General features: G+C 37.0%; 2 protein-coding genes and 4 pseudogenes across 3 annotated transcripts; 2 read left to right on the forward strand and 4 right to left on the reverse strand.

The window, feature by feature from the left end:
• Positions 1 to 1061: 1061 nt before the first annotated feature.
• On the forward strand, positions 1062 to 177137 carry LOC140514408 (cation channel sperm-associated auxiliary subunit beta-like). Of its 2 annotated transcripts, XM_072624721.1 has the most exons (26): positions 1485 to 2093; positions 34153 to 34241; positions 35670 to 35816; positions 40069 to 40129; positions 52156 to 52251; positions 56001 to 56150; positions 57201 to 57296; positions 58016 to 58131; positions 59252 to 59284; positions 72676 to 72742; positions 72981 to 73027; positions 73390 to 73542; positions 76240 to 76392; positions 83748 to 83892; positions 110717 to 110871; positions 113715 to 113872; positions 129961 to 130151; positions 132440 to 132781; positions 137649 to 137788; positions 138813 to 139010; positions 142321 to 142431; positions 145338 to 145448; positions 153657 to 153795; positions 164802 to 164902; positions 171154 to 171228; positions 176515 to 177137. In XM_072624721.1, the coding sequence occupies exons 1-26, from the start codon at positions 1958 to 1960 to the stop codon at positions 176728 to 176730; spliced, it is 3426 nt and encodes a 1141-aa protein (XP_072480822.1). In that variant the 5' UTR covers positions 1485 to 1957; the 3' UTR covers positions 176731 to 177137. The 2 variants fall into 2 exon arrangements, with proteins under 2 accessions (XP_072480823.1, XP_072480822.1); XM_072624722.1 differs by lacking the exons at positions 171154 to 171228; positions 176515 to 177137 and having other exon boundaries at positions 1062 to 2093; positions 164737 to 164824.
• Positions 69623 to 71550, reverse strand: LOC140513889 (eukaryotic peptide chain release factor GTP-binding subunit ERF3A pseudogene; annotated as a pseudogene).
• LOC140514409 (stathmin pseudogene) lies at positions 74727 to 75803 on the reverse strand (annotated as a pseudogene).
• Positions 122391 to 124912, forward strand: LOC140513890 (5-azacytidine-induced protein 2 pseudogene; annotated as a pseudogene).
• A 25723-nt stretch (positions 177138 to 202860) lies between the features above and the next one.
• LOC140514805 (granzyme B(G,H)-like) lies at positions 202861 to 206715 on the reverse strand. Its single transcript, XM_072625187.1, has 5 exons — positions 206612 to 206715; positions 205905 to 206055; positions 204461 to 204596; positions 203934 to 204191; positions 202861 to 203261 (listed from the first exon to the last, which is right to left on the reverse strand). The coding sequence occupies exons 1-5, from the start codon at positions 206667 to 206669 to the stop codon at positions 203112 to 203114; spliced, it is 753 nt and encodes a 250-aa protein (XP_072481288.1). The 5' UTR covers positions 206670 to 206715; the 3' UTR covers positions 202861 to 203111.
• A 1732-nt stretch (positions 206716 to 208447) lies between these two features.
• On the reverse strand, positions 208448 to 209762 carry LOC140514650 (elongation factor 1-gamma-like; annotated as a pseudogene).
• Positions 209763 to 252344: the final 42582 nt, after the last annotated feature.

A 252344-nucleotide genomic window follows, 5' to 3' on the forward strand; every position in this document is an offset into this window, starting at 1 on the left:
CCTATATATTCACCCTATATAATTCACCATTGATTATATCAAGAATAGCTGTGTTGGTAGGCATGATAACCGTCACCAGGTGCCATCTGCCTTCTTTACTGACCACACTAGATTTTTGTAAGGGAATTTGGCATAGCCCTCTTCATCTTCATTACTGGAGAGAAAATATAATTTTCAACCTCTACTTCCACCTCTATGAGATTCAATATTACTCAGTATTAAGTGCACATGGTAATTCAGTAACCACAAGGGTTGAGCCTCCAACGCTTAGTATCCTTGGCTTTCTTTAAGATTATGTTCAAGTGTTTTCTCTTCCAGAAGGCCATTCCTGGTTCTCTGGTTTCTATAGCCATCCCATCTAAGGATACACTTCTACCTTGTAAATACAAGATATCTTGTATGTTCTGATTTGCATGTGTTGTCTCCCTCATTAGGATGTAAGCTCTTTAAGGACAGTGTCTGTTTCTTTATACCCCCAAAATAAATTGACATTGAAGTTTGTGAAAGGCCAAGATGAATACTGACTTCCAAGAGCTCATAATGTCCATTCCCATAGCATGCTCCCTCTGATTAGCCGCCACAACTGTAACCCACACAGAGGGTCTTCTGCCTACTTCCAACTGTGCAAGAATTACTCCTTAGTGGTCTGCTCATGGAAGTTCCCTCTGGAAATTAGGGTGCCTCTATATTCATGCCAAATCACCTGGTATGATAATAACCTGGGCTTTGATGTCAAGCAGACCCCTTTACACTGGGCTTACTCCTCCCTCTTTCTACATCATCACAGATTGGGGATATAGCTTCTGGGGCTCTTGAAGTACTACAGTTAGAATAATGCAAACCTCAGAGAAAAATGTTAGTCCCCCACTCTCTCAGCATGCTGCAAGGCATTAATTATGCCAGTTGTTACCTTGTAATAATGTCATGCTTCTGATTTCTCTCTTGTACCATTATGTAACATGCTGTTGTAGTTCCACGCTCTCTTGGGAGTTCACTAGGGTTCTGGATTTTATTAGGTCTTGGCTTGAGGCTCATAGGGTTTAGAGAGGGTGGTATGGGGTGTTCCTGGAAGTTTCTGTCACTTCAGGTTTCCCTAACCTATGAGCTACTCCAAGCAAAGGGAAGTGCAGTTCCCTCATGCCTATACCCCCACACATTCATTTATTTTTCACATGAGCAGCCTGAGTATATCCTTCACTCTTGTTGCAATCAGACTCTGGAGGCAAGGATGAAGAATATCAGTTGAGAATGCAGCAAAAGGGAAATCCCTGAGTGGATCTTAAAATACAAACATGTGGGAAGATTTGTATACCCTCCTTTGGCATGAAGGCTGGTAGGAGAAGGGTACTGAGTGAACATATTATGGGACATATAAATCCATATTAGACTTCCTGCTTTCTTATACTATGAATTCAAGTGAGATTTCTCTACCTCTGGTGCATAATGACATTTTTTAAAAGTTAGTGAACATTGGAGAAAATGTCTCTAATAGATCACATTTGTGTGGTACTTTTAAGTTCTGCAAAATATTCTCACTTTTATAGTCCTTAATTTAGTTGGTCACATGTTCCAGACAGAAGCTGTACTATAAAAATCTCTAAAAGTAAGGGTATCCTAAAAGAAGATCAACAACGACAAATACTACAGGGAGCTCTCAAGTAGTCAAGGTTGTGAAAAAGGTCATTGAATTTCTGTACATATTTAAATGAGATTTTCATCAAGATCCCTCAAATATCAGGCTCAGACCAGCAATCAATCATTGTTTTCTTGTTTATATGTTTTTCCTCAAGGCAGATTTTTCCTGGAATGGTTGTCTGGGACCCAAATTTCTCATTGTTATTTGGAGACAGTGATTTTTTTAATGATACGTTTGAGAAGACAGTTGGAGATTCATTCCAACTGCCCCTTTTTGGAACCTTCACACACCTCTCTACTAAGGAGAAGCTGATTGCTACCCATGTTGGTGTGGACACTCCAACAGGTCAACTGTGGAAACTTAGGCTGTAGTTTTAAGACCTTCTTGTCCTATGAGGAAGAAAACTCAACAAATTTGAAAAGGTGTGAAGAAAGGGTTGGGCACCACCCCTGCAATGGTAAGAAGGATTTGGAGTAAGAGTATAACCTCAATCTATAGTTTGAATACTTTGTTTCATTACAAATTTCTAATTGACAGAGTTAAACTGAAAATGATTCAGAGGGTGTGAATAGAGGGTATTCAGAAGTAATTCAGAGGTCAATCAAGCACCCTAACCCAGTAAAAAAAAAATCAATTTAACTGAAAATTACTTCTGCTAAAATAGTTGATCTGTTTTTTGGTTTGTCTCACAGCTCCCATGCAGTTAAGTTCTGTTTTATTCACATTTAATGGGAATTTATCTCTTTTAAAAGCTACTTAGACTGAAGGAAATTCTGGCCTAATGTTTTCTTTCTAGCTTACATGCAAGAGATAACAATTAGGAAGGAAAACATGAAACCATTGGATCAAGTATTAAAATGTCTGACTCAGAAGCATATATTCCCTAAAGAAATTAAAGAGAAACATGTAACTCTTCTGATTATTTGAAATTTTATCATGTAGGAATAATATAGGGCAATTTAGTGAAAATTTAATCTTATTTGTTCAAACAGATGGGAAAGGCTTTTTTATATGCTGCAGTTTTCCTTTGGATAATGCCTCACTTATCATCAAGAGTAACATATAATAATAAAGGCAAGTTATAATTATTTCTTATTTCATATGTTCTGATCTTTTTCACTAAGTATGTATATATATAGACACATGCATATATATGTGTATGCATGTACATATATGTGTATATGTATATACATATACATATATTCATTCACCATTCCTTCCCATGGGGGGTGAAGCCACTGGAAAACATGGAAATCAGAGAAACTTTCTTTATAAAGATAAGTGGTATCTATCGAACATCGGTAATGGAGATATTAAAAGCCTTCCAATTAAGATCAAAGATGAAGCAAGGATTTCCATTATTACCACTATTATTCAGTATTGTACCAAAACATAGAAATAAGAGAAAAAAGAAATTGAATTAGAATATGCAATGGGGAAAGAACAATATTACTTTTTACAGAAGATATAATTGTATACTTAGAGAAGCCTAGAGAATCAGCTATGAAACTACTTGAAACAATTAAGAAATTTAGTTATGTTGCAGGATACATAATAATTCCACATAAATCATGAGCATTTTTGTATATTACCAACAAAGTCCAGCAGCAGAAGATAGAAAGATAAATTCTATTTAAAATTATTGTAGATAATTTAAAATAGTTGGGAGTCCACCTGCCAAGACAAACCCAGGAACTATATGAACACAATCACAAAACACTTTTCATACGAAGACAGACCTAACAATTGGAAAACTTTTTATTGCTCATGTGTAGAAGTCAATATAATTAAAATGACAATTCTACCTAAATTAATTTACATATTTATTCAGTGTCATGCCAATCAAACTTCCAAAAGATATTTTATAGAGTTAGGGGAAAAATCACAACAAAATTCATCTAGATAAACAAAAGGTAAAAAATAGCAAAGGAATTAATTTAAAAAATGTGAAGAAAGGTAGGCTAGGTATACCAGATCTCAAGCTGTATTATAATTAAGTAATCTTCCAAACAATCTGGGTATAGCATAATGAATCAGTGGAATAGATTAGGTGCGCAATACACCCATCATAGTAATCTAATATTTCATAAACTCAAAGACCTACGCTTTTAGGACGAGAACTCACTAATTGACAAAAAGTGCTGGGGAAACTGGAAAATGGTTTGTCAGAAACTAGGTATAGAACAACATGTTGCACCGAGTACCAAGTTAGGGTCAGATATACAATTTAGATATAACAAAACAATAAATGAAAGAACATGGAACAGTTTATCTGTCAGATCTATGGAGAAGGGAAGAATTTATGACCAAATAAAAGATAGAGAGAATTATGAATTACACATTTGATAATTTTGATCATTTTAATTAAAAAGGTTTTGCTCAAACACAACCAATGTAGCCAACATTAGAAGGAAAACAGAAAACTGAGGAAAAATTTTCCAGCAAGTTTTTCTGATAAAAATCTCATTTCTCAAATACACAGAGAACCGAGTGAAATTCATAAGAAAACATGCCTTTCCTCAATTGATAAATGTTCAAAGGATATGAATAAGCAGTTTTCAGATGAAGAAATCAAAACTATCTATATTCATATAAAAATACTGTAAATCATGATTGATTAGAGAAATGAAAGTTATAACAACTTGAAGGTACTGCCTCACACCTATCAGACTGGCTAACATGATATAAAAAGAAAATTATTAATATTGGAGAGGAAATGGGAAAATTGGGACATTATTGCACAACAGGGAGAATTGTTTAAGCTAATCAACCATTCTGGAGAGCAATTTGAATCTATGCCCCAAAAGACAATCAATCTGTGTATGCCCTTAACCTAGCCATACCACTACCAAAGAGATTTTGAAAAAAGGGAACCTATGTTACAAAAATATTTCTAGTCGCTATTTTTGTGATAACAAAGAATAAAAAACTGAGAGGATGCCCAATAATTGAGGAATGGTTGAGCAAGTTGTTTATGATTGCCGTAGAATACTATGGTGCTATATGAAATGAGCAATATACTTTCAGAGAAACTTGGAAAGACTTGCATTAACTGATCCAAAGTGAAATGAGTAGAACTGAGAGACTATTGCACACAGTAATAAGAATATTTTATGATGACCAATTGTGAATGATTTAGCTCTTCTCAGAAATACAATGATCCAAGACAATTCCAAAGGATTCATGATGAAAAATGCTATCCATCTCCAAAGAAAAACCCAAAGAAATTGAATGATATCAAAGCACTATATATTTTCTTTATCTTTTCTTTTTAGTTTGTGTTTTTTTTCATTTCATGACTAATGTGGAAGTATGTTTTAGGTGATTGCTCATGTTAAACCTATATCAAATTACTTACCATCTTAGGGATATGGTAGGTGAGGGAGGGAATGAGATAATTTGAAAGTCAAAATTTTAGGAAATTGAAAAAATATTTTTTTATGCAATTGAGAAAAACAAAATATGATCTAAAATATTTGCAATTGTTTTTATAATTGCTTATAGACTTTGGCAATCTATTGGTAAATGGCTTTTGGTTATGTATGAGTATTTTTGCATATATTTATAATATGATATTAAATAAAACATATATTTATGCTTTAACTAAACTACAGCTTGTTTTAAATTACATATATATATATATAATATTTTTAAGTCAATTCCTTAACTGAGAGATTTGATATGATTTTTTCCTATTTCCCTTCTTATCCAAGGTGCACTAATTTGTCTCTGCAGAAGCTTTTCAGTTTCCTATTACCAAAGTTATTGAGTTTATCTTTTACAATTGTCCCTGTCCCCTACTTGATCAAGAATATATCTCTTACCTATGTTTGTGAAAGGTACATGATTTGTTTTCAGTATAATTTTTATGGTACCATCTTTACTTTTAGGATCATAGATCCATTTTTAATTTGTTGTGGAAGAGGTGTTACTCTAAACCTAATTTCTGCCTGTCTACTTTCCAATTTTCTCAAAAATTTGTATCAAAAGGGGTTGTTTAATAAGTAATTTATCTTTTCTAGTCTAACAGTTACTGAGTTCTATGATTTCTGATTCTCTTTATGTCTGTCTGTTTCATTTATATACTATCAATTTGTTAAATGAATATCAAAAAGTAGTGATTTTCCTAAAGTGCAAATCAGATTATGTTACCCTCCTCCTCATTAAAACTCCAGTGGCTTCTTATTGCTTCTAGGAGCAAAACCAAATACTCACTTGTATTCCACATCCTTTACAGCCTACTCCCCTCCTATTTTTAATCTAGAGTTCTGACTCTTGGCTTTTTCATGAATAAGACCTTCCATCTCTCTGGCTGGAACACTTTTCACCCTCTATTCTAAATACCTAACTTCAGAGCTCCCTTTAAGTCTGAGATAATATTCCACCTTATACAGGAAACTTTCCTCAATCCCACTTAATTCCAGTGTCTCTCTTCTGCTAATGATTTCCTATTTATTCTTTATATAGCTTGCTTTGAATATGTTTGTTTGTATCTTGTCTCCCTCATTAGATCCTTCAGGGAAAGGACTATCATTTGCTTCTTTTTGTATCCCCAGCAATTATCACAAGGTTCATCACATAGTAGGAACTTAATAAAGGTTTACTGATTGATTGACTGCTGATTTAAATTATGATTTGAAGCCTGGACATATTATTCCCTCTTCATTCCTAACTTTTGAAATTATTCTCCTTATTTTAGATTTTTTGTTTCTCCAAATGAATTTTATTTTATTAGTATCCCTACTGAATTCTATAAAGGATCCCTTTGATAGTTTGATTTATAAAGCATTAAAGCTGTAAATCAACTTGTATAATATTGTCATTGCTATTCTACAAATATGATCCAGTCATGAGAATTGAATACTCCTTACACTTGGAGTAGTGAGCCTGTGGTCTTGAGGTTACATGTGGTCCTCTAGGTCCTCAAGTTCAGCCCTTTGACTGAATCTAAACTTCACAGAACGAATCCCCTCAATAAAAGGATTTCCTGTAAAACTTGGACTGATTCTTGAGGTTGCAGGCTCCCAATCCCTGCTTTGAATTATTTTAGTTCTTTATTTTTGTAAGAATTATTTTAAATTATGTAAGAATTATAATTAATTTGAATATGTTCATTACTATTATAGTAAATTATAGTAAAATTGCTCAGAAAGTATTTCTTCATGTTGAAGGTCTTATAACTGCCATTTCTTTCAATTATTACCTTGTAGATATTTTTTGCCATTTTATTTTATTTTTTAATGCTTATTTATTTTAGTTTTTCAACATTCATTTCCACAAAATTTTGAGTTCCAAATTTTGTCCCCATCCCTCCCCTCCCCCACTCCATAATGCTTTGCATTCTGATTACCCCTTCCCTCAATATTCCCTCCCTTCCATCACACCCCTCCCTTCCCTCATCCCCATTTTTTTCTTTTCTTGTAGGGCAAGATAAATTTCTATACCCCATTACCTGTATTACTTATTTCCCAGTTGTATGCAAAAACAATTCTCAACTTTATTTCTGATACTTTGAATTCCAACTTCTCTCCCTTGCTCCCTCCCAACCCATCCCCACTGAGAAGGCAAGCAATTCAATATAGGCTATATATGTGTGGTTTTGCAAAAGACTTCCATAACCGTCATGTTATGTAAGACTAACTATATTTCTGTCCATCTTATCCTGCTACCCATTCTATTCTTTCTTTTGACCTTGACCCTCCCCAGAAGTGTTTACTTCTAATTACTCCCTTTTCCCATTTGCCCTCCCTTCTGTCATCTCCCTCATCCCACTTGTCCCCTTCTCCCCTACTTTCCTGTAGTGTAAGATAGATTTTCATACCAAATTGAGTATGTGATTCTCTCTTTAAGCCAAATATAATGATACTAAGCTTCACTTTTTCCCTCTCACCTCCTCCCTTTTCTCCTCCATTGAAAAAGCTTTACCTTGCCTCTTTCATGAGTGAAAATTTACCCCATTCCATTTCTCCCTTTCTCCTCCCAATATATTCCTCTCTCTCCTCTTAGTTTTATTTTTTTTTAGATATCAGCCCTTCTTATTCAATTCACCCTGTGCTGTGTGTGTGTGTGTGTGTATGTGTGTGTGTGTGTCTGTGTGTGTGTGTGTGTGTACAATCCCTCTTACTAACAAAATATTGAGAAATGTCTCAAGAGTTACAAATATTATCTTTCCATGTAGGAATGTAAACAGTTCAACTTTAGAAAGCCCTTCATGATTTCTCTTTCTTGTTTACCTTTTCATGCGTCTCTTGCTCTTGTGTTTGAAAGTCAAATTTTCTATTCAATTCTGGTCTTTTCATTAAGAATGCTTAAAAGTTCTCTATATCATTGAATGACAATTTTTTCCCCTGAAATATTATCTTAGGTTTGCTGGGTAGGTGATTCTTGGTTTTAATCCCAGTTCCTTTGACTTCTGGAATATCATATTCTAAGCCCTTTGATCCCTTAATATAGAAGCTGCTAGATCCTGTGTTATCCTGATTGTATTTCCACAATACTTGAATTGTTTCTTTCTAGCTGCTTGCAATATTTTCTCCTTGACCTGGGAATTCTGGTATTTGCCTACAATATTTCTAGGAATTTCTCTTTTTGGGTCTCTTTCAGGAGGTGATCAGTGGATTCTTTCAATACTTATTTTGCCCTCTGATTCTAGAATATCAGAGTAGGTTTCCTTGATAATTCCATGAAAGAAGATGTCTAGGCTTTTTTTTTTTTTTTTGATTATGGCTTTCAAGTAGTCCCATAATTTTTAAATTGTCTTTCCTGGATCTATTTTCCAGGTTAGTTGTTTTTCCAATGAGCTGTTTCACATTATCTTCCATTTTTTCATTCTTTTGTTTGTTTTTTTTTTTTGTAATTTCTTGTTTTCTCATAAAATCATTAGCTTCCATCTGTTCCATTCTAATTTTTAAAGAACTATTTTCTTCATTGAGCTTTTGAACCTCCTTTTCCATTTGGCTAATTCTGCTTTTTAAAGTATTCTTCTGCTCATTGGTTTTTTGGGCTGTTTTTGCCAATTGAGTTAGTCTATTTTTAAAGGTGTTATTTTCTTCAGCATTTTTTGGGGGGTCTCTTTAGCAAGCTGTTGACTCACTTTTCATGATTTTCTTGCATCGTTCTCATTTCTCTTCCCAATATTTCCTCCACCTCTGTTAACTGATTTTCAAAATCCTTTTTGAGCTCTTCCATGGCCTGATACCATTGCATGTTTATTTTGGAGGCCTCTGATGGTAAGCATGGTTCTTCCTCATCTGCAAGGATGGAAGAAAATACCTGTCCACCAAGAAAGTAACCTGCTATTTTTTCCCCCTTCCTTGGGAATTTTCCCAGCTAGTAACTTCACTTTTGAGTCTTTTGTCAAGATGGGGTATATTCTGGGGACCTATAAGTTCTCAGTTCCTCCAAGGTGGCTCAATCAAGTGAGAGAATTTTACTCATTTGCTGGCCTGTGCTCTGATGTGGGAGCTACCAAAGCTTTTCTGCCTAGGATCTGCAAGTAGAATTCCCTTTCCAGAGCCTCTACCAGCTCCACCATGCCAGCCAGCATTCTTCCTCATCCCTGGACTGCCACTCAGGACTGAGATGCAGATCAGCAGCTCAATTCCCCCAGGGGCTTTAGTGGCAGCTGCTGCTGCTTCCCTGTGGCCAGGGCTAGGGGAGGACCCTGCTCCCTTCTCTCCCAGGAGAAAAAGTTTTTTCACTGATCTTTGAAGTGTATTTGGAATTTGTAGGTAGAGGTATCCAAGAACCGTATGTGTTGCTGAAGATTCTGCCTCAGAGGCCTGTTCCAGTCCTGTCCCTGCTGTGCCTCACAGCTAAGGCTGGCCTGGGCTCCATGGGCTGTGCTTTGCTCTGCACTTATGTGATAGTCCTTTCTTGTCTGTCTTCAAGGCTACCTTGGGCTGGAAATCTCTTTCTTTCTGTCATTTTGTGACTTCTGCTGCCTTAGAATTTGTTTAGAGTCATTTTTTACAGGTATTTTATGGACTGTTTGGGAAGAGTTAAAGTATGTGCATCTTTCTACTCCACCATCTTGACTCTGCTCCCTTGTTTGTCGTTTTATAAATATGTTGTTAATTTTTTTTCTGGGCTTATTTTGCAGCCTGAAGCCTTACTGAAGCTCGTGTCTCAATTAATATATTTGTTGATTCTATTTTCTGTACCTTACATTTGTTTATATTGTCTTATTATTATTGCTAGCATTACTAGAATTAAATAATATTAGCAAGTATGGGCATCCCAGCTTTATTACTATATTTATTATGATTATATATTATTATTCTAAATTATGTATTATAAATATGTATTCTCATTGCAAATTACTTTTCCTGTTAGTTTTAGGCAGAGCATTTTAAAACCTCTTTTTGCATCTGTTGAAATAATTACATGATTTTTGATGTTTTTTGTTTTTAATTGGATAAATACTGTCGATCCCTTCTTCCAATTTTGAAGCATCTTGCCCTTCCTGTTATAAATCTAACTTTATCATAATAAATCATTTCTGGGGGCATTTTGCATTATGTTTGACAAAATTTCATTTATGATTTTTGAATTGTCATTCTTGATATTGTTCTTAAGTTCTTGACTTGGAGTCTGGAAGAGTTATATTCAAATTGACTGACATTTCTTAGCTATGTTGCCCTGAGCTAGTAATTTAGCCTCTCAAAGTTGGTTTTCCTCATCTTTAAAGTGGAGATGATAACAGCACCTACCTTGCAGTGATTTTGTAAGGACTAAAAATGTTTGCAAAGTGTAAAATTTTAAGTGTTATAACTCTTTTCTAGAGTTCTTGCTTTTTACTTCCATGACTTAGGTAAGATAACACTTAATGTCTCATAAAAAAGGAGTCTGGTAGATTGCTTTATTTCTCATTTTTAAGAAAAATTTATGTAGTATTGATACTAATTTTTCTTTAAAATTAGAATTATCTTGTGAATTCATCAGACTGAAGAGGTTTTTGCTATTTTATAACTACGTAGACCTTAGTCATTGAATGGGTGTTGCCTTAGAGAAACTGTGGCGTCAGAAAGATCCTGATTTAGGAAGGCTAAGGTCATCCACTGCATCCCAGGTTATCACCAGTCTTCTTAAATTTTATCTTTCCACTGAACTTGGAAGACTCTGGAGAGAAAGTGACACTGACATTTTTACACAACTTTGTCTCACTGAAGTTCAAAGCAGTCACAAGTCAAGACATCATCTTTTGATGTTATTGGTCCTCTTCAAGAATGAATATTGGTCAAATTGATCAATAATCAAATTGAAAATTCATGAAATCATTAAATTAAACAAGTAAACCTAATTCTGTGGGTATTCACTGGGAATGATTGCAAATAGCAGTGGAAAATGGAACAACAATCATACATTAATTAAACACAGAGGGGATTGGGCTAAAAAGTCCAAAAAGCAAGAGGTGAAAGAGTCACAATGGCAGACAGGAATTTGTAGGTAGAGGTATCCAAGAACTGTATGTGTTGCTGAGGATTCTGCCTCAGAGGCCTGTTCCAGAGGGAACAGATGGATGGAATGGTGAAGACACACAGGGTGAGGAAGAGTATGAGGAGGGGGAGAGACAGACAATATCGCACATAAAACTTTGGTTTAGAGTTGGGAGCACTAGGAAGCAGGGAGCTTACACTGAGGGAAGAGTGCTTGGTAGACAGGTCCTTGAGATCTCATTTTTATGAGTTTTTGAGGGGTGGGGAGGACAACAGACTTATCTGTGCCACTTTGGGGTTAGATCATTAACATATCCAAATTATATCAAAGTTATCAATAATATTTCAAAGTCATTATCTTGAAGTTATCAGCACTTTTTTGATGTTCTGCTGGTTTGAAGCTATGGAGATCTGAATTTTTGTCTTGAATTTATATGTCATAGCTCCAAAAGGCCCTGACAATAGTATTTATATGGCTTCTGCTGATGCATTACATAATACCAGGATGTAAATTTTGGTTACTATATTATATAATTTGAGGAAATGCCTATCAATTGGGCATTGGCTGAACAAATTCTGGTATAAGATTGTAATGGAATATTATTGTGCTAAAAGAAATGACAAGAAAGATGAGTTCAGAAAAACCTGGAAAGGCTTGTATGAACTGATACAGTGAGCATTGTACACAGTAACAGCAATATTGGGTGATGAAGAACTGTATATGATGAAGACCTTATCTATTCTCAGTAATATAATGGTCCATGACAATCGCAAAGGACTCATGACAGACTGGAGAATACTATTTTTTCTGTTTTTCCTTCTTTTCTTTTGTTCTTTTTTTAAAACTTCCTTTCCTTCCTTCATTCCTTCCTTCCTCCTTTCCTTCCTATCCTTCCTTTCTTTTTGTTTGAGTCTTTTTACACAAAATAGTTAATATGGAAATGTTTTACATGATTGCACATGTAAAACCTGTATCAGATTGCTTACCATATCGGGGAAGGGAATAGAAAGAAAGGGACAGAAAGAATTTGGAAACTAATTCTTAAAAATATGAATGTTGATTTTTTAAAAATGTATTAAGGGGTAGTTCCAGGAGCCAAGATGGCAAAGTGATTGGTAATTGCTATCTCCCTCCCCTTGTTGACCTTGATTAGCCCAGAGAATATCTCCCCGGGAAAAACCTTGGAACAGTGGGAACAGCAGAAGGGGTAAACACTCTCACCCTGGGAGGCTAGAAAGATCACATAGGAGGGTTCTTTTAATCATGGCTAAAGGTGACAAGTGCAGGATCAGAGCTGTCCCAGACAGCTCCACCTCAGCAAACCGGGAGAAGATCCTGAACCACAGGGGTTCAACTCCCAACACCAGGATCCCAGGTATGCCTCAGAACCCTGGTGGAATCGGAAAGACACTAGAGCAGATAGCTGAGCTTGCCTCAGCAAAGGAGCTTCCTGTATCCAGTTCACACCTCCCCCATACTTACCAAGGTAGCTCCAGGGTAACTACAGGAAACCCCAAAAGACCTCAACTGGCCTCTGCTTTCAAACACCAGCCAGTTCAGCAGCAGGTAAGCTGCAGCATTTAATTTCTAGCTGAAAGAAGCAGAGGCCACAACACACAAAGCCTCAAGTTTTAGGAACAAGAACTGTGGGACAGAGCTCCCTGTGCCACAGATGTAGAGATCTACCTTAAAAGTCAGGAAAAGGGTTATTATCATGAGTAAGAAGCAAAGCAGAAAAGAAAAGACCATAGAATCTTTCAATTGGGACAAGGAACAAAATACAAATACCAAAGAGATCAGAATTGAGTTCTGAAAATTTAGAAGGGGATATGAACCAGTTGGAAGCACAAAAAACCTTCTTGGAAGAGCTCTGGAAGGATTTTAAAACCCAAATTAGAGAAATAGGAGAAAAACTGACCAATGATTTTAAAAATATGAAAAAATAGGGGGGGCAGAGCCAAGATGGCAGACTAGAAAGACATACTTACTCAGGGTCCTCCCCACAGCTCAGGGACTCTCAACAAATTTTGGAGCAGCAGAAGTGGAGAACAACAGAGTGGAGGAGATTTCCAGACCATGGTGACCTGAAAGGCCCACAAGAAATGTCGATTGCACCAGACGTGGAGCAGAGCTCGGAGCCCAGACTAGCCTTGGCTGAGTGGCCCAGCGCAACGAGACTCTCGGAGGAGGACACCTCGGGGGCGGGATCTCCAGTCGCAGGAGCGGGTCCTCAGCTCCCTTGGCCCACAGGCGCCAAAGGTCAGTGACGGAGTTTTATCAGCTGTCCAGGAAGGGAGAAGGGCCTTCCCATAGCTCTGGCAGCAGGCAGAGGCCACAGAGCCTGTACAGCAGCCCATATGAAAGCTCCATTGTTGGAGTGTAAAAATCCCTGGGGGCATTGAAGAGCTGAGTCTTACCTCTGGCCTGGGTGGAGGGCCTGGCCAGGCTGGTCTTTGTCTCAAACTGAATGGTGGCCCTGCCCATCCAGCTTATCTGAAAATCAGCTCCCAGTGCTGACTTAGCAGAACTGGAGACCAAGTGGCTGTGGAGAGGTATCTGCTAAGATTCTGGGCACAAAAATCCCTCTCTGCATCCAGACCAGTACACACTTGATTGTGCCACCTTGGAGAAACTGAGATCTTACAGATTCCCAGAATATACCCTACTCTTGACAAAGGACCCAAAAGTCAAGTAACTGGTTGGGAAAATGCCCCAAAAGGGGAAAAAAATAAGACCATAGAAGGTTACTTGCTTGGTGAAAAATATGAAAAAATAATTAACTGAAGAGAACAGCTCCTTAAAAAGGAAAACCGGACAAATGGAAAAGGAAGTACAAACCCTAACTGGTGAAAATAACTCCTTAAAAGGAACAATTGGACAGATGGAGAAGGAGATGCAAAAGGTGACTGAAGAAAACAATTTGAAAAAAATAGAATCAGGCAAGTAGAAACTAATGAATTTATGAGACATCAAGAATCAGTCAAACAGAATATAAAGAATGAAAAGATAGAAGAAAATGTAAAATATCTAAGTTTTGGAAAAACAACTGACCTGGAAAATAGATCCAGGAGAGAAAATCTAAGGATGACTGGTCTACCAGAAAACCATGATGAAAAAAAGAGCTTAGACAATATCATCCAAGAAATCATCAAGGAAAATTGCCCAGAAGTCCTAGACCCAGAGGGCAAAATATTCATTGAAATAATCTACTGTTCACCTCCTGAAAGGGACCCCAAACTAAAAACACCAAGGAATATCAAACATCAAGGAATGTCTGCCAAATTCCAGAACTATCGAGTGAAGGAGAAAATACTGCAGGCAGTCAGAAAGAAACAATTCAAATACTGAGGAGCTATAGGATCACACAGGACCGTGCAACCTCTACATTAAAAGACTGAAGGAATTGGAATACAGTGTTCCATACGGTGAAGGAGTTGGGACTACAACCAAGAATCAGTTACCCAGAAAAGTTAAGCATAATATTTCAGGCAAGGAGATAGACATTCAATGAAATAAGGGATTTCCAGACTTTCCTGATGAAAAGGCCAAAACTCAATAGAAAATCTGATCTTCAAACTTAGGTCTCAAGAGAGGCATAAAAAAGCAAATGGGGGAAAAATTGTTACACAATATGAGCAAACTGTTTACATTTCTCTAAGGGAAGATGATGCTTATTTTTCTTGAGAATTATATATTTACTGTGAAATATAAAAGGGATATACATAGATAGAGGAAGTGGGTATAAATTAAATGGTATGATGATAACAAATGTTATTTAAGGTTGGGAAGGGATTGTAATGGGAGATGTGAAAAGGAGAGGCATAAAAAATATAAATTCCATCACAGGAAGAGGCACAAAAATATATTACAGTAGAAGGAAAGAGGGGAGGGAGATGAGTATTGTTTGAGAGGTACTCTCATCTGATTGGATTTAAGGAAGGTACAACAAGCTCAGTTAAGTATAAAAATAAATCGAGCTCTATACGCAATAGGAGGGGAGGGGGGAAAGAAAAGGGAGGGGAGGTTAAAAGGGAGGGAAGAAGTAGTAAGGGATGAAAAGGGAGGGAAGCTGTAAGAAGGGAGGGAAGACTGATGGAGGCAGTGGTCAAAAATTAAAACTCTATTGGGGAAGAAAAGGGAGAAGGGAGAACTAAAAGCATAAACAAGGGGAAAGGGGATGAAAGAAAAGACACAAACAGTAATCATAACTGTGAATGTGAATGGGATGAACTCTCCCATAAAAAGGAGATGGATAGAAGATGAATTGAAAACCATAATCCAACAATATGTTGTTTACAAGAAACATATTTGAAACTGGGAGATACATATAGGGTAAAGGTAAACGGTTGGAGTTGAATTTATTGTGCTTCAGCTGATGTAAAAAAAGTGGGGGGTAGCAATCTTTATCTCAGAAAAAGTAAAAACAGAAATAGATCAAATCAAAAGAGATAAAGAAGGAAACTATATCTTGCTAAAAGGCACCATAGACAACAAAGCAATTTCATTACTAAACATATATGCTCCAAGTGGCATAGGATTCAGATTTTGAGAGGAGAAGTTAAAGGAGTTACAGGAAGACATAGACAGCAAAACTATGCTAGTGGGGGTCTTCAACCTCCCCCTCTCTGAACTTGGTAAATCTAAACTCAAAATAAATAAAAAAGAAGTTAAGGAGGTGAACAGAACTCTGGATAAAGTAGATATGATAGATCTCTTGAGAAAACTGCATGGGGATAGAAAACAATACACCTTTTTCTCAGTGGTACATGGCTCATATACAAAAACTGACCATGTACTAGGCCATAAAAACCTCACGATCCAGTGAAGAAAGGCAGAGATATCCTATGCATTCTTCTCAAATCATAATGCAACAAAACTTATATGTAATCAAAGACCATAAAAACATAAACCAAAAACTAATTGGAAACTAAATAATCTAATCCTAAAGAATGAGTGGGTTAAACAACAAATCATAGCAACAATCAACAACTTCAATCAAGAGAATGATAATAATGAGACAACCTACCAAATTTTATGAGATATTGCAAAAGCAGTTCTTAGGTGAATTTTTATATCTTTAAAGCGCCTTCATGAATAAAATAGATAAAGAGGAGATCAATAAATTGGGCATGCAGCTGAAAAAGCTCAAAAAACAATAAACTGAAAATTCCCAAGTAAACACCACATCAGAAATATTGGAAACCAAAGGAGAGATTAATAAAATTGAAATTAAGAAAACTATTGAACTAATAAATAAAGCTAAGAGCTGATTTTATGAACAAACCAATAAAATTGATAAACCTTTGGTCAATTTGATTAAAAAAAGAAAGAAGAAAACCAAATTTCCAATATCAAAAATGAAAAGGATGAACTCACCTCCAATGAGGAGGAAATTAAAACAATAACAAGAAACTACTTTGCCCAAATGTATGCCCATAAATTAGATTATGTTAATGAGATGGATGATTATTTTATTTTATTTTTAATTTATTTATTTTAAGTTTTCAACATTCATTTCCACAAAATTTTGAGTTCCAAATTTTCTCCCCATCTGTCCCCTCCTGCCACCCAGCATTCTAATTACCCCTCCCACCAATCTACTCTCCCTTCTAACATCTCTCCCTTCCCTCTTCTCCATCTTTTTTTTTCTGCAAGGTAAATTTCTATACCCTATTACCTGTATTTCTTGTTTTCCAGTTGTATGCAAGAACAATACTGAACAGTTGTTCCTAAAACTATGAGTTCCAACTTCTCCTCCCTCCTCCCTCCCCACCAATCCCCATTGGGAAGGTAAGCAATTCAATATAGGCTATGTGTAGTTTTGCAAATGACTTCCATAATAGTCGTGTTGTGTAAGACTAACTATATTTCCCTCCATCCTATCCTGCCTCCCAGTTTTTCTATTCTGCCTTTTGACCTTGATCCTCCTCAAGAGTGTGGACTTCTCATTGCTCCCTCCTTCCATTGCCATCCCTTCCACTATCCCCCGCCCCCAGTCAGGGCCACCATTCAGTGTGAGATAAAGATCAGCTGCTCAATTCCTTCAGAAGCTTTAGGTAGAGGGCAGGGCTGCCACTCAAGGCTGAGGTATGCAGCTGCTCAGTCCCCCCAATGGTTTTACAATCCAACAACAGGCTGCTTTGGAAGCTGCTGCTGATCAGTGCAGCCTCTGCTGCTGCTGCCTGAGGCTGGAGCTATGGGAAGACCCTACTGAAAAACTCTCTCACTGACCTTTGGTGCCTGTGGGTTGAGGAATCTGCAAACTGCCTCTACTGCCGCTGGGGATTCTGCCCCCAAGACCTGCTTGGGTCCTCCTGCTGGTGCCTGTGCAGCATGGCCAAGGCTGGGCTGGACTCTGCTCCATTTGCGGTGCTACAGACCTTTCCTCACGGCCTTTCAGGTCACCCTGGGCTGGAAATCTCCTCCACTCTGTTATTCTGTGGCTTCTGCTGTTCTAAAATTGTTTTTTTTTTCTTTCTCTTTTTTTTCTTTTTTTAATTTTTTTTATTTTTTAATGTTTAAAAATCACTGCCATACAATTGTGATTTTATCCCCCCCACCTACCCCCCACTCCCCCCCTCCCTCCCCACGACTGCATACAATTCTGTATAGATTCTACCTATACTTTCCTATTGAGTATATTTTCACTATAGTCATGCTATGTAGTCAGACTAAGATAAATGAAAGAAATCGTATAAGAAATCAGAACATGATACACAAACACATACACATACACAAACATGATCTGTTACATTATGTGAGTGACTTCCATATTTCTCTCTCTGAGTGTGGAAGGCATTTTGCCTTGAGAACCACCATTGGGATTTATTTATTTTTTTTTTTTGTAAGAAGTTCTTGTGTTATTACAAAAAATCTAGGTCTACCAGAAAAAACTCTCACACACTGTGGTCGTTGCTGTGCATAAAGTTCTCCTGGTTCTGCTCCTTTCACTCAGCATCAGGTCATATAAATCCTTCCAGGCCTCTCTGAAGTCTTCTTGTTCATCATTTCTTATGGCACAATAGTACTCCATTACATTCATATACCATAATTTATTCAGCCATTCCCCAATTGATGGACATCCCCTTGACTTCCAGTTTTTGGCAACTACATAGAGTGCTGCTATAAATATTTTTGTACATGTGGGACCCTTTCCCATTTTTATGATCTCTTGGGGATATAGTCCTAGTAGCGATATTGCTGGGTCAAAGGGTATGCACATTTTTGTAGCCCTTTGGGCATAGTTCCAAATTGCCCTCCAGAATGGTTGGATGCGCTCGCAGCTCCACCAACAATGAATTAGTGTTCCAACTCTCCCAGATCCTCTCTAGCATTTATCATTTTCTTGTTCTGTCATGTTTGCCAATCTTATAGGTGTGATGTGGTACCTCAGAGTTGTTTTGATTTGCATCTCTCTAACCAATAGTGATTTAGAGCATTTTTTCATATGATTATAGATAGCTTTAATTTCTTCTTCTGAGAATTGCCTGTTCATATCCTTTGACCATTTATCAATTGGGGAGTGACTTATATGATTATACATTTGGGTCAGTTCTCTATATATTCTAGAAATGAGGCCTTTATCCCCGAGCTTAGCTGTAAAAATTCTTTCCCAATTTACTACATCCCTCCGGATTTTGGTTGCATTGGGTTTGGTTGTGCAAAAACTTCTCAGTTTAATGTAATCAAAGTTATCCATTTTGCATTTCATAATGCTTTCTATCTCTCCTTTAGTAAAGAATTCTTCTCTTCTCCATAGATCTGATAAATACACTATTCCTTGCTTCTCCAGTTTATTCATGGTATCAATCTTTATACCTAAATCATGTACCCATTTGGACTTTATTCTTGTGTACGGTGTCAGGTATGGGTCTATGCCTAATTTCCACCACACTGTTATCCAGTTTTCCCAGCAATTTTTGTCAAACAATGAGTTCTTATCCCAGAAGCTGGGGTCCTTGGGTTTATCAAACAGAAGGTTACTATATTGCTTGCCTACTGCATCTTGAGTGCCAAGTCTATTCCACTTGTCTACCTCTCTGTTTCTTAGCCAATACCAAGTGGTTTTGATAATTGCTGCTTTATAGTAGAGTTTGAGGTCCGGTAGCACTAGGCCACCTTCCCAAGCATTTCTTTTCATTAGTCCCTTTGATATTCTGGACCTTTTGTTTTTCCAAATGAATTTTGATATTATTTTATCCAGCTCTAGAAAGTAATTGTCTGATAGTTTAATTGGTATGGCACTAAATAAGTATATTAATTTGGGTAAAATTGTCATTTTTATTATTTTAGCACGGCCTATACATGAGCAACTAATGTTTTTCCATTTACTTAAATCTGACTTTATTTGTGCAAAAAGTGTCTTGTAATTGTGTTCATATAATCCCTGGGTTTGTTTTGGCAGGTAGACTCCTAAGTATTTTATACTGTCTACCCTAGCTTTAAATGGGATTTCTCTTTCTATCTCTTGCTGTTGGACTTTGTTGCTAATATATAGGAAGGCAGAAGATTTGTGTGGGTTTATTTTGTACCCTGCAACTTTGCCAAAGTTGTTTATTAATTCAAGTAATTTTTTACTTGAATCTCTGGGATTCTCTAGGTAAATCATCATATCATCTGCAAAGAGTGATAACTTAGTTTCTTCTTTGGCTATTCTAATTCCTTGAATATCTTTATCTTGTCTAATTGCTACAGCTAACATTTCTAGTACCATATTGAATAATAGTGGTGATAATGGACAACCTTGTTTCACCCCTGATCTTATTGGGAATGCATCTAGCTTATCCCCATTGCATATAATGCTTGCTGAAGGTTTTAGATAGATACTGCTTATTATTTTATGGAAAGTTCCCTTTATTCCTACGTTCTCCAATGTTTTTAGTAGGAATGGATGTTGTATTTTGTCAAAAGCTTTTTCTGCATCTATTGAGATAATCATGTGGTTTTTGTTAGCTTTGTTGTTGATGTGATCGATAATGCTAATAGTTTTCCTAATATTGAACCAGCCCTGTAGTCCTGGTATGAATCCTACCTGATCATAATGTATTAATCTCGTGATAAGATGCTGTATTCGTTTTGCTAAAATCTTATTTAAAATTTTTGCATCTATATTCATTAGGGAAATTGGTCTATAATTTTCTTTCTCTGTTTTGTCTCTTCCTGGTTTGGGTATCAAAACCATATTTGTATCATAGAAAGTATTTGGGAGGACTCCTTCTTCCCTGATTTTCAAAAATAGTGTATGTAGTATTAGAATTAACTGTTCTTTAAATGTTTCATAGAATTCACTTGTGAATCCATCTGGCCCTGGAGATTTTTTCCTAGGGAGTTCATTGATGGCTTGTTCAATTTCTTTTTCTGAGATGGGGTTGTTTAAGTATTCAACTTCCTCTTCTGTTAATCTGGGCAATTTGTATTTTTTAAAATATTCATCCATCTCATTTAGATTATCGAATTTGTGGGCATAAAGTTGGGCAAAGTAGTTTCTAATTATTGTTTTAATTTCCTCCTCATTGGAGGTGAGTTCACCCCTTTCATTTTTAATATTTGTAATTTGGTTTTCTTCTTTCTTTTTTTTGATCAGATTAACCAAAGGTTTATCAATTTTATTAGTTTTTTCATAAAACCAACTATTGGTTTTATTTATTGATTCAATAGTTTTCTTAATTTCAATTTTATTAATCTCTCCTTTGGTTTTCATTATTTCTAATTTGGTATTTACTTGGGGATTTTCAATTTGTTCTTTTTCTAGCTTTTTCAACTGCAAGCCCAAGTCATTGATCTCCTCTTTCTCTATTTTATTTATGTAAGCATTCAAAGATATAAAACTTCCCCTAATTACTGCTTTTGCAGTATCCCATAAGTTTTGGTATGTTGTCTCACTATTGTCATTCTCTTGAATGAAGTTGTTGATTGTTTCTATGATTTCTTCTTTAACTCAACCCTTCTTTAGAATTAGATTATTTAGTTTCCAATTGATTTTTGGTTTCTCTTTCCATGGCCTTTTATTACATGTAATTTTTAATGCATTATGATCTGAAAAGGATGCATTGATTATCTCTACCTTTCTGCACTGGATTGTGAGATTTTTATGTCCTAGTACATGGTCAATTTTTGTAAATGTTCCATGTACCGCTGAGAAAAAGGTATATTCCTTTCTATTCCCATTTAATTTTCTCCAAAGATCTATCATATCTACCTTATCCAGAGTTTTATTTACCTTCTTAACCTCTTTCTTGTTTATTTTGAGGTTGGATTTATCGAGTTCAGAGAGGGGGAGGTTGAGATCCCCCACTAGTATAGTTTTGCTATCAATTTCTTCCTTCAACTCCCCCAACCTCTCCTCTAAGAATCTGGATGCTATACCACTTGGAGCATACATGTTTAGTAATGATATTGCTTCATTGTCTATGGTGCCTTTTAGCAGGATATAGTTTCCATCCTTATCCCTTTTGATTAGATCTATTTCTGCTTTTGCTTTGTCTGAGATTAGGATTGCTACTCCTGCCTTTCTTACATGAGCTGAAGCACAATATATTCTGCTCCATCCTTTGACCTTTATCCTTTGTGTATCCCCCCGTTTCAAATGTGTTTCTTGTAAGCAGCATATTGTTGGATTATGGCTTTTAATCCATTCTGCTATCCGTCTCCGTTTAATGGGAGTGTTCATCCCATTCACATTCACAGTTATGATTACAATCTGTGTATTTCCCTCCACCCTCTTTCCCACCATTTGTGCTTTTAGCTCTCCCGTCTCCCTTCCCCTCCTCAATAGTATTCACTTTTCTCCCCCTCCTCCTGCAGCCTTCCCCTCCTTCTTTTTGCCCCCCCTCCCTTTTACTCCCCTTTACTCTTATTGCTTCTTTCCTCCCTTTTAGCCACCCTCCCCTTTCTTCCCCCTTCCCCTCCTACTACCTATAGAGCTAGTTAGGATTATCTACTTAAGATTATTGTTCCCTCCTTTGAACAAATCAGATGAGAGTACCTCTCAAACAATGCTCATCTCCCTCCCCTCCTTCCCTCTACTATAGTTTTGTACTTCTTCCTGTGATATAATTTGCCGTTTTCTGATTCCCCCTTTCCACACCTCTTATTACATTCCCTTCTCATACTTAAATCATATTTTTGACATGACATCATTTACTTTATGCCCGTTCCCTCTACATATATCCCTTTTATCATAATAGCTGCACAGTTCTCAAGATTAACAGGTATCATCTTCCCTTATAGGGAGGCAAACAGTTTGCCCTAATTGAGTAGCAAGTTTTTGTTTTTGTTTTTTCCCCTCTGTTTACCTTTTTATGATTCTCTGGAGACCTGCATTTGAAGATCAAATTGTCTATTGAGTTCTGATGTTTTGGTCAGGAAGCTCTGGAAATCCCTTATTTCATTGAATGACTTTCTCCTTGTCCTGAAATGTTATGCTGAACTTTGCTGGGTAGTTGATCCTTGGTTGAACTCCCAACTCCTTTGCCTTACGGAATATTGGGTTCCAGTTCTTTCGATCTTTTAATGTAGAAGCTGCAAGGTCCTGTGTGATCCTGACTGTGTGTCCTTGATATTTGAATTGTTTCTTTCTGGCTGCTTGTAGTATTTTCTCCTTCACTTGATAGCTCTGGAATTTGACAACTATATTTCTTGGGGTTTTGAGTTTGGGATCCCTTTTGGGAGGGGAACGGTGGATTCTTTCGATGATTGTTTTGCCCTCTGAGTCTAGTACTTCTGTGCAGTTTTCCTTGATGATTTTCTGGAAGATGTTGTCCAGACTCTTTTCTTCATCATGGGTTTCTGGCAGGCCAATAATTCTTAAATTTTCTCTCCTGGATCTATTTTCCAGGTCAGTTGTTTTTTCAATTAAATATTTTACATTTTCTTCTATCTTTTCATTCTTTAGATTTTGTTTGACTGATTCTTGTTGCCTCATTAGTTTCTACTTGCCCAATTCTAATCTTCATCATATTGTTTTCTTCCTTTAGCTTTTGCATTTCCTTTTCCATCTGACCAATTTTTCCCTTTAAGGAGCTATTTTCTCCATTTAATTTTTGTATTTCTTTTTCCATTCGACCAATTTTCCCAGTTAGGTTTTGGGTTTCCTTTTCCATCTGTTCAATTTTCCCAATTAGGTTTTGGGTTTCCTTTTCCGTTTCATTAACTCTTCTTTTTAGGGAGGTATTCTCTTCAGTTAATTTTTGAACTTCCTTTTCTATTTCTTCAGTTTTCCTTTTCAGAGTGATGTTCTCATCAGTGAATTCTTTTTTTATAATTTTAAAATCATTGGCCAGTTTTTCTTTTATATCCTTCTTCAGACATTCCAGGTAATCTAGTTGTGCTTGCGAGAAATTCATAGTCCCATCTGAGGTTTCAGATGAAAGTACAGTCTCAGCTCTGACCTCTTTGGTGTTTGTGTTTTGGTCCTTATCCCCATAGAAAGATTCTATGGTTTTTTCACTTTTCGTCTTCTTTTTCCGATTCATGATGTTGGCTGAGTGTTGTAGCTTTTGGTTCTTTCAGTCAGAAGATACAGATCTTTTAAGTTGGGCTGCTGTGTGTCTAGGCTGAAAGCAGGCTTTTTTTTTTTTGTTTGTTTCCCAGATCAACCCTGGGGTTAGCTTGTTGGGTGTGTGGGAGGGTGGTCTGGTCTCAGGAGATCTCCTCAGCTGACTTGAGGCAAAGGCAAGGTCAGGGGATGGTGATCCCAGCTTCCCTATTGTCTTCCCTTTTCCCCTGTTGGGCTGGGGTACACCTAGAAGTTAATGCGTGTTCCCGCCCCTCCTGGGGCTTGTCTCCCGGCTCTGAGGCTTGCCTGGGTCTCAGTGCGAATTTTCTCTGCCCTGGGTTGTCTGTCCCTCCAGATCGCCTCCGCCACAGTAGGAAGAATCCTCCCTTGCCACTTTTCCAGCCTCTGGTGTTGTGAGACCACCCGCCCCCTTCTACTGTTCCCGCTGATCCAGGATTAATACGGGGAGGAATTTTATGATTCCCTCACGGTCATCAGGGGGGAGGAGAGAGCACTTACTGATCACTCCGCCATCCCAGCTCCTGAAAGTTCAAGTAGCTGACCCACCGAAGTCCAGTCTTCAAGCTGAAGGTTTTAAGGGCTGCTGAGCTGATATCTGGCACTCAGCGGCTCTCATCGGCTCGGCCTGGCTTATCTCCTGCTCCACTGGTCTCGCCCGCCACTCTCGGGCCCCTCAGGTCCCCTTCGCCCTGTCGCACCGACCGCGCTGTGCTGTGCACCAGGGTCTTACCTCTGCAGAACAGATCCCTCCCGTGGACCCTCCAGTCCAACCTGGGCTCTGAATCCATCAAAGTCCGTCACCCACTGGATTCTATACCTCCAAAGTCTGGTCAGACTCTCCCCCCAGAGATATCCAGAGGAATTTTTCCAGGAGCTTGGGTGAGTCATTGCTTTCACTTCGCCATCTTGGCTCCGCCCAAAATCTGTTCTAGAATTGTTAAGAGTCTTTCTTTACAGGTACTTTATGGGCTCTAGGGGAAGAGCTAGTGTATGTGCATCTTTCTACTCTACCATCTTGGCTCCTCCCCCTGGATAATTATTTTAAAAGGTACAAATTGCCTAGACCAACAGAAGAGGAAGTTGAATACTTAAATAACCCAATCTCAGAAAAAGAAATTCAACAAGCTATCAATGAACTCACCAGGAAAACATCTCCAGGATCAGATGAATTTACAAGGGAATTCTATCAAGCATTTAAAGACCAGTTAATTTCAATACTATATAGACTCTTTGGGAAAATTAGGGAAGATGGAGTCCTCCCAAATTCTTTTTATGATACATATATGGTTTTGATACCTAAACCAGGAAGAGCCAAAACAGAGAAAGAAAATTATAGACCAATTTTTCTAATGAATATAGATGAAAAAATTTTCAATAAAATTTTAGCAAAAAGAAAACAGCAACTTATCATGAGAATGATACATTATGATCAGGAAGGATTTTTACTAGGAATGCAGAATTGGTTCAATATTAAGAAAATTATTAGTATTATTGATCACATCAGCAACAAAACTAACCGAAACCACATGATTATTTCAATAGATGCAGAAAAAGCTTTTGACAAAATACAATACCCATTCTTATTGAAAACACTGGACAACATAGGAATAAATGAAACTTTCCATAAAATAATAAGTAGTACCTAGCTAAAATTTTCAGCAAGCATTGTATGCAAAGGGAATAAGCTAGATGCATTTCCAGTAAGATCAAAGGTAAACAAGGATGTCCATTATCACCACTACTATTCAATATGGTACTAGAAATGTTAGCTGTAGCAATAAGAGAAGAAAAAGCAATTGAAGGAATTAGAATAAGCAAAGGTGAAACTCAATTATCACTCTTTGCAGATGATATGATGATATACTTAGAGAATCCCAGAGAATCAAGTCAAAAAACTACTTGAAATAATGAACAACTTTGGCAAAGTTGCAGGTTACAAAATAAACCCACAGGAATTTTCTGGATTTTTATATATTACTAAGAAAGCCCAAAAGCAAGAGATGGAAAGAGAAAACCCCTTTAAAGCTATGGTCGAGGCCTTGCAGCAGGCACTGTAGTTGCAGCTTCCATTTTTAGAGCTGTTCATCTAAAGCCCCTGGAGGAATTGACCAGTTGATGTAAATCTCAGCCCTGTACTGGGCCCTGACAAAGAACTCAAATGTCAAGTAACTGACTGGAAAAAATGCTCAATAAAGGGAAAAAGAATAAGACAATAGAAGGTTACTTTCTTGGTGAGCAGATATTTTCTTCCATCTTTTTCAATGAGGACAAACAATTTAGGTCTTCAGAAAGAGACCTAAAAGTCAAGGTTTCTGCATGCAACACCTCCAAAATAAATATGCAATGGTCTCTGGCCATGGAAGAGTTCAAAAAGCATTTTGAAAATCAAGTAAGAGAGGTGGAGGAAACGTTTGGAAGAGAAATGAGAGCAATGCAAGAAAACCATGAAAAGTGAGTCAACAGCTTGCTAAAGGAGACCCAAAAATGCTGAAGAAATTAATACCTTAAAAAATGGCTAACTCAAATGAAAAAAGGCCCAAAAAAACCAATGACGAGAAGACAGCTTTAAAGAGCAGAATTAGCCAAATGGAAAAGGAAGTTCAAAAGCTCACTTAAGAAAGTAGCTCTTTAAAAACTAGAACAGAGCAGATGGAAGCTAATGACTATGACAAACTAGGAAATTACAAAACAAAACCAAAAGAATGAAAATATAGAAGACAATGTGAAATATCTCATTGGAAAAACAACTGACCTGGAAAATAAATCCAGGAGAGACAATCTGAAAATTATGGGACTATCTGAAAGCCATGATCAAAAAAAGAGCCTAGACATTGTCTTCCATGAAATTATCAAGGAAAACTGCCCTGATATTCTAGAACCAGAGGGTAGAATAAATATTGAAAGAATCAATCAATTACCTCCTGAAAAAGATCCAAAAAGAGAAACTCCTTGGAATACTCTAGCCAAATTCCAGAGTTTCTAGGTCAAGGAGAAAATATTGTAAGCCACTAGAAAGAAGCAATTTAAGTACTGTGGAAATACAATCAGGATAACACAGGATCTGGCAGCTTCTACATTAAGAGACTGAAGGGCTTGGAATATTATATTTGAGAAGTCAAAGGAACTGAGACTAAAACCAAGAATCAGCTACCCAGCAAAACTGAGTATAATACTTCAGGGGGGAAAGTGATCATTCAGTGGCATAGGGGACTTTCAAGATGATGAAAAGACCAGACGTGAAAAGAAAATTTGACTTTCAAACACAAGAATCAAGAGAAGCATGAAAAGGTAAACAGGAAAGAGAAATCATAAAGGACTTTCTAAAGTTGAACTGTGTACATTCCTACATGGAAAGATAACTCTTGAGAATTTTTCCAGTATTTGGGTAGTTGGAGAGATTATACACCACAAACACTCACACACACACACACACACACACGATATATATATATATATATATATATATATATATATATATATATATATATATATATATATATATATATATATATTATATATATTGACAGTGAGCACAGGATGAGTTGAATAAGGGATAATATCTAAAAAAAATAAAATTAGGGGATAAGAGAGGAATATATTGGGAAGAGAAATGGAGAAATGGAATGAGGCAAATTATCACTCATAGAGGAGGCAAGAATAAGCTTGTTCAATGGAGGAGGTAGGGAGGAGGTGAGGGGGAAAGGGTGAAGCTTTATTCACATTTGACTAAAGGAGGGAATGTTATACTCACTCAGTTTGGTATGAAAATCTATGTTACACTGCAAGAAAGTAGCAGAGAGGGGGACAGGTGGGGTAAGGGGATTGATAGAGGGGAGGGCAAATGGGAGAAGGGAGTAATAGGCAGTTGTGGGGAGGGACAAAGTTAGGAGAGAGATTGGAATAAATAGGGGGCAGGATAGAACAGAAGGAAATGTAGTTGGTCATATACAACATGATTATTTTGGAAGTCTTTTAAAAAACTACACATAGATAGCCTATATTCAATTGCTTGCCTTCTCAGTGGGGATGGTTGGGGATGGAGGAAGACAGAGAAGTTAGAATTCAAGGTTTTGGGAAAGAATGTTGAGAGACGTTTTTGCATAGAACTGGGAGAGATATCAGTAATGGGGTATAGAGATCTATTTTGCCCTACAGGAAAAGAGGTGTAAGGGAAGGGAGGCGTGTGATAGAAAGGAGGGAATATTGGGGAAGGGGTAATCAGAATGCAAGGCATTAGAGGGTGGGGGAGGGGAGAGATGGGGAGAAAATTTGAGTCTCAGAATTTTGTGGAAATGAATGTTGGAAGCTAGAAATAAATAAATAAACAGTTTTTTAAAAAGCTACACTAGATACTAAAAAATATTTGGGAGTCTACCTGCCAAATCAAACCCAGTGACTATATGAACACAATTACAAAACACTTTTCACACAAATAAAGTTAGAGCTAAGTAAGTGGATAAACATCTTTTGCTCGTGGCTGGGCAGAGCCAATATAATGAAAATGACAAATCTACCTAAATTAATTTACTTTTTCAGTGCCATACCAATCAAACTACCAGATAATTATTTTATCAAGCTAGAAAAAATAGTATCAAAATTCATCTGGAAGAACAAACGGTCCAGAATATCAATGGAACTAATGAAAAGAAATGCTAGGGAAAGTGGTCTAGCTCTACTAGACCTCAAATTGTATTATAAAGCAGCAATTATCAAAATCACTTGGCACTGGCTAAGAAACAGAAGGATAGATCAGTGGAATATGTCAGGTACCTAAGACACAGTAGTCAATGTATATAGCAATCTACTGTTTGATAAACCCAAGGACCCCAGTTTCTGGGATAAAAACTCACTGTTTGACAAAAATTTCTGGGAAAACTGGATAATAGTATGGTGGAAACTAGGCATAGACCAATGCCTGACACCATACACAAGAATAAAGTCCAAATGGGTACGTGATCTATATATAAAGATTGATAGTATAAACAAATTAGTGGATCAAGGAATTGTGTATTTATCAGATTTATGGAGAAGGAAAGAATTCTCGACTAAACAAAAGATAGAAAACATTATGAAATGCAAAATGAATAATTTTGATTACATTAAATTGAAAATTTTTTCACAAACAAGTTCAATGTAACCAAGATTAGGAGGGAAGAAGGAAAATGGGAAAGAATTTTTGCAAATAGTGCCTGTGATAAAGGCCTCATTTTGAAAATATAAAGAGAACTGAGTCAAATGTACAAGAATACAAATCATTCCCCAATTGATAAATGTTCAAAAGATATGATGAAGCAGTTTTCAGAAGAAGAAATCAAAGCTATCTATAGTCATATGAAAAAATGCTCTAAATCAATATTGATTAGAGAGTTGCAAATCAAAACAACTCTGAGATGCCACATCACATCTATCAGACTGGCTAACATGACAAAATAGGATGATGATAAATTTTGGAGAAGATGTGGGAGAGTTGGAACACTAATTCATTGTTGGTGGAACTGTGAGCTGATCCAACCATTCTGGAGACCAATTTGGAACTATACCCAAAGGGCTACAAAAATGTGCATACCCTTTGACCCAGCAATACTGCTTCTAGGAGTATATCCCCAAGAGATCATAAAAATGGGAAAGGATCCCACATGTACAAAAATATTTACAGCAGCACTCTTTGTCATGGCCAAAAACTGGAAATCAAGGGGATGCCCATCAACTGGGGAATGACTGAATAAATTGTAGTATATGCATGTAATGGAATGCTATTGTGCTTTAAGAAATGATGAACAGAAAGACTTCAGAGAGGCCTAGAAAGTCTTATATGAACTCATGCTGAGCAAAAGGAGCAGAACCAGGAGAATTTTATACACAGTACCAACCACAGCGTGCAAGGGTTTTTTCTGGTAGACTTTTAACTTCATTGCAATGCAAGGACTTAAAAAATTCCCAATGATCTCCTAAGGCAAAATGCCTTCCACATCTAGAGAAAGAGATATGGAATTCAATCACAGAATGTAATAGAACATGTTCTTTTGTATTACTTTTTGGTTTGTTTCAAGATATCTCCCATTCATTTTAATTCTTCTATGCAACATGTCTCAGGTGAAAATGTATTTAATAAGAACGTATGTGTAGAACCTATATAAAACTTTATGCCATCTCAGGAAGAGAGGGGAGAGTGAAGAGGGAAGGGGAAAAAGAAATCTAAGTTATATGGAAGTGATTGTAGAACACTGAAAACAAATAACATAATTTAAAAAATAAATGTAATATGGGAAAAAGAAAATATTATTAAAATATATGATATAATTTATAAATTATGTTCCTTTTGATCTTTGGGATGGTTTGTACATGACTTCAAGGTTCTCCTTTGCAATTTTATTTCCTGTTATTTCTCCTTTTTCCTGGTGACATATATTTACTTATTACATGTCCTGGAAGGGGAGAGGTCATGGTGTTCAATTTTTTAAGTAATTCTATTTCTTTTTCTAAGATTGCATTAAGATCTTTATTTGGTCTGAATTGGCATGAATATTTTATCTTTTTGAAGGCCTGTCTTTATATCATTTGTGTTCTCAGTTTTACTGGCACATAACTGTGTTTTGGTAACAATATATGCAAGGTTTTGATATTAAAAATTCCTCTTGTTTTTTGTGACTTCTCCTTGTTTGCTGTTTTATTGGTCAATTTTTTTCTGTCTTCTTGGTAAGCAGGTTGACTAAATTAGGTTTAACAAGTTTTTGGTCTTCAATAACGAGCTTTTAGTTTACTGATCATTTCTATAAGGTTTGTGATTTCCAGTTTTTTCAATTATAATTTTTAATATCTCTCCATTTTATTCTTGCTTTTGATTTCCTAAGGCTTTGTAAGTTTTAAAAAATACATCTTTAATTAATCAATTCTCTTCTTTTCTATTTTATAAATAAACATTTTTAGAAATATATATATGTATATACGTAGAATTCTGGCTGACTTTTCATGAAGTTCTGGAGTATCGGAAATAATTTACTTGAGTTTCTTGTATTTGAAAATAGTTATTAGTTCTCATAAGAATTTCAGACTTTTGCTAGACTAAATGCGAAAGAACTGTGATAGGGAGGTATCTGACTTATTTTGGAGTCAATCTGCACTCCCGAATGGAACCTGAACCACAGATTAAAATGTAATTAGCAAATACTTAACAAAGCAAATAAAAATGTGATGAAATATAGATAACATTACATTTTAAAAATTAAGTCATTATATAGCCCACAGAGATCCTTATGCATAGTTTAATGGCACCCATTTTTATTTGAGCTTGCTTTATGTCATTGGCAATGTGTTTCATAGATTCACCACTCCCAAAAACATAATAAGGAAAAATGTTTAATAAAGATGGTAAAAATTAAATTAGATGTTTAATCTTAGTCTTAATTTGCCCATTTAGCCCAAACTCCCTGAACACTGGGAGGAAGCGAAAAACCCTAATGTTTAGTTGTTAACTCAGTTGTCAATTGAATAGGAATTCTTAAATTCTTTGTGTGTGTATATTATGGATACCTTTGAGTGCCTGATGAAGTCTATAGTCTCCTTTTTGGAAAAATATACTTGAAGATATCAAAATAGAATACACAATATTGAAAAAGAAACCAATTATATTGAAATACAGTTGCAAAAAAAACCTGATGATAATAGTATTTATATAGCATTAGAAATTTTGCAAAATGGTTTACAAATATCTCATTTTATCCTTACAACAACCTGGAATAATAAATGTTATTATCTTCATTTTACAAATGAGGAAACAGAGACAGAGGTTAAGTGACTTTGCCCATGGTCACAAAGCTAGCACTGAAACCAGAATTGAACTAAGGTTTTTCTGTCTCCTAGTTCTGTACTCTAGCTAGCCCATGCAATTGCAAATAGGTACCAGCTTATTGCTGCTTTAGAAAAAAAAAGCCTAAGTATTATTTTATTTACAAATCTGCATAATTTCCCTTATATTTTCCCCAGCCCTCAATTGAAAAAGCAAGAAAAACAAAACACTTACTACAAATATGTAAAGTGATGCAAAACAAATTTCCTGCTTGGCTATGTCCAAAAAAGTGTCTCAGTCTGTACTCAAAGTCCATCACTTCTCCATCAGGAGGACCTGTTTCATCTTGAGTACTCTGGAATTGTGGTTTGAAATTATGTTGTTTAAAGTTCTCAATATTTCAAAGTTGTTTGTCTTTATAATACTGATTTTATTGTATAAATTTTCTCCTGGTTCTGCTCACCTCATTCTACATCATTTCATACAAGTCTTTCCAGTTTATGACACAATAATATTTCATCATATTTATGGGTGGCAGTATAAGTATAAGATAAGACATTTTTTAAAAGGTAAGGTATCACTCTTCTTGTATTGATTTATTCACAAATTTAAGTAGTTGTATACATATATGCACACATAGAGATATATACATGTATATATTTCCATGTGTGTGTGTGTGTGTGTGTGTGTGTGTGTGTATAAAACAATTTGTTCAGCCATTGCCTAGTTGATGGGCATTGTTTCAGTTTCCAGTTATTCTTCATCACAAAGACAGTTGTTATAAATATTTTTGTTCACATTGGTCTTTTTCCTCTTTCTTTAATCTCTTTAGAATATAGACTTAGTGGCAATATAGCTGCTTCAAAGAGTATGGTCAATTTATTTTTCAAAACACATTTTTATTTATTTCATTAAATATCTCCCAATTACATAAAAAAAACTTTTTAACATTCATTTTTAAAATTTTTGAGTTCCAAATTCTTTCCCTCCTTCCCACCCCTTCTTTTCCACTTGAGAAGGCAAGGAATTTCTTATCAATTATACATGTGAAGTCATTCAAAACATTTCTATTCAAGCCCTATTGCAAAAGAGAACACACACAAAACCAAGAAATAAAGAAAGTTCAATCTGCACTCAGCATTCATCAGTTCTTTCTTTGGAGGTGGATAACATTTTTCATAATGGGTCCTTTGCAATTGTCTTGGATCATTGTCTTGATGAGATTGTCTAAGGCTTTCACAGTTGATCAGCCTTACAACATTTCTGTTTCTGTGTACAATGTTCTCGTGGTTCTGCTTACTTCACTTTGCATCAATTAATATATCTTCATATTCATTTTTTTCTGGAGCCATCCTGATTGCCATTTCTTGTAACACAACATTATTCTATTACAATCATAAACTACAGCTTGTTCAGCCATGCCCAACTAATAAATATTTCCCTTGATTTCTAATTCTTTGCCACCACAAAAAGAGCTACTATAAATATTTTTGCACATGTGAGTTCTTTTATCTTTTCTTTGATTTCTTTGGGATATAAACACAGTAATGGTATTTTGGGATTAATATAGTTTTATTTTCTTTTTTGTTTCCATATCTGACTATTAACCTTCCTGAGAGTATTGATTGAGAGATGGAGAAAATCCACCCATTGAGAAAGTGGAACAGGAGGGGGATGTGATCTTTCCCAGACTTTGGTAGTATTATTTCTAATCTTTACAGTAACAATATGCAAAATACTTTGGTTCATCTCCTAGTTCTTCCACTTCTAAGCTGTGACTTAGAGTGAGTCATGTCAACTTGCTCAGCTTCAACTTTCTCATCTGCAAAAATGAGGACAACACCATTTGCACTACCTTTTCCCCACAGTGTTTGTATTATGAAAGTGTTTGAAAGCTTGATGAAGATGTGAGTTATTGTTAATAAGATGTTTGCTGTCTTACTGTGGGCTGTTAGCTATGCCCAGAGCACAAGTTCCCTTCAATTAGAAGAAAGGAGATAACTTTCCAGTGTGCCTTTGAAATTCTACTTTTTTTGGTGGGGGGTGAAGAAGCTACAATGATTTCCCATTCTACCACAATCCATCCAGAAACATTTTAGAAATACTTACGTTCTTAATGAAAATTGTATAGGAACACATATGTGATTGTAACAGTAAGCACCCTAACATACACAAGGGGGCCTACTATCACAGGTCTTTAGATCTGCATTCATAAAAGGAATGGCAATTTTTGAAATGTTAGTAATCACGTTAATCAAGCACATGTATGATTCCTTTAACCAAGCACATACATCATTCATCTAGTTCAGGGAAGTCAGCACCCTGAACTTCAAACAAAATACAGAGAAATCGAAGATCAACAGACTCTGCCGGAATTCAACAGACAGTTGGACTTGTCTGATCATAGTTACCAGGGAGGGAAACACCGACATCTGGGTTTTCCAAGTCGGGGTCTCCTTAAGCACCTTTCTAGAGTCCATGTCTGATCAAACAAACACTTCCAGTCAGTAAGCTCCCAAATAAAATCCGCACCTCAGAGTCTTTTAAACACTTTTTAGAGCCGGAGGGCATCACATCCCTTAAGAACCAGTGCCTCGGTATCATTAACAAAAGGCTTGGACCTTCCTACATATCTTCCCAAGCCTGACAATGGGTGGAAAAGATCCTCTTTAATCACATTATTCAGAGGCACTTTTAGTAAAACAAAAACAGAAAGATTCTATTTTGCTTGCCCTTGTAGTGGTTATGTACAATTATTATTTATGTAACTTTCAGGAGATCATACTTCTTTATTTTCTTGCCATTGTCCTGGTTATTTGGAAACGAATAATACAATCAAGTTGTTTCTTTCCTCAGGCGACTTGGTAAGTTGTTTATTAATTGATATTAATTATTCTTCCCCTTGTGGATGTCTAGTATTTATAATCAATAGGATTGCATTCAATTCAACTATATTCAACCATTTTCAGGGTCTGAGAAAGAGATTATGAATGAATGAATGGATAGATGAATGAATGAATTAAAAAGTTTCCTTGCCTCATGCACCCCCCTCCTATCTCATAGCTTTAATGAGCACAAAAAACACCATATTGGCCATAAGGTATACCTATTTGAAAATACATATATACAAGATGAAGGTGTACAAAATATTCAATTGTTGTTGAGACAACATGTTGAAGTATAGAGACCTCTGGATTTGAAGTCAAACAAGCTTACTTCAGTGACTTGGAAATCAGACAATATTCTCTACACCAATATTTCATAGGTATATACATCATTCCACAGTAGAATAATGCTTGTTTGGAGTGATGTAGCCTATGTTCAGGTCATAGCTCTACTTTTTGCTTTTATATGAGACCTTGGGCAGGCCACTTACCTCCATAACTTGGTTTCCTTATGTATAAATTAGAAATTTGAACTACATTATCTCTGAGGTCTCTTCTCTTCTTTCTAGGGTCCTATGTATTGAATAAGTTCCATGAAAACAAGACTGCTAGGGAAAAGGATGTTTCAGTTAAGGTTCTTAGGTACATGGACAATTTACGAAACAATGTTACAACATTGCTTTGCCAATTCATGGCAGGATTTGGTTGTGATGTATTGACAGAATTATTGTAAAATTATAATAGAGCCAACATTATGAGGTATACCTTCCTATACTGGGCCACGGAATATTTATCCATTCTCCTAGGATGCCCATAAGTTATCTAAAAGTAGTATGCTACATTTGATCTTTCATTTTGATTAATTTAGAGTTTGAGTTTTTTCATAAAGGAATGACCCAACTTATCTGTAGAAATTTCTTTTATTTAGATATTGAATTTGATTTAAAGAAAGACCAGAATTTAAGAACATGGAAAGAACCAAGCTGTATCATTTGACGCATTTGGTCCTTATAAGTAAAACAACACATTTTTATTTATCACATTATTTGAAAAGCCTTTAAAATACTAGTGAATATTGATAACTATGGAAAATGTCAAGTATGAAGCAGAAATATTTAAGCATAATCAAGTTCCAAGTGTCTCAAAATTATTTGCATCAGTTGACATGCCTGATCGTTCAGGTGATAAACTGAGATTGCTCTGATCTTTGGATGCCAATCTCCACAAGTAAAATTATTATCTAATGTGATCCTATTAATTCCTTTAAAGAATTTTAAAAGAACTCCATTCTAGGTTATCTGCTTCTCCTTACCTATCTCTTCTTAATAGATGACTATGATATGCTTCTTTCCTCTAACCTCTCTATCTATACAGAGATTTAATATTTTTGATTTTTCTTTCTTAAAGGTAGTCAAGTGTTATTTCTTAATTCTTGGCACATCTTCGTATCCCCAGAAGAACATTATAAAACTTTTTGCATCAAGAGGACTTGCTCCCACTTTTAGAATCATGAACAGTACTTATGCTGGTGTCTTTCACTTTAATTTATCAATGGTAATTTTAAAAGTACCTTACTCTGTAATACTTTGTTTTTAGCAGTGAACGTGTTCTTTACAATTAGTATGACGTTGTTATTTTCTTTTTTTCCTTTCAGTGGGAAGTTTGATAATATTTGTGTTGTTAGAAGAGTATGTTGTTACTAAAAGGGGAGGGAAAGAAATGAAAAGGAATGGAAGAGTAAGGAGGAGGAAAGATAGGCATTATTATTAGAAATAGGATTGTTCAGATAAGGATAATAATAAAGAAATGAGGCCAACCTGAATAGTAAACAACAAAATCTAAATGGAAGTCTACTTCCACAAGTTGAGAGCAATAGAGTTTCCACCTCCTATAGTAGAATTTGGGGTGGTGGTGGTACATTTGTGTTTACTTTTTCAAAGTAATTGCAGAACAAAGCCCATTTGAGTTGTTGGTAATCAAGCAGTTATAAAATCCAACTATTTGATAACTGTAGTTATCAAAGCTCAACATGGAAAACTCAGATTTATAACAATCCTTTTGGAACTTATATTCTAAGGCAATGTAACATTTTTTCCTGACTACCTGAAGGACTGATGAGATGACAAAAGTGGTGATTCTAGCTCTTGACAATTATTTACCAATTATTTATTATAAGATGATAATGTGCCAGTGGTGATATAAGGTAACATAAAGACAAAAATGAAATGATCCTCATCCTCAAGAAGCATACATTCTATTACATGCATGTAAGTACATTAAGAAAATTTAAAAAATTAATACAAAGTTATATTTTATGAAGAGGCACTAATATTTGACAATAAAAAGACCTCTTATAAGAGATAGCTTTTAAGCTGAACTTTTAAAGAAACTATTGATTCTAAGAAATATAAGTGAAGAAAATCTTCCTTCCAGGCATTCATGACTGTGCATGTAGAAAGACACAGAGATGGGAGTTGGTTTGCCATGTGTAAAAAACAACAAGAATATCAGTTTAGATGGACTGTGTAATGCATAATTTATAACAAGTTTAGCAAAGTGGATTGGAGCCAGCTTGTGAAGGACTTTAATACTTGCAAAAATGACTTTATTTTATGCTAAAGTTAATTGGAAGCTTTATTGGAAGTTAATTGAACTTCTTGAGAAGAATATTGACGCGGTTATAGTTGTGCCTAGAAATATAACTTTGGCAGCCAAGCAGAGGATGGATAGGAGCAGGGAGAACGTTGAGAAAGGGTGATGGATTAGGAAACTATTGCAATAGTCCAGATAGAAGGTAACATAGAGTGAATTACTATTGTTACCATGTGAGTAGAGAAAAGAGAACAGATGTGAGAGATGTCATGGAAACAGAATCAACAATAGCTAAATAGACTCAGAGGTGAGGGATAATTTGCAATTGATCATGACTTGAAGGCCACAAGTCTGACTCACTGGAAGATAGATGATGTTCTTGAAAGTCAATCGGTCTGTAAACGTTTATTAAGCACCTATAGTTTGCTAGTAACTGTGCTAAATCCTGAGCATACAAAGACATGTAAAAGATAATCCTTGCTCTCAGGAGCTGACAGCCTAAATAAAAGAGAAAAAGCACACACAAACACACAAACAACTATGTTCAAATATTCTACATACAGGATAAATTGGAAATAATCAATAGAGGTACTAGAATAAAGATATTAGAATTGAGGGAAACTGAGAGAAGCTTGCTGTAGAAGGGGAAAATTCAGCTAGTACTTAAAGGGTGCCAGGAGGCAGAGATGAAGAGAGAGAGCATTTCAGACATGGATGAAAGTTGGTGGAAATTCCCAAAGCAGAGAGATGAAGTTTCTTATTAAAGGAACAGCAAGAAAGTTAATGCCAATGGAATGCAGAGTATGAGGGACAAAAAGAGAAAAATTTGGTAGAAAAATGAGTTTGGGGGATAACATAATGAATACTCTTATGGAAATGTTAAATTTGAGATGTCCTGATACAGAACCTTGAAGTACACATCTACTCAGGAGGCTCAATATGCATAATATCCAGTACTTAGCACAGTGCCTGGCACATAAGAGGTGCTTAATAAATATTTCTTAACTGATTAACTCAATAGGAATGGTATTATAAGGATTCAGTCAGTCAATAAGCATTTATTAAGCACCTACTATCTGCCAGACACTGTGTTAATTGCTGGGAATATAAAAATTAAAAAAAGAAGCAGTGCCTGCTGTCAAGCAGTTCAAAGTTTGGGGGATAGGAAGAGTAATTAACCATACAAAATAGGAAGGCTCTAGCAATGAAAAGTGTGAAGAAGCAGCGTCACAAGATCTTAGAGAGGATAAGAGTATCTGTTAAGAAAGGGGTGTCAGATAGGTTAAATAATACAAAGAGTTCAATTAATGTGGATTGAACAGAAATAATCAGATCTTGTAATTAACATGAGGGAGAGAAGTATCTGGTGCAATGAAGTCAAAAGTTGCATTGAAAAGGGTTGAGAAACGAATGAGAGGCAATAAAGTGGAGGCAATCTGCATAGACAATTTTATAGGAATTACTCTATGAATCAAGATTTAGTCTGAGGTAACATTTGGTTCAAATCAGGTTTTGTTTTAATGTTGCAGAACTGTATGTTGGCATATTAGGCTTAATGATTGGCCCATGGTTTGTTCAGTTGACTCTGAAAAATAAATCACCAAATTGCCAATAAAGTTACAGACAAAAGTTTTCTTTATTCTATTGAAGAAGGAAAAAGTAGACACATATGCAGCAGTCTGGTGTAGAACTGAGAAGAGCAAAGGCATTGAGGCTAAGACTTAACACAGATACATAGGTAGATAGCTAGATGATAGAGGGATAGATAAATACATAGATACATAGATGATAGATAATAGATAGATGATAGATGATAAATAGGTAGATAGATAGATGATAGATAGATAGACAGACAGACAGACAGACAGACAGACAGACAGACAGACAGACAGACAGATAGATAGATAGATAGATAGATAGATAGATAGATAGATAGATAGATAGATAGATAGATGTGGCAAGATAAAGAATCAAGCGGTGAGATATAATGGCAGCAATGAAGTGTAACGCAGCAATGTGACAAGTTTGCCTAGTGGCAAGGAGTCTATTCATAGCAAGGTCTCATGGTCAGGATGTGGTTCCTACAGATACTTGCCCAAGTTCAGGGAACTCCTAGGGTGGGTTTGAGCCAGTTCTAAAATTTGAACTGCAGAGAGTTCATCCAGAGGGTGGGCACAAAGGACTGTTACATTAATTGCTTGCTGAGCCTAAGTTCCTGAAAACAAGGTATCTTCTAATAGTAAAAATAGAAGAGAGAAGTGAAAAAAGTAGTGATCTTGGGTGGGAGTATTGATAGATCTTAGTGAGGGAAAAAAAGGATTTATGAAATTCAGTAACTTAATGATAATTTATTCATTTGATAAACAGAACCCTTCTGCCATCCCCAAACCTGTAGCTAGAACTAAGTATTCATTGCCTTCTTCCTAAGTAATAAACAGATTTCATTCCTTCCTGCACTCATTTAAATATTTAATTCATTAACTCTCCATGGAAGATATTGCTAGAAATAATTCTTCCCAAGCTGGACACAGATTCTCTCTTTTTTTTCACCTAATGACATAATTCATGTATCTTTGTGTATTTACAAGGATGAAATTGGTTTTTAGGTATACCTGCATAGTGTGTGGAAAGAATGGTAAACTTGGAGTTAGGAAATTGAGTTCTCCCTCCAACTCTCACTTAAATCACCTATCCTCTCAGCTTCTGTTACTTAAAAATATGGAGCAATTTGAAGGACAACTGAAAGGTAGCCTCTATTCTCCATTGAAATGCAATGCAACACAAAAGGAAGTAGAAGAACTCTCTGTCTTACCATTTTGGATAGGCCTTTTTTGAGGGTTTTGTATGAAATGTACAAGAACCGCAACAGGAGGAAGGTATAGCTAGATTCTGATCTATATCATTGAGCAGCTTGCCAACACTGAAAAAACAAAAAATCCATTGAAATGTCATTATTGTCTACCATACAATATCTTAATTACTGTTGAGGATTAACACGTTTTGGATTAATTTAGGTTTGCTCATACTTTTTTTTAATTTACTCTTTTTCCTTTTTTGGTTTAGTAGAGTTAACATTCAGTTATTGACTAACTAAAGAATAGAATGTTTAGGTGTTGAGTTGTTTAAAATTTCTTTTATGTAGTTATAGAATCAAACATATCAAATGAAGTTTCATAATTAATGATTATAAAACTTTTCTGTCATCTTTATTAAGGACATTAAGCAGAATGCCTGGTTTATTACCATCCCAAGAGAAACAATCACATATAATACAGGTATGAGTGACTAATGCTTGTTTCGCTTACCTAGATGTGATAAAAATAATGATTTAAAAAAATGTAAACAGTGATTTCTGAACTGTCATAGTGCAAAAATTTTAGTGGTGATTTGGTTGTTAACTTCAAGTAAGGCACAAAGTAAGAAGATGTATTGTCCAACAGATTTCCCTTTGCCATGTAGGCTACCCAGCACTAAGTTCAAATAGGTAAAGTTCTCCACATGCTCCTTTTTACTAGTGACAACATATTGATCCAGTCAAGCAGAACATTTCATACTCTCAAAAGTGATGCTCATTAGTAGTCAAAAGAGTTGGATGTAACAAGGAAAACTAAGTGGTTGAAGAATGTCTGAGACTATGCTATATTAAGACTATGATTATTAAGATTTTGATATAGAGTCTGCATGTACAACCCATTGAACTGGTCTGTCAGAACATATATCTTGGATTCATATACAGTATATAATATTATACAATGAGTTAGGCTAAGAAATAAAAAGAAGATAAGTGCATGGATTGCATTTGGAGAATTGTGTATAATTTTTTTATAACCCATTCCTCTTTGGTAACCTACCTCAATACTTTCTGGTAATGTTGTATGACTGCAAGTTATAAAATAGAATCATCTCAGAAGGGCTTAAATAACACCACCACAAGACAATGGAGACACTTATGGTGTATGCAAATGACGAAAGCATAGTGATTTAGAGCATTTTTTTCATATAACTATAGATAGCTTTAATTTCTTCCTCTGAAAACTGCCTGTTCATATCCTTTACCATTTAGCAATTGAGGAATAACTTGTATTCTTGTACATTTGACTCAGTTCTTTATATGTTTTAGAATGATGCCTTTATCACAGAAACTGGTTATAAAACTTCTTTCCCATTTTTCTGCTTCCCTCCTAATCTTGGTTGCATTAGCTTATTTTGTGCAAAAGCTTTTCAATTTAATGTAATCAAAATTATCCATTTTGTACTTCATAATGTTTTCTACTTATTGTTTGGTCATAAATTTCTCCATAAATCTGATAAATATGCTGTCCCTTGCTTCCAAAATTTGTTTAGAGTATCAGCCACAGCAAGAGGGATTCTCTTTGATGTTTTTCTCAGCCTCCTGAGCTGAGAGACTGCTTATCCCTTTGACTGATCCCATTATTTCAGGATTTCTCCTGGGGAAATGTTCTCTGGGTTTTTCAAGGTCAACAAGGGGATGGGAGAGAGCACTCACAGTTCACTCTGCCATCTTGGCTCCCAGAGGTTCAAGTAGGTGACTTTCAAACATTGAATCTGTGGTCTGATAGTCTCAGGAGTGTCTACTGCTGTTACCTGGGGCTCTGTGCTTCTCTGTCACTCAGTTTCACTGGACTCCCATCCTGGGTTGATATGTTTGAGAATCTGCACTGCTGCTTCTAATTCAGTCTAATGCAGTCTACTGTTCTGCTCTGCTATAGCAGAATCTGTGCTGGTCTGATGCATTGTTCAGAGAACCAGAAGAAAGCTTCCAGCAAATTGGATAAACTTACCGAGGAAAATTTTTGTAAGATAGTAAAAAATAAAGACAACCATGGAAGAAAAAGACAAGGGTGGGATGAAAGGAGTATTCACATTAATAAGATCACTCATCCATTGATATAGTGAAAATAATCACTGAATTCAGAGATAGAGGAACAGGGTTCAAGTCCCAGCTCTATTACTTACTATCTGTGGGACCTAAGGCAAGTAAATTTCAAATGGAAAACAATGTTGTATATCATAATTATAAAATTCACAAAGTAATAATTATTCAGAAGTTCAGTAGACATGATGAGTTAAATTAAACTCTAAAATCAAAGCACTAAATCAAAATAGCATAAGAGGAATAAATATACGTTGTTAAAAAGTTAAATAATAAAATAGAAATTTCATACCAAGATTATTTCCAATGCTTATTGTAATAATTTTCAAAATTCTGCTTCAAAGAAATATAAAAGAATTAATGAAAATAAGTAAAAATGACTGTAATTAGGTAATTCATATTTGCAAAAAAGAGATAAAATAAGATTCTAAAAAATTTCAAACAAAAACTGTATCCCAAGATGAAATATGCATTTCAAACAGAAAACCTGAATATAAAAATTATAGAACTCAATAAGCAACATTTTCCCCTAAGGTAGTAGATATTAAAGTTGAATGTAACTCTAAAATCAAAGCTTCAAAATGAAATTAAAAAAATGTAAATAGAATAAATATAACAGAAAAATTAAGTACTAAAATTTCATTATTAGAATGTCACTAATGCTAGTAGCAGTAATTCTGAGAAATACTTTTTAAATAAAAACAAGAAGGCAATCATTCAAACAATAATTAAACAGGTAATTACTATAAACAATGAAATAATTCAACTCCTAAAAGAACGATAAAATAAATTTCTAAAAAAAACAGACAAAAAATCTGCATCTCCATTTGAAACCTCAGTTCTAGCTTGTGTGTGGAGGTGGAACATGCTTGATTGTTGAACTGGGGCAATTTTCTTTCTGGGATGCTGTGGAGTCTGACACAGCTCATGGCAGCAGAAACAGCCACCTTGTCTTTGGCATACTTACTCACCTCTCAATCCTCACAAGTTTTCTGCTGTCCTTCCTCTCCCTTTTAATTGGAAAGAAATGTGTTTTTCAGCCGTAACCTTGTTCAATTTAGCTAAAGCCTTCCAGGGAACTAAGATACTGAATCAAGGCAAGAACTTGCCTGAACTCTCCCAAATTTACCTCATAATACCTGCAAAATAAAGCTTAACAATGAATTCTGGAGCAGCAGAAGCAACAAAAAAATGAAGTATAAAAATAAAAAATTAAGTCAGGCTCAACATTCAAGTTAAAATGGGCTGGTAAATGGGCAAAACTACAAACAAATAAATAGAACTTGCACATAGAAGTGACATATAGTGACAGGGAAGATCAAAATACAAACTTAGAAGAGGACAGTAATGCCAAAATGGTTACATGGGGAGCCTCTAAAAAAAAGAATATTTGTCTCAGGTTCCAAAAGAACTCCTGCAGGAGCTCAGAAAGAAATTTAAAAAATCAAATAAGAGAAAGAGAAGAAAAAATTGGGAAAATAAATGATAGTAATTCAATAGAATCAAGAAAAAAAAGACTCAATAACTTGGCAAAAGGAGCATAAAAAAAGGGAAAATGGATAAAAAGTTCATAAAAAAAAGTTCTTAAAAAGTAACATTGGTCAAATGGAAAAAGAAATGCAAACATTCACTAAAGAAAATCATTCCTTAAAAATTAGAATTGGACAAGTGGAAACTAATGACTCCCAAGAAACATCAAGAAATCATGAAACAAAATCACAAGAAGGAAAAAATGGACAAATGTAAAATATAACCTTGGAAAAACAACTGACATGGAAAATAGATCTAAGAGAGATTATTAAGAATTACTGAACTATCTGAAAGTCATGATCAAAAAAAAAAGAGCTTGGAGATCATCTTTCAAGAAATTACCAAGGAAAGCTACCTTGATATCCTAGAACCAGAAGATAAAACAGAAATTGAAAGAATACACCAATCACATCCTGAAAGAGATGCTCAGAATAAAAAGTAACAGCCAAATTTGAGAGTTCCCAGGCCAAAGAGAAAATATTTCAAAAAAACAGAAAGAAGTAATTCAAATATCAAGGAGTCACAGTCAGGATTACAAATTATTTAGTAACTTATACAATAAAGGATCAGAGGGCTTGGAATATGATATTCTGGATGGCAAAGGAGCTAAGATTAAAGCCAAAAATCAAGCATTCAACAAAAGTGAGTATAATTTTTCAGGGAAAAAAATGGACATTCAATGAAATTTCAAGCATTCCTGATGAAAATACCAGAGCTGAACAGAAAAATCTGATTTTCAAACCCCAGAGAAATATAAAAAGGCAAAAAGGAAAGAGAAAACATAAGGGATTAAATAAGGTTAAACCCACAGGAAAATGATACCTCTAACTATTTTTTAAATTATTTTTCCCTAATTATATGTAAAAATAATTTTAACATTCATTTTTAAAATTTTGAGTCCCAAGATCCTCCTTCCTTTCCCACTCCTCTTATTGAGAAGGCAAGCAATATAATATAGGTTATAGATATGTAGTCATGCAAAACATATTTCCATATTAGTCATGTTATAAAAGAAAGCATGAATCACAAAAAAACCCAAGATAAATAATGTTTAAAAAGTATGCTTCAATCTGTATTTGGACTCCATTTGGGCTTTCTCTTGGGATGGAGAGCATTTTTCATCATTTTTCCAAGTTGTCTTGAATCATTGTATTGATGAGAATAACTAAGTTATTTGTAGTTTATCATCTTATGATATTACTATTGCTGTGTACAATGTTCTCCTAGTTTGACTCAGTTCATGGAAGTCTTTCGAGGTTTTTCTGAGAGCATCACCATTTCTTATAGCACAACAATATTCCAACACAATCATATACCACCACTTGTTTAGCCATTCCCCATTAGCTGAAAAGTACCCCCTAAATTTCCAATTCTTTGCCACAAAAAATGAGCTACTGTAAACATTTTTTGTGCAACTAGGTTGTTTTCCTTTTAAAAAGTCTTTTTTGGGATACAGACCTAGTAGTGGTATTGTTTGGTCAAAGCCTGTTCTTGGTTTCATACCTCTTTAAATATAGTTCCAAATAGCTCTACATAATGGTTGAATCAGTTTAAAACCCCACCAGTACTACGTTAGATATTTGTAACTCTCAACCACTTTATCACTTAGGATGGTTAGAAGGACTATACACAGACAGACAGTATGGGTATAATTTGAGTTTGATGGGATGATATAAAAATAAGGATGAGAAAGAGTATTGCATTGGGACTAGACGGAAGGGAGAGATAGAATGGGGCAAATTATCTCACACGCATTGGGTAAATCATCTCACATGAAGAGGCATGGAACAGACATTACAATAGAAGGAAAGATGGGGGTTAAGAGGTGTTGTTTGAACCTTACTCTGATCAGACTTGGTTCAAAGAGGGGATTTAACACACACTCAGTTGGGTATAGAAATCTATCTTACTGTTCAGGAATGTAGGAAGTGAGGGGATAGGAGAAATGGGGTGCTAACAGAAGGGAGGGTGGATTAGGGGAGGTGGTGGACAGAAACAAAACACTAGAGAGAAGGCACAGGGTGAAAGGAGGGAAGGAGTCAGACAGACACATGTACACATATGAAGACAGACAGAAACAAAGAAACAGAGAAACAGGGGAAAACAGAGAGGTAGAGATGGAGAGACAGAGATAAAGGAAGGGAAAATAGGAGTCAGTGACGTACACAGGAAATGTAAACATGAATGTTAATGGGATAAACTAATCTGTAAAAGGAAAAGTGAATCAAAAACCAGAGTCCTATAATGTATTATTTACAAGAAATATTGTTGGGGGGGGAGGAACCAAGATGGCAGAGTAGAAAGATTCACGTACACTAGCTCTGAACCCACAGCCCATAAAATATCTATAAAGAAGAACTCTGGAGCAGCAGAAGCCACAGAACAATGGAGTGGAGGATATTTTTGTTCCAGAGAGCCCTGAAAAACTGATGCAAATGGTCCGCCACGCGCCGGACCAGAGCAGAGCCCAGCCCTGCCTTGGCCACGTGGCACCGAGAGGAGCAGATCCGAGCAGGCTTCAGGAACAGAATCTCCAGCTGCCACATGGATCCCTCCATGCACAGGTGCCAAAGGTTGGTGAGAAGGTCTCTTTAGAAGGGAGTGGGGTGTCCCCCATAAGTCAGGACCTCTCGGGAGGCAGCAGTGGGAGTGGTGGACAGGGGCTCCCCAAGCAGGCAGGAGCCTGGATCCATTGTTGAAGGTCTCCACATAAACCCCCTGAGGGATCTGAGTCCCGTGTGAAGGCCTTTCCTCCACCTGAGCACCTGAACTTAATCTCACACTGAATAGCAGCCCTGCCCCTGCCAAAGCCCTGAGGCTGGGAAGCAGCATTTGAATCTCAGACCCCAAGATCTGGCTGGGCGGATCTGGAGTCAGGTGGGTATGAAGAGAAAGCTCAGAAGTGAAGTCACTGGCTGGGAAAATGCCCAGAAAAGGGGAAAAAAATAAGACCATAGAAGGTTATTTTCTTGGTGAACAGATATCTCCTCCCTTCCTTTCTGATGAGGAAGAACAATGCTTACCATCAGGGAAAGACATAGAAATCAAGGTTTCTGTATCCCAAACATCCAAAATTCAGTGGGCTCAAGCCATGGAAGAGCTCAAAAAGGATTTTGAAAAGCAAGCTAGAGAGGGGGAGGAAAAACTGGGAAGAGTAATGAGAGAGATGCAAGAAAAGCATGAGAAGCAGGTCAACACCTTGCTAAAGGAGACCCAAAAAAATGCAGAAGAAAATAACACCTTGAAAAATAGGCTAACTCAATTGGGAAAAGAGGTTCAAAAAGCCAATGAAGAGAAGAATGCTTTAAAAAGCAGAATTAGCCAAATGGAAAAGGAAGTTCAAAAGCTCACTGAAGAAAATAGTTCTTTAAAAATTATAATGGAACAGATGGAGGCTAATGACGTCATGAGAAACCAAGGAATCACAAAACAAAATCAAAAGAAAAAAAAATGGAAGATAACATGAAATATCTCACTGGAAAAACAACTGACCTGGAAAATAGATCCAGGAGAGACAATTTAAAAATTATGGGACTACCTGAAAGCCATGATCCAAAAAACAGCCTAGACATCATTTTTCATGAAATTATCAAGGAAAGCTGCCCTGAGATTCTAGAACCAGAGGGCAAAATAAATATTGAAAGAATCCACAGATCACCGCCTGAAAGAGATCCAAAAAGAGAAACTCCTAGGAACATTATAGTCAAATTCCAGAGTTCTCTGGTCAAGGAGAAAATATTGCAAGCAGCTAGAAAGAAATAATTCAAGTATTGTGGAAATACAATCAGGATAACACAAGATCTAGCAGCTTCTACATTAAGGGATCGAAGGGCGTGGAATAGGATATTCCAGAAATCAAAGGAACTAGGACTAAAACCAAGAATCACCTACCCAGCAAAACTGAGTATAATACTTCAGGGGAAAAATTGGTGTTTCAATGAAATAGAGGACTTTCAAGCATTCTTGATGAAAAGACCAGAGCTGAAAAGAAAATTTGACTTTCAAACACAAGAATGAAGAGAAGCATGAAAAGGTAAACAGCAAAGAGAAGTCATAAGGGACTTACTAAAGTTGAACTGTTTACATTCCTACATGGAAAGACAATATTTGTAACTCTTGAAACTTTTCAGTATCTAGGTACTGGGTGGGATTACACACACACACACACACACACACACACACACACACACACACAGCATAGAGTGAATTGAATAGGATGGGATCATATCTTTAAAAAATGAAATTAAGGAGTGAGAGAGAAATATATTGGGAGGAGAAAAGGAGAGATGGAATGGGGCAAATTATCTCTCATAAAAGAGGCAAGCAAAAGACTCTTTAGTAGAGGGAAAAAGAGGGGAGGTGAGAGAAAAACCTGAAGTTCACTCTCATCACATTCCACTAAAGGAAGGAATAAAATGCACACTCATTTTGGTATGAAAACCTATCTTACAATACAGGAAAGTGGGGGAGAAGGGGAGAAGCAGGGTGGGGGCAATGATGGAAGGGAGGGCAATGGGAGGAGGGAGCAATTTGAACTCAACACTCTTGGGGAGGGACAGGATCAAAAGAGAGAATAGAAACAATGGGGGGCAGGATAGGATGGAGGGAAATATAGTTAGTCTTACACAACACGACTATCAAGGAAGTCATTTGCCAAACTACACAGATATGGCCTATATTGAATTGCTTGCCTTCCTAAAGGGAATGGGTGGGGAGGGAGGGATGAAGAGAAGTTGGAACTCAAAGTTTTAGGAACAACTGTCGAGTACTGTTCTTGCTACTAGGAAATAAGAAATACAGGTAATGGGGTATAGAAAGTTATCTGGCCCTACAGGACAAAAGGGAAGATGGGTACAAGGGAAAGGAGGGATGATAGAAGAGAGGGCAGATTGGTGATAGGGGAAATTGGAATGCTTGGTGTTATGGGGTGGGGGGAGGTGACAAATGTGGAGAAAATTTGGAACCCAAAATTTTGTGAAAATGAATGTTAAAAGTTAAATAAATAAATTTAAAATAAAAAAAAAAAAGAAATGTTTTTGAGGCAGAGAGAAAGAGAGAGAGAGAGGGAGAGAGAAAATATTTTGTAGAATTCACTTGTGAATTCATCTATCCTTTTAGATTTTCTCTTAGGGAGTTTATTGATGGCTTGTTCAATTTCTTTTTCTAAATGGCGTTATTTAAGTATTATATTCATTTTTCTGTTAATCTTGGCAATTTATATACAAAATCCATGTGTAATAACAAAAAAATCAAGGGAATTATTGGAAAAAATATTGAAGAATATACCAGATTTCAAACTATATTCATCAAAACAGTCTGGTACTGGCTAAGAAATAGAGCAGTGGAACAGTACAATAGATTAGGTACATAATACACAGTAGTAATCTATTATTTGTTAAAACCCAAAGACCCTAGATTTTGAGACAAGGACTCACTTTTTGGCAAAAAGCTGCCAAGAAAACAGTAAAACAGTATGGTAGAAACTTTGTATAGACCAAGATAAGATAAGATCCAAGATAAGATCAAAATAGGTATCTGATTTAAATATAAAGGTTAATACCATAAATCAATTAGGAGAACAAGGCATCATTTCCCTCTCAGATCAACGGAGAAGGGAAGAATTTATGATCAAACAAGAAAGAGAGTATATGTAAAATGGATAATTTTGATTATATTAAATGTAAAAGTGTGAATAAACAAAAAGCAATGCAGACAAGATGAGAAGAAAACTGAAGAAAATTTATTCCAACAATTTGTGAGATAGAGCCTCATTTCTCAAAAATACAGAGAACTGAGTCAGATCTAATAAGTGATTTCCCCAGTTGATAAATGGTAAAAAGATATGAACAGGCAGTTTTCAAATGAAGAAATACAAGATATCTATAGTCATATGAAAAAAGTCTCTAAATTATTATTGATTAGAGAAATGAAAATTAAAGCAACTCCAAGACACCACCTCAAACCAATCAAATTGGCTAATATGACAGAAAAGGAAAATGATAAATGCTGGAAAATATGAGGGAAGATTGGGATGCTAATGCACTGCTGGTAGACTTATGAATTGATTCAACCATTTTGGTAATTTGGAACTATGCCCAAATGGCTATGAAAGTGTGTATACCCTTTGATCCAGCAATAACACATCTAGTTTTGTATCCCAATGAGATTCTAAAAGAATGACAAAGAATCTATTTATCTAAAAATACTTATAGCATCTCTTTATGGTTACAAAGAATTTGCAATTGAGGTGATGTTGATCAATTGATCCGTGGCTGAACAAGTTGTTCATGGAATATGATTGTGGTATATGATATGATGAGTAGGATGATTTCAGAAAAAAACTTAGAAAGACTTACCTAAAATTATAAAAAGTGAAGTGAGCAGAAAAGGAGAATATTATACCCAGCAATAGGAATATTTATGATGATCAGTTGTGAATGACTTAGCTATTCCCAGAAATGCAATGATCCAAGACAATTCCAAAGGACTCATGACGAAAAATGATATCTACCTCCAGAGAAAGAACTGATGGAGTCTGAATGCAGATGGAAGAATGCTATTTTTCACTTTCTTTATTTTTAAATCTGTCTCCTTTCTAAACCTGACTAACACAAAATTTGTTTTTCATAATACATATACATATATATGCATATAAACTCTCTTAGGGAATTTATTGATGGCTTGTTCAATTTATTTTTCTAAAATGGGGTTATTTAAGTATTCTATTTCTTCTATTAATCTTGGCAATTTATATACAAAATTCATCTGGAATAACAAAAGATCAAGAATATCAAGGGAATGAATGAAAAAAAATTGAAGGAAAGTGACCTAGCTGCACCAGATCTCAAAATATATTCCTCAAAACAATCTGGTACTGGGTAAGTAATAGAGTGCTGGATTAGTGGAATAGATTAGGTAGATAATACATGTAGTAAATGACCATAGTAATCTAGTATCATATATATGTACATATACACACACAATTACATATGTATATATACATATATACATACACATACACATGCAAATATACATACACACACATATATATTTGTTTACTTTCTCAGAGATGGGTTGGGGAGGGAAAGAAGGACAGAATTTGGTTCTCAAAATTTTAAAAAAGAGTGTTAAAATTGTTTTTACATGTAATTGGGAAACATAAAATATTATTTAAAATGTTTTTTAAAAAATATTTTCATTTACCCCCTTCTCCCTTACCTTCCATCACCAACATCCATTCTTAATACTTTGTAACCTTCAAGGACCACTACAAGAGCTTTCAAGATTCTTGTCAGATAATTATTTTATAGCTCTGAAGGAAAATATTTACACTGGCGTAAAGTAGGAATGCTACAACTTTTTTTCCTTTTCAACTTTGATTTCAAGATGCCAGTAAATGTCTTAACATTCAGCTACAGTCTTCTCTTTCATTATTTTTTGGTGAATTGGTGCTTGCCTGGAGGAAGTGTTATTATTACTAACTATTATTTCTAGTAGATATTTTTATTTAAGTATAGGTTAGACTAGAATGTTCTCTGCATGCTCATCCAATTCACAATCTGTGCTTGTGTAATACGTGCTAGGCACTGAGGCAGAAATCAAACATCAAGCAGTTTCTTCATTCAAGGACTTATCAATGCAGGGATATACGTTAGAAACAGGACTTTAACCCAGTTCTTCCTGGCTTTTCAGATTATCTGTCCACTACACAATGCTAAATGAGGGGTTTAAAAAGCCAGAAAATACAGGAAGGAAAGGTAAAAAGGCCAAATTAGATGTTAAAGAAAATTCTCTGAGCAAATTTAAGGAGGAATAGAATACCAATAAGGAATACGAGGAGCCTGTGTCATACCAATGGAGGCTTCATGTAGGAAGAAGATAAAGACAGAAAGACAGAACTGGGAAATATAGAACTGGGAAAGATTTTAATTCCAGGAATGAGAAGGAAGCTCAGGTAAACACATAATAGTGAAAGAAAGAATCTGTTAGGAATATAGACTACAAAATGACAGTATTACGAAGCATGAGTGAAGGCAGAATATAGTATGTGAAAGGTAATTTGGAAGGCGAAATTACCATATTTTACTTGGCCACAGATATCAAAATTAGGATCAATAAGTGGAAATTATGTGGATTTAGGCTGAACTTAATGAAACAAACACATATTATGGTTGTATAAATGTGTTATTGACAATCTTGTTAGGGAGTGATTTTCTGATTTCTGGAGGTATTCTAGTTATAACTGGAAAGCCCCCTTGTTAGGAAAGTTGTAGAAGAGATTGATGCTTCAGGCAGTGGTTATACAAGGTTGGACTTACAAGGGATTCTGTAATTCTATGAAAATAAGCACTGTCCATATACCTTTTCAAATATTTTTAGCAAGCATTCAGATAAACGTCTATGAAGTAAACTGATACTAAGGACAATCATTGGAGTCCCAGAGGGAAAATAACAACCCAGTTGCTGATATCAGAGTTCTGGGATCAACATCACATCGTATTTGCTCCTATTCTCCTGTTATTCTATTAGCAAAAATCTGTGGGAAGAGATACTGCGGTCGAATGAAAGAAGCAATGGATTTGGAGTCACAGAACCTTGGTGCAAATCCTGGCTTTACCACATACTATCTGTGACACCTTGTAAAAAGTCACTTAAATTTTCTCTATCCCAATTTCATTTTCTATAAGAACATGGAGTTGAGCTATATCTTATACAAAATTGTTTAGAGCTTGAAAATATTGTGATGCTAAGATTCCTTTAAGAATGAGATTGATATCTAAATTGAGACCTTTAGCAAGTTTCCATACCACATACAGTCTAATTTGTTGCCATTGTTTATGTGAATTAATTAATTCTTTACTCCTTGTTTACATACAGATATTGCACCAATAGAGCAATGGTTTGTAAGTATTTCACTACAAGAGGGGCTAACTACTTATACTACTGAAGGAACACTTTTGGATCTCATCCGAGGTAAAAATGAGGCAAAAGTAACAGTGTCAAACTCCATTAGTGAGAGAAGCAATGAAGTGCAGTGTGTTTTATTTTCCTCTGAGTGGTAGTAGAATCAAAATAATAAAAGCTAGCATTTTGCAAAGTGCTTTAAGGTTTTCAAAGTACTTTATATGCTAACTCATTTGATCCTCACATATATAAATATGAGGTTTATATCCTATGAGCTAAGTCCTTTTGTTGAACCTCCTTGACAAATGAGGAAATAAAAGAAGGCAAAGGTAAAATGATTTTTCTAGAATCACCCCTTGCTAGTCTCTGAGGCTAGATTTCAACTGAGGTCTTCCTGTCCTGAGACTGGTATTCTATCCACTGTGCCATCTCTGAGTATGAAAAGCAGTTCCCTTTAAATATAGACTAGACTAGAGATGAGAAACCTGTAGTTTCAAAGCCACATGTGGCCTTCTAGGTCCCTGGTGAGACTTTTTAACTGAGTCCAAGTTTTATAAGACAAATTCTTAAATCCTTTTATTAAGGGGATTTGCTCTGTCAAGTTCAGATTTAGTCAAAGGGTCACACTTGATGATCTAGAGGGCCACATGTGGCCTCAAGGCCACAGTTTTGATACTCCTGGACTAGAATCAAAGTGGGAAGGGAATTAAAGATAAACTAGTTCAACTTCCCCTTACTCTTTCCCACATTCTATTTTGCAAAGGGATAGTGACTTGTTGGAAGCTATCTCATTAAATTTTTGTATTTAGGTAAATTGAATTATCAGTGATAACTTCCAGATAATGAAGAAGGTTCTGTGTAGGGTCCCCATTTTAGTATGCTAATTCTGTTCTTTTTCAAGGGAAGATCAACTGACTTTTCAATAGTTTAGGGCATTCAAAATAGGAAATTTGAAAACTTGCTTTAGTATAAAAGCAATCATACCAAGCATGTCTCAACAATTCTGACAATATAGTAGTGAATGACTTCTGTTGAGTCACAGCTGTGGCATGAATTGATTTTTATTCTGATGGGACAGATAATTAAATTCGTCTCTCCCTGTTTATAACACTACATGACATCACTGACTTTTCTCAGCTCTGTAATGTTAATCAAATCAAAAGACATTTATCAATTACTTCCCTTGTGTCAGGCACTATCAGAATATGATTGTAGCACATCATAGTCTGATCACACCCAACTTGCATTCCTTGATTTCCCTTTGATTGATTCTCAACTTTAGTTCTTCGGAAACTGAGCTGTTTGTTGACTCAGAGTCATATAACATCATTGGAAGGCTACTGGTGGTAAAAATATAGACCTTTATTCCACCGATAGAAATAATGGAATCAGAAAGGGGGAGTAGGCTTAGAATGAAAAGTTTAGATTTGGATATGTTGAATTTGAAGTATCAATGGAATATCTAAATAGAGACACCTTGTAGGCAATTAATGTATTGTCCTTTGACAGCTTTCAAATATAAATCATATGATTATTTCAACAGATGCAAAAAAAAAAAAAACATTTGGCAAAATACAACACCCATTCCTATTGAGAACACCAGAAAGCATAGGAATACTTGGAATTTTCCTTAAAATGATAGGTAGCACAAAGAAATCATAAGTAACATCTATCTAAAACCATCAATAAGCATTATATGTAATGAGGATAAGATAAACGCATTTCCAACAAAATCAGGGGTAAAACAGGAATATCCATTATCGTCACAGTTATTCAATATTAGAAATGTTAGCTTTAGCAATTAAAGAAGAAAATGGAATTGAAGGAATTAAAATAGGCTAAGAAGACACAAAGTTATCAGCCTTTGCAGATGATATGATGGGATACTTAAAGAAGTCTACAGAATCATATGATGATAATTACAAAACACTTTTTGCATAAAGTTAGACCTAAGTAAATGGCAAAACAGTAGTTACTCATGGGTAGGCTGAGCTAATATAAAAAAATGACACTTCTACCTAAATTGATTTACTTATTCAGTGCCATACCAATCAAAACATCAGCAAATTATTCTCTAGAGCTAGAAAATATAATATCATAATTCACCTGGGAGAACAAAAGGTCAAGAATATCAAGGGAATGAATGAAAAGAAATGTTAAGGAAGGTGGCCTAGCCCTTCTAGATCCCAAACTGTATTATAAAGCGGTAATCATCAAAACCACTTGGTACTGGCTAAGAAACAGAGCAGTGGATCAGTGGAATAGGTTATGCACACAAGACGCAGTACTCAATGACTATAGTAATCTACTATTTCATAAACCAAAAGACCCCAAGCTCTGGCATAAGAACTCATTATTTAACAAAAACTGCTTGGAAAACTGGAAAATAGTATGGCAGAAACTGGGCATAGATCATATCTTCCACTGTATACCAAAATACAGTTAAAGTGAATATATGACTCAGATATAAAGGCTGATACTATAAGTAAACTTAGAGAATAAGGAATAGTTTACCTGTCATATTTATGAATAATGGAAGAATTTATGACCAAACAAGGGATAGAGAACATTATGAAATGCAAATGGATGATTTTGATTGCAGTGAACTGAAAAATGTTTGCAGAAAGCTGGTGCAACCAAGATTAGGAGGGAAGCAGACAGTTGGGAAATAATTTTTACAACCAGTGTCTCTGATAAAAGTTTCATTTCTAAAATACATAGAGAACTGAGTCAAATTTATAAGATACAAATCATTACCCAATTGATAAATGGTCAAATGATATTAACAGGCAGTTTTCAGAGGAAGAAATCAAAGATATCTATAGTCATATGAAAAAATGCTCTAAATCTCTATTGATTAGAGAAATGCAAATTAAAGCAACTCTGAGGTACCACATCACAACCTAACCTATTGGTTAACATGACAAAACAGGAAAATTATAAATGCTGTAGAAGATGTGGTAAAATTGGAATACTAGTGCATTGCTAGTAGGGTTGTGAACTGATCCAACTATTCTGGAGAGCAATTTGGAGCTATGCCCAAAGGGCTAAAAAAATGTGTATACCATTTGATCCAACAATATCTGCTTTAGAGCTATATCCCAAAGAGATCATACAAATGAGAAAAGGACCCACATGTACAAAACTATTTATAGCTTCTCTTTTTGTGGTGGCCAAGAACTTGAAATTTTGAGATGTCCATCAATTGGGGAATGACTGAATGAGTTGTGGTATATGAATGTAATGGAATACTGTTATGCTGCAAAAAATGATGAGCAAGCAGACTTCAGAAAAACCTGAAAAGACTTATTTGAACTGATTCTAAGTGAAATCAGCAGAACCAGAACAGTGTGCACAGTAACAGCTACATTATGTGATGACTGAGTTTGATAGCTTTAGATCTTTTCAGCATTGAAAGGATCTAAGACAACTCCAGAAAACACATGATGGAAAATGTTATCCACATTCAGAGAAATTCTTTTATTGTTTTGTTTTGTTTCTTTCTCATGGTTCCTCCCATTGGTTCTAATTTTTTCTTTCTAACATGATTAATGTGAAAATTTGTTTAATATGAATGCATCTGTAGAACCTATATCAGATTGCATGCTGTCTTGAGGAATAGGGAGGAGAGGGAGGCAGAGAAAATTAAAAACTCAAAATTTTATGGAAGTGAATGTTGAAAACTAAAAATAAATAAATTATATTGAAAATAAAATTTAAAAATGCATAGCAAAAAATCTTTTAAAGGTAGATGGTGAAATATTACCTTTATAGAAACACAAATATAAATTTTAATATGAAATTTTATTATTCCACAGAACCTATTCTTCAATGGCATCTTGGAAATCCAGTAAGTCGCGAAAAATTTGTTCAGATGATTCCACATGTGAGAAATATTAGGATATCAAAATGCCCCTGTGCTAATGATGTGGTAATACTTGGTATCGTATGTGATGAAACTTTTGAAGGTAAGTTTATGCTTTAAAATTTGAATATTCTTCAGTGTAAATAGTGCTCTCTGATTGTTAGTGTTAGGGACATGGATGAAAAAACAAAGGAAATTGAGAAGTGGTCAGACATACAAGGGGAGAACCAGAAGAACACTATTATAACAACTTTGAGTGGAAATAATATGCAGGAGAAGGGGATCAACTGTGTGAAATACTGCAGAGAGGTTAAGAAGGATCATGATTAAGAAAACGTTGTTATTTGGCAATTAAGAGATTTGTGGCAAGTGCAGAGATGGAAGTTTCATCTGAATTATGAGTTCAGAATCCAATTTGCTAATGGTTTAAAAGATTGAGAAGAAAGCAAGTGAAGGGTCCCAATGTGAATGACTTTCTTAAGATGTTTTATAAAATCATCTGTCTTTCCCAGTTCTTTTGTGAGAGATCTCTGAGAAAGTATAGGAAAAAGAAAAGAAAAATTCAAGTGGAGAATACAGGATGGATTGCAAACTGCATCAATGGAAAGTATATTTACCTCAGTGAGATCAAAGATCCATTGAAATATTGAATATGACTGACACCTAACACAGTGCTTTTCTCATGGTAGTCAGAGTTAGAGGACCAGAGATTAAAGCCAGCTCATCGCCTTGCCAGTTTGGTGACTGTCAGTAGTTCAGTTATTTTGGCAATCAATTTCTTCACCTATAAAGGCTGTATAACAATATTTGCCTATTTCGTTGTATTGAGTGTTATTGTGAGGGAAGCACTTTGTAAACTGTAAAGCAATTTAGCAATGTGAACAATTATTATGTTGTCCCAGAGTCAGTCTATATCAGAAGGCAATCAGATATTTGTCTATAAAACGAATTTATTAGGAAAGCTCAAAGAAGATTTTCTTTTTTTTGCTTTTCCCCCATTGAAAGGTCCATTTGTAGTTCAGAGAAATTTTTCCTAGTGATCTGACACTATAAATTTGTCTAAAATCAATTCAGAGCTAATTAATATGGCTTATTTCTTTTAAATGTTTGCCTTATTTAAATCTTTGTCTTTTGTCTTTTTTCTCTTATCTAGGTGTTTACCTAGGCTTGACCATTTCTGGATTTTGGGATAACAATGGTACTTCATGGTACAATTTGACAGAAAATATTTGCTCTGTATTATTAGAAGGTGATTTTTTTCTGACCAAGTCTTTAGGAAGCATTTCTTTCATGCCCATCTTTTGAGATAAACCTGGGCAAGACTCTTCCTCTCTCTGGCCTCAGTTTCCCCATATGTTAAATGAGGGAATTAAATTAGATGTTCTCTGAGGTGTCTTACTTCTAAATCCTATGATCCTAAGTTACAAAGGGAATGGGGTCTCATGCATTTATGAAGTCACATAGCATCTCTGACCAACTTATTGACCCTAAATTTCATGAAGAAATAAATATAGGACCAGACATATTGTGATCCTTGAATGCTCAATAGTAAACCTATTGTAATAGGTTTACTCAATGCTCAATAGTAAACCTCAATAGTAAATTGGTGGTAGAATTAGAATTTGATCCCCAGGTTTGCACTGTGCTAACATCTTTAGAGAACAGTTACCCCAAATTACCTTTTCTCGTAGGCACAATGAGAACAGGATCCTCAGAGACAGTAATTATGCAGGATATTATGGATCCAGAATTTATAGTTTTAAGGGACATACATGCCATTTAGTTCAACACTCTCATTTCAGAGATCAGAACCTTGGGAGGTTAGCTGATTTGTTCAAGGTCACACAGCTAATAAACAGCAGTCAGGATTTAAATTCAGATCCTCTGACATCAAACCCCAATTACTCAAAGCATGCTGTTCATTAATTAGTGAATTTACAATGAATCTACTGTTTTTTACTCTTTTAGACTGCATGGACTTTTCTTTTGTAAATGTTGTTTTAACAAATCATCATTTAATACTTCTCACCTCGTTGGGTCTTTTTATAAGTGACGATCTTCGATATCCAAAGAAACGCTTAGAGGTATGTGCTTCAATTTTGTAGCCATTGATCTTAAATATTTCCCCAGCATCAAGCCAATATATATTTGATATACTATTTGTGGTGTCTCATAGTACGGAACTGGTTCTCACTCATTCAGAAAAAAAATTAAGAAGACACATGAAACATTTCCATTGTTGAGAATGGAATTGGTCTTTACTGTACTATGAAAATAATGCAATAAAATAAATTGAGAACCACCAGGGGCAGGATAAAGAATCAGAGAAAAATGAAGACCATTTCATAGAAGGATTAGCTGAATGAACTACAGATGTTTGACTTGAGGATGGGAAATTTTGGGGTAAAAAGGATGTTTAGAGTAAAGTGTTTGAAAGACTGTTGCACGGAATGAGAATTAAACTTGTTCCATGTGGTCTCAGAGGACAGAATGAGAAGAGGTGCACAGGGATGGGGAGAGCGTGAGGTCAAGGGGAAAGCAATTTTGATTTCATTTTGACTCTTCCTAAGAATTAGAATCTTCAACAGTGCCTCCTTGGGGGATATTGGGATACTGGGGTATTGATAAAGCAAGTTTTCCTTTGTAGGACAGATGACCCTTGGCTATTGTAGAAAGGATTCTCAATGGTATTCCTGTTGAATTAGATGTTAACTGAAGTCTCTTCCAACTCTGAAATTCTGTGATGATTTTGTTGTTTCTATACAGTTATTACTCACAACAGTACATGAACATGTGTTTTGGGAAAATAAGCTCTATGAAAGGAATAGGAAACCTATTAACTTCAGGGGTGTAGAAAATAGGATAAAAATCAGGAAAATGTGGTATATACATGGATTAAGAAGGAACAAGAGCAACATTGAGTAGTGGGAAGGAAGAGGAGACAGGAAGAGGAAAAAGATGCCTAGATATGTATTTCACAGGTATCATTTTAATAATTTCTTAATGGATTCTCACAGGACTAGCCAAAGTGAGAGAGATGAGCAAAGTGGGGTTGAGGAGATAACCCAGAAGTTAACTTCAGTGCCTGACAAATGTCACCTTGAGATAGAACAAGCCTATATCTCCCTGTAACGACTTTAGGTCACTTCTTGTAATATTATTTCATTTGAAAACATAATATTTTTCTTCTTTTTTTCCTTCCAGTTTTCAAGAGCAAACTTTTGCGGTTTTGAAAGGGTAAGAGCGTGAACTAATAGCATGGGAATTGCAGACTAGTCAAAGGAGGGAAACATGGGTGCTAAAGATGGATTTTTTTTTAACATATATGATTATAAGAAGAGAAAAAAAAAACAAATTAGAATCCTCTCCATTGCAGTAGATAGTCTGAAAGGAAAGAGATCAGTAACTCTAGAGAACACTGGGACAAACTGCAGATGGTGTGCTACCTAATGGAGGTCTTAAGCTATTGGTAGGATTTAGATTGGTAGTAGGCATGTTGGAGGACAGCCATGCGGTACAGAGAATAGGGTGCTGGACCTGGAGTCAGACAATCTCATCTTCTGAGTTCAAATCTGGTCTCAGACACTTTTTAGCTGTGAGACCGTGGGCAAGTCACTTAATTCTGTTTGCCTCAATTTCTTCATCAGTAAAATGAACCGGAGAAGGAAATGGCAAACCACTCCAGTATCTTTGCCAAGAAAACCTCAGATGAGGTCACAAAGAGTCAGACATGACTAAAAAAAGTCAGTAACAATAGCAGGCATATCAAGAAGATAAATTGTTAAGAGCATTCCAGTTATAGGAATTATATGAATAGAAAGCAAGAATAAATGCTGTGAGTTTAGGAAATGTTGAGAAAACAATCAGGCTTCTGACACACCAGTTGGTTAGATGAGGTATGGCCAGATTATAGAGGGAATTAGAGAAGAAGTAATCATGTTTTGATAAACTGTGGAGAACCTTTATTTGTTAAACAGAAGAACTACATGATATAAACTATGATTCAGGAATATTAGGCTGGTAGCTACATAGAGCTTCCAATGCTTCCAGGGAAATCAGGGTATGAGAATTGCAAAAGGGTCCATAGTGCCAAATACTGTAGAGAGATCAGTGAGCAGGAGAGCAGGAATAAGGTCATTGAAGTTGGTGAAAAAGTCAGCAGTAACTAGGAGTCAGGATACCTGAGATGTAGCCCCAGTTCTGGCACTATCTAGATGTCTATGCATCATAGTCAAACCATTTGTCCTCTTTGTGCCTGCACTTTATCACCTATAAAGTGAAGGATTTGGACTGGGATAACATGTCAGTTTCTACTCAATTGTCTCTAATTCTAAGAATTATGATCTTTCGGAAACTGCTATCAGTCAGGGGATAGAAATCAGGTAGCAAAAGGTTCAGAAGAGATGTTTAGTGAGGAAATAAATGCAGTAGGTTTAGATTTTCTTCCAACACAGAATTCCTAAAAAATAGATTGTTACCCTGTTACTACACAGAAACAATAAAGAATTCAACTGAAGCTTTGTTCCCAGAGAGAAACTTGGACAATTGTTAAAACAACTTGAACAGTAGACATTTTCCAAATTAGTTTTCATAAGCTTTCTATTTGTGCTTTCATCAAGGTTATCTTTGGTGGGAAGAAAGTTGTGCACTTATATACTCTGTGCATCAATGAATTTTGAGGTGGAAAATGCCTTTATGCCACAAACCTAAATCTGATCCTTTAGACTTGTGCAAAGACATTACAAGAAAGAAAATGAAGTCTATTGATTATCTCACATGCCATAGGTTGCTATTCTATGCACAAATGATCCTGAAAGAAGAGCCATATGTTCTACATGTCATTTTTAGCTTCACTTAGGCTAGTATGGGGTACAAAACAAAGATCCAGGAAATACCTGCTGTGTCCTCTATTTAGTACCATTGTGAAACCAGTTATGTACTGTGATAAAATATAGCTCATGTTTTAAGAGCATTCAATGAAATAATTTATTTATAATGTCTTGTAGTCTAAGGTGATATAAACATTGCCATCATCACTTTCCAGATGGTGGTATAAGTATTATCATCACTTTACAGATAAGGAAATGGAGGCTCAGAAAGATAGGGACCCTTGACCAAGGTCACACATTTGTTAAATGTTAGAACCAGAACTTAATGCTCTCCTTTAATATGTTCCCTTAAATTGCTTTGACTTTATCTGGTATTTTCACTATACTATTGCTGTCTTTTAGTAACACACACATATTATGTATATTTTGCAGCATATATATATATTTGTGTGTATGCATATAAACATATGTATACATATGTGCATATATATACATACATGTATATGAACAATTATCTAATACTTTAGGATAATAATTATTTAATCAATTTTCCACATTTGTCAATGTCATTGAGAATGGGGAAGATGGTACAAGATCTACGCTAAGAGAAAGAAATTACAGGTGCTTGACTTAGTCACTGAATCCACTTGACATCATTTATTCTTTAAACCTGCACTTTTGGTTTCAGATTTATTTTACTCTGAGATTAATTTTTGAGCGTGGATTCTAATGTCAAGAACCTTCATGTCTTACCATCTGTCACTCTGTGGTGTTGTCCATACCATTTGGCCTTAACATTTGATCAGTTTTTGAAACATCTGGATTCCTGGGTCTTGCCATCACCAGTAAGGATAACTAGGCCTTTCCATTTTTCTGATGCTGAACTCTCCTATATTTGTTGTCTCATTCTAATAGAATATTAACAGGAGAGATTGTCTCATTTTTAAATTTGTATCCAAAATAGCATAATGATTTGTACACAGAAAGTGCTTTTTCATCCATTCGTTTATTTAGGTAGCTATTTTGCTCAATCTTTTACCTAAGAAGAACATATACCACCTAAGAAATAATCTTGTCCATATCATTGTAAGATATCACCGCAGTTTGCCAAAATTTATCATATGCAAAGTACTTAAAAGACGCAATCAAGTTTTCATAATCAGTAGAAATTCACCATTCTTCATGATGCAACAGATAACAGACAGTCATGTTACACAGACATAAAACTATTTTTGAAAATTCAGCAAAATACTGCCCCAGACTATTCACAAATATAAAACTGTTTCCCATAATTTCTTGGACCCAACTTAGACAATAACAACATTTTAAACCAATATTTCCATATCAGATACTGAATCTCCAAACAGCATGGATTAGAGAAGGGTATATCTATATCTATACAAACACACACACACACACACACATATACACACACACACACACACGTATGATTTTTACTATAGGTATAGTGAAATAAATCAAAATCATTTAAGGACAGGATAGGGTACATATTACCATTTTCCTATATTCTACCAGAGTTGAACCAGAGATCTTTTCAAAGATCTTACAGACTATGAGCTCATATATCAAGCAACACTTCAGGAAATCAGCTGACATACAAGTTGATATTTCTTTAAAATTACAAAAAAGGAGTTGTTTTATCCTCCTGTGACACAGTCTGCAGAATACTAAACACAAGAGAAACTTAACCATACCTTGTTGTCACAGAAGTATTACTTTTAAATTTTTTATATTTTATTTTGAATTACATGTACAAATTTTTTTTAAATTGTGAGTTTTTTTGAAATTTTGATTTCCAAATATCTTCCTTCTCTCAATCCATCAGTGAGACAACATGCAATTTGAAATAGGGTATATATATGCATTCATGTAAAATATATTTCCGCATTAGTCATGTTGTAAAATAAAACAGAAAAAAACCAAGAAAAATAAGTTTTAAAAAATGCTTCAATCTGACTTCAGACTCCAACAGTTCCTTCTTTTCTTATCTTTCTTTACTTATTTTTAGTTTTCAATATTCATTTCCACAAAATTTTGAGTTCCAAATTTTCTCCCTGTCTCTCCCCTCCCCTATCCCATAAGGCTTTGCATTCTTCCCTCAATATGCCCTCCCTTCTATTGCAGCCCTCCCTTCCCTTATCCCCTTCTCTCTTTTCTGGTAAGGCAAGACAGGTTTCTATATCTCATTACCTGTATTACTTATTTCCTAGTTGTATGCAAAAACAATTCTCAACATTTATTCCTAATACTTTGAATTCCAACTTCTCTCCCTTCCTCCCTCCCCACCCATCCCCACTGAGAAGGCAGGCAATTCAATGTAGGCTGTATAAGCATAGTTTTGCAAAAGACTTCCACAATAGTCATGTTGCGAAAGACTAGCTATATTTCCCTCCATCCTATCTGCCCCCTATTTATTCTATTCTCTCTTTTGACCTTGTACCTTCCCAAAAATGTTTTTTCTGATTACTCCCTTGTTGTATTTGCCCTCCTTTCTGTCATCCCTCTCACCCCATTTGTCCCCTCTTCCTCTGTTTATGCCTGTTTATCAAGAAAGTAACCTTCTATAGTCTTATTTTTTTCTCCCTCTTTTGGGCATTTTCCCAGCCAGTTGCTTGACTTTTGAGACATTTGTTGAGAGGAGGATATATTTTGGGGACCCATAAGTTCTCAGTTCTTCCAAGATGCCACAATCAAGGGAGAGGTATTTACTCCTCTCCTGACATGTGCACTGGTCTGGGAGTAACCAAAAACTTTTCTACCCACAATCTGCAATTGAATTCCCTCTCCATAGACTCCACCAGCTCCACTGCCAGTGCTCCTCTTCACTCCTGGGTGGAGCTCAGGACTGAGAATCAGATCAGTGGCTCAGTTCCCCAGGGGCTTTAGGCAGAGGTCTCCCAAGGCTACCACTTAGGGCTGAGATTAAATCAGCCCTTCAATTCTCACAGGGGCTGTAGGTGGAGGGCTTAGAAAATGGCAGCTGCTGGAGCCCTTCCGCTGACCTTTGAAGCTGTCTGTGGTGTTTGTGGGTTGAGGAATCTGGGAACTGCTGCCAGTGTCATCCTGAATCCTGTTCTGGGTCCTCTTCCTAATGCTCTGTGCTGGGCTGCACTCATCATGCTGGTCTGTGCTCCCATCAGTTCTTTCTTTAGAGATAGAAAGTAATTTTCATCATAAATCCCTTGGAATTGTCTGAGATTATTATATTTCCAATGGCCACAACAAAAAGAGCTTCTATGAATTTTTTATATATAGATTCCTTTTTAAAAAAAATTTCTTTGGAATAGTAGTGGTATAACTGGGTCAACAGTGATTTAGAGCACCTTTTCATATGACTATAGGTAGCTTTGATTTCTTTGTCTGAAAATTCTATATTCATTTCCTTTGAACATCTATCAATTGGGGAATGACTTGTATTCTATAAATTTGACTCAGCTCTCTCCGTCTCTCCCCATGTACACACATACACACATACTCATATAAACGTACATACAGACATATCATCAGAGAAACTTATTGCATAGTGTTTTTCCAGTTTTCTGCTTTCCTTCTAATCTGGGATGCATTGATGTGGTTTGTGCAAAAACTTTTTAATTCAATATAATCAAAAGTATCCATTTTACAATGTATAATGCTCTCTATCTCTTTTTTAAAATCATAAATTCTTCCCTTATCCATAGATATGACAGGTAAATTATTCCACGTTCCTCTAATTTGCATATAGTACCTCTCTTTATGTCTAAATCATATATCCATTTTGGCCTTAGTTTAATATATGGTAGGAGATGTTTGTCTCTACCTAGTTTCTTTTTCTTTTTTTTTTTTTAAATTTTTAAAAACTTTTTTTATTTAACTTTTAACATTTATTTTCACACAATTTTGGGTTACAAATTTTCTCCCCTTTTATCCCCTCCCCCCCCAAACCCGAGCTTTCTAATTGCCCCTGTGACCTATCTGCTCTCTCCTCTATCCTCCCTCCCTGCCCTTGTCTCCGTCTTCTCTTTTGTCCTGTAGGGCCAGATAGCTTTCTTGACCCCTTAACCTGTATTTCTTGTTACCCAGTGGTAAGAACATTACATTTGGTCCTAACACTTTGAGTTCCAACTTCTTTAGCTCCCTCCCTCTCCACCCCTTCCCCTTGGAAGACAGGCAATTCAATATAGGCCATATCTGTTTAGTTTTGCAAATGATTTCCATACTAGTTGTGTTGTATAGGACTAACTATATTTCCCTCCATCCTATCCTGTCCCCCTTTACTTCTATTTTCTTATGGTTCTTTCCCTCCCCATGAGTGTCGACCTCGTATTGCATTCTCCTCCCCATGCCCTCCCCTCCATCCTCCCCCCCACCCTACTTGTGCCCCTGTCCCCCACTCTCCTGTATTATGAGATAGGTTTTCCTATCAAAATGAGTGTGCATTATATTCTTTCCTTTAGTGGAATGTGATGAGAGTAGACCTCATGTTTTTCTCTTGCCTCCCCTCTTTATCCCACCACTAATAAGTCTTTTGCTTGCCTCTTTTATGAGAGATAATTTGCCCCATATAATTTCTCCCTTTCTCCTCCCAATATTTCTCTCTCACTGCTTGATTTCATTTTTTTTTTAAGATATGATCCCATCCTCTTCAATTCACTCTGTGCACTCTGTCTCTATGTATGTGTGCGTGTGTGCCTGTGTGTGTGTGTGTGTGTACTCCCACCCAGTACCCAGATACTGAAATGTTTCAAGAGTTATAAATATTGTCTTTCCATGTAGGAATGTAAACAGTTCAACTTTAGTAAGTCCCTTATGACTTCTCTTTGCTGTTCACCTTTTCGTGGTTCTCTTCATTCTTGTGTTAGAAAGTCAAATTTTCTTTCCAGCTCTGGTCTTTTCATCAGGAAAATTTGAAAGTCCTCTATTTCATTGAAAGACCATTTTTTCTCCTGAAGTATTATACTCAGTTTTGCTGGGTAGGTGATTCTTGGCTTCAGTCCCAGTTCCTTTGACTTCTGGAATATCCTATTCCATTCCCTTCTATCCCTCAATGTAGAGGGTGCCAGATCTTGTGCTATCCTGATTGTATTTCCACAATACTTGAATTGTTTCTTTCTAGCTGCTTGCAATATTTTCTCTTTCACCTGGAAATTCTGGAATTTGGCCACAATGCTCCTAGGAGTTTCTCTTTTTGGATCTCTTTCATGCGGTGTTCTGCGGATTCCTTGAATATTTATTTTGCCTTCTGGTTCTAGAATCTCAGGGCAGTTTTCCTTGATAATTTCATGGAAGATGATGTCTAGGCTCTTCTTTTGATCATGGTTTTCAGGTAGTCCCAGAATTTTTACATTGTCTCTCCTGATTCTATTTTCCAGGTCAGTTGTTTTTCCAATAAGATATTTCACATTATCTTCCATTTTTCGAATCTGCGCGGTATGTTCTGAGATATCTGTCTTTCTCGAAAAGTCCTTAGCGTCCATCCGTACCATTCCAGTTTTGAAAGATCTATTTTCTTCAGTGAGCTTTTGAATCTCTGTTTCCATTTGGTTAATTCTGCTTTTGAAAGCATTCTTCTCCTCATTGGCCCCTTGCACCTCCCTTGCCAGCTGAGTTAGGCTAGTTCTCAAGGTGCCAATTTCTTCAAGATTTTTTTGGTTCTCCTTTAGCAGGGAGCTGATCTGCTTTTCATGCTTCTCCCTCATCCCTCTCATTTCCCTTCCCAGTCTTTCCTCCACCTCTCTAACTTGATTTTCAAAATTCCTCTTGAGTTCTTCCATGGCCTGAGCCCATTGGGTGGGCTGGGACACAGAATCCTCGATTTCTGTGTCTTTGCCTGATGGCAAGCATTGTTCCTCCCCATCAGAAAGGAAGGGAGGAAGTGTCTTTTCTCCGATAAAGTACCCTTCAATAATTTTATTTCTTTTCCCTTTTCTTGGCATTCTCTCCAACTAGTGGCCTGACCTCTGAATGTTCTCCTCACACCCACCTCGCCTCCTGGTCCTCACAGCCAGCGTTTGGGGACTGAGATTCAAATGCTGCTTCCCTCCTTAGGGTTTTTGGCGGGGGCAGGGCTGCTATTCAGTGGTAAATTAAGTTCAGGTGCTGAGGTCAGGGGCAGGGCCGCCTCTCTGGCTCAGTTCCCTCAGGGGGTTTATGCACAGACCTTCCACTATGGATCCAGGCTCCCGCCCGTTTGGGGAGCCCCTGTCTGCAGCCACCTCTCAGCTTCTATCTCCTGGGGGGGCCCGAGCCATGGGGGCACCCCACTCCCCTCTCAACCTGCCAAAGAGACTCTCTCACCTACCCCCGTCAGTCACCTGTTGGTGGGGGGGCTTGTGCCGCCGCTGAAGATCCCGTCCCCGTAGCCCTCTTGGATCTTTTCCTCTCGGTGTCGTGGCCGCGGCAGGGCTGCACTCTGCTCCCCCTCCCGGCGCCCAGTCCACGGCGCGAAGGACCCCCCGCGAGAGGTTTGCAGGTCTCTCCGGAGCAGAAATCTCCCTCGCTCCAATATTCTGTGGTCTCTGGGTGCAGAATTTGCCCTGGCTTGGTCCCCTCTAGCTGTTCTGTGGTTTGTGGGTTCGGAGCTATGTGTATGTGCGTCTTTCTACTTCGCCATCTTGGCTCTGCCCCTCTACCTAGTTTCTTGCAAACTGCTTTCCGGTTTTCACAGAAGTTTTTGTAAATAGTGAGTTTTTGTCCCCAAAGCTAGGATATTTGTGTTTATCAAACACTAGAATACTATGGTCATTTGCTACTGTGTATTACGTACCTTCAATTTCATTGATTGATCAGTCTATTTCTTGTTGTTCTTGAGATGTTTTGGTCAGATCTGACTTTCCATGGCCCATTTGGAGTTTTCTTGGCAAAGGTACTGGAGTGGTTTGCTATTTCCTTCTCCAACTCATTTTAAAGATGGAATACTGAGGCAAAAAAGGCTAAGTGACTTGCCCAGGATCATAAAGCTAGTAAGTGTCTAAGGCCAGATTTGAACTCAGAAAGATGAGTCTTCCTCACTTCAGGCCTAGCACTCTATACACTGTGCCACCTAACTGCCCTTCATACAGTCTGCTGTCTATCTCTTGGTTCTAGGATGTCAGGGCAATTTTCCTTGAAAATTTCCTGAATTATGACATCTGGGCTCTTTTTAAAAAATCATCATTTTCCAACAAAAAACTAATTAATTAATTTCATTTTTTTCTCAATCTATTTTCCAGGTCAGTTGTTTGCACTTTCTTTTTTATTCTTTTATTTGTTTTATAGTTCTTGCTCTCTCATGGAGTTATTAGCTTCCACTTCTACAGCTCTAACATTTAAATTCTTTTCATCAATGAGGTTTTGTACTTTTCCATTTGGCCAATTTTACTTTTAAAAGAATTCTTTTTTTTCAGTGAATTTTTGTACATCTTTTTCCATTTGACTGACTCTGCTTTGTAAGGTGTTCTCTTCAGTAAATTTTTGTGGCTCTTTTACCATTTGGCTTATTTTTTTTTCTGAGGCAATTGGGGTTAAGTGACTTGCCCATGGTTACACAGCTAGTAAGTGTCGAATGTTTGACGCTGGATTTGAAGTCAGATCCTCCTGACGTCAGGGCCAATGTTCTATGCACTATACCACCTAGCTTCCCTGGCCTATTTTTTTAAGGTGTTACTTTCTTCAGCAATTTTTTTGTGTGTGTCTTATTTACCTAGCTGTTGACTTTTTTTGTGATTTTCCTGAATTGCTTTCATTTCTTTTCCAAATTTTTCTTCCCACTTTCTTGATTTTTAAAATCCTTTTTTACCTCTTCCAGGAATTCTTTCTTTGGAACTGGGACCAACTCACATTTTTCTCCATGTAGCCATTTTGACATTGTTGTCCTCTTCTGAGTTTTTATTTTGATCTTTTTGTCACCATTGTAACTTTCTATGGTCAAATTGGTATTTTGTATGTTTGCTCACTTTTCCAGCCTGTCTTTTGACTTTTAACTTCATGTTTTGTTAATGTTAGGCTCTGCTCCAGGAAAAGAGGGGGGACACTATCCTAAGCTTCAGACCATTCTTTCTTTTATTCTTAGCTAATTCTGGGGGTCTGTAAGTTTTCAGTTTTTCCAAGGTGGATGATCTAAGGAGAGGTGTGGTCAATGCTCTTCTGGCCTATGCTCTGATCTGTGAGTCACCACAAACATTCTTTTCCACCATCAAACCAGAGTCCCTACTTCTGTCAGTACTCCCCCTCACCCTGGAACTGAGATCCACAAGAGAGTATAAGCAATGTAACACAGTCCTCCAGTGCCAACAAAAGATACCCTGTAACCTCCTTATGACCCTCTTACTGTCTGCGGGCTGAGAACTCCAGAAGCCATGCTGATGATTCAGCAGTGATGATTCCCCCTCCCCCAAAGCTTGCTGAGGCATGGCCTTCCTTGACTGCTCTCCACTCTCACCCTGGTGACTTACTGATAATCTCCTACATTGTGTTAGACTTGAAAATTGTTTTCCCCAATCCTCTTGTTGACATTGCTCCTCCAGAATTTATTTCTTCTTTTTTTCAAATGGATTATTTTATTAACATGATAGTTGTTTTTGTACCATATGCACACATACTCACACACTCTGAATGAATATGCTTAAGAGGAAAATTTAAAATAAAAAAAATTCCTTTAGGTTTTCATTATTGTAAGTAATTATGTCCACATCATTTACAAAATTATTGCTGAATCTGTCCTAGGAAGCAGAATTTGAGAGGAGAAAAATAAAACTTCTGGGGAAATTCAACAGTGGTATTGCAGAATTCTCAATATGAGAAAACTGACACAATATGGACTTTTTTTTGTTAAATTTGTCATTGCAAAAAATGGGGAGCTTATCAATGAGCAAAAAATAAGAGAAGGAGATGTGAAGTACACTTTTGCAGAGTCAATTTTCCTCACAGTATTGTGCAGGGTCATCAAGAAAAATGCTTTGTCCTCTGTTGGAACTATTTTCAGAACTTTTCCAATTGCAAAGGTCTTCTCTCCCCTCTTAAGGTAAAACAACCCATTTGAGGGAAATCTTTGTAGGTTTCAAGGCAGATGGTTTCTTCTGTCCTTAAACAGGCAATGCATACTTGATCTTCTTTGACTAAATGTGGTTATGTCTTAATTTTTTTCTCCTGATTTTTTTTCTACCAAGTAGATTAAGGCTGTTGTCTCGAATTCTTTGATATAAGTATGTATGTGCAGCACCACATTATAGTCTGGGCAGATGATGATTTGTACTCATTGATCACTGTCTGGGCATCAAATGTGCATCCAAAATGACAAAGATCATTAGGATCACAAAGTATGAATGCTGGAAGAATTTCTTCTTCCTTAATTTTCTTCAGTCTACTCTTGAGGTTTTTACCTCGGGCTACCAAATCAGTTTCTACATCTTCAGAAAGGATTCCAAGAACTTCCACATTATGCTTATTTGGTATCATCTCAAGTTGCTGTCCTTTACAAACAGAGCCTGATTCCAGCTTCCCCAGCACTACAGTGCCCATATCCTTGTATTTATACATATACCATCAACTGATCTGCTGAAATCTGGCAAATACATAGATATAGAATAAATGGTAACCCAATATACCAAGTACAGAAATCTGATTGCTCTTTAAGGTTTGCACCAGTCAATCTTGAGCAGGACATGAAGTATAGCTCCTTTTAGAGACTGAAGCCAACTTTTTTTTCAAAAATGGCACCATCTTTCCATTACATTCTTCATATGTTTCACTGTTCCAATTTACTATTGGGTCAACCATCTTATTAATAATCACTATTAAGTGTTTTGTACCTTCTGTTTTGCCAACATGGCATGTTTTCTTGTCTGTACTCCTTTTTCAAATCCAGTTTCAAATTCTCCTTTCTGGATGGAATGACCAGGTTAGCTTGAGAAGCACCACCAATCATATTTGGGGATAAAGTTCTTGTGTTGGAGGGCATCTAGGATGGTGAAGTTTTTCTTTTCTGTCTCAAAGTAGGCACAGCCCACTTCTACAGTTTTGCCTTTGTCTCCTTCTTCCTGATTTATATTGAAGGCTCATGAGAAGTACCAAGTTGTTTTCTTTAACTTCTTGTTCATATTTTTCAAGTTTGTTTCTTTTTTGTCAGCCACTCCAGTCAAATACATTATTTGTCCTCTAATATTTGGTTTACCAGCATTTACAAGTCCAATGAATACTATGTTTACATGGTGGTGCTACCACAGATTGAGGTTTGGGTATTTTTTTTTTCCTCCTCCATCATCATTTCCAGGACACTTTCCTCTGAAGGCCTCCACCCCTTGCCCTGCTTCCCTAGGTCCTTCTTTGTGCTCCTATAGTTCTGGAGACATTTCTGTCTCTCCAATTTCTACAACAGGTTATAAAATTCATGCTATCAATTGAATTTGAACCTTCACACCACATTGATTGTTCTTAAGAAAGTTCCACAGGTGCCTTGGGGCCTCCTGCTCGGGTGCTGTCTCCCTGGGCAGCAGTGGAGAAGACTGCCGGACCACCCGCAAGAAGGACTGCATGAATTCAATGGGCTTGGACTTGGCGGGGAGGGGGCTTGGGGGAAAGCGAAGTGAGCAGGGCTTACTGACCAGGGGAGAAGGAGAGGGGACTAGGGAAAAGGAGAGAGGGAGGGAGACAAAAATCCCGGCGGCGTCGCTCTACCTTTGGACCTGGCGATATCATTTTTAATCACTCAGTTGCCCTGGATGTCTCTCTGCAACCCCAAAGTTGCAAAATTACCAATGCACCTTTGGACTGGGAGTTTCCTTGCTAGAGTTCTCTATACCAGTGTAATCCCAGATGTGGGGATTTAACTTTAGTCGAACAATATGTTTACTCACTTGTTCTTATTCTCTCACACAGCTGATTTAATTTATGAGGAACTGAGTCTCATGGAGTTTAAGTTCTTTGCCCAAGGTCACGTATCCGGCACATGATGGACTTGACATCTGAACTCAGATCTTCTAAGTTCAAGTTTAGAACTCCAAGATGTTAAGGATATTAAAATATAGAGTGCAATGATCTGTGTCTTGTGTATTAAGAAAAGTACAAACTGCTGTGGGGATTCAGAGGAAGTATCACTACTTTCTCTTGAGGACATCAGGGAAGCATGACAGTGAAAAGAGCATAGGAACTGGAGTTTGGAGACCTGCATTCAAATTTTGTCTCTGACATTTATTAGCTTGAGTGACCGTGGGCAAGTTACTTGATATCTGAGAGACAATTCTGTCATCTGTAAAACAGAAATATTTGTGCTAGCTACATCATAGGGTTGTGTTAGGAAATTTCCCTTATAAATTTTAAAGAATTATAAAAGCACAAGAATAACTTCATTGAGGAGAACAAAAAAAAATAGGACTTATATCACATATTGTCCTGGGAGAGCTTTCTATGAAAATCATGATTCATTCTAAAATTAAATGGACTTCAGACTCCCAAAGATTTGACTAATGTGGGAAGAAGTACCTACCATTTAAATTAAAGGACAAAAATACACATTTTTACTGCCTTCAGTAAGTCATGGAATGTTTCCCTGGGAAAATGTTTGATAGATCTGTGTTTTCCTACACTTTTCCTATTATTTTTTTCACTAATTTATTCATTTTCTCCCTTTTCTTTCTAGCATTCATTTGTTAGCTTTCTGTTTCATCTTTTCTGGTTTGTATGACTTACTCTTTTCTGTGTATATTTTCTTTCTACTCTCAATTATTCGGTTATTAACCAATATTTTGAGACTTTCTGTGATTCTGTTTCTAACCTTATATATCTACATGGAGCTACTACGTAATGTCTTTCTGTTTTTAATAGGAAGATTACGTGAGAGCAAAACTGTGGTATAATGAAAGGTGTTTAACTCACAGAGAAAACTTTGAAGGTAAATTTTACTTAAATGTATTTGAATGGGCATTACAACTTAAACAAAATTAAGAATAAAATAGCATGATATATTATTGATTGAGGTAATAATTTTCTCCAAAATTAACTATCTTAAAAATTATTCATTAATCATGGAAAGACAAGTTCATGATTTTAAAATGCAATTTCATTAACTGCTTAGAATTTGTATTGAAATGACAATAATGCTTATACCTTTTGTAATCTGTGATTTTTAGATGATTTCATTGCTATTACTTTTGACAAAAACAAGACCTTGAGCCAGGTAAACTGTTGCATTTAAAGAAGGTAAGAAATATGTTTGTGCAATGATTATTGAAAAATTGATAATCATAATTTTTTAAATGGCAGTCTCTCAAATGAAAAATGTAACTGTCCTAGTCATTCCAAATTTACTAATGAATGCACTTCAAGTAGTCTTCCAAATTCTATAAATGAGCAGACATAGAAATGAACTTCAAGTTATTAGTCAAGAATGACCTACTTGAACCTGACAGCAGCATAGCTTAAAAACCAAATCAAGACACAAGAATACAAAATCTCATGGACTCTTATGTTTAGTGGAACCCAAAGGGTGTCTTGGATGAAGTGTATCTCTAACTTTTTTCTTTTCTTTTTTTTTTGTAGGCATCCACTTGTTTCTATAGTGATGATCCATTTCTTACTTGGAGGCCTTGTTTACCCAAAATTAAAAAAACTGAAAAAATAGTCAGTAACAGAGTTGTGTCATTTCTTGTTGACACTGAACAAAAAACTGCAATTTACCTTATGAAGACACAGGTATGTTCTGTCACTTGAAGGTGGTTTCATTGCCAATCAAATACAATGGAAATACAAATGTCCAATTTGAAGTTGATGGTGTCATTACATAGTAGTACTAGCAATGACAAAATGGTTTCAGATAAATAGTCCAGTACAAAATATTTTTGGATAGTCTCTGTCTGGAATCACCTAGCATCAATGAATTATAGATTTGGAAGGGACTGAAAAAGCCATCTAATCTGATCCCTAACCCATTATTGCTTCAGTTTAAACATCCTCAGAAAACACTTACTTCACCTGTCTTAGAATTCATTATCCTCAATAAAACCCTTTACTTTTTTAACAGTTCCAAAATAACTGACATTACTAGAGTTATAGGGAAGAATAGTCTAGAATATCAGGAGGATATAGGAATTAAGGGAGAGGGAAAAGTAACCTTACATAGCCTCTGTCTAGAATCATAGCACCAAAGAATCATAGATTTGTAAGTTCAATTCCTAATCTAGTTCAATTCCTAATTGAAATATGTGTTCAATTTAAAGCATTCCTGGCAAATACTCATTGCCCCTGCACTGGAATTCACTGTCCCCCAGTGAGGTCCTTTCTGTTTTTAACACTTCAAAAATAACTCCTATTACTAGGATTATCATGAGGAACCAGAGTCCAGACTATGAAGAAGAGATGAAAATTAAGAGAGGGGGAGATAGTTGGAAAAGTATCCCCTGCAAACATAACCCATAAAGGGTTTCTATACTTAATGAAGGTCATAGTTATCAGCCCATTGCCTAATAATACCGAGGTTCAAATACCACCTTCCATACTTCCAAGCTCTGTAACCATGGCAAATCACAACCACTCTGGAGCTCAGGTTCCTCACCTGCAAAATAAAGATAATGATGTCTGTACTTCCTACCACACTGCATTATGAGGATCAAAAGGTATATGTATAAAGCACTGGGTAAATCTTAAATGTCGAGCAGTTATTGAGGTGATTAGTGGTAAATGTCTACATGAACTGGAGAAAAAACAAAACCAGTATGTTTTTGATTTGGGATTTATGATTTTTTTAAATTACAGAGTAGTTATTATACTGGCATACTGGTAGAGATTTTTAGTGAACTTTTGTACTAGTAAGTTTTTTGTTTTTTATTTTGCTAGGGGTAGGGATTAGGGGGGACTGGGGACAAAACGAAGAAGAATTGTGCAATTCCCTAGATTTTTTTTATTACGTTTTTAGATAAGAGATAAGTAATCTATATCATGGGCAGTAGAAGATTATAAATCTAAGGAACAGTGGATTGAATTAGCCATATCTTCATTTTAAGAAGACTGAACTGTTCTAGGAACGATAAAAGTTCAAGAATCTCTGACTTCTTGTTCTTTTTTTCACTGCCATTTACAGTTTTATTAACCATTCAAGTACAGTAGTATCTGGAAAGTCTGGGACAAAGGCCAGGTTTCAAAAGTGAACAGACAGATATATTCAGCATCTGACACTTGGAAAGAAGGGTACTACAGATTCCTTTCACAAACATCTTTTCACAGAGCCAATACAGTACTAGTCATTAACCCAGCACCAAGCATACTGGAATAGACAAGATGCAACAAGAAAAATAGCTGTTAAAAAGACTTCAACACTTTAGAAAAAGAGCAAGACACTTGTAGTTTCTCCCCATTTGCCCCCCAAACAACATCTGTACAATTAGGATCTACCTATGCAGTTCTACATCAGTTTCTAGAATATTTGTTAGGAGGAATAAGATAAAAGCGACACTGGCCAGTACAGTCTTTGGATGCCCGGGACGGGGAGAAGCCAGCTCTTAGCCAGCTAGTCAGCTCCGTTCTCATCAGCAGGGTCTTTGGACTCTGTTCTCCGCACCTCCTCCATGTGCTTATCCTTCTCCCGCAGACGCTCCAGCTTAGCAGCCATTTGGGCCTCTCGGTTCTCTTTGTTAGCTTCCATTCTGTGGGTCAGTTTTTCTTCCCCCATTTTACTAACGTTGCTGTTTTCGTCAATTGCTTTCTGAAGCACCTCCTTCTCATGCTGCCGCTGCTCAGCTAGCTGCTTCAAGACTGCAGCTTCATGAGACTTGCGTCTTTCTTCTGCAGCTTCTAGCTTCTTCTGAATTTCTTCCAGGGAAAGATCTTTCTTCTTTGGAGGGGAAAGGGGAAATTCTGGGACTGCTTCTTTGGAACGAGGACTAAGTATCAGCTCAAATGCCTGCCTTCTCTAGTGCTTTCACCTGGATATCAGAAGAAGCCATGGTGAATAGAAGACAAGAGACTGGCAGTGTACTCTACACAGTCTACGCGGTGGAGAAAACTCTGCTTGGTCCGAGCCGCCCAGCCACACTCCCCAGAATCTCTGATTTCTTTGATATGGGTTTACCCTGCACACCGATGTCAGTTTCTCAGATACTTAGAACATGGATTCATGTGTTACTATAGCTGAAAAATATATCGCCTTTCTGGAGATAAGCCTTTGCATACTTACCAAATTTATCCTTGAAAGATGGGTGACTCATGCTCAAAGGATTTCCAGTTTGGCAGGGCTCCCAATAAATCTTTTATTGATACATGCTTTAAGATCCTGGAATAACTTTTGCATCATTGTTAGGCATTATAAATTCTGAATGGAGGAGCAAATGGGCGATGATGGAACAACCTTTCTTACTATGTAATTTTATGTATTCAATTGCATTTTGCCTTTTTTAGGAAAGGATTTCTGTTACTGTAAGGAGTCTGCAAAATTATATACCACACGTTCACAAGAAATTTCCAAGTTTCATATTCCCTCAGGATTTCTCTCTTGCGCTTGGAATGGTCTTCCATCCTAGGAGTCACTTTCTCTATGTTTTTGGCAATCAAGTAAGTACCAACAAAATTTCACTTATCACTTGTTTTAAAGTCTCAAACCCTGGTACAACATTGAGTGTAATTGCTCTACTTTAATCCTCTCATAAAATATTGTGATTTCAGCAAGTCAATTACGGGGCCTCTGGAAGGCTTCAGTCCTCTCAGGAAAAAAATGAAAGTTTAGGTTCCAATATATGTGAAATCTCCCATCCACAATGTGCTGGAACTTCTAAGAAGCTCTCTAATTAACCCATCACCTGGGAGCCAAATGGCCCCAGGACAAATCCTGGGGTTTGCTCATATCGGAATTGATTTCTCTGCTCTAAAACAGTGCTCCTGAATTCACCTTTCAAGAAAATGATTTACAGAGCAGTACCACTCCATAGATGATAAGGCTAAATGCTATTTATGCTCTGTCTCAAAAGTGTTAAAGATATTAATAGGCCATTATTCCTTGAATCTTCTGCTGCATCTTTTATTTTGAAGAAAACTAGCAAATGATAATGGCAGCATCCAAGGAGTAGAAATCTGTCGACCTCAACAATTGTAGCTACAGTTACATCTATAGCCAAACACAAACAAGATTAATGATCAGATTTTTAAAATAAAATCTACATTATTAATTCAAATCCCACTAATTCATAATTTGTGATAAATATTGGAAAATATAATTGATGTCTGCATTGCTATATCTGTGGGAAAATCATTAAACTTATTTACTATATGAATGATAACAAAGGATCATTTTTAAGCTAGTTATTAGAATAAGCTTTTCGAAAAATTGGAATACTAAGTTATGATTTATAAACAATAGATATGCTTGTTAAAGTCATTGTTTGCCAATGAAGGTGTTATGAGAGTCCCTTTTAGGAAATATTATCTTTATTTCAAATTTCTTTTCTTTTTTTCAAAAAATATTTAGTTTTTTAATTCCTTTTCATTTTTAAAGAAGTCAGCTCATGCTTTGTTAGAAGTTATAATTCAATATTTTAATTTGCTACTTAAGTTGAGTTATCTAACTCATAGGATTAATCTCATGATTATTTCCAATATTAACATTTCCTTCTCTTTAATTATTCTATTTCTCTCAACCTTTTCTATTACAAGCATCCAAAGACAAACCTTTCAAAAATCTAATCATAATAGTGTTTTTGTCTTGAAATATTTTACTTGATAAATTTGCAGTCAATGCATCATATGACCCCTATTGAATTAACCAATCAATAGTTAATCTTCAGTGATGATTTGGGATTAGATTCCAAAATCTGAGTCCTTTAAGTAAGTAAAGATGAAATCGTTATTAAAATGGAATAGGTAAAAGAGGCTGTAACAAAACGTTTACTCATTTAGGAAATCTAGTTTGTAGGTGAAGAAATAGTGAAAGCACCTGGGAATTATTTCATGAACTAATGTAAGGAGGGAAATTACAAAAAAAAAAAAATCAAATCATGAGTAATATTGTGACTCAAAAAGCAATCCAAAAGAAATCAATAGTTACTGACCTATGTCCACTTTCTTTTCTTTCTGTATTTGAACTTTGTGTTCTCTTTTGTGTAGTTTAAAATGTTTTATTGATGCTTTAAAAATTTTTTACATTCTTGTCATTACCTACTAATTCACCATACCCGCCCCTTAAGAAACTTTAACTGTTACATACAGTGAAGCAAAACAAGCCAATTTTTTCCCATGTCTGAAAAAAACAGTATGTCTCATTGTCCTCTTCTCTGCCAAGAGATTTCATCAGTCTGCTGAAGTCACAGTTCTTTACCACTTTGATCCGAGTTCTCGAGGCTTTCAAAGTTGTTTTTCTTTTGTTGTTATTATTTTATTTTTAAATCATTTTATCTATTTTTGGTTTTCAACATTCATTTCCACAAGATTTTGAGTTCCAAATTTTGTCTCCATCTCTCCCCTCTGCCCACTCCAAGACATCGTGGATTCTGATTACCCCTTCCCCCAATTTGCCCTCCCTTTTATCTCATCCCTCCCTTCTTTTATCCCCTTCCCTCCTTGTATGGCAAGATAGATTTCTATACCCTTTTATCTTTATATCTTATTTGCCAATTGCATATCAAAACAATTTTTAACATTTGTTTTTAAAACTTGAAGTTCCAACTTCTCTCCTTTCCTCCCTCCCCACCCAACCCAGCTGAAAAGGCAAGCAATTCAACATAGGTTATATATGTGTAGTTATGCAAAAGACTTCCATAAAAGTCATGTTGTGAAAGACTAATGATATTTCCCTCCATCCTATTCTGCCCCCCATTTATTCTATTATCTCTTTTGATCCTATCCCTCCTCAAAAGGGTTTACTTCTAATTAACCCCTCCTCCCATTTGCTCTCCCTTCTATCATCTTCCCCACAGCCCACATATCCCCTTCTCCCTAACTTTCTTGTAGTGTAAGATAGATTCTTCATAGCAAATTGATTGTGCATGTTTGTTATTCCCTCCTTAAGTCAAGTGTGATGAGAGTAAGCTCCACTTTTTGCCTCTCACCTCCCGCATTTTCCCCTCTGTTGAAAAAGCTTTTCCTTGCCTCTTTTATGTGAGATAATTTGCCCTATTCTATTTCTCCTTTCTCCTCCTAATATAATCCTCTCTCATCCTTAATTTTATGTTTTTTTAGGTTATCATTCCTTCCTATTCAACTCACCCGGTGCTCTCTGTCTATGTGTATATAATCCCTCCAACTGTCCTAATACCGAGAAATGACTCAAGATTTATAAATATTATCTTTCCATGAGGGAATGTAAACAATTCAACTTTAGTAAGTTTATCATGCTTTCTCTTTTCTGTTTACTTTTTCATGCTTCTCTTGATCCTTGTGCTTGAAAGTCAAATTTTCTATTCAGCTCTGGTCTTTTCATCAAGAATGCTTGAAAGTCCCTTATGTCATTGAGTGACCATTGTTTTCCCCTGAAGGATTATCCTCAGTTTTGCTGAGTAGGTGATTCTTGGTGTTGATCTTAGCTCCTTTGACTTCTAGAATATCATATTCCAAGGCTTTCAATCCATTAATGCAGAAACTGCTAAATCTTGTGTTATCCTGATTGTATTTCTACAATTCTTTCTAGCTGCTCACAATATTTTCTCCTTGACCTGGGAACTCAAATTTATTTACAATATTCCTAGAAGTTTTCCTTTTGGGATCTTTTTGAGGAGGAAATAGGTGGATTCTTTCAATATTTATTTTCCCATCTGTTTCTAGAACATCAGGGCAGTTTTCCTTGATAATTTCATGAAAGATAATGTCTAGGCTCTTTTTTTTTGGTCATGCCTTTCAGGTAGTCCAATAATTTTTAAATTGTCTTTCCTGGATCTATTTTCCAGGTCAGTTGTTTTTCCAATGAGATATTTCACATTTACTGCTATTTTTTCATTCCTTTGGTTTTGTTTCATAATTTCTTGATTTTTCATAAAGTCATTAGTTTCCGTCTGCTCCATTCTGATCTTTAAGGAATTATTTTCTTCAGTGAGCTTTTGGACTTCCTTTATCATCTGGCCAATTCTGCTTTTTTTAGGGCATTCTTCTCCTCATTGAATCTCTTTTGCTATTTGGGTTTGTCTATTTTTAAGGTGATATTTTCTTCAGCATTTTTTGAGTTTCCTTTAGCAAGTATTTGACTCATTTTTCATGATTTTCTTGCATCACTTTCATTTCTCTTTCCAATTTTTGCTCTACTTCTCTTACTTGACTTTCAAAATCCTTTTTGAGCTCTTCCATGGTCTGAGTCCAATTTTCTTGGAGGCTTTGGATGGAGGAGCTTTGACTTTGTTGTCTTCTGTTTGGATGTTTTATTTTTCCTTCTCACTAAAGTAAGATTCTATAGTCTGATACTTTTTCTGGTTTTTGTTCATTTCCCTAGCCATTCACTTGACTTCTGAGCTTTTTGTCAAGGTAGTTGTCTATTTCCAGTGGGGGTGGTGGGGTGTACCATCAGTCACTCTATCTGCCCACAATCTGTGGGCCTAGAGTTCCAGAAACAGTGGGTGCAGCTGCCCTTGCCCCTGCCATGGGTGCCATGAGCTCCTCTGCCCTTTCTGCCACATTGGGGAGGGAGCTAGACCACTCTACTCTCTCACACAGGTCCTATAGGCTTTTCCACTGACCTTCCAATTTGTTCATAGTGTTTTGGGGTTGTGATGTCTGGAAACTGCCACAGGCATGAGAGATTGAGTTCCCCCAAGTCCTGCTCAGGTTTCCTTTGTGCCAGAGTGGCCCACACTGGACTGCATTCTGCTCCCAGTGTGGCACAATAGACACTTCCTGGTGACCTTCCAGGATGTCTTGGGCTGCAGATTTGCTTCACTCCATCCATCATTTTGTGGGTTCTTCCGCTCTAGAATTTGTTTAGAGGCATTTTTACAGGTATTTGGCAGGGCTTGGGGGAATGCTCTAGAAAGTCCATTCTGTTACTCCACCATCTTGCCACTTTCTTATCTTTGGAAAATATTTTTGAAAGTCAGCTACATACATATTAAAAATATTCTTGGTGATATTATGACACAATTTTATAAATTATTCTCTGTAGAAGATCAATTTTTACAGTTACAATATTGACTCAAAGCTGCAGACAATGGAAGATCTCAATGTATTAATTCATTGTTGACAAAAAAATATACAACAACAAAATAAACCCAAAAACTTTTGCTGAGGTGGAAAAAAAAATGCAGCACTCAATGTGTTCCTTTAAAAGAGGATGTCTCAAGAATAGATTAATGTAGAAAATTTCTTGATATATGTAACCATAGAAATAACTTGGTTCAATGATCTTCTTACTAGTAACATCTAGTGAGGCAGAGGTATGTTTGTCCAAGGTGATTTTTGCTGTCATAAAGTACATTTCTGTAAAAGTTCCAAGCAGAATAAGGAATATGTGTGTATGTATTTGTGTATGTATCCTTTGAATGTTCATATTTATTGATGAGTTGTCCTGATAATATGATTAGCCAGAAATAATGTCAGCCTAACAACCTATAGGGGAAAAACTAATTTGATGCAAAATGTCTATTCCATAGACAATAATAAATTATTGGATGATCTGTCCTTTGAGTTAGTATCAGGGAGATATTGAATTGAACAGGAGAAAGAGAGTAGATGGTATCACATTTGAAAAACAGTGCAGGACTTTCAAGTTTTACTTTTCAGAGCAAAAATTCCAACTTTTAGCACACATGACTCTCCTGTGATTCTAGTTTTGAATCTTATAACACCACATTCAGGTGATTCAAAGGGCAATGGAGAGTGATCTGTGGGATACATGTAGAACATGACATGTTCCCAGTCATTTACCTATGAACTGGAAATGGTATAAGACATATCATGGAGGAAGTGTCTGATTGGAAAAGACATTGAGTCAATCATGCAACAAGAGGGAGAATAGCAAAAAGATAACCATAGTTTTGCACCACTACTCATAAAACATAGGGAGAAACGCTGTTAACATATTGAAAAGGTCTATCATATTTATCTATCTATCTACCATTGGACAAAAAATGCCAAGGATGAGAAAGTATGAATGTCTTGCTGCCTAAGTCAATGATGGCAATACCTGTGTTGATGCTATTGGAGATCGATTAAAGTATTTATCTAAATTCCATGAGAATTAAGAGGAGTTGAAAACAACTCTGACTTAAAAGATAAATGAGATCTGGACAGATAGAGAAGGTAGGAGAGATGTTACAAGTCATGTGGAAAGACAGAGAAGAAAAAGTTTTCCAGGTTCATTATTATTACCTATATGTACCCAATCTAAATGATGCTCTCAGGAGTTGATAGTTCTTGAGGGCTAGTCTTATGATTTTAGATCCATTTGTACATTCTCAGCCTATGATGGGATGAGAATTGTTTTGCAGAATTTCATCTGGCCCGAGCAACTTAAAAATTAATATTTGAAAATATGTAATAGGAGAATCACTTATTCAATCAACAAGCATTTGTTAAGCACTTACTCTGTGTCAGGTGCAATGTTAGGTGCTGGGGCTATAAATGAATGAAACAATCTCTACTCTCAAGGAATTTACATTGGAATAGTGAAAATAAATATTTATGTACTGTTAGATATACATTTTTGTACATTTATTATGCATAATATAAAAAGAAACAAATACTTAGGTAAATAAATAAAAATAAGTAAAGTCTAGAGTGTTATCAAAAGAAATAAGGTCTACTGAGGTTGGAAATAGTGATTATATTCGTCATATTAAACCACCTCTGCTTTCTTGATGCAAATAGGAAAACTACCAACAGTGATTATGGGTTTCCTTTTGGGCAGATTCTATCCCTTAATTATTTGAACCTAAGTTGTAGCATCTTAATGAAATCAAATAATTGAGTTATTTCTTCATTGTTTGTAAAAAAGATTTATCTAAAAGTTTTCTTTCAATTTAGAAAGTGTGCCATTTTTCTTTCTTACTAACCTACACACTCACGTTTAACAGAGAATGATCTTTCAGTTCATTTTAAGCTTAATATTCTTCAAGTGAGTGTTGATGATGGCTGGTTGCTGGAATTGTACTTATCTAGCTCCAGCTTTACATCTCTCTCTCTCTCTTCATCTCTCTCTCTCCATCTCTCTCTCCACACACACACAAACACACACACACACACACACACACACACACACACACAGAGTCCACGGAAAATGTCTTGCTGTAATAATTTGCTGTTCCTTGAACTCAGCACTCAATCTCCCTTAACCATGCCATTGAAAGTCTGTTCTCCATGCTGGAATATTTGTCCCAATTTATTTCCTCTGTTTAGAATCCATTGTTTTCTTCAAGGCTCAGTTCAGGGATTACCTCCAATGCAAACCTATCCTAATCTCCTTAGAAGTTAGTGCTTTCCCACTCTCCTCAAATTTTCTGCATCCTCCCAGTAGAATGCATGGACTGTATTCAAAGAAGACCTTTGCTACTTCCCTACAAGAAGTCACAGGCCCAATACCTACCATATGAGCTTACTATTAATAGTACTTGCTAATAGAATCTTACTATTTTTTTAACTGAACTGAATTTGAGTGCAGGGTATATTTATCAAGTATAAAAATATACCTTCCTTTTTTGTTTCTACCTTTTACAACCTTTATTATTCATCCAGGTCCAACTCAAGTGCCAAGTCTCCCATTTGTCAGCATTCTCTCACTCCTCTAATTATTTATTTACTTACTTTTATACTGTTGTATCCCCTACTTTGTGGCAAACTTCTCAAAGGAGGGCACTGATTTCCTTTTTTACTTTGTATTCTCTCTACCTTTCACATAGTAGGTAAATAATATCAAATAGAATTATATAGTATCTTTCTAATGAGGTATACATTACATTACAAAGCAAAAAATCTTTATTTGTTATTATATTTTCCTTTAGGTGTGGCTTTCAACTGATGGAGGCAACAGTTTTCTGGTGGTAGGCTATATGCCCGATGATCCCATCAAGCGCACCTATCATTCTTTCTATAGTTCAACTATAGTCTTTCTTTCTATGTCTTCAGGAGTTTATATTTCAAAGGCAGGTAAGGAATTCAGATCCAATCACTAAAGCTGGGGCAGATGCTATAAGTCAATTATGTAATCTCTCCTAAAATCCTCACACCTTAATATTATGATCATATTCCCTCAATATTTCTCCTCATAACCAAATTAACAGCTTTTTAAACATAGGCTTCAGATTCAATACTATACCTACTTCAAATTCTGCTTTTAATTTTTATTGTTCTTAATGGTAATTGTCCTTCACTGATTGTTCTCTACTGATGGTTTATCACGGCATACAAGTGAAACTGAGGTAATTCCAACAGTCTGAAGAGAACTAGAATTCACTTGTAGACTATGTTCAATTTTGGGTGCCTCACTTTAATAATGACATTGACAAACAGAATATTCAGGGGAAAGTGACCGTGATATTGGGGTACTGTGCATAATATCATAGATCATGAAGGAATTAAGGCTGTTTATCTTAAGGGAAAGAAGATATAAGGAGAACATGGTAGCTGTCATGTGGAATACTTGTCCTTTGATAGTCATGTTCTTAGGTTAGTTCTTCCTGGCTCCATAGGGAATAACCAGGAGCACTGGGTGGAGGTTATATTTATATATATTTAGATTGATTTGAAGACTAAACTTCAAAGCAATTACAACTCCCTGAAAGTAAAATGGACTGCTTTGAGAAATAATAAGTTTCTCTTTAATAGAGGTCTTTACAATGTGTCAGGTATATCAGGTGTCATAGAGCAGATTTGTTTCAATATGGACCAGACAAAATTCCTTCTGAGGTTTTTTCAACACTCACATTCTGTGAATGATTCAGAACAGAACACTTTTAGAGATCGTGTCCTATGTCCCCTGCCCCATGCAGTAAATGACTAACTGATCTCTTAGAGAAAGTCAGTGGAGTGGCAGGACCATTATGAAATTTTTTGTCTCAGAACTAGTTGCATACTTAGATTGTGCCCAGGTCCATTTCTTCACAAGTTATCTAAAAGCTATCTAAAAACTCAAGGCTTGAGGGGCGGAGCCAAGATGATGGCGGAGTAGAAAGACACACATAAACTAGCTCCAAACCCACAGCCCATAAAATATCTGTGAAAAAGAACTACCAACAAATTCTGGAGAAGCAGAAGCCACAGAACAATGCAGCAGATGAGATTTCTGTTCCAGAGAGCCTTAAAACCTCTCGCAAAAGGTCCTTCGCACTGTGGACCCGGAGCCCAGCCCAGCCCTGCATTGGCCATGCAGTGCCAAGAGGAGCAGATCCGAGCAGGCTTCAGGGACAGAATCTACAGCAGCCACGCGGGTCCCTCCACCCACAGGTGAAAAGGGTTGGTGAGAGGGTCTCTTTGGTGGGTCGAGAGGGGAGTGGGGTGCTCCCATAACTCAGGCCCCCTCGGGAGGCAGAAGCTGAGGCAGCAGCAGACCAGGGCTCCCCAAGCAGGCAGGAGCCTGGATCCACTGTTGAAGGTCTCTGCATAAACCCCCTGAGCCTGTGAGGTGGCCCTGCCCCCACCTGAGCACCTGAATTTAATCTCACACTGAATAGCAGCCCTGCCCCCGCCAAAAGCCCTGAGGCTGGGAAGCAGCATCTGCATCTCAGACCCCAAGCACTGGCTGGGCAGATCTGGAAGCAAAGCGGGTGTGAAGAGAATATTCAGAAGTCAAGTCACTGGCTGGGAAAATGCCCAGGAAAGGGAAAAAAAATAAGACTATAGAAGGTTACTTTCTTGGTGAACAGGTATTTCCTCCCTTCCTTTCCGATGAGGAAGAACAATGCTTACCATCAGGGAAAGACACAGAAGTCAAGGCTTCTGTATCCCAGCCCACCCAATGGGCTCAGGCCATGGAAGAGCTCAAAAAGAATTTTGAAAATCAAGTTAGAGAGGTGGAGGAAAAACTGGGAAGAGAAATGAGAGACATGTAAGCAAAGCATGAAAAACAAGTAAACACCCTGCTAAAGGAGACCCAAAAAATGCTGAAGAAAATAACACCCTGAAAAAATAGGCTAACTCAATTGGCAAAAGAGGTTCAAAAAGCCAATGAGGAGAAGAATGCTTTCAAAAGCAGAATTAGCCAAATGGAAAAGGAGATTCAAAAGCTCACTGAAGAAAATAGTTCTTTCAAAATTAGAATGGAACAGATGGAGGCTAATGACTTTGTGAGAAACCAAGAAATCACAAAACAAAACCAAAAGAATGAAAAAATGGAAGATAATGTGAAATATCTCATTGGAAAAACAACTGACCTGGAAAATAGATCCAAGAGAGACAATTTAAAAATTATGGAATTACCTGAAAGCCATGATCAAAAAAAGAGCCTAGATATCATCTTTCATGAAATTATCAAGGAAAACTGCCCTGAGATTCTAGACCCAGAGGGCAAAATAAGTCTTCAAAGAATCCACAGAACACTGCCTGAAAGAGATCCAAAAAGAGTAACTCCTAGGAACATTGTGGCCAAATTCCGGAGTTCCCAGGTCAAGGAGAAAATATTGCAAGCAGCTAGAAAGAAACAATTCAAGTACTGTGGAAATACAAGCAGGATAACACAAGACCTAGCAGCTTCTACATTAAGGGATCGAAGGGCATGGAATAGGATATTCCAGAAGTCAAAGGAACTAGGACTAAAACCAAGAATCACCTACCCCGCAAAACTGAGTATAATACTTCAGGGGAAAATATGGTCTTACAATGAAATAGAGGACTTTCAAGCATTCTTGATGAAAAGACCAGAGCTGAAAAGAAAATTTAACTTTCAAACACAAGAATGAAGAGAACCATGAAAAGGTAAACAGCAAAGAGAAGTCATAAGGGACTTATAAAAGTTGAAGTGTTTACATTCCTACATGGAAAGACAATATTTGTAACTCTTGAAACTATTCAGTGTCTGGGTAGTTGGTGGGATTACACACACTCACATAGAGACAGAGTGCACAGAGTGAATTGAAAAGGATGGGATCATATCTTAAAAAAAAATGAAATCAAGCAGTGAGAGAGAAATATATTGGGAGGAGACAGAGAGAAATGGAATAGGGCAAATTACCTCTCATAAAAGAGGCAAGCAAAAGACTTATTAGTGGAGGGATAAAGAGGGGAGGGGAGAGAAAAACATGAAGTTTACTCTCATCACATTCCACTAAAGGAAGGAATAAAATGCATACTCATTTTGGTATGAAATCCTATCTTACAATACAGGAAAGTGGGGGAGAAGAGGATAAGCAGGGTGGGGGAAATGATCAAGGGAGGGCATGGGGAGGAGGGAGCAATTGGAGGTCAACACTCATGGGGAGGAACAGGATCAAAAGAGAGAAGTAATGGGGATCAGGATAGGATGGAGGGAAATATAGTTAGTCTTATACAACACGACCATTATGGAAGTCATTTGCAAAACTACACAGATTTGGCCTATATTGAATTGTTTGCCTTCCAAAGGGAAGGGGTGGGGAGGGAGGGAGCAAAAAAAGTTGGAACTCAAAGTTTTAGGAACAACTGTCTAGTATTGTTCTTGCCAGTAGGAAATAAGAAATACAGGTAAAGGGGTATAGAAAGTTATTTGGCCCTACAAAACAAAAGAGAAGATGGAGACAAGGGCAGAGAGGGATGATAAAAGAGAGAGCAGATTGGTGATAGGGGCAATTAGGATGCTCGGTGTTTTGGGGTGGGGGGAGGGGACAAAAGGGGAGAAAATTTGGAAACCAAAATTTAGTTAAAATGAATGTTAAAAGTTAAATAAATAAATACATAAATAAATAAAGAAACCATAAACGGAAAAAAAAAAACCCCAAAAACTCAAGGCTCTTCCTAAGTAATATCTTCTCTGGCTACCACTATAGCAGATTCTATTGACACTCTTCAATAGGAGCTTGATATCATCAAATTACTTGGTAGCCTTCCCCTTCTTGGGATTTGTTAATCTTTATATGAGGCTTGAGAGGCAGCTGATCTTGAGTTCCTTTCCTGTACTGGCTCAGACTTTAACCTCTTAGCCCTTGCCTTTTCCCCATCCCCATGGTTTAACAGCCCTCTGGCACTCCCTGTTTCTGCTATCTCCATTCAGTGTTGAGATGCAAAGTGGGAACAAAAATGTTTAGAATAATCTCAGAGAAGATAACTACTGATGCTCACCTGTGATGGTCCTGTGGCCAAAGTGGACAATACTGGGACACCTGTCTGTCTCAAGGGAAAAGCTATCAAAAGAATGGGAAACTTATAGGGCCTACTGTTGAAAAGGATGTCCCTTCCCACTCCCAGTTCTGTCTTAAAACAAGCCAAGTGTTTCCTTTTCAACACAGGACCACTGTTAGTCTTGAGAAACCACTAGTGAATGTCCATTAGCTCCCCCAAACAAAAAAATAATAAACAGCAACAAAAGGAAGTTACTTGACTTCGGAGACAACCAACAGATAGTCACTTTCAATATAATCTGATTTCAGATTACTCTTGGATTATTTGCTTTGTAAGACTTAAAGTGTCATATAAATTTTGGTGATGTTATAAGTATTTCATTCTCATCTCTTGGATAAAGTGCAGAGAGAAACAATTCTTTGAAAAGTCACTAATCTGTTATCAATTTTTCACTCTTTTAAACTATTTCACAATTAGATTAAAATACTTGTTTTTTGTAGTTGAATAAAAGTATCAGAATACTAGCTCACATTCTGTATACATACTAAAAGAACCCTTGATGTATAGATCCAATGGCAGACAAGAAGAAAAGGATGAAGCACACTTCCTTCTGTGACAATATGATTTAAATGTCTTCTGCTTGGTTTTAATTTGGCTTGGAGATGAGTATTTGGTATAGCTACATCTATTAAAATTGTTATTTGATGTAAGGTATGTCTGCTTGATTGTTGGCAAAATTTTTATCTGTGATAATATTCAAGTTCTACTACAGTTTATTGAATTGTCCAAGATATTTGAGGTCTTTTTCTTGTAATGCGAGGATTTGCCATTTGTTACTCAATGAAAAATAGTGAGTTTCTACATGTAAGTCTCACTGCCAGAGCTTGTCTGATTAGGTATTCAGTAGGTGCTAATTTTTTTTGCAACCTTCAATGATGTAGTACACAGTCTCTGTTGTTTTCTTGTGTGATCTCTATTGATCACTGAGTACGGACTCCTTAAGGACAATATTTCCTTTATTTCCGGAGGGCATAATCTTGTCTTGAATTGTCATAATCCCCAGTATTTACATAATAGATTCTCATGGGAGTTGTAGGAAGATAGGTACACTAGTGAATTGTGGTTGGGGCTGTAAATAATCATAATCATTTTGGAAAGTAATTTGGAATTGTGCAGATAAAGTTGTCTAAAATCCATAACCTTTGAGTCAGGGAATCCAATACTACACACAATCTAATACTACACATACACACACACACACATACCTATTGATAAGAAGGTGCTCACATCCAATAAAATATTTATAACACTTTAGTGGTGGTAAAGAACTGGAAACAAAGTAGATGCTCATCGCTGAACAAAGTATGGCAGATGAATATAAGAATATTACTGTGTTGTAAGAAATGACAAATATGAATATAGAGAAGCATGGAAATTAAATGAAATTTCATGAAATGATGTAAAGTAAAATAAGGAGAGCCACAAAAACAATATACCCATTGACTGCATTGTAAATTGAAAGAAAAATAACCACAAAAGAATTGAAAGTGAGTAGTGCAGAATTGCAAAGAACAAGCTAAGGAAACATTGTCCTTCCCTCTGTAGATGTTGGAAGTACATGGGTGTATAACATTTAATATATTTTCATACTTTTTTGAGTGGTGATTGGCTTGACTGATTTTTCTTTCTTCTCTTTTTTTCTTTGAAAATATTCTTTGTTTCATGGGATGGCTCACTGGGACAGGGAGGAGCTAGGAACTAGGAGACATTCTGGTGATGTAAAAATAAATGATAGATATATAGAATAGCTTAGTTTTTAAGAAATTTTCATGCTTTACTCATTTGTTCTGTGGGATTTTTTTGTAGGTACACCGTATCTACATTATCATTTATGTATTTTTTTATTATTATCATAATCTTTCTCATTAATCTTTCTCATTTTTCTTTTAGGAAGAAATGTTCATTTTTTAGAATGGCTTCAGGGTGACAAGTCCTATATTTTGTGAATAGTGTATGGGTGGTTTTATTGTATTTCCACAGATTTTGAATAGCTTTCTCCAATCAATTCTGCTGTAGTGGTGTTTGCCTCTTGTCTTTAGTTGAAATTCCTTAACAGCTCTACCTTTCTTCCTAGTCAAAACTGTATGTTCTTCCAGAACATTTGGTTAAATGTACCAATTTGATCAATAAATTTGGTGCAAACGATGGCACCAAATAAATAGTCTTGAGCTCCCAGATCCTACTAAGCCACATATATCTCTTCTGGGATCCCAAGACCAAGAATATCTGAGAGAGTAACTCTGAGGAATTAAAATGAAGATCTATTAAATTGTCTACTTGATTCTCCAACTACTACGTCAAAGATTTTTGATTTTAAAAGGTGAGGGATATTTTACTTGTGGGCAGATATCCTGTAGAAAACTTAAATGACATCAAGCCTCAATTATCCCATTTACAATTAGAGATTTTACAACTTTGTATTGGGCTATTACTGAGAAATTCAAATACTACCTATATAAACAGATAACAATTCATGAATGTATATTCTGACAAGGGCCAAGTTAATAGCAGCATTGAGTTCAGCAAACGTTGTTTGCCAGGGAATCCTAATAGAGATGCAAATTATTTGACCTGTACATGACAGAACACCACAGCTATGTGATGACAACTACATAAGGAGTGAAAGATGTCTTAGATACTCAGAAAACTGGATCAGAGTCATGAGATTTTCTGAGATCTTGGGATTTTCTGCATTGTGCATTTTCTGTATTATAAGTAAACTTTAATTCACTTAAACTTTGTCTTTTGCCTCAGTTGATTTTGGATGTGTTGGAGTTTAAAGCATAGTTTGTTTAGTTTTTTTTTTCCCCCTATAGGCTATCTGTAGATTTTTTTTTTATTGTTATTTCCCTCTCCTCTATATTTAGAAGTTCTGGGCAGTCTTTTTGTTATAGTTCTTGTCTTATAGTTTTCAGGTTTCTCAACTTGTCACATTTTTCTGGAAAGCCTATTCTTAAGTTGTCTTTATACATCTTACTATCAAGATGAATGCGACATTTGACACTTACTTTTGCTCTTCATTTCAGTATATTTGTGTTCTCAATCTGCTTGGATTACGGTTTTCTTGTTCCATTTTATTGCTGATATGCAGCTCATGCATTCTGCTATTGATTTTTTTTAACTTGTTCTCTCATTATTTTTATTTCCTCTTGAATCATTCTTGACCATCCTTTTACAGTTTTGTAATCTTTTGGAAATCCATAGGGTTCTTTGTCACATCAAGTTTTAGTTTAATTTCCTTTGTCTTGCAATATTAATTTAGAGTGTTTTGTAATGTCTGGTATATTTTTAAACTTATCCTCCCTCCTTTAGTATCTTCCCTATGAATTTGTCAGCTAATGTTCTGTATTTTTAACTGAATTTCTTCCCCTTGAGATTTTTCATGTTTTCCACTTTTTTATCTCATATTCCCCTTTATAGGTCACTTTTCAAAACTTCTTCCTCTTTGTTAGTGAATTTGCTCTTGGGACTGGATTGTAGGAATATCTCAACTTCCTTCTACATTACAGAATTTACATTGATTATTTTTGGTCATTGTCCCAAGTAGTTTCTTGAGAATTGGGATTGTCCCCAGGTGGATCCTAATTACCTTTCAGACCAAGAGCAGTCTCACTTGCTGGAGTAGTGCGTAGATAATTCTTTTTTTTTTTTTTTTTAGGGAATTTTTTCAAATTTATTTATTTTTAGCTTTCAATATTCACTTCCATAAATTTTAAGTTTTCTCCTTATCCTTCCCTCTGCCCTTCCAAGATGGCATACAATCTGATATGGGCTCTATACATACATTCGTATTAAACACATTTTTTTGCATTAGTCATGTTGCATAGAAGAATTATAATGAATGGGAGAAAAGATGAGAAAGGAAAAAAAGCAAAACAAAATAAAATACAAAAGAAAATAATCTGCTTTGCTCTGCATGCTGACTCCATATTTCATTCTTTGGATATGGATGGCATTTTTCATGGTGAGATTTTAGGAATTGTTTTAGGTCCTTGCATTGCCTGAGAAGGGCTAACTCTACCAAAAATAGTTATCATATACTGTTGCTGTTTCTGTGAACAATATTCTCCAGGTTCTTCTCACTTCACTCAGCATCAGTTCAATCTTTCCAGGATTTTTTGAAGTTCACCTCTTCATCATTTCTTATAGCACAATACTTTCCATTACATTCATATACCACAGCTTGTTCAGCCATGTCCAACTGATGGGCATACCCTCAATTTCCAGTTCTTAACCTCTGGCAAAAGAGTTGCTATAAAATTTTTGTACACATGGATCCTTTCCCCATTTTTATGATCTCTTTGTGATACAATCCTAGAAGCAATATTGCTGGGTCAAAGGGTATGCACATTTTTGTAGCCTTTTGGGAATAGTTCCAAATTGCTCCCCAGAATGGTTAGATCAGTTTACAGCTTCATCAATAATGAATTAGTATGCCAACTTTCCAACATCTTCTCCAACATTTATCATTTTCCTGTTTTGTCATGTTAGCTGATCTGAGAGATGTGATGTGGTGCCTCAGAGTTGTTTTGATTTGCATCTCTCTAATCAAAAGTGATTTAGAGCATTTTTTCATATGATTTTAGATATCTTTAACTTCTTTCTCTGAAAATTGCCTGTTCGGGGGGGAGGGGGGGGGCGGAGCCAAGATGGCGTAGTAGAAAGATGCACATACACATAGCTCCTAACCCACAACCCATAGAACATCTGTATAAAGTAACTCACGGTGAATTCTGGAGCAGTAGAGGCCACAAAATAGTGGAGCAAAGGAGATTTCTGTCCCAGAGGGACCTGCAAACCTCTCGCAAAAAGTTCGTCACGCTGCAGATGCTGAGCCCAGCCCAGCCCTGCCGCAGCTGCGGCACCGAGAGGAGTGGATCCGAGCAGGCTTCAGGGACAGGATCTCCAGCTGCCGAGCGGGTCCCTCCACCCACAGGTGACGGGGGTCGGTGAGAGGGTCTCTTTGGCGGGTCGAAAGGGGAGTGGGGTGCCCCCATAACTCAGGCCCCCTCGGGAGGCAGAAGCTGAGGCAGCGGCAGACCAGGGCTCCCCAAGCAGGCAGGAGCCTGGATCCATTGTTGAAGATCTGTGCATAAACCGCCGGGGGGAACTGAGCCTGAGACGCGGCCCTGCCCCCACCTGATGACCTGAACTTAATCTCACACTGAATAGCAGCCCTGCCCCTGCCAAAAGCCCTGAGGCTGGGAAAGAGCATTTGAATCTCAGACCCCAAGCACTGGCTGGGAGGATCCAGAGGTGAGGTGGGTGTGAGGAGAATATTCAGAGGTCAAGTCACTGGCTGGGAAAATGCCCAGAAAAGGGAAAAGAAATAAGACTAGAGAAGGTTACTTTCTTGGTGAACAGGCATTTCCTCCCTTCCTTTCTGATGAGGAAGAACAATGCTTACTATCAGGGAAAGACACAGAAGTCAAGGCTTCTGTATCCCAGCCCACTCAATGGGCTCAGACCATGGAAGAGCTCAAAAAGAATTTTGAAAATCAAGTTAGAGAGGTGGAGGAAAAGCTGGGAAGAGAAATGAGAGACATGCAGTCAAAGCACGAACAGCAGGTCAGCACCCTGCTAAAGGAGACCCAAAAAAATGTTGAAGAAAATAACACCTTGAAAAATAGGCTAACTCAATTGGCAAAAGAGGTTCAAAAAGCCAATGAGAAGAAGAATGCTTTCAAAAGCAGAATTAGCCAAATGGAAAAGGAGGTTCAAAAGCTCACTGAAGAAAATAGTTCTTTCAAAATTAGAATGGAATAGTTGGAGGCTAATGACTTTATGAGAAACCAAGAAATTACAAAACAAAACCAAAAGAATGAAAAAATGGAAGATAATGTGAAATATCTCATTGGAAAAACAACTGACCTGGAAAACAGATCCAGGAGAGACAATTTAAAAATAATGGGATTACCTGAAAGCCATGATCAAAAAAAGAGCCTATACATCATCTTTCATGAAATTATCAAGGAAAACTGCCCTGAGATTCTAGACCCAGAGGGCAAAATAAATATTCAAGGAATCCACAGAACACTGCCTGAAAGAGATCCAAAAAGAGAAACTCCTAGGAACATTGTGGCCAAATTACAGAGTTCCCAGGTCAAGGAGAAAATATTGCAAGCAGCTAGAAAGAAACAATTCAAGTATTGTGGAAATACAATCAGGATAACACAAGACCTAGCAGCTTCTACATTAAGGGATAGAAGGGCATGGAATAGGATATTCCAGAAGTCAAAGGAGTTAGGACTAAAACCAAGAATCACCTACCCAGCAAAACTGAGTATAATACTTCAGGGAAAAAATTGGTCTTTTAATGAAATAGAGGACTTTCAAGCATTCTTGATGAAAAGACCAGAGCTGAAAAGAAAATTTGACTTTCAAACAAGAATGAAGAGAAGCATGAAAAGGTAAACAGCAAAGAGAAGTCATAAGGGACTTGCTGAAGTTGAACTGTTTACATTCCTACATGGAAAGACAATATTTGTAACTCTTGAAACTATTCAGTGTCTGGGTAGTTGGTGGGATTACACACACACACACACATAGAGACAGAGTCCACAGAGTGAATTGAAGAGGATGGGATCATATCTTATAAAAAAAATGAAATCAAGCAGTGAGAGAGAAATATATTGGGAGGAGAAAGGGAGAAATGGAATGGGACAAATTATCTCTCATAAAAGAGGCAAGCAAAAGACTTATTAGTGGAGGGATAAAGAGGGGAGGTGAGAGAAAAACATGAAGTTTACTCTCATCACATTCCACTAAAGGAAGGAATAAAATGCACACTCATTTTGGTATGAAAACCTATCTCACAATACAGGAAAGTGGGGGAGAAGGGGATAAGCAGGGTGGGGGGGGATGATGGAAGGGAGGGCATGGGGAGGAGGGAGCAATTTGAGGTCGACACTCATGGGGAGGGACAGGATCAAAAGAGAATAGAAGTAATGGGGGACAGGATAGGATGGAGGGAAATATAGTTAGTCTTATACAACACGACTATTATGGAAGTCATTTGCAAAACTACACAGATTTGGCCTATATTGAATTGCTTGCCTTCCAAAGGGAAGGGGTGGAGAGGCAGGGAGGTAAAGAAGTTGGAACTCAAAGTGTTAGGAACAACTGTCAAGTAATGTTCTTGCCACTAGGAAATAAGAAATACAGGTAAAGCGGTATAGAAAGTTATCTGGCCCTACAAGACAAAAGAGAAGATGGAGACAAGGGCAGAGAGGGATGATAGAAGAGAGAGCAGATTGGTCATAGGGGCAATTAGAATGCTTGGTGTTTGGGGGGGGAGGGGATAAAAGGGGAGAAAATTTGTAATCCAAAATTTTGTTAAAATGAATGCCAAATAACTAACTATATAAATAATAATAAAAAAACTTAAAAAACTAAAAAAAAAAAAAAGAAAAGAAAAGGAAAGAAAATTGCCTGTTCGTATCCTTTGACCATTTATCAATTGGGGAATGACTTGTATTCTTGTAAATTTGACTCAGTTCTCTATATATTGTAGAAATGAGGCCTTTATCAGAGACATTAGTTGTTAAAATTTTTTTTAATTTTCCACTTCCCTCCTAATCTTGGTTGCATTGGCTTTGTTTGTGCAAATCTTTTCAATTTAATGTAATCAAAATAATCCATTTTGTATTTCATAGTGTTTTTTATCTCTTGTTTGATCATAAAGTCCTTCATTCTCCATAAATCTGACATAAACTATTCCTTCCTCCCTTAATTGGTTTATAGTATCCTGCTGTATGCCTACTTGTGTGCCCATTTGGACTTTATTTTGGTATATGGTGTTGCACACTGGTCTATGCCCATTTTCTGTCAAATTTTTTTTGCAGTTTTGCCAGAATTTTTTGTCAAATAGTGGGTTCTTATCCCAGAAAGTGTGGTCTTTAGGCTTATCGAACAGTAGATTACTGTAGTCATTGAGTACCATGTCTTGTCTACCTAACCTATTTCATTGATCTATCCCTCTATTTCTTAACCACTATCAAATAGTTCTGATGATTGCTGCTTTATTATTCAATTTAAGATCTGGTATACTAGGCCACCTTCCCTAGCATTTCTTTCATTAACTCCCTTGATATTCTGAACCTTTCAGTCCTCCAGATGAAGTATGATATTATTTCTTCTAGCTCTATAAAGTAATTTGTGGAAAGCAGATCAAAATGGTAGAGTAGAAGCAGAGACTTGCAAGACTTCTTCCCCCAATCCCAGCAAAATATTTGTAAAAAAATGACTTTAAACAAATTCTGGAGCTGTAGAACCCACAAAATAATGGCGTGAAGCAAATCCCCCAGCCCAAGACAGACTGGAATGCCAATGGGAATCGTCTATCATGCCGAGATGGGAGTAGAGTGCAGTCCAGATGGGACCTTAGCACACCCTGAGGGGCATGAAACTATGGTACCTGTGGGTGTTTCCAGACTTCACAACCTCAAAACACAGAGGACATATTGGATGGTTAGTGGAAAAACCTGTCTGACCTGTGTAAGAGCATAAAGTGGTCCCGCCCCAAACCCAGGGTAGCAGAGGGGCTGGAGGAGCCCATAGATTGTGAGGTGATAAAATGACTGACGGTACACCCACCACCACCACTGGAAGCAGAGAACTATCTTGACAAAGAGCTCAAAAGTCAAGCAAATGGCTGGGGAAATGAGAAAATAACAGAAAAAGAATCAGACTGCACAATCTTACTTTGATAACAAGGAAGAACAAATTATACAAACAGAAGACAACAAAGTCAAAGCTCTTACATCTAAAGCCTCCAAGAAAAATGTGAATCAGTCTCAGGCTATGGAAGATGTCAAAAAGGACTTGGAAACACATAAGAGAAGCAGAGTAAAAATTGAGAAGAGAAATGAGAGTGATGCAAGAAAATCATGAAAAACAAGTTAATTGTGTGCTAAAGGGAACTCAAAAAATTCTGAAGAAAGTAACACCTTAAAAAAAATAGACTAAATCAAATGGCAAAAGAAATCCAAAAAGCCAATGAGGAGAAGAATGCCTTAAAAAGTGCAACTGATGATATGGAAAAAGAGGTCCAAAAGTTCAGTGAAGAAAATAATTCCTTAAAGATTATAAAGAAATGGATGAAAGTGAATGACTTTATGAAGAATCAAGAAATTATAAAACAAAACCAAATAAATGAAAAAAAATAGCAGACAATGTGAAATATCTCATTGGAAAAACAACTGACCTGGAAAATAGATCCAGAAGAGACAATTTAAAAATTATGGGAATACCTAAAAGCCATGATCAAAAAAAGAGCCTAGACATCCTCCTTCAAGAAATTATCAAGGAAAACTGCCCTGATATTCTGGAACCAGAAGGTAAGATAAATATTGAAAGAATACACCTATTGCCTCCTGAAAGAGATCCCAAAAAAGAAAACTCCTAGGAATATTGTAGGCAAATTTGAGAGCTTCAAAGTCAAGAAGAAAATATTGCAAGCAATCAGAAAGAAACAATATGAATATTGGGGAAACACAATCAGAATAACACAAGATCTAGCAGCTTCTACATTAAAGGATTGAAAGGTTTGGAATATGATATTCCAGAGGTGAAAGGAGCTAGGAGTAAAACTAAGAATCACCTGTCCAGCAAAACTGAGTATAATGCTTCAGGGGAAAATGTGATCATTCAACGAAATAGAGGATTTTTAAGCATTCTTGAAGAAAAGGCCAGAGCTGACTAGAAAATATGATTTTCAAACACAAGAAGTTAAACTGTTCACATTCCTACATGGAAAGATAATATTTCTAATTCTTAAGACTTTTCTCAATATTGAAGTAGTTGGAGGAATCATATACATATAATATACATATTCACAGGATAAGCTAAACATGAAGGGATGATATCTAAAAACATATATAATTAAGGGTTATGAGAAGAATATATTGAGAGGAGAAAGGAAGAAAAAGAACAGTGTAAATTATCTCTCACATAAGAGGCCAGAAAAAACTTTTTGAATGGAGGGGAAGGCAGGAATGTGAGAAGAAAAGAATGAATCTTACTTCCATCAGAGTGGGCTTAGAAGGGAATAATATGAACACTCAATTTGGTATGAAAATCTGTCTCAAATACAGGAAAGTAGGGAGAAAGGAGATAAGCGAGGGCTGGGAGGAAATGATGGAAAGGAGGTCAAATAGGAGGAGGAAGTAATTAGAAGTAAGCACTTTTGAGGAGGGACAGGGTCAGAAGAAAGAGTGGAATAAATGGGTTGGGGGAGAGAGGATGGAAGAAAATATTGTTAGTCTTTTACATCATGACTGTTATGGAGGTGTTTTGCCTGGCTACACATGTATAACCTATATCAAATTGTTTGCCTTCTAAGTGGGGATGGGTGGGGAGGGAGGAAGCAGAGAAGCTGGAACTCAAAGTTTTAAGGATGATTGTTAAAAGTTGTTTTTACATGCAACTAATAAACAACACATACAGGCAATGGGATTTAGAAATCTATATTGCCATGCAGGAAACTGGAGGGGAAAGTGATGAGAGAAGGAGGAGGTGTGATGGAAGGCAAGGCAAATTGGGGGAAGTGGTAATAAGAACACACAATATATTGGAGTGGGCAGAGGGAAGATATGGGGAGAAAATTTGGAACTCAAAATCTTGTGAAAGTGACTGTTGAAAACTAAAATTAAATTAATTAAAAAAGCAAAAAAAATATTTTTGCTAGTTTGATTGGTATGGCAGTGAATAAGTAAATTTTAGACACAAATGTCATTTTTATTATATTAGCTCAGCCTACCCATGAGCAACTGATTTTTTTCAACTATTTAGATCTGACTTTATTTGTGTGAAAAAGTGTTCTGTAATTTTGTTCATGTACTTCCTGGGTTTATTTTGACTGGTAGACTCCCAAATATTTTATGATGTCTACAGTAACTTTAAATGGACTATCTCTGTCTCCTGTCATTGAGCTTTGTTAGTAATATATAGAAATGCTAGTGATTTATAGGAGTTCATTTTATAACCTGCAACTTCCCTAAAGTTCTTTATTATTTCAAGTTTTTGACTTGATTCTATAGGATTCTCTAAGTATATCATGACATCATCTGCAAAGAGTGACAACTTAGTTTATTCTTTGTCTAATACAGTTTCTTCAATTTCTTTTACTTCTCTTATTACTAAAGCTAACATTTCTAATACCATATTGAATAACAGAGGGGATAATGGACATCCTTGCTTCATTCCCAATCTTATTGGAAATGCATCATCTAGCTTATCCCCATTACATATAGTGCTTGCTGAAGGTTATCATTTTAAGGAAAGCTTGATTTATTCCTATGGTCTCTAACTTTTTTTTTTTTTAATAGGAATGGGTGTTGTACCATGTCAAAAGCTTTTTTTGCTCTCTCTCTTTTTTAATGTTTATTTATTTATTTCTAGTTTTAAGCACTCATCTCTACAAAATTTTGAGCTCCAAATTTTCTCCCCATCTCTCCCCTCCCTCCATCCCAAAGCACCATGCATTCTAATTACCCCTTTCCCCAATCTGCCTCCCTTCTATGACACCCTTCCCTTCCCTTATCCCCATTTTCTCTCTTTTCTTGTAGGGCAAGATCTATTTCAATACCCCATTACCTGTATTTCTTATTTCCCAGTTGTATGCAAAAACGATTCTCAATATTCGTTCCTAAGACTTTGAGTTCCAAATTCTCTCCCTCCTTTCCTCCCCAGCCATGCCCACTGAGAAGGTAAGCAATTCAGTAAAGGCTACATATGTGCCATTTTGCAAAAGAAGTCCATAATAGTCATGTTGTATAAGACTTCCCTCCATCCTATCCCTGCCCCCCATTTATTGTATTCTCTCTTTTGACCTTGTCCCTCTCCAAAAGTGTTTACTTCTAATTATTCCCTTCTCCCATTTTCTCTCCCTTCTATCATTCCCCCCACACCACTTAGCCACTTCTCCCCTACGTAGTGTAAGAAAGATTTTCATATTGAATTGAGTGAGCATGTTATTTCCTCCTTCAGTCAAATGTGATGAGACTAAGGTTCGCTTTTTCCCTCTCACCTCTGCCCTTTTCTCCTCCATTGAAAAAGCTATTTTTTTCCTCTTTTATGAGAGATAATTTTCCCCATTCCATTTCTCCCTTTCTCCTCCCAATATATTCCTCTCCCACACCTTAATTTTACTGTTTTAGATATCATCCCTTCCTATTCAACTCACCCTGTACTCTCTCTCTCTCTCTCTCTCTCTCTCTCTCTCTCTATATATATATATATATATATATATATATATATGTGTGTGTGTGTGTGTGTGTGTGTGTGTGTGTGTGTGTGTGTGTGTATGTATGTATATAATCCTTCCAACTACCCAAATACTGAGAAAAGATTCAAGAGTTACAAATATTATCTTTCCATGTAGGAATGTAAACGGTTCAACTTTAGTAAGTCCCTTATGATTTCTCTTTTCTGTTTAGCTGTTCAATATCCTCTTGATTCTTGTGTTTGAAAGTCAAATTTTCTATTCAGCTCTGGTCTTTTCATCAAGAATGCTTGAAAGTCCTCTATTTCATTGAGTAACCATTTTTTCCTCTGAAATATTGTACTCAGTTTTACTGGGTAGCTGATTCTTGGTTTTAATTCTAGTTCCTTTGACTTCTGGAATATCATATTCCAAGTCCTTCGTTCCCTTAATGTAGAAGCTGCTAGATTTTGTGTTTTCTTGATTGTATTTCCACAATAGTCAAATTGTTTCTTTCTAACTGCTTGCAATATTTTCTCATTGACCTGGGAATTCTGGCTTTTGGCCACAATATTCCTAGAAGTTTCTCTTTTTGGATCTCTTTCAGGAGGTGATTGGCAGATTCTTTCAATATTTATTTTGCCCTCTGATTCTAGAATACCAGGGTAGATTTCCTTGATAATTCCATGAACAATGTTGTCTAGGCTCTTTTTTTGATCATGGTTTCCAGGTAGTCCCATAATTTTTAAGTTGTCTCTCTTGGATCTATTTCCCAGGTCAGTTGTTTTTCCAATGAGATATTTCACATTATCTTCCATTTTTTCATTTTTTTGGTTTTGTTTTGTGATTTCTTGGTTTCTCCTAAAGTCATTAGCCTCCATCTGTTCCATTCTAATTTTGAAAGAACTATTTTCTTCAGTGAGCTTTTGAACCTCCTTTTCCATTTGGCTAATTCTGCTTTTTAAAGCATTCTTCTCCTCATTGGCTTTTTGGATCTCCTTTGTCAATTGAGTTAGCCTATTTTTAAAGATGTTATTTTCTTCAACATTTTTTGTGTCTCCTTTAGCAAGCTGTTGAATAATTTTTCATGATTTTCTTGCATTGTTGTCATTTCTCTTCCCAGTTTTTTCTCCTTCTCTCTTACTTGGTTTTCAAAATCCTTTTTCAGCTTTTCCATGGCCTGAGACCATTGCATATTTATTTTGGAGGTTTTGGATACAGAAGCCTTGACTTTTAGGTCTTCTTCTGATGCTATACATTGTTCTTCCTCATCTGAAAGGATGGAAGAAAATACCTGTTCACCAAGAAAGTAACCTTCTATATTATTTTTCTCCCTTTTTTGGGTGTTTTCCTAGCCAGTTATTTGACTTTCGAGTCCTTTGTCAAGAGCAGGATATCCTCTGGGGACCTGCAAGTTCTCAATTCCTCCAAGGTGGCATAATCAAGGGAGGGGCGTTTCCTTCTCTCCTGGCCTATGCTCTAGTCTGGTAGCAACCACAAGCACTCTCTTTTGCCCAGGATATTCCTGTAAGGTTCCCCCTCCAGAACCTCCACCACCTCCACCTCCAGCACTCTTCCTCAACCCAGGAGTGCCACTCAAGGGCTGAGACTCAGATCAGCTGCTCAATTCCCCCAGTGGTTTTAAGAGGAGAGTTCCAAAAAATGAACGTTGCTTCTGCAGTGGCTGCTGCTGGTGGGTTCAGACTATGTTACCTTCTCTCCCAGGTGAAAGAGTTTTCTCACTGACTTTTGTTTATGGGTTGGGCAATCTGGGAACTGCTGCTGCCATTGGTGCCCTGAATCCTGTTTCAGGTCCTGTCCTTGCTGTGGCCCATGCTAGGCTGCACTCTGCTCCACACACAGTGTGATAGATCTTTCCTGTTGGACTTCCAGGTTATCTTGAGCTGGAAATCTCTTTCACTCTGTTTTGTGAATTCTGCTGCTCTAGAATTTGTTTAGAGTCATTTTTTGCAAGAATTTTATGTGCTATGGAGGGGAGCTTCTACAGGTTCATTTTTCTACTCTGCCATCTTGGCTCCACCCCCTGAAAACCTTTTTTTGCATATATTGAGATAATCATATGGTTTCTGTTGGGTTTGTTGCTGATATGATCAATTATACTGATAGTTTTCCTAATATTAAACCAGCCCTGCATTCCTAGTAGAAATTGTCCCTGATTAAAGTGTATTATTCCCATGATCCGTTGCTGTAATTTTTGCTAATATTTTATTTAAAATTTTTACATCTATATTCATTAAGGAAATTGGTGCTTAATTTTCTTTCTCAGTTTTCACTCTTCCTTGTTCAGGTATTAGTACCATATTTGTATCATAAAAAGAATTTGATAGGACTCCACCAATTTCCTCAAATAATCAACATAGTATTGGAATAAATTGCTCTTTAAATATTTTTCAGAATTCGCATGTAAATACAACTGGCCATGGAGATTTTTTCATTGGGAGTTCATTCATGGCTTTTTCAATTTCTTTTTCTCAGAATGGGTTAAGTATTTTACTTACTCCTCTGTTAATCTGGGCAATTTATAATTTTGTAAACATTCATCCATTTCACTAAGATTGTCAAATTTATGGACATTCAATAGGGCAAAATGATTTTTAATGATTGTTTTAATTTCCTCTTAACTGGTGATGAATTCATGCTTTTTTTTCTTTTTCATTTTTAACACAGTTTATGACAGATAAAACAATTCAAACTTTTGGTCAGGTGATACTTCTTTTTAAAGTATTTACAATATGGACCATAAAAGAATTTTTTTAAAAACATTAACTAACTGAGACACAAATAATGTTAATGTTGCTAACTTCATAAGCTCTTGACTTAATTGTCTCCACAGAATTACTAAGAATTAAAGGACCCCAACTTGTTGTTGGTCTAAAGTCTCATGCCTATTAGCTTAATTTTAGACTTAAACTCACATGTTCCCCTACCAATAATCTATAATTGAATAGATCTGGTATTAAGCTTACAAACCTTTTGACTATAGGAAATTGCCACTAAGAGTAGGGACATTGCAGGGATACAATATCTCCCCAATTTCATGTCATTTCCAGGCAGGATTGGATTATCCACTTGCATTCAATCAGGCTTAAAGTCTGCCAGGTGTCAGTGGGGAAATTGAGTCAGGAGAATCCTACCTCAGCCCAGGCTGAACAGCCACTCTCCCACTCTTCCCATGAGATCACCTTTTGCAGTTCATACCACCATCTCACCAGCTTACTGGCATCATGGATTGGAGGCTCAGATCACCTTTCTTGCTACCCATACCTGGAGTTAGACTCAGAAGAACAGTCACTTAATAGTCCCATAGCATCTAAAAAATACATGTTCTAGTTTCTGATTAAATAGCAATCATAAAATCAAATTTACCATTAAAACCTTAACTTTTCCATCAATGACAAATTTTACCCGAGATTACCTTCCTCTAGTAAATTTAGACTGAAATTCTTTTCCTCAAACTAAAGTTGTCATTGATTTATTCTCAGTAATTAATTCAGTCAATTCTTTTAATACTAATTTCTTTTACCTCACTCTGTAACATGTGCAATTTTTCTCCCCATCACTCCCCTCCCCCCACTTCCTAATACCTTGCATTCTGATTACTCCTTCCCTCAATGCACCCTCCCTTCTATCACACCTCACCCTTCCTTTATCCCCATCCTCTCCCTTTTCTTGTAGGGCAAGATAAATTTCTATACCCCACTCCTTGTAGTTCTTATTTCCTGATTATATGCAATAAAAATTCTCAACATTTGTTTCTAATACTTTGAATTCCAACTTCTCTCTTTCACTCACTCCCTCCTCAGTCTCACTGAGAAGGGAAGCAATTCAATGCAGACCAAATATGTGTTCTTTTGCAAAAGACTTACATAATAATCATGTTGCATAATACAAATTATATTGCCCTCTGTCCTACTTTATTCCCCCTCATTTTCCCCCTACAATTGACCTTGTCCCTTCTCGAAAGTGTTTATCTCTAGTGACTCCCTTCTCCCATTAGCCCTCCCTTGTAACATTCCCTTCATCCCAATTGTCACCTCCTCTCATACTTTCCTGTGATGTGATATAAATTTTTATATCAAATTTAGTGAGCATGCTATTCCCTCCTTCTTGTGTTATCCTGATTGTATTTCCACAATACTTGAATTGTTTCTTTCTAGCTGCTTGCAATATTTTCTCCTTGACCAGGGAACTCTGGAATTTGGCCACAATATTCCTAGGAGTTTCTTTTTTTGGATCTCTTTCAGGAGGTGATAGGTGGATTCTTTCAATATTTATTTTTCCCTCTGATTCTAGAACATCAGGGCAGTTTTCCTTGATAATTTCATGGAAGATAATATCTAAGCTCTTTTTTGATCATGGCTTTTGGGTAGTCCTATAATTTTTAAATTGTTTTTCCTGGATTTACTTTCCAGGTCAGTTATTTTTCCAATGAGATATTTCACATTGTCTCCTATTTTTTCAAAGTTTTGGTTTTGTTTACTAACTGCTTGGTTTAACTCAAAGTCATTCATTTCCCTGAAATCAATTCCTCTCTTTCAACGGATTATTTTGCTCAATGAGCTTTTGAATCTTCTCCTCCATTTGACTAATTATACTTTTTAAAACCTCCTCCTCATTGGCATTTTGGACCTCTTTTTCCAATTGAGTTAGCCTCTTTTTAGAGCTGTTATTTTCCTCAGCATTTTTTTGGTTCTCCTTTAGTAAACTGTTAACTTTTTTTTAAGGTCTTCTATTGCCTGAAGCCAATTTAAGTTTCCTTTGGAGGCAGAAGCCTTGATTTCCTCTGACAGTATGCCTTCTTCTTCCTCATCCGAAGGGATAAGGGGAGACACCTGTTCTCCCAAGAAAGTAACCTTCTGTAGTCTTATTTTTTCCCCTTTTTTAAGGCATTTTCCCAACCTGTTACTTGACTTCTGAGTTTCCTTTCCACCACCACCTCACCTCCAGTTCTGCCAAGCCAGTACTGGGGACTGAGATTCAGATGAGCTGCTCCAAATCCTCAGAGGCATTGGGTGGGGTGGGGCTGCTATTCAGTGTGAGATTAATATCAGCTGCTCAGGAGGGGGCAGGGTCACCACACAGGGCTCAGTTACCTCAGGGAGTTTAAGGTGAGACCTTCAGCAGTGAATGCAGGGTATTGCCTGCTTTGGGAGCCCTATCCACTGCTGCCTCTACTGCTGCCACCTGAAGAGACCTGAGTTATGGAGACAGCCCAATCCCCTCTTAGTCAGCCGAAAAGACCCTCTCACTGACCTTTGGCACCTGTGAGTTGAGGGATCTGTGCTGCTGCTGGAGATTCTGCCCCAGAAGCCTGTTCAGATCTGCTCCTTTCAGCCAAAGCTGGACTGGGCTCTGCTCCATGTCCAGTGTGCAACAGACCTTTTCTGTTGGTCTTTCAGATCACTCAGAGATAGAAGTCTCCTCAACTCCATTGCTCTGTGGCTTCTGCTGCTCTACAATTTGTTGAGAGTTCCTCTTTACACGTATTTAATGGGCTGTGGGGTAAGAGCTAACATATGTGCATCTTTCTACTCTGCCATCTTGGCTCTGAATTCATGCTTTTCATTTTAGATTCTGGTAACTTGGTTTTCTTTCTTTCTTACATCAAATTAACCAAAGTTTTATCAATTTTGTTTGTTTTTTGTTTCATAAAACCAGCTCTTAGTTTTATTTATTAGTTCAATAGTTTCAATTTTATTAATCTCTCCTTTGATTTTCAGTATTTCTAATTTGGTATTTAATTGAGGATTTTTAATTTGTTCTTTTTCTAGTTTTTTCAATTGCATATCTAATTCATTGATCCCCTCTTGGTCTATTTTATTCTTGCAACCATTCGAAATATAAAACTTCCCCTAAGAACCACTTTCCCTGCATCTCATAAGTTTGGGTATGTTGTCTTATTATTGCCATTCTCTTGAATGAAGTTATTGTTTGTTTGTAGAATCTGTTGTTTGACCCATTCATTCTTTAGGATTAGATTATTTAGTTTCCGATTAGTTTTTAGTCTATCTTTCCATGGCCCTTTATTACATATGATTTTTATTGCATCATGATTTAAAAGGGGTGCATTTCAGATTTCTGCCTTTTTGCCCTGTATTGTGTTGATTTTATGCCATAGTATGTGGTCATTTTTTTTGTATGTGCCATGTACAGATGAGAGAAAGGTATATTCCTTTGTATCTCCATTCAGTTTTCTTCAGAGGTTTGCCATATCTATCTTTTCTAAAATTTTATTCACCTCCTTAACTTCTTTCATTTTCTGTTGAGGTTAGATATATCAAGTTCAGAGAGAGGGAGGTTGAGGTCCCCCCACTAATACAGCTTTGCTGTCCTTTCCTGTAACTCCTTTAAATTCTCCTCTAAGAATATGGATGCTATATCCCTTGGTGCATATGTTTCATAATGATATTACTTTGTTGTCTATGGTGCCTTTTAGTATGATATAGTTTCCTTCCTTATGTCTTTTGATTGGATCTATTTTTTCTTTTGCTTTGTCTGAGATTAGGATTGCTTCCCCTGCTTCTTTTTTTACTTCAGCTGAAGCATAATATGTTCTGTTCCAGCCCTTTATCCTTACCCTGTGTGTGTCCTCCTGTTTCAAATGTGTTTCTTGTAATCAATATATTGTAGAATAATGATTTTTATTCCGTTCTGTTATCCTCTCTTGTTTTATGGGAGAGTTCATCCCATTCTCACTCAAAGATATGATTACCATCTGCACCTTTCTCTCCATTCTATTTCCCCCACTGTTTATGCTTTTATTTCCCTCTTCTCCCTTACCCTCCTTAAAAGAGCTTTGCTTTTGACCACTGTCTCCCTCAATTTTACCTGCCTTCTATCAGCATCCCTCCCTTTTCTTTCCCTTTTCCTTTACTACTCCTTCTCTCCCTTCTAACCATCCCCTTTTCTTTCCCCTTTCCCCTCCTACTGTCTGTAGGGCAAGCTACATTTCTGTCCTTAACTGAATATGTTATTCTCTCCTTGAATCAAATCTGGTGAGAGTGAAGTTCAAACAATGCTCATCTCCCTCCCTTTTTTCCATCTACTATGGTATGTTTTGTCCCTCTTCATATGATGTAATTTACCCTTTTCTGCCTCTTCCTTTCCTCTTCTTCTATTACAATCCCTTTACACCCCTCAGTTAGGTTTTTTATCGTGACATCAGTTAATTTGTAACTGCAACCTTTGTCTATGCATATCTCCTTTAAATGTTGAAATAAATATAATATTCCCAAGATAAGAAGTATCATCCTCCCACATAAGGAGTGCCCTCATTGAATAACATGATTTTTTTCCTGCTTACCTTTTTGTGCTTCCCTTGAGTCTTGTATTTGAAAACCAAGTTTTCTATTTAGGTCTGGTCTTTTCATCTGGAAGGTCTGGAAGTCCCTTATTTCATTGAATGTCCATCTCCTTGCCTGAAAGATTATGCTCAATTTTTCTGGGTAGTTGATTCTTGGTTGCAGTCCAAGTTCCTTTGTCTTATGGAATATCATATTACAGTCCTTCTGATCTTTTAATGTAGAAGCGGCAAGGTCTTGTGTGATCCTGATAGTTCCACAATTTTTGAATTAATTATTTATTTCTGGCTTCTTGAAGCATTTTCCCCTTGACCTAATATTTCTGGAATTTGGCTATAATATTCCTTGGGGTTTTCAATTTGGAATCTCTTTCAGTGGGTGATCAGTGGATTCTTTCAATGACTGCATCATCCTTTGGTTCCAGGACCTCAGATTGGTTTTATACCTGCTTATCCATTTGGTCAATTGTACTCTCCCCCCCCCCCCCAATTGAATTTTTTCCCCAGTTTGTCATTTGTATTTTCAAAGGAGTTGATCAGTTTGTCTTCTACCTCTCTAATATGACTTAAAATCCTGCTTGAGTTCTTCCAAGAATGCTTTCATACTCCCTTTTGGGGTTTAAGATGTGAGTACAGTGTCAATGCTGTCCTCTTCTGAATTTGTATTTTGATATTCCCTGTCCCCATAGCAAGAATCTATGGTCTTTGCTTTTCTGATTTGCTCCTTGATCATTGTGATTGGCTTTTTCCTGACTTTTAAAGTGGATTTCTGCTTCTGAGGCAGAGGAAGCTCTGTCCCATGCTTTTTGTGCTGGGGACTAGGGACCTGGTTGCTGGCTTTGTGAGCTGTGGCCTCTGGTTCTGGCAATCCTGTAGCTTACTTGGTACTGAGCTGGAGATGGTTGGTGTATGAGGAGGCCAGGTACAGTCTTTCTTCATTTCCCTAGTTACACTGAAGTTTGCAGAATGAGATGTGGGGGGAGGGGTGGTCTAGTTGCTTAAAGTCTCCTCCTTCCCCAGTACTGTGCCCAGGACATAAGAAGGCTCAGTCACTGGTGGATGCCCTTCCACACCAGTGTCTATCAATTTCCCTACCTGTGTGCAAGCACTCCTGGAGTCCTGGTGCTGGTGCTTCCTGGCTCCATCACCATGGGGATCAGGATTTCTCACTGGTCCACTGAAGTGGGGCTTGCTGCTGGCTTGTTGGGATGCCTCCGATCCTGTTCTGGTTCCCTTCAGCCACAGCAAGAGGAATATTTCTCATTAATTCCCCTCATCTCCTAAGGTAAAAGATTGCTGTGCCCTTTCTGCTGGCTCCACTATTACAGAATTTTTCCCCAGGGCAATATTCTCTGGGTTTTTCAAGGATAAGAAGGGAGGATAGGAACACTTACTCTTTACTCTGTCATTTTGGCTCCTGGAAGTTTAAATAGGTGATTTTCAATATTTAGTCTGTGGACTGATCACCCCAGGAAAAGCTGTTGCTGCTGCCACAGGCTCTACACAGCAATGTATTTCTCTCTCATCTGGTTCCAATAGACCCCCATCCTGCACATAGAGGTCTGGGAATCACCAATGCCATTGGTATTTCAGTCTGCTAAGGTCTTCTCCAGCTCTGCTATGGCCAAGTCTGCACTGGTGCAGCCCATACACTCTGTGCTCTCTCCCAGCTTGGTGCAACAGATCCTTCCTGTTGACTCCCTAGGTTGTCTTGGGCTGAAAATCTGCCACTCTCTGTCTCTTTGTGGATTTTTACCCCTTAGAGGTATCTGAAGGAAAATACAGGAGAGGTCAGGTGATTCTCTCCTTTCATTTCACTATCTTGGCTCTGCCCCTCCATGTGTACATAATTCCCCAACAAGTAGGGGAAGAATATTGAATATAGACATCCTCTAGTGATTTATGAGACCTTATTGGATTTCCTTCCTTTTTTCCTTCTTCCCTGCCTCCTTTTTCTCTAACCTTTTTTCCTCCCTTCCTTCCTCCCTTTATTTCTTCCTTCCTTCCTTCCTTCCTCTGTCTCTCCATCCATCCTTCCTTTCTTCCTTTCTCTACCTTTTTTATTTCTTCCTTCCTTTCTCTCTTTCAGGGAGGAATTCATGTGAAGTTATTATACTTCTGATATTTAATATTTCTTTTTTTGAGACATTGTAAATAGAAGAAAATATTTAATTTTGCATCTTGTTGGTCACCTGGTTAGGAAACCTTATCCATTTAATTCTTTTCCACATTTTTGTTCTCCCTGGTTTAGGTATCAAAATTGTATTTGTGCCATAGAAGGAATTTGGTAGGATTCCTTCTTTAAAACCTATTTTTTTCAAATATAGTATCCAGATTAACTATTCCTTAAATGTTTGGTAGAATTCATTTGTAAATTCTTCTGGTCCTGGGAATTTTTTCTTATGGATCCCATTGTTGATTTGTTCAATTCTTTTTCTGAAGATAGAATTCTGAAAGTATACTATTTCCTCTTCTGTTAATCTGGGCAGTACATGTCTCTGAAAGTATTCTTCCATTTTACTTAGATTATCAGTTTATTGACATTTATTGGACAGAAATACCCTAATAATTGCTTTAATTTCATCTTCACTGGTGATACATTCATCCTTCTCATTTTTGATACTGGTAATTTAATTTTCTTTTTTTTAAAGCAAATTTACCAGTGTTCTATTGCTTCCACCCCCACTCCCCATAAAGCAAGCTCCTAATTTATTAGTTCAGTGGTTTTTTACTTTCAATTTTATTAATCTCTCCTTTGATTTTCAAGAGATTTGATGCAAGTCACATGCAGACACCAATTGTCACATAAGAGAATTGAAAGCCACTAGTCACACCTCATGCATTACTCAATTCATTAATTCCTCATATGCATTAATTGTGCTAACTAGGCCCTGTTTATATGTCCACAGATGTTTTGTGCATAGACAGTGCATCCTACATATCAGGAGCTCTTAATCTAAAGTCCATGCCCAACCAAAGGGGCAATGGAGAAATTTCAGTGAGTCTATGAACTTTTTGGGGGGAAAAAGACACTTCTATTTCTACTAGCCTCTAAATGAATTTGTCATGGTATTAAATTTTATTTTTTTTAAAGAGCAAGACTTCTTTTTAAAAATTCTTCTCTCTTTTGCTTCTTTTAGGATTAAAAACTTATACAAAATATGGAAAAGTCAAAGCATCAACTTATGAAATATACTACGACCATATAGGCATTGGAATTTTAATTAGCCTGGATTATACTCTATATCATGGAATAAGGAAACGTCCTCTGTCATCTAAATCAGCACTCACATCGGTCAGTGATATATATGTTGAAAATGCTCATTCTTTTAAATCAGTGTTTAAAATAGCTTTCAGTAATACAGGATTTATAGGTAGATTAATATGTTGTTGTCAGAGACACTAATTTTAACCTTTGATGAATTAATTTAACCATTGATGGAATAGCATTTAATGATGGTTCAGCATATCATTTATGAAGTTGGTACTTGCCTTCCAGTCCAAATGCAAATGATCCCTTGTTTGAGATTACAAAATGTCCTTGAGCCTTCAAAAAAATGGGGGAAAGATGACCTAATAAAACAAATCAAACTCAATTTGATTTCCTGAGATGGTAGGTGAATAGTGTGACATGTTGACTTTCTCTGTCTCTCCCCATATATATGTATGTGTGTATGTACGTGCATGTGTGTATAGATCACTCTAGAGCCATAAAACAGGAATGTGTCTGTGTGTATATTGCACACAACAGAGATGTGTTGCAAATTTATACACATATATACACATATACATGCATACACATATACACACATAATATATACTATTATATATGTCATCTATCTTTCTATACTTACATAAGTATAAACAATATATGTATACAATACATATATGTAAAATTAGGTATGTGTATTCATACATGAAGGTATGTGTATGTGTGTATAGATTACTCTAGAGTCATAAAAGAGGAGTGTGTGTGTGTGTGTGTGTGTGTGTGTGTGTGTGTGTATTGTTCACAGAAGTGATGTGTTTCAAATTTGTTTTATGGAACTAGAGTGATCTAGATTGATGCCTTATTTTTTTCATTTAATATTCCAAATACAGAAATAATCTTTGTCTTCTATGTATTTTGCAACCAACTTATATCAATGATACCATGAATAAATTCTATTATGCCTGGTCAAATTCCAAGAATTGCATACGTTATTGTCCCCAGCAATCCATTGTCAGCCATATTTGTGTTGGTCATGACATAACACATATCCTTTATATATGCTCTTCTGTCCTATCTTTTGTATTTCTTGTGAGAGGACATACTGTGACACTGAAAGGCCCAAAGCAGCAGCTATCAATACTTCATTTTTTTGTATCCTCTGTACTTATCACAGTGCTTTGCAGGGAAAGGAGACTTTAGTATTTGGAGCTGGAGTTGGGAAAGCATAGATATTCTGAGTGGTGGGAATGAGGGCAATTTTGAGTTTTTGTGGTAAGATTGGTAGTAGCTTTTAATCAATAAACCTCTATTAATCAAGAAACCTCTATTAAGTGCCTACTTTGTGCCAAACACCGTGATAAATGCAGAGGATACAAAAAAAAGTCAAAATACAATCCTTGCCCTCAAGGCTTTTGCCTTCTTATGAGGGAGACAATACTCCAACAAATATGTACAAAGCATGCAGGACAAATAGGAAACAGCAACAGAGGAAAGGCCCTAGAAATAAGGATTGGGAAAAGTTTCCTGTAAAAGACAGAATTTTAATCAGGACTTAAAAAAGGCAAAGGAAGTCAATAGACTGAGTTGAGAAGGGAGAATATTCCAAAGGCCTGGGGGACAGCCAAAGAAAATGCCTAGGTTTTACATAGAGACAGAGTAACTGTTTGCGCAGTCCAAGAGACCAGTGTTGCTGGATTAAAGAGTACATGGTGGGGAGTAAGACACAAAAAAGACTGGGAAAGGAGGTTATAAAGGACTTTGAATGCCAGATGATTTTGGTTTTGATCCTGGTTGTAATAGGGAGACATTGGAATTTACTGAGTGGGAGTGACATGGTTATACATGCATTTTTAGAAAAATCACTTTAGTGGCTGAATGAGAATAGATTGACCAGAGGATTGACTAGAACCAAATTGAGTGAGAAGAGACTTTAGGCATGTCGACCTACCAGCAGATGATTGCGATCCTCTAGGCATGAGGTGATGAGGCCCTATGCTAGAGAGATGGCATTGTCAAAAGAGAAAAGTGGGTATATTTGAAAGATGTAGAGATGAAACTGAAAGGCATTGGGAACAACTTGTATTTGGTTGGTGAGAGACAGTGAGAAAAATAAGGATAAATCCTAGGTTGCAAGCCTGACAGACTGGGAGGTGTCCCCTATGGAGAAGATGGGGAAGAGGGGCACAATTTAGTGGGAAAAATAATGAATTTTATTTTGGACTTTTAAGCTAGTATATGTACTCTGAGCTCTCCTATTATACCCAGGGTGATTGCTATGTTCAAGTTAGATCACTAAATAAAACAAAGTAGACTCTAGGTTAGAAAATATGTTCTGCAAATACAAAGAAAAAAATTCTCTATGGATTTATCAGGTATGGAAGAAGAGAATTTGTCTCTCTACTTAAAGTAATAGAGTGATTCAATTACTTTTCTTCTTCATGCCTCTTACAGATAGAGTAGAATAGTTTAGGGACAGCATGCAATCTCCAAGATCCTTTAGACATTAAAGTTGCTTTCATAAATTGATTTTATGAAATTTGCATGCATTTTTTTTCTATCACCACTCAATTGTTGTATAAAAATAAAGGCATCAAAGAGGACTGAACAAGTCTCTTTTTTGACATGTCTATGTTAATAACCTGGAGATTTTTGGGGAAGGGGAATGGAATATTTTCTTTTTTCTTAAGTTAATCACAATCTCTGGTACATGGGAGGAATCACGAAGACCATACATGCATATATACACTAATATAATGTACTAAATGTTACTCAGAAAGAAAAGAAATAAAAATGAATATTTTTTCTGAATTGATATATAATTAAAACTGTTAATATGTTATACATTAAATAATATGCATTTGTGTGTTAAATTGTTCAAATCCAGAACAGAAATATTTAAGTATGACATTTTATTATTTCTATTCCAGAATGATGGAAATGTGGCATTTAATACTTCACTAGCTCCACAGTATCTTACTTCATCCAATATTATATTCTTTGCCTATGTACCCCTGAATAAAGCTGAGGATCATAATAATGATCTAAGATTTAGCCATATTCACGTTGGAAAACGGTTAAGATCACGGTATGTTATGATTTGCCCCAGATTGTTAAATTTGGCCATCAGTTTCCTTTGTGTTCTGAAGTTGAATGCTAGACCACTCTCAGTTAAATTAAGGTCCTTGGGCTGTTTGATGAATATGCTTTATGAAAGGTAACAGAATGCCTCTCAGTCTTGGCTGATAAGGGGCCACAGCTATGTGGTCAAGAGGCAAGTGAAGAGATGTGTTTAAATAAAAACGAACAACAACATAACCTAAATTCAGTAGAGTAAATAAGACCATAAATCCCATATCTGAGAGCTAAAATGATAGAAAACTAAGTGGCAATTCTAGCACACCTGATGATAGAATCAAATGTAGTACACACACATACACACACACACTTTGGCAAGCTAGGATGTTGAAACAATGAGATTAAATGAGATAAATCAGGATAAATGTATTACGCATGGTGCCCCAAAATAAACTTGACAGGAATAAACTGAAGAGATGGGCTTAAATAAAATTTTTTTTCGCACTTCTTCTGGTTTTAATTAATTCCAAGGGCCAACTATTCCTCTTTTCTTAATAATATTTTCTTTCAAATTACATGTAAAACCAATCTTTACATTCTTTTTTTAATTTTTAGTTCCAAATTCTGTAGCTTTCTCCTTTCCTCCCCTCCTTTCTCCTTGAGATGGCAAGCAATTTGATATGGGTTATATCGGTGCAATCATACAAATATTTCCGTATTGGTCATATGAAAGAAAACACAGACCCCCTCCAAAAACCCATGAAAAAATATATAGTGGAAAATAGTATGTTTCCATCTGCCTTCAGACTCCATCAGTTCTTCCTCTGGAGGCAGAAAGCATTGTTCATGAGTCCTTAGAAATTGTCTTGGGTCATTGTATTGCTGAGAATAGCTAAGTCAGTTACAGCTGATCGCCATATAATATTGCTGTTACTGTTCACAATGTTCTTCTGGTTCTGCTCATTTCACTCTACATCAGTTCATGTAAGCCTTTCCAGGTTTTTTTGAAAGTTATGCTACTCATCATTTCTTGTAGCACAATAGTACTCCACAACAATTAAATATCACAACTTGTTCAGTCATTGCCCAATTGATGGGCATCCCCCCAATTTCCAATTTTATGCCACAACAAAAAGTTGCTATAAATATTTTGTCCAAATAGGCCACTTTCCCTTTTGGAGAGATCTCTTTGGGATATAGACCTAGTGGTGATATTGCTGGGTAGGCACAGATTTATTACCCTTTGGGTAGAGTTCCTACTTGCTCTCTGGAATAGTTGAATCAACTCACAATTACACCAACAGTCCTTTAGTGTCCCAATTTAACTACATCCCTTTGAAAATTTATTATTTACCTTTTCTATCATATTGGACCATCTGATATGTGTGAGGTGGTAACTCATAAAATAAAATAATAAATAATAAAATAAAAAGTTATTTTAATTTACATTCCTCTAATCAATAATCAATGATAATTAAGACTATTTTTTCATATAATTATAGGTAGCTTTGATTTCTTTATCTGAAAGCTGCCTGTTCAAATCCTTTGACCATTTATCATTTGGGGAATAATTTGTGAACTTGACTCAATTCTCTCCTACCAGCCTCCTAAGTTTCCTTGGACTAGAAAAAGTGTCTTACTTCAAACTTTTTTTGTCTACACTGCTCCAAAATGTATTTGATTTGATGTATTATTTTAAAGTTTGAAAAGTGTAGCTGGAGTCTTGCCTCTGTTCTACCATTATGGCTCCACTTCGCAGTACATATATTAATTTTTGAAGTTAATTATCTATAAGACCTTTCAACCTCATGCATTTATCATATTTGTCTCTTTTAATCAAGTCTATTTCTGCTCTTGCTCACCTGAGGTCATGTTTGCAATTCTTGCTTTTTTGAGTTCATTTGATTCATGATAGATTTTGGTATAATCCCTAATTTTGACTTGTATGAATATTTGTGGGTCAAATATGTATCTTGCAAACAAATTGTTGGATTCTGTTTTCTATTTCAGTCTATTATGCTCTTCCATTTTATGGGTGAATTCATCACATTTACAGTCATAGTTATGATCTCCATCTTGTTGGCTTGTTCTCTCTTCTCTATCTTTCATCTTTACAAAGAGAATGGTGAAAGAAAGGTATTGGCAGCATCAGTGCTCTATGCTTCATACAATCCTTTCCTGCAGCCCTGATCTGATCCTTTTCCCTTTCCCAGTCACAGGTTTTTATCTTTCTTTTCTTTTAAACCTTTCTTCACAATCATGCTTCTGAAGTTAAATTTGTTTTGTTTGTTATTAATTCCTCCCTGAATTCACTCCTTTTTTAAATTAACACTCTCCTTCTCTTTCTTTGTTGAGCTCAATATAATTCTATGCAAGTCTTTCTCCTTTCTTTCTTTCTCTCTCTGTCTCTGTCTCTCTGTCTCTATCTCTCTAACTCTCTCTGTCTCTATCTGTGTCTCCTTCTTTCTGTGTGTGTGTGTGTGTGTGCGTGTGTGTGTGTGTGTGTGTGTGTGTGTGTGTGTATTCTGCCCTCCTTTGACTGGTTCTTATGAAAGTGAGGTCCAAGTGACAACTGTTCCCTTCATTATTTCTTCCTTGTGTTTTTTTCTATTTGTGTATAAAGCTATTTCCTCCTTATTTAGCTCCTTCTCTGATCCTTGATTAGTTTAGGACTCAGGACACTTGCATCAATTGTCACTATTCAAATGTAACTACCTCACCCTTGAATTTTCCCTTTGGTTTGCTCACTTATATTTAATGACTTATTTTCTCTTGTGCTTCCATTTCATCACTTCAAAGGGGCTCTGTTTTTAAAAATACATTTTAATTAGTCTTTAATTAAATTAATCTTAATTAATCTTTTATTTTTCTATCACCTAAATTTTTTACTTCCTTCTCATGCCACCAAAGAGTCATCCCTTACATAACCAAGACATTTTTTAAAGTAAAAGAGAAAGAGAAAAAATTCAATTCTCATTCTCCTGGACCTCTTTGTGACCATTAATATTGGTGAGTACTCTCTGCAACTTGATACTCCCTATTCTCTAGTTTTGGGACACTGCTTTCCATTGGTTTTTTCCTACCTATTTGACCACTCCTCGGTCTCCTTTGCTGGATCCTCTTCCAGATCATGCTCTTAAACCTTAGATATCTCTCCGTCAGGGTTCTGTCCTGGCCACTTTTCTCTCTCTCTTACTGCTTCACTTGTGATCTCATCATCATCCATGGATTTATTTATCATCTCTATGCAGTTTGATTCTCAAATCTGCTTTTCCTGCTACAGGCTCTCCCCCTGACTTCCAATCTTGCATCTCTAAGTTTATTTCAGACATCTTGAACTGAATATCCAGAAGACACCTTAAACTAAGTATGTCCAAAACAAAGGTCATTATCTTTCCCATTAAACCATCTCCCTTGCCTACCTTCCCTATTACTGTAGAGGTCAGCACCATCTTTCCAGTCCCTCAGGCTCATAAAACTAAGAGTCATCCTGGATTTCTCACTATTTCTCACACTCTCACATCCAAGCTATTGCTAAGACCTTTGGATTTCACCTTTGCAACATCTCTTGAATATGCCTCCTTCTCTCCTCTGACACCACTAAAACATTAGTGGAGGCCCTTATCACCTTATGCCTAGATTATTTAAATAGTCTGCTATGGGTCTGCCTTTGTCAAATCTCTCCCAACTTCAATCCATTCTGCATTCAGCCATTAAAATGATTTTCCTAAAATGCAAATATGATTATATCACATACCTCCTGACCCATACACTCAAAAAAAAATCCCGTGATTTCCCATGCTTCTGGGAGCAAATACAAAATACATACTCTGTTTTGGCATTTAAAGCCCTTCATCATTCTCTTTCTACTTTACTATTCTCTTACATCTTACTCCCGGTCACATATGCTTTTATCTGGTGACCCTGGCCTCCTAGTTTTTTCACAAACACGATATTCCCTCTCTTAAGTTCAAGCATTTTTATAGCTATCTCTTATGCCTGTAACTTTCTTCCTTCTCTTTGACTATTGACTTTCCTAGCTTCCTTTAAATTCCAGCTAAAAATTCCATCTTCCACAAGAAGCCTTCCCCAAACCTTCTTAATGCTATCTCCTTCCCTCTTTTAAGTATTTCCTATTTATCTTATACTTATGACTTGTTTTACCCACTTATCTATCAACGTAGATCTACCTATCTAGATATGGTACCTGATCTAGAATACCAAGGGAATTAATCAAAGGAAATGCAAGGGAAGGTGGCCTAGCCATACCATATCTAAAACTGTACATTTATGTTTATAAAGCAGTGATCATCAGAGCTACCTGGTATTGGATAAGAAATAGAATGATGGATTAGTGGAATAGGTTAGATAGATAAGACACAGTAGTCAATGACCATAGCAATCTATTGTTTGACAAATCCAAAGACTCCAGTTTGTGAGATCTGAACTTACTATTTGACAAAACTGCTGAGCAAACTGGAAAACAGTATGGCAACAGGTATAGAATATCTTACGCTGTATTCCAAAATAAGATCAAAATGGGTTCGTGATTTAGGAGAGCAAGGAATATTTTGCTTGTCAGATCTATAGAGAGAGAAGGGAAGAATTTATGACTAAAGGAAAGATGGAGAATCTTATGAAATGCAAAATGGATAATTTTGATTACATTAAATTAAAAAGGTTTTGCACAAAGCCAATGCAACCAAGATTAGAAGGAAAGAAAAAAGTTAGGGAACAATTTTTACAGCCAGTGTCTCTAATAAAGGTCTCATTTCTAAAATATATAGAGAACTGAGTCAAATCTATAAGAATACAGGTCATTCCCCAATTTACAAAGAGACAAAGGATATGAACAGGTAGTTTTCAGGTGAAGAAATTAAAGCAATCTGTGGTCATATGGTAAAATGCTCTGTCACTATTGATTAGAGAAAAGCAAATTAAAACAACTCTGAGGTACCACATCACATCTATCAGACTTGCTAACATGACAAAACATGAAAATGGTAAGTGAGGAAGAAGATGTAGGAAAATTGGAACACTAATATGTGGAGTTGTGGTGGAGGTGTGAACTGATCCAACCATTCTGGAGAACAATTTGGAACTATGCCCAAAGGACTATAAAACTGTGCATTCCCTTTGATACGGCAATAGCACTACTGGGTTTGTATACCAAAGAGATCATAAAAAAAAGAAAGGGACACACATGTACAAAAATATTTATAGCAGCTCTTTTTGTGTTGGCTAAGAATTAGAAATTGAGGGGATGCCTATCAATTGGGGAATGGCTGAATAAGTTATGGTACATGAATGTAAAGGAATACTATTGTTCCATAAGAAATGATAAGCAGGTGGACTTCAGAAAAACCTGGAAAGTCTTCCCTGAACTGATGTTGAGTGAAGTGAGCAGAACCAGGAGAACACCATACACAGTAACAGCAAAATTTTACAATGATTGACTTTGTTAGACTTGGCTCTTCTGAGCAATACAATGAACTAAGATATTTCCAAAGGACTCATGATGGAAAATGCTATCCAGATCCAGAGAAAGAATTATGGAGTCTGAATGGAGATCAAAGCACGCTATTTTCCCTTTTTTTGTTGTTTTCTCTTTCTTATGGTTTTCCCCATTTGTTCCAACTCTTCTTTCAAAACATGACTCATGTAGAAATATGTTTAATATGATCATATATGTATGGCCTATATCACATTGCTTCCTTTCTTGGGGAAGAGAGATTGGAGGGAGGGGGAAAATTTAGAACTTAAAATCTTATAGAAGTGAACTTTGAAAGCTAAAAATGAATTTAAAAAAATAAATATGGTTCCTGGAATATTGTGGGCATTGAATAAATGTTTAGGATTGGCTGATTGAGTAAAACTGTAAAATTTTAAAACTGATAAGACATAAATATTTCAACATATATACTATATTCCAAACTTGTTGACCAGTCTTATCTCTGTAAATGAGTGAGAAAAGTTATTTTTGACTTTATTTGTAGTCAGGTTTGTTTGTAATTTTGGAGCAGTCGTTTTTGACTTTGAGATTGCTATTTTTCCCTACTCGTATTACTATGGCTATTGTGTATTTTCTTTCAAAATTAAGTGTTTTTTAACACTTGGATTGCAAATTTAGAGTGAAGAGAAATTCTTGAGGTTTGATTAGGAGTGCCAACTAGGAGATCAGGATCACACTTGTGCTTGATCACACCATCTTGGAAGTACCAAAAACTTACAGTGCCCAAAACTAACTGTGAAATGACCAGGGAGTAAAAGCCTGAAGCCTGGGACAGTGATATTAACCCCTCCCCCAGAGTCAAGCAGAGTTTAACTCTTGGATAGCTTTCAAAGTCAAGAAAATATCTGGAAAAAATGGGTGAGTGACAACAACAACAAAAAGAACTTGACCATCAAAAGTTACTATGTTGACACAGAAGTACAAGATGTGAACTTAGAAAAAGACAATGTTGTGAAAACATCTACAAGAAAAGCTGCAAAGAAAAATGTAAATTGGTCACAATCCCAACAAGAATTCTCATAAGAGCTTTAAAAAAGAGCCAAGAAAGAAAAAAAAATGTTTTAAGAATAAGTAAGAGAAATAACAAATAAGTCATTACTATTTAATAAGAGCAATAGAAGAAAAATTGGGAAAAGAAATAATAATGAAAAAATTATAAAAAGAGAATTAACAGCTTGATAAAAGAAATACAAAAATCTGAAGAAAATATTACCTTAAAATCAGAATCGATCAAGTGAAAGCTAATAACTTCATGAGACACCATAAAACATTAAAATGAATTCAAAAGAATTTTTTCTTTTTTATTCAAAAGAATTTTTAAAATAGAAAAATGTGTACTATATATGAGAAGAGCAATTGATCTGGAAAATAAACTAAGAATAAAATTTAAGAATTATTGGACTACCTGAAAACCATGATAAAAACAGAGCTTAGACATTATATTTCAAGAAATTACAAGGGAAAATTACACAGATATCTTAGAATAAGAAAACAAAAAGAAATCAAAACAATCTACCAATTCCCTTTTAAAAAGAAATTCCCAAGGAGAAATTACAAAGAATATTATGGCCAAATTCCAGAGTGCCTAGGTCAAGGAAAAAATATTGCAAGCATCTAGAAATCAAGGATTCAAATAGCAAGGAGCCACAGTCAGACTCACACAAGACTTAGCAGCAGCCATAATAAAGGAATAGGAAGTTTGAATATGATATTATGAAAGGCAAATGACTTAACATTATAATGAAGAATTACCTCCACAGGAAAACTGAATATAATCTGACTTAAGGAAAAATGGATATTCAATGAAACAGGACTGCCAGGCATTCCTGATGAATAGACCAGAGCTGACTAGAAAGTCTGACATTCAGACAAAGACTCAAGAGAGGAATATAAAAAGTAAACATGAATGAGAAATCATGAGGAACTTAATGTTACAATGTTTCCATTCCCAAAAGGAAGATGATACATGTAACTCTCAAGAACTTTATTGTCATTAGGTCAATCAGAAAGATCTACATAGGCAGAGAATGACTCAATTATGTTGGGATGATTTCAAAATAAAAATGGAAGGCTGAGAAGAAAAGGGATGCATTGGGAGAAGGGGGTAGGGAAAAGAAGAATGGGAAAATTATCTCATATGAAAAAATAGAGAAGAAAGAGTTTTCACAAAGGAAAAGAAAATGGGGTTGGGGAAGTGGACAAGCTTCTCACATCTGGACATGTTTAAAAAGGGAAGAACACACACACACACACACACACACACACACACACACACACACACACCTCATCCACGGGGGCCTTCTCCAGTCATCCTTATCAATGTCTTGCTACTAGACCCAGATGGCTCTGGAGGAGAGAGTAAGGCTGGTGACTTTGCACGGCCCTCCCTCGCTTAAATCCAAATCACTTGTAAATCAATTCCTGATGGCATGATCCTCTTTGAAAATGAGGGACAACCAACAACACATACAAATATTTGGGCAGAAAAATTCTTCATATTCAGGAAATTTGTAAAAAGGGAAAGGAATAAGAGAAAAGAAAGTCATAAGAAGGAGGGCATATTAAGGGAAACAGTAGTCAGAAGCAAAACATACTTTTGAGAAGAGACAGGGTTAAAAAAAGAGAAGGATAAATAAAATAGATTGGAGGGAAAAACCCAGTTAGTAATGACAATCATAAATGTGAATAGGATGAATTCATCCATAAAAAGGAAGAAGCAGCAGAATGAATTAGAAAACAGAATCCAACAGTATGTTGTTTTAAAAAAATACTTGAAGCAGAAAGAAACATGGAAAGTTAAATAAGGGGTTGAAGCATAATGTAGGGCCAGGGAGAGCTTGGGATCTGTGGAAGTAGGACCCTTGCAGGATCACTGAGCAGTTCCCTGGTCTAGGGGGAACTCACTTGGGCTTTAGCAATTGAGGGTCTAGTAGTTGTCAAGATGATGGGCCACATATGTCAGAGTTGTGGCAGTATGGCCATTGAACTAGATCCAGGATGAGGCAATGTCGTATGCATGTCCTCCATACTGCACGACAACATCATCATGTTCAAGTTGCTTTTCATGGAGAAGAGAGACAGCAGCTTCTCTGCTATAGGGCAATTCATCTCCCTGGATGGTGTGTGCAAAATTCCATGAGGAGAAGGAGGCATCCATGTGAAACTGGGAAAGGAATCCAGAGCTCAGACTCTTCAGAATGGACAAATATCAGATTCATCACTTGGGAAATCAGTTACAGCTAAGTCAACATTGCCTTGATATAGTATTTAACTGCTTCAAGATAGCAGTGAGGAAACATTTTACATATGGGAGAAAAATGGCACATGTCATTGCTACATGTCTTTACTTGGTTTGCCACACTGAAGGAGCACCTCTTTGGAAGGAAAAGTTTCAAGAAATATGGCCTGATCTGGTGCAATGGGCCAATGATTTCATCTGAAGGATCTACTGCTAATGCAGATGGCAATTTCTTTGTGTTTCTTGTCTTTGTGAGTTTTTGTTCCTGAAAAAAAAAATTGTTTACCTGATAGTTATGAACTACCTTGTGTTGAAGTAGCTTTTATGACAGTAATGTATCTTGTTGCCTGATCCATACTCAAAACAGTTACTGGTAGAACCTTTCAGCACTTGTTACTTGCTGGCATAGTCTTTTTGAATTCCTTAGTACAATTGTTCCTTAATTATGCATCTTAGAAAGACTTTAATAGAATGTTTTTATATCTATTGTAATTAGAAAATAAATATATCAAAATGAATGTTAAAATTATTTTTATGTGTAACTGGAGAAAAATATATTATTAAATAAAACAAATTTTAAAAGAATATGTTGTCCAGTGGGGGAAAATGATTGACTTTAGCTGAAGCAAAAAAAAAAAAGGCAAAAGTAGTAATCATGATCATAAAAAAAAGAAGCAAAAAAAGATTTAATTAGATATGAACAGGCAGTTTTCAGATGAAGAAATCTGTTATCTGTAGGCATATGAAGAAGTGCTCTATTCAGTTTGGATTAGAAAAATGCAAATTAAAACAAACTCACACCTATCAGAGTTGGTTAACATGACAAAAAGGGAAATTATAAATATTTGAGAGGATATGGGAAAATTGGTACACTAATAATGCATTTTTGATGGAGTTATGAACTGGGTCAACCATTCTGGACAGCAATTGGGATCTATATCCCAAAGAGATTATAATAAAGGGAAAAGGATCTATATGTGCAAAAATATTTATAACCATCCTTATTGTGTTGGCAAAATATTGAAAATTGAGGGATGCCCATCAATTAGGAAATGGCTGAAATAGCTATGGTATTTGAATATGATGAGTGGCTCCACATCCTTCCTCTCAGACCCTGCGGGCAGGGGCCCAGCTACAAGAGGCCAGGGCAGGTGTGGCATGGGCATGGGGAGATGAGGCTTGGTCTGAGCCAGAGTGGCCCCACAGAGGCGCAAAGCCCACTGCTCACCCTGGGAGCTCCCTGTTCCTTCTGAAGATGACATCTGTATTCTGAACCATGAAAAGACTCAGAGGAGAGATACCATCACTCATATCAATCTATGCAGGAGATGAGTCCATGGTATCCCACTTTACCCTTGTCACAGCATATGAGGACATCAAAAAGAGACTTAAGGATTCGGAGAAGGAGAATTCCCTCTTAAAGAAAAGAATACAATTTCTGTAAGAAAAGCTTCTGGAAACCAGATTAGATGAAGAAACAAGCTCAGTAGGAGGAGAACAAGAAAACAAGCCCTATCGTGCTTATTTGGCGGTCTGCCTAGACAGTGATAATTTGAAAAGCAAATTGGATAAAATGAATAAAGACAACTCTGAATCTTTGCAAGTATTAAATGAAGAGCTACAGACTAAAGAAGTCAAACTCCTCCAGCTCTGGACTGAGGTCGAGACTCAGCAAGTGATGAGGAATCTAAATTGACCTGCATCTAACTGGGAGGTAGAAAAGTTGAGGAATGATCTAAAAATCCATGGTTTGGAACAGGAGCTAGAACTGACGAGAAAGGAATGTACTAATCTAAAAACAGAACTACAAAAATCTAAACACAAGGATCAGTCTTGGGCAGACAATCTCAATGACACAGACTTCCAAAGGCCAAGCATTTCAAGTAATAATATGCAACATGTCTACTGGGAACTCAAGAGAGAAATGTCTGATTTACATCTTGTGACTCAAGTGCAAGCCGAACTACTAAAAAAATTTAAAATTCCAACTACAATCAAGAAAGGAAGTCAAGCCATTATGTTTGAAAAGCAGCTCATTAACATATCTTTTCAAAATCTTATGATTTGAAGAAGACAAACCACAGAATAACATGTTTGGGGCTATTTATTCTCTGCTTTGGCTATAGTAGACTCATAGTGGTCAACTTCACATCTCAAGGTGTCACTGACATGTTTTTATTTTTGTTCTATATTCTGTTCCCCTTTTGGCTTTTTTTCCCAACAACTATTGCTTCTGTGCTGGCTGAGGTGTTAGGGTGACTCTGTTTGACCTTTTACAGCTTCTTCACATAAGAACAAAAGAAGGCACCCAGACTTGTGTTTTCTGAAGTCCATGGTAGGTGTGTAATATATGCCAAGTAAAAAAGACTTCTCAATTTTTATATAGTTTTGAAAATAAAATATTTTTAGACTTTTTCTGTTTACTTCAGCAAATACACACACACACACACACACACACACAAAAGAAATGATGAGTGACAGATTTTAGGAAAAGCAGGAAAGACTTGTGTGAACTGATGCACAGGGAAATGAGTAGGACTAGCAAAACCTTGTATACAGTATCAGCAACATTGTGGGATGATCAACTGTGAATGACTCAGCTCTGAGTCACCACAATTTTTTGCTGGCGTAAAAAGAACTGCTATAAATATTTTTGTACAAATAAGTAGTAATAAAATAAAATATTTTTATAAGAGCCATCCCCCATTCAGACACTTCCCTTCTTCTAAAAGCATTGATTTTGTTTATGCAAAATCTTTCAAGTTCATGTAGTCTATATTAATTATTTTTATCTGGAAGATCAAAAGCTCAAGGATATCAAGAAAATTAATGAAAAAAAGCAGAAGAAGGTGGTCTAGCTAGATCTCAAACCATATTATTAAGTGGGAATTATTAAGACAATCTGGTGCTGACTAAGAAGTAGAGTGGTAGATCAGTGGAATAGATTAAGTACAGATTACATTATAATAAATGACCATAGTAATCTAGTATATGATAAACCCAAAGATTTAAGTTTTTGGAACAAAACCTCATTATCTGACAAAAATTGCTAGGAAAACTGGAAAACAGTATGGCAAAAACTAGGTATAGACCAACATCTCACACTGTATACTAAGATAAGGTCAAAATGGGTATATGATTTACACACTCAAATTGATACCACAAACAAATTAAGAGAACATGGAATGGTTTATCTGTCAGATTGATGAATAAGGGAAGAACTACAGAGGATATAGAGAACATTATAAAAAGTAAAACAGATCATTTTGATTACATAATATTTAAAAGTTTTTCACAAACAAAACCAATGCAACCAAAGTTATAAAGAAAGCAGAACACTGAAAAGCATTTTTGCAATAAGTATCTCTGATTAAGGTTTCATTTCTCAAATATCAAGAGAGTTATGTCAAATGTTTAAAAATACAAGCCATTCTCCATTTGATCAATGATCAAAGGATATAAATAGGCAGTTTTCAGACAAAGAAACCCAAACTATCTATAGTCATATGAAAAAAATGTTCTGTGGCACTATTGATTAGAGAAATGCAAATTAAAACAACTCTGAGATACCATCTCACATATATTAAATTGGCTAAAAAAGAAAAAATAAAAAAAAGGAAAATATTGGATATTGGATGTTTGAGGGGATGTGAGAAAACTGGGACACTAATACACCTTTGGCAGAGTTGTAAACTGATCCAGCCATTCTGGAGAGCAAATAAGAACTATGCCTAAAAGACAACCAAACTGCTCATACCCTTTGATCAAGCAATACCACGAGTAGGTCTATATCCCAGAGACATCCAAAAAGGGGGAGGGTGGAAGGACCCACGTGTGCAAAAACTCTTTTTTGTGTTGGTGAAGATTTGGAAATCAAAACAACGTTCATCAATTGTGGGATGGCTAAAGAAGCTATGGTACATGGTTGCAATGGAATATTATTGTGCTATGAGAAATGAGAAGCAGGATTATTTCAGAAAAACTTTTAAAACTTATAAGAACTGAAAAATAGTGAAGTGAATGGAACCCAAAGAACATTGTATAAAATAACAGACGTATTGTTCAATGAAAAACTGTGAATGACTTAGCTATCCTTAGCAATAAAATGATCTAAGACAGCCCCAAAGGACTAATGATGAAACTTACTTTCTGCCTGCAGAGAAAGAACTGATATTATTTGACTACAGATTGAAGCATACTATTTTCACTTTCTTTCATTTTTTTCTTTTTATTCAAGTCTTCTTGAACAAAATGACCAATATGGAAATATTTTACATAATTGTACATGTATAACCTATATCTGACTGCTTACCATCTTAGGAAAGGGATAGTGAAAGCAAGGAAGCAGGGAGAGAATTTGGAATGCAAAACTTTAAAGAAAAAATATTAAAATTTAAAAGAGAAAAGGACTTTAGAGAAAAAATATTATGTTTATATTTTCAGTTTTACCAAAAAAGTAATTTTTAAAATGTTTCTGCAGTTGTAAGCATTTTCTTTTTATCTTTTGCAATATCAGACATGTTCTCTTCTCCATTGTAGTGGTAGCTACTAAATCCAGTGTGAGCCTGAGTATGGCTTGTCAGTGCTTGAGCTCTTTCTTCCTTCCTGTTTGCAATACTTTTTTCTTTCACTTGGAAGACTGGGATTTTAGTTATGCCATTCTTGGGCATTTTCTTTTTGGTGTTTTTTTCAGAAGGTGACTGGGGGATTTCTTTTTTGTTTTTTACCTTGCTTTTTCATTTAATGATTTCTTTCATGGTTTCATTACTCTTTTAATTGTCATAGTTTTCAGGTAGCCCAGTGATGTTAAATTCCATCTCCTTGTCAGTTATTTTTACATGAGATATGTTAAATTTTCTTATTTTAATGGTAAATGGTGTAGTGGACAGAGCCCTGGACCCATAGTCTAGAAGATGTCAGTTCGAATCTAGCCTCAGACACTTACCAGTTGTGTAACCTTGGAAAAATTTATTTTTTGCCTCTGTGTCCTCAACTATAAAACAGGGATAACAATAGCCACCTACTTCACAGAATTGTTGTGAGGATGAAATGAAATAAATTGTAAAGCTCTTATCACAGTGCCTGGTATATAGTGAGTGGCATATAAATACTTATTCCCTCCTTTGCCTTTTGTCTGTTTTCATATTTCTTATAGTTTATTGCAGTCATGAACTTCTTTTTCAAAAGAGATAATGTTTGTAAAGCACTTAGCACAGTGTCTGGCACATTGTAGGTGCTTAATGAATGCCTATTCCCTTCTCCCTTCCCTGTTTGGTTCATTCTAGCTTTCAAGAAACTTCTGGGTTGTTTTTTGTTTTGTTTTGTTTTGTTTTTTACCTCTGCTGTTAACTCTGCTATTAACTCTCATTTCAATCTCTGCTTCAAACATCTCATTTCTGTTCTAAATCTTCCTTCTAGCACTCTCATTTCATTTATAATTTCATTCTTAACTATTAAAAAAAAGCTCTCACTTTATTTCTTCCAGGAATTCTGTTTGACCTTGGAGCCAAAATTTGTTTTTCTTGAACACTTTACCTCTATATTTTGTAATATACTCTGACTTTGTGTCTTGGGCATCCTTGGTACCATTTGAGCTCTGTATCATGAAATATGTGTGAGGGTGGGGTGAGTGGGATGAGAGGATGCTGATTTGTTTAACTCATTCTTCAAGCCTTATTTTCAAAATTGCAACTTTGTATTAGAACTGGGCTGTGCACAATACTGGAGAAAATGTCTCTGGTGTTAGTTACCCCATACCTGAAACAATCCTTAGAGACACTGACTACTGACCTCCCTGGCTTCCTTTAAATACCAATCAAAATCTCTCTTTCTACAGGAAACCTTCTCCAACCCTTTCTAATGCCAGTGCTGTCCCTCTGTTAGTCATATATCCTATATATAGCTTGCTTTGTTTATATATGCTTGCATGTTCTGTCCCCTCTTAGATTGTAAGCTCTTTGAGGACAGGGACTGTCTTTTTACATCTTTGCATATCATCAGAGCTTTGCACAGAGCATGGCACCTGGTAGGCACTTAATGTTTATTGATTGATTGATTGATTGATTTTGAACATTCTTTGGGGTTCTGTTGCTACTGCTTCTGCACATTGAATTCTGTTATTCAAGGATGTCATTAGTAACTTAATCCAGGGAATTCAAAACTTCTGTGTGCTTTAAGGTCATCTGACAAAGGCCACAGTCTTGTAGCTGAACTCATATTCCATGCTTGGTCTGGGTGAAAAGTATAGGCTTGCTCCTGAGTGTTGTTCCATTAGCCTGCTGCTTTCTCCAGCTCTTTGTTGGACATCTAGAAAACTCTGCGGTTTCAGAATGACAGAACTGTAGACTTTCCCTTGAACTGAATTTCCTGTCATGGATACTTAGCAAGAGTTCCCAGATCAGGCTAGATTCTGAATCCATGATACCTCACATCTTTGACCTGAATCCTGTTCCTACTCTCTGAAATGTACGGCTGGATCAACAACTGCTCTTTTTCTTAGATCACAACACACATCAACTCCATATCTTCCTGCATGTCCATTCTAAGTCTATAATCAACCCACGTTAGTCATCAAAATGACAAAGCTGCTGGCTGCTTTCTATTCTTCCTCCGTGGACATCCCTATTACCACATGATTCCCTGCTCTCCGAAGAGAAGAGACTTTTACAAAACCTGAGGTGAACAGGTTTGTGCAAAGTGGTCACTAGCTCCTTTGCAACCCCTGCTGCTTCAGCACTAGTTCTGATTCTCTAAATTCTCCGACTAAACCTTCCCATCCATTTCCTGACTGTGAGACACTTTTGGCTATTCTACCTACTGACTTCTGCTGGTCCTATAACTTTTTTTCTTCTCTCCCGATATTCCTATGCTTTCTAGACCAACAATTTAAAAAAATATATAATTTCATAGTATAATCCCATTATTTTTGTCGTCCTAATTCACCCTTTTATATTTCTTCTGGAATTTTCACTTCTGATAACAAAGTTTCAGATCGCAAAATTTACTGGCAAATAATTTTTTCATAATTTTTGTTGAAATGCAGCTCTTAATGTCAAGGTATCAAAGAAGGCCACATGTGAAAATAAATCTAATTTAGTCCTTAGAGACTGATGAGCAAGAGTGGGGTAAGCAAAAAGACAAAAATCCGAAGTTACTTATGTTCACATAATTACCAGAAGATTCCAATACAACTTACCTCCATAAAACGTTACCTAGACATCCCATGGATTACTTCAGTTTTTGCTTAATTGCATCCTTTCCCATGATCAAAAAAAAAATGTATTATTGATTTGTTTTTTACCTTATGGTTATAATTATTTTAAATGACATACAATTTATTTTTGTTTAGGTCAACTGGTTTTGCTCATATAGTGAAGATCATGGAACATGATCACATTTTAGGCTTTCCGACCTCAGCTATTACAGAAGTGCTAAAACCTTTTAAAGTGGAAATACCAATGAATAGTCCTTGCTTATCGAGTAGTATAACCATTGAAAAAGATGTAAAACCATTCTATAAAATTAATCTTCATTTAAATGGTAAGTTTTAATTTAATTGTTAAGTTATGGATGCCTAGAAAGTGGGAAATTATCTTTTGGAAAAGACATGAATACTTATAGAGAAGTGAACTTCAGAATGGGTTCTATGAATCATTGATGGACCACTAGAGTCTAACAGGTGGACTGATCTCTTTGCTACTTATATTTATCATCCAAGGAATTGGAAATGCCAAAACTAGTTTACCAGAGTGTGGCCACTGGACACATTACAGCTTATTGGAGCCACAGATGAGAGCTGGGTAAAAGATGGACACCATAGTAGATGTGCAGCCCTGAAGAGGTTTTGGCAAGACCTCGTACCAAAGGTGTTATTCCTCCCTAAACACACTCCAAATGCTCATATTCAAATAAATATAGATATAGATTGTTGTATGTATATAAATATTAAGGAAGGTGAACTAGAGACCCTAATGCAAAGTCCATTTGATGGGATAAGGATCACTTAATAATGTGGAATGAGATCTATGAATAGAATATAGTTGTGGAAAAGTATATCTTATTCAAACAGAAAGGGATAAGTAAAGGGAGGCGGGGTGACATTTTGGTGTGACATTTTATGAACACATACTCTGGGAAGGAGATGTAACCAGAAGTTGGTGCATGACCAGCTCACCACATGGAGGCATCTATGTCAGAGACACCAAGTCCCTGTTTCTTGAAGAAATGATTTCTGTATTCTTCTATCACATAAGTGGGAGAAGCTTCTATCTATTGACTATGTAACCAGACCTGGAAATATCTTCAAATCTAGCTGATGGGGGCTTATTTATTGTCTTTGGTATTGAAAGCCTCCAGGAGTGATCTTCTTTAACCACAGCATTAGAAATGTGCACTAGATTGGCTGACAGGAAGATCTACCTTCCCTTTTTCCTCCATTTTAGGCCCTATGACCCTGAAAAACAGAATTGGAGTTTTGGTTTTATTTTATTTGTCCTTTCAGTTGTAGGTATAGGTATTAGAGTACTGGACCTTGGAGTCAAGTTTCCACGCCAGATGTTGCAATCAATTCAGCAGGGGAAGCCAAGGGGACTGTGGATTTAGTGGGATTAAAACTGGGAACTGAGTTAAACTGTGAACCTAATGCTCCTCCCCAGATACCAAGTGGGTAGAGGAGGAATCATACTCCCGGTATTGGAGGGAATGTTTGTATATTTTTTCTTGTTACACTTTTCAAGTAAATATTCTTTTGCAAAAGTTAATCTGACTTTTAAGTGGTTAAATAGAACTGGAGCACTTAGACTCTTAAAACTGAAGGTATATAATTGGTAGAGTCTTGAGCCAATGGCAGAAGCTATTTACCCCCAAACACCTAAGGGTACTAGAGAACCATAGAGGAAGGTATAAATGTAAAATACCTGCATTTCTAAAAATAGGGATCATAGTAGTCACTGTTACACATGATATAGTGCAGTGAACCAATAAATGCAATAACTTTAGAAATGGGATAAAAGAGAAAGTCCAAATTTGAGACAGTTTTTGGATCATGTGTTCATAAGTAACAGTTATTTAGTGCTTCTGGGAATTTGATTTTATTTATGTGGTTCAATAGTACTTTTAAAAATAAAAAAAGGCATCATAACCATCTGAAAATATATATATATATATATATATATGTAAAATCTCGAAATAGAGCATGCCCCTTAAGATGTCTTTCAAAAGAAAAAAAATGAGATATAATCTGAAAAATAACTGAATGACACTTTTTTTTTATCTGAACCAAGTTTTGGGGGAAAGTATAGGGGGAAAATATCATAGTATAGTTTGACAAATATAGTACCCAGAGGCCTACTATCTGGAAATGGTAATGATAATGCCAATTAGAAGAAAGAATTGGGACCAAGTAAAATTTGGGACCAATCTCAATAAAAGATCAGAACTCAGTATAATATAAAGCATTTTAACATTAGAGCTGTCTAAATGGAATTGGACTACTTGAGTAGTGAATTCCCAGTCACTGGAAATATCAAGGAGACTGAAAGACCACGTTTGTAGAATGTCATTGAGAGCAGTCATGAATTGAACTTAAATTTTGACAATTGACTTTTATTGTCCCTTCTTACTCTAGGATTCTATACTAACATATTAAAATTCTCTTTTGGAATTTATGATTATAATATGATGGAAATTAATTTATCCTTAGGTCTAGCCCTGGTTTAAAGTATTAGTACATTTATCTATTAAGTTAATCAGTTCTTTGAGGGGTGGGTTTGTGTGTGAAAGTATATTCATCTTTCCTTAAACAAACAATTTTTTTGTATTTTCTTTAGCTTTAGGAACATTATTTAAATTTAAACGTTCTGACATTCAGAAGACTATAGTGATTCCTGGTTATAGCAGTTTACTTCTTGTTAAGTTTATTAATTATAGACAAGCTTTGGCTCTTGCAACGATGCCTACAAGAGTACCTCTCAACAAGATTTTTAAAGAGAATGAATGGTTGTTATATGACTTCTCAATGCAATTTATCACTACATGGGCAATTTCTCCCACTGTTTGTAACCATTGGATTCAGCACGATGATGTTGAAACATCACGAAATATTATTAAATACATCGATCTAGGGGCTAACTACACTTTTAAAGTTAGAATAATTCCAAAGATGGGCAAAGGTGAGCTTAATTTTTTTTCTTAAAATCTGTAAATGATAGTCAGCAAAAATAAGGTTCATTTCCTTTTCTTGAATGTGAAATATTCTTTTTGATATTTGGGTTATTCTGTATTATAGTCACTATTTCAGAATTGTTGAAACAATTTCCCCCTTATTCTCCTAAAAACTTGCCATTTCATATGATATTGCAAACTTCCAACCATCAATCAACTTAAAAAGCACAATTAATTATATTGAAATATAATTGAAATTTCATCAATATATTGAAATATATTGATATGACAAGAAATATATTAATAGCTTCTACATAAATCTATGTCATTTCAAATATTCTGTGATCATAATTAATTTTTTTATTAAATTGTTGGTGTTCCTTTTTAACTTCAGTCAGACTCCCCGTGACTTCTTCACTACTTGGTACTAAGGTATCCTTTGTAACTAAGGAATGCAATTGTAATCTTGTTGGACTTATATTAAAAATTTTAAGTAGTTTTGTTATATTATGGAGAAGTTAAAAAAAGAAAGGGAGGAAAAAGAGAGAATACATTAAGGGAAAAGATAGGGGTACTTTTTAAATCACATAATAAGATCGTCTAAGTAGAACTTTATGCAAATATGGAAGGAGTGGTGGGAGTGTGCATCACTTAAGTAGTACTTTCATTTCAATTGGTCCAAAGAGAGCAGAAAACACACATAACTTGGTGTAGATACCTTGAACTGAGTATCCCTTCTATCCAGGATTATCTTTGCTATTTCAGAATTAGCTGTGTTAAGATGGGCTCTATAATGACTATACTAACCTGTCAGAAGTACACAACTAGTCAATCAGAAAAGCTTCTGAAGTTCAAAACTGCCTGACATACCCATGATCTTTTGTGGGTAAGCCTAGCCAAATTTAGATATGACTGTAGCAGCCGGAAACCACAGAATCTGCCTTGACCAGCTCAGGGACAACCATGAACAGAAGCTGCAGGCTCAAGACCTTGCTCAGGACTTACTGAGTATCCTGCTACCTTCCTTATTGTATCTACAGATGTCTTCTCCCTTAACACCACCCATCCCCATCTAAAAGCCTCTAAAAACTGTGTTGTCTCACCCTTTTCCCACTCCCCTTTGAGCAGATGAGAATTCTTCCTCCTTCCCTGCTCCCTTGCAGGATCTTCTCTTTCCTGCAAGGTTTTCTCAGACAATAACACTTTTGTAATTTGGGATCAGATTTTATTTCATTTAGGGTCCCTCTTTTTGGGCCTCGGGTCTTCCTTTATAATAATATATCTTTCTAAAGCTAACAAGATACAGAGAGATAACTTTGCGGGCAGTTTTTTTCCTTCTAAGCTCCATGAGAACAATTACACACTCTGAGAGACACATAATACAGACAAGAAACACAAAGACCAACAACTGTGAGACAGTGACCCCAATACTAAAAGTTACCCCTTGCCTGCCTTGCTAGGTGTCTCCAGAGAGGCCATGCTGTTTATCACACACAAATACGTATAGCTAAGAAGTATTGTCCTTTTAAAAATTAATCCTGATCTGATACGTCCCATCATTTATCATAGCCCAAATAATCAGTCAGAAAGGGAGGGAGTGGGAGAGAGAGGAAGGGAAACTTTCTCTGCTTCTTTTCCGGTAATAAAGAGGGCAATTGCTATTCCAAAGTATCTTAACAGCACTGAAATTTCTCATCTTTTCCTAGGCTATAAATTTGTTAATTAAATTTAAAATGCCCATCTATCTAAAATTCTGGCTATTTAACCATCCTGCCAGCATTTTCCCTTTACTTATTTGTTGTTGTATCACTGAATTTGTGAACCCTCTTTCTCTATTCTAATTTTCAGGCAATTTACATTTTTGATAAAGAAATACTCCTCATAGCTCTTTATTTCTTTCAAAATATTTCCTCAAGAGCTCTAATTCATCATCTTATATCATCTTTTACCTCTTTCCCTCTCTTTTTATCATGTTCTTTATCTATTCTCAGAATCCTTATTGTCAATCCATTCTTTTTTTTTTCTGATATTCTCTTGAAATTATGTCTGAGTTATTCTCTTTCAGATTTTTGGACTTGAGTTCCCTTAACAAGGTATTTCTTGATTATATCAGGAATTTTCTTATGATTGTTCATTTCTATTCTCTGTATTATGGATGACTGGTAAAGACCTGCCCTTTGACTTTTCTGATTTTTTTTGTGGCAATTTTGGAGATTACTAGCATCACTATCATGTCAATTCCTTAGCATAGAGATCAAGGTTGAAAAGAAGGGATGTTATGAACCTCTCATTACTCAGTCTGGAATCAGGTACCCCAAAAATCCAGATAACAAATTTGTATTTTCTGGGCCTTATCCTTTTCAGTCATCCACCAAACTGGGAATAGGGGTTTGTAATCCCTTCTACCTCTTCTCAGCTTAGATAGGAAGCTACATGTGGGGAGCACATGCTCTGTACCCTGCCCCACTATCTCACAGTCATAGATGGGATAGCAAAGCTGATCCCTGGGAGCTCCTCAACATTAGCTGAACGGTGTGGCTGTAATTTAGAGTGCATACCATGGTATTTTGTTTTATTTATATAAGTTTTTGGAGGGTAGAGGGTAAAGAAGAAATTACCCACGGGAATTTCTTTCCCATCATTTCTTTTCTTCATTGATCTCTTCCAACTTATTTCATTCCAATTCAATCCACTTTAATTCAATAGGCATATATAAAATTTCATAGGTATTTAATTAAATAAGCATTTATGAAGATATGTTTAACCGAAAGTCAAACACTGCTGGATGCTGGGGTTAAAAAGACCAAAAAACCAGTCCCTGCATTCAAGCTCTCACGACACATATTTTATTGGGGGAAATATGTACATATATATGTAGTATAATATGACATGAGATGATATGACATCACAGACATGACACAATGTAATATGATACAATATAATATAATAACTATAATTGTATCAATAAGCACCCCAACATAAACTGAGGGGCCCGCTCTCACAGGTTCTTAGATCTGCATTCATAAAAAGAAAGCAACTTTCAAGGGATTAATACCACTTTAATCAAGCACATGTGTCATTCCTTTAATCAAATACATATATCATTGTCAGTACCCTAAATTTCAAAGAAGATACAGAAAAATGAAAAGATCAACAGACATAGCTTCCTCTGCCTGAATTTACCAGACATTTGGACCCCAATTGCCTGACTATAGTTACCAGAGAGGGAAGCATGACATCTGGGTTCTCAAAGCCAAGGTGGGCGGGAGGGGGGAGAGATTCCCAGAGTCCTCATCTGGTACTCAAATCTTTTTACCAAAAACTAAGCCCCAAAGTAAAACCTCACCCTCAGAGTATTTATACCTCTTTAGAGCCAGAGGGTATCTCATCCCTTGAGTGCCTCATTAACAAAAGCTGTGGGTGTTCCTACAAATCTTCCCTAATCAAGCTCCCCATAATGGGCAGGCCCATTAATGAGTGGGGAAGATCTTTAATCACATTAACAATACAAATATATATATATTCTTGTTTCTAGTTAAAGAAACTTTTGTTTCTCTACTTTACTCCTAGTAAATACTCATGATTGATAAAAGCAAGATTCAGTCAGACACTTGATTACAGTAAAACAAAAACAGCAAAAGATCCTAATTTTACTTGCCATTACAATAATATAATGTAATGTAATATAATATGATGCAATAAATATTATAATATAATATAATGTAATATAATATAAAATAAATATATCATATACTATACAACATAACGTAACATAATATAATATAATATGCATATATGGAGAGATAGAGATACATACAAATAAATATTAAATCTATATGAAGTAAAAGCACAGAGAGAAAGTACTAGAAACTAAGAACATTAGGAAAATGCTTGTGTAGGAAGGAGCTACCCTTGGAGGGTGCAAAAAAATTCCATGAGATGGAAGCAAGGAAACATTATAGGCCTCTAAGACAGCCTATCAAAAGGCATGGAGGTGGGAGAAAATGTCATATATAGAGAACAGGAAGTAGACCTCTTGGGCTGTAACTTTGAGGCAAAGTAAAGTGAAATCATTTTGTAAAGGCAATATGAAATCCTGCTATGATGTGTTGTGAATGCCCAATGTGGAGGGAGGGACAGTTATTTTGTCCTAGAGACATTAAATGGTGAAGCTTCTTTAACAGGCCAAGAATATAGTCAGATATGCATGAGAGATATGAATTTTAAAACTGGAAAATGAATTATAGAGAAGAGACTGTTGGCAGACTAATTAAAGGTGCTGCAATGGTGAAGATAATGACTACTTGAGCTAGGGTGGTGGCTGTGTAAATTAGAGGGGTGAGAGATGCAGGTATTGTTGTAGAGATATTGTAGAGATGAGCAAGGTGTGGCCACTGATTAACCCTGGAGGATGAGGAAAAACCTAACAACTCAACCATGACTCTAAGGCTGTGAACTTGGGTGACTTGTCTAGATGTTAAATGCTCTTGAAAGAGGTGCATTTCTCCCTCAGATGACTCTAAAACTACTCTTACCACTTCAAGATTAATCAAATTAAAATTAAATAAATGTAGAGGAAGAAAATTCCTATTATATAGTCAAACTGAAGATGTGAATGAGGAGAGAGAAGAAAACAATTTGGAAAAAAAGAACAAATGATCTCTAATGGTAGATTTTTTTTTTTTTATTAGCCAAAGGGATTAGCCAAATTAGTGGTTGTGTTTGGATAAGTTATTTGCAATTCCTTTCCTTCATAATTACTGTAGCCACACATTATCCTTGGTAGAATTTAATTTTGAAATGCTTTCCAACTCATCACTGTTTCCTTGAATAAATTCAGTGGTAGTTGATGAATTATGGTTCTCTGTTCCACAGATGCACTGATATTTCAAATGCCGCATGTAGAAGTATTCACTGGACGTCCACAATTGATGAAAATAGAATCTCTTAGCTATTGGGATGACACTGACAGTTACATAATTGAAATCACAGCTCTCAATAGATATTTACGACAAGTAAGATAGAATTTCCTACTTAACAGATTTTTTAAACCAAAACTTAGTCTTTGAAAAGCCAAAGACATCATTCACATTAGCTGTTTCATATTAGAGAAAAAGTGTTAAACACTTTTTGTAGCTTGAAATACACATCTCCTTTTACTTGCTATATCCATTTCTAGGCATCTATTTATTCAGCTAGTTCCATCTCTCCACTTTCTCCTTTTCAGAGATGATCCATGAATCAGTTCCAAGGACATCTTAATGAGTAAACTATCTAAGAAAAGATAGTGCGTATCCAAACACTACTAGAAGTACTGAGATTATTACTCTGGAGTGAAAGGCCCAGGTGTAGGTAATCCTGTACAAGTGAAAGGCATACCACCTTGATGGTGGGGGAGTCACCATAATTTAGGATTGGAGTCAGGGATGTTTTTTTGAGGAGGAGAATAAAAGTGAATTCCCATAGTTTCTCTCCTTGCATCACCTCAATAGACTTGAATTTCTAATTCAACATAATCTGTCATATCTAGAAGGTTCAGTGCATACAACACTGATTCTGGAGTCAGGAAGACCTGCTGCAGGCACTTACTAGCTATGCAACCCTGAACTGGTCACAAAGCCTCATTTTCTCCATTTGTTAAATGGAGGTCGTAGTAGCACTGACCTTTGAGGATAACTATGAAAATCAAGTAATTCAAAATAGGTAAAATTCTTTGGAAGCTTTTAACTACTTTTATTGCTATTATTTCCAAAGCAATAAGCCTGCCAACTGAGGCATGGTTTCAAGGTTTATTGTATTGATCTCAAAAAGCTTTCATTAAAATAAGGTATACTTTTTACAACTAATTTTTCACCACTAATCAACAATGTTGATTTTTTTCTTTTTTCCTAGAAAGAATGGTATTATGCTTTTGTCATAACTTTTGTTACAACTTATTCCTAAATAGATTGCTACAGTTACTTTGTTAATCTTTACTTATTGACCTTTTTCTTCTTTTGATCTCATTAAATGGGCTTAAATTATATGACTTTCTCCTAGGGAATGACTTCAATTTCATTCGTAGTTTGGCAAGCATCCACATTTTGCTATATGTCCACAATTATATTAACACTGAAGAGCAGCTGTAGTTATATCAAAAACATGTATCTTATTCCTAATCAGAAAATTTCCATGTCTGCCTGGGAAAATGGAACATATAGAAATGCACATGGTTTCAATATGATCAAAACCTTGCCGGTAAGCACAGATTGTACTAAGCAATCATATTCTTTTACTAGTATATAAGTAACCAGTTATTTAGTTTAGGCATCTTTCTGAGATGCTCAAAACCTTTTATAATTGTTTTATCTCAGTGTTACTGTTGTTTAGAAGGGACCTTAATGAATTTTAGTAGAAAATTGTAGTAAAAAATTTTCTGGAATGGTAACTTTCAAATTAAAATGTCTCACTTAGAGTCAGCACTAACCATTCATATAATCAGGGTGAACAACAAAACATGATTTCAAATTAACTCAGTAATTTTTTATTGTGAAAATAACATAAGGCATAATTAAAATTTTATTAAATGGGAAGGAATATCAGGGTTCCATGAGGCCACTGAGGGCACTATTTGGATTGTAGGGAATGGGGTTGTCACAGACCAAAGAGAAGATCACCTCCTGGCACCTCCTGACCCACTAGGGAGGAAAAAGAATCACCTGGAAGCTAATTAATTTATCTAGGAAGGTCTCACTATCTGCTAGTGAATTGAAAGTTCTTTTATCTGTAAATATAATAAGCTTTAAAATTTGGTGATCTTTAGCAATCACTGTTTAATTTTTTTCCTCTCTCCAAATACTGAATTCCTGCTTTATTACCTTGATTATTCACTGCTAGCTATGACTCTGGTCTTATTATTCTGAATTCAAATATATGCCACAAATACTGATTTTCATTGAAAATTCTTCCACACTCAATGCGCTCTTCTTGAGTCAATAAGAAATCTCTTTGCATTAGCAAATTTTTCTGTAATGGAGTGAATTTGTCAAGGTGTCTTTTTCAGACAGTTCACTCCTTTTTCAAACTCTGCATTCATATTATAAAGGGGAATGGAGCCTCGTAAGTTTCAATTAGTACATGCTTTGAGTTTATTAAGTTAATTACAGATATATTTAATTTTGCTTTTAGTAGTTAGTTTACATGAGATTCAACTGAAAGAGAAGCTGATTAGAAGAAATCAACGCATAGCAAGATAAAGCTTGAACATTAAATTTTACTGATTTATTTGAAACAAATGATCCGAGGATTACTAGATCTAATTTCTGATCTAAGTGAATGTCTTCAGCTTCATATTTATCCTGCAACCTGGCACAATAAAACAGTCCATATACACAAATTTTCCAAATAATGGATGTTTACCTCTCTAGGTGCCAAAGCTTTGTTTTTTCTTTCAAACAACTATCAATTTAATAAAGATTTAAGTGCCAATTAGATACAAGAAAGATAGTGTGCTAAGTGTTGGAGAAAGAGACATGAAAAGTGGCACAGTCCCTGTGCTCATAGGCGCTTACAGTCTTCAAGCAGGAATGTGACCTGTTTGTAGAAAAAAAAATACGCTGACAAGTGTAATAGAGCAATGAGTCCAGATGGAAATGCTTATAAAATGTGCTATTCATAGCCTATTGTCTTCAATAGAGGTTTTTGGATGTTATTTGACCTTTTTTGATAACTAGGCATCATCATTATGAACATCCTTTGCCATTTATTTATTTTATAAAATAAAGATCTACTACATGCAATGCTCCATACTAGACACTAGGGGGAAACAAAAACTGATAAGATTAGGGTCTGCTCTGGAGAAACTGATCTTTGTTGCACTTGGTTATAACACAGTGAGGATCTCAGAGAGCATCTTTGGATGAGTATGGCTGCTTGTCCCTCAATGGAATGACTCCAGTTTACGGTGTTTTATTAGTTCCCCACCTTTTTTAGTTGTCATCGTTATTTTTCCTCTTGCTTTCATGCCAGGCTGATTGCTGCCTGTCTTTAGTGTGTCGGGCACCAGGTAGCCATGGTTTCTAAATGTCAGTAAGACCTTGAGTACAAATGTATGTGCTGCAGAGGCTTTATTAAATATCTTTCAATGTTAATTCACCTTGCTAAGAAACTATTTTTGCTTCACTTTCTGAGTCATATTCTGAAGCACCGAAGTTGTTAGCAGACTAGATAAATAATAGTACATTCCTGTACTATGGTAAATTAATAAAATTCAATATCAATCATGCATTACCTTGACTATTATATACCATTTAAAGCAAACAATATTAATATGACTAAGCAGATAGAATACCCCCATAAAAAACCAAACCCTAAAATTGGAGTTGATCCAGTAGTGGAAACAAGTAGCTGAATAATTATATGGATTTATATTTTGTACAAATTATATGAATTTATATTATATACAAAACTTACTAATTGAGAAAAGTAGTTCCAGGAATGATCTCAAATCATATATAATTCCCAATAGGATTTGTACTTGAGACTTGAATGTGCACTTCTATAGGGGTGCTTGATGTACTGGGAATCCTCACTAATGGAGAAACAGAAAAAGAAACAGAAACAGCTGGCAAGGACCATGTGATGAAAATGGAGAGCTTTCTCCAGCTAATAAAAAGTTTGCTCTCTGTCAGATCTTCCTGGGGTGTTGTTGATCAAGGGGGTTTCTTTTTTAAAGAAAAATTTATTTGATTTAATTCTGAAGACAGAGTTCAATTTAACTGAAATGTATTTGCTAATAATAATTTATATTTTTATCGACAAGCACAATGTCTTGCACTTGTTATGCTTCAGACATTGTACTTGTTGCTCAGACTATAAAAACAAAATAAGATAAAATGAAACAAACAGAAGAAACTATCTCTTCCCTCATGATGCTTTGGAATAGCTAGATCAATGAAAAGTAATTAAATATATTTGCAATATCCACAAATTTAAAGCAAGATTATTTTGTAAAGCTACAATTCATTAATCTCATGAATAATGAAGCATTGACTACAAATGAAAAGTGATAAGCTACTTTTCGGGTATTTTCATACATTAATAATAAAATATTAACTCCTATGCTTAAAACTTATCTATGAGCTAACAATATTTGTTTCCTTTTTACCTTCATCCCTACTGTTCATAAATTCCCTCACCGGTTTCTTAATAGTACCCATCCTTGGCACTCCTGGCATTTTAGGCTCTGCAGATCCTATGTTTCAAGTCCAGTTGGAACCCTGACTTTTATTTCAAGTGCAAGTGCATAGAAACCGCAGATCTAGTGTGTGCCTAGTAAAAGAGCCTATCACATGCTATACTTATATTACCTGTTTCCACCTAGACCTAGAACACAAAATACGGGCCAATAGATTGGGGTGAGGAAGTCTAGTTGGTAGAGTTACAACCAATGATGACAGCTCCTGCGTAGAGAAGTAAGAATATTTAAGTCTAATAAAAATGTTAATGTGATTTAATCCAATGCTTACCTCCTAAGCCCTTTTGTATGAATATATTTAATTCCATCCAGGAAAACTACAGGCCTCCATCCCACTTGGGAATAGATATACCACTCACAGACAACTTTTATAATGCTGATCCCAGCAAAGTCAAGCCAAGAGATTTATTTCCTGAATCAAAAGTAAGTCATTTTCTGTGGTCATACAATATTTTTCATGAACCCTAGGCTACATTCAGTGTAATCATATAAAAAAAAATTCTCTGTAGCTACTACTAAGTATCATTAAAATCAACAATGCATTATTGATGATATATTCCATTTGAAATTGTTTTAACTGTCATATTATTTTAAAAAAAGATTGAACTACAAATGAAACATAAGTCATAGATGTATAACCTTTATTTTTACCTCCTCTTAGTCCATAGTGTTCTGTATGTCTTTGGTCCAGGAAGGGGAGAAATTCAAAACATAACTAAAGTATATGAAAACATGGACTATTATATTCCCTGTGATTATCTTGTTCCCAACGTAATATCACTCCCTGCATGTTACATTTGTCGTCATTCATGATACTTTATATCAAGTTCTTCTATGTTCCCTCCCTCTTCTATATTCTCTCATTTCCTCTCTCCCTCCCTCCTTTCCTTCCTTCCTTCCTTCCTTCCTTCCTTCCTTCCTTCCTTCCTTCCTTCCTTCCTTCCTTCCTTCCTTCCTTCCTTCCTTCCTTCCTTCCTTCCTTCCTTCCCACACCAAGCCTCACTTGCTCATTGTTTGAGTTTTGATAGCTCAGAGTGAATGTAAATAGCAATCATTTCTGTTCTGACCAGAAATTCTGAAAGTCTTCTCCTCCCATAGTGATTCTTTTATGAAGGCAAACTAGACCTTCTTTTGCCTCAATTCTTGCCCAGCCTTTAATGACTGAATGGGTGTTGTGTCAGATGAAATCCTGGGAAAGACATTAGCTTAAAAAGGTCAAGGTCTCCCACTGTATCCAGGGCTATTGCCAGTTGTCCTGTCCTATGTCTTGCCACTGGATCCAGATGTCTCTGGAGGACAGAATGAAGCTGATAACTGCACAGCCCTGAATCACTTAAATTCAAGTCACTTGCAAATCAAGACATGCTTATATCATTGTTCCTCTTCAAGAATGAAGGATGAACAACAGTAAAAACCTTCCTATAATCAAGAGGAAATTATTTTCCTTGGACAAGGATTTTCTATTGTTATCTATCTCTCCAATTGTCTGTCACTCAATTGGTCTGTCTGTTACCTCTGAGAATGTTTGAGTCTCATAGTCTTGTGTATAGATTTATAAATTAATTCCTTTAAACATTTAAATGGTAATGCAGTTCATTTAAAAAATTATTCTCAGTAATCCAAAATGATACCCTACCAAGAACCTTTTTATGACATAGTGGCCTAATACCCGAACCAGCGGGGTATAGAGGAAGAAAAGAGAGCTATAGACCATTCTTGCTAAAAAAAAAAAAATTTGTTGTAAAAACTTTTAACAAAATTTTAGAAAGTTTCTACATAGCACAATATAAAAATCACGAAATACAACAGACTCTCCACATGGAAGACAGAATCAAAACATTTATTCAGACACCAGAAAGCCCAATCCATCATAGCAACAAAAAATCTATACATAATAACAACACAGAGTACAACACCATCCCCATGCCTTCCACCTGCTAGACTTCCCAGAAGCCAGCTCCAGTAAACAAACTGCAAGCAGGTTCCATTAAGCAAAATCACAAATAAGCTCTTTCACTCATGCTAGCCAGCTGCCTGCTGACCTGCATCCTTCATAGCTCTGACTAGACTCACGAAACTTCCTCTCAGTTCTGCTCTAGTTCCACCTCTTCCTGTTCCACCTGTTCAGCAGGCTCCTCCCAACACGGGCTCTGTGGGACTTATATGACTCAGGCTTCCAAGTGACCCAGGCAGGTCACATGGTCCTATTAATGAATGGGAAAGATATTCCCATTTAAATTACCATCACAGTCTTTTCCCTTTTGTGTCATATTAGCCAATCTGATATGTGTGAGGTGGTGCTGTGGACTAGCTCAATTTGCATTTTTTTAATCAATAGTGATTTAGAGCGTTTTCTTTTATGACTACAGATAGCTTTGTTCTCTTTGCCTGAAACTGCCTGTTCATGTCCTTTGACCATTTATCAATTGAGAAATGACTTGATGCGGGGAGGCCTGCTTGCTGGATTGTATTCCACACTTCAGTGAAACAGACTTTCTATGTTGTCTGGAGCTGGAAAAATATTTTGCCTTTTCCTTTTGTTGATTCTGCCCCTCCAGAATCCATTTTGAGTGTCTATTTTAAAGTGTGGAGTCACATTTGTGAGAACTCTGCCTTACTCCACCATCTTGGCTCCTACATTAATGTTTTTTATGAGAATTGAAATATTTTGACAGACTACAGTGAAAAGTTTGAAGTTTTGACTCAATATGTTTTACCCAACATTTTACTCAATAGATCATGTCTATGTGGAGAATAAAAATCCCATCTGTTTAATCCTCCTCCCAATATCCCTGACCTGACCTTGTAGGGAATAGACAGATCAACTATTACCTGGCTACAGCATCTAAGTCTCAGTTGTGGGCCTGTGCTATCACTGACTCAGGTTGAAATGTTTTTGTTTTTATGTGCACCCAAAGACAATATATTCCTTAAATCTATTAGTCTGTATCAATCTGTGGGCAAGAGGAATAAAATAGTTGCTAAATAGAACTGTTAACATCATTACCAGCTACTTAAAGGCAGCTTGATGAAGCAATGGATAAAGCTTTGAACCTAGATATGAGTTCAAATCCATTCTCAGACACTTACTAGGTATGACCCTGGGCAAGCTATTTCACCCCTGTCACAGCATTCTCATGTGTAAAATAGGGTTAATAATAGTAAGCTCTAAGCTACCTATTATATGATAGAGGTGATGACAAAACAGGATGAAGTCTCCTCCAACAAGAAGCTGATGACAGGGTTTCTGAGGTTTCCTTTGTTGCCATCATTGAGGTAGAGTCCTCCAAAAGAAAGTGCTCCCTCATCCTTTTTTATTTGCTTCCTAGGTAACGGGAAAGTACAAGAAGTGTTTCAACAAGTCTTCTCGAGCAGAGTGTAATTGCACAACTGCAGAGAAATTTTCTTACAGTGTTGAGTTCTCAGACTGCAGGGAAAAGGTAAGAGAATCTGGCAACTTAAAAACCGGTTACTTAAATCCAAGATCCTAAAAATATTCTTTTGGACAAAAGCAAAACATAGTCTATATGACCTATAATAAAAATAAGGTTCAGTGCTTACAATGTCTGGAATAAGATGATAAAAACCTTAATCGTTATTAAAGTCATGACGGTCCATAGAGAAGGGAAATTTCTGTGAGAGAGGTTTTTAAATATGAATCATTTTACACAGGTATTTGGGGTATAAATAAAGCACATTGTCATTCTAGGTTCATAAATGGTCTACTATTGGCAAGGGTATGGGTTATAGTGTTCCAAGAGGGAGAATAGAACCTTCTTGATTATTTCATCATTAGCCTTGAGGTCAGAGATAGGCTGAACTCTCTATTTTGGTTGGCCTTTCATTATAAGTTAGTAAATGGAAAAAATGAAAAAAGCCTGGGGGTTAGATATAACTGCCCATTTGTCCTGAAATGGAAACCTATTCTAAAACAAGTTTACTCCTATCAAGAGGGGAAAGAGGAGCCACTTTTTTTCAATAGGAAAATCTATTCCTTCCTTCTGTCTTTCCATCATTCCTTTCTCCTTCCCTCCAATATAATAACACATGTCACAATTAGGTGTGAATAACCCCTTGTTAGACCTGAAGTCAAAAAACCTGTGTTTGCACACGCCACTAGAAACTTAGCTGTGTGATCACAGTCAAGTCATTTTATTTCTCAGAACTTTAGCGTGTAGATCTACAGATATGTGATTGCATTCACATATACACACATATATATGTCATGTACATATGTTTTGTGTGTTTATATAATGTTACATATACTATGATTATATACACTTACATGAATGCAATTATATAAAAAATAATATTATTTCATACATATATATATATACATATACATATAATGAAAATCAGATTATTTTCATTGCTTACCTTACAAGGCTGTTGTGAGTGTAACAATTGCATTCCTCTCTATAAAGTCCTTAAATGAACCACAGGTAGCTTGTCATTGATGAAAGAAGAAGTCAGGGTGGGGAGCTTAGAGACTGCTTTAATATGAGAAAAGATGTTGGAAAAATGGCACCCTGTTCTTGGCAGAACACATGTACTGTCTTTTTTATCTCCTTTGATAGCAATTTGATGAAAAAGAAGCTTGGTTACCATTGAGGAAAACCTCCTCACGTTTGATACATACCATACACATGATATCAAAGATACACAAATTTAATTAAGTTCATGCAGCTTAAACAAAAGAGTTGGACATCAAGGCATGGAATTACAGTCACCTGAAAACAAACCACCTGGCACAGGTCTACTTGATTAGCACCTGCTGCTGCCTTTGGTAGCAACACCATCAGAGCACTCTGATTTCCCCAATTGTTTCTATGCACAGTCAGTGAAAAATATTATTATGTAAAAATATAAAATATTTAATAAAATATTATAAAATAAAAAGATATGTAAATATTATAATCTGCAGGTCACATATAACCACATGTGTTGGTTAGAAATGATTAATTATAGTGATGAATCTGCTGACTGACTCATGGTCTTCCTGCTCCTTGATGTAGCATAGAGGGCACAATAATGCAGGGAACTAGAAGGGTTTTGAAGTAGGAATGCTTACTGGTACATTTATATCAATCTACTTTGATTTGTTTCTACAGTTCTGATTAAGGTCTTAGGCAGTTATGAACTTATTAGTACCCTTAAATAGAATGTATTTGGGACTAATGAAAAGAATTGGTGGTATTAGGTAGATAGAGTTGGTTCCAAATATAGAAAGTAAGATAAAAAACCCTAAGATTAAAAAATATTTGAAGCAAATACAGAGATTAAAATAATTCCTCATATTTGTAAAACATTCAAATGTTAAAAGGAAAAATCCAGTTATCACTGGATCTATATTATCAAAGGTTTGAAAGTCCATTTAAAAAAATAGATGCACATGTTTTAAACCACAGCTGAGTCAACACAAAGGCGCAATGCTACTACCCAACAGACCCCCATGTGGCTGGAGCCAAAACAAATATAATTGGGAAATATTTAACAAAGTAAATAAAAATATGATATAACATAGATAATATTAATCTATGATTTTCCAAGTCAGTATGTAGCCAGCAGGAATCCTTATGTACAGTTGAATGGCCCTGTTTCTTTTTGAGTTTGACACCATTGATGTAAAGTCTTTTGAAAAGAATTGAAAGTCTTCAACCAAACCAATAATCAGAGATACGAAAATAAAATGAACTTGGAGGATGGGGGTGAACTCTTTACTTCTCTTAACTTAACAAAAGTATCTTAAATATTTCATTGTATGTGTTATCTTGCCCATATGGGTTGTTGTTGTCATTCAGTCATGTCCATCTCTGTACAGCCCCATGGACTTGTCCGAAGGGTTTCTTGGCAAAGACACTGGAGTGGTTAACTAATTCCTTCTTCAGCATGCCCCTGTTTTATAGAGGAGAAAATTAGGCAAACAGGAGTTAAGTAACTTTCCTAGGGTCACACAGCTAATAAGTGTCTGAGACCAGATTTGAACCCAGATCTCCCTGACTCCAGGCCAAGTACTATCCACCATCCAGTGCCTGCCCATATGGGTAATTTTGCCAAAAATACAAACCATAACCTACCCACATCTCTTGATCTTATATGTATCTTTTCTATATTCTCGTATACATTTTCCATAGAGGTAAAGCTAACCTCCTGGAGACCTTTCTCTAGATCTTCTTACACCATGTAAATAGCAGTATACCATGAAGTCTCTCAGTCTCCTATCCCTCACTCTAGTTACATGAGCAGCCTGGCATCTTTCCCAAATATTCATTTCTTCAATGTTTTATGCCATTTCTTGCAGGTAAGTCGTAGTTGGAAATGTGCAATAGTCAGTTCAGGTTCTCTAAAGGTTCCTCCAGTGTCATTTGGATTACCTACAAATTTGATGCTATAAAATTTCGATATTCAATAACTTTTAGCTATAAAATGGCATTTTTGTCATATACATTTAGTTTCTAGAAAGTAGTAAAAAAAACTACCCTACTTTTGTCCCTTTTGGGTTGCATTTTTTTATTTTGTCAGACTCAACACCAAGTCAGTCAACAAGCATTTATTAATTTCCTGCAATGTGCCAGATACTGTGCTGTGGGGATATAGAAACAAAGGCTGTATCATCAAACATGCAAACAGCTATATACAAATGAGATACATACAGAATAGAACAGAGCTAATCAACAGAGGGAAAGCACTAGCATTAAAGGGGGTCAAGAAGGGCTTCCTGTAGAAGGTGGGATTGTAGCTCAAGCTTGAAGGAAGTTGGGAAAGCCAAAAGGCAGAGATGAGGAGGGAGAGCATTCCAGGTATATAGGACAGTCAGTGAAAATGCCTGGTGCTAAGAGACAGAGTGTCATTTCTGAGGAACAGCAAGGAGTCCAGTGTCACTGGATCAAATGTGATGTGATGAGTAATAAAGTAGAAGACTGGAAAGATGTGAGGAGTAGGTCATGAAGGACTTTGAATGACAGAGAATTTTATATTTGATCCTAGAGGTGACAGGGAGACACTATAATTTTTTAAAGGGTGACATGGTTGGACATGTGTTTTAGGAAAATTATATTGGTGACTGAAATGAGAATGGATTGGAAGGGGCCAGAGGTGAGGCAGCTAGACCTACCAGAAGGCTACTGTAATAGGCCTACACCAGGGTAGTGGCAGTATCAGAGGACCAAAGGGGGCATATTTGAGAGTTGTGACAAAGGTGAAATTGATAGGTAGGCCTTGGTAACAGATTAGATATGGGGGGTAAAAGATAGTGAGGAGATGAGGGTGGAATTTTGTCTGTAACTTGAAGAAAGTCAGGAAATCCAGGGAAGGAAGGAGGTAGAGATGAGGAGAAATAGAATTCCAGGAAAAGGGAACAGCCAACAAAAGTACACAGAGTTAGGAAACAGAGGGTCTTTCATGAGAACGAGTAATAAACTAGAATCACTGGAAAACAAAGTGTAAATGGAAAGGGAGAGAGGTGTAAAAAGACTAGAAAGTTAGGAAGGGATTAGGTTATGAAAGACTTTGAGGGTCAAACAAATTTATATTTGATCCTGGAGGTTAGGGAGACAGTGCAATTTGTTAAAAAGGACAGGATTTGGGGAGTGATGACATGATCAGACCTGGACTTTAGATTTGGGGAGAGGAGCGAAGATGGCCGAGTATAAAGATACCCATATGCTAGCTCTGAACCCACAGCCCATAAAATATCTGTAAAGAAGAACTCCCAACAAATTCTGGAGCAGCAGAAGCCACGGAACAACAGAGCTGACGAGATTTCTGTTACAGAGAGCCCTGAAGGACCTACACGAAAGGTCCATCATCCACTGGACCTGGAGCAGAGCCCAGCCCTGCCTTGGCCACACGCCACCGAGAGGAGCAGATCCGACCAGGCTTTAGGGACAGAATCTCCAGTGGCCACACATGTCTGTCCACCCACAGGTGCTGGGGGTGAGTGAGAGAGTCTTTCTGGGTGGCCGAGAGGGGCGTGGGGTGTCCCCATAACTCAGGCCCCCTCAGGAGGCAAGAGCAGAGGCAGCAGCAGACAAGGGCTCCCAAAACAGGCAGGAGCTCCAATCCATTGTCACAGGTCTCTGCATAAACCCCCTGAGCAGGGGTGAGGCAGCCCTGCCCTCACCTGCGCACCTGAACTTAATCTCACACTGAATAGCAGCCCTGCCCCCACCCAAAGCCTTGAGGCTGGGAAGCAGCATTTGACTCTCAGACCCCAAGCGCTGGCTGGGAAGATCTGGAGGCGTGGTGGGTGTGGAAAGAAAACTCAGAAGTCAAGTCACTGGCTGGGAAAATGCCCAGAAAAGGGAAAAAAATAAGACTATAGAAGGTTACTTTCTTGGTGAACAGATATTTCCTCCCTTCCTTGCTGATGAGGAAGAACAATGCTTACCATCAGGGAAAAACACAGAAGTCAAGGTTTCTGTATCCCAGCCCACCCAATGGGCTCAGGCCATGGAAGAGCTCAAAAAGGATTTTGAAAATCAAGTTAGAGAGGTGGAGGAAAAACTGGGAAGAGAAATGAGAGAGATGAAAGAAAAGCATGAAAAGCAGATCAGCTCCCTGCTAAAGGAGACCCAAAAAAATGCTGAAGAAACTAACACCTTGAAAAATAGGCTAACTCATTTGGCAAAAGAGGTTCAAAAAGCCAATGAGGAGAAGAATACTTTAAAAAGCAGAATTAACCAAATGGAAAAGGAGGTTCAAAAGCTCACTGAAGAAAATAGTTCTTTCAAAATTAGAATGGAACAGATGGAGGCTAATGACTTTATGAGAAACCAAGAAAGCAAAAAACAAAACCAAAAGAATGAAAAAATGGAAGATAATGTGAAATATCTCATTGGAAAAACAACTGACCTGGAAAATAGATCCAGGAGAGACAATTTAAAAATTATGGGCCTACCTGAAAGCCATGATCAAAAAAAGATCCTAGATATCATCTTTCATGAAATTATCAAGGAAAACTGCCCTGAGATTCTAGAACCAGAGGGCAAAATAAATATTGAAAGAATCCACCGATCACCACTTGAAAGAGATCCAAAAAGAGTAACTCCTAGGAACATTGTAGCCAAATTCCACAGTTCTCTGGTCAAGGAGAAAATATTGCAAGCAGCTAGAAAGAAACAATTCAAGTATTGTGGAAATACAATCAGGATAACACAAGATCTAGCAGCTTCTACATTAAGGGATCGAAGGGAATGGACTGGGATATTCCAGAAATCAAAGGAACTAGGACTAAAACCAAGAATCACCTACCCAGCAAAACTGAGTATAATACTTCAGGGGAAAAATTGGTCTTTCAATGAAATGGAGGACTTTCAAGCATTCTTGATGAAAAGACCAGAGCTGAAAAGAAAATTTGACTTTCAAACACAAGAATGAAGAGAAACATGATAAGGTAAAAAGCAAAGAGAAGTCATAAGGGAATTACTAAAGTTGAACTGTTTTCATTCCTACATGGAAAGACAATATTTGTAACTCTTGAAACATTTCAGTATCTAGGTACTGAGTGGGACTACACACACACACACACACACACACACACACACACACACACACACAGACACGGCATAGAGTGAATTGAATAGGATGGGATCATATCTTTAAAAAATGAAATTAAGGGGTGAGAGAGATATATCGGGAGGAGAAAGGGAGAAATGGAATGGGGCAAATTATCTCTCATAAAAGAGGCAAGCAAAAGACTTTTTAGTGGAGGGAAAAAGAAAGGAGGTGAGAGAAAAACATGAAGTTTACTCTCATCACATTCCACTAAAGGAAGGAATAAAATGCACACTCATTTTGGTATAAAAACCTATCTTACAATACAGGAAAGTGGGGGAGAAGGGGAGAAGCAGGGTGGGGGGGATGATGGAAGGGAGGGCAATGGGAGGAGGGAGCAATTTGAAGTCAACACTCTTGGGGAGGGACAGGATCCAAAGAGAGAAGAAGCAACGGGGGGCAGGATAGGATGGAGGGAAATATAGTTAGTCTTACACAACACGACTATTATGGAAGTCATTTGCAAAACTACACAGATATAGCCTATATTGATTTGCTTGCATTCCAAAGGGAATGGGTGAGGAGGGAGGGATGAAGAGAAGTTGGAACTCAAAGTTTTAGGAACAACTGTCGAGTACTGTTCTTGCTACTAGGAAATAAGAAATACAGGTAAAGGGGTACAGAAAGTTATCTGGCCATACAGGACAAAAGAGAAGATGGGTACAAGGGAAAGGAGGGATGATAGAAGAGAGGGCAGATTGGTGATAGGGGCAATTAGAATGCTCGGTGTTTTGGGGTGGGGGAAGGGATAAATGGGGAGAAAATTTGGAACCCAAAATTTTGTGAAAATGAATGTTAAAAGTTAAATAAATTAATTTAAAAAAAAAGAAAGTAATTTGACAACAGAGTGGAGGATGGCTTTGAATGGGGAGATAATTCAGGCAGGGAGAATAACCAAAAGACTACTCAATAATTTAGATGTGAAATGATGAAAGCCTGCAGCAGAGTGGTAAGAATGTCAGATGAGGGAAGGGAGCATTTATGAGACATCATAAAGGTGAAAATGACAGAATTTGGCAACAGATTAGATATGAGGAAGGGTGTGTAAGAGAGTGAGAAGCTGAAGATGTCTCCAAAATTGTGAGCATGGATGAATGGGAGGATGATTGTGCCCTCCACAGTGACAAGAAAGTTAGGAAAAAGGAAGAATTAATAGTAATAAAACATTAATAAAGTGAATTTTATTAATATTTTGTTTTTCAATTTTTGTGGATGCATCACTACTCTCTAACTCATCATTTTCCCCCTCCCCCAGAAGCCTTCCATTATAATAAATCAGCAAAACATAAAAACTTAAATAAATAAATAATACGCAAAATAAGTCATTTTCATGCTTGAAAATGTGTGTTTCAATGTGTGCCTTTAGTCCATCAGATTTCTGTCCAGATGTGGGAGGTATCAATTTTTTTAAACTGTGAGTGATTCTTCTTTATTTTGTGCAAGTCTTTCCATGTTTTTTTTTTAAATCATTGAGCTCATCAAGAAATTATAGCTTGATTAGAGAAAAGAGTTCTGAAGTCTTTCTGAGTTTTCATTCTTTATCATGTAAATTGTCCTGGTTCTGCTCATTTCATTCTGTATCAGTTCATAGATGTCTTCCCAAATTTCCCCGAATTCATCATTTGTTCTTTCTTCTGGTACAATTTTATTCTATTATTTTAATAATCACAATTTATGCAATCATCCAAATGATGGCCATCTACTTTTTTGCTACAACAAGAAGTGCTACTGCAGAAATTTTAGTATATTTGGATCTTTCCCTTCTCTCTGAGCACTGTGGGGGCATATGACCAGCAATAATATTGCTTTGTCAAAGGTAGAGTTAAGGAATTTTTTGATGCACTTTGAAAATGCTTTCCAGAATGGTTAGACTAGTTCTCAACTCTTAGCAATAGTGCATTGCATGCCAAATATCTAATAAGTGTCATCTCTAGAACTCAAATCTAGATTTACTGACTACACATGTAGTATTATGTATAACCTTGAATGTTATTTCTTGGTGCTTAAATTCCACACCTATAGTTACCATAACTTTTAAAGTAATATGAGTGATTTTTATCTATGTAAAATGCCTCTTCTAATGTTTATTTTAGGTCCCTCGGTATAAGTTTCCAGTTAGCCAATATCCAATCTCTTTGAATATCCTAAATGAAGAACGAAAAGAACTCAAGATGAAGCCTCCATTTTTGGTTACTGTAACTGAAGTGAATCAAAGGGGAAACTGGAAAATCAGTAAGAATTGCCTATCTCTGGACAATTTCTACTTGATCATAAAATATTGAATCATTTAGATCAGTAAATTACAAATGGAGGTCCATGAGGGAATTCTTATAGCTCTACAAGGGAAAATACTGAGAAATGGCAGGCATGTTGTCTTGCTTCTACCTACCCCATTCTAACATTAATTCAGTACAATGGATTCCATTATTTTAAAAGATTTCAGGATTTCAACCACACAGAATTTGAAGACTGGTTTTTTGGTGTCATAAGTATGAATTTAGTAACTTCTAGTCCCTGTTTGTCTACATATGGTAGAATGGATTGTCTCTACTTGCTTTCTTACTAACCTGTAATTAATGTTTACTCAAAGATGCAGTGCAATTTTCCATCAGAACTGGGGATAGCATCACTATCAAATTGATGGAGGACAGAAAGCTAATGCATCGACTGACAATATAAGAATCGTGAAAGAACCTGACCACTTATGATAGAGGGCTGATGCTAACAAGATAATCTTTAATGGGGATACATGTAAAGTCTTGCACTTGAGTTCAAAAAATCAATTTCAAAAATATAGGGTAGAGGAATGTATGGTAAGAACACAATTCATATCAAAAAGACTTAATAGGGTGACTATTGGAATACCTTCTCACTAAGAAACAGTTTCGTGATGTGACCATTAAAAACGTGAATGAGCTTGGGCTGTCTAGAAATATAGTGTCCAATTATAGGAAAGTGATGAGCTCAATGAATTCTGTAACACATGTAAAGAAGTGGGTATAGTTTGGAATACCATATTTTAGGAAGGCCATTGAAAAACTGGGGCCCATTCAGAAGAAAAGTGACCAAGATGGTAAAGACCTGATGAAGAAAAGGCTTGTGCTTGGCTCTGATGACAACCAGGAACAGTGAGTAAAAGTTATAGTGAGGTTGATTTTTGTACAATTTCTGAAAAATATATTTTAAAAATTTAAAACAAAACCTTTATGATCATTCCATGTCCCACATCTGTGCCTTTGTATCAGTTCTCTCCCATCACAGGTACAATGGTACAAGGTATTGGACCTTGAAATTGTAGACTCATGCCCTGAGTTCTTTCAAAGCTTAGTTCAGATACAGTCTGCTACATTAGGAAATTCTTTCATTTTTTTAAAAAAAGTTTTTTGTTTTAACATTCTTTTCTTTTTAAGTGTCAAGTTCCAAATGACTCTTATTTTTATGAATTTGGCTCAGTTCTTTATATATTACATATGAGAAATGAGGTCTTTTATTAAGAGAAACTTTCCATAAAAAAATTTGATATTACTTCATTGTCTATGGTACCTTTTAGTAATTTCCCTGATTATCTCTCTGAATTATGTTTATTTTTCCTCTTGCTTTGCCTGAGATCATGATTGCTACCTCTTGTCTTTTTTACTTCAACTGAAATATATTAGATTCTACTACAGCCCTTTATTTTAGTGCTATGTAACTTTCGTTTCTAATGTGTCTCTTATAAACAACATATTGTTTGATTCTGGTTTCTCTTCCATTTTGTGACCCACTACAGTTTTATGGATGAGCTCATTCCTTTCATAGTTATTATTACTGTGAACTTCCCTCCATCTTGTTTTCTTTTGTTTCTTCTTCTCTCTCTTTTTATCCTGTTCCTCCACAAAAGCCTATTTTACTTCTAACCACTGCCTCCCTTAATTTACCTTCCCTTTTGTCATCCTCAACCCCTTTTCTCTTGCTTTTTCCCCTCCTGTTTCCCTATTGGGTGAGATAGATTTTTATACACATCTGAGGATATATATCCATATCTATATCTATCTATAGATATATCTATATCTATCTATACCTATATACATATATATCTACAGATATATATGTATATATCTATCTATACCTATATACATATATATCTACAGATATATATGTATGTATGTACATATGTACGTACGTATGTATGTATATATGTGTTCTTCCTTCTTTGAACTAATTCCAACAAGTGAGATTCAAGCACTGCCTGTTATCCCCCTATTTACCCTCACATTGTAAAAGCTCTTCCTTATGTGCCTCTTTTATGCGAGAAAAATTCTTCCCTTCAATCTCCATCTTCCCCTTCTCCTAGTCCATCTCTTTCTCTTCTTCATTTTTTGGGGAGATCATTACAATTTATACCCATGCCCTCTTTCTATGCAAACTTTTTTTAACTGTCCTAAATGATGAGAAAGTTCTCAGGAGTTACATGTATCATCTTTCCTTATAGGAATATCAACAGTTTAACTTTATTGATTCCTTTATGATTACTCTTTCATATATATATTTTTTATCTTTCTATTGAGTCTTGTGTTTGAATGTCAAATTTTCTATTCAGTTCTGGTCTTTTCATCAGGAATACTTGAAAGTCCTTATTTTCATTAAATATCTGTTTTGTCTCTCTCAAGAATTATGCTCAGTTTTGCTGGATAGGTTATTCTACGTTGAAATCCTAGTTACAGATAGGGAACCCTAGACATCAAGGCCAAATGTGTCCTTCTCAGTCCTCAAGTGGAACCCTTTGACTGAATCCAAACTTCACAGAACAAATCCTTTTAATAGAAGAATTTGTTCTGTAAAACTTGGACTTAGTGAAAAGGCTACACCCAAGGACCTAGAAGGCCTCGTGGCCTGGAGGCCTCAAGTTTCCCACCCTTGTCTAGCTCATTCTTAATATCTTTAAATATTATCCAAACTAGAATGTGTTATTTCAGATAGGGAACATGGTGGGCCATAGAAGAGAATAAATTCCCTGTCACTACGGCTCTTGAATTGGACAGGTACACTGTAGATAGGATTCACACTTTGGCGTAACTTTAATAAATTCAGCTCAACAATTTTTTTAAAGCCTGTGCTCTGTGCTCAACAATGGGGATACCAAAAAAAAAAAAAAGTGCAAAACTCCTTGCCCTCAAGAAGCTTGTATACTACTTGGAGCAAATGACATAAGCACAAAATAGTAACTATAAAATACGTACAAAGTAATGCATCATAATTTCAAATGGAGCAGAACACTAATATTTAAACATATCAAAAATGATCTTGCATAGCAGATAGAATCTGAACCAAACTTTGAGAGTATCTAGGGCTTTATTCTACAAGGCCAGTGCGGGGTGAGGAGTATATTCCTGTCAGGGGAGAGCACTAATACAAATGCACAGATGCAAGACATGGAATACCATGGGCACAGCTAGCAAGGATGGCATGAGTAGAACAGAGAGTCATTGAAGAAGAATAACATGAGAGTAGAAATATAGGTGATAGCCAGATTATTGAAGGCTTTAAATGCCAGGATGAGAAATCTGCATTTTATCCTGGAGTCAACAGAGGGACATTGAAGAAAATTTATTTGACATAGATTTTTTTTTTTACTAGATTGATCCACTGGGCCCCTGAGATTATGGGGAAGAAGGAAATGTAGCAGGGTTTTGATGCCTCTGAGATTTTGCCCAGTGTGTTAGAAATTATAGACGCACAAGGTCCAAGCCTAAAAAAATGTGTAGAAAACTAGTTCAGAATTTAACAAGATTGTAATGTGAAAAAGCAGCTTAACCACAGTTTATAATATCGAGTCCAAGACTTTGTAGGAACTTCCACTTTGCCTGAGCTATGGAGTGCAGCTATTTTGAATGCAAGGAATTACTTCATTAGCTCCTCTGTAATCTCCACCATTACATCACCCTCACCTATGATTCTCACTGAAAGCCTCAGGATGCAGTAGCTAACAGACTCGAGGAAAGGAAACATGAGAAAGAAATTCATGGTTTGGGAACACTGTCTGTGAGAGAATGTTGTGAGCATCTCTAATGATGCTTGTGGATGCAATTAGACAGCACACACTCAGCGGTCAGGGCTGCTAGGCCCTGTGTGAAGTTTTAGAGTTTCTCTTGGTTGCCCTCTTCTTTTGGAAACAGTATTGAAAGATGTTGCTGTTATGTCATTAAAGTGCCTTAGATATGTTTCTACCTATGTTACCAGTTGCCCAGGAGCTTGTTGTCTGTATATAAGAGAAAGAGGTATGGTGACAAGGCATGTACACAAAAGAGTAGATTCTCTATGTCTGAATGTGCTCTCTCTGATCTAGTCCTCTTTCCTAAGTGTGTGTCAGTGCCCAACCACAAATGCTAGGGTTTAGGCCATGACCTAGAAATATGAAATGAAATATACCATTTATGAAAAGCAATTTTAATATCATCATTACTTAGGGAATTAAAGAGCACAAAAATTCTATCAACAAATTATGAAGAACACTAGTGTATTTAGTCATTTTTCACAACCAGAAATTGTTTCCATAATATGAACATAAATTTTTGGAAGGTGGGAGAAAACCTTATATGTAGAGAAGATTCTTGGTGTATTCAATTATGTGCTTTTTTTTTTCTTATTTTTCGTATTAATATCACTAACCCACTCCTCTTATCTCCACTCTTAATTAAGTCTCAATATGTGGGCTTGACCTGTTATCAGAAAAAAAAAAAGTGTATGTGTGTGTGTGTGTGTGTGTGTGTATGTGTGTGTGTGTGTGTAGATTTATGTTATACATATATTCTAAACTTAACAAACAGCAATAAAATGAGTTTTCTTAACTCCTTTAAAACCTTTTGCATATATTAAGATTCTCGAGCAACACTTGTTTCTTCTCTCCTTTCTGGAATATTAGCCCTTCCTTATGTTTATTTTTTGAATAGTTTTATTTATTTATTTTTAGATTTTGGCATTCATTTTCACAAAATTTTGAATTCCAATTATTCTCCCCATCTCTCCCCACCCCATAACACCTTGCATTCTGATTACCCCTTCCCAAAATGTGCCTTCCTTTCTATCACACCCCACCCTTCCCTTATCCCCGTCTTCTCTCTTTTCTTATAGGACAAGATAAATTTCTATACCCCATTACCTGTATTTCTTATTTCCAAGTTAAATGCAATAACAGTTTTAATTCCGACTTTGCTCCCTCCTTTCCTCCCCACCCATTTCCACTGAGAAGGTAAACAATTCAGTACAGGCCATATGTGTCATTTTGCAAAAGACTTCCATAATAGTGATGTTGTGTAAGACTAACTATATTTCCCTCCATCCTACCCTGTCCCCCTCTTTTTTTCTATTCTCTCACTTGACCTTGTCCCTTCCCAATAGTGTTTACTTCTAGTTACTCCCTTCTCCCATTTGCCCTCCTTTCTATCAACCCCCTTACCTCACTTATCCCCTTCTCCCTTACTTTCCTGCAGTGTAAGATAGATTTTCATACTAAATTAAGTGAACATGTTATTCCCTCCTTGAGTCATATGTGAAGAAATTAAACTTCACTTTTCCCCTCTCACCTCCTCCCTTTTCTCCTCCATTGAAAAAGATTTTTCTTATCTCTCTTATGAGTGATAATCTGCCCCATTCCATTTCTCCCTTTCTCCTCCCAATATTTTCCTCTCTCACCCCTTAATTTAATTTTATTTTTTTATGAATATCATCTCTTGTGATTCAACTCAACCTATACTCACTGTCTATATATACATATATATATACACATATGTATGTGCATGTGTGTGTGTGTATGTGTGTGTGTGTGTGTGTGTGTGTGTGTGTAATCCCTCCACCTACCCAAATACTGAGAAAAATCTCAAGAGTTACAAATATTATCTTTCCATGTAGGAATGTAAACAGTTCAGCTTTAGAACATCCTTTATGATTTCTCTTTCCTGTTTACCTTTTCATGCTTCTCTTCATTCTTGTGTTTGAAAGTGAAATTTTCTATTCAGTTCTGGTCTTTTCATCAAGAATGCTTGAAAGTCCTCTATACATTGAATGACCATTTTTTCCCTTGAAGTATTATACTCAGTTTTGTTGGGTAGGTGATTCTTTGTTTTAATCCCAGTTCCTTTGACTTCTGGAATATCCTATTCCAAGCCCTTTGATTCCTTAATGTAGAAGCTGTCAGATCCTGTGTTATCCTGATTGTATTTCCACAGTATTCATATTGTTTCTTTCTAGCTGCTTGCAGAATTTTCTCCTTGTCCTGTGAACTCTGAAATTTGGCCACAATATTCCTAGGAGTTTCTCTTTTCGGGTCTCTTTCAGGAGGTGATCTGTGGATTCTTTCAATATTTATTTTGTCCTCTGGTTCTAGAATATCCAGGCAGTTTTCCTTGATAATTTCATGAAAGATAATGTCTAGTCTCTTTTTTTGATCATGGCTTTCAAGGAGTCCCATAATTTTTAAATTGTCTCTCCTGGATCTATTTTCCAGGTGAGTTGTTTTTCCAATGAGATGTTTCACATTATCTTCTATTTTTTCAATCTTTTGGTTTTGTTTTGTAAGTTCTTGGTTTATCGTGTGGTCATTAGCTTCCCTGAACTCCACTCTCATTTTTTAAAGAACTGTTTTGTTCAGTGAGCTTTGGAACCTCCTTTTCCATTTGGCTAATTCTGCTTTTTAAAGCCTTCTTCTCCTCATTGGTTTTTTTGGACCTCTTTTTCCAATTGAGTTAGCCTATTTTTAAAAGTGTTACTTTCCTCAGTATTTTATTGGTTCTCCTTTAGCAAGCTACTGACACACTTTTCAAGTTCTTCTCTGACCTGAGCCCATTTCATATTTTGGAGGTACTAGAGGCATAAATCTTGACTTTCTCTGACAGTTTGCATTATTCTTCCTTATCCAAAAAGATGGAAGGAGATACCTATTCACCAAGAAAGTAACTTTCTATGGTATTATTTTTTTTCCCCCTTTTTGGGCATTTTCCCAGCCAGTTACTTCACTTCTGAATCCTTTATCAAGAGGAGAGTTCTAGTGCTCCTCCTCCCCCCAGAACTGTGCACAGAGCTGAGACTCAGATCATCTGCTCAATTCCTCCAAGTGCTTTGGGTGGGGGTGGGGCCACCACTCAGGGCTGATGTTCAGATGAGCTGCTCAATTCTCCTAGAGGCTTTAAGCTGAACTGCTTGGATAATGGACAGAAAATTAAACAAAAAGGGAAAATATTGAATTGAACAAATTACTGCAGACTTTAGAGCTAAAAATCCTGTAGCATTTTCTTAATGAAGCCATAATTGTATCAAGATTCCTCAATATCATATTGAACATTTTTCAAAAAACTGACCATGAATTAATTAACATGTGGAAATATTGCAAACAAACATTAAAAAGGCATGTTGCAAGTAAAATTCCAATAAAAGTAGACTGAGGCATCAAGACCAGAAAATAGGGGAGAAATACTGCTTAGAAATCTGGGGGAAGCTCTTTGTCCCTAGTCCCACTGCTACCACCAAACTGTCCCAAGTGAAATTCTAACAACATTCAATAGATGGAGAAAAAAATTTCTGAGCAGTATAATAGTTTTTTTACTAGGACATGAACCTGTTAATAAAGCACGTCAGTGGTTGTCTCAGTTGAGCCAAAGACCCCAAAGTAGAAGGAGTGCTTCTGTTTTATAGATTTTAGGAAATATAGAACAAAGAATAGGACTTCATGAGCAGGGAATAAGTTATGATTACTCAGAAAAGCTCAACATCATGGATGGTGAAATCAGTATGATTGGTTATGGAGCACAGGCATGGGCAACAAGATGATTAGTTGGAAAATGGAAATAAAAACCTAGCAACATCACCTTCCCACCCTCCTTTGATTAAAAAATGTTAATTTTTTGAATCTATATACAAAGTCAGAGATGGTAGACCAGACATATCCAGTGGTATCATTGGATAACAAACCATACATCTTTGAAGAATAATTTGGTGATGTATAGATACTGGACCAGAATGCCTGGTATCTCTCTGCATCCCTCAGAGATAGCAGATTTCCTTGAGTCAAGAATGATAGTGATCAGCCAGAGAATTGAATTTCTAAACTTAATTTATTACAGGGCATATGAATTCCTGAATTGAGTTCAGAGTCAAAGAATCATGACCTAGGCAGTTACAGGACAAAATTAATTAATTGTAAATAGGATCAATGAAAATGATAGAGAATTAATTAAATTTTCTCAGGCAGAAAGAGCAAACAAATATGGGCAATAACAGTAAAATAGCAATCAATTCAGGGAGCACAAGCAAAAGTAAATAATGATGAAAAAGATGATGATAATGAAAAAGAATATTGAAAATTTTCTGAGATGCAGATAAAATATTCCTCAGGGGAAAAATCATAGTTTTTAATATATACATTAATAGAACGGAAAAAGGGAAGATTAATTAAGTATGCAGTTCAAATTAGAAAGACAAAAATAATCAATTTAAATTAAACACTTAAGAATGGATATTAAAAATTAGAGGAAATGAATTTGAAACAGAAAAATTATAAGAAGGCACAACTAAAACCTGGCTTTTTAAAAGGACTGATAAAAATGATTAACATTTAGCCTATTTGACTAGAAAGAAAGCAGAAAAACCAAATGAGCAAATAAAAAAATGAGTAAGTTAAAATGACAACACCAGAAGAAATTAAAAGAATTCTACTAACAACCTGAGAACACAAGAGAAACAGAGGAATGTTTTTAAAAATATAAAACACCCAAAGGATCAGAGAACGAAATGGAAACCTAAAATAAAATTAACTAAGAGGATTATATAGAACTAATTATAAAGGAATTACCAAAGAAAAACCTTCTCATCCTGTTGGAAACATAAGTAAATTCTATCAAATTTTTAAAGAATGGTTATTATCAACACTATAGAAAATTATTCTCAAATATTGAGAATGAAGGCACCCTACCAGATTCCTTTATGAGACAAATGCTTAGAGATACTGGAGTCTTTGCCATTTCATTCTCCAGCTCATTTTACTTATGAGGAAATTGAGGTAAACAGGATTAAATAACTAATCTATTCAACAAGTTGATATGTCTGCCAAGAGGAGTGAATGACAGGCTCATGACCATGCAATTGCTACTTACAAGGAAACAGCATGCAACCATCATCAGTGCCCGTGCTCCCACCATGATGAATCCTGATGAGGTCAAAGAAAAATTTTATGAAGACCTAGAGACACTTATCATCAATGTGCCAAAAGAAGACCAGCATATAATTCTAGGTGACTTTAATGCTACAGCAGACCTAGACAACCAAACTTGGCAGGGAGTCTTAAGGAGGAATGGAGTTGGAAACAGCAACAGCAGTGGTCATTTACTGCTGAAGACCTGTGCATCGCATGACCTTCTCATCACCAACACCGTTTTCTGTTTATCTAAATTCAGTAAAATTTCATGGATGCACCATTGCAGCAAACATTGGCATCTAACAGACTATGTGATTATAACGAGAAGAGACAGACAAGATGTGAGAGTGACAAAGGCAATGTGTGATGTAGAGTGTTGGACTGATTGTAGACTTATCTTTTCCAAGTTAAATATTTGCATTCATCAAAAGCACAGCCCCCAAGACAAAATGGCTATCTGAAGAATTAATGTCAACAAATTAGAGCTCTTCTCTGAGCGTGAACAGCTTGTTGCTAACTTGGAGGGAAAGTTGAGCCAACACACAATTGGCAGCAGTGAAATAGAAAAGGAGTGGGCAGCTCTCAGAGATTTGGTGTACAGTACTGTATTTGCTCATCTGGGTACCAAGACTGGTTTGATGAAAATGATGTGGAAATCCAGAAGCTGCTAAATGAAAAATAAGAACGCCACAGGATTTACCAGCAGGATAGTTAATTCATCTCTAAAAAGAAAGCATTTAATTCCATCAAAAGCAAAGTACAAGCAAAGCTTAGAGAGATGCAGGATTCCTGGCTCAGTAAGAAGGCAGATGAAATCCAGTTTTATGATGATAGTAACAATCCAAAGTGCTTTTATGATTCCCTAAAAGCTATTTATGAACCAAAAACCTATGGTGCATCACAACTACTCAGTGCTGATGGAGCCACATTGATTAGAGATAAAGACATGATCCTAGAGAGATGGGCTGCACACATCCATAGTGTTCTCAACAGACCATCATCAATAAATGCTATGGCCATTGATAATTTACCCCAGGTTGAAGTCAATCCCTCCTTAGCTGAGCTTCTAACTGAAGAAGAGGATTTGAGGGGCATTAGGCTCCTTTCATGTGGGAAAGCACCTGGTGCTGATTCTACTCCAGCTGAGATTTAAAAGGTAGGGGGACCATTGCTCATACAAAAGTCGACTGAAATTTTCCAGGTTATATGGCAAGAGGAGGTTGTCCCCCAGGAGTTCAAGGATGCCTCCATTGTCCATCTCTATAAAGGTAAAGGGAATGGATTGTCCTATGACAATCACGGGTTGGGGGAGGAGGTCTCTCTCAGTCATTGCTGTCAAAATTCTTACTAGAGTTCTCCTTAATAGGCTGATCCTTCACCCAGAAGATGGTCATATACCTGAGAGCCAGTGTGGCTTCAGAAAGAGCCGAGGAACCTTTATAAAAATGGACAATGGAAGCATCCTTCAACTACTGGGGGATAACTTCCTTAACCTGGAAAATTTCAGGCATTTTTTGTATGAGCAATGGTCCCCCTACCTTGTAAATCTCAGCTGGAATATAATCAGCACCAGGTTTCTGACACTTTATAATCTCATGATACTTAATGACAACCTTGTGGGTTACTTTTATAATTCTTGTTAAATTTCCAACCTTATTTTTTGAGTTCTGGTATGCTAGGTATTCTACAGGTTCTCAAGGTTGGAACCGATAATTTAGCCATCTTTGAACACAATACTCTAACTTATGAAAAGATCATTCATCAGTTGACTGGGACTTGGAACATATTTTCCCATAGAAGCATTATTGATACTTGACATATTTTCGAGTTGGTCAATAGATCTTTTGAATTCACAATCTATTTTGAGCAGATCATTATATTAATATTACTGTGTAACTTTAGGCAAACTTTTGCATGTCACTAATCTCACTCTCTTATCTAGAACATGAAAATAACTGCTATTGTATGGAAAGTACTTTGTTACCCAAAATAAATTTGAACTCTTCTAGATCATAACCACCCTGATATTTTGATGGGAAAACGTATGCCTGAAAAATGTTTTTGTGTATTATAGAACAACATATGCCAAAAACTATGATAAAACTGAAGAATTATGTAGAAAGTAAGATTTTTCTTCCTGTATATAATCCAAAGGACCTCAACCTAAGCATAACTGTAAGTATATATGTTTTTACTCATAGAAAATCATTTGTTCCCATGCGTATAACCCCATATGGACCACCATCACTATGCAGGGCTCCCTTTAGGGGAAGTTATCATAAATCTAGCACAAATTGGTTTGTGCTCTTGCTTTCTTCAAATATGAACAGTAAGGAGCTTAATGTGGTGGACATACCTTCATGCCTTGTTAGGAAGGCTGAAGCTAGTGTATCACTTGAGTTTGTGAGTTCTTAGCTACAATAAGGCTAAAGCTACATTAATTTTAGCACAAATATTCTGTTGGGGTAAACTGGCTTAGGTTGGAAGAATAGAAGAGGTTAAAGCTTCTGAGCCAATCAGTGTTGGAATCACCAGTGTGAGTAGCTCCAGAACTTCTTTTGTCTAGGATGAGATAGCTACAGTCACTCTCAAATAATAAATGAAAGAAAGATAAATGAGAGAGGGCAGAAGAAGGTAAGGAGGAAAAGAATAAAGAAGGAAGGTAGAAAGGAAAGTAGAAAGGAAGGAAGGAGGGAGGGAAGGAAGTAGTTAAGAAGATGGCGGGGAAAGAAAGATAGAAAAAGAGAAAGAGGGAAAGAGAGAAAACAAAGTAAAAAAAAGCAACCCCCCATCATTTTCCAATTTCTCTCAAAACTTTCTGAATCATAGGACCTCCTCCCCCCCCAAAATTAAATGTTCTCTGTCATTAATAAACTTCTCTTTTTTCTCATTCTCTATTTAATTCTCGTTTTCTTCATGGAACTAACTAAAACTTGTTTTTTTTTTTCTGAAATTGCCGAAACTTTTCTTCTTCTTTTCGATGGTATCCGTGCCTTCTCTCATGCTCCATGACTGGCAGTCAATTCCTCTTTCTCATCATTTTCAGATGCTTTTATTAACATTATTACAAAAGAACCTCTCTTCCTCTGAAGCTCACGAAAATGTTCATATTATTGCTGACCTCCAAGACACTCTTCCACTTTCCTCAGTGACTTCAGCATTGGTTCCAAATATTTTCTATTACCCTAACCCTCTCTGCATCTTCCATGATTTTCAGTCTTTTCCCAGTTGGTTCTTCTATCTATATTCATTTATCATTCCTCTTGATACCCATAGTGTCTATATCTACCTTATCCCAGTTACCTGTAGCTGTTACCTAAAACTACTTAACATCCAGGAGGCTAAATGTTGGAATTCTCCAAATCAGATCTCAGCCTTTCATCCAGTCACCTCTCCTATTGATTCATGCTTTCAAGACCTTCCTAATCCTTCATCGTTCAGTCAGTCATACACCCTTGCTGTAGCTTCATGCAGTCAACTTCCTTTATTGTCTTGATTTCATAGTTAACCATTCCTACAATACACTGTCCTCCACTCATAGATTCCATTCTTCAAACTTAATCATTTAATAGAGACCATCTGGAGATATGATCATCATTGTTGCTTATTATTGGTGTTATTATTATAGATAATTTTCATCTTGTTCAAAATGTTCAGATAAAAATGATCCTGGGATCATATCTTGCTTTTAGTCTAATATTCTTCAGAGTGTTGCACAAGCAGATAAAATGACTGCTTTTTGTAGCTTAATACAAATCTTCTGTAGGTTTATTGAAGGTATCTTCAATATAACTCCAGTAGTAAACAGACATTGGCTATTACTTATGTCATCATGTTGCCACATGATTTTGATTTCCTTTGTAGGTCCCTGTGTTTTGAAAGATCCCATATAACTTGGGAATTATGCATATTTAAGTTAGGGACTATGACTTCATTACTATTAGGAAAACCCTTCTACCAATGCAGGTGAGCTCCTTCTCTTGCATATAGTCTTAGAGGAGTCAGTTGTCTAGAGCACTAAGAGAAAGATTAAGTGACTTGCTCAGAGTCATGAAAGTGACTTGTCCAATCACAGATAGCTAGTATAAGTCAGAAGCAGAGTTTGAATTGAGACTATCTTGCTCACAGGTTTAGTTCTTAGATCATTTAGTCTCTCCTACAAGCATTTTGTATGGTGACATTTATACCCCAGGACAGCAGCTCAGGACCTTATTCACCAGACACATCCTATCATGCCACCAATACCCTCTCTAACCTAGATCTGAGTCATTGTCCAAGGAAGAAACTTTAGTGAAGGTGTCCCTGTTAACCCTGATGTCACCAGCAGAAACCACTAAGGAATAGGCAAGTTTGCCTTGCAAAAACAAGGTGCTCTGGTAAAGATGTAAGAAGTAGCATTTGCCAGACCTGTCAAATCACTGCCACCATCTTCCCTAAGACACCGATGGAAGTAACCCAGGATTCTCTGTCCAAGAATCCTCAAAACAGAAGAGTATTTCTCCTCAGTCTTTGTTTCCTAACTCTCCCCACCCCCACTCCAGCTATCATGGGGGCATACTATAGAAAATGTACTTTGGAACTATCGTAGCCCCTTCTTTCTTGGCAGCTCCAACAACTGAAGGCCCAGAAAATAATCTTCCCACCAAAGTCCATATCAGAAACAAATATTGTAATACTATAATTGGGCTCTGATAATTACCCCATCCTACAGTAAAAGTAATTCACTTCATTAGGTAAGAAAATGTCTTAACTGAATTTATCAGAATAGTGTGAATACTCATCTGTAAATATTGTATTTACAATCTGTATTCCTTTTAAAATCAATCAAATCTTACTGTGAGCTCTGAAAAACTTTTATAGGAACTAACATAAAGAAAAAAATATTTTAAATATAAAGCAGAGAAAGAGTAGATTAATACAAAACTGGTGAAGAAACTATCAGCATGCCAGAGGCAAGCAGTGAAATGGGAAAGAGAAGATTGAGCTATGGCAGAGAAAAGAGCTACTGAGGGTCATCAGCCCTGCTGGCATTTTGGAGCAGAAGATTCTGGTGGATACTACCAAATGTACCCATTTACTTGAGGACTGTGGGAAGTTCCAAGAAAAATGTCTGTTCTTTCCCCAGCTTCCCATCCTACAGTCTGGTTTTTTTTTTTTTTTTTTGGAGGGGGTGGTTGTTTTCCAAAGGATTCCATCAACTTGAATCTTTCCTAAGTAAGTCAGTCAATCAATAAACATTTATTAAGGTCCTCTATCCCAGGTACTGTAATAAGGGACTGGGATAGGAAAATGAAAAAGACATTCCCTGGTCTCAATATTTTACAGTCTTGGGGGGAATACAACACAGAAAACAAATCTGAAAGGGAATTGGGGAAGAGAAAGTACCCAGCCGGGACATGATGAAGTCCAGAGGAGTGCAAACAAGTGGGAAATGAAGAGACCAAGCATTAATGAAAGCTAAAAACAAATGGAAATTAAGCCAGTATCAAACATCTGCCTAGATGTAAGGGATTTTCCTAACTACATACTCAGTTACAGCTTCCTCCAGTCATCATCTGAAGGCATTACTGTAGAGAATGTCTCCAGAGGACGTTGGTGATGGCTTAATTGTGGTGATACTGTTCATCTAAAATAAATGCCCTAAAGCTATAAAGTAAACCACAAGGACCTTTTGTGACTCAGTATCTCTCCTAGGCCTGTCACATTCTAATTATCATAATAAGGTGCTAATATGTATCAATGGAAATGGCTCAAAAGAAGATAAATTTCTCTCAGCTTTGCCACAACACACTCAGGACCACTGGATTTTTATATCTGACCTGCATGTGGACTTCCATATATATGAGAGGTTTCTTCCTATTGGAATGTGAGATCTTTGAGTGCAAGAACATCTTTCTTATATATATATATATATATATATATATATATATATACATATATATATGTATATGTATATATATATATATACATATATATATATATTATCGAGCTAAACAGTGTTTGTCTTTATGTTCAGTCACATTTGTCTCTTTGTGACCCCATGTTTGGTTTTCTTGGTAAAGATACTGGAGTGGTTTGCCATTTCCTTTTCCAGCTCATTTTACAGATGAGAAAACTGAGGCAAATAGGGTTAAGGGACTTGCCTAGAGTCACACAGCTAGTAGGTATCTGAACTCACCAAGAGGAGTCTTTCTGATTACAGGCCCAGCACTCTACCTACAGTGCCATCCAGCTGCCCCAAAAACATTAATCCTTAATCACCACTATAAATCTATTTATATAAACACATTTAAATAACTCACAATGTATCTTGAAGACCAAATTCATGAAGATATTTCCTATGTAAGACTTTTTGATTATACTTTTGCATCCTAATTGTTTCAAATGATGAATTCAGAAGTGTCACTTTCACTTACATAAAATAAATCCAATGGAATACACTTATTTTCAGCCTTTTTAATTGCTCAGTGAAATCATATCTGCTTTAAATGTATTTTTGTATATTTTTTACATGTTCATCATATGTTCAAAAATGTCCATCAATTATCTTCTTCTTTTTGCATGAAGGAAGTGTTCATATTTCGATAGCTTCCTTGGGGTGGTCATTCCCGTGTTTATTAATATCATATTAATTTCAATATTATAAATTTTATATTCAAGAAGTCTGAGCAGTTATTTTCTGCTCTGTGCTAAATTTTTGTGTTTATGGTTATTGGTATTTTTGGGGGGATATTTTTTTCATTTTGGGAGAATTGTGATCATTGTTATCTCTATACATCTTCTCTAAAAGCTCATTCAGTTGGCTTCTCGATAATCATGTGCTTTTCTAAATGTTGCTGTCATTTCTTTCTCTTCCGCCATGTTTACTTCCACATTTGATATACTTGGATTCCACACTAATTAATCTAGTTTTCTCATCTTTGTAGAAATTGTCCATTAAGAATTCATTTTTTAATGTAATGAATGTTTCTTTGTTATGAATTTTGTATTAAATACCTAACTTCTGAAGTCTATTCCCTTTTTAAACGGATTTCTCTTTTGAATCATTTTTGAGTTTCACAGTATTGTTCCTTGGTCTCTTGTAAACATATTTCATCAGGCATTGGTTCTCTTTCACTTGTCTTAATATATGTTAAGACAACTTTTATACTCCTTGGGTATTCACTCATCTTTTCCGTTTGGTTTTAGGATCAACTTTGCTGATTTTTCTACTTTTGCTCTGTGTCTTTATTGAGAGATTTTCTCTTCATCTTTGATCTTTCAGCCCTTTTTATGTTATCCCCATTGCCCACTTTTTGATCCACCTACCTTTGATAGTGATTATATTATCCTCAGAGCTGCAAATCTACCTCTAATTCCTCCCATTGGAGGAAAAAAAAATTTCATTTTGAGTCATTTTTATCTGGGGGGTCAATATCCTTTGTTGTTGTTTATTAGAGGTTTAGAGAAAGTGACTAATGTGCCATCTTGCTGGTCACATGACCAAGAAGTCCAAAGTGAAGTCTTTTAATCACCTCTTCCTGCAAAAGATTTCATTAGTTTCTCACTTTTAGCTCTTATTTTGTCTATTCTATACTCACAAATAAAAGTGTTTTGTTTTTTTTGAACAGGGTTATTATACATTGTTTAGCAATACATAGTGATATGACTTGGAGCTGAGATTGTAACTTGTGAGATCTGTTTCTAGTTTTGCCATGTTGCAGTACTGATGTATAGAGAAAGTATTAATGTCTTTGCTTCATTTCACATATATTTGTAGCTTGTCCACCTAAGTGGCAGTGCTACTCACAACGAAAAATTTCTACCAGGTTGGGTACTGGTATTTCTAAATTGTTCTGACGTAGTTTGCCTTCCTGTAGTACCAGACCATGAAAAAGAGTTCTCTTTCTCTGTGACCCTCATTGTCATGCTGATCATCACAATGGTTTCAAGTAAGGTCAGCCTGCAATCTCTTGTTACCCCAGATAGTCCTAGATTTCTGTGAATAGTTTCATCACATTGACTAAGGCTATGATTCATTCTGCAGTTAGTAGCCTAAACCCAATTGACTAAGATTCTTCCAGGCCTTCACAGACTCCTATAATAGCTGTCAGTCCCCTTTGTCATTTTTAGGATTGTCCAGCAATAAACCATGGTATGATTTGAAGATGAAATCATTTTTGAGAAACAGCATAATGAATTCCCCTTCATTGCATAAATGATGGGTTAGATTTCGAGCGGGTAGTCAACATCATCATTAAGTGTTATTATGCTATATAAACTCTGCTTTAATAAACCCTAAAGTTAGGTTTTTCTTTAGCTTTTAAAATATTTAGTGTAATAATTCAGTGCTTGAAATATTGCTAATATTTGCCTCTTTCTTTACAAATGTATTTAAATGCTGGTGATGCAATTTGTTGCAAAGTATTCTGTTTATTTTTCTTTAGGGTTCTGAACTCTTCCATTTCAGAGTGGTAGTTATTCCCGGAGTCACTTTTTGTAACTTTTACGATGAGTTTCAGGTATGGTACATATTTTGGGTCTTGTTGGGACAGGGGTTATTGCTTATTATATTACATTTAATAGGAATATTGGTATAAGTTCCTTTACTCCCTAGGGGAAAGTGGTAAAGTAACAATAACTGTGATTGTGAACACTAGGATAATGATGATCGCTTTACTACCGCTGTGTTCACAAATGAGCACGAAAGAGATAAGTAGGAATGTGGATTACTATTAATAATTATTATGTTTAATAGGAATGTATATGCAGAACCTTACCAGATTGTATGCTGTCTTGGGGAAGGGGGAGGGAAGGGACACAGAGAAAATTTAAAATTCAAAAGCTTATGGAAGTGAATGTTGAAAACTAGAATTAAGTTAATTTAAAGAAAAAACTAATTTCTGTATATATACACATATGTATATATACAAATATATATTTACTCATACTCATATGGACCTTCAAGATTTATAAGGTAACTTTCAACTACCCTGTAAGCTAAAATATTATTATATCATGAATATTATCTCAATTTTATATTATTATTATATCACAAAGTTAAAAGAGAAGAAAATTGAGACTCAGAGAAGTAATATCACTTCCCTTGGGTCACACATCTAGCAAGCATCAGATACTGAAATCTTGGCATCTTGATTCCAAAATTAAATTATTTTTATAACATAAACTGCCTCTGCTCTCAACTTTTCCCTTTACTACTCTCTTGCTTCTAAAGAACCATTCTGGTACAAAATAACAATTTTTAAAGGATTATTATGTTTTAATAAAGAACAGAGCAAATCACAATATTCTGTACACTGTGACTGAAGCATAGTTCAGTGATATTGTCATGTTCCTAGTTATACATTAAAGCAATCTAAGGTCACCTTCATTTTTGGAGGGACTGCTACACAATGCTTCTGGCTTGTGTTGTGCTTGCAATTTACTAAAATCCCAGATTTTTCCAAAGGAAAAATGATATTTTGGAAGAAAGAGTAGAATAATGACAAAAATACAACAAATATTTATTCAGGGTCTAGAATTTGCAGAATATTTTTTCCATGTGCAGGCATCAACATATGTTTAGATAAGATTTAATGCATTTCTATTAAACTTCATCTTTTATATTTGGCTAATTACTGTAGTCCAGTGTTGGGAAAATCTGCGGTCTTGAATCTGTGCCCCTCTAGGTCCTAGATGTAGCCTTTTGACTGAATTCAAGTCAGTTAAGATTCTTTTGAATTCTGATACTAAGCATGGCATATGTGTATATATATATATATATATATATATGTATCTTTATATGTCATTAATAAAAATGGAAAAGAAATGGAAATAAAGGATTTGCTCTAGGACACTCCAGTATAAATCTTTCCTCAGATTGCAATAAATCCTTTAAATATTTGAGTCTTGCATCCTTTTTAAAGTGCAACTCCCATTAGCATCAAACTTAGCTAGGAACAGGGGCCACTAATCCATATATAAGGATCGCTACAGACTACACATTAACTTTGAGTCACAAAGTAATATAAGTTTTAATGTCTATAAGTTTGTATAGATAAGTTTTCTGGTTTGGGCCACACAAGAATTTGGGAGCCCCAAGACACCTTATAGGTAATGTGATTAACACCTCTGCTATAGCCTACATATTTACATTTTCCACTATCATTGAGTCTTTGGTCACAATAATCCATGAAATAAAGAAAAATAAAACCCATCACATATACACTATTTTCCCTATTTTCAAGGCACTATATTAAATACATCCCAATCCTAAAGAAAGACAATGCCATAGTATGTTCAAATTACTGGATAATTGTGATCATTTCACATACCATCAAGGTTATGCTTAATATCTTGCAAGGCAGGATTCAGTAATATGTGAACTGAGACTTAACAGAACAGCAGGCTGATTTTTGAAGAGGAAGTGGAACTAGTGACCAGATTGTCAATATTCCCTTGATTATGGAGAAAACAAGGGAATTCCAGAAGAACATCTACTTCTGCTTCATTGACTATACTAAAGCCTTTGACTGTGTGAGTCATATCAAAATGTGGCAAGTCCTCAAAGAGATAGGCATACTACGTCATCTCACATTTCTCCTGAGGAACCTGTATGTGGGTCTAAAAGCAAATAAAATCTTAGCAACTGGTCCCCTCACTTCCTGACAAATAGGAGAAGAAATGACAACAATTTCAGATTTTACACTCTTCAGCTCAAAGATCCTAATTTGGGGAAATGTTGATGACAAAAAGCAAAAGGGATGACAGGAAAAGATGGATAGATAGTCATGAAAACAACAAATATGAATTTGGATAGATTTTGGAAGATAAGAGAGGATAGAGGGGCCTTACATGCCAAGTCTATGAAGTCATGAAAAGTTGGATATGACTGAATACCTGAACAACATCACTTACATCACTTCACATAATTATTTGTCTCCTACAACCATTCTATGAAGTATATGCTACAGGCATTATAATTCTATATTTTCATTTACAGGCAGTTTGGTGGTGCAGTGGATAATCAGGAGTCAGGAGAAACTGAGTTCAAATCTGGCCTCAGATACTTACTAATTCTATGACCTTGGGCAAGTCACTTAACCCTGTTTGCCTCAGTTTCCTAATCTTTAAAGTGAGCTAGAGAAGAAAATGGCAAATCACTTAAATATATTTGCCAAGAAAACCTCAAATATGAGCAGTCATCTTGAGAAATGTCTCAAGTGGTATTTGAACATCATTCCAAAACTCTATCCATTAAACCACAATGAAATAAATGGGAACAAGACATAACCATGCAAATAAACAGAGGATGTATAAGACCTTTGCCAATAACTGTAGATATTTGACCTGCCTTCTCTCTATTTTAAATTGCCTAATTTCTTTCTCCCCTGTCTGTGCATTCCTCTTTTGGGATAAAATCCTGAAGGTAAGGTCATTTTGCCATGCTTAAGATGAATCTAATCCTGCTATCCCTTACTATTGCTGTGATACATTAGTTTTTACTTGCTTTGTTCATTTTGCTTTTGTACTGTTGGTACTATCCTGTAAGAGGGGGAAAAGTCCAGTCAGGGAGTTTGCATTAACCTAGACTATGCTTTTGCATTTATCCACCATACAGTATCCAAGTTGAATAGTTCCTCCATGCCTGCCACTTACATTGTGAATAAATGATCTTTAAAAATAATTATAGATATTCTTAATGTTTGCATTGTCTTATTTTTCAAATACATTCTTCCCCACCATCCAGTGGCCAATGCCTTCTAATCCTCCTAAAACATATTTTTGAAAGAGATTTTTTTTTTCAAAAGTAGTCTATCAAAGTATCAATCACATCCACAAAATTCCATGCCCATATTTTACCACCTCCACAAAGAAAGAAGGAAAGTATATTCTTCTCTTCTTTTCTACAGGAACAAACTTGATCATCATGATTATTTATCTTTCAAAATGCATTGCTATATTTTGTTGTAGTCTGTGTGTATGTACACGCACACACATACACACACACGTTTCCTAGTTACTATTTTCCTGAGCTTATTTATTTTTTTAAGATTTAAATTTATGTATTTATTTTTAATTTTCAATATTCATTTCCACAAGATTTTCAGTTTCAAATTTTTTCCCCATCTTTCCCCTCCACTCTATCCTGAGATGGCATGCATTTTGATTACCTCTTCCCCCAATTTACCCTCTCCTATATCATCCCTCACACCTCTATATTCCTGTTGAGTAAGATATCCAATTGAGTGTGTTTATTATTCCCTCCTTAAGTCAAATTTGAAGAAAGTAAGGTCCAGTCATTCCTTCTCCATTATAAAATCTTTTTCTTGCCTCTTTCATGTGAGAAAATTTACCCCATTCTATCTTTCCCTTTCTCTTTCTCCCCATATATTCCTCTCTCACCCCTTAATTTTATTTTTAGATATCATCCCTTCACATTCAACTCATCCTGTGCCATCTATCTATCTATCTATCTAACTATCTATCTATCTATCTATCTATCTATCTATCTATCTATCTATCTATCTATCTATCTTTCTATCTATCTGTCACCTATCAATTTCTTCCAGCTACCCAAATACTGAGAAAGGTCTCATGAGTTACAAATATCATCTTTCTATGTAGGAATGTAAACAGCTCACTTTAATAAGTCTCTTATTATTTTTCTTTCCTGTTTACCTTTTCATTCTTCTCTTGGTTATTGTATTTGAAAGTAAAATTTTCTATCCAATTCTGGTCTTTTCATCAAGAATCCTTGAAACACCTCTATTTCATTGAATATCCATTTTTCACCCCTAGGTATTATACTCAGTTTTGCTGGGTAGGTGATTCTTGGTTTCAACTCTAGCTCCTCTGACCTCTGGAATAACATATTCCAAGTCCTTCAATCCTTTAATGTAGAACCTGCTAGATCTTGTATTATCCTGATTGTATTTCCACAGTACTCACATTGCTCCTTTCTGGCTGTTTGCAATATTTTGTCCTTGAACTCGGAACTATTTTTAGGTTAGTGGTTTTTCCAATGAGATAGTTTACATTGTTTTCTATTTTTTTCATTCTTTTGTTTCTATTTTACAATTTCTTAATTTCTCATAAAGTCATTAAGTTGCATTTTCTCCATTCTGATTTTGAAGGAATTATTTTCTTCAGTGAGCTTTTGGACCTCCTTTTCTGTTTTTTAAGGAATTCTTCTCTTCATTGACTTTTGGGACTTCTTTTGCCATTTTGGTTAGTCTCCTTGAGCAAGCTGTTGACTTGATTTTCCTGATTTTCTTGCATCACTCATTTCTCTTCCCGATTTTTCCTCTACTTCTGTTACTTGATTTTCAAAATCCTTTTTGAGCTCCTCAATTGCCTGCAACCAATTCATATTTTTCTTGTAGGCTTTGATGTAGGAGCTTTGGCTCTGCTGTCCTCTGGTTATATGTCCTGATCTTCTTTGTCACTATAGTCTGAGTTCTTTTACAATATTTACTCATCTTCCTAGCCATGCGCTTGACTTTCTATCTCCTTGTTAAGGTAAAATTCTGCTTCTGGTGTCTGTGGGGGTGGGGGTGGTTATACTGTCCCAGGCTTCAGGTATTTTGTATCTGCTGCTCAATTCCCTGTATTCTGTTGGTCCAGAGCTCTAGAAGCAGCCTCTGCCACTGCTCAGATTAAATTGCATGTAAAGTTTTATAAAAAAAAAAAAACCTTAAAGCTATATCATTGTCACCTATTATCTTTACATCAGGTGAGTGGGAACCTAGTAGGAAACAATATCTTTAATAATTAGTAATCTTAAAGACATTTTCTTTCTTTTTCAGATTTATGTAGATGATGTACCACTTCCATTTCCAGGAAGAATTCTTATTGCCTCTGCAACAGCTGTAGTTCTGGGGGGAATAATTTTTGTAGCATTTATGTTGGAAACGTATAATGTCAAAGTATGGAAGCCATTTAAACACATGATAATAAGAAAGAAGAAACCATCATTCTCATTTAGGCCTATTAGAGTAGTCACAGATGAGAAGACTGGCTAATGTACATACAATAATTGGCACAATTTCTCTTTTTGGTCTTTAAGTTTTGTCTTGCATAATATGTTATATATGGATTTTTGATTAAATATGTTAAGTAAATTATAATCTCAAAGGATTATTATTTCTTTAAGAATTAAAGTTAATCTTTGAAAATATGCATTAAAATATTTGTTTTTATGAATTTAATTGTCAAACTGTTTTGTGGGTATTGGATTGAAAACTGTTCTTTTTTTATTTTTCCTTACACCAATTATGGAATATCTTCATTTGTTTCATTCCATATTTTTAACCAGATTCCTTGGATATTGTCACTCTAGCTTATTTTTAACTGGAAGTTGTGTGGTATATTGTAAATAAACCTCAAAATTTTGATTAAATATTCTTGCAATAAATTTTTCTAAAAGCAATGCACAGTAGTTAAGTAACTACGGTAATCTAGTGTTTGATATATACAAAATTACAAACTTTTGGGTCAAGAACTCACTATTTGACAAAAATTATTGGAAAAACTAGAAAACATCTTGACAGAAACTTGGTGTAGACCCACATCTCATAGCATAGAGTAAAATAAGACACAAATGTATACATGATTTAGACAAAAATGGTGACATCGAATTAGGGAAACATGGAACATGTCATTTATTTTCTTTTGTTTTTCAACTTTTTTGTAAATCATAATATATACTGAATTCTAGCTTGACTGTATTACAATTATCGAATACTATATACTTCATTCTATTCATTTGTGCATTCTTGAAAAGGACCAATGTAGAGGGCTGAGCTCTGGACCATGGCCCCCTGGTGAGCCCGGAGAGGCCTGGGGGTGAGAACCCGCCTTCAGGTGCTGGGAACGCCCCTTCCAGAGCTGAGCTCTGCCTCCATGGTGGAACATGGGAGAAGCTATGGCAGGGTATATAAGGGGGAACACGGGAAGGTCGGGAGGATTCCGGGTAAGCAATAAAGTGCAGTAAGCAGCTCCTCCAGTGAACTATTTGGTCATTCCCCTCTCCCACTGGAGGGGGCCAGAACCGTTGGAAGACTGGTAAAGCGGTTAGAGAGGTAAGCTCCAGGCGACAGCTCAGGGCAGGCCCTGAGCAGACCAATAACATCATGAGGTTGATGTCTTGACTTGCCTGTGAATTGGATTTAAGTGAGGCAGAGCTGTACAAAATCATGAGTTTCATTCTCTTCTCCCAGAGGAATTGAAGTCCATCAGCAAGACAAAAGTTAAGATGACTAGAGATGGCCCTGGAGGTAGTGGGTGACCTTGACCTTTCTAAATTAAGGTCTTTCTCAGGTCTCAGTTTGTCTGAGGCAACACCTTTTCAATGGCTAAGAGCTAGGTAAGAAGTGAGACAGAAAATTACCTAATTTACCTTCACAAAAATGTCAGGTAGACAAATTCCAAAGTTCCCAGACCAAGGAGAAAATATTGCAAGCAGCCAGAAAGAAACAATTCAACATTTGGCAGTTTCTATATTAAGGGATTAGCAGACTTGGAATATGATATTCTGGAGGTAAAAGGAGCTAGGATTAAAACCAAGAATCACCTACCCAATAAAACTGAGTATAATACTTCAGGTGGGAAAAATGAATATTCAATGAAATAGAGGACTTTCAAGGATTCTTAATGAAAAGACCAGAGCTGAATAGAAAATATGACTTTCAAATACAAGAATCAAGAGAAGTATGAAAAGGTAAACAGGAAAGAGAAATTATAAGGGACTCTTAAAGCTGAACTGTTTACATTCCTACATGGAAAGAAGATATTTATAACTCATGAGACCTTTCTCAGTATTAGGATAGTTGGAGGATATATATCAACAGAGGGCACAGGGTCTATTGAATATGAAGACATGATATCTAAAAGATAAAATTAAGGGATGAGAGGAATATATTGGGAGAAAGAGAAAGGGAGAAGTAGAATGGGGTAAATTATTTCACATAAAAGAGATAAGAAATTTTACAATTGAGGAGAAGTGAAAGGGAATGAGTAAACCTTATTCTCACTGGATTTGGATTAAGGAGGGAATAACATACACACTCAATTGGGTATGAAAATCTATTTTACCCTACAGAAAAGTAGGGGGGAAGGGGATAAGGGAGGGATGAACCAAGGGAGGATAAATGGGAGGAGGAGGAAATCAGAAGAAAACATTTTTGAGGTGGCCCAGGGTCAAAGGAGAAAATAGAATAAATGGGGTCAGGACAGGATAGAGGGAAATGTAGTTTGTCTTTCACAACATGACTGTTATGGAAGTATTTTCATGACTATACATGTATAAACTATATCAAATTGCTTGCTTTCTCAAGGGAGTATGGAAACCTATCTTTCCCTACAAGAAAATAGAGGGGAAGGGGTTTAAAGAAGAGGGCATGTGTGATAGAAGGGAGGGCAGATTGGGAGAAGGGGTAATCAGAATGCATACTGTCTTGGGATGGTGGGAAGGGAGAGATGGGGAGAAATTTTGGAACTCAAAATCTTGTGGAAGTGACTGTTGAAAATTAAAAATTAATTAATAGACAAAAACATTTTTTAAAATTCTGTCTTCTGAACAAAGCAGAAAAAAATTTCCATTCTGTGCCACCCAATCATCCTTATATAAAGACACACACAATGATTCTTTTAATTAAGTGCCAGGAGAAGGTTTCTTTTTCCCTAGGAAAATTTTCGGTTTTGTCTTTCAATAAATCTTAATCTATATTATCAAAATTGCTCCTATTTTCACCTTGGCTGCCAGGACATTCACAACCAAATTCAGTATCCAATGATAGTAACTCATCTCAAATCTTTTATAATGAATATTTCTCTGCTTATTTTAATTGATCATATTCTGTTTTTATTGCATACATGATCTTCAATTGTGTATTTCATCCTCTCTTATATACATGATAATACCTATCATATTTAGTATTATGAGTCACTTCAAAGTCTTAATTCTACAACTCTTTATTGCTAATTGTAACAACTACTATGTCCTAATATGCTTGTAAGAGTTATTCATATGGTGTTGAAATTTAAAGGATAGAAACTTTGGTTTGAATTTCAATAGCAAATCACAGTCACCACTTGTCATTTGATCACTTGCACATATGGAAAAATAAAATCTATGAAAAATGTCAGTTTGTCTGGGAGAAGAAAACCCTCAAAGTTTCTGGCCAGAATCAAAACAACTGTTATTTACACCCCATTCTAAGCCAACAAAACTAAACAATGAATGAAAGAGGTATAGGCTGAGGGCTATTATTGACCTTGCAATGAAAACCACAGTGATCTGAGTTCAAAGACATACTCATGTACCTTCCTTTGAAGCACAACAGGCTGGTCGAGAATCACTGGACTTAAAAATAAAACATTTTTAACAGTCTGTTTTATCAGAGCTATATTTCAAGGAATCCTAAATGAAAATTGCACAGGACAAAAAGTAGATTGTCCCAGATTTTTAGGAAAAAAAATCTAGCCCCCAAGCCCCAAATTATCTTATAAAATATAGGCAACCAAAACTATAATCCTGTTGTGTGGGATGGCTCAGGTCCCTACATAAATCAATTACTCAGAGGCCTCTCAAAGTGATGACAGAAAAGTGATTTATTCGATTCTTGAGAAGCGGGGCTCACCTGTAGGAGTAGGAAAGCCCAAGACAAAGAAAAGGGCAGTGATTTATATAGACCCTAATGCAAGTCCCTCCTCCCCCCACTGACCATTATCCTCATTAGCTGAGAATATGATCTTACATTCTAGACATGAAATCTAACCAATCCCTTTTGAAATGAAGACATTGAGGAATTATGTAAGTTTTGTCCAATCATTGAGACCCTAATACACTACACAGTTTTATATCCTTATATGGAACTATTCTATTCTAAAAATATTGTAACCTTGAGCCTTTAGGCCTTACCTCACCCCTGGGGAAAAATTACAGTCTGAGGAGTCTTCACTAAGTCTATCCCACTCACTATGGCCAAAGCATGTTACGATATGGTCTCCTAAGTGGAGAGAGGGACAATGTGACAAAGGAGCATAGTTGTGTGTGATTACAAGGAAGCAGAATAACCTCATCTCCCTGACCCCTCTCCGAGAAAGACTTTCATTCCTTCCAAGTATTTTTTTTTTCAAAGTTAGTTCCAGGAGTCTGCAAGTAAATTTGGTTTGTAGGGAGCCCCAAAATGTAAGGGTACAGGGCATCCACCTGGAATGCTCAGACCTTCTTCCAGTCAAAAGACAAGGTTTATTGTAATGACATTAAGGTGAGCAAGATTCTTAGGGAACTTGCAGCTTAATAGGAGTGAGACTGATGCTTATATAGAAAAAAGGCAGTGAAAGGATATGGATGAAATTAAGGAGTGGTAAGTAGTCTGGGGTGGACCAGGTACAACTGTGAAAGCAATATCAAGCTAATTAGGTGATCTGGGTGGGTCTGGGTGGGCCAGGTGTCTTGGGTCAAGGGGCCTGTGATCTCAGCTACTGAAATGCATGGGAAAATTCAGGGACTGGGTTGCTTTCAAAAACATGGTCTTTTCCTTTTAGACATCCATGTCCCATTACCCCATCATTATGATCCAAGGAGAAGTGTGGTCACTGACTATTGTTCTGGTCTGTGAGTGAACATAAAGCACTCTTGTTCAACCTGGAACTATGACCAGGGCCCCTGTACCCCATCTACAAAATGTGGATAATAATAACCCCTCCCTCCCAGGGTCAACTGAATTGGTTTCAGCTATGGGTGCTCGGCTTGAAGATGTCCAAGGCACGGGAAACCATCATCACTCCAGTATCTTTAAATTAGCCTTCAGATTTTGACAAGTAGTCTCCTGCTGATCTAATAGTCATCTTTCCTGCAATTCTCATACTGTCTTATAACTATCCACTTATCTATATCTATCCATCTAAAAAGCTATAATTTTATTTTAAGTTTTATTTGCCTATGAAGTAAATTCTCCAATTTTCAAATTGTCAGATTTTTAGGATACCTAATTTTGAATTATGTGCTTAGCATATAGTTTTATAACTGATATTTTTACTTTAACATTTATGGGAAGTCTTATGCTTTGCTATTTCTATAAGTATAATTTGTATTTCTCAATAGTAGAATAACTGTCTAGAATTGCTTCTCATGAATTGGCTGAAACAAGATGACCGTTATAAAAAGATGAGTAGAGCACAGGAGACTTCTATTGTTAAATGGAAATGGGACATTCAAGATGATAAACAGCTGGGTCACTCAGGTGCTATCATCTCCCACAAACAAGTCACAACTCTGCCAGAGGCTGAAACCTTTGTCACAGTCACAGCATCCTGCCTCCTCACAAAGTCCAGGGAGCTCTGTTAAGCATTTGCTACCTAAAGAATGCTCCTTTGCCTGATTGATCAACAACCCTGCCTTCAAGGAAGACAGGAATGTGCAACTGGACTGCTGTGACCATTAAATAATTACTGAAATTATTCTGAGGTATAGGAGGTCCTGGAGAGTACTCTTAGTAGATGGAGCTTCAAGTTATATGGCTGGTATATAAGAGAGCCTTGAGGTATGGGCTGAATAAAATAATTTGCATTGGTTGCTGCTGAGTGTTCTGGGGGATATAAGGAACAGAATTAAGAATTAAATGCTCTCTGAACCTGTTGTTATCAAGACTGACGGGGGAATTTTTCAGAGAGCCCTCAACATCATACCAGTTTTTATGAGGAATGTCAGTACCCATCAAAGACATTTATCTTCTGATGCATTAGAGGCAACAAGGTGGTGCTGTTAATACAGCACTGGACCTGACCACATCCAGCCTTATGAACTTTGTAACCCTAGGCAAATTTTGCTTCTTCAATTGTAACATAAACATACTTATTTCCCAGGGTTGTTGTGAGAAACAAAGGAGATAAAATTTGTAAGTGTAAAAATATTTATACGGTGCCTGGCAAGCAGTAGACTTGTAGGCTTAAAAATTCTTATTCCTTTCCTTTCTTAGCTCCACCCCCTCCCAATATGAGAAAGGCAGAAGTTGCAAATAGGTTCAATGTCAATAAGGGAATCAATCCTGATTGGTCAACAATTAATGACAGGACTAATATTACAATGAGGGGCTGAGAGTGACATTATGTCACCCAAGGAAAGAGAGACTATATAATTAGACTACCCTAGCTTTGGGCAAATTTGACAGATAGGTCTGTCTCCACCCAAGCTTGATGGAAAGGAATTCACCTCAGACTAGAAATTCCTTGTAAGGTTGTCTTGGGTTGGAGAGAGAAGTTTGGCTTCTCTTGCAACTGAGATTTTGAAATGAGGATAAAGAAAAAATGAAATTCTGAATCTCCCTAAGTTATTAATAATCATTTCTCTCATCAGCTTTTGCTCCACTTTTGTCCAGCTTCTTCCAGGCCTGACTTCCTGGTAGACAAGTGGTCTTTTTGGTATGTTTTATTTTCTCTTTCTGAACAAGGGTGAGCTCATTTATCTTGTTACTTATAAAAGAGACTTCTTCTATAACTTGTCTTGAAGTATCCAATTCAACTCAGCTAACATTATGTTTTCTATGTGCATAGCATCATGTAATGAACTAGGAGAGACATGAAAACAAAGACCACTTCCTGCAACAACCTCCCTTGGTGTGACCCAGGAAATGTCTGTGGTTTTGTGGGACATGTAGCATAGGTAATCTGGGACATGAAGGGCACCTTAATTTTTTGTTAGGTGCCAAAGAAGATAGAAAATTGACTTAGGCTTCTGTAAATGACATTGGTCAGTGTTACAAGAGTATCTGAACTATGGAGAAAATTTTAAAGGGGAGATGCAGTTCTCTGTCTTTCTTCTCTCTAGTACTAACACTAGGTTTTCAGAGGTTTGAGGTTTATAGAGAGCATACTTCCAATATATCTGTATATATAGATACAGATGTGTCTATCTATATATGTGTCCTATTTATTTATCTGTCTGTCTATCAATCTGTCTGTCTGTCTGTCTGTCTATGTTTAGTTGTAGGGTACAGTTTCAATGCCAGGAGTGAGTAGTTTAGGGTCTGCTCTTTAAAGTGCCTTGTGACTATTTCAGACTTCACCTAACATTGGTCACAAATTGGGGGAGACACAATGTGTCTACATTTCATCCATGGGCCTTTGAGGAACCACCAACCCCATCCAGATTAATCAGGCCCTTTCCACCTCCATTTGTGGGTTTGCAGTCACTCAGGCTAAAAAACAATCTCATGTAGACAGCGCACTTGACTAAGTTTGGCTAAGCAGTCTATCAAATCAACAGAAGGAATCATTGTGATGTTTGAAATCCTCTTCTTCAGGCTGTAGTTGCGACAGCTTTGGGGTCCAAGTCCACTGAGGCATCAATGGAATATTCAGGCTTAAAACTGTATTCCAACCTTCTTGTCCCAATAGCCTCCTTTTCAACCTTTCACTTATGGAAGAAAGCTCTCAGAAACAATGGAGAACTGAAACATTTTATAACAACTCCATGACCCTATTGAAGTGGACGTTATTTCCCCCCGGAGACCCTCGGTTGAGAAATGTCTGTTGAGTTTCCAGGCAGGGTTGGGCCCGGACACTTTCCGTTGTGCCCCCCTTGCCTAGCAGCCACCCCCCTTTGCCTAGTAGCCATTTTCTGTTGTGCCCCCTTGCCTAGCAGCCCCTAGCAGCTCCCCCTCTCTGTTGTGCCCCCTTGCCTAGCAGTAACTTGGGCCCCTGTCAAAACTGTTTGTGAGATATGTTTGATGTTGAAACCTCAAGGCTGTACCGGGAAGTGCCTAAATGCTTAAAAGTCACACACACACCTAGTTCGGGGCTGCCTCCTCTGGATTTTTCCATGAGACAGCTGCTGGCCCAGCTAATAAAGACGCTCACAAAATTCTCAATTGACACTTGTCTGTGCTTTTTCTCGGTCTGTCCACTTCACCTATCACTGGAGGAGGTAGGAGAAGATTTGCGGCCCATCTCCCCTAGAAGACAACTTTGACTCAAGTTAATAATGTAGGGTATTGTCAGTGACCAGGCCTCTGACAGCCTTCCTATAGTCTGCTCCTATGACAGCTTTCTCCTCAAGGAAAGAGGACCTGGGAAAAGAAGATAGGAATAGTTTATAAAATATATGGCCATGAGTACTTAGAAGAAGTAGGGATTGTCATCTAGAACTCTAGATTCTTCTGAGTCCAAGCTTGCCATAGTCTTTTTTTTTTAAATTATTTTTATTTATTAATTTTATTTTAAAATCATTTTACTTATATCTTTTAACTTTACATAACTGGCATTTCTCAATGTAGTCCTCTTCTCTCTTCCACAACATAAAAAAGAATAAAAAAATAAGGAAAAATAACCACAAAATTAACCAACACACTGAAAACTCTAAAAATATATTCATTAATCAATCACCCCCATTTTGCCAAAAATAAGTGGGGCTTCATTCTCATATTCTTTCTTTAGGGTGGAGCTGATAATCATAATTTTACAAGAAATCAATTTCATTTGTAGTCTCTTTTCCCCCTACTTGCTCATTTTCCCAGACAATTACTTGATATTTGAGCTTTGTTAAGTGGAGCACTCCAGAAGCAGTGGCTTGGTACCGCAGTGGCTTGGTACCGCAGTGGCTTCAGCCACCCTGGAGTTGGGGCTGGGATGATGTGATGGGTTGATTCCAGGGTTTCTTAGAAATTCTAGTGCATTGTGGACAGTAGGGGATCTCAGAAAGGTATTAATTGGTTCTCATCTTTCTTTCCTTCCCTCAGGAAGCAGTAGGGCCCCATAATTGAGTTGCCTAAAACATAGTATTCTAGGGAAGACCTGAAGTAGAGCAGTGGCATTCAATGTGGTACCAGCCTTGAGCCTTTAAAACAAGCTTCTCATATTCTCCTCAGCCTCCCATATTGTTTGTCTTTCATTCTCAAAGAGGTCCACTGTCATCATGAGGGTGATATTTTGATCTGCATGTGAACTAGGTTAAAGTGAGGCAGAGCTATACAAAATCATTAACCTCACTTTCTCCTCTAGAGTCATTGAAGTTCAGTGGTGAGACAAAGTCCAGATGACTAGCAATGGCCCAGGATGCATAAAACTTAACTGAAGCTCACCTAATTGCCATAAACATACAGAAAGTCACTCCTAGGATTAAAAAAAAAAGCATTCCAAGATCAAGGTAAAAACCCTTAGGAAACTGGAAAACTGGATATTTCAGGTGAGAATTTGATAAATAACCATGTAGATTCTGTACAGCAACAGAAAAACTTAAATCAAGAAACTACGAATAATTGAAATTGAAAGATCAGAGTAATTTTTCTATCATCACTAATTCATTTCTCCACTCAGCATTTCCATTGCCTAACTATAATATAAAAGTATAGGATCTTAAAGACTTTGGCAATAAAGTATTTATCAGCCCTGGCAACCTAGAAAACTTTTGGAGTTTGAGTCCACATCATTCAAGGAGAAGCATGTAACCATATTCAAAGTTCATATGCAAAGGTTCATCCCCAGAAAGCTGATATGTTTTTCAGCTCAGAAACACATGAAACCATCTTTTAAGGATCTGAGTTTGTCATTAAAGGAATTAGCATGTGTCACTGAGACCCCAGCTGAGAATAGATAACAAATTTGTTGTGAGACAATTCAGTAAGGTTTTATGATTTCCTCCAGTAGTGTTGGAGTTTGGGAAAGGACAAGGAGGCAAGAGATTTAGGGGGAGAGAATAGCACTGAAAAATGGAAAAAAGTTAGGACAGAGTATAGGTGAAGGACAGAGAAAGCAGAAATGGATAAAAAGAATAAAGGCTCTGGTGAAAAGAAAAGAAAAGAAAATACTTAAATAACTCTATCTTAGAAAAAGAAATTTAACAAACCTTAAATAATTTTCCTAAGAAAAAATTCCCCAAGATTCAATGGATTTACAAGTGAATTCTACCAAACATTAAAGGAAAAATAAATCCCAACACTATATAAACTATTTGAATAATGGAAAAGGAAAAGAATTGGATTAAGAAGGACAAGTCACTAGGAGATATTGAAGAATAGGGAATGATAGAGGAATTTTAGAGCTTTGAATCACAGAGGTGGAACATCTGGGATAATGGCAAGATAAAGAGGATGATATTCCATTTGTGTGTCTGAGTTGGAGTGAAGTCAAGTCCTAGGAAATAAGAATGTTGGTGAATTGGAAAACCAGAGTGTGAGAGAAAATACATCCAGTGATGAATAGGATGACCAGGGATGAGAATATTCTAACAATATGGATTTCCATGATTATAAGATTATGGAAAGAAATATAATATGAAGGACAATTAGCTAGCAACAAAATGGTATTCTAAAGTATGGTATTCCTAATGGAAGGGAAAGTAGAGAAGGTTTTGGGATATGGAAAAATAAGGCTGGGGGAGGGATAGGGATAAGAGAATGAGTTTTAATTTTCACCCAGTCCAGGATATTGTAAACTTTTCAGTTTCAGGATCACTTTATAGTCTTAAAATTATAAAAATTCCCTCCCCCAAAGCTTTTGTTTATGTGATTTATCTCTATTAATGTTTATCATATTAGAAATTAAAACATCTAAGTACTATTATGAAAATAGATTTGTCATTTGAATACCTCTGACCTAGGCAGCCTTTGACTCTGATTCACTGGCAGATATTCTTAAGACAGGAAAATGGACCATGAAGGTAGATGGCAATAAGTTTTACTTTGTTCTAACTTTGTTAAGTTTTTATTATTGTTCAATTTTATTTGTATGCCAAAAATAATTTTTGTAATAAGGGAAGCTTCACAGCCACTACAGTACACCTGTGGGTTTGACAAGGTTTTTTTTTTTTTGACAGAGTCCTTGAAATAATTGAAGGTAAAAAGATGATCATCCAGGATTAATCAAGTTACAAAGAATTCTCTTATATTAAATAAGATAATTTCCTGGGACCATCAATTTTGAATCAATACCAGACATGGAGAATGAAAAGAACAGAGTTAATCTCAGCCTGGAGTACTCTGACTAGCTTTTCTTTGTCAGTTCCTAGGTAGCCATGGTAGCATAGAGGCTTAGTAATCACCACACTTTGGGAGATAGGATCAGAAAGCTAGAATGAAAGCATATTAATAAATGAATATACATTTATTAAGTGCCTTTTGCATCCCAGGAACCATGCTATGCAATGAAAGTGCAAGTGCAAATGTGAGACTGTCCAGAAACCACAGGGGAGAAGATGACAACATCTCTAGAAGACATCTGCAGCCCTCTAGTATCAGAGATGTCAGTTATGCTGTCCCCACCTTTCCCCATGGACTTTTGCCTATGTTATTGGCATGCATGCCCCTCTAAATAACATGCTAACTTGTAGGAGAATGTAATGTGAGATGGATTGAAGAAGGGGAGATCTTTTATTTTCACCTTGTGCGGTTTGATTTAATTCCTTGTTTTAAAACAACTGTTTCCTGTGATTGGTTGGTAAATTGGTTGGCTTCATCGGTAGAAGAAGCATGTGATCTGTGGTTTTTAATGGGTGTTGACCGGCCAAGTGCCTGGGATAATTTTCTGAAGACCTAAATCCAAGTCCTAGATTCTAACCATATGAGCTTCCTCAAAAGATATAACGATAGAGAAAAGTTTACTTGATGATTCTTTAGTAATTTATATCAATTGAAGGATATAAGAAGAAGGTGAAACAGCATGGTAAAGTGGATAGAATTGTGGATTTAGAGCCAAGAAGACATCGGCTCAAGTCCTATCTCTGACTCTTTTTAACTATGTGATCCATGGTATGACACCAAGTATTTGAGTCTTAGTCTCTTCATCAGTAAGATGAAGGATTTAGACTACGTAGTCTCTAAGGTCTCTTCAAATTCTAAATCATAATTCTCTGAGATGTATTTTCATCAATTTTTTTCACTGTCATGCAAGCTGTCTGTTGTAAAGTCCAAATAAAAGAGGAATTCCTTCCACATAGTGATTTCCTCCAAATGTTCCTGCTTGTGCTGACATTGTGTTCCCTAAATCAAGTCCTAGATCATCACAGTGCTTGCTAAGTAAGATTTATATCGCTCAAAAAAAGTTTAGACTTATTTTTCATGCAAGAATATCCAAGTAGATGAAGATTCAGACTAATAGCAGCTGGATGACTGATCCATGGAACTGGCCCAAGGGCACATAGAGTTTGAATAGATAGGGAAAATAAATGAGTTTGATTTTGAATTGAAAAGGTCAGTGGGCTACATTGCCTTTGAGAAATTACTATTTTTTAATGACCTTAATATTATCTCTGAAACAAATTGAGCCAATCATTTTTCACAAATATTTTTGGTGTTGTTTTTTTTTTTTACTTCTGTAGATCAGAATTTACATATTCCAAAGAAATAAAGTTGAAGCTCTCCAAAAAGGACAGGAGGGAGGTATGATTCAGCATGAACAAATTGCAACACATTACAAATAAGGACTTGCACAGGAGAAGTAACCTAAATAATGTCACCAGAGGAATATATGACTGGAAAATAGGATGGGCCAATCATTTGGTGAGGGATAACTGATACACAGCTTATATATTCCATTGATATCCATGCAATGTCAAAAGAAGTAGAGGGCCACCACTGACATGTTGGGTGGATATCCAGACACAGATATATAGGAATGTGTGTACTGGTCATGTTAGCACAGGAGAGACAGATATGGGTGAGTTTGATATCCATAATTAGACAGAATAACTACTTGAAGAGGTTACAGATCCATCAAAATATTACCATATCAAGTAACACTGAGTACTGATTTTCTTTGTATTTTTTGAGTCCTATGAAGATTAAAGTACACTACTGAAGTCCCTGTAATCAACTATGGTTGCTTTTTTTGTGGGAACATCTTACACAAAGTCTTAACCATATACATAGATAGAAAAGCCTGTGGATTATCCCATATGATTTCACAGGCTTGAAAATCTCCCTGGCCTCACTACAAACGTCTACCTCTTAGCAGATGTTTGCAATTCCACAAAGGGAGATAAATTTCTTGGGTGCTTAAGGCTTTGCCATTTTTTATGACAAATAACTTCAGTGAATGAACAGGAATTCTTTGAGATGCATTAAGTCATTTACACTCTACTGTATGAAATGTGAATTTATTGGACCCTTTTCTAAGAACATATTTGGTAGAAGGGGAGAGAAAAAGACGGCATAAGGGTACTGTGCCAAAGGTTTAGAAGAGGAAGCATTATTGAGGTGACAGAAGGTCAAAGTAACATGAGAACAGAGACATCAAAAATAAATTTTCTCTACTTCATAGCTTTGCTTGTGGCCTACATTGCTACTAAATCTTTATTTTTTTATTCTTTTTTCAATTTCTTTTTTTCCTCTGTAATTATTTATTTATAGTTAATAAATATTAAGTAAAATAATTAGTCAGGTGCCCAAGACACCATGCATTGTGATTAAACCTTCCCCCAATCTGCCCTCCCTTCTGTCACACCCTTCTCTTCCCTTATCCCCATCTTTTCTATTTTCTTGTAGGGCAAGACAAATTTCTGTATTCCATTACTTGTATTTCTTATTTCCCAGTTGCATACAAAAACAGTTCTCAACATTTGTTCCTAAAAGTTTGGTTCCAACTTCTCTCCCTTCCTCCCTCTCCACTCATCCCCACTGAGAAGGCAAGCAATTCAGTATGGGCTATACATGTGTAGTTATGCAAAAGACTTCCATAATAGTCATGTTGTAAAAGATTAACTGTATTTCCGTCCATCATATCCTGTCCCCCATTTATTCTCTTCTCTCTTTTGACCTTGTCCCTCCCCAAAAGTGTTTACTTCTAATTACTCCCTCCTCCGATTTGCCCTCCCTTCTATCATCCCCCTCCACATCTCATTTATCCTCTTCTCCCCTACTTTCCTGTAGTGTAAGATAGATTTTCATACCAAATTGAGTGTGCATATTATTCCCTCCTTAAGTCAAATGTGATGAGAGTAAGCTTCACTTTTTCCCTCTCACCTCTCTCTTTTTCCCCCTCCATTGAAAAAGCTTCTTCTTTCCTCTTTTATGAGAGATTATTTGCCCTATTCCATTTCTCCCTTTCTCCGCCCAATATATTCCTCTCTCACCCCTTAATTTTATTTTTTAGATATCATGCCTTCCTATTCAAAGTCACCCTGTGCCCTCTGTCTATATGTATATAATCCCTCGAACTCCTCAAATACTGAGAAAAGTTTCAAGAGTTACAAATATTAACTTTCCATGTAGGAATGGAAACAGTAAAACTTTGGTAAGTCCCTTATGATTTTTTTTTCCTGTCTACCTTTTCATGCTTCTCTTGATTCTTGTGTTTGAAAGTCAAATTTTCTTTTCAGTTCTGGTTTTTTCATCAAAAATGCTTGAAAGTCCTGTACTTCATTGAATAACCATTTTTACCCTGAGGTATTATACTCAGGTTTGCTGGGTAGGTGATTCTTGGTTTTAATTCTAGTTCCTTTGACTTCTGGAATATCATATTACAAGACTTTTGATCCCTTAATGTAGAAGCTGCTAGATCTTGTGTTATCCTGTTTGTGTTTCTAACTGCTTCAAATATTGTCTCCTTTTCCTGGGAACTCTGGAATTTGGCTACAATATTCTTAGGAGTTTTTCTTTTCAGATCTCTTTCAGGAGGTGATTGGTGGAGTCTTTCAATATTTATTTTACCCTCTGGTTCTAGAATATCAAGGCAGTTTTCCTTGATAATTTCATGAAAGATGTTGTCTAGGCTCCTTGTTTTTGATCATGGCTTTCAGGTAGTCCCATAATATTTAAATTGTCTCTCCTGGATCTATTTTCCAGGTCAGTTGTTTTTCTAATGAGATATTTCATATTGTCTTCTATTTTTTCATTATTTTGGTTTTTGTTTTGTAATTTCTTGGTTTCTCATAGAGTTATTAGCTTCCATCTACCCCACTCTAATTTTTAAAGAACTATTTTCTTCAGTGAACTTTTGGAGTTCTTTTCCCATTTGGCTAATTCTTCTTTTTAAAATATTCTTCTCCTCATTGACTTTTTGGACTTCTTTTGCCATTTGGGTTAGTCTATTTTTAAAGGTGTTATTTTCTTTAGCATTTTTTGGGTCTCCTTTAGCAAGCTCTTGACTCTCTTTTCATGATTTTCTTTTATTGCTCTCATTTCTCTTCCCAATTTTTCCTCCACCTCTCTTACTTGATTTTCAAAATCCTTTCTGAGCTCTTCTAGGACCTTAGACTGTTGTATATTTTTTGGAGGTTTTGGATGCAGAAGCCTAGACTTTTAGGTCTTCCTCTGATGGTATGCTTTGTTCTTCCTCATCTGAATGGATGGAAGTAAAGACCTATTCGCCAAGAAAGTAACCTTCTATAGCTTTTTTTTTGCCCTTTTTTGGACATTTTCCCAGACATTTACTTGACTTTTGAGGCCTTTGTCAAGAGGAGGGTATACTCTAGGGACCTGTAAGTACTCAGTTCCTCTAAGGTGGCACAATCAAGGGAGAAGAATTTACTTCTCTCCAGACCTGAGCTCTGGTCTGGGAGCAACCACAAACTTTTCTGCCCAGAATTTGCAAGTAGGATTCCCTCTCCAGAGCCTCCACCAGCTCCACCACACCAGTTCTCTTCCTTACCCCAGGACTGCTACTCAGGGCTGAGCTCCAGGTCAACCACTTGATTCCCCCAGGGTCTGTAGGCCAAGGGATCCAAAAATAGACACTGCTGCTTCAATTACTGCCACCTCCCTGGGGCCACCCAGAAGGGTGAGGAGACCCTTCTCACCCAGGTGAAAGAGTTTTCTCACTGCCCCTTGAAGCTGTCTTTGGCAATTGTGGGTTGAGAAATCTGGGAACTGAAGCTGCTACCTCGGGTTTCATGCCCTGAAGCCTGCTCTAGTCCTGTCTGTGCCACATGGCCAAGGCTGAGCTGTGGTCCACTCTGAGCGTGGTGTGATAGACCTTTCCTGTTGGCCTTACAGACCATCTTGAGCTGGAAATCTCTTTCACTCTGTTGTTTTGTGGGCTTCTGCTACTCTAGAATTTGTTTAGAGTCATTTTTTTGCAGGTATTTTATGGGTTATGGGGGTAGAGCTAGAATAGATACATCCTTCTACTCTACTATCTTGGTTCCACCCCTTGCTCCTAAATCTTTAGTACCATATTTCACTCTATATTTGTCTGGGTCAGTTTCTCTTGGCTTCTTTGAAACTCCAAGGGTGAGGCAGCTAGGTTGTTCAGTGAATAGATCACCAGCCCTCGAGTCAGGAGGACACGAGTTTAAATTTGGTCTCAGACAGTTGACATTTACTAGTTGTGTGACCTTGGGAAAATCACTTAATTCCAGTTGCCTTGACTACCCTCCTCTACCCCCCCAAAATAAACAAACTCCAGTGGCAAGAATGTCTTAAGATGTTGTTCTAGATGACAAAGGTTGCTGACAGTATCTGTGGCACTGTTCTGCAGTACCTGGTGGAGAAAATCATCTGAATGGAAATCTAGTCATCCAAGTACTTGAAGAAGGAGTGCTTTGGGCTCATAGCTCAGCTTGTCATTGATATAGCTATAGAACTGAGGTTGGGGGGAACGGGATCTCAACATTTTTGGTAACAGCAAGCCAATACCTTTCCTAAATCTGACCTTGAAGATGTTGGAAATAGAACAAAAGAAGGATATTATAATTGAATTCATTAAAAATTAAGATTGCAAGTAGATCCTCATGTTGGGGGCCCTGTATTTGAGGTTGATGAGCATGGCCATTGACTGTCACAAGTATCTAGAACCTCTTTACCACTTATTGATGAGATTGATACACAGTAAGCAGGTCTGCGATATGATCCTAGCCCTGGCCCCAGAAGCTAGTGAAAACTGAACAGCTGGTGCCTCAAGACAGTGCCTTAGAGGAGGACATGGATGAACACAACTTCTCTTTTAATCCAGATGCCTCTTTTAGCAGGTACAACTGCTTGAAGACTTGTTAAATATTTACCACCATGTGAAAAGTGTGGTACTGTCGACAAAAAACCCCAGGCCCATAAAGAGACCTGAAACGAAACAGTCTGATTACAGATTATGAAGCATTTATTATCTGAGAAAAAAAAAAACTTGCAGGGGAGAGCAGATCCTTCAAGGAAACAGACAGGGAGAAATAGTTGTCAGCTCCTCAAAGAGAAGCGGAAAAAGGTTGAGATAACATAGTTTTTAAAGGCTTTTGTTTGGGGATGGGGTGGGGGTTGAGGGAGGCAACATCTGTAGACACAATAAGCCAGGCAGCAGTATGATTAGTAAGTGCTGAGCAAGGTCTGAAGTCTGCAGCTTCTGCTCAAGGTTTCCCTTGAGCTGATCAAGGCTGGTTCTGTGGTTTGTGGCAGCTGCAAGCATCTTCAAATTCAGCTAGAATTCACTCCCAAAGGATCACTGGTACATCAAGCAGCTCTGAGCCTAAGAAATCCTTCTAACTGACTGGTTATTGTATATTTCCATCGTTCTGCTCCCTTGTGAAGCAGGGAAGGTAGAGCCCATGTTAACAGGTACATCCATTTGAAAGCTTAAATATTTACCACAAGCACTCTTCCCCTCCTTAGAAATGTGACCAGGGCCCCCACTCTCCTGTAGCTGCAGTCATTAGTGCTCCTCTTTGTTCTGGAACTGTGACCTGGAACTGCATATGGACAATGCAACAGGGTCCTCTTCCCATGCCAGAAAAGAGTCCCCTGTAATCTCTTTCTGACCAGTTGTCCCACTCCTTTACCTTCTCTGTGCTGATAGGTCCCTAAGCTACCGTGCATCTACCTTCAAGGACTGCTGTTGATGTGCTACGGTTTGCTGTGTCCTAGGCCAATTCCTCTCCTGAATCAGAAGCCTTCCCTACTAGCTTCCTAAGTTGCCTTCGGCTAGAAAAATGTCTCAGCCCAAATTTTTTTTGGCTGTGTGCTTCAAATTTTTATTTGAAGCATCATGTTTAAGTTGTTTAGAGGGGAATGTTAGGAAAACTCAGCTAAGAAGCTGATTATATTCTACCATTTTGGTTCTGTCACAATTTTCTTTTGAAAGCTCATCAGGAGCTTTATATTAATCATTTTTCACCTGCTTGAAAATGCTATAGTCATGGTATACTGTATTGGAGGTACACAGGAATGATATCAACAAGCGTGAGACTGGATATGACCTTTCCCAGGCAAAGGCAGAGGTGTACTAGAACCATCTCAAACCAGCTTGCAAGAGCCCATGGTTAAATTATCATAGTGAGCATTTATAGCTCAGAAATAAGAAAGTATCGTAAATAAAAGCTTGATTTGTGCATCAGTTGTCTGAACTTAAGAAAGTAATAGAGAAAATATTAATCATGCAGATTAAATTTAAAAGTATGTCATATGCATATTCCCCTCCCCCCCACCCCCAGAGAACCAGTTGTCAAACATATACCATTAACGTCAAGTGAAGGTGATATCTCCATCCTACTCGTATTGACATTTTGAGCATCTCTGTTGATTTTTTTATAAGAATTAATCTATGTTAGGTAGTCAACCACATCTATTGAACATAGACTTTCAGTAGAACTTGAAAATCATAAATTATAATGAAAACAGAAAACATGAAAATAGAGAATTTAAATGTTAAACTAAGTATATTTGTTAATGATATCACCGGTGGTGGTTGTGTTGTTTTGTTCGGTCTGAACCTATGATTAAATATGTGTGCAGAATTATAAATGAAGAAATTTCCTTCTAATAATAAAAAAAACCTTTCGTACCTAAATGGGACAATAGATAGAGTGCTGGGTCTGAAGTTGGGAAAAAGCGAGTTCAAATCTGACAGACACATACTACCTATGTGACTCTGGCCAAGGTACTTAACTTCTATTTGCCTCAGTTGGGATAATAAGAACAACACCTCCTTCATAGAATTATTATGAGGCTCACATAATTTCAGTGTCTGGCATAAAGTAAATGCTTTATACAAACATACAGACACACAATGTTAGATGGTAGTACTATTATTACTACTATCATTCTCTACAACCATATTCAAGTATATTACTGAAATTGAGAAAATGGAATGGTGTCATCTAGTGATAGAAACAAGGGTAAATAAATTTAAATCTGTTGGGATCAAAACCAGTTCATGGCACACAAAACCATACATACCTATGATCCACCTGAATTTACTCATTATTTCTTTTTTAAAATTATTGTTGGTCTCTTGATATGCAAACTTTTGTACCTGAGGCAGTTTTCTCATCTGCCTATGCTGAATGCTCTGAACTATTCAGAAGTTAGTTTATTTTCCCTTAGAGAAGAGCAGAGTTTGCAAACTATGTTGGGGATCTTAGGCAGAACTATCTTCACTATCTGGAGGATAGCATTAATAACTCAATTTGCATAAATACAATAATTGAATAAGATTGTTGCATGACCTTGAGTAAGTCATTTCCCCTCTCTGTAAAATGGGAGAAAAGGAATTGGACTAAATCAGAGGTTCTTAACTCAAGGTCAGTGAACTTTTAAGAAAAATATATTTTCATAACTTTATTTCAGTGTAATTGGTTTCCTTTGTAACCTTATGTATTTTACTTCATGTATTTAAACCATTATTCTGAGTAAGGGTCCATAGACTTCACCACATTGTCAAAGGGGTTCACGACACTATAAAGGTTAAGAATTGCTAGACTAGGTGATCTCTCAATTCCTGTCCAACTCTGACATTCTAGAAGCCCGTGAGTCTACTCTGAGTTCAAAGGGAACTGATTTTTGTCATCATGTTGTACACAGGAGGAAAAACAACATCTGAGCTCATTTCAACTGATACTAATAAGTCTTTACTGTATTTCCTTTATTTCAACTTTTGCCTCAGAGAACATATACTCAGTAGTATGAGTATTAATCCAACTTGAAGTGAAATACTAACAACAAATTGGAACAATACATATGTGCCAAAAAAAAGCAAATCAAGAAACAGGTTTGTTAAATTGCCTGTGACAAGAAGAGATGGTAGAAATATCAATAGACATAGATGGTATATGTCTTCCTCATACTCATTACTCGCCTTCTTCAAGGAATCACAGGATCACAGATTGTGGAGCTAGAAGATACCTTAGACCATCCCTGACCTAACTCTCCCTCTCCCTGTCCCCTCTTTTTTTTCAACAGATAATGAAACAGATTAAAGAAGTTAAGTAATGTACAAAGTCACAAAGGTGATAAGTGACATATCCAAAATTCAAACCCCTATCTGATTATATATCTAGTGCTCTTTTAACTAAGCCACATTGCTTCTTCCTATATATATTTCATAAGGAAATGATGAGAGAGAGCTAATATGTATAATTATGATTTGCCAAGTTCTTAACAAATATAATCTCATTTATTATTATGAGCCAAAAACTGCTTATTTGTTGATTAGTTGATTGATTGGTTGATTGGTTGACTGATTGATTGAAGGAGAAATTGGATGACCATTTGCCATGGGTGTAGTACAAGAATTCTTCATCCATTCTTAGTTAGACTTAATTGACTGTGAGGACCTTCCCAATTCTGACCCTCAGAGATTCTGTTTAAGTTTTAAAAACTTGAGTTGGTGATTTTTCCACTTACCTTGACTTATTTCTACAAAGAAATTTGCTGCCCTCAAATGGCTACTTGGGAGATGGCAATTGAGTTCTTAGTATTCTTGGGGACTCAGAGATGATTCTTTAGATAGTAACTTGCTGCTCTCAAGAGGCTGATTGTAAAATGGCAGTTGAATTTTTAAGGGCATTCTTTGGATTTAAAAAGCATGATTCCTTGAAGCTGGAAATTCTGGACTTAGAATGAGCATGTGGTGATCCTAAGAGGGGAATAAGTGTCTTGAGATACATATTATAGGTTTGAGATACATACATAAAGAAAAATTGATTTTCAATTTTCGACTTAGTTTTCAAATGAGTCATAAGATTTGAATCACCACTTGACTGGAATTTAATAAAGAATGTTAAAATGTTTAGTACAGTAGACAAGTGATTGCAAAACTGGCTTTCTGGAGGGAAAAATCCTTTGCAAAACTCCCTTGTGGAGGTAAATTATAGAGGTATAGGACAATTTAAAAGAATATTAAGAAAAAAAGTTACTAAATGTAGCCTTAGATGGAAACTATAAAAAGGAAATTGTGGGAGTTTTAGAGGCTAGATGAGAAAAACAGAGAGAAAGGGAGAGAAAAAAGGAAAGTATGAGGAAAGAAAAAAAGAAAAGGGAAGGAAGAAAGGAAGGAAGGAAAGAATGTTGAAATTCCATGACATTTCAAGCATAGGAGTTTTCTCTGGTGACACATCTCTGGGTTCAGTCTCTTGGAGCTTTGTTATAACTCACTTTCACATTCAATACAAAGAGAAATTTTTATAAATAGAATTCATGTGTTCTTTGAACATTGTTGCCTTTTACTTCCCCCTCATTGCTAAATTTTTCTTTCAATTCAACATTTTTTATGTGTATATGAATTTATTAATTTTCTGTGATGAAAGTTTGAAACAAAGTATAATAGTAATATGAATGGGAAAATCTTTTCCACTCATTAATAGGCCAATGTGACCTGCTTAAATAACATGGAAACATGTTGCCTACATGTGGTAGGGGGAGCTTGCTGACCCTGTGGAAGGGGAAGGGTGGAGTGGAGCTGGGAGGGCATCGTTCAGGCTAGTCAGAGCTGGGAAAGACACAGGCAAACAAGCACAGTTAGGCTCCTGAGTGTTTGTTCGTTTGTGGGAAGGTCTTAACAGCTGGGGAGTGGGAGGAGGAGGCTTAGAAAAGCCTTTGTCTCCTGCAGTGCTAATGTTGTATTGACTTCTTGGCTACTATGACTAATTTGGCTTTCTGGTTTAGGGATTTGGCTTTCTGGGGTCTGAATAAATGTTTCTTTTCTGCCTTCTATATAGAGAGTCTTATACTTTGTGATTGAGAATTACGCTGGAATATTCATAGTTACAACCAGTACTGTGAATATTGCCTTGGAGATACACAAGGGGGTGGTTAGAGGAAGAGAAAATCCAAGGTAGAGTCTCAGGTTATACCCACAGTAAGGGTATGAGAGACTCCTGATGATCTGTCCAAAGAAATTGGTATGGAGTGATAAAAACCATAAAAGGAGAACCAGGAGAGAGAAGTTTCACAAATGCCAAGAGGAGTCAGCAGTGTCAAAGGCTTTAAAGAGGTCCAGAAGTATGGAATATTACTTATAAATGTTGCAAGAAATAAGCCACCAAACAGAAACTGTACAGGATTTGCAATCATGTTGTAATATTAAAGATGCAATTTTAAATATTTGCAATACTTGGAATTTTGTTCATTAACAAATATGAAAAGGATCTGGTAAAATTTTGCTTACCATAAGTGTGATGTTCATTGGAATGCCATTTTTTTCTGATGATGATGTATTTTCAGTTTTTAGTAAACCAGAACTCTAATAGAAATCCTTACAATGATAAGAGTTGCTCTTCCTTCATATTCCAATGCCTAATTTGATGTATTTGGCTTAAAACCAAATGGTTTAAGTTGAAACCTAAAGTACCTGTTTTTTTATTATGTTGCTAAGGTAGGTGCATTAAATTCTATTGATAAATCCAAGAGTGAATATATCAACAATGAAAGAGTAAATTTCCAGGATGTGGAAAACCATTTAGGAAAGGGTTGCTTTGGCCTGTTGATCGAATCACTAATTTTGTCAAACACCGTTTTCTTAGATAACATAAAGTGCTCTCTCTCTCTCTCTCTCTCTCTCTCTCTCTCTCTCTCTCTCTCTCTCTCTCTCTCTCTCATAAGGCAGTTGTATGAGTCAAACAGAATAATTTATGTAGAAAAGCTTTATAAGTTGTAAGACATTATTATTCTCTAAAGAAACTCATTAAAAATTCACATTGACCAAAGGCATAGATCCAGTCTATGGGTACATATAGCACTCTCAGAAAGGGTTTCAGGGGATCTCAGGTACACAAGTACCTAAAATCCTGCTCTTCTCTTAACCAATGCTGAAGAAAAAGAGGAGTCCTCAAACTTTGAGATTTATTCAAATCTGGGGAGCCAGCTCGGGGAGACCTTAGCGAAAAATGGCCAGCTATAACCTTGTAGAAAGATGGATTGGAAGATGTTGAATGACCCAGATTTTGAGGTGGTTTCTAAACATGTGAGTTTTCTACTAGTATATGAAGAACTGGCTTCTTACAGAGCAAGGGAGAGTTGGAATTTGTGCAAATTAGAAAGTTCCTGCTTGTCTCCAAATGATTTTACTTTCCTTCCCGATCTTTTAATTCTTTGGGGGAGGGGGAAAGGAAGAAATAAGAATTTATATAGAACCTACTACAGGCCTACTATGTGGAGCACTGTGCTAAGTGCTTTAAAAATATTCTTGCATTTGAACCTTTTACCACCTAAATATTCAGGATTTTAAGGATCTCTTCCTCTTGTAGCTCAGGAGCCTTTAATTGAAGTTCAAGAATTTTTAAAATATTTATGTCTATTGATCATTATTTCAAGATAAGTGCTTTCTCTTATAATTTAATGCAACTTATTAATTAATTAATTTCGTTTAAAGACATTAGTCTAAGAAGGGCCCATAGGCTTCACCAGATTACCCAGGAGATCCCCAGCTCTTGAAGCAAGAACTCAACAACCTAGCTACTGGAAATAGAATAAAGGAGTGGTCACACTGGAATTCATATCTTTAGTCTAAACAAGGACCTCTCTTGGGGGGAGAGGAGGGGCAGAGTCGGGAGGTCTTGGGGGCTATTCATTCATTTACCAAATATTTATGAAATAACTACACGGTAAATAGGACAGGTAAAGTGTTATCCAAATATATAGTACTAGTAGAAGCAGAGAGCCATCTTAAGTTATGAGGGGAAAACAATGAAAAATATTTTCCCTGCCTTCCAGAAATCTACATGGCAATTGAGAGAAGTACTCATATAACTATAATTTTAGTAGTAGAACATGATTTTATGGATAGATCGAGAGATTTATATGACATATAAGGTTTTCAAAGTGCTTTACAAATATCTCATTTGATCCCCAGGACAATCTTGGGAGGTAGGTGCTACTATTATGGCCATTTTATAGCTGAGAAAATTGAGGCAGACAAAGGGGAAGTGAGGGACTATTTGCTGTGCCACCTACCTGTTTCTATTTATGATCTATAAGAAGGACATAGTACTAAGTTCATAGAAGGGAAACAGTTTTGGAGGTGTGAAGATCAGGGAAGACTTAACAGAATATTTAGTTATGAAGGACTGGTAAAATTGGCAGGAGATACTGGGTTTTCTAAAACTGTAGCTCTCTCTTGCATCTAGATCTATAGCATGCTAGATACGGAATCAGTTCAAATACTGCACAACTATCTTGTGTTAATTGTGTATGTATGTGTGTGTATGTGTGTGTATATGTATGTGTATGTGTGTGTATGTGTGTGTATGTGTGTGTGTATGTGTGTGTGTGTATATGTATGTGTGTGTGTGTATGTATGTGTGTGTGTGTATTTTAAGATTTCCAAAGCATCTTACAAATATTATTTCCTTTGGTCTTCACAATAACCCTAGAGGATGATACTATTATTATCTTCATTTTATAGTTGAGGAAACTGAGGCACTTAGAGGTGAAATGACCTGCCTAGAGTCACACAGCAAGTCAGTATCTAAGGATATTTTGAAGTCAGGTCTACTTGACTCCAGGTTCAGCATTTGATCCTCTGTACTGGTCTTTTAAGCTCTAATAATTGCCACGAGTTAAATGTGATTGACCTCTATTCTTCTGCCTCTACAATGTATGGAGTTAGAATTTTTTATTAAGCAAATTAACTTTCTTGGCTGCCTGTCTAAGATTTGTAATTTGGAAGACTAAAAATCAAGAAATAGACTCCAATGAGGGGTTTGGTTTTGCCATGGAGTCTGTGATACAAGGTGCCAATGTTTTGATTTTTACTAGATGCTATCATATAATATGATTAAGCCTTTTGCTAATCTGACCATTGAGACAATGAATAAATTATGAAATAATATTGTGTTTGCAAAGGAATAAAAGTGTTCTCTTCTGCTGTGTAAATAGGTGAATGAATGTCACGGAATGTTATCCTATAAGAAACAACAAATGTGAGGAATTCAGAGAAACAACGAAAAATTTATAAAGTAATGTAAAGAGAACCAAGCAGAAACAAGACTACAAGAATATAAATGAAAATCATAGTAAAAAAGCAGCTGAACTCAGATTAATAGTGGCAAACCATTTTGTTCCTGGAGAACCGGGCATTTCTCCACATGGTAGAGGGGCAGGTGATGTGCACAAAACAGTATGGAATTTCAGACTTTGTTGCTGTCCGTCATTTTTATATAAATCTCTTTCCTTTGTGACTAGAATGGATTCGAGGACCAAGTAGTATATTAGGAAATGACTGTTATATTTTGTAAAGCCATCCATAAAAATTAGGAGGGGGGAAAATGATTGGAAGTACCTGACAGAAGCTGCTTGGTGGTGCAGTAAATAGAGTTCTTGGCCTGGAGTCAGGAAGTCTGAAGTTCAAACCTAGTTTCAGATACTTACCATTTCAGATACTTAATCTCAGTCTGCCTCAGTTTCCTCGTATGTTAAGTGGAGATAATGATAGTGATGATAGCTCTTGCCTTACAGAGTTGTTGTAAGGATAAAATTAAATAATTATCTAGAGTGATGGCACATAGTAAGTGCTAAATACTTATTTCTTTCCCTTCCCTTCTCTTATCTTCCTTTCCCTTCCATTAACTTCCTCTCCCTTCTCTTCTGTACCTTTATCCCTCCTTCCCTTCCCTTTCCTTCTCTTCCCCTCCCCTCCCTTTCCTTCCCCTCACTTGTCTTCCCTTCTTTTACTTTCCCTTCCCTTCTTTTTCCTTCCTTTCCCTTTTCTTCCCTTTCCTTCGTGATAAGTGAATGACAGCCATATGAATAGTATATCATGACTGAATCATGCTCCCAAATAAAGTGCCCTGGTAGCAACAGTGAGGGCTGAAGGGGGGTAGGTGAATAACAACCATGTTCCCAGACGATTGACAGGACTTAGTCAAAAACTTGGCAGGATTTCTTTTGTTGGTGGAAAAATTAAGTTTCTCCAAGTCTCTAGCCCTATTGCTAAACTTTTTCCTAACATTAATGACAAGATGTGTTATCATGAAGAAGTCTGTATCAACTAATTTAATACAAAGGACTTAGATCATGTGATTTCTAAGATTTTTCAAGTCATTTTATTTTATAGCTAGGTGGGGTAAGAGGTTATAGTGACAGATATGATAGAAAAGAAAGAGAAAAAGGAATGACCACAACTGCAAATTAGCAACCAAGGTTTAATTGCATGAAGTCCTCCTTTCCCAAACATCTCTCTTGGCTTTAGGCTCTGTATCCAGAGGCCATTTCAAGGAACAGTGTCACCATAGACAATGATTCAGTCTTGGAAGCAGGACCTCAACTGATGCTTAGTACTCATGAGCTTTCATTGTTTTCTTGATCCATGGTAAGAAGCTGGCGACCCAAGTATAGACACGGGGATTTCTCCCATCTGCATAACCATAGGAAACGATGCCCTGCGCCACCTTATCACACACAAGAGGACCTCCAGAATCCCCCTAAAATACATGGAAGATTGACAGTTATTCAGAGGTCCTCATTCCTCACCCAACAATTCTTTCCATATCCAAAGGAGAAGTAAGGTACTGAGGGACCTCCACCAGATTTGGAGAGACCTGAGACCACCCCGTGTATCTCCCAGTCGTCATGTTGCCCTTCTGAATTTATAAGGAAGTCATTGATGATCTCTCTTACTCTTCTCAAAAGTTATTTCACATGAAATTGCACCAAGGCAACCTCACATTTTTCCCAATGTGTACATTTATACAACTGTGTGCTCAGGGGAAGAATGGAACTAAATTATAATAATAACAATAAAGCAACAGCAATACTTGAAGGTTTCCAAAACCCTGTACAAATTTCTCATTTTATCCTCACTCTGATCCTAGAAGATAGGTGCTATTTTTGTCCTCTTAAATGAGGAAACTGAGGCTAGGAAATTTCAAGTGACTTTCTCAGTGTCATATCCATTAAGTGTCTGGGGTTGAATTTCTTCTTACTCCAGGGTCTGCGTTCCATCAGCTACACCATTTAACTTCCCAATGACCTTTGGAAACTGGAATATGGGGGATCATCCCATTTCCCAATGAAAATCCTTTTAATATTTCAGATTCTGAGCTTTCTCAACTGACTTCAAAACAGTTTTCAAAATAGTACTGACACTGAATTACCTTAAAAGAAGCCTTTTCATCTTTAGGATCTCCAACACACATCTGGGTAGAGTTATTGTAGTTTTTAGGGTATAGTTTCATGCAGTCACGATCCTCTTTCACTTTTAGCTCCACCTCGTGCAGGGTGTCTGGATATTTCCTCTGACGGTTACGCCCCCAGCCAGCCACAGTACAACTCTTCCCACCCCTTACCCTGCGTTTTGTCTTAGGTAAGCGCAAGAGATTCACAGCTTTATTCAGCTTGGCTTTGTTCTTCAGCTGTCATAGAAAAGAAAGAGATTCCAGTTCTCCTCACTCCGCTTCCCAAGAGAGCATACAGAGAGCCAATCTCTAAGTGTGCAAGTCTCCTCTTTCTTCCCACTTCCCAGTCATCCAGTTCTAGGAACCCACTAGAACCGCACCCTTCTTGGCTGCTAAATAAAGAAATGGAGAAAGTTTGAGGGGGTAGAAAGAAGACTCTAATTAAAAGCCTGAGAGGTTTTTATTTCTGGGGACCCAAAAGCTATAAATCGTGAAGGACACAGTACCTTAAGCAACATAATGTCATTGTTGAAGGTCTGTTTGTCATAGAGTTCGTGGGGAATAGCTTTGAGCACAGGAATACGTTGCTGAGTCCCTTCTTTCTTCTTAATGTTGTGTGCCCCCAGAGTGATATTTATTGAGCTAAAAGAAGATAAGGGAAAGAGAGTCACAGATGTGAAATTCCTGGAAATTTTCAGAGAGGCATGCAGTCTAGTGATGCCATATTTGCACTCAAAGGATATCAATGTTCATCCCAATTCTACTACTTCCTGACTTTGGTCAAATCAATAAATTTCTCTGGACACCAGGTTCTTCATCTGTCAAAGGAGGAGTTTGGACTAGGTGACCACTGAGGTTCCTTCCAGTTCTAGAGAGATGAAACGTGACTCCATGATCCTTGAGTCCCCAGCACAGATTCAGGCAGAGCAAAAGAGACTTGGCTGCTGCCACCACCAAAGTGAAAGAGGTTTAGAGAGGAAAGGACTGAAGTTGCATTACTGGATGTTCTTCCCCTTAGTGGTATCTCTGAGCAGCTTTGGAAGTTCAGTGGCTCTCAGGGTCATGAATGGCCCTAAGAAAAGTTTGGAAGTTGTCAAATTTTGACTGATATGTCACAAGACTGGATGCTACTCCCAGAAGCCCCCACAGAAGAGCTGGAGGCAGATCCAGACTTGCTTTTACTGGGCTTAATCCTCCTTACTCTTGGTTTCTCCTTCCTCAGCAATAAACTTCCTGGTGGTGAGCCTAGACCAAGAGATTAAAGAGTTACCCTTCTAGACCACAAATTTTCAGGCAAAAGAAAAAGCCCAAATGCAAAGAGGTGGATCTAATGGGAATTTCATGCTTTATAGAAAGCTTGTTAGCCAGGAAGTTCATTGATACACTGGATAGAGTTCTGGGCCTGGAGTCAGGAAAACTCGAGTTCAAACTGAACCCTGAATATTTACTAACTGTGAACCTGGACAAGTCTGCCTCATTTTTCTCGGCTATAAAAATGGGGATAATAGCAGGATAATCTACTTTACACAGGACTGTTTTGAGGATCAAATGAGATAATATTATAAAGTACTTAAATCACAGTTCCCAGCACATAGTAGGTGCTATATAAATGCTTATTCTCTTCCTTACCCCACCTCTGCCACCCCCAGTAGGAAAGGTTTCTTTAACAGAAGGATCCTTCCCAATCTTTAGGATAGCACACATAATGGATCACTTATTCAGCCTCCATACAGAGCTGACTGCATCCATAAGTGCCTCATGTCAGGGGTACAGGATGTTGAGAAGTTGCCAGGTTAATTTCTGAAGAGTTCATGAGGTCCCTTTCTGTGAAGGCAATAAGGGTTTGGGTGGGGTAGGGAAAGCATACTTTGTAGGATCTGTCCTGGACACTCTGCTGTCCCTGCAAGGCTGTCAAAGGCAAAGGGTAGAGACCCTAATCTGATGACTCACCTTCCGTAGCAGTGAGCTGCTGTCAGCAAAAAATTCTCTTGAACCAGGAAAGCACCACAAATATTTTCTTTTCCATTTTTATCTTTGTACTGCAGATATGCCATGTATGGCCGGGAATGGGGCTTTGTCTCCCGGCCTCCAATGATCTCTCCTATGGAAGAAACTCCATTGTGAGTCTTAGGAGGAGACACTGTTCTTATTTTCCTGGCTTCTCCAGAAAGTTGGAACAAGGAAGACAGATGATCTGGGGCTTGGAGAAGGCTTAGGAAAGGAATGGATGGTAGAATGCCAAGTTCTACAGGAGAAGCTAAGGGACTGAGATCCTGGACTCCTGGGTCCTCTGGCTGTTCTGAGTATTATACTCCAACTCTGGACCTCATCTTTCCTCATTCCCCAAAAAAGCAGAGGTCAAGCCTTTGTTGAGACCAAACTACTTCAAACAACCATAGATTAAAATGACAGGACTAAATTTTTTCAAGCAGACAAAGATTCAAAGACCTTTGGAAAATCCTCTCCCAATATTCCCTACTTTTTATCTGAAGTGAGATCAGCATGACCCCAGGGATGGTCGAAGACTAACACTCCTCAGTAAACTGTTTTGAGGCCAAGGATCTACAGTAAGGCTGGGAGGATTCAGTACTTAGCAGAGGAAGGATAGAAGCTTTTTGGCCAAACTCAAACTCTTTAGGATGGGGAATAGAACTCACCAGCTCTAGCAGCAGCAGACTGAAGGAAGATCAGTAAGAGGGGTAACAGGAAATGCATCTTGCCAGAGAAGGCATCCAAGGCAAGTACTGCTTTTACCCCCAAAGCCCCAGAATTTATAGCCCCTACAAGGGGAAGGAGAGGAGGTGCTCAAGTAACCTCACAGCCCTCCTAGTTAGACCATATATGCCTAAGCACCAGTACACAGTCACAAAACCATTTAAATGACATAGCTCTGTGGCTTAGAGGAAAAGGAAATTATCAAAGAACCAAGATTTCCACCACAGCCTCACTGAGTCATTGCTAATCATCTTTACCTGCAGGATATAGGGTCCTGGGAGAGGGAGGCAAGGCAGAGTCCTAGGGTTGAAACCCCTTAAAGCACAAGACTGGGTTTCACTCAGCTTGGTGAACTGACAGCATTTAGCACAATAAGTAACTTATACATAGTATGTTTCTCAGTCCTTTAATGTCATTCATAATCTTAGCCCTCTTACCAAGGCTAACTCTTCCATTTGTACCCTTTACCTTACTGCCATTTTAATTTTCTCCAATTTTCTCCATTTTAATTACTCTGGCCATCACACATCCTACCTTTTAAATATATATATGTATGTATGTATGTATGTATGTATGTATGCATGCATGTATGTATGTATGCATGTATTCTCTCCAGGCACTGTGCTAGACACTGGGGAATACAAAGATTAAAAATTAAACAATTCCTACCCTCAAGGAATTTAAATTCTGCCCTCTCTAGCTCTACTTTCAATTTGTTTTCAGTAGTGGATGACTCTTCCTGGTGCCATTAGGGTTTTTCTTGGCAAAGATACTGGAGCGATTTCTTTCTCCAGCTCATTTTACAGTTGAAGAAACAAACAGGGTTTAATAACTTGTCAAGGGTCACACAGCTAGAAAGTTTCTGAGGTCAGATTTGAACTCACAAAAATCAGTCTTCCTAATTCCAGACCTGGCGCTCTATCCACTGTGTTATCTAGCTGTTCTTTTATTTTCAAATCTACTCTCTGTTTAGGACTGAAGAATGTTTGCAATATTTTTGACAGCGTCAGTGAAGGCTCTGGCTTTTCTTCTTTGTTACTGATGTTTATTTTTTCTATTAACTAGTATTTTTTAAAAACTTAATGTGTTTCCCCTACGATCCTTTCCCCACTGAGCAAATTTCACAAAGAAAAAGGCTCTTGATATGTAGCTGCAAAGTCCAGTAAAATGAATTTTCACTTTAGGCATGCCTGGAAGTGCATGTCTCTTTCTGTATTTTAAATTCATCATCTCTCTATCAGAAGGTAAGTGGTATGTTTCATCTTCATTCTTTTGGACTCTTGGTTTATCATGTTGATCAAAGTGCTGGAGTCTTCAGTTATTTTTCTCTATAATGTTATCATTGTAAAATTGTACTCCTGTTTTCATTCATTTTACTCTGTATCAATTCATGAAGGTCTTCTCAGATTCCCTTGTAATTATTCATTCATTATTTCTTCTAGCACAATAATATTCAGACATTCATATATCACAGTTTGTTTAGCTATTTCATTTTTTTCCACCATATATAGATCCTTTTCTCTCTTTTTTTTATTTCTTTGGCCTACTGAGTCCCCTAGATTTCTTTCATCTGATTTTTCTTCTCTATTGGTATCTTTCTTTCTTCAAACAAACATGCTCAAATTATCCATAGGAAGAAATATGAAAATAAATAAAATTTCCCCTCAAACAATTATCCTCTCTACTTCTTATTTTCTTTCTTTTTCTTTTCTGTGTTCAGTTTTGTTTAATAACTGGCACCTCCCTACAGAGGAGGAAGCAGGCAGCAGGGAGGAAGTTCAGTTGAAGATCTTGCCCTCATTGAAGGGTTTGCTCATATGCTGGAAGACCCCCTCCCAGAAGAAGTACTCTTGGACCATGGTCTGGGTCTCCTCACTGCCAGAGTCCAGCTTCTGCCATGTGTTGGACTCATAATCTTCCTACCAGTCTGGACTCAGTGGGAAGGTGAGTTCCTGACCCCAGAAAACCCAGACTCCAGAAATGGCGCTGCTGTTTTTGGTGCCAAAAAGGATGCTGCTGGTAGATGCGTTCTTCCTCAGCTTGTCCAGGTGTTGGAACATTCCAATGATGAGGTGGCAGCTCATGAAGGTCTGGCTGAGCTCCTGGGGAAAGTGGTACTCGACATACCACAGGGACCAGCCCTCACCGCCAAAGTGTTCCCAGAAGTATGGCTGGGCCACTGTCAGTGTGTCCTCATTGGAGTATTTTCACTTAAATTCATCCAACACAAACATACTCTTGGACAGGTGGGTAAAGGGATCCTTGGCCTTGAACTCTGCAGCCAAAGCCTGGTCACGTTCATCCATCTTCTCCTCTGGGAGGGGGGCTGCCGCCACCTTCTTCTCCTCCTTCCGCTCAACCCAGGTCTTCTGTTTTTCTTCTCGCTTTCCCTTCTTTTTTCTTGGGGCTTCCTTCTTAGGCTGACTCTCAGCAAACTTTTTAGCATCAAATTGTGCCATCTTCTTGCAGAGCTTTACCTCTCCCAACACCGCCTGAAACTGGGGCTGGTGGATGCAGGTGAGGAACCAGTGATTGGTGTTGGGTAAGGCCTGCAGGAAAGACGGCTCTAAGACCTGCTTAGAGAGCCACAAGAGGGTGCACACAACTGTGATGTCAGCCAGAGTCACACCTCTCCCACCAGGAAAGTCCAATTCTTCAGGTGGGCATCGAGCAGCCCCAGAATCCATCTCACCTCCTCCTTGGCATTCTCTGTGGCCTGTTTGTTGTGGTGCATGATGCCCACAGTGGGAAACACCCAAGTACTGGCTGTAGGAATGATGTAGCTGTCAACAAAACTCATCCATTGGATCACCTGGGCAGAGGCCTCTGGAGTGCGCCTCTAAGGTCATCGTCGCTCACATAGTGTGCAATGGCGTTGCTTTCAAACCACAAAACCCATCATCACCCTCAAAAGCTGGAACCTTGCCAGCAGGGAATTTTTGGAGGAATTCAGGGGTGCTGTTGGTCTGACTGAAGTGGAAGTGGGGAGAGGAGGGATAGCATGGGGATCTGGGCCCCAGTGTACTGGGCAGCAATGAGGGCCTTGAAGGCCTGCCAGTTTTCAGGGTACGTGTACGGGGTCCCGCCGGCCATGGTGATTCTGCAGAGAAAGCTTATCTTATTTCTAATTTTTCCTTCACTACTAAACTTAGAAAACAATTTACATTCACCTTGTCTGCTGTCAACTGACAACTGTCACTGTCAATGCACTCCTTCACACTTTGTAATCTGGCTTCCATCCTCACCAGGCCATGGAAACTGCTCTCTCCAAATTCATCATTAACTGCCTAATTGTCAAATCCAATGGCCCATTCTGCATCTTCATTCTCTTCATTTGTGAAACACTTGACACTGCTAACATTCTCCTCTTTCTTGATTTTCTCTTGTCTTCCTTGACTTCTATAACACTCTTCTCTCCTACATCTTCGTACCTCTATTCATCTCTTGTCCCTGGTTCCACTTCCTCTTTCCAGTCTCTGAGTATATACCTCTAGTTTGTCTCTGGCTCCTTTTCCTTCTTTCTCTCTACTCATTCTTTTGGTATTCTCATGCATTAGAGATTGGCTTCCTTTGTATCAATTAGTCAACACATTCAATCAATCAACAAATCAATAAGGATTTTTAAGCATCTATTATGTATCAGACAATATGCTAGGTATTGCGGTTATAATACAAAGAATTACATAATCTCTACTTGTAAGAAACTTATATTCTAACATGGAAACAAAAGGTAATTCTACATATAAATAGGTACATGATAAATGTAAAGAGGAGAAATTCAAATGAAATCAGCGTAGACAGGGAGAACACTGGCAGTTATAGAGATCAGGAAAATTTTCCCGTGGAAGGCAGTACCTGAGCTGTGTCTTGAAGGAAAAAAAAAAAGGGATACTAAAAGGTGAAGATGTGGAGGAATTGACTTCCAGGCATGGGGAACAGCCAGTGCAAAGGCAATGCATACAGAGATGGACTTCCTTGTGTGAAGAGCAGAGAGAAGGTGAGACGAGCTGAGTCAAAGAGTTCACAAGGGAAAGTTCTATACAGTGAGGCTAGAAAGACAAGTTGGGGTTGGGTTGTAAAGAGCTTTAAAAAGCTAAACAGAATCATTTATAATTTATCTTAGATGTGGTAGGGATCTGTTGTATTTTATTGAGAGAGTGATATGGTTAGATCCCTGCTTAAGGGAATTCACTTTGGCAATTGGGCAGAGACAAGATTGGAATGGGAAGAGATCAGGCATGAACACCAATTAGAAGCCTTTTGTAATCTTTTGCAAGATTCATCTTTCCCTTCATAAATGTGAAAACTACATCATGGCATGTTTTCCTAATTTTTAAAGTTTTTAAAAAAAATATTTGGCTAATTTCTGACTTTGGCCTACAACAGAGCACGTCTTCCACTTATGTCCACAAGAAGTTCACAGCTGCCATCCCCATCTCTGGACCTCACTACTACACATACACTCCTTAAATTGGGAAGCAAATATGAGTACTATTTAAGCTGAAGACATGAAGCCAAATTTATTAATTATTTTATTTGGAATGATTAGGATAATCTATGTACTTCACACTATCTATGAAATTTTAAAAAATTAGCTACTTGATTCACTTGGAATTTATTGTTATGTATGAGATTGGTCATGTTGCTATCTAATTTTCCTAGCAGTTTTTATTTAATAATCATTACTTTCCCTATTTTCTGTATTCACATTTATCAGACACTAATCTGTGTAGTTTTTGGTTCCAATTCTGTGTTATCTTTCCTGTTTTCTTGATCTTTTTCTATGTTTTTAACCAGTACCAGATAGTGTTGGTAACTTTAACTATATAAGTATAATTTGATATTGATTCAAGTCCCCTTTCCTCCCTTTTTTCTCAAAAATTCCTCCTGATATTCTCATCCATTTGCTCCTCCATTTTGACTTTACAAATTCTATGAATATGCATTTTGATTGTCATTGCATTAAATCCAAGCATTGGTTTGAGCAGTCTCATCTGTCTTTATGTTATGCTAATTTGAACTAGCTATGCTTGCTGAATATCTGTCCAGTTATTTAGTTTCTTCTTTATTTCTGTTACAGTTAGTTTATAGTTGTCTTTATAAAGGGCTTATGAGATTGACAGGTTACTGACTATTTGATAGCTTTGAAATTAGTGTGGTGGTTTCATCCAGAAGGAGTACACCTGGTATCCAGCCAGAAAAGGATTGTCCTCCTCCAGAAAACAGAGCCAAGAACTCAAGAGTAGTTGGTTGACACTAGTAAAGACTAACTGGGGAGAAAAAGTGAAATCCTATGTCAAGATCTATTAGGAGGACCTTCTGACGAATGAGGAGTAGTGATGGGACTGGAAGCTACTGTTAATTGCTTTAAAACTATCCTCTCTCAGAGCTGGCCAGATCAATGATAAGACCAAGATGATCAGGCAGCAGGTCTTTTTGGGGGAACACGTAGGCCTTTTCACTGTTGATATTTGCATGTATCCAGACAATATTTTCCCCGCCTTTCTTCTTACCCTTTTACCAACTTAGCTTCACTGCAAATGAAACCCTTTTTCTATGCAGGATATTACCTGAAGCCAAGAATTCAGCTTTCTAATAGATGGAAACATAGCAAAAGCTAGGAAAATTTGGACCACTCTTTTTTCATGTTCTCCCCTTCTTGCACATCTTCTACCTTCCACCACAAAACCTGTAAGACCAAAGAAACATTTTCTCATGCAGTACTCTTCCTCTATAACTGTAAAGCAGAAAAAACCTAAGAATGTAAATGTAAAGGAGTCTGAGTTTGTGGTCAGTGTGGGAAAGATATGACAGTGCTTAGAGACGATAACCTTTTAGTGGTTGCTTTGGTCCCAGAATAAAATGAAAGACCAGAATGTTATAGTTTCCTGGATATAACTCTCAAAGAAGGAAATCCAGTAAACCAAGAGGAATGGGAACCCATCAATGGATCTTATTTTTAACTTCTGACTGTTTTCCCTCTACCTATGGTTGGCTTTCCATATGATAATTCTGGGACTTAGATTTCCTGGGTACTGGGAAGCATCAGTCCCAGAAGCATATAGCATGGCTCTCATTTCACAATAATACCTAAGGGTTGCTCATCCCTTCTAGCTCTTTTCACATGAATGGAAGAGAGGTAAGTGGAATACCACTGGTGGTAGAAGTGAAAAAACAGAACTCACACATTCCCTCAAATCCTGAGATGGAACATTCCTAAAGTCAAATTCATGGGTCAAGTTCTCTTATTTGCTCTTTACTCCAAGGTCTGGTCTCAGCACTTTTGGCTCTAAACCTTGATGGTCTAACACATCTCATATTGCCCTTGCTTCTTGCAGTCACAGAGAGGCTATAGAGATATATGTGGTTATTGTGACTGTCCATTTTTGAAGTGGACCATGACATCAGGGAAATGATGACATGACTTGCAGTTGACTTTGATTTGAATGAGGGCAATTCAAGGTCAGCAACCTCACTTTGTCCTCCAGAGTTATTTGGGTCCAGTGGTCAGATATTCATTAGGATGACCAGAGATGGTCTAGAATACAATGGGAGACCCTGGCCCTTTTAGGTTAAGAGCTTTTCAGGTTCTCACTTTGAGTGAGGTAATGCCCATTCAGTGAATTAGATCTCTTCAAGAAATGCTTCAAGGCATATCCCCTTAATTAGAAAGAAAAAACCATAAAGCTGAGAGGGGAAGATCCTCAGGGTTGCTGTTTCAAAGAAAAACAGTTACCATTGACATTCACTCCAAACCAGGAGGGGCCAAGTATATGAGGTTAGTTGCAAATAAACACCATAGTTTTCTGAGTTCAATCTAAAACCAACCTGTCTCAGATATGAGTTTTACACACCCATGTAGCATACTTTATACATGTGCCTATGTGCTTATTTCTTCCTCCCTTCATTCTTGCCTTTCCTCTGTGTTCCTATCTGTGCTGCTAATCCAGTGTTGTGCAATGGAATGTACACTGAACTTGGAATGAGAAGACCTGAGTTCAATTCCCAGGTCATCTATTTCATAATCTTATGAACAGAGACATCAGTTCCACTCTGAGTCCAAGTTTCCTTATCTATGAAATAAGGATAATCATACTCCCAGGTTTCTGTGAGGAGAGGAGAGAAAAGAGAAAAGGAGGGAGAGCAAGAGAGACAGAGAAAGAGAGAGAGAGAGAGAGAGAGAGAGAGAGAGAGAGAGAGAGAGAGAGAGAGAGAGAGAGAGGAGAAGAAGAAGAGAGGAGAAAAGAGGAGAGGAGAGAAGGGGGAGATAAAGAAGTCAATCTGTCCCCTCATCCTCCTTCTGTGGTCTTTATTTTGGAGAGGAGAAGGGGTACTCTGTATTGTGTATATGGATAGCTAGAGCCTAGGAGAGCTTAGGCACTCTTTTTCACCACAGAACAATAGGAGCTTTCCAGTTCCCCTAGTCTCTTTCCAACTAAGGCCCCACCCCCTATTGTCATTAACTCCATTGGTAGAGATGACGTCCAGGTCAAATTTTGATTCTTCACAAGGATGAATCCTGGCCATAGGTGTGCCAATAACTACCTATGTGAGGCCTACAGATAAATAAAAAAGTGCCACCGGAAACAGTCCACCTAGAAAAAGCTCATTCTCCCTCGCATTTTCTTTAAGCCACCCTCCATATTCTCTCATTCTCATCCTTCTCATTTTTTTTCCTGGTTCAGATTTTGGATTCAGAATCAATTGTGAAAGTTTGCTATTTTGTTTGTTTTTTTAAACCATTGTTTTGCTTGCATGGTGCTTTATTGAGCTCCCAGGGGTCAGTGCCCCATTCATAAATAAAACTTTTATTATTATAGATCTACATTCAAAGCATTAGCTGGAGGGGAAAAGTGACATTTTTCTTTATTTGCATTAGAAATGTGCTGTAATCACAACAGCTCTCCTCCAACTTGGGATTAATGGCATAATTATTCAACCTTTGTTGCAGAGATGCAATAAGCTTGAACAGGGCATAAATTATTATACCAAAATGGGCACCCCATTCTCTCTTGTTGTCTAATTAATTCTGAATTATAAAATTCCCGTGGAGGTACCAAGAGAACAAGGGCATTTGGATCCAAGCAGCAATTATTCATTCTTTGCAATAAACATCAAGTGATTGGATTATGGGCCACTTGAAAGCAAAATGGATGTCTCAGTGTGTGGAGTAGGAGAAAATGGGTTGTTGTCAATCCACAGGAAAATACTCCTATGATTTTACATAGAAAGAACTATCTTCCATCAACCTAGTGCTGTATACAAATATGGTGGCCCCTAAAGAATTAGGAACAGTTGTGTTAATTAGTTGTATCCAATCATTTATGACCCCATTTGCAGTTTTTTTAGCAAAGATACTGGAGTGGCTTGCCATTTCCTTATACAGCTCATTTTACAGATGATGAAACTGAGGCAAACAGGGTTAAATGACTTGCTTGGAGTCACACGGTTATTAAGTGTGTGAGGCCTGAGGTCTTCCTGACTCGAAGCCTCAAAAGTCTGGACTGAGCTGAGTGATTTCAATATGATGCTCCAGATTATACACTCCACTGCTCATTCATGGTGTCCAAAGTGGTCCCCATTATGGCCAGTCCTTTCAAATAAGGTATTCCCTCCAATCAGTCCCTGTTAAGATGTACATGTGTTACTTGTAAAAAGTAACATGTTAAGGGAAGTCTTCTGTTTTGAGAATGTAGGAGTGGGGAATGGGTAATTAGTGAGTGATGGAAGAAGAAGAAGAAAGAAGAAGAAGAAGAAAAAGAAGGAGAAGAAGGAGAAGAAGGAGAAAAACAATAATAAGAAGAGAAAAAGAAAGAAAGAAGGAAAGAAATAAAGAAAGAAAGAAATAAAGAAAGAAAGAAAGAAAGAAAGAAAGAAAGAAAGAAAGAAAGAAAGAAAGAAAGAAAGAAAGAAAGAAAGGAAGAAAGAAGGAAAGAAAGAAAGAAGGAAAGAAGGAAGGAAGGAAGGAAGGAAAGGAAGGAAGGAAGGTAGGAAGAAAGAAAGGAAGGAAGGAAGGAAGAAAGAAAGAAAGAAGAAGGAAATGTCAGCAAAACATTTAAAAATACACAAAAGAAAATTAAGGAAATTTTAAAAGGGATACAAGTAAGCGGGTTAGTTTCATTATTGTAATGCTAAATTTAAATTATACTTCCAATACAGTGGCTACCTGAGCCAATCCCCGTCCTGCACCTGCCAACAAGGTTTACACAGCATTTATTGCTCTTGGGTTGCCTGATTTCTCTATGTGAGGAGTATGCTCCCCTAATTCTTACATTCATTAGCTCTTCACCCTGGCTTCTTCAGAGAAAATTCATATGATTGCTAATTATAGAAATGATTTTAGGCATGAGATCTAAAGATTCTCTAGCAAAAGAGAATGTGTACAAACATGAATTAGATATAGAACAAGTTTTTATTCCCAAACAAAAGATGAAAGGATAAGAAATAAAAATTCATAGAATGTTTAGAACAGAATTCATTAGCTTATTACTACTATTACAATCCATTGGGTGGCTAATGCTAAAGCCTTTTTTGAGACATTAAAAAAGGTTTTAATTAGACGCTTTGAATTTCACTTTCATTGAGGACACCATCATCAAACATTCCGAGGATGTCCTTCTCCAGTGCTGACACTTCCCTTACCAAAAGACTAAATCTTGCGACTTCTATTACAATTCAATCTCTCTGGGAGGTGTTGTTTTGTTGCTACACCTCTTGATGTTCACAAGGTGCTAGAGGCAAAGAAACACAAAAGGAGAAGAAACAAGATGGTCAGGAGCATTTGGCACAAACTCACCTGGGGAGTATATACTCCACCTGGACAGCAGGGCCTGGAGGGCTTTAGCTCTGCCAGTATATTAGGATAAAGAAAGACCCTTTCTTCTTTCACTCACCCTCAAATGGAGTCACAACTTGCCTTCTTGAAAGCTGTCTCCAAAAGACCTGCTGGCTGGAAAGTGTCTCTTCCATCTTGTGTCATGAGCATTTAGGGTTCAGGAATTACTTTTTATACGTCTTGATATCATCTCACAGAACAAACTCCTGAACCATCATGGCCAATAGGCAGCAGTCAGAGGATGTCATTCCAAATCCGAAGGAAAGTGAAGAATTTCATGACCTTTGACTAGAATGTTAACAGAGCATACACTGTGGGTCAAATTGGGCAATCAAAGGGTACAATATCACAAGCAGTCCTCATTTTCTTTTTTCTCCGTTCCTTCAAATCTTTGCTTCTTAAGTTTGCAACAAAAAAGGAAATTAAAATGAAAAATGCACATCAATCTATTTGTACCCAACATTAGTCTTCATTTATCAAATATAAGGAATCAAAGAAATCATCTAGTCTGTCTCTCCCATTTTATAGGTGGGAAAAAAAAAAAAAAACATGAGTCACATAGGTGATTCATGGAAACCTGGGAATGGCATTGAATTTATGAATAATTTATGAAATTGTGAAATTAGGGTAGGCATGCCTGGCTCTTTGTGTACTTACTGGGAAAGTCCACAATAGCAGTAGGAAATGGGGCTGCAATTACATTTTAATAAGGCATAAAAGGAACAGAGACGAACATAGAAAGAGACAGGAATGGAATGGTGAAGGCAAGGCAGGTAGAACGGGGAGGAAGAAAGTTAGAGAGTATCATTCACGTACCCATGGAGTAAAGTTGGGAGCTCTAGGCAGCATGGCACCTGATGGAGCTGAAAGAGTGCCAGGGGGAGGGGCTGGCAAAGAGGGGATAGGGGTTTAAGAATTATTTTTACAGTTTGAGGGGAAGGTTCAGTCTTTTTCTATTTGACTCTTCATGACCCCATTTGGAGTTTTCTTGGTGAAGATAGTGGAGTGGTTTGCCATTTCCTTCCCCAGTTCATTTTACAGATGAGGAAACTGAGGCAAATGGGGTTAAGCGACTTGCCTGGGGACACACAACTAGTAAGTATCTAAGGGCAGATTTGAACTCAGGAAGAAGAGTCTTCCTAATGCCAGGCCATACTTTGTTCACTTCACCATTTAGCTGTCCTTTTTGTGGAAAGCACTCTTACCTGTACCACACTGGGGTTAGTTCATTAACATATCCCAATCTTTTCAGAGCTGTCAATAAAACTTTAAAGTTATCATGTCCACATCGTCTTAAAATTATCAGCACTTTTTGGGTTTCTGCTGATCTTCCTGCAGATGTCTGGAATTTGTCTGAGATGAACATATCATAGGACCAAAACAGCCCTAACAGCACCATACCTAGACAACTTCTGCTGATTCAGCACATATTAGCAGGATGTGAATTTTGGTTACAAAACCTTTTCAATTTATTATGATCAAAATTTCTATTCTACATTTTGTAATGCTCTCTAAATCTTGTTTGGTCATGAAATCTTCCCCTCCCCGTAGATCTGGCAGGTAGACTATTTCTTGTTCTTCTATTTCATTGTCTATAGTACCTTTTAACAAAATGTAGCTTTCTTCCTTATCTCTTTTAATTAAGTCTATTTTTGCTTTTACTACATCTAACATCAGGATTAACTCTGCTTTTTTTTTTACTTCAACTGGAGCGTAATAGATTCTGCTCCTGCCCCTTACCTTCACTCTGTGTGTGTCTCTCTGCTTCAAGGGTGCTTCTTGTACGATTTTGGTTTTTGATCCACTCTGCTATTCATTTCCATTTTATGGGAGATTTTATCCCATTCACATTCACAGTTATAATTCCTACCTATGTATTTCCCTCCATCCTATTGTTCCTCCTGTTTGTCCTCTCTCTCTGTTCACCCTTTCCCACCTCACCAGTCTTCTGCTTCTATCACTTCAATGGGGCAGCGAGGTGGTACAGTGGATAGAGCACCAGTGCAAGAGTCAGTAGGACCTGAGTTCAAATCTCACCTCAGACACTTGACACTCACTAGCTGTGACACTCACTAGCTGTGTGACCTTGGGCAAGTCACAACCCCAATTGCCTCATCCTGGTTCATCTCCAGTCATCCTGATGAATATCTGGTCACTGGATTCAGATGGCTCTGGAGAAGTGAGGCTGGTGACCTGCACAGCCCTCCCTTACTCAAAACAAAGTCAAGGGCAAGTCATGTCTTTATTTCTCTGATGGCATGGTCTTCTTTTGCAATGAAGGACCAACACACACACATATCTCTATCACTTCACCTGATTTTCCCTCCCTCTTGTCTGTCCTCACCTCACTCCCTTTACTTAATCTCTTTCTTTCCCACTTCCCTGCTGGGTAAGATAGGTTTCCATATTCAACTGATTGTGCATATTATTCCCTCTTTGAGCCATGGAGTAGGCATATTTGAAGCAGAACAGGAGCAGAGCCCCTCTCTATTTTCCCTCAATTTCAAATGCAAAAGACACAATATTAAGGTTTCCATAATAGCTACAATTGGTTCTGTTTCTCTCTAGTTTCCACACCTTCTCAATTAACTCCTCCCTGTTCACAAGCAGCAGCTGCTTTCAAAAGCCACAGAGCAGGAACCCAACTAGGCACTTGAAACTTAATTGATCTGTATGTTTAGAATCAAACTTCATTAGCTCAAATTACCTCACTTTGCTTAATGTGTGCCTTCCCTCTGAGAACACCGATAAGCTTGGTTTAACATTTTCTAAACTGTGGTGTTTATCATCATTGCTGCCTTCTTTAATTAAACCCTCCAGACTCGTGTGCTCAGGGAACATGAAGGGTTGGGAAGTACAGTTTTTGAAAGCATTCCATCAGTACAGTTTCCATAGTAGTCATCCTAAAACTTGATACTGTTTGACATTTAGTGTTTATTCCTGGAAAGGATCTAGAAAGTTATTTTCAATGGAAAGAATGAGAATTAATTCTGTGACCTCAGGTATATCATTTAACCTCAGTAGGTTTTAGTTTCCTCTTGTGTAAAATTAAGCGTTGTACCAGATGATCTCTAACATCCAATCAAATGTACAATTCTATGATCCAGCAATATTAGAACCATGTAACATTTGGTATTCTCTGTGTATGGTAAGGTCCTTCAGATGCCTTAGTTTGATAATGACATCATGCTTTCTTCATCAAACCTCAAAATATGGCATAACCTGTGGAAAGAGATCTGTAATTACTTAAAAGAATTAGTCCTGAACATCTACACATGAAAAACTAAGGGATTACAGAATATCTATTACCCAGGTCATGACATGCAGTTAGGACCATCCATGGAGCTTGTCCATTCGTGCATGTGTGTGTGTTTACATAAATAGAGAAAGAGTTAGCTATATGTATCTATATGTGTGTATGTATATATATATATATATATATATATATATATGTATGTATATGTGTGTATGTACATACACATATACTATGTTTGGAAAGTCCAAGTCACTACATATAGTGGTTTATTTCCATACTACAATCTGAGTCAGAACACATGTAGAGAAAGCCAAATGCTTCGAATTATAAGTAAATCATGCATGATTTCTATCATGCCAGACCACACTCTGTTGAGGGGAGGCGGATAAAGGGACAAGCAAGGATTTGATCACTTTTATGAATTTGATGATTTCTTATCCCCAACTATAACAGCAAGCAAAGGAGGATTTTTTGCTGCTGTTCTGGATTGAGTTTTATCCAATCAAGTGCTTTTGATTGAGTCAATCAAGAGTCTTTTATTAGAAACAGCATGTGTGTGTATATGTATATATATGTATACATGTGTGTATATATATGTGTGTGTGTGTGTGTGTGTGTATGTATGTATGTATTGTAGAAAGAGCAGTGAGAAGCAGAGCTGAAGGAGAAGCAACCATGATCAGGCTAGAGGAACTTGCTTGTGGGGAAGCCTAACAGAAAGAATGCTTGTGAAGTCGACACTGTCTATTGATCCATGCTAATTCTGTCTGTTGATCTGTGTTGATTTCTCAGACAGAAGCCCTGTCTATTGGTCTGTGTTAATTTCTCAGATAGAAGCCCTGTGTGTTGGTCTTTATGAGTGAATTGAAATGATGGTACTTACAACGTGTATAAATATTGGTATAGCCCTGTTAACCTTTGTTTTCCTAGAAACAGAAGCTGAGGGCAGGAGACCTTGGAGCCTGCTATCAGGCAGAAGAAGGAAGAGTTTGGAGTAGAACAGTCCCCATGAGCTGAGACAAGGAGCAGGAGCAGAGAGCTGCCTGTGTGTGAACCCAGGCAAGAGGTGGGAGTGGTTGGCCCATGGAGGAGGAGTTGTAGAGTTTGGAAGTCAGTAGATGACACAGGACTTCACTTGAACACTCTGTATTGATTAAGAAGATTGTTCTTAGTTACCTGGTGATATTTTTTGCTGCCCCTTAAAGATGCATTGTGCCAGGGAAGACCCTAGCCTAGGATCCCCTGATTTTGGAGAGGCAATGATACATGCTATGGGCCATGTGACATACTGAGTGTTCTAAGATACATATATGTATTAGATGATAAGTTTTGCTTGAAGATGTTGTTATGAATGTTATGTTTTATTGAACAATGTTTAGTTGATTACTGAATAGAGAGTTCATTAAACTATGTGATTAAGCTCTTAAAATCACTCACAATAGCAGTCCTCAGGTGTGTGCTGTGAGTGATTGGCTTTATACCAACCCCAGTAAAATGTAAAGACTTGAAACCAAACACTATCTTTTTTATCTTTATACCTGGCACATTTAGGTGTATAATAAATGTCTGATGAATTGAATGAATTGGAAATCTTTTCTACTAAAGCATATTAGCAACTCATTTTACACATGGATGACATGTTGGTTAATTTTCCTGCTCTGTTTTTTCCTCTTTTTTTAAATTTCTGGTACAAGGAATAGGTTGCTTAAGGCGAAATAGGAGAATATATTTGGAAATAAGTGTGACAAGTACAAAAGATAGCACTAAAAAATGGAAAAGGAAGGCTAACATAGCTGGCCTTGAATCCAAGGAGAACTGAGTTTAAGATCCATCTTTGATACACATTGGTTGTGTGACCCAGGTCAAGTCACTTAGCCTTTCACTTCTTAGGAAACTCCTTAAGATTTTAAGTTGCAGTAAAGGTACAACTTGTTTTGTAAAAAGGAGTTTCCTCATTCAAGAATTTCTTATATGAATTAAATCATAGGCCTAGTCCCTTTCTCTAAACTATCAATAAAAATTGACTGTTTTTTTTAAATTAAACTCCTAGATGTAGGTGACACTAAACCAAAAGGTTACCAATGACACATACATACAGTACGTGTCAGAGGCAGGGTTTGAATCTAGGTGTTTCCATACATGGAACCATCAGTTATACCAAATGGAGAAGTTTTGAATGCTGTGGATAAGTTCACTTACCTTGGTAGTGTAATTTCCAGGGATATGCACATTGTTAATGTGGTTGACAAACACATTGCCAGAGCCAGCTCAGTGTTTGGGAGGCCCCAAAAGAAAGTGTGGGAGAGAAGAGGTTTTAGACTGACCACCAAACTGAAGGTCTACAAAGCTGCTGTACTGACCTCATTGTTGCCTGTGAAACCTAGACAGTATACCAGTGCCATGCCAGGAAACTTAATCACTTTCATTTAAATTTTCTTACGAAGAGTCTGTAAATCACCTGGCAGGACAAGATACCAAACACTGAGGTTCTTTCTCAAACTAAACTGCCAAGCATTCAAACTCTACTTCAGACAATGCAACTCTGATAGGCTGGCCACATTGTTTGAATGCAAAACCTAAGCTTCCCGAAAAGACTACCCCATGGAGAACTCACACAGGGCAAGCATGGTGGTCAGAAGTGATACAAGGACACTCTTAAGGTCTCGCTTAAGAACTTTGGAATCCTGTGACATGAGAAACACTGGCACAAGACCGCTTAATATGTCATGCCCACTTCAGAGAAAGTGCTGTGTTTTGTGACTAAAGCAAAATTGAAATAGCTCAGAAGAATGTGAAATGGACAAATTTAGAGAATCCATCCCAAATATTGACATGGACTATTTGGACCAGACTTGTGGTAGAACATCTCCCCACTCTCCCCCACCCAAACACTGGTCTGATACATTTTGGTTCTCTTCAAAAACAAAGGACAACAACCAATTCTGATTCCAAGGCTGGACCTCTAGCCACAATTCTAACTTCTCTCTTCTATACATAGCAAAGTGTTCAATAATTATTTTTTAGATTAGATTGGAATAATTCCACAAATAAATAATTTCTTTTACCTTTAGACTTACAATACAATGCAATTCAGTAGTTACCTCCAATTCTGAACAAGTCCCTCATATATCTTTAATATGTTCACCCAAGATCAAGAAAGAACAAACACCAAAGAAACAAAGGCATCCAGAGGCCTCTGATTCAAGTTTGCCTAGTTGTGGTTCTGGTGCTATCAACTACATGGGTGAGGTTGCTATGATGCCAACACAGAGAAGAATCTCTGTTTCCCCACCCCTTACTGGAGTCATGTGGTGTTACTCAGAGAATCACAGTCAAGAGAGTCAGAAGTTGTCTCATCTTTTAACTTTTAATACTCCCACCCCTTTCCTGCTACCAAAAAATAAGATGACAGAGACACCACTCAGGGTTTACAACTTCACACCAAACCCAAAGTCCTTTTCATAATGGGTCACCACATAGCCGGAAACAGCCAGCAAATTCTTTATCTCCAACAAATAGCTAAGCAATATAGTCAACCAAACATAATAGATGTCCAGTAATCTGGTAGTAATCTTTAATTCCATTGAAATAGAAAAATAGTTGTTTTGAGTGTAGCCTCATTGGATTCTCAGAAAATGTCACTGGGTCCCCCAAGCTTTCAAGAAGCTGGAGAATATCTTTCTCCTCTCTGACCTCCAAAAACCAATTCCTTTTCTCTCTAGATTCTGTGCATCCTTCATATACCTGCTTGTTTTATATATTTAAATGGTTCCTTTGGTTCTATTTAGACAAAGTAACCTCGTTAGCGTGAGGATGATACGTTGCTAACTTGGTATGTTGTCTAAGTCAGTTGATTTTTAAGTATTTATTTTGAGTGCAGGCCCATTTACACTCTGGTTTGAAAGCGATTCTCAGATCCATAAGAAGAAAATGTCACTGGGTTCAAAAAAAATCATCCAATGTGTCCTGTTTGGTAAGACCATTTGTGTTTTTATTCTTCAGCGTATTCTTTTTTTATTTTTTTCCCAGTTTCTTTCTTTCTTTTTTAATTTTTTTTAAATTTTATGGAATAAAACAAGCATTTCCATAGCATAGTACAATAAAAAAGATGATTGTACATGAAACTGCAAATCTACTATGTACTCCTTTCAAATATGCAACAAAATTATCATGTAAATTTTTTTTCTTCTCTCCTTCCTTCACCCTCTGCCCTAGAGATGGCTACTATTAGACACAAATTGGTATGTATATATATGTGTGTGTGTGTGTGTGTGTGTGTGTGTGTGCGCGTGTGTGTGTGTGTTTGCAAAATTATTCTATATATACTTTTATTTGTGAGTTCTTTCTCTGGATACAGATAGTGTCTTTCTTAGGCTTGTGCATTCTTGACCAGTGCTTTCATCAAGCTTTGCTTATATCTTTTTCATAACCCTTTCACAGTGATTTCCCATTTCATTTTTAAAAGTCACATTGATTTACTACAACATGAAAATGATTTGTTTCATTTTATATACAGGGAGGTGGGGGTGAAGGGGTAGTAGGCAACCATAACCTTCTGCCCAATCAGCCTCCTCGATGTTTAGCTATTTCAGCCAGGGACGTTGTGCTCATCCAGACAAAGGGTGGTGGTGGTAAGGGGTAGCCAGGCCCAAGGGGTTGAGAAGTGTAGAGAGGAATATAGATTATTGTACAATCAGAGTGGGGGGTGAAGAAGGTAGTTTGTATTCTTAGGGAGGTCTCACAACACCCCTTTCTTGGGTCTAGTGAGCAGCCCCTGACCTTCTGATCATCTCCAGGATCACAGACATTAAGATAGAAGGCAGGACCAGGAAGGGTGTTAGCTATTGGTAGGGTTGGGTGTGTGCAGGGTGGTAGAGCCTGTGGGCACCTGCTTCTGTGGAACCTGGTGAGAGGAGGTTTTCTTTTTTTTCTTTTTTTTTCAAAGAGTACAGTCTAATTAGGGAGACAATATACAAACAATTATGCACATATTAGATACATACAGGGGAGTCTGAAGGTAATTTCAGAGGAAAGACACTAGGAGTGTGTGTTGGGGGTCAGGGTAGGTGTAAAAGACTTCTCAAGGAAATAGGATCTTAAAGGAAGCCAGGAGGCAGAGACAAAGAAGGAAAGCATTCCAGGCATGGGAGACTGCCACTAAAAAAAAAGAATGAAGTCAGGAGATGGAGTGTAGCATTTGAAGAACAGTAAACAGATCAGTATCATTGGATCTGTGGATATGTTGAGGGGTGTAAAGTATGAAAAGAATAGAAAAGTAGGACGGGGAGAGTTTTTGAGGGGCTTTGAAAACCAAAGAGAGGATTTTATATTTGAGCCTGGAGTTTTTAGGAAATCACTGACTCATATTTGAATTTTTCATCCTACTAAAAACTCCAGCTATTTTCTTTTTCAGAGTTATCTCTTTCTCATCTTGTATTGAAAAGCTGACTTTTGGAACACAAATATCTTAATTCCTAAGTTCAGAGCTTTTGTCACAATCCTAACCCTTTTTGATCTCTGTGTTATATTTTGACCACTTTTTCCTCCTGGATTCTCTTTTCTCTCTAGTGACTCCTCTCTTCTGAATCTCTTCCAGTCTTGTCCGTCTGTTCCTTCTCAGTCTCCTTTGCTGGATCATCACTCCATTCTGTGGTTGTTTCCTCAAATTCTGTCCTAACTCCCTCATATTATCATTTCTCTCTACATACCTGCTGTATTGGCTTCTAAAATTATAATCTCTTAGCAAGTAATTCCCAGATCTATATATCGGGCCCCACCCTCTTTCCTGTGCTCCAGTCCATATTCCTAACTGCCCCTTAAGCATTTCAAACTCAAGGTCCCATAGGCATCTCAAACTGAGAGCAGATAAAAGAGACCTCATTATCTTTCCCACGAAACCTATTCCTCTTCCAAATTCCCCTATTTCTGCTGAGGACACTGAAATCCTCTTAGTCACCCAGGATTCCATCCTGAATGCTGACTTCAACCCCTCTGTCTCCCTCATTCCACCTATCAAATCAATTGCCACATCTTGTTACCACTACCTGCACAACTTTTCTTAAATCTAGCACCTCTTCACTCATACAGCTATGACTCTAATTACTTCATACCTGGATTATGGCAGTAACCCTCTGCTAGTTCTCTCCGTGTCAAGTCTGTTCCCCATGATAATCTATCACTTAGCCACCAAAGTGGTTTGCCTAAAGTGCAGATCTGACCATGTCACCCCCTCACTCAATATACTGAAGAGGTTTCTTACTACCTTCAGCATCAAATATTAACTTTGGCCTTTTAAGTCATTTACAGCGTGGTCCCTTCCTAACTTTCCAATCATTTTACACCCTACTCTCTCTTCTATCCAGACGTAATAGCCTCCTGACTGCTGCTCTCATGCAAGGCTCCATCTGCTATCTCTGTCCCTCATGTCTGGGATGTTCTTCCTTCTCATTTTCATGTCCTGGAAACCCTAACTTCCTTTAAGCCTGTGTCAAGAGTCACCTTCTGCCTGATACCTTTCCTGCTCTCCCTGCCCTCATTCCCATTGCCTTCCTCTCTAATGTTACCTAATATCTGGTTTGACTTCTCTTGTAAAATATAAGCTTACTGAGGGCAAAGAACTGTTTCAGGTTTGGGTTTGTTGGGTTTTTTTTTTGGTCTTTATATCCCCAGAGGTTAAAGACACAGTTCTAGACACACAGTTGGCACTTAATAAATTTTTGTTGATTAAGCCTTTACATATATCTCATTAAATCCATCATCTTATTATTAGATTTAACTGGGGGAAGCTTGGTGACACAGAACATTGGCCAGAGAGTCAGGAGGATCTGAGTTCAAATCCAGAAGAGGAGGTTTTCTTGAGGCCATATGGATTCTCAGAACTCCCGACTCTCCCTTGTGGAGGTGCCAGGGAACCCTAGGGACATGCTGACACATACTGTGGGGAAGGGAGTCCCCAAGAAAGACATTAAAAGCAGGGGGACTGAGAGACTGACAAGAGACACAGAACAGAAAGATTTGTGGGAAGAAGATTCCCTAGGGAAATTACTTGAGTTCCTCTGGCTCAGTCCTAAAGATACCGAGGCAATGGGATTGGGGAGGACCAGGACACCACTGGGGGTATCAGCATTTCATTTTATAAAGTAGAGCCCATGAAGTCAGTGAGGGTGGGGATAAAGAAGGCAGACTTTCTCTACACATTCTTTTCAAGAACCCAGAGCTAAATTCAAATGATAAAATTCCTGTCCATACTTTTAAGAAGAAAATTATTGAACCGTATTAATTGTGAAACTGGAATGATAACCAATCAATCAATCTATCCTTTTATGAGGTAGATGCTGGGGTACAAAGACAGAAGTGAAAGAGTCTCTACCCTCAAGGAACTCGCAGTCAAACTGGAGGAGACAACCAGGTAGACAGAGAGGCCTATGTGAACTAAATAAAAAGAATGTCAGGAAAGACTTAATGTAGAAAGGGGCACTTGAACTGAACTCTGAAGGAAAGTAAGGATTCCAAGAGGTGGAAATGAGGAGCAAATGCATTAGGTCACCAACAGATTTAATAAGTCTGCCACTTATGTCTTGATCCAAGTCATCAATACCACACAAAGGATTCTTATTCAATGTAAATTGGACTGAATGATGACTCAGTTCTCTCCTATTTCTGACAGTCTGTGTTCTTGTTATAGGTTACAGGCACAGAAACCCATGATATAACAATAGCTAATAATAGCTACCATTTACAAAGCACTTACTATATGTCAGGAATTAGATAGTTGAACATTCATACCTATTTAGTAGACTGATTCTATTCTGAGGGAGATCTCTAATTGAGTGTCCCAGGGCACACTCCTCAGCCCTGTCTTGGTGAACAGTTTTAGTATATATAAAATCTCAGGATTGAAAGGGACCTCAGATGCTATCTAATTCAACCTGTACATGAATGGGAATCTTCTCTAAGATATTTGAGTGTAATGCTTCCAGCCATGAAACATTAGGAAATTTCCTGAAGAAAAGACCTGTGATTCTCTATACATCCAGGGAGATATGACCTCTGATTAATGGAAAGGCCTTGGGGCCTCTGGTGCTATGTGTAGTATTAGTGAAGGGGAGAGATTGCTAGAGAGGTAGAGTTCAAGGAGGAAAGCATGAACTTTGGAAGGGCTAAGAGGAATCCCCAGACTCATAGACATGTGAAAGAAGCTGGTTCTCCCAACAAATCCCTTTATTCTCAGCATCTGTACTCCGAGGGACTCCCTACATTAGATTTCTCCAATGAGATTGTTCCTTCCTTATGTGAACTGATGTCTTATCTTGTTCCTGTTTCAAGGAACCTTTATCCTTGGGTATTCTGTCATTCATAACATTCCCCCAATTTCTGTTTTACTCTTTGTTTGGATAAATAAGATTGCTCACTTTAAAGGACTGTTATTGTGTAACAAGCATTTAGTGAGAGGGAGCTGAGAAGGCCAAGAATAAGGTAACTGTTACCGTTTTGATTAATGAAGAAAAAATTTATGAAGAAACCCAGCACAAAACTGAAAAAAACCCAATAAATTCACAAGTACAGGATGGGGTATGTGTGGCTAGAGAGGATATCACATAAAAGAGACTGTGGTTTTCCTGTACTACAAATGCAGAATGATTCAGCACACTAATGTGGTGATCATGAAAGTTAACACAACCTTAGAAGAGTAGGAATAATCACTTTAATACAATTAATTATATTTAATACACACTAATACAACCTTCCATGAGTAGGAAAGCTGATACTGAAAGTTTCATTGGAAAGGGTACTGGGTAGAGAGCATTAAACTGAATCTGAGTCATTTATGATTGTTAAGGACTATGAAGCCTAGATAATAGGTAGACAGACAGACAGACAGACAGACAGACAGACAGACAGATAGATAGATAGATAGATAGATAGATAGATAGATAGATAGACAGACAGATAGATAGATAGATAGACAGACAGACAGATAGACAGAGCAAACAATTATTAAACTCTTATTATGTGTCAAATATTGTACTCAGTACTGGGGATGCAATTATAAGTAAGCAAGCTAATTCCTTCCCCCAAAGAGCATATATTTTCAGAGGGGAAGATAACACACAAAGGAATGTTTAGCAGGGAAGGACCCACAAAGTAGAATGGTGAGGAGATGACAGGGAAGTAATGTGGACCCATGAGCTCCATCTAGAGAATACAAAATACCTGTCAGATCTAGGGAACCTAAAGGTGAGAATTGCAGTAGTGGGGAGATAAGGATGATGGACAAAGAAAAGAATCATAGTCTCAACCCCTTTTGACTTCAATTCTACAAAGGGATGGAGGGAGATTTTCTTACTTCTATGGAAAATTCCATTGTTTTGCTTTTGACTAGCGGTATTAAGATTCCTGTGATGCCAACTTTTACGAAACTCTCATATGACCCCAGTGACAAATGGAAGACTAAATGCCCTCTTCCTGAGCATCCGAAGTGTTAGGGAATTCTCACAGTAAGGGATTGTGGTCAGTAGCGTCCTTTTATATTCAGAAAGGCTAACCCAAGCAGTGCAGGAATGAGCTGACAGAATCCTGGCTCAAGTCAGCTCTGGTATCTGCCATTGACTTGGGATCATAGAATATTAGAACCATAAGGCATCTCACCATATGGCTCACTTTATTAAAGAAGAAACTGAGTCCCATACATGTTAAGAAGTCAAGGCATACTTGTATCACAGTCAGAAATAGTTGATAGAACCATAGGTTCAAAAAATTTCTGTTATATTAATTGTATTCCATGAGACCCTGAAAGAACCCTGTACATTCCCTCACAAATGATCATGTACCTAAGACTAAGCACTATAGCTCTTTACTCTTACCCTTTATCTGTCCAACTATGTGTTTACCATACTCTGAACTACTCATGACACTCTATAGTGCTTCTTGCTTTGATGGTATACTATGGTGAGACCAGCCATCATGAGACTATATAATATGCAAGTCCCTGTGACCCAGTTATAACATGGGTAAGAGAAATGAGTTTGGTTTTATCACTTAGGTTAAACAAGCCTACCTGAGATGTAACTGAAAGAATTCTAGCTTCATTTATTTACTCAGAGAGGAAACCAAGTGCCAAGTTTGACTTGGGGAAAAGGAGTGAGATTTCTGGGTGAACATATGAATCTTATTCTTCATTAATAAAGAAAAAAATTTATCTGTGTGCTTATGTGACTGTAGAAATAGACAAATGTTAGAAAATATACACGCATGGTGTTTGAAATGAACTAGTGTGAGCCCTAGGGAGCTTTGTGGGGTGAGAGCTAAGTCCTGTGGCATGTAGAAAGGCCAGCCAATGGAATGGGAACTCAGATTTCTATAGAATTTGAAGGTTTGCAGGACATTTTGCTGCCCAATAACCCTGTGATACACACGATGAAAATATCCTACTTAATGGAGCACTGACTTCTCGGTACAGGTGTACCCTCCTCTTTGCAGGTTTACTTCTTTTTGTGATTCAGTGGGTAGCTCAGGGATGAGACTATGAGGTTTAGCTAAGCTGGTCAAATCAAGCACACAAGCATTTATTGATCATCTTTTATGTGCTAGGCACTCTGCTAAGTTTCAGGGATACTAAGAAAGGTAGAGAATTATTGATCTCCAGGATCCCACAGTCTAATGGAAGAGACAACATGGAACAACCATGTACCAACAGGCTATATACAGGATGATTGGAGATAATTAACAGACAGAAGTTATAAGCATTAAAGAGGGATGAAGAAAAGCATTGTGAGACTTCAGCTAGGACTTGAAGAAAGGGAAGTCAGGAGATAGAGGTGATGGAGAGAGTTCCAGACATGGGGGAGAGCCAGTGAAAATGCACAGAGTGAGGAGATGGCATGTGTCACTGGGTCTTCACATAACTGATTGCTACTAAAGGTTTTTTTAGGTTTGGTAGGATATTACTGAGTTTCCACCCTGCTATCAAAGCCTCTGAGCACTCAGAGCCATTTTGGTATAGGTATGCAAGACTGGAGATACTTGTGCAACAAGTGATATGATCCCTGTACCCAATGAATGAGCTTAAGAAATTGAGGCCCAGTTTGGGAATATGGCAGAGGGGTAGTGACTGGCCATAAGTGATAGCTAGGTGGAGCAGTGGATAGAGGAGTGGATGTCTAATTATGAAGATCTGTGTTCAAATTTAGCCTCAGATGCTTCCTGGTTGTGTGACCCTGGGCAAGTCACTTGGCCTCCTTTTGTCCCAGTTTCCTCCACTGTGGAATAGGAATAATACTGCTACCTGCCTTGTGAAGATCAAACAAAGTAATATTTTTAAATCACTTAGCACAGTGCCTGGCATACAGTAGGCACTATCAAAACACTTATTCCCTTCCTCCCTATTCCCTAAGGTTACACAATAGGTTGATGTTAGCAGTGATTGTGGCCCAGGCTCTTCACATTACTTCAAGTGGTAATAAGAATGATGACAATAATAAATAATAACTTGCATTTATAAATCACTCAGGAGCTACTCAAAGTGTTTTACTTATGTTGTCTCATTTGATCCTTACAGCTTTGTGAGTTAGGTGCTGTTGTTCCTGGTTTTGCAGATGGGGAGACTGAGGCACATAAAGGTTGAGTGCCATGTCCAGTGCCATTGCTAAACAAATGTCTGAAACAGAATTTGAACTCAGGTCTTCCTGACTCACCATTCAGTACTCTAACACTGTCTACTGCACCACCCTATGTAAGGTCAGAAAAGTAGAATGACTTCAGGGGCAAATGTTCAGATGCGTTAGTGCAGATAAGTGTCTTTCTAACTAATGGCTTCATTACCTTCACAAAGAGAATAAACTTAATTAAAATTTTAAAAAAGAAAATATACATGCATATAATATGTGTGTCTATACTATATGTATAGGGCAAGTCACTTTAGCCTAATTGCCTCAACTTTCTCATTAAAATGAGCTAGAGAAGAAAGAAAACCAAACCACTCTAATGTCTTTGTCAAGAAAACTGAAGTTCAAATTCTTAGTTTCCTCAGGCTTTGTAAAAGCTCAGCCCATGAAAAAATTAGAGTTCCTCAAGCTTGTTGATGGTTATTGAACTTTTGGTTATTTTGGTTATTGGACTCAATACACTCTACTGACTGGCACATGAGGATACAGGCAGCTACATGCACCTCATCCAATGCTGAATATCCTTCCCATGCTACTGCTGAGTAAACCCCTTCTGTTAAATTGCATGTAGTCTAAAAGGATCTGTTTCATTTTGTTCCAGTCCTGAGCCTTTAGTTTTGGAACAAAGTCAAGACCAGCCCAGAACACTACATCTACACAGAATTTGAGCTATGACTTCATTTAATTTTTCTTGGCAAAACTATTGGAATGGTTTGCCATTTCCTTCTCCAACTTATATTACAAGCAAAGAAATGAGAGACAAACAGGGATAAATGATTTCTCAGGGTCATAGAGCTGTGTTTGAGGCCACATTTGAACTCAGGTCTTCTTGATTATAGTTCTGGTGCTCTATTCACTGAGCCACCTAACTTCTCTGATCAGGGTACAAAAATCAAATGGATACATCTTGGACCCCATCCAAACTAGGAAAATAATTTTTCTCCCTTCACAGAGGGAAAATTAACTCCTTGATAGATATAGAGTAAGAGTGTCACTACTTTCTTCTTAACAGAACTCATCACTTGGCTTCCTTTATGGGAGAACTATGTCTCTTGAACATAGCATCTCAGGTGAGTTAGTTAGGTTAGTACCATTGTGCAGTTGATCATATTATGAGGTATTGTACTTGCAAGGGTCTCCAAACATTCTGGAACCAAGTAATCCACAAGCTTTTATTAAACACTTATACCATATGCCATGGGCTACGCTGGGTAATGGAGAAACAAGGACGAAGATGAAAGTCTCTGTCCCCTATCAGGGAAACAAAGAAGAATTATCTACAAATTGTATCCAAGGAGTCTAAAGAGAAAGATTATCAAATGAGCTATATGGAAGGCCCCTTGAGAGTTTTGAAGCATTGTTGGAAGTTAGGCTTTTTTAGGGTCACATCTAAGCAATAAATTACGCATAATGAGAAGATCCATGTACATTGCCACCATCAGTATCTGAGGCCTTTTATTGAGGTATGCACGGCCTAGTGTATGTATATCAGCTTTTTAAGTCCAATAACAAGATAAAAAAAGAGAAAATAAGGTTGTGTTTCTATGGTGTTTCGACAATCAGCTTAAAGCAGTTTTTAGATAATGAGGTGTTTGATTCTGAGTCCAAAAAGAACTCTGATTTTTGAAATGAATCTTCTTTATATTTTGACATTAGGTTGACAGTATCAGTCAAAATCTGGATATCCTTGCCACAGTGCAGATATCTGCATGGTGTGCATTTATGATTACTTCATGGGTGATGGTGAAAGATGTATCATAGATGGAAAAAATATGCTAGAGTAGAAATAATACTGTCACTGGAGTCAAAAGATATCAGTTCAAATCCCACTGCTGATACTTTATTAGCAATGTGACCTTGGGCAAGTCTCCGCTTGGGAGGGAAGGGTCCAGGAATTTCATTGCTTAATAATTGAAAAGGTCAGAATAAATGGTCTTCAAGCCTCTGAACCTATCAATATGTTCTTTCCTAAGTTTGGGGTTTTTTTGGATTGAGGGATACTTTCATTTATACCATAAAAGATGCTATTGCATAATGGTGCCTCTTTCTCTTTTTGCTTAGAATTAAATGTCTAAAGTGAAGAACTTAATATTAGAATACTTAATCAATCAGCAAATATTTTTAAGTGCCTACTATATGCCAAGTATTATGCTAGGTATTGGGAATAAATGTACAATAAATGCTCATAATGACAGAAGGCCTGCCTCCTTTCTATCCTTTCAGTATTCTTACACCTCACTCACCCTCACAGACTCTTCAATCCAATGATACTTGGAGTGCCATTACTGTACCTCAGACAAGAGACTCCATCTTTCATCTCTGGACATTTTCTTTAGCTGTTTCTCATGCCTGAAATGTTCTTCCTCCTCCTCTTCATCTCCTGGCTATCTTGGCTTCTTTCAAGACCCAAAGAAAATCCTACCTCCTTTGAAGTCTTTTCTGATTTCCCTAATGCCTTCCCTCTGATGATAAAGGCCAATTCATCTGTGTATATCTTGTTTGTTTCCATGTTGTCTCCTCCACTGGACTATGGGTTCCTAAAGAGTAAGGACCATCTTTTGCTTTTCTATGTATCTCCACAGCTTAATATAGAGTCTGGCATGTAATAGCTACTTAAAAAATGCTTATTGACTGACTGTCTGAAGTACCTATAAAATGTATTCCTAACATATGTGTAGATCCTATATAGAATTGTATGCTGTCTTGGGGAGGGGGGGGGGGTGATGGGGGGTAGGTAGGGGGAAAAATCTAAGTTTTATGATAGTGATCGTAGAGTATTAAAAACAAATAAAATGAATATATTAAAAAAATGTATTCCAAGTGAAGCTCTCTACCCAATGTGACACTTAGCTCATGGTCAGCTATCCTAGGTTTAATCATAAATCTACCACAAGGGATTCACCCAATGGCCTGGGCACCCTCCTCTCATCCTCTAGGCATTGCATGGAAACAAATGTAGCTTGTAGGCTAGCTATAGCTTATCCTTCATTGTCAGCACCCAACCAGATCATTTTTTTCTCTCATAGACTTCTCTTGTGAGATCTTCTTTGTTACCCTCCTTCAAAAGTCTTCTTTTGTAAGATGTCACAGCCTGCTCATGCTCACCATATGCCTATCTATTTCTTTTTTTGAGTGCAGCTAAGCGGCATGGTAGTTAGAGCCCTGGGTCAGGAGTCAGGAAGACCAGAGTCCAAATCTGGTCTGAAATACTTGCTAGCTGTGTAATTCTTGGCAAGTCACTTAACCTTTGTCTGCTTGGTTTTTCTCAACTGTAAAAACGATGGTAGTAATAGGACCTACCTTACAGAATTGTGAATGAAGAAATATTTGTAAAATTCCTTAGCACAGTGCCTAGCACTTAGTAGGTTCTTAATGTTTCTTGCCTTCCCCTCCCTTTTTGAGTATCTTTAAGTTTAATTCTTCTGAACTGACATAAAATTTGACTTAAAAGGAGGAATACAGAAGTTTACAAGATATTTTAGAACCTGTTCTCATCTTTGTTCTGAGAACAAAGTTCCACTGACTTTTGAGAGCTATGTAGGTAAGCTCAGAAAAGAACTCTTTCCGCCAAAAATTATTATCTAGAGCTTGAAGGCCTCTTTGAGGTCATTAAGTTGAATCTTTAAAATTCCTACTGACCCAAGTCACATAGACAAAATACAAATCTGAACTCAGGACTTCTGACTCCAAATTTATTGTTCATTTTATCATACTACATCATTTTCATAGAGAATAACTGCATTCCTGGATCCGTATGGCATTTGAGATGATCAAATGCAAATTTGCTCCCTATAGATCAATGTTTTTGAATTACATCTTCCATGTTCAAATCTGGACTCAGACATTTACTAACTGTGTGACGCTGAGCTTGTCACTTAATTCTGTTTGCCTCTTTTTCTTATCTGTAAAATGATCTGGTGAAGAAATGGAAAACCATTCCAGTATCTCTGCCAAGAAAACTTCAAGTGGGGTCACAAGGAGTCGGGCATGACTCAACAACAACAACAAATAACTGATAATCATTTCATTTATAAGGAGAGCACTGGGAGTGAGGCTCAGTTAGATGGTTCCACTGGGCCTGGAGACAGGAAGACCTGAGTTTAAATCTGCCCCCAAACACTTAGTAGCTGTATGACCCTGGACAAATCACTTAGCCTCTATTTGACTTGATCCACAAGAGAAGGAAATGGCAAATCACTCCAATATCTTTGCCAAGATAACTCCACAGACTGGCCCATGGAATCACAAAGAGTCAGATACAACTCAACAGCCCCAAGATTACTATGGTCATTTACTGCTATGTATTGTCTACCTGATCTAAAACCAAAACAAACAAACAAACAACTCTGAGTCTATAAAACCCACAACTGGATGGATGTATACCCCAAGGAAGGCCACGATACAAAGAATGGTTCCACATGTACTCAGATATTCAAAGGAGCACTTATTGTAATAGGAAAAAAATTGAAAACAAAGATGATGAAGTTGTGGTATATGATGCAATAGAATATTATTATGATCTAAGAAACATGGAGAGGCTTGTACGAACTGATGTGGATTGAAGCAAGCAGAATCAAGAGATCATTATACTAATCATAATTTAAACGAAAACACTCCTAAAGACAGATGAACTCGGAGAAGTTGCAATGATTGGTCCTGGACCAGGAGGACAGATGGTGAAACTCTCTGGTTAAAAATGTTGCACGGGTTCCGAGAAATGGTTTCTGTTTCCATTGCTTTGTTTCGTTTTCCTCTACATCAAATGGGAGAAATCAACAGCAGAGGGCAGAGTTATTTCAGATTAAAAAAAGGATTAATAAAGCTTTCCTTTAAAAATCAGACCTGGAAATACTTTTCGCTTACTAATTTTTCTCCAGGAACTTTAATTTTTTATTTTTAAATAAATCACCCTGGAATTACTCAGTGGACAATATTGATTTGATTTGAGTAAATGCCCAACAATTTGAGCAAGAAAGGTCTTCCTTTCTATCTATCAACTAATAAATGACTTAGGCACTTTCTACTTCTTTGCTGTTTCATTAGCTATTGTAAAATAATGGACTTTTAAAAAATTCCTTCAAATGCAACTTTCCTCTGATAAATTCCATTCAGGTCAAAGGGTGATTTTTCAGCCTCCATTACATATAACTTACACAAAGTACTGAGGTTACAGAGACAAAAATGAAATCCCTCTCTGCAAGGAGTTTACAGTCTCTCAGGGGAGCACAGCATGGACACTTACAGTGTATGCAAAATGAATACAAGGTAATTGGGGGACCCAAATGGAGCATGGGAGGGAATCAGAAAAGTCTTCCTATAAAAGATGATTCTTGAGCTGAGTTTTGAGGGAACCTAGAGATTCTAAGCATGTAGGAAGGTGGTACAATGGATAGAGCACTGGGCCTGCAATCAGGAAGGTGCATCTTCCTGGGTTCAAATTTGACCTCAGACATGTAGTAGCTATGTGACTTTGAACAAGTCCCTTAACTCTGTTTGCTTTCATTTTTTCTTTTGTAAAATGAGCTGGAGAAGGAAATGTCAAACCACTCCAGTATCTTTCACAAGAAACCCCAAAATGGGTCACAAAGAGTTGAACATGACTTTTTTTCATGTAATTCTAAGATACAGAGATGAGGAGAGATTCCCTTTCAGGTATGGGGAATAGTGAGTCAAAAGCCTATTGGGGTTTCCTCAACATACCATTCTCACTCACCACATACATACATGATAAGTTGCCAGCTCTCTCATCTAAGATTTTCCCCTCATTCACACAGTCACACCCTAGCTCAGCTCACCCTAGCTCACACCTCTTTGCCTCTCACCTAAATTATGCAGCTCTTAAATGGTCCCCTTGCCCCTCTCTCAGTACTCCAATGGATATTACACACTACTACCAAAGCAGATCTGATCATGTAACTGTCCTGCTCAATTTCAGTGACTTCGTATTGCTTCTAAGATAAAATATAAACTCTTCTGTTTATATATTTTATATCATATTATACTATATTTAATTATGCTGTATATATTGCATTGTATTATATCATATTGTATTATACTATGTTATATTGTATTGCATTGTGTTACATTATGTTGCATTGTGCTGTTGTACAGTATCATATCGTTATATTTTATGATAATATATCATATCATATTATATATTGAACATAAACTCTTCTAGGTTGTCTGTTTCTCACTCACACCATCGCTTCTTCTCTCTAGCTTTTTTACCAGTTATCCCACAAGCCTGGAAAGAGCTCCTTTAATTCTGACTCATAAACACTAACAAGCTATAAATAGAACTGCAAATGAGGTGCCGGGGTTGGCAATTAGTGAGTCAATGATCAGGGAGGCTATTCTTTCATCAGGTTAATTAGGTTCAAATGTGGTAATATTTGTAAAGTCCTTAGTACAGTGTTGTACATAGTAGGCACTTAATTAATGCTTGTTCCTTTTTTCTCTGTCATTAGACTCCCTAAGTTTGAACCTGGTGAGAACCACACTCTGACTGCATATAGAACAAGGTGGGTATGCACTACACCACCTACTGTGGATCTAACAGTAGCCTCTCCTTAGGGAGAGAGGGTACAGAGAGCTGAAGAGGAGGGGAAAGGGAAGGCTTGGTCCAGACCTAGAATTTCAGTAGCATGAGAAACTCCTGAAACGCTGAGAAGTTGATTGACTTGCCCACAGTCACAGGGATTGAATGTATTAGTCAGAACTTGAATCTAACTCTTATTAAAAGTTTATTACTGGCAAAGCCTTGATGCCTGTCAAGTTTAGTCATTTACAATTGACTAAACACAGTTTTTCTGGTCATTTCTTTGAAAAGCTGAACAGATGCCTTTGTTCTAAAATGTGGCCTCCTCTTTCCAATGAGAAAATCAGTTTCCATTTCTATTACTTTAATTTACAGCACCTTTTCTGACAATGTAATCCACTGAAATGTGAGGACAGCTAATATTGCCCTTAAAAATTCACGTACTTGTATAGCATTATATAAACCCAAATCCATTGAAATGCTTTGAGATGAAAATGTCACATAAATGTAAATTACTATTATAAATTACTGTGTGACCTTTGTTATTTACTCGGTATATCTCTGGCTTTTAGAGTCTGATTTTGACAATCTGCCTCCAGGATGTCTATAAATCGGTTAATCTAATGACAAAAAGCTTTACAGAGTGGAATTTGTTTTATAGGCACTGTTTTATATTTCTATACATTCACAGACTGCAAGATTGTAATCCCAGTGATGTAATCCCTTACCTCAGTCATTTTTTTTTGTTTAATTCAATCAGAAGCTCATTAAACTAGGCAAATTGAACACCTGAAAAGCAGAGAGCTTACGTGTATGTGTGTGTGTGTGTGTGTGTGTGTGTGTGTGTGTATTGGTTGTTGTCCATTTTCAAAGAAGACCAAAATGACATCACCATGATAAAGTGAAGTTTCAGTGTGTCCAACTGTGGCTGATCAGACCAATATGAATTCAGAATGCTCTACCACAGTTTGGGCACAGATAGTCCCTGTGAATGTTTGGGGTGGATACTCCAAATTTGTGCATCCTACATTTCCTTTGTGGTGTCTCAATTCTGCTGTGCTCATAGTACACAGCATCCTTTCTGATGTGGGCATGCCATGCTGAGTGGTCCTGTGCCAGTGTCTTGCATGTTGGATAGTGAAATCCAAAGTTCTTGAGAGAGACCTTGACAGTGTCCTTGTATCACTTCTTCTGACCACCATGTGATCACCTGCCCCATGTGAGTTCTCCATAAAAGTCTCTTTGGCAAGTGTACATTTTGCATTTGAACAACGTAGCCAGCCCATCTTGCTTGGCAGTACAGCTCGAGCAAGGGCTTCAATGTCTGGTACCTTATCCTACCAGGTGATCCTCAGAACCTTCCTAAAACAGTTCAAATGAAAGTGATTCAGTTTCCTGGCATGGCACAGGTAGACACTCCATGTTTCACAGGCATACAACAATGAGGTCAGCACAATGGCTCTCTAGACCTTCAGTCTGGTAGTCAGTCTAATACCTCTTCTCTCCCAAACCTTTCTTCAGAGCCTTCCAAACACTGAGTTAGCTCTGGCAATGCATGTGTCAACCTCATTGTCGATGTGTACATCCCTGGAAAGTACACTACTACAAAGTGTGTACAAAGTACACACTTACTACAAGGTAAGTGAACTTATCCACAGCATTCAAAACTTCGCCATTTATTGAAACTGATGGTTCCATGGATGGATGGTGTGGTGGCTGATGGAGCACTTGTGTCTTCTTGGTATTAGTTTTTAGGTCAAAATTAGCACAGGCAGCAGAGAATTGATCTACACTTTGTTGTATCTCAGCTTCAGAAGCTGCATTGAGTGCACAATCGTCTGCAAACAGAAAATCATGCACCAACACTCCCTCCACTTTGGTCTTGGTTTGTAGCTTTTTCAAATTGAAGAACTTGCCATCAGTATGGTAGTTGACTTTGATGCCATGTTCATCCTCATTGAAAGCATTTGTGAATGTGGCTGAAAACATCATGCTAAACAACATGGGAGCAAGCACATAGCCCTGTTTCACTACTTTGGTGACTGGGAAGGCATAAGAGCATTGTCCACTATCCAGAACCTGAGCAAACATGCCATCATGAAATTGACATACAATACTGATGAACATCTCTGGACAACCAAATTTTGACATAATTTTCCATAAGCCCTCATGACTAACAGTGTCAAAGGCCTTGGTCAGATCTACACATGTTGTGTACAGACCTCTGTTCTGCTGCTGGCATTTCTCCTGGAGTTGTCGGGCAGCAAACACCCTATCAAGTGTTCCTTGGCCCTTTCTGAAGCCACACTGGCTCTCAGGTATATGACCATCTTCCAGGTGAAGGATCAACCTATTAAGGAGGACTCTAGCAAGAATCCTGACAACAATGACTAAGAAAGAGATGCCCCTGTGATTGTTGCAGGACAATCTATTCCCTTTACCTTTATAGAGATGGACAGTGAAGGCATCCTTGAACCATTCAGGGATAACTTCCTCTTGCCATATAACCTGGAAAATTTCAGTCAGCTTTTGTGTGAGCAATGGTCCCTCTACCTTGTAAATCTCAGCTGGAGTAGAATCAGCATCAGGTGCTATCCCACATGAAAATGGCCCTCAAATCCTCTTCTTCAGTTGGAAGTTCAGCTAAGGAGAGATTGACAATGGCCTCAGCATTGATTGGTGATAGTCTGTTGAGAACACTATGGACGTATTCAGCCCATCTCTCTCTAGGATCATGTCTTTATCTCTAATCAATGGGGCTCCATCAGCACTGAGTAGTTGTGATGCACCATAGATTTTTGGTCCATAAATAGCTTTTAGGGAACCATAAAAGCACTTTGGATTGTTACTATCAGCATAAAACTGAATTTCATCTGCCTTCTTACTGAGCCAAGAATCCTACATCTCTCTAAGCTTTGCTTGTACTTTGCTTTTGATGGAATTAAATGCTGCCTTCTTAGAGGTGGGTAAACTATTCTGCTGGTGTATCCTGTGGAGTTCTTGTTTTTCATTTAGCAGCTTCTGAATTTTCCCATCATTTTCATCAAACCTGTCTGGGTGTTTTTTAGTGTTCTGACACAGACAAGCAAATGCAGTGCTGTACACCAAATCCCTGAAAGCTGCCTACTCTTTTTCTGTTCTACTGTTGCCAACTATGTGTTGGCTCAACTTTCCCTTCAAGTTAGCAACAAAATGTTCATACTCAGAGAAGAGCTCTAATTTGTTGACATTTAGTCATTTTGCCTTGGGGGTGGCACTTTTGATGAATGTGAATATTTAGCTTGGAAAGGATAAGTCTATTATCAGTCCAGCACTCTCACATCTTTTCTGTCTCTTCTCTTTACAATCACATAGTCTATTACATGCTAGTGTTTGCTGTGAGGGTGCATCCATGAAGTTTTATTGCGTTTAGGTAAACAGAAAACAGTGTTGGTGACAAGATGGTCATGTGATGCACAAGTCTTCAGCAGTAAATGACCACTGCTGTTGCTGTTTCTAACTCCCTGCCAAGTCTGGTAGTCTGAGCCTACTCTAATATTAAAGTCATCCAGAATTATAAGCTTGTCTTCTTCTGGCACATAGATGATAAGGGTCTCTAGGTCTTCATAAAATTTTTCTTCAGCCTCATCAGGATTCATCATGGTGGGACCATAGGCACTAGTGATGGTTGTCATGGTGTTTTCCTGTGAGTGGCAATCACCTTGTCATGAGCCTGTCATTCACTCCTTTTGGCAGGCATACCAGCCTGCTGACTAGATTAGTTTTGATTGCAAAACCTATACCAGTTTCATGGCACTCTCCTTCACTGCACCCACTCCAGAAAAATGTGTGTCCAGTTCCAACTTCAGTAAATGGCCTTCATTTGCTAGCCTTGTTTCACTCAGGGCTGCTCTTTGGATGTGATTCCTCTTGAGTTCTCTTGTAACAAGAGCAGTTCGTCTTTCAGTCTACTGGATTTTGTGTTACCTATAAGTGTGTGCATGTTCCATGTGCTGATGATGAGTGGAATCATCTTTGCAGATGTTTTCATGCATTTTTTTTTTTTGTGTTTCTGCCACATAGTGGGATTCCCCACCTGCTGGGGTAATCAGACCAGGGTTGAGTAAACAGGCAATGTTTAGGGCACCTTTTCTAGCCCCTTTCCTCACAGTGAGCAGTGTGATCCTTAAAAGGCTACTCAGACACCCAGGGGCTTCCGAGTCTCACTGCTGTGAAAAATGGCACTATGGACTGGGCCTCTGTGTGCAGAGTTGTGACTACAGCTTCCAGTGTATCCACACCTGCTGCTTCATTACTTGCTGCTGCCACAGGTCTTTGAGGCCTAATAATAAAATGGTATCAGTAATATCTTTTGATTCATGTGTAAATTAGATTTAAGTGAGGCAGAGTTGTATGAAGTCGTCAGCCTCATTCTCTTCTCCAGAGTCACCATAGTCCTGGCAGGACAGAGTCAAGATGGCTGGCAATGGCTCAGGATACAGTGGATAATCTTGGTATCTTCCGTGTCTAACCAAGCTCTAGACACTCCACATCTCCTGCTTCATCTGTCTTCATGGCCGTTGTAACAAATTGTTCCCATCCACCCATTCCACCAGAGGAAGTCTTTACATGCTTGGGGTAGACACTTCCCTAACTCACCAATGGGTTTGAGACCCCTTGGTTACCCTCAACCTGGTTTCACCCTGGTCTGGCAAAATGGTTTACCAATGTGTGGCCTCTGTACATGTTGCAGCTTCTTGGAGCCACAGGTAAGAGTTGGGTGGAACAGGTGGATACCAAAGGAAGAAAGAGCCCCAGAAAGGGCTTGGCAGCCATAACACCCAAGCTACTGGTCCTCCCTAAACACACCCTACACATATATATATATATATATGTGTGTGTGTGTGTGTGTGTGTGTGTTTGTGCATGTGTGTGCATGTCTATACATATGTGTATATGTCTATACATATATATGTGTATATGTCTATACACATATATGTGCATATATCTATACATATATGTACATTTAATTTTTTCAATAATGTTTCTGTTATCATTGCCCAATATTTCCTCCTTCACAACAGTTTCTGGGGTAAAGGTAGGCCATCCCTTCTCCTCTCCAAAGTTAACTCTTGCTACTGCACTGTGATTTTGATCCTATCCCTTTCTGGTCCTTGCTCTATCAATCATACCCTAACTTTATCTCTTGTATTTTCAATAAACCTCACCCAATGGTCCCTTCCACTTAGCCTTTGAACAAGCTCAAGTAGAACCATAAATAAGAATTATTTCACTGGGATGCATAGATTTGGTGGGGGATGCAATGAAGAGGACAGTTGAATAGGGAGGGTGGCATAGGATCTCAGAGACAAGGAAGAAAAGAAAAGTCCAGCTTCCTGGATTCAATTCTCACAATAAGGCTCTATTCATTCATCATTAATGCTAGTCTTAAAAAAAATGAAAACCTACTACCTTTCATTCACCAATAAACTCCTAATCATCAAGAAAGTTGTTTTAGATGTCACTGACATCTCTGTAACTTTTGACACTGTTGAAATTCTCAGCTCCCAAGACACTTCACTCTCCTGATTTTACTCTTAACTCCAGCCACTCACCTCAGAATACTGTATATCATGAGTCAAGTCTGCACATGTATTTATTTACTTTTTCGTTTTGTTAGCGTTGTATTCAAAACAGTTACCATCAATAAAAAACAAATATTCACATAAGTAAAAAAAAGTTTTAAATGGTCATCCCCAAAGCAGAGATGTGCTAGTAAATGTTTAGTAACCAGATTTCCAGAAAAAATAAAGGACAAGTGAAACACTTTTATTCAATCTGTGTTACAAACATTTTCACCATCTTCTGAGGTCCTAATAAATCAACAAAATAATAAATCAAGCCCTAATTTATGACTAATTTGTTGATTTCTAGGATGTGAAGTTTACATCAAACATTTAGTAGTCATTCAGAGAGCTCATAGGAGCTGGTTCCAATACACGACTGCATAAAACCAAATCATTTCTCATGTATTTTAAAATGTTAGCATTGACTTTAATAAAATAACTTAAAATAAGAAGCCCTCTACTGATTTTTTTTCTTTTTGTATTTTTCTCAGATTTTTCTACAGTTATTTTAAAGTGCTTATAATCAATATGCTGTTCTCATTGTCCTGGCTTAACCCCAGATCATTTTATAGAAGTCTTTTCACACTTGTTTGTATTCCTTATTTTCATAATTTCCTAAGAAGCACTAATATTCCATTGTATTTATATGTCACCATTTTTTGCTGCTCTCAAGCCAGGATATATTTGGGTTGTTTTCTAGTTTGAGATTTTGTTTGTTGGTTGGTTTGGGATTTTTGTTTTGTTTTGCTATTACAAATAAAAGTATTGTGAATACTTTTCTACAGTTGGTATTTTTTTTAATTTAATAATACCCTTAAATTATACTCTTTTTAGCAAGATCACTGGATCAAATCATATGAGTAGTTTTATAACTGATTGCATATTGCCATATTTATGATTATACAGATTTACAATCCCCCAGGGAGTGTAATAGTGTACCTGTTTCTCCACAGCCCTGCCAACACTGAACCTAATTGTTTTTAATCACTGTTGCCAACTTCATTGGTCTAATGTGGACTTCTGAGTTCTGTGATAACTTCATCTAATTCCTATGGCTTCCACTATCACTTCTATGCAGATTCAATTGTATTTTACAATCTCTATCATAAGTATTTCAGACCCAAATTTCCAACAGTTCACTGCATATCTTCTAGATATACTGCCAAACCTCAACTCAGCAAGTCTGTAATACAATTAATAGTCTTTCCCTACAAAGATTGCTGCTATATTTGACTCTTATCTCTGTTTAGGGCACCACCTACTGCCAGTTTATGAAATCCTGGCATCATCTTTAGCTCCTCCCTCTGGCTTGCCCCCATATTAATCAATGGTTTAGTGTTATTAATTCTACCTCCTTAATATCTAGTGAATTTTTATCCTTCTTTCTATTCAGTTCAACAGAAATTATTGTGTCTACCTATATGCAACGGACTGTGTTAAGTGCTGCCAATTCAAAATGAAAAATGAAAAGCAAAACACATTTCTCTTAAGGAACTTACTTTCTCCCTGGGGTAATATAACATTTACACAGTTAAGCAAGTAGAAGGTATCTAAAGGGGAAGAGAGCAGCTAACAGTAAGGGGAATCAGAAAAAGGGTTGTGATAGAAAGTAATCCCTTGGTTGAACTTTGAATGAAGTCAAACAGTCTACAGATAGTGGAAAGAAGGGAGTGCATTCCAAACATTTGAGATAGTGTGTCATTTAAAAAGGTTCAAGAGACATAATTTCCAGAGAATTGGATCATTTTATTAATAATGCCAGCATCCTTATTAATAAAAGGATAGTCATTTGGTTATCTCCTTCATAGACCAAAGACAACCATGATGGAGCATGTTCATAGTTTATATGCCCATTGGAAAAGGGGTGTCCCTGAGGGTGTTAATCAGCTCTAATTGGTTAACAATTAATGAGAGAATGAATATTACAGTGTAGAGTTGGATCTGAACTTTGTTCATGTCATTTACTTCTTCAGTTCCCCCCATCCTTGGACAATTTATTGAAAGAATTTATCTCTACCCAAACCACAATGGTGACCCCTCATGAGTGGGATCTGAACAAGAACGTTAGTCCAATCTCAATTTTGTAATGTCCTTCAAGAGACTGAACTTTTAATATCAGGACTTTAGAAGAAGGGGCAAACTCTGAATCTCCCCAAATCATTGTTTATTAGCAATAATGTCTCTCAATAGTCAAATCTCTCTCACCTCATAGAGGTGAAAGATCGAGTGCTGAGTTCAGGAAAACAACAAGTACTTTTCTATTGATAAATAGACTATAATGTAGAGTGTTCAAAGAAAATAATGTTAAAGTAAGTAAATCTGGGAACGTAGGCTGAAACCAAATATTGAAGGGCTTCAAATACCAAACACAGATGTTTGCATTTTATCCCAGAAGCAAGAGAAAACCACTGAAGACGGCTTCCCAACATGCAACACGTCAATAAGACTTTTCTACATTACAAATTTTCTGAAGAAAAGGGAAGGAATATATTCTGACCTGAAACGTGCCTGCATTGATTAAGTTCTCTCCCAATTCTATGAAATTAAATAAGGGATGAATGTTCACTAAAAGCTTTCCCGCATTTATCACACTAGCAGTGTTTTCTCGATGATTAATTCTCAGATATATAGGAAGGTTTGTGCTCTGGCTAAAGGCCTTCTCAAATTCACTGTGGTCATTAGGATGTCCCATATGAATTTTCTGGCGCCCAGCATGGTGCTTTGGAAAGGTCTTTCTATTGTTGACATTTCTCTTGATTGTGAACTTTCTGAGGTACAGTAACAAATAACTCTCAGTGAAGGCTTTACCACATTCATTACATTTATCTGTTCTTACTACCACCACCCTAATCTAGGCCCTCATAACCCCTTGCCTGGGCTTTGGATATAGAGTCAAATTCTGCATGGATATCCTTGCCTCTCATTTTCCCCCTATCTAATTCATTCTATAAATAGTTGCCCCAGTAATCTTACTTAAACTCATATCCTGTTGTTGAGGCTTAGGGGTTCTGGGACACTGAAACAGAGACATGTGCATCCTGCCCAAATGAATTAGGTCCAAGCCTTCTTTCAGCTAAAGAAAAACAACATTTATTAAAAATTCGCCATATTGGCCAGACTATTAACGAATCTCAGTATTGGTTAGACTCTTAAAGAATCTGAGCATTTGTATCATTAATGTAAGCAGGCCAGATTGAATGTGAGCACCTTCATGGAGGCTGAGATGAATCTTATATACAGAAAGAGTGTGGGAGGGATCTAGGGTTAGTAGTAGTCTGGGGTGAATGGAGGGGATCTAGGGAGGATCTTGATGGGAGTGGCCAGTAGTCTGGGGTGACTAGAAATCAAAGGTCAGGAATCAAGAGAATGGAGTTTAGATAAGATGAAAAGTGGGAAGAAACTAGAGTCAATCTAGATGTAACAGACAATAAAGGCCTTGGCTAGATTAAGAAAGAATTAGGTTTAGCAGTAATGAAAGACAAGCACCAGATCAAGTGGGTAGATTCAAGGAGTTCACTAGGGTTTCCAGAGCCTTTACCCCATCATCACCATGACCCTGTCCTGCTCAAAAACTTTCAACATGTGCCTACTACCTACTAAAAACAAGTACATAAAAGTGACTTAGCCTGGCATTCAAGGTTCTTGACCACTTGACCAACTTGAGACTTTTTAGACTCCCCTTTGCACATTTACTTCTCCAGCTAAATTGGATCTTGAAGGTGCCTTGAACTTTCCTCTCTCTGAGCCTTTATGACTATTGTTCCTTCATAAACACCATCTGGGATCCTCTCAACCCTTGATGACTAATCTCTGTCTTTCTAGATTCTCGTCATCCTTCAAAGCCTATCTCTGGTGCTATCTCCTATATGAATCATGTCGTCAAAGAAAATTTAAGTATACCCTCCATTTTGCTGAGACAATAGATCATCCAATTAGCTGGAGTCTTTTGAATGTAGCTCTGATTAATGATAGAAAAATTTCTGGTTTTGCATTATGACTCCTATTTTCCTTAGCTGAGACATCTAACTTTAGATCTGTTGTACTCTGCTTATCTTCTGCTCTGCTTGTCTGCAAATTCCAGTTAAAATCTGCTAGTATTTGCTGATCCAATTATTATTTTACCTTGTGCTAGTGGTTTCTTATGTTTAAATCTGTGTCTTCCTCTGTTCTCTGTAAAAATACAATTCTACCCTTCCTGCTTTTTTTTTTATAAGATTTTTTTGAAAAATGCTGCTCCTAGCCCATTAGTTTTTATGTACCATGGGACTATTCTCCAAGAATATAATAAACTGGTTGTGAAATGTCTCTGCACTTTGATATATATGATTGGCAACAGCGCCTACCAAAGAATCCCTGAGTATTTTTACATCACTGTTCTGACATGACTTCTTTCCAAAAAGAAGTGAACTGATTCTCTTCTGACCTGTCATAACCTTGTGACTTTTTAAAACTGTTTTTGTATGTACACTTTTCCCTGCTGCTTGAGGGCTGCCTCTTTCCATGTGTGAGACTGTAAGCTTTATAAGAGCTTAGTTGAAGTTGTATCCATCAGAGGTAACAGGATTCCTCTCTTATACCACTGGCCCATTACCTACTCTCATTCTTATATAGAAAACAAAGCTTTATTTTGGCTTAAAACATCTCAGTCTCTACTACGTCTGTTGAAGGATATAGAAATCCTTAAGGAACTATCCTAGCTAGTAACTGACACCTGACACTGAAAGAAGTTGTTCTTTTTATGGCAAGGTCCTCAGCTGAGGATCTCATCTTATACTTTACTTCTAGAGACCATTTGCCACATGATCTCTCTCCTCCTCTTCATATCAAAAACCTGTAAAATCATCCTTTGTCTCTCCTCCTTTACTCCAGACTTTGATGAAAAGATGACGTTTCTCCTCACTAAGGCCAACCCATCTATAAATGCCCTTAATGCCATCTCCTTCCATCTTCTTCAACAGATTGTCCCTTCAATCATCTCATTTCTTTCTCTAATGTTCAATTTCTCCCTATGTAGTGGTTTCTTTCCTGCAACCTACAACTATACGCAAATCTTCCAAGATTTTGAAAGAAAAAATTCACTAGGTTCTTTGTACTATTAGAGAACCAGTCCTCCCATGATGAACCAGACCTATGGATAGAAGGGCGCACTGACCCTATTTTTCTCCTTGTCATGAAAGGAGCCTCTAATCTTCAGGCTGTAGACTTCACCATGAGACATTACTATCTCTATGGTATTTTGAAACACATAGTCAACAATCCAGGCTAGATTACTTTTGCAAAAGAAGTTTTTTGGGGAAACTCTGCTTGTTTAATAAGAGCATTGAGTTCATTGCTGCTGATGGCATCTACAATGGGAGTCTGGAACATACACAGATCCCATCAGCTGATGTCTCCCAATGTCTAGGGTATTGGCTTTTAGGGGAAAAATGATCACCTATAAAGAAAGTAGAAAAGTACCTTGAAGAGGTTGTAGAGCATTCATAGACATCATATAACTGATTCTGATTAGTTAACCTCAGGAGGAGACTCTATGGAGGCTATGGAAATATTTTAAAATCCTTGGTCATCTTCTACCATCTCCTGCCTATCTTCACTTCATTTGGTGAGAGCTTTGCTCATGACAACTACTAAGAGACCAACCTTCAAGGAGAAGGCTTTCCAGGTGGAAGGAGGAGAGCCTTATGACCTAACGAGTTCAAAAGGTAATGGGAGGGTTCTTTGGAGACCTGGAATTCCAGAGTCTTGGAGTCATAGAAATGTAGTATTGATATCTCAAAGAATAATCTTTGGAAGTGACTTTTAAAATCCCAGCCCAGCAGAAGAACACATCCAAAAGTCATGTGGAATTTGGACATGGGCTCAATGAGGTTAATATCATGTAGGAACTGGACTAAGTTAAGAATCCAACCCTACTCAACTCTCCTTCCCAACAGAACAAGGTTATGTAGGAGAAAATATACCCCTAAAGAGCTGTGGAAACAATTTGTACTCTGTTCTTGTGATATCTTTGAAATAAATACTTTTTTGTCAAAGTTAATGGACATTAGGTAGATAAATGGAATGAAGGTACTAGTAATACATCCTTAATAATGGAAAACTAGCTGGCACAGTGGAAAAAGCAGTGCGCCTGAAATCAGAAAGACCTGAACTCAAATCTGGGCCCAGCTACTTACTGGCTCTGTGTGACCCTGAATGAATCACTTAGCAATGTTTGCCTCAATTTCCTCATCTGTAAAATGAGCTGGAGAAGAAAATGGCAAACCATTCCAGTATCTTTGTCAAGAAAACCCCAAAAAAGGGGTCACAAAGAATCAAGAATGACTGAAAACAAACTAAAAGCGACAAACAACAATGTTACTGGGTGAGGGGGTGGGAAGAGAAGGTGAACAGGACTGAGCTGATGGTAACAGAAAAGAGATACCCCACCCTTCAAGATTACTACACGGATGAGTAGATGTGAAACCTTGCTTTGGGAGAGGCCATCAGAGAACTCTTCCACATTGGCCAGTCTCTGTTGTTGTTTTTCTTCCTTTGTGTTTTAAGAGAACCAAAGACATCACTGGGTGATGATTTGTCTAGTATGTGAATTGGATTTAAGTGAGGCAGAGTTGCATCAAGCCTTTAGCCTCACTCTCTTTTCCAGAGTCATCAAAGTCCAGGAGCAGGACAAAAGTCAAGATGACTGGCAGTGGTCCAGGATGCAGTCTTTGATGTGAGACAACCAAGCTCTAAGGACTTCACAGACCCTTCTTAAGTTATCTTCATGGCTATTGGAACAAATTTTTCTCATCCACCCATTCTGACAGGAAAATCTTCACATGCTTGGGGTAGACATCCTTAACTAACTTACTAATAGAATTGATAACCATTGATTACCCTTAATCTGGCATAGCACATCTGCTAGACAGTTTTACCAGGATATGGTTACTGCACATGCTTTTAGGAGCCACAGGTGAAAATTGTGTGATAAGTGGACACTAAAGGTGGATGGGACCTGAAAAGGACTTGGCAAGCCCTCACACCAGATGTACTAGTCCTCCCTGATCACCCCATGCATCCCAATCTCTACACTGTGGAAAGAAAGCCCAGTTAAATGTTGTCCATGTCCTCCCAGGTGGCGCTATGGTCAAATGTGTCATTGTATACAGTCTAGAGGAAAAGTAGAAAAACCAGGAAAAAATGTACTCCTGTGCTTAGAAATTAGTCCACAGTGATATTCCACTAACTATGCCCCAATAAGTCCCCACAATCCTGAAATCAAGAAGACACAAGTAAAGTTACCTTAAAAGCTCTAAGAAAGAGATCTCTGAAAACATAGTTGTGGGTATTACTAGAAGAGGGATTATGGATAAACCTTAAAGCAGGTTGTTGCACCTACCACAAATACAACAGCGTGAGGAAATTCAGGCCCCATTCACCAGGCAGCACCAGTATATTGGAAAACCATACACCATTCACAGAGATGCTCCAGATAGACACAAGGTCAACCTCTTCATTGCCCAGTGCACTAACTGTCCCTGGGGTGCTAGGATACTAAGATTAGCAAGAGAAGATAAGCTAGAACCCAGGATTCTGACAATAGAAAAACATTTAAAAAAATAGCTGTCTTCACTCTTCACCTTGCATTTCAACTGCTGACAATGTGATTACCTGACTTCACCATTCAATTGAAATTGATCTCTCCAAAGTTACCAATGATCTGTTAATTGCCAAATCTGATTTTTTTCCCTCAGTCTATATCTTTCCTCACCTCCCTATAATATCTATCACTTGATTACCTCTTCCTCCTAAATATATTCTCCACTGGGTTTTTGTGATATTACTCTCTCCTGGTTCTCCTCTTACCTCTCTGACTTGCCTGTCTCACCAAACATATCATGCCCCCAATTGTAGGAGTCCTTTGAGGGTCTGTCCTGGGTCTACTTCTTTTTTCTCTTCTTTCTCTTCTCTCTTCTTCTCTCCTCTTCTTTCCTCTCTTCTCCTCTCCTTTCTTCTCTTCTTCTCTCCTCTTCCCTCTTCTCTACTCCTCTCCACTTTTCTCCTCTTCACTTCTCTCATCTTCTCTTCTTTTCTTTTCTTTTCTCTACTGTTAAACACCTCCTATGTTTAATTATCATCTCTATGCCTTTGATTTGTATATTAATACTTCCAGCTCCAGTTTTTCTATTGATCTCCAGTAACACATCCTTGACTGCTTCTCTGATATTTCAAATTATACATCCCAAAGAAATCTCAGAATCAGCATGTTCAAAATATAACTTATTATATTTCCCTCTAAACATACCTGTCTTCTGAGCTCCCTTATTTTTGTTGAGTGCACCATCACTCTTCCAGTCTCCCAACTTTGTAACATCAGAGTTACACTTGACTCTTTACTCTCCCTCACCCCACATAAGTAATCAGTTGCTAAGGCCTGTCATTTATATTTTAATAAGATCTCACATTTTACTCCTACTTTCTACTTATACAGCCACCACCTTAATTCAGTCTTTCTTCTCCTGCACAATTGTAATAATCTCTTAACTGGTCTTCTCCACCTTAAATATCTCCCCACTCCAATCATTCCTCTGCGCAGAGAACATAAACATATGTTTAAGCCCATTGGGATGTCCCCTAGGCCAGACTTAGAATCTGAAACTTAGAATGTTCAAAGTAGAACTTATTATCTTTCACAAACAAACAAACAAACAAAAACCTTCATCTCTAAACTTCCCCGTTTCTTTTTTCATTTCATTTCATTTCTAGCATCACCTCCCTTTCAGTCACCCAGATTTACC

Source organism: Notamacropus eugenii, chromosome 7, assembly GCF_028372415.1.
Source record: "Notamacropus eugenii isolate mMacEug1 chromosome 7, mMacEug1.pri_v2, whole genome shotgun sequence".
Lineage (NCBI taxonomy): Eukaryota > Metazoa > Chordata > Mammalia > Diprotodontia > Macropodidae > Notamacropus > Notamacropus eugenii.

Bases quoted from the DNA above. Each gene is read 5' to 3' on its own strand.
- LOC140514408 (XM_072624721.1), top strand. From the start codon at position 1,958: ATGTTGGTGTGGACACTCCAACAGGTCAACTGTGGAAACTTAGGCTGT. The intron at 110,872-113,714 runs GTCAGTGATATA...TTTCTATTCCAG, and splicing joins CTAAATCAGCACTCACATCG to AATGATGGAAATGTGGCATT. The intron at 113,873-129,960 runs GTATGTTATGAT...ATTTTTGTTTAG, and splicing joins GGAAAACGGTTAAGATCACG to GTCAACTGGTTTTGCTCATA.
- LOC140514805 (XM_072625187.1), bottom strand. From the start codon at position 206,669: ATGCATTTCCTGTTACCCCTCTTACTGATCTTCCTTCAGTCTGCTGCT. The intron at 204,597-205,904 runs GTGAGTCATCAG...ATCTTCTTTTAG, and splicing joins GCAGCTCACTGCTACGGAAG to CTCAATAAATATCACTCTGG. The intron at 204,192-204,460 runs GTACTGTGTCCT...TTTCTATGACAG, and splicing joins ATGACATTATGTTGCTTAAG to CTGAAGAACAAAGCCAAGCT.